The sequence below is a fragment of the Eucyclogobius newberryi genome, unplaced genomic scaffold, assembly GCF_026437365.1.
Source record: "Eucyclogobius newberryi isolate DKJ021-1_F unplaced genomic scaffold, fEucNew1.0.hap1 SCAF_12, whole genome shotgun sequence".
Classification (NCBI taxonomy): Eukaryota; Metazoa; Chordata; class Actinopteri; order Gobiiformes; family Gobiidae; genus Eucyclogobius; species Eucyclogobius newberryi.
This window is the reverse complement of record NW_027315746.1, coordinates 30,837,135-31,125,492: the sequence shown is the minus strand read 5'-3', so window position 1 is coordinate 31,125,492 and position 288,358 is coordinate 30,837,135. Positions and strand designations below refer to the sequence as shown.

The 288,358-nt window shown below is 42.6% G+C and overlaps 2 protein-coding genes and 1 long non-coding RNA gene across 3 annotated transcripts in view; 1 reads left to right on the top strand and 2 right to left on the bottom strand.

Annotated features, from left to right (window-relative positions):
• Nucleotides 1-5,918, top strand: part of LOC140356743 (uncharacterized) — a 522,351-nt gene extending 516,433 nt beyond the window's left edge. The window contains exon 3 of the long non-coding RNA XR_011926087.1: nt 5,868-5,918. This is a non-coding gene — a long non-coding RNA (uncharacterized lncRNA). The remainder of the gene's footprint in view (nt 1-5,867) is intronic.
• LOC140356738 (HERV-H LTR-associating protein 1) overlaps nt 1-9,746 on the bottom strand; it is a 64,373-nt gene extending 54,627 nt beyond the window's left edge. The window contains exon 1 of the mRNA XM_072441927.1: nt 9,668-9,746. The gene's annotated coding sequence lies outside the window, so the exon portion shown is untranslated. The remainder of the gene's footprint in view (nt 1-9,667) is intronic.
• A 45,870-nt stretch (nt 9,747-55,616) lies between these two features.
• On the bottom strand, nt 55,617-269,320 carry kcnq3 (potassium voltage-gated channel, KQT-like subfamily, member 3). The gene is made up of 16 exons (XM_072441893.1): nt 269,126-269,320; nt 249,778-250,152; nt 172,022-172,112; nt 152,741-152,867; nt 140,747-140,919; nt 120,425-120,598; nt 116,858-116,968; nt 113,330-113,425; nt 113,135-113,229; nt 105,476-105,502; nt 76,088-76,272; nt 75,394-75,499; nt 74,743-74,874; nt 72,042-72,137; nt 69,878-69,965; nt 55,617-56,560 (listed from the first exon to the last, which is right to left on the bottom strand). Exons 2-16 carry the CDS (start codon nt 250,068-250,070, stop codon nt 55,934-55,936), a joined length of 2,421 nt encoding a protein of 806 aa, XP_072297994.1. The 5' UTR covers nt 250,071-250,152; nt 269,126-269,320; the 3' UTR covers nt 55,617-55,933.
• Between the last annotated feature and the right edge of the window lie 19,038 nt (nt 269,321-288,358).

The window sequence follows — 288,358 nt, the reverse complement described above, 5'->3', positions numbered from 1 at the left end:
CGACAACATAGCTCCCGGGATCATTCGGGCACTCAAACCCCTCCACCACGTTAAGGTGTCGGTTCGAGGAGAGGCACGATGTTACCATATTGTTAAATAGCAATATATACCAATACACATTGTCATTATGTAAACTTTTTTTTTTAAATACACAAAAAATACACAGGAGGGAGGTCTTGAATACAATATAATGACCATAAGATTGCAAGCAACTCTGCTGAGATAACTAAGCACGGACAAAATGTATGATTCATGCCAGCAAAATTGTTGAATTGGATTAATAGTAAGGAAAGTTTTGTGATTTCTGTCATGTCTTAGTGATTTCAATGCATTTTTCCTGTTGTGTGAAGCACTTTTAATTCAATTCTCAAAAAAACACAGAAAGGTTATTTGACACACATACACTTTGCCTGACACTGACAGCTCAGTGACATACATGCCAAAGCATGCCTTTTCACCCTCCTTAGACCAATGGACATCATGGACGGCTTCACTCTGACCATTTAAGTAAGCCTTAAAATGCACACAAACTTTTTCATTTAAACCAAGCAACTCCCTATTAATCTCTGTCTCAGGTAGACCCAATAGCTTCTGCTACTTTTGCAATGTTGAAAGCAAGCTTTTAGAAAACTCCCAACATTCCCCCAATAGATATTTAAATGTAAAGTGGGTATGAGATCCTGCCACCCTAGCCCAACAGTGGACACCTAATTTGTCCCATCTTTCAAGTTTCAAAAGAGACTCACCAAATTCAACCAATTATGCAGGGATGAAGGTTGTTCTAAAAGTGCCACAGCTGACGCTTGGGGCTTAGGGCTTCTAGTTTTTTAAGGACAGATTAAGGTGCAGACCCAAATGCCACACTTTTGTAGGGGAATGAAGATTGACATTCCTCAGATTGCAAGATAACAGAAAAACCTCGCTGAACAATGGGGTGTTTTCTCACCACAGGAGGACCTTTGGTCCTTTGAAATAACAGACACTTTCCCCTACACGAACATTTATTACAGGAAGACTGCCATCGGTGAAAGTTATGGAAAATGTGATAATGCCACGAATGTTTGTCTGTATTTGCACCATGCACTGCCGTTTAAACTTATGTTGTGCATTTTCCCCTGTTTAAGGTTTTATGTTTTTCGGCGGTAAGTCGAGTATGCCCATCAAAGGTGAAAGAAGATGTAAAATGTATCTACCTCAAGAAATAACGTGCACAAACTACTACTTTTGCAGTTTATTAACATGTAAATGTTAAAACAGGGTTTTATTTTTGCCAAAAGCTATGTTAAACAGGAAGTAGTCGCAGTAGCGCCCGCCCCTTCCGCTTTTAGCCGCTCCGACGCACGCTGAACAAAAGGAGATGCCCCGGGCGCACACGTTCTCTTTTATCTTTCCCTTTTCTTGAATCACGTCCCGGAGGACGTGAGCTTTCGACCTCTCCTTTCATCTCGACAAAGGTCCAACACGCGGGTCAACCAAGGCTCTCTGGCCAGGCCTTGTTTACCCATGACTCTAAATACAACCTTTCCTGGGACTAACCCAGGCGCGAACCGGACGAGATTCTTTTTCTTCTTTTTCCACCTCGTTTATTTTACTAGCAAGCTACGTCGTTTTGTAGATCAGTGCATACGTCCTCATCTGAGTAAAGTGCAGCGTGAGGAGCTAAAACGCTGCTAACGCTGAGGAAACGTTTCATCGTTTGAAAGACTCTAAGCCAGTTCAAGCCACGCACCACAGAAGCCGCCGCCTTCGCCGATGACACGGACTCCGCTTCCGGTACACGCCTGAGACTGCTCCGCCCGGTCCCGCCGCCCCTTTTCCACGGATCCAGTCCGGAGAACAAGGACCAGGCCGCGGACCGTATTCTACGCAAACCGTAAGCCGAATCTCAGTGTGTGGCCTTAATTTGCAGTTATGGCGTGGTTTTGGATAAACCCTGGCTGGTCTCAATATTCCCTTCTCACTAGCGTAAGCCCATTTTCCCCCCTTTTGATGTAACTTAGCATAGACACGTTTGATTATTCAAGGCAAAAACCCTGGTTTAACTGACTACCTGCAAGAATCTGCTGTAGCGGTGCCATTTTAATTGTTTTGATAAATAAACCACACAAAAGATTTATTGACTATTGATTGATTTGATTAGACTATGTCGTAAGTCCCTGAACCGTGAAGTCACCCTTCAGACCATCAACGAGCTCGATTAAGGACCTTATTTTAGCTTTGGAGCTCGCTCCTGGTGCCCCGTTGTTAAACATTGTCGCTAAATCCTCCTTAATCACTAAACTGAATATCTGTAGCTTGAGATCCTACACTTCCATAATCCAATATGGGTCTAACCATAGCTGGAGAGCTGCAGAGAGTACTTCTCTGCTCCCCAATCACCACCTAAATACTCCAAAACTATTATCAACACAGTGCATCACAGTTTCCATATTTCCTTATGTTACAGCCTTATTTCTAAATTGATTAAATTCATTATTTGCCTCAAAATTCTACAAACTATACCCCATTATGACAATGTGAAAGAAGGTTGTTTGAAGTCTTTGCAAATTTGTTAAAAAAAAAAATCACAGCCTTTGCTTGATTTCAAACTTCCTATAATAAGTGATCTGTTCTTTTCTTCTGTATCTACCTCTGTATCTACCTGCGTTGCACAAATGAAATTTCCCCATGTGGGACAATAAAGGAATATCTTATCTTGTCTTATACTTTTTGAAGCACCTTTGGCACTAATTACAGCCTAAGTCTTTTTGTGCTACAAGTTTGCTACACCTATTTATGGGAAGTTTCTTTTTTGCAGAACCTCCCAACCTCAACAAGTTTTGTTGGTGATAGTGATGCCGCAATTTCTCTGAACCCCAGCCCATACTGGGAGCCTAATTTGGACTCAAATCCGCTCTCAATCTCTCTCTTACTCACTTTCGCTCTTTCTCTCTCTCTCTCCCACTTGTTCACTCTCGCATGTTAAGCTTCAAAATGCTGCGTATTTTATAACAATCCGACTCAGATTCATAGAGAAACGAGTCTAACATGGAACGTGTAACCTGAATAAAATGATCATTTCTCAGGTCGGGATGGACTGGCTGGAGTTAAATTAAATTCACACAAAATCACAACAGCAGTTGCCTCAAAGGGCAACAGTGAAAAACAGTTTAAACAATGTTCATAGGAAATTAGCAAATGTCCCAACATCCCATGTCTTTAGACCCTCCTTTTCAACAAAACCCTTTGAAAGAAAGTAAAAACTTCAGGGAGAACTATAGAACCTTTCATGGATGGCCAGGCTGATACACTTACATTTTTAGATAGACTGTGGAGCCAGGACAACTCAGGAGAGAGTGTGGCTCATCTAGCTAGACAGTTCATCCAGGCAGATAAAGTGCCGTTCATCTAGAGTAGGGAGCATTCCTCCAGGCAGTTGAGGCACATCTTGGAACAGCACAATCCTCCAAGGGGAGTAGAAGAAGGGAAATAACAGCAATAAACACACTCCAAATGAACTAAAATATTAAATGTTGATAAGAAAAGTAGGAGGAAGCCGAATATAGCGCTCAAGCTGCCATACTCCAGCGTAGTTGCTCCTAGAGCAGCGAAGCTGGGAAACTGTAGTTGTTTTTCTGTTCCTAACTGTCCTGGCCATAAGCTACATCAAAGAGGAATGTTTTAAGCCTGGTCTTAAATTATTAAACTGTGTCGGCCTTTTTAACATGGACAGGAGGCTGATTCCATAACACATGAGCTTCGTATGTTCTACCTCCTACTGTGCTTTTAGAGACTCTTGGGACCACCAACAGTACAGCAAGTCCAGAGTACCGTAGTCGGACATCTACAGACAATTCGTTGGACTTCATGATTTGGTTTGTCCTCTGACATGCACTTTGAACCATTGTGTACTGTCGGGCGTGCTTGTTTATGAAAGAAGGGGCAAGAATCAGAAAGTTAAAATCAATCAGATGTTTAATCCCTACCATGTACAAGAATAATACAGATAAACGGAGCGCTTACCTAAACTGTCCCTATCAATGTGAGGCAACTTACTCGGGCGTAGTCCGGACGCGCCGAAATCCCTGCTCCGCGTTATATTTATAACATTCAGATATTAGGCGGAATATGAGGGTTGACGCCTCCTTCCAGTATTCTTCCATGAGCTCTTTCGCACGGAGATGTCCTTGGGCTTGGGTCTGCAGCTTTCTCCTTATCTAGGAATGTGGTGAGTGGTGTGTGTGAGGCCAGTTTCAGCACAACTTAGAGTGACTAAAATTAATACAATCTAAAGTTAATGTAGTTGGAATTCCCTTATTATATCAAAGTACAGTTTTAATACAATTAAAGGTCCCATAACATGCAAAATCGACTTTTCAGAGCTTTTAACCTTCTTACATTGCTATTTGTGCTTCATATATGTACCCAGAGTGTTTTTTTGATTGATTCCCGCAGTTTTTAGCTATCTTACAGACTATCTCCTTTCCTCGAATCTCCAAACTGACGGGCGGTGGGGCAAGACCGCGTCATAAGGGCAAGCACGCGTCACCCCCCCCCCTCCCCCTCCCGCCTGCCCGCCCCCTTCCCCCCGACTCCGCGCTGCTCCAGATTCTGCTTCGATTTACGACGAAACACGGTTCAAAGAGGCCCAAAACTTCATTCATGATATCGCACTCTTTACTATTATCACAATGGTGAAGGTTTATGTGGCAGTTGATGCAGCAACCGGGAAAATAAACGGAGAGAAGTTCTATCCGATACCGAAAAACCAGGAAATAAGAGCGCGAAGGACATAAGACTTTATATATATATATATATATATATATATATATATATATAAAGTCTTTATATATATATATATATATATATATATATATATATATATATATATATATATAGATATATCTGTTCTGCGCACGCTGTAGAATTAATACCAGTTTTATTTAGTCTCAAAGTAGTGTTGATCTGAAGTTCTATCGTTTCTCACTCACTCGCGCGGAGCGGCGCAGGGCGGAGCTGACAGCTGTGGGGGACACACGCTGAGACTACGTCACGGGTGGGCGGGGCACACACGCTCTGACTGAGACTACGTCACGGGTTGGGCGGGGGAGCTAGATCGCTCTTCGCAAGGGTGGGGGCGAATATCAAAACAAGCCGTTTGCATTTCCGGGTAATATTTCTTAACTATTATGTTAAGGGTGTTGCACAACCCTTATTATTATCAATTATACACTTAGGATAGACTACGAAACGTGAAAAAAAGCATGTTATGGCACCTTTAAGTGAAGTTAATATTTGGTATTTCCTTCAGTACTTTTACAAATCATGTCCAATCAATGGAATTTTCCAATGGTGGAATCTTAATGATGATCAGTGGAAAAACGATGTAACTGAGCTCTCAATTTTGAGTGTCATGGCAAAAGCCATTGCAAAAGATTCTATCAAACGCTCTTTCAAGTTGTCATTGTGGGATATCATTTTTAGCATTTTAAGATCCTTTTTTAATAGGGCTGTAACATAAAACAAAATGTGGAAAAAGTGATAAAAACAGGACTGATAACTGCTCCTTGTGGCAAGCCCTTTTCTATTACTGGTATTTCTGATTTCTGATTAGAACTTTTTGGTGTAAACTCCACTCGCTGTGTTTGGAGTAAGAAGAACCAGCCCTACTGTGAAGCATGGGGGTGGAAATGCCATAGTTTGGGGGTGCTTTTCTGCACAGGAAAGAGGGTGACTGTTCTGTATCAAAGCCTATTTGAACGCGCTTCGAATGCCTTCTGTGTTTTCCGCGGCATGATTTCTGCGTTCAGTCAGAGCATTTGAGATGGGTCAATGAGAATGACCCAAAGCACACAGCCAAAATAACCAAGGAGTGGCTCCCTAAGAAGCATATCAAGGTTCTGGAGTGGCCTAGCCAGTCTCCAGACATAATTCCAATATATTTTTTTTTGGAGGGAGCTGAAACTCTGTGTTGCTCAAAACCTGATAGATCTAGAGAAGATCTGTGTGGGGGAGTAGGCCAAAATCCCTAAAGGAAATGTTTGACCTCTGTAATTGTAAACAAAGGCTTCTGTACCAAATATTAACATTTGTTTTCTCAGAAGTTCAAATACTTATTTGCAACAATAACATGCACATAAATTATTTAAAAATCATACAATGTGATTCACAGATTCTTTAGATTCTGTCTCTCATAGTGGAAATGCACCTACAATGAACATTTCCTCCACCTCCATAATTTCTAAGTGGAAGAACAGTTTTTATTTCCCTCAGCCACAAACTGAATCATCTCTGCTCTGGAATTATTTTCACAGAACCTCTAGATTACATTAACAATAAATAACCAATAACAACTCCCTCTGAATCACAAGAGTATTTTGACCTTCAGTTGCAGTACTGCAACGTGGTCGATGTTGCTTTGTGTTTCTTTTTACCTATTTGTTATTCCCAAACCGCAGGGTGCCCTTTTTATGGGAATGATAAACTTTGGCAATGTCTCATGTTCTAATAATAATGATTTATTGAACTCTATTACATCTAGTGTTTTGAATGTTCTGGGCACAGAAAAGGGAGTGCCGCCAGTCAATGTTCAACCTCATTTCATACAGAAGTAGGGAAAGATATTTTCGGAAATATTTGGAAACTGCAGTAACAACTCACACACATGTCCTGTTTGCCACAGTAAACAGATTTACACATCAGTGTAATGGCTTAGCATTATTCTTTGATGACAAAGTTCAGGGCATTAAACATGCTTTAAATTCCATCACTTGCACCTGTAACTGAGAAAACTGTCCAAGAAATCATTACCAGTCTGAGTTCATCTAGCTCAGTGGGTTCTAAAATTTGACCGAGGGGCCGGGCCAGGAAAATATGGTGTGTTTGTGTGAACTAATGAATTACTATAAATTACACGCAAGATTTGACCTGTAACTTGTAACAAAGCAACAAATGCAAGGCTCAATGTACAAATGTTTTTTTTTTCAAATGCATTAAATAATGATTATTTTAATTACATTTCAGTTGAATAAACACAGCAGGAAAATTGACCTTCAATTTCAGTGTTCAGTGTTGTTGATCTCCCTGTTTTGCATCAAAGTCTGGTGTAAGTTTTGTTGTGGCAATTCTCAGAATCGATCCTTTGGTGTTGGTCAGTGAAGCTGGATCTGTGATGGGCTTTGTTAATGTTCATGACACTGAATGTCTCACATATGTAGGTTGAGCCAAACAAGACCAGCATCTTCTGTACGTGCTCCGGAGGTTTTGTTTCGTTCAGTGAAGCATAAAAGTTGTTAAGTTTAAGAGTGTTGGACAGTTTTTTTATTAGCATTTCTTCTACCCATAAATGATCTAGTAGTAACAGCATGGAATGATTAATATCCATAAATAAAAAATCTTAATAAATGTCACCAGAATATGCAAACATTTTGACTTTAATGTTACATTTTTGCTCTTCTGTCCTTCTCACGTCTCCAGTGGTTGGACACTTTGTCCAGGTTGATGCTGCGTTTGCTTCTTGCTGTGACTTTATGCTTATCAACTGCTCCAAAATGTGCCACTTCAAGACCATTTCTGGATGATATTATTCTTAAACTAACAGGGCCACACCTGTCATAAACCGCAGGTGCCCAGGTTGTAACATGTAACACTTCCGAGGCAGATGATGAACCATCTATATGGATCCACAATACTAGTGTCCTACACAAATCCATCTGTAACAATAGAAAGGTTCACTACTTCAACCATTATATCCTCTAAAATGTCAACTTGTTTCCAGACTCCTCAAAGACATTCTCTCCCTAATTATAGATTATATTCTTAATATACTAAATACCTAATTAGAAAGCTGTTATGCTCCACAGTCCTTCAAACCAGCAGTCATTAACTCACTGTTAAAAAAGCCTAATCTTGATCCTGACCTGGTAAACTATAGAACTATTTCAAATCTTCCCTTTTTCTCCCAAATCCTTGAAATAGTTGTACTTAACAATTCTTGCCGTATGTAGGTGTTTGAGGGACAGCCATCATCTGGTTTAAATCCTATTTATCGGATAGGTACCAGTTTTTTAATGTAAACCAAAGCTCCTCACCTTGTTCTAAAGTAACCTACAGTGTGCCATAGGGATCAGTACTCTGTCCAATTCTTTTTAACTTTCATGTGCTGCCGTTAGGTAACATTATCGAAAAAGATTACATTAACTTCCACTGCTATGCAGCTGACACACATCTGTATTTATCAATTAAATCCAATCAAACCGATCAGACTTAGTGATTGGGTGAAGAACTTAATTATCTGTTTAACCAAAGTAGGAGGTAGATCGTTTAACTACCAAGCTCCTGTGTTATTGAATCAGCTCTGTGCCCAAGACCGGGCTTAAAAAGTTCCTCTTTGAAATAGCTTATGGTCTTATAGGAGCAACTATGCTGCAGGAGGTTTGGCAGCTTGAGCACTATCCTCTGCTCCCTCCTACCTTTTCAACAATATTTACCATTTCATTTCACCTGTGTCTGTTCATTGCTGTTCATATGATTTTCTCCAACTTCCATTATCCTCGGGGAATGGTACTGTTTCAGGCAGTGCTGATGCTGACCTCTGAATACGGATGCTTCTAAAGCGCCAGGAGAAACGGTCTACTCTATCTGTAGACCGATTCTTCATCTGCCTCGATGAACACCCCCTAACTGGTTCGGGCCCCAGTGTCTGTCTGCAAATTGAAGCACATCCACCTGCTCGTCTGTGGGAATTGGATCTCTCATTCACTGTGGGTCTCCCCGAGCTTTCTACTATTTCCCAAAGGCAAAGAAATATCCAATGTTGATGTGCGCCAACAAAAATGGTAAAGATTTTCACATTTTTATAGTGATTTTCTACCTTCCGAGGTCACCCATTCACACACCAGATGTCCGCAGTGTCGGGTTAAGTGTTGTAAGCTGCGATCGCACCACCAACCTGTCTGTCAGTCTGACTGACCGCTGTACCAGGAGGAAGCTGGATTTGAACCGCTGACCTTCGGATCAGAAGACAAGCACTCCACCACTGAGCCAGCAATGCAAAACAACTGATTCTCTGGGCCGCCTGAAAACAGCTTTTTAGTCCGTTTTGAACTTATTTTTTCTCGAGGTCGGTAGCCCTATGTTAACTAATGCAACCGGAAGAAGGACTGCGTTGTATGGCGGCACCCGGACGGGCCTCTGGAACAAGGTGAATACAGGCCGTCAGCCGGTGCCCCTGCAGATGCCCCCCAACCTCACAAATTACCTAACAAAATGCAATAGCTACAGTCACTTATGCCCCTACTTTAAGTTGTCAGACACCTAAACAGTAAGAGTTAAATGGCTTCTCCCACCATACCTATGTCTGTGGAATTTGGTAGTGTATGCAGGCAAGAGTAACAGTAACAGCAGGAACTCAATAATTGTTCGCCTTTAAACATGCTATTGTACCTTTACTTTGAGAGTCATGTTTTAGAACTTAAACAATGTATGTGTCATATGGTAGTGAGACTGTGGTTTTAATCATTTTCAAACACACCCAGAGCATTGACACTGAGAGAAGATACAGAAGTATAGTAATGCATTATATTGAAATCTGGGACAGATTTGTGTTTAAATTAGTCTAAATGAGCAGCAAGAGACAACAAAACAGACAGATACAGCAAAAATCTGAGGTGAGCGTGGAAGCACGTACCTGATTGGCTAGAGTTTATGAGCGTATTGACAAGAGGAGTCAGGTCAATGGCTGCAGGGTCAAAGTGCTCCGAAGGGAATTCTGGGAAATGGAGGGCCACAGTTAGTTTTTAATCATCTTCTAAACATTGTTTAAACCTGTTCTAAGCCCAGTCCAAACGGTCTATACGCCATCTAAATGCATTCTTAACATGATCTGAAACGTGTCTTGCGATTTAAACATGGTCAAAACACAGTCTAAACAACACGGTTAAAACGCAATTAATGCAGGCAAAATGTGGTCTAAACTCAGTCAAAACCGGGTCTGAACTTGGACTCTTTGGTGATGAAACATCAGCGTCAGGGCGAGCGATGGGTCCCAGCAGCAGAAGCTTGGGCTGCAGACGCTCATATCAGGTCTGCAGCCTTTGCCATAGTATGCTTTAACCCCTCTTTCCTTTTGATACCACTGCCCAGCTCTTTTTTCTTTATTTGCATAGGTTTGTTTGTTGCATGACACCGACTAAAGCAGGACTCAAGCAAGACTAAACCAGGACTAAAGTGAAACTGAACCAGGACTAAAGCGAGACTGAACCAGGACTAAAGTGGAACTGAACCAGAACTAAAGCGAGAAATGAACCAGGACTAAAAACGGACTGAAACAGAACTAAAGGCAGGACTGAATTGAAACTAAAGAAGGACTAAAGCGGGACTAAAGTGTAACTGAACCAGGACTAAAGCACGACTGAAGTAGGACTGAACCATTACTAATCCTTGTGCTACCCTCAAAGATAGTTAAAAACACATGCTCTTATTTACTATATATTTATTTTTACATAGAACAACAGAGACAAACATAAAACAATCAAACACACACACAAAAAAAACACATTTTCATGTTGTGGAGGGAGGAGGTGTGTCATCCAGATGGCACAAGGGTGTCCCCGCAGGACTGAACCAGGAATGAACCCGGACTAAAGTAGAACTAACACAAAATTTTACCAGGACAACGATGGGACTAACGGCGGTACTAACAACGGTAATTTAGGACTAAAGTAGGGAACTAACCCAGTATTAAAGGTGCCATAACATGTTTTTTTTTTCACGTTTCGTAGTCTATCCTAAGGGTATAATTGATTATAATAAGGGTTGTGCAACACCCTTAACATAATAGTTAAGAAATATCACCCAGACCTTGGACCCCCTCACCAACCCGGGAATGCAAACGGCTTTGATATTCTCCCCCACCCTTGCGAAGAGCGATCTGGCTCCCCCGCCCAGCCCGTGACGTCACGGGCTGGGCGTGTGTGCCCCGCCCACCCGTGAGCGCGTGTGTGCCCCGCCCACCCGTGACGTAGTGTGTCCCCCACAGCTGTGTGCTGTAAGCTCCGCTCCGCGCGACTGAGTGAGAAAGAGTCTACTTTGAGACTGAATAAAAACTGGTGTTGATTCTACAGCGTGCGCAGAACAGATATATGCGCAGAACAGATATATATATAAAAGTCTTATGTCCATCGCGCTCTTATTTCCTGTTTTTTCGGTATCGGATAGAACTTCTCTCCGTTTATTTTCCCGGTTGCTGCATCAATTGCCTCATAAACCTTCACCATTGTGATAATAGTAAAGAGTGCAATATCATTAATGAAGTTTTGGGCCTCTTTGAGCCGTGTTTCGTCGTAAATTGAAGCAGAAAAACTCCGGAATGGACTTGTAGGGAGACAGCAGCGCGGAGCCGGGGGGAAGGGGGCGGGAGGCGGCAGGCGAGGGGGGTGGAGGGGGGGGGGTGACGCGTGCTTGCCCTTATGACGCGGTCTTGCCCCACCGCCCATCAGTTTGGAGATTTGAGGAAAGGAGATAGTCTGTAATATAGCTAAACACTGCGGGAATCAATCAAAAAAAAAACTCTGGGTACATATATGAAGAAAACAGGTTTAAACTAATGCAGGACTAAATGAAGAGTAAACCAAGACTAAACTAGGGCTAAGCCTACATTAAGAGGTCAGAACTAATGAAAGACTAAAACAGTTCTTAACCAGGACAAAATAGGGGTAAAACTTGGAGTATAATTCAGCAATAAACAAGAGTAATGCAAAACTAGAGCAGGACTAAACCAGGACTAAACCAGAACAAAGACAAAAGAGTTTCTGTCTGCAATTTTATGTCTGCAGTGACACATGCAGTGAGTAAACCTGTGGAGTCCTGGTCCTCATTTGGTCTCTGCTCCTCACTCCTGGCCCCTGCGCACCACAAAACAGCACAACAGCATTACAAGTATGTCCTGAATCCTGATGGCAACCAGGCCAAGATCTTAGCCAGGCTAGATATTACCTTCTCCAAATGAACTCTGGTTGAGGTGCAACTAGCTGCACTATGGAACATCATTTGTATCATTTGATTTAAATGCTGGTGATTCTATTCTATTACTAACTTTGAAAAAAACTAGTTTGAGCTATTTTTTATTCTGTATTTCAGCCACAGAATTTAGCAGTATACATTTCCTATGCATTCTTCTTAAAATGAAAATGTCAAGCCCTCAAATTTCCAGTGTGTAAAATTCACTGAAAATTGCTGCTTTAGCAATCAATTGTGTGTGACTGAAGACAGAGGCTTAGGTTTCCCGTTTGCAGTTCTCTTCTGTGGAAAAAAATATTCTACAAATGTCTCATCATTGATGCATTGATTTTAGACCCAAGTAATAGTTATTTCGTTTTTTGTATATTGAGTTTCAAGCTCGTGGGTCAGTTCTGTGCCTGCCCTCACACACACACACACACACACACACACACAGAGAGAGAACCATTTTATCTATTATAGAGCAAAGATTGCAAAGATTGTCTAAAAGAGAGTGACCCCCTGTGCAACTTCGGTGGGCCACCCGGTGTGGATTTCACTGGCCATTATAGTGGCCTCCTTTTTGTGAAGTACTTCACTTTTCTTTTCTTTTTTGCCCATCAATACAGGTTCCTTGGTAGGAGCATCCTGTGTGCATGCACTTTGTAGGTGCCTTTGGGCACTCTAGACCTTGACGTTCGAATCATGCTACGCCAGGCCCCATGGGAGTACAGTGTTCCCTATGGCTATCCCTTCGCATAGATTTTAGCCAATATCAAAACCTGTAGAGGGCGTAGAACATAGGACATAGACTTCTACCTTCAGGCCCATTGGGCATAGCCTCTTTTTTCTGAGTAGAAATAGGGTGTTTGTATCAAATACACAGGAGTACCCCTCACATGACTGGATTGATTTTCTCTCCTGGTATTGAGGCAGAGCCTAGGAGTGGATCAGCCAATAGTGAAGCCCTTGGGCTATGCACATATTAATAGAACTACAGTTACATTAGGTAACTTAGATATTCAGAGCCTGCCTCGTATTAAAATGAACTGTATTAAACTACACTGCACAAAGAATTCCTTTAACACGTTCAAACTTTTGAGCAGTGTGTGGCGTGTAGCATCTTAGAGAGCACGACTCAAAAAAAAGTGCATGTAAAAAATTAACAGGCGAGGAAAGATAGAGCCATGAAAAGGTGAATGAGCCTTGGACAACTCGCTCTATCAGCTCCTCTTCCTCCCAGTGCCGCAGCTTAGCACTGACCCACAAGCCACTAGTCCAGAGCTGGACAGTGGTGGAAGTGACCTCAGTCTGTTCAGGGCTGTTCGGGGATGAGCACGCTGTGGAGCTGTTGCGTGCGTAATGCCATCTCCATACGAGATAAACATGAGTTCCTTTGCGCTCTTTGTTACTCAGTGACTATTTCAATCACTTAAGCCCAAAAGCGACCTAAATATTTTTTTCCATTGTGTATTGTATAAGAAGAGAGGCGGGGATTAATGGGGCACAGAGCACATCAGCAATTGGTAACGTCATACAGGTAGGCTGACATCAAAATATGCAAAATACAGATCAGAATGTATAACTTTTTTATTTAGTTGTAGTGTAATTTTGTATAAAATGTAAAAAGAAAAAAAAAACTTTTTCACGGATTTGAGTTCAAAACGAAATAACATAAGAACACAACACAAGAATGAACCATACACTGATTCATTCCAAAACATTTGTATTGATAATACAGTCCCACCTGTCCCATAGTCTGTCAAATTTGTCCAGTTCCAAATTAAGTTACATGTCAGTCCAGTCGTTGATTGTTGGTGGTCTGTCATCCATTTCTTTGTGATGGTCAGGTATCCATTCACTCAGTGCATTTACATGCAAACGAAAAAAATGTTTTTTATAACATTTGGTTTTGTGGTCTTGGACAAGCTCTGTCCTTGTCCAAGTATACATGTAGACGAGAAAGTCGAATTTCTGACAAGAACGTGCCGTCCTCCTAACACTAGGCGGCAATATGCGTTGTTTCAGCGGACTACTACAACCCCCTATTCCGGTTGACATTTTGCGTCACATACAAACAACAATCATGCGCATTTCCGAACAACAGCAAGATGGATAGTTTTGTTCATCTCTTATTTAATGTCTGCGTTAGTTATTGTGCAGATAAAGTGCACGCTAACCCTTGTGAGTGAATGCGGTTGTATTCCTCCTTGTAAGCGACCGGCTTCCTTGTATGGTTTTGTTTCCGGGGTCATACATCACCGTGGGTCGTGGAGCATGAGCACAAGCCTTGTCTAGTTTCAGTGCGATTACGCAACCGCATAATCTGGGTGTCTCAATCGGAGATTTCGAACGCCGATTTCAATTGGAGTAAGGCGTTTAGATGCACACGAAGATGTCTGGTTGTATTGGATTAAAGCAACTATTCATTTTTTTCGTTTGCATACAAACCCAGTGACTGTGTCCATGGCAGGAGTTTTGAGGGCCAAATACAATACAACTGGTGGGATGGCAAGATCATAAACATGGAGTCATGGAGTTGATCTCTGTCCAATATTTCGGAGCAACAGAACAGTCCCAATACAGAGGGCCGGCCCCAGCACATTTGGTGCTGCAGGGGGGCGCCCCCACCTGCAGTGTCGCCCCAGGCAGGTTATGTAATTACCTTTCTTTTTTTTTATCTTCAAAAGTCACTAAATGAACAGCTGGGAATGACAAACCATGCCTTAGTTGTCTCCTCTTTGCTTTGCTCATTGCTGAAGAATATTGTATGATAAATTTTGAATGACACTTTTTTGCCTTTATACTGAATGACTTTTGCAGACTTTAGGATCCACTCCTTCTCACAGTAGTTAAGAAACCGCATTATCATGCCTTGTGATTTATCTGCTTCTCGTCTTTTCTGGCCTAGATGATGTGCTTTCTCTATAGAGATATTTGGGGTCACACATCCGGTCCCGGATACAAGCTCAGGGGTCAACTTCTCCAGAAAGCCCCCAGTGTTGTCCCCCTCATCACCTTCCAGAACTGCTATGTGGCTGATATTGTTTCTGTGGGACCTGGACTCCAAATCCAGGATCTTGTTCTTCATAGCCTCGTTCTCCCTTTCAGTTTCACCACCTCGGCTTTCAGCTTAGGCTGTTTCTTCAAGCCTGCCATATCGGTTTCTATTTTGGGATACCGTTCTCAGCCTGCTTCTCAGCTTTCAAGACACCATGACATGCGTCATTTCACATAACAATGCGGCAATTCACATAACATGAGGGCCAGTCGTTTTATTTGTCTAAATTATCTTCCCTTTCCACCCAGCAGGGGCCCGGCGAGTTTGGATCACGGCCGGGGTATTGTCTGTGGGGGTATGCCTTCAGAAGCCGCGTTAGCCACGTTAGCTTAATTAGCTTGTGACAGAGTCTGCTTTCTGCTGAGGTTAGTCTATCAGCTTTGATTGTTTAGCTCCCAAAGCTTTACAAACCTTTTTTTTACTAATCTTTCACAGTGTCTTGCTCCTATTTTTTGGCGGTTTTGTGGGTGCAACAGATTTTAAAGGCAAATGTCAACAGTGCAACCGGTCAAACCTGCGACTAGTCAAACTCTACAATAACATTTTTCAGGGTGAGGAATTCACCAGCATTTAAAATTAAATTGCACCTGTCTCAAGATTTGAGCAGGATTCTTATCACGTTGTACCTGTATACTCAGGGTCGTCCCTCCGCTGTCTCCAAACCTCCACAGACCTCTGTCCTGTAGAACATTAGAAGAACATCTGAGCCAGAATCTCCTGGTGAGGTAGTCTTCCTGAGGACTGAGACCATGTGGGTGCTCACTGAAAAATCCGTTTGGACTATTGGTCATCTAACTGCGTCTGAAGATGCCCAGTGGGAGGTCTTAAATTTTGGTATTTAATTAAATATATCTTTGGAGTCAAGTATTTACTTTGCTGCAAGTGCAATTTCATTTAACTTTCACTAATTATTCAACAAATTTTGTGCACAAAGCCTAATTTGATTGAAAATAAAAATACAGAAAAGTTACCATATAGCCTTTTTTTCAACAAACATGAACGATTGCTTACATTTTGAGAAAGCTACTTGAACACCAACACTGATAGCTAAAAATCTGAATGTTTGCATAGCATTCAACTGTCCAAAGGCTATTGGCCGTGAATATGTAGCCAAAATGAAATTCAACCATGTCTGTCTAGTGTAATCCCTGTTTAGATGTTTATTCTTAGAGCATATGGACTGTGAAAACTCTAAGCTAACAGGAGGACTGACGTGAGTGAATTAATGGTAATGTAATAGTGCAGTTGTAGTAGAAAAGAATGGTAATGTAACAGTACCTGGACAGTAACAGAGCAGCAGTAACACGGCTGACACAGACAGCAGCAGACACAGAGGAGCTGACACCTGTGATGAGGCCATTCTGACCAGGAACCTACAACATACAGAGAGTCAGGACACTTCCTCTTTTCTCTCTGTCCCTCCTGTCCTCTCTGTCACTCCTATCCATTCTGTACTACTTGTCCACTTAGCCTCTCCGTCCCTCCTGTCCACTCTATTTCCTCATTCCTCTCTGTCCCTCCTGCCCACTCTGTTCCTCCGTGTGAGGAGACCATTCTGACCAGGAACCAGAGTCAGGACTCCTTCTGTCCCCACTGTTCCCTATGTTTTACTCAAAAATCACACTGTCCCTCATCACCCCTCAGACCACACTATCCTTTCACTGTACAACCAGACCCATCTGACTGACCACTCCCTCGTTTTCTGTCACCCGAGTCTAAATCTCAGTTTATGTTTGACGTATCCGCATTATCCATGAGGGTCCGCACGGACCCAAGTTTCCCCATCTGCGTCAGGAAATGCACTAACTGCTTGGTCAGATTTCTACATGAACCACGCAGACTATAAATACTGCCAACATCTTCTCCACTGCCCTCTCATTTCTACGCAGAATTTCATGCAAGAAAAAATTGTAGTGTTTCGGGCAAATTGAGCAGCACAAACAAAGGCTGGTTAATAGTCCTCCGTCAAATCTACTCAGAAGTGCTGCAAGCCTCCTCAACGCACATAACAGTCAACCAGAAAGCTCCTTGCCGTGCCATGGACGTGTCATATCTGTGCTTCCAGATACCAAAGTCACCTTTCATTGAGGTGCCTGTGATTGGTTGATCCATGTCCGTGTACCTACTGGCAATTTGATTTTTTGATTTGAAATGGGAAATACAGAATCAGAAAACGGCCGTTTTTGGGTTTTAAAGGTAAAATTGGAGAATGACTGATTTCCCATTTTCTGATCTCCAAACGAAATAGAATAAAGGGTAAAGCGGTTTTCGTTTTTGAAGAAAAAATTTTAAATTTGTAATTTATTTATTTTACACTGTAAATCAAGCTCTGTGGCAAGTACCATGGAGCAAATCTTTTCGTTCCCCGGGGTCAGAGGCTGTGCCTCCGGGGGCAGGGCAGAGGCAAAGTTGGGGGGGGGGGGGGGGGGGGTCTCTCTGGCTCAGCGCCTCTCTGGCTCAGCGAGGCTGATGACCGCCCTGGCTCACTGTGAAAACTGGTGCTTCCCTCTCAGCTTGGATTGAATTGGCTGGTGGTTGAGTTAATTTAGTAAAGTAGAAAAAGCTTCAGTTGTAGTCATCTGGACTCAGTTAGAAAAAAATATACGTTTCGACTCTCATCCAAGAGTCATTGTCAATAAAAGAATGACTCTTGGATGAGAGTCGAAACGTATATTTTTTCTAACTGAGTCCAGATGACTACAACTGAAGCTTTTTCTACTTTGGAACACGCCTGGACGAATGAGGGATTACACCGACTTAATTTAGTAAAATATATGTACAACAACAGGTTCAGAACAATATTGCAAAACTGCCAGTGGAAAACGTATAGAAGGCATTTAAATGAATATTAAGGTGCTATGAAGTATTTATGAGTTCTTGTGGTGGGAGGTTCTGGTCCGGATGGACTGTAGCCTCCTGCTTGAGGGGAGTGGCTCAAATAGTCCGTGTCCTGGTCAACCGAGTCCTGAAGACGTACAGGTCCTGCGGAGATAGAAGTCTGCAGCCTATCACCTTCTCAGCAGAGCGCACACTGCACTGTAGTCTCCGTTTGTCCCTGGCTGTGGCTCCAGCAAGGGGATGGAGCAGATTAGGATGGACTCAATACTGGCTGTGTAAAACTGCACCATCATCAGCGCTGGCAGCTTGGCTTTCATTAGCTGCCACAGGAAGTACATTCTCTGCTGAGCCTTCTTGATGAGGGAGCTGATGGTGAGCTCCCACCAAGGAGGGGTCTGCTCCGCTAGGTGGCCCTCATTATTACTGCTGCTCGAGATGAAGACGTGAGGGTGGCAAGTGCTTGACAACGAAGGGGAATGGCGGGTTGCTTGGCCGCCGTTGATGGATTGGTAGCCCGAGAGGGCCGGATACTGAAATGCATAGTGACGTTGAGTGACTGAGTTGAGGGAGACTCCCTATGAATGCGAAGCGTCTGGAATGATAGCCTCTATTCGCGGGGAGGTGGTGAAGGAGCAGGCATGAGAATATGGAGCATATGGGAGTAGATAATAATTACGTAGTGGCAAGGGGAGTTAGAGCTGGCCGGCGAGTATGGCGAAGTGCTGAGCAGAGACAGGCAGAGATTACCCGTGAGGCGTGGGTCACCAAAGTAGCAGAGACAGGCAGAGGTTGACTGTAAGACATGGGTCACAGAAGCAGCAGGTACAGCAGAGGACGACTGTGAGACATGGGTCACAGGCGGAAGCAGGGAAGTGCGAGACAGCGAGAATGTGGATGGGAGCAGGGAAGCGCTGGCTGGGAAATGCCGGGGCAGAATTGTTAACACAAGGTTTTGCACGATTATAGTAGGAAGAGCAGTGCCTCAGCAGCGCCCCTTTCTCTTTTTAGCCCCTTTCTCTTTTTAGCCACGCCCCCAGCGCGAGGTACAAAAACTTGCCGCAGGCAGACATCGGTCTCTTACTCTTACCTCTCACAACTTACCTTTACGTTTTCCACCGCTGCACGCAGAACTTTTATCTTTTTCGTCTCTAAAAGGCCTACCGCGCGGTTGGAAGACAAAGCCTTGGCCAGGCCTTTGTCTGCCTCTCAACCTAGAACTGACCTTACCTGAAGGTACCTTACCTGTCTTTCGCCCAACTAAGACACTTTCTTTTGTTAACCACTTTATTTTATTGGTTTTTGAAGCAACCTACGTCATTTTTGTAGATCAGCGCATACGTTTTGATCTGAGGAAGTTATCATCTTAAAGCTAGCTAGATATGTCGCTTGCGTAAGCTAACAGTGACACCTTTTGGGAAAAGACTCTGGCCTACCGTGCGCCCCGCAAACGCGTAACCCCGAAGCCCGGACGGCGCGTACGGGCTTTCCTGCTGGCACACGACTGAGATGGCCAAGGCCCGGTTCAGTCGTTCTTTTCCACGGACCCACCCCGGAGAATAAGACAACGCCGGACCGAACCACGCCAAATCGAGTAAGCCAGTTGTGGCCTTAATTTGCAGAGTGGCACATTTTGGGTAGAAATTCTGGCTTAGCTTTTCCCCCTCCATTCACGTCCCAGCGAGTCATCATTATTGCGCACTTTTGATATAGTTAAGCGTTCCTCTTTCGGCTCTGAGCTCCGGAAAAAAACAAAACTGAACAAATGATGTCCTTATATGCAAGAGCTACCCAGAAATTCCCCGACCGGAAGATCTTTAGAGAAGTGGGAATCCGCAGATTTTAACGCCGCCATGAAGTCTGCTTTGGACCACACGTGCCTGGCAGTCTCAGGGGAGGAGAGGAAGAGGGATGAGAGTCTTACATGCAGGAACTTAGCATGGAGACGCAGAGAAAGGTTAGCGTGCATTGCGTGAATAGCCTACCTAGAGGTTGCATGGAGTGGCTGTTTCGAGAAAGAGGGACAATGCCGGGGAAAGCAGCAGTCGGTGGGGCTGTGGGACAGACTGGACCAGTACTGCCGCTCCCATTACGCGCACACATAAGTGCGTAGGGAATTGAGCACGCTGAGGGGTGCCACCAGCTTGACCAGGCAGTTTGAATTGATTGACATGGACTATTTGTGCAGCAGCTTACACTGATCCTTTTGCAAAGAATTTGTACCTAGCGAGCCGCTAGGTACAAATTCTTCTACAGTGTATCAAACGCTTGCGCTTTCTGCTTGATTGACCCCCGGTGCCCGTTTGCCAGTATAATCTATAAATCATACGCACAGTTGTATGAGCTGCAGGGTTTGGAACGTGGGAAAATTTGCAGCTTAAAGTCTGACAATACCTTTTGAAAAAAAAAATATATATATAACCCGCCGAGTATTCTAGGAATACCAAGGCGTCTTCAGATGATTAAGATTGGCCCGATCTTGAATTAGAAACCATGCAAGAGAGTGAATGGCATAAGATGGCCTCGATCTGCAGAGGAGCAGGCGTTGGGTGACTCTGGTGCTGGGGCGGAGCAAGGATATTTAGGGACTGAGAGGGGCCCTCATAATGAATGCAAAATGAAATGAGTTTGTCCTTGGTCTATGTAACCCTCTTGTTACTATAGAGATGTTAATTCAAAACAAATGTACTTCAAAATGTTTTGGACCAAAAGGTTTGGCTACTTACAGGAGCAGTGATGTGAATGAGACTCAGACAAAAGCTGAAGTTTTTTACATGACGGCTTGTATTGAAGATAAAAAATACTAAATGTTAGAGAAAAATATATGCTTGAAAAGTATTTTCAATAATACTGTTTCAACAATCACAGTAGTTTCAAGGCTGCTGGCCCCGATGGCATCCCTGGACGTGTGCTCAGGACTTGTGCTGGGCAGCTAGCTGGGGTCTTGACTGACATTTTCAACCTGTCACTGGCCCAAGCAGCTGTCCCCACATGCTTCAAAACCACCTCCATCGTGCCAGTGCCAAAACATTCCAAAGCTGAGAGCCTCAACAACTTCCGCCCTGTTGCACTCACCCCCACCATCATGAAGTGCTTCGAGAGGCTGGTCCTGGCTCACCTCAAAACCTGCCTACCACCCACACTGGACCCCTTCCAATTTGCCTACCGCCAGAATAGGAGCACGGAGGATGCCATCTCTACGGCATTACACTCCGCCCTTGCTCACCTGGACAATAACAACACCTATGTGAGAATGCTGTTCATTGACTTTAGCTCAGCATTCAACACCATCATCCCCTCCAAACTGATGACCAAACTCAGTGACCTGGGTATCGATGCTTCCCTCTGCAACTGGGTTCTGGACTTCCTAACCAACAGACCCCAGTTTGTTAAGCTGGAAAACCACACCTCCTCTACACTCATCCTGAACACCGGTGTCCCACAGGGCTGTGTGCTGAGTCCTCTCCTCTACTCCCTCTTCACCCACGACTGCACACCTGTACATGGTTCTAACACCATTGTCAAGTTTGCAGACGACACAACGGTGGTTGGCCTCATCAGCAACAACGATGAGATGGCGTATAGAGAAGAGGTTCAGCATCTGGCAGTGTGGTGCGCCGCCAACAACCTGGCTCTCAATACCAAGAAGACCAAAGAGCTCATCGTGGACTTCAGGAAGAAGAGTGGCACACACACCCCCATCCTTATCGACGGGACGGAGGTCGAGCGTGTCACCAGCTTCAAGTTCCTGGGTGTCCACATCTCCGAGGATCTCTCTTGGTCTCTCAACACCTCAACCCTGGTCAAGAAGGCACACCAGCGTCTCTTCTTCCTGAGGAGGTTGAAGAAGGCCCACCTGTCTCCTCTGATCTTGGTGAACGTTTACCGCTGCACCATCGAGAGCATCCTTACCAACTGTGTCTCAGTATGGTATGGCAGCTGCTCTGCTGCGGACCGGAAGTCACTCCAGAGGGTGGTGAAAACCGCCCAACGCATCACAGGTTCCTCACTCCCCTCCATTGAGACTGTCCAGAGCAAGAGGTGTCTGCGGAGGGCGCGCAGCATCGTCAGAGACAGCTCTCACCCCAGCCACCAACTGTTTGCCCTCCTCCCCTCCGGGAGGCGCTACAGGGTGCTCTGTTCCCGGACCAGTAGGTTCAGGAAAAGCTTCCTCCCTGCAGCGGTCATCCTGCTGAACTCTCTACCTCAATGTCCCCCCCCCCCCACACACACACACACACAGACATGCACATACAGAGACTGTAGACTGCCACACACACACACACAGTGATTGTGGACAACTGCTCATACTCCATACTGCCCCCTACTGTACATTCTGTATTTATTCACTGATTCACTTTACATACTCTGCACTTTTAACTGCTGTTTTGCACTTCTGGTTGATGCTAACTGCATTTCGTTGTCTTAGTACCTGTACTCTGTGCAATGACAATAAAGTTGAATCCAATCCAATGAATCCAATCCAAGTTCCCACTTGGGTGCACCCATTTAGATAATCACATTACAATGTAACTTCAAAAGGAAATGGATCGAAAGACATTACAAAAAAAAACTTGGAGGATTTACTCTCCCCAGCCCAAATTCACTTCCTGTTTGTGAAGATGTGTATAGTCCGCAAAGTCCTTAAGAGTTCATGGCAATGTCCAAATGTTCCAGGGAAGCAAGTGAAAATGCGTGGAAGGAGTCCTTGTTGCAGTGGGCCCAATACACTGCACCGTGCAGCAGTTCATCCAGTATGGTGGCTCGCCATCATCGACAGGTCCGCCCAACAAAAAAACCTGACCGATCTTACGTTAGGAATAAAAAGAAAAGAAAGGCCGGAGCTCAAAATGACGCCGCTTCAGTCTTGATCGTCTTATTTTAATTTTTCATATTCGCCTTCACCAGTGCTCGAGTCAGAGGAACAGAGAGAGAGACTGGGGCGTGTGTAACGCAAGTGCCATGAGGGGACAATGCACCATTTAACAGAAGCTCATTGGCCAAGAGCTAAATGTCAATCAAATGTAGGTTAACTCTTGAATTGCTGGCAATTATTTTATTGACCATAGAAACAAATAATTTTGGGGATTATTTGCACATTTTAATGAAGGTTATTGTTAAATATGGGTTACACCTAGATCTCACTAAAGATTGAGATTTATGCAATATTCACAAGATAAAAAACATTTAAGGTAGGGCCCCCAAATGGCTAGCAGCGGGTAGAGGGCCTGAGTGGAGAGGAGCGTGTTCTGGAGCTGCTGAGCGTTGGTAGCTGGAGGAGCCATGGCAGCCATCTGGTGAAGAGAACTGCTGCAGCAGCAGGAGGAGCCGCGGTGAAGAAGGAGACGTCCCACTCAGATACGGAGGGGAGGTGGCGGCAGTCTGTAGCCCGGGCGCAGGCGAAGCGTCGGCCTTTGCGGCGGACGTGTGCTCTTCCGAGCCGGAGGATCAAAGAAGGACCCAGAGCCACTGTCGAAAGGAGCAGTGTGCTTGGAAGGTCATCTGATTCAAAATCTCTCATGATATGAGTCGCGGTGTATTTACGATCGCAGAACGGTCTGAAGAAGCCGAGCCCCAGCTGCATGAGGGTTTAAATGGGGCCAGCTGTGTGCAGGAGTTGCGCCATGCTGCAGGGAGGAGTAACTCGGGTGCTTTGATTGAGGCTGGGGACCAGGTGGCCCTGGTGTAAAAGTGGACGTAGATTAGATTCTTAATAACAGCATTTCTTTAAACTAAGTTGAGTCAAGGCATAGCCTGTGTAACCAAATGTGTAATTCATTGCTTTTATATCTTTATTTATTAAACCACACAAAATCATTCTGGGTTATAGACCCTTTTTTCTGATCTTTTTGGAATTGCCAGTCAATGAATCATGTACTCCCTTTCAGAAAATGAGACGGCATTAATGCTTCAGATGGTGCACTTTTTAAAATTAAAAATGAACATTAACTACCTAAAATCCTACAAATGCTGTCCACAATGTAATGGATAATCCCAGATAATATACATTACATCTTGGTGTAAATGTGTGAGGAGGAAACAAGAATACCCTACACTGTGTTTTTAGTGGCCACTACAGTCTGCTGTGCAATACTGCGCAATCTGTGACCGTGTTCACAGGCCTGGTCATGGTCCGCCCTCTAACATGAGCTTTTAGAACCAGAGCGGACAGCAGCAGTTTTTGAGGTCTGCACATGCACACTGAGGACAACACGGCCTCACCCATGTTTAATAAACCTGTGTGGGAATCTTGGATGTTTGCAAGTTCTTCCCAAACTGCACATGCGAGGAGGAGAAGTGAAGCAACATCACTGCCAAGTTTAATAATTTAGAGAAAAGTCTTGCTAAGGATCTGTTCACGTTTCTAATGATTAGACATTGGTTAGAAATACAATCAGTCATTTAACAATTTAGACCGCTAAAAATTACATGGAATGTGTATAAGGTGAAGAGACCCTATTTAGTCCATTCAGTATAATTTACTGGTTTGGGAGTTAAGCTTAGTAGGATAGGTGTCCACCTTTCACACAGGAGACCAGGGTTAGAAACTCACTTTGCATATTGGTTTTGTTCCCTTTTGTGTGCAAATGTTATACACTAAATATTGATGACCACCCCAAGTCTGCTTGCCCATCCATAAATGTTACCGCACACTACTGCTGTAAAATACCACTAATGGGCAATGGCAGAAAATATCTCCAAGTTTAATAAGCTGTCTGTTTGGCCTTTTTGCTCTTATCGCAACAATAATTTTATTTGCCCAAATTTATTGTTCAATTAGCTGTTTTAAGAAAGTCCAGGTCTACAATTTATCTATGCCTTGATAGATATTCTAAATAGAGCATTTACATTTAACACATGGCATCACAGTTGAGAATAATAAAAGAATATGAATATGTGTGACTTCCATTTGAAGGCACTTACACAAAGATGTCAGAAGACATCTTTGTGTAAGTGCCTGCAGTGTGTTGAGAATTCCCACAACTTCATTAGATTCAGCTCCAGGATATAATCCTATTTTATCCATAAAAAGCAGAGATTGTGTGCTTTTGTGGCAGAGAGGCTGTCAGTGCCTCTCTGGATGAGTGCTATGTGTCGCGGCAATAAAATAAACACAAAAAATAAGGACCTATTGTTTATCAGCTATGCGCTTACCAACTGCAGTGTCAAAATTTTGACACTATAGTGGAAGACTTGCCTCAAAACGTGATAATCAGGATAAAAAAGTGTGATAATAATTTTCAGCTGAGAAAATGTCTCTGTTCCATAAAGAAAACCATTATCAATTTCAGGAACGTTAATATTGCAGCGACAAGAGTGTGTGCTGCAGATTTGTGTGCAGTCATATGTGTAAAAGAAGCTCTTTGTGTGAATTGGCGCACATTTTCCGGCATCCAAGCTTTGTATCTGTATGTACCTAAAGACCAGATTCTGACGAACAGCTTATTACTAACACCACTTAAATATGTATATTATTTCTAAACCAGGGGTACAATCTTTATTGGCCCCTGCTGAATTGGGCCAAATGATGAAAAGTAAAAAAAAATCCTGCAAATTTGAAACATTCAGCATAAATAATAAACATGTTGTGAGATAGACCATTAAGGTTTGAACCCATACTAAGTCATAATAGGTATAGTGGCTCATTCACTTAGTTGTCTTAATCCAAGTCAGTGGCTCTCCACTTCAAATGAATAAATATTCGGCCCCCGGTTCAAACTGCACTAAACAGTAGCCAGCCATAATCCTATACTTTAAACTTTGTCCCATCTGTCCCAACTCTCCTTTCTTACCACACATCCAACTTGGTCCCTCTGTCCACTCTGTCCACCTCTTTCCCCTTCTCTGTCCCATACATCTCCTGTGTCCACTATTGTCCCTGTCTTCTCTGTCCCCAAGGACTCTGTGTTTCCCTGTCACAAAAATATTTTCTACTGAAATAAACATTAAAGGTGCACAATGACGTTTCTGGTGATGGTGATGATGGTGGGGGAGTTGCCACCTGCTTGTTTCCATGGAGATTTAGTTGTTTTGCCTGAAACATTGTGGCATTTACCTTATCTAACTTGCATTGGTCAAGAATCCCCCTGCAGCCACCTCTGCCATATCTGACCTGTGACTTGGCGGTGCGTGCTTGTCTTAATGGAGATAAGTACTTTTGATGCGATGCTGATGTTCCAGGTAAAACATCCCAAGAAGACAAGCAGGTGGCGCACCCTTTACTAGAAACAAGTGATGTAAATGTAACAGCATGAAAAGAAGCACTCACCTGCCTGTGCTGGTTTTGTAATAAAAAAAAAAAAATGGAAGTTTGTATGATTCATAACTCCAGCTCAAACACTCACCAGGTGTAGTCCAGTGCAGGTGTCCCTCAAACGCACAGTGGTTTAATCCTGTCGATCTTGTTGTAAGGGGAAGATTTTTCGGTACCAGCCCAGTGTTGCTGTGTGCCAAGTGGGTCCTCAGGCTCAGAGCTGTGCTGGAGATCAGGTTGCAGCTCCTCCTCCTCTGGACGCTGACCTCACCTATGCTTTCACTCTGTTCACCTCACCCAACTGTTATAGCATAGTTTCAGAGCTTTTAATTTAAAATCTAGGAAAAAAAGAAGTTGAATATCCCAAATTATGTTTTTTTCCAGTAGGTATATTGTAAAAGCAGCTCTAGGGGTGAAAATGAGACTGCTCTGTGCTGTCTGCATCCAATTATATAGCGTTTTATTATCTGTGAAGGAGAAAGTGCGGTGTTAGCATATTTGTTAGTGTGGCATCACAAGGGTTAAATTATTGAGTGTCTGCAAAGCAGACACCATGTTCTTGTATTCCCATTTATTTTTCCATATCAGGATTTTTGACGCGTTTCAACTCCTTAACACTTTCACCGATTTCAACAAGTTATACCTTTCACCGTCTTAGGGGTGCTGTTGCTTTTGACATTTGTACATCTTGTACTTTTTCAGCTTATATTTTCCAGATTTGTTTTCAACTCCTTAACACTTTCACTATTTCAACAAGTTATACCTCTTTACGATCGCTTTCACTGCTATTGCTTTTGATATTTGTACACGCTAATGCTAATTAGCTGCTAACGCGAATGCTAATTAGCGTTAGCATTAACGTCTCTGTTGCCATGTGACGGATGTATTGGGAGGAGGGGGTACAACCGGGTCACCGAGGCTCTCTCTCCCTTTCTCCCTGCTCAGGTCTGCGGTCAGCACGATCTTGCAATTTGTCAGGACAAACAACTATTTGAGTCCCAAACTACGCAATCATCAACTGTGAATTGCTGCGCGTCGTTGGTATGCCGCAAAACGCAGCAGAAAACATGGACGGGCGGGAAGGGGGTCGCACGGGAAGGCGAGAGCATCATCGCCACTAACGCGGTTTTAATGTAATTCAGACTTTTTATCTTAAGTAGTACTACCAGTACTACTTACACACATGTAGTACTCTTACACAAATGTTGTACTTTTACACAAGAATGCAGACACTTGCAAGCCATTGCACCTGATCTAGTTAAATTTGCAATTGTTTGTTGCTACAATGTTTTACAGTTTAAATGAAGTGTTGTTTGTTTATGTTTTAGAGTTTGTTTTTGATGTTCAAAAGTAAAAAAAAAAAAGGAATGTAATATTTGTTTGTAATACAAGTGCAGCCCAACCTGCATATCACTGTGGAACCTCAGATCAAAATGCAAACAAACAGATGACACTTTGGAAGACATCGCTGAGGCATCTGTTTATAAGAGTTCTTCTATTAAAGGTCCCATAACAGGCAAAATCGACTTTTCAGAGCTTTTAACCTTCTTACATTGCTATTTGTGCTTCATATATGTACCCAGAGTGTTGTTTTGATTGATTCCCGCAGTGTTTAGCTATATTACATATATCTCCTTTCCTCGAAGCTCCAAACTGATGGGCGGTGGGGCAAGACCGCGTCATAAGGGCAAGCACGCGTCATCATCCTTCGATTTACGACGAAACACGGTTCAAAGAGGCCCAAAACTTCATTAATGATATCGCACTCTTTACTATTATCACAATGGTGAAAGTTTATGTGGCAGTTGATGCAGCAACCGGGAAAATAAACGGAGAGAAGTTCTATCCAATACCGAAAAACCAGGAAATAAGAGCGCGATGGACATAAGACTTTTATATATATATATATATATATATATAGATCTATAGATATATCTGTTCTGCGCACGCTGTAGAATCAACACGTTTTTATTCAGTCTCAAAGTAGACTCTTTCTCACTCACTCCGCGCTGCTCCGCGGAGCTTACAGCACACAGCTGTGGGGCTACGTCACGGGTGGGCGGGGCACACACGCGCTCTGAGACTACGTCACGGGTTGGGCGGGGGAGCCAGATCGCTCTTTGCAAGGGTGGGGGCGAATATCAAACCAAGCCGTTTGCATTTCCGGGTTGGTGAGGGGGTCCAAGGTCTGGGTGATATTTCTTAACTATTATGTTAAGGGTGTTGCACAACCCTTATTATTATCAATTATACACTTAGGATAGACTACGAAACGTGAAAAAAAGCATGTTATGGCACCTTTAAGTTCAGCAGCTTACTATATATCAAAGTACGTTTCTCCAAGTTGAAGAATGAAATGATAAAATGCCACTTACGACGAGAATTTCCATTCTCAACTTGAACAAGCAAAAATGAATTATACTTTGTAGACCAGGGGTGTCAAATTCAAATACACCCTCGGCCAAATTTTAAAAAAAAAAGTCTACAAGTCAAGGGTTCAACGTTCAACGGGTTCAACGTTTATTGAAAACTTGTTAACACAAGTGCTTATATTGAATCTGGAGCATATAGACTCCCTGTATAAACATGATATATGAAAAAAATACAATTTAAACAATAAATAAATCACAAATTCAATTAAGTCTCTCAGCATTTGCTTGAGTAATTTCAAGTGAAAACATTTTCTTCAGGCAAGCAACAGCCTGAAAAAAAAAGTCCTGTAGCAGCAAGAGTGTGTGTGTGTGTGTGGGGGGGGGGGGGGGGGTTGGTGCTTTAATTCTCCCACAGTGAAAACCAAGTGCAAAAAAGGTGCTCTGACAAATATTTACAGTGAAAAACAAACAACCACGTGTATAGGTTTTGCCTAGACTTCTCCTTTAAGTCTCTTTCAAACCACCACACAGACGTTGCCTCCACTGTAACCCACATCAGACTGAAGCAGAGCTGAAGTGCTCGCCTTTAAAGATCCCATATCATGCTATTTTTCCCGTTTCATAGTCTACTATGGGTAGGGTATATTTGATAATAAGTGTTGTGCAACACCCAAAACATAATAGTTATGAAATATTACTCATACCTTGAACCCCGCTCACAAACCCGGACATGCAGACGGCTTGGTTTGAGATTCGCCCCCACCCTTGCGAAGAGCAATATGCCTCCCCCGCCCAACCCGTGACGTAGTGTCAGTGAGAGCGTGTAAACACAGGCTGACGTTCGCTACACAGCAGCAATCGGGAATGCCAAGTTATCAAAGAATGAAAGCTACTAGATAATGTGCAATGGCTGAAGCCATTGCTAGAGTGTCTGCGTCTCTCCCTCCCTTTCCCCCTCTCTCTCTCTCCCTCTCTCCCCTCTCTCTCTCCCTCTCTCCTCATATCACATTCAGTATACAATTATATCATTAGAGTATATATATTGCATCGATGTATATAAAAATAATCTTACCTGCTCGGTGAAACTGCTGGGCTATTTTTCTGCGTCTCTCCCTCTCTCTCTAGCTCCCTCTCTCTATCTCTCTCTCTCTCTCTCTCTCCCTCTCTCCCCCTCTCTCTCCCTCTCCCTCGATCGTAATGAGGTATAACTTGTTGAAATCGGTTGAAGCGTTAAGGAGTTGAAACTGGCTGAATGGAAAATATAATAATAAATCGTAAAGAACATATAAATGTCTGCGTCATCACGCAGACACTCAATAATCACATTTCAAGCACTTGCACAGTCATCATAATTATCATTAGATTATGACGCATCCTTATGAGTAGGCCCCTTCCGTCTGCAGATCAGAGGAAAAGAATATAGACTGTACTCTCACTAAAACCTGCAGGAATCAATCAAAAAAACACTTTGGGCACATCTATGAGGCACCAATAGCGCTGTAAGATGGTTAAAAGCTCTGAAAAGACGATTTTGCATGATACGGGTCCTTTAAACCCCCGTTGGCCACTCCCACATCACAAAACAGACATATGAAAATAATATTTACACAATTTCTACAACTAGATGGCTATCTTTTCACAGTCTAAGAGAAACAAAAATGTAATAATTATAGAAAAATATCAAACTAAATAAACAACCTTGGAATATGGCCAAAACAAAACTAATTGTATATGGAAATGATTTGTGGCTCACATGACCACTGAAGCCCGCCAGACTGAGGCATTTAAACCCCAGCGTGGGTGTGTCCGGGTTTGCCAAAAACGCACCACGGGAGGAGAGTGAGGAGACGCTCGTAGGAAAGTGTAACCGTAGATTTAGGGTGTTTTAGATGGGTAGAACTGATGCTTCTAAGTGTGCACCCTTAGTCACGGCAAAACGCGTTGGAGGAAATGTGGTAAACTGTTTTAAATGTATATTTGCGACAAAAGATTTGGCGCGGCGCGCAGCAGACAGGAAAACGGGCGTGCTGGACAGCACACTTAGGGACGGACCCGCTCCGTCACAAAGAGTAAATATATAAATAAAATTAAACTGCATTACAAACTAAAAAGGTGTCAAAGCACTGTTTTCTGTTCTATGATGTTCACTTGTCAGAGCCAGATACTCATCTTGGATACAAGTTAATCAATGTATGGGGTCAAGCTCTTAGCTGAGGAAATACTCAGGATTGAGTGAAGATGGTCATCATTAAGACGACTCCTGTGTGAATTTGTGAAATTGTGAATCAAAGAGAACAGTTGTTCACTCAAGTCGCTGTGTGAACGGCACTTCACACAGAAACTTTTTACTTCGGAGCTCTGTTGTGTCTTTCCCTTTGCTTTCCATGAACTCACAGATTTCCTCATGCAACTCGAAAAATTGTTCAAGTACCTTTCCCTAGCTTAGCCATCGCACCTCTGTGTGATACGGCAAGTCACCATTGTGAACTGAACTCCGCCAGAAAAGATTTGAACTGGCAGTGGTTTAAACCTTTGGCTCTGATAAAGTTAACCGCTCGTGTAATGGTGCTCATCACATGTTCCATTTGCAACGCTTTACCACACAAGGATTCTTGGTATATGATACAATGATAAGCTGTCAGCTCACCTGTGATGTTTTCATCCTGCATCTTTTCTCTGATCCTCCCCACCAATCCACTTTTTTCCTGCACATCGCAGGCGCTCCATCTGTTGTCAGTCCCACAAGTTTATTCCACGTCAGCTCCATTTTATCAACACAATCTAAATCCCCAAATCTCTTCTGTTATGCACATGCTTGAGTCCACTCCACGCATGAAAACTGAGAGCTGGGCAATATCAGAAGTGTCAGTGCTCTCATCCTCGGCAAGGGAATATGCGATGAAACCTTTTCCCTTTTTCACAAGCTGTTGTTGGATATTGTCCGCAAGCTGACGCACACGGTCTGCAACAGTGTTTCGGCTCAGGCTCACATTTAAAAACAATTGCCTTTTTTCTGGGCAAACGGCATTGCAAACTTTAAGCATGCAGTTTTTGATAAATTCCCCCTAGGTGAAAGGTCGGGCTGATTTGGCAACCTCTACTGCCACAAAGAAACTGGCTTTAACAGAAGCCTCGCTTTGTGATTTGGCTTTAGTGAACACAGCCTGCTGTGAAACCAGATTTATTTTTAGCCCTTCTATCTTCTGAAGCCTTTGTCATGTCCAGGTGTTTGTATTTGTCGTGGTGCTTTGTTTCATGGTGTCTTCTTATGTTGTGCTCCGCACAGAAGACACACACTTTGACCTTCACATCCGCGAACATGTACTCTGCTTCCCACCTGTCTTGAAAACCCCTGTTTTCAAAGTCCACTTTTCGTTTAGTCATTTTTGGGCAGGATAGTTGAAAGTTGTCACAAGCGATGCCGATGAACAAGTGGGACACGTTCACGGGCCGTACCGAAGGACGTGTGGCACTATGTTATTTTCAGACTGCAAAAGATTTGCCCCAAATAATTTTTTTGTTTAACTAGGACTAAAAAGAACTAAAACTACTGTTTAGATGTAGTGTTTTTAAGTGTAATGCTCAATGTCACCAGCAGAGGGCGCTTGATGCTTTTGCTACTAGGTGCTTATGCAGGGCAGAAGAAGTATAGCCAGTACGCACAAGCCCATAGGGTCGGCACTAGATCATACTAACTTACGGAAGTCCGAATTTGGAAGTTACAGAATCCAATATGGCGGCCCTCGTGGCGGCCCAGATCACATGCGAGGTATATTTTCTGTCTTGCAGCAGACATTTTCAGATCTATTAGCCCAGCGGTTAGTACCATGACGTGCGGACCTTTAATTTTTTTCGTGTTTAACTGTTTTAACTTAAAGATTGCACAGTCTAGTTTGTTAATTTCCCCCCCCTCGTCTCCTAACTACTACAAAAACTTAGGGTTAGGGGTTAACGGTTAGGGTCAGGGGTTAGGGGTTAGGGGGGTTAATGGTTATGGGTTAGAGTTAGGGGTTAATCCTATACTACTTGTGAAGTGGAACAGACTGTGTTGCAATGAAAAAAAGAGTGTATGATTTAGTATGACCCAGCGCATAGCACCAAGCTGCCAGAAGGAAAGATGGCAACCCATTGAAGCCAATGGAGCATGCTCTCCAAAAAAGTATCTTACTTCCGCATTACTTCCTGAATAAGGGCTAGCACCTCCCACCGTTGTGACAACATCGCCATGAGGCTTTGTCGTCGGGAGCGAGCACGTCGACAGCAGACTGCGTGAAAGACTGCACAGACTTTTGGAATATTTCCACTTGAAATGGTCTATTTACGTAATGTATAATGATGAATTGTTATATCGATCTATATATATACATGTATCATGTTGTAAATGTCTGGTATTGAAGGTATGAAGTGTTAAGATAAAAAGTCTGATTTAATCGACAAAAAATTATATTTACTCATTTAGAGGTGTAATATCGTCGACCTTATCATTTTCTGTAATGTTTTTGGTTTGAATATATTTGAGCGTCTGCGTGATGTCACGCAGGCACTATATGTTCTTGTATTGTGAGTGATTTCGCAATTGTTTTATTATTATTATTATTATTATATTTTCCATGATTTTCCATTTAGCCAGTTTCAACTCCTTAACGCTTCAACCGATTTCAACATATTATACCTCATTGTGATCGCTGAGAGAGGGAGGGAGGGAGAGAGGGAGGGAGAGAGAGGGAGAGAGAAGGAGGAAGAGAGAGAGGGGGAGAGGGAGGGAGGGAGGGAGAGACGCAGACACTCCAGCAATGGCTTCAGCCATTGCAGATTTTCTAGTTTACATAATATAATTTGGCCAATATGCAGTTTTTCAATAAAATGAGAGGAAATATAAAACATAATCATCAATTCTGTTACATAATGGAGTAAAGCAGTATTTCATTGTATTCAGTTGTGTGTCCTTTTTGTATCATGTCAATCTTTAATAAATGCAAAACACATATGTTCATGAATGTATTTAATAAGAATAATGAACATGAATTAACTTGTTGAATAAATGTAAATCCGATTATAGCTACAACTGTAATTTGATCTGCAGTCCTAAAGCAGGTATAAAACAATACAACAAACAAATAGAAGAATTATACAACACAAGGAAATGATCACACTTCTGGTTTGATTTTAACCATAGTTTGAGTTGAGTCTTAAAGCTACAAGGACTCCCTTATTAAGAGGAGTTTTCGAGTCTGTGTACTTTTTATTATTAGGCCCGAGCGCCACAAGCTGGCGAGAGGCCTATTAATCTCGTAAGGCCGTGCGAAGCACGGCTGCGAAAGTGCGCACGTAGTGCGCACGAAATCGAGCGCGAAGCGCTCGCCCACTTCCAAACACTCACTAACGCACTCCTTCACTCATGCACGCCCCGTGCATACTAATTAGTAGTAGGAAAATGGAACATTACCGTTGTAAACGGGCGAAGCCCGTGCAAAAGTGCGCACTAAACGAGCACTTTACATTGAGATGACGACCGCGAAGCGGTCGTCATCCCCATATAAAGCACTCATTTGCACTAAGTAGCTCACGAATACGTTCCCCATCTCTTGCATGTTCCGTGCATATAAGCATGTAATGCAAAAATTGAACATTATTACTGTATAGAGGGCCAAAAACACAAAGTGGGCGGAGCCCACTCAAAATTAACGAAAGTACCCGTCAGTGACCAGGGACCCACACAATGAGGTAGGAAAGCGCGAGCGCTTTCCGAAAATGTATAGTTTATGATATTTGAAAAATGGGAAACATTGTTTTCGCATCGGAATATTATTCTTTCTTCTTTCTTCTTTCTTCTTTCTTCTTCTCGGGACCAACCCCCCTATTTTTCACCCAGTAAACATTGACGAAAAGTCACAAAAATGTTCACACCTCTAAAAATCGTGCCTCTCTACATTCTGGCTATTTCCCTTTTCTAAAATAAAAAAAATTGGCGCGTCAGCGCCCCCAAATGTACCAAAAATGCATTGAGAGATGGGAAATGACCCAAAAAAAATCTGATCGTAGAATCATGAAATTTGGCGCAGAGGTAGATGGTGACAAGAGAAGTAAAAAATATTATTACGGCAACGCCGTCCGCCCAACCAAATGTCGGCCATATTGCTTCAAAAATGGCTAAACATGACTTCGGAGTTTTCCCAAACGTCGTACTTTTACGAACTCCTCCCAGGGCGTTGGCCCTAAAAAGCTGAAATTTGGTGAAAATGCAACTGAGGAGTGGGACATCAAAAGTTATCCAAATTACATTGATACCTCTCACGGTCTCTGTGCGGCGAAGCCGCAAACTGTAGCTAGAATTTCCGAAATCTCCCATATTTAAAATTTCTGCCGTTTGCGCAGATAAAGTCCGAATTGCGTCAAATTAGAATCAGTTGTTAAACTCTTTGCCCTAAACCTACTTGAAGTGAAATAAATTCATTTGGCGCCACAGCGCCCCCTACAGATTTTATATGGAGGTTAAATGTTTAGTTTTGCGAAATTATATGAAATTTGACACACAACTCAATTTTAGCATCCCCATCAAAAAAGTCAATGAGACCCATGTCATAATTGTTATGGCGTTGCCGTAACGATGACCGAAACCTTTCATGTTATTCCAATGGGGAAATCGCCAGAACATGTTTACACTTTAGACTTTCACAAACTCCTCCCAGGGCGTCAGCCCTATTAACCTGAAATTTGGTGAGACTCATCTTCAGGACCATCAAAAGTTATCCACATTTTCATTCAAAGAGTCACGGTGTCTGTCACAGATTCAGCAGTAGGCGTAATAAAAGGACAATTGGGGCGCGTTAGCGCCCCCTCCTCTTGCGGCGTGGCGGCGGTGTGGCGGCGGCGTGGCGAGGGCCGATCATTGCCGCTTGCGGCTATATTTATTATTGTTATTATCAGAATCAGAAAAGGTTTATTGCCATTGTCAATGAACAAAATTCACAAACATAGGAACTTGCTTTGGTGGTTCAGTACAACATAAAACAATGAACAATGATAAAACAACATAGAACATACTGAATACTGAATATCTCAGTATTTAACAAGACTTTGTTTCCATGGCTGCACAGTCTTCTGGTGAAAAGGACTTCAATAAACTGCACCGTTCATCTCCATCATTTGACTGAGAGACAAACAGAACATGTCACAGTATTCGATTATACAAGTCATAGAACATACACTTCAAATGTTTGTCCTGAATCTGATTGAAACCTGCTTTACAGACACATGTGACCGCGTACACCGTTCACGTGATGTCAAAAATGTTATTTTTAAGTATTTTAGAAACATTCACTGAGTAAAATTCCTCCTTTAGCCTTTTCTGTAATTTTAGAGGCCAAACTCTTGAAATGGTCTGACCAAAAGGCTGCATTCTGCGTAGTGGCCACTATTCAATTTGGATCACCGGCAGAGAGTGCGTACCCAATCCAGATAATATAATAGATCCATGCATAACAAGCATGAAGCATGACCTGTGATAAATGTTTGTGATATCTGTTGCAGGTAAGCTGATTTGAAAAACACAGACATTCAACAGTAGTAAAGTTTGGGCAGTGCCTTTGAGGGTAAATTTTGTTAAGTTAAAGGTGTGATTTGTCAAGGTTAGTTTGTCATTCAGCCACCACGTTTGTAGCTAAAATGGTGGATGCAGGTCCGTGAACAAGTCTGCGTTCAGAGCAGCTAAAACATATTTTAGTTTGTTATGCAATACACAAGAGTAAAACATGAACATGTGTGTATGAGAAAGACATGTAGTGTTTGTGTCATGTGATGAAGGGGTCGGGTCCCGTGTTTAAGTTTACATGTGTGCACATGTGCTAAAGCTAACCTGGTACAGCTAAGACAGGAGAGTATGTGGTTGTCACACAAGGTTGATCAACGGATAAGTAACATTGTTAAAGGGTGAATATATGTTAATTTGTTACAAAGTCAACGTAAAAAAAGGTTCATAAGTGTAATTAGTGTTAAAAGCAGTCTAAAATGCAATAGTGGTTAAAAGCAAGCTAAAATGTTTTCCATGTGTAAACGGTAAGGCGATTCAGTTCAACACAAATGTAAGGAAATTGTGCTTGTGAAATAAGGTTTCATTTATTTTTGCACAGTGCATTGTGGGATTTGTAGTATTATGGTGTTGCCAGCTCTAACAGCAAATAGATTTTGTCGTGCGGGCCAAAGATGATCCCCTCGGGGGCCGGACGTGGCCCGCAAGTCTTGAATCTGACACGTGTGTTGTAAGACAGACCATGCTTCCCGCTGCTTGTCATGCCACATTAGCTTAAACGAGATGGTAAACTCTCTTCTGGTTGTGTAAAATGCTTATAAACTCATCAAGGCTAATAATTTGGATAATAGAAATGCCTTATAATAGAGGATTTTTGGCGAGCAATCTGAGTCTCATTTCCTCGTGGCGTGGACAGCCGAGTAGTTCTCCCACATGTCAATTATTCTCTGCGTGCTCCTGCACACCTGCAGCCTTGTTCTGGCTCGTTCCCAGGATAGTAGCACGTTTCCCTGGCTGCGCATGCGTGGTTGATATGTCAGTGTGTGTTTAGCAAGTTCCTTCAGTGTATAGTACAAAAATGACGACAGAGAAAGACTGTGTTCGAGCTGGCTCAGAAGAGATGGAAATCTGTGGGGACAAAAATGCAATGCGATCCGTCACACTAATAAACAAACGCACTTGTAGCAGCGGGGCTGTTGTGTGCTTCCGCACAAGGCTTGATGGTAGGCGGCCTCTTGGAAATAACAGGAGGGGGGGTTAGTGTGCGCATGTGCATATAAAAAACAGTAGCTTGAGTTTTCAAATCGGCAAAAAAATCCCCTATTATTTCTTTAACTACTTCTTCCAACAATGTTCATAACAAGACAAGTCTTTAAAAAAGAACCTTAGACTGTGGATATTAACTAGTTCTGTTTTCCACATTCTTAAGAATCGGGTACGACACATTTAAGCCTTTTTTTAATGTCTTTCATAACCATAAGATAAGATAAGATAAGATATTCCTTTATTGTCCCACATGGGGAAATTTCATTGGTGCAACGCAGGTAGATACAAAGGTAGATACAGAAGAACAGATCACTTATAGGAAGTATGAAAAACACTTTCAGTAGAAGATCTCCTATAAATAAATAAAAACTCCCATAGACAAATAAATAAATAAATACCATTGCATGTGATCCCGACAGTAATTGCACATGAATATGTGTCACGACAGCACATAGATTGCACATGAATTTCACAGTAATTGCACATGAATTCCAACAGCAATTGCACATATGACAGAATTGCACATCAGTATTAGGTTAGGTCAGTATTGCGAGTGTTCAGTACTAACAGTTTTTGTTATAAAGTCTGACAGCAGCAGGAAGGAAAGACCTACGGAACCTTTCCTTCACACATCGAGGGTGGATCAGTCTCTCACTGAAGCTGCTCTCCAGAGCGGAGAGAGTGTCCTGCAGGGGGTGACACTCATGGTCCAGCATAGATGTGAATCTAGCCAGGACCCTTCTGTCCCCCACCTCCTGCACCGAGTCCAGAGCACAGCCCAGGACGGAGCTGGACTTCTTGATGACTCTGTCCAGCCTCTTCCTCTCCCTCTCTGTGATGCTGCTGCTCCAGCAGGCCACACCGTACAGGAGGGCTGATGCCACCACAGAGTCGTAGAAGGTCTTCAGGAGTGGCCCTGTCACTCCAAAAGACCTGAGTCTCCTCAGGAGGTAGAGCCGACTCTGGCTCTTCCTGTACAGTGCGTCTGTGTTATGAGTCCAGTCCAGTTTGTGGTTCAGATGAACACCCAGGTACTTGTATGAGTCCACTCTCTCAATGTCCCGTCCCTGGATGTTCACTGGTGAGGGGGCAGTGGGGTGGCGTCTACGGAAATCCACCACCATCTCCTTGGTCTTCCCCGCGTTGATGAGGAGGTGGTTCCGCTGACACCAGTCCACAAAGTCCTGCGCCAGTCCTCTGTACTCCGCGTCATCGTCGTCCGTGATGAGTCCGATGATGGCAGAGTCGTCAGAGAACTTCTGCAGGACACAGCTGTCCGTGTCATGTCTGAAGTCTGCAGTGTAAAGGGTGAAGAGAAAGGGCGCGAGGACAGTGCCCTGGGGCGCCCCCACACTGCAGGTCCGAGTGTCAGACACACAGTTCCGGGCTCTCACAAACTGGGGTCGGTCTGTGAGGTAGTCCAGGATCCACTCTGCCAGGTCATACTCCACACCAGCCGTCTCCAGCTTGTCCCTCAGGAGCAGCGGCTGGATGGTGTTGAAGGCGCTGGAAAGATCGAAGAACAGAATCCTCACAGAGCTGCCAGGCTTTTCCAGGTGAGAGAGAGAGCGGTGCAGCAGGGAGATGACGGCGTCCTCCACTCCGATGCCAGACCGATATGCAAACTGCAACGGGTCCATGGCTGAGCTCACGGTGGAGCGGAGGTGGTCCAGGACTAGCCGCTCCAGTGTCTTCATCAGGTGGGACGTGAGAGCCACTGGCCTGAAGCTGTTGAGGTCTTTGGGGCGCGGTGTCTTAGGCACAGGTACCAGACAGGAGGTCTTCCAGACCTGTGGTACCACCCTCAGCTTCAGGCTCATGTTGAAGACATGCTCCATAACTCCACACAGTTTGCTGCAGCTGCTCCTCCATCCTCCTCTTGTAGCCGGCCTCAGCCTGCCTGATCTTCCTCCTCAGCTCCTTCTGCACAGTCCTCAGCTCCTCCTTGTTCCCTGACCTGAAGGCTCTCTTCTTCTCCTTAAGCAGAGCCTTCAGTTCACGGTTTGTCCATGGCTTGTTGTTTGGAAAACACCGCACCGTCCGTGAGGGAACAATGTTCTCAAAACAGAAGTTGATGTAGTCCGTGATGCACTCTGTGATGGTGTTGATGTCCTCCCCATGTGGGTCATAAAGCTCAGTCCAGACAGTGGTGCTGAAGCAGTCCCTCAGAGCCTCCTCGCTCTCAGCAGACCACATCCTCACCTCACGGGACACCACAGGCTGCCTGCGCACGATGGGTTCATACACAGGCCTCAGATGTACAAGTTTGTGGTCCGAGCTGCCCAGGGGAGGGAGGGGGGAAGAAGAATAAGCCTTCTTGGTGTTGGCAAAAAACAAGTCCAATGTTCTATTCTCTCTGGTGGGGCAGGTAACATACTGGGTGTATGTTGGTAGAACAGAAGAGGGAGAAGCGTGGTTAAAGTCACCAGAGATGAGGAAGAGAGCCTGTGGATGCTGTGTTTGCAGCCTACAAGTGCAGGAGAGCAGTGCTTCACAAGCATCTTCAGCATTGGCAGACGGGGCCACATAGACTGCTATCAAAATCACATGTGAGAACTCCTGGGGCAGATAATATGCCCTCATGCCAATAGCCAATAGTTCAATATCCCCGTTACATAGCTGCTCCTTCACTGTGCAGTGTTCGGGTTTGGACCAGCTCGTGTTCAAATACACCGCCAGACCTCCACCTCTTTTCTTCCCGGATTCTCTAGTTCTGTCCGCCCGCAGCAGATGAAAATTGTCCAAACCTACAATAGAGTCTGGCATTTCTGCTGTTAACCAGGTCTCTGTGAAAATCAAGACGCTGCTGTCCCTATAAATCCTCTGGGACCGCATGAGGCTCGCTATTTCCGTCATTTTATTTTGAAGGGACCTCACGTTACCCATGACTACGGCGGGAACCGACTTCCTGTTTGTCCCTCTCTTCTCTCGGAGTTTACGTCCAGCCCGTCTGCTTCGTTGAGTTTTCCTTAGGATGTCCGCCGGGATAACGTGACGATCTCCGGATAAGACAACTGTTCTCCGCAGTTTCATTAGTTCCTCCTTTGTGTAAACGCGGTACGGCGCCGGGCGGGGGGCGGGGCCGGAGCCGGGGGACTCAGAGCCAAGACACATCGCATTGACACGACGAAAACACTCAATCCAGCCGAATAAAGTCAAAACAAGTTAATTTAAAGCGATTCCAGTGCGTGTCCCGATCGTTCGTGAAATTCCTCTTTCATATAAACGTGTATATAAACGTGTACCGACGACACGCCGTACTTTAGCGCGGCCGGAGGGCGCGGGGAGGGGCTGGTGGGCTCGCTCGGAGCTAGCTCACGTCACAACAACCCAACGAACGCAACAAACGCTCAAATCCAGCCGAAAAAAGTCAAAAACAGTTGAATTAAAAAACTATTCCAGCGCGTGTCCCTATCGTACAGTAAAATAGAAAAAATATACTAACTATATTTACAAAATATAGGAGATAAAGCACAATAAGTCTGAGAAAGAAGAGAGAGCGTTTACACCGGGCTGCCAGCTGTACCAGCGCCTTATGACGTAGCTAAAAGTTAGATTAAAAAGTTAGATTAAAAAGTTAGATTGCAAAAGTTAGATTGAAAACCGGACAAAATTCATCCCTGAACTTTGTCCTCAGGCACTCTTTAAATTGATTGTTTGATCATTGATCATCAGGACTCTTGATTCACTGGTGATGCAGTGGTTAAGGCAAGAGTTTTTTAATAAGTTGTTTCGCGTGCCCGCTGACGTCAAAAATGGAGATTCTAAAAAAAAAAAAAAACATTTATTTTTCCTGTTTTCTCGGATTTCCTGACGTTTTTTTTGGCCAAAACCTCATCAAAATAAAAATTTACTCTACACCAGCATCTCCGACCTCCGACCATTTCTGCACTACCCAGAGTTCGTCAGAACGTCAGAGCTTTAAAACTCTCGCAACTCACGGCTTCCTAGATCCATGAGATCAACTGGTACAGTAACATGAAGAATGCGGGGTGGGCGTGGCTTTGGCTCGAGCTCCCCATTCATTGAACTCGTGTTCAAACGAGGAAATGAAGCATATATTTTTGACCGATTATATCAGAATCATTTTGTCGTTGCCATTTAAGTAGCTCAAGTCCTACTCATGTGGACATGTCCAGCTCGTCTGTGGAGTCACATGTTCTCTTCTGAGCGCATTGTAAGGACGCTATTTGTCCCGATGAGATGAGCTGCTTGTCACGACTCTAGCGTGGGAAAAATTACTGCACCGTTGGATCAAATCACTGTGGCCAAATCTAAGATAGCTCAATAAGACATTTTCATTCATTGCACACTTTGTGTTCCTGTCCAGACTCAATTAAGTTTATCACCCAGCTGTCAGTCTGGGTTAGTTTATGACATTGAAGGTATTTTTGTATACTGCAGTATAATAAGAGTTATTTTCAATGTCTTGCATTGATAACTATCATTATGTAGATAATGTAGAGAGGTGGGAGTAGGGCCTATATTCTAAGAATCCAAGAAAATTATTTAGAATAAAATTAAATTTTTGAATTCAACTCCGACTTTTGGATGGTAGAAATGTGATTTGATAATGGGAAAATAAAATTGTATTTTTATTTCTATTCCGTCCTCCCCTTTTAAAAATGCCAAGGAAAATACGTGAAACAACAAATTAAAAAACTCTCGCCTAAGCTTAATTATTTGTAGATCTAATAATTATTATAGTGACAAACAATAGAACTTTAGATCAACAAACACGATAGACCAGGCCTGGCCAACCCGCGGCTCTTGCCTGGTTTCATTCGGCTCTTTTACGTTCATATCAACATTTGTGTTTGTGTGCCAGACGGCGCTCTGCGTGTGCGGAGGCGCCCGCACGGTGATCCTCCGCACGGGGTGGCGCCGCTCGACCGCACGCATCTCATATCATGTTGACTTTCCTGCGCCTCTCACGAAGTGGAGCTTCGGCATTCTCCGGACCACGGCTCGGCAGCCAATCAGAGCCAAGCACACAAACTTTGTCGACCAATCAGCGCGCAGCATGCAAATTTTCACTTGTGAACAGTAAACTGTCATGGCGCGGGCCGAGGTGGACTTTAATCAAACGCTTCCCGGCCCGATTTAATGATGATATTCCCTTTTTTCTAAAATTTATTAATAAAAATGACCCCGTCCTTGCACTCGAAAATGCCCGTCGACATTTCAAAATACCCCGTCCAAAATACGGAAAGACGGCCCTCATCTAAAAGAAAACCACCAATATTGAACTTCAATATGGTATGATGGTATGGTACATAATGATTATGTTTTTGTTTGTGGACTTCGTTGAACTGAGAGTTTGTGTGTGTGAGACAGTGTTCATTGTTGAAAATGACTGGCTTGTGGTCTTAGTACTATAGGAGTCAATTTCTGTCATTATCATGTTGGTGTGTGACATGATATTGTTAATAATAATAATAATTTGGCTGAGCAGAGGTGTGTGTGTGTAAGAGGAAGGGATGATGTTCATGTGTGCCCATGTGTATGATGTGGCTCTTTGCGGTAACACAGTAAAAGATGTGGCTCTTGTGTGCCACATTTTTTAGTGCCACAATGTGGCACTAACTTCATTCCAACCAAGATTTAAATTACCGGCAGGTCAGTCACATGCTCATTTTTCTCATTAAAGGTAGGGTCCAGGACCCTATAAGAAAAGTAAAAGAAAAATAATTAAAAGAGAAAAGTTCAGAGAAGAGACTCTTTGCATTTCTCCCCCTAAAAAGCCACTTGTTTTCTGAAGATGTGGACTTTTTTTCTGGAAAAGTAGGCCTTCATTTTTTTTGGGCTGGACCTCCTTATTTTAAGAACAAAGATGAGAGAATGTTAAGTCAGTGCTCTGTTTGCACATTTTAGTTTTTAAGATAACAATTAGTTATTCCACTTTCTTTAATCTGAAATAAAGGCCTTGAATTTATTTGCCTGGGACTACTTTTATTTATGGTAAAAGAGATAGTTATGCACCCAGTTCATTTCCTGCATTGGAAATTAACAATAAGTATTGTTGAAACCAGATTAAAATGTCGACACAAGCTGGACTTCGGTTCGGACCTTCTACTTGAACAAAATTTAATAACTGGACCTCAGTGACTTTTAATTGAATACCCCTGCTCTAGTGCAATGGCAAGTCACGCCCGTGATTTGCAGCCTGCAAGAACACTACGCTACCCTGGTGTAATGACAAGAGGGGGCTTTATAGGGCGTACGGTCGTGTTGGCATTGAAAGTTTGATGACAGCAAGCTCACGGATCTATTAACATAAGATTTTTTTTAAGAGCAAGAAATTAAGACGGATTAATTTAAAGATTTCATTTGGACTAATAATGGGATTTATTTTCACAGAAGAGTAATTTGTTTTTGCTGTGTAAATTGTCCTGACACTCGGAGCTGACGAATATACTCTGCATTATACACAATACTTGCATGTACAAAAACAAGCAAATAATCCTTTGATTGCAACAGCGATGAGTGTGACCAAAGTATAATAACTTATTATATAATATATAAATTATATAATAATAAGTGTGATGTGCGTTACAATACAGGGTTTGTGAAGTGGTGAACTAAGAGCTTTGTGTGGTTGTATCAAACAGCTAATGTTGTGATAAAGAGATGGAGACGTTTGACTTCTGAATGCAGTGCACTGTGTTTGCAGTTCATCAACTTCAAACCATTCTACTCTCCACGTGAGTTTGCGTCATTCATCCTGGCTGCTGAAAGAGAGTGCAAAGTACGGATTTAGCAGGGAAAATACACGCCTGAAGCAGCAGTTCTCCAACAACAACCCTGTCTCTGTGTGGAGTGGGCTCCGGGATCTCACCAATTACAAGCCCAGAGCCCCCCTTCTGCGGACAACAGAAAACTGGCCCAGCAACTCAACTCCTTCTACTATAGATTTGACACGCCCTCCCCAACTGTGGCCACCTCTGCCAACCCCGGTCCCCCCCACCTCCCTCACAGTTCAGGAACAGGATGCAAGCAGACTATTTCGGAAATCCAACCCTCGAAAAGCTGCTGGACCAGACAGTGTCACTCCGGCCACCTTAAAGATGGGCTACAAAGTTTTTTGTATTTGTGTTTTCAAATTGTCGGCGGCCGTTAGTATCCAAGTCTTAATATATCCAGATACTATTGATAAAAAACATTTTGAAACTATTTTTGAAAAGAAATACGCTCTTTTGCTGCTGCCTTCTTTTTGCATTCACCTAACCTGGAAATGTGACGTCATTCCGGGAGATTGTCCAGCCTAACCCTAATCAATTGAATTGAAACCAGTTGAAGAACAGGTCCAGCAACTGCTGCCTCATATGTTTGAGCCTGACGCCTCGTCGGACGATGAAAATAGAGCGGATGAGAATGATGAGGAGACGAGAATGAGATGGCGACTGGACATCGACAGACTTTCTGAATGGTGCGTGTTAAACTGGAATTTTTTCCCATGAAATTAGTGTATGTGTGTGTGAAATACAATGATGACTAGGGTCTTTACTGTATTAGTTTGAAACTGCAAATTACTAGTCAAACGGTTCCACCTCACAAGTCCGAAGATTCACAAGTCCGATTGTCGCATTCTCTAAAGTGCCCGTGCATGCTGCTGCTCACCAATGTGGATGATGGAGTTCGCCGTGGTGTTGCACCGGAACATCCACAGCGTGGCGAAAACCGGAATCAGCGTTTCCATCTCGGATTGGAGCCAGAATGCGCAACCAGACCAGCGCCGTCACCTTTCACCGCCGCTAGAATCCACAGACGCCGTGGGAGTGTCGGCGAGGCCCGATGTAAATCCCAAAGTCGCGAACGAAAAGCGAAGTATTCCAGGTGGCATGGGGAACGCGGGAGGTGGGGAGAGGAGGCAAGAGCCCGGTGTGAGTCCGCTGCGCTGGAGGAGAGATCCAGAGCCTTGGGAATTGTGAACTTTCGGACTTGTTGACAGCCACTAGTCAAACTGACCTGTAAACGGGAGTTGAGAACGTGCCGGTGGCTCTATTCAATTTCATTTCAAATCCATTCAACTTCCTGGTATAATTATTACAACCAGTAATATGCATAGAGTGAGCACTCTTGCCGTCAACAACAACAACATGCCATCATGCACACGGCGTCAGTCAGCCAGCCGCATACGGCGACTACGAAAGCACAGACAACTGCCTTAATGTGAAAATATCTTGCAACTTACTTTTTCGAACATCCAAGCCAATATTTCACGAGGCTTAGGAAACTGTCTTCCGTGTCATTGCAGATAACAGCAAGATTCATCGGATAAAATGTAAAATTCCGCTCGGTTTAGCACATGTCCGACGAGAACAATGAACCAAGCTCAGGGTCTGACGTCAATGATTTTGTGACTGCGGTTGAAGCATTCGGTTTCCAAGGCGGGTTCTATGGCGCGTTCTCGGGTTTGGTTGAATCAATTCATTACATTTTTTTGTCGTCCCTGTACCCAAGAAGCCCCGGATCACTGGACTTAATGACTACAAACCTGTGGCCCTGAAGTCGCTAGTCATGAAGTTATTTGAGCGCCTGGTCCTTTCCCACCTCAAGTCCTTCACCTCCCCCCTGCAGTTCGCCTACAGAGCCAACAGGTCTGATGGTGCAATTCTACACGGCCATCACTGAGTCTATCCTCACCTCCTCCATCACCGCTGGAGCCATAGTCAGGAACAAACAGAGACTACAACGCACTGTGCGCTCTGCTGAGAAGATTGGCTGCAGACTTCCATCTCTGCAAGACCTGTACGTCTCCAGGGCTCTGGGACGTGCAGGTTGGATCACAGCCGACTCTTCTCACCCTGGACATGGACTATTTGAGCCATTCCCCTCAGGCAGGAGGCTACAGTCCATCCGGAAGAGAACCTCCCACCACAAAAACAGTTTCTTTCCCTCTGCCGTTGGATTTATGAACACTTCTTAATCACTGTCACTGTAACCATAATTTACTGCACTGTTCACTTTCTGCACTACACATGTATCTGTACAACTGTAAATTTGTGTACATATTAAGCCTATTTTTAATTTTTATTCTTATTTTTTATCTGATAGCATTGTTATTCTTATTCCATAGTAGATTTAAATTGTTCCTCGTTTGACTTATTCATTGTTCATTGTTTTATGTTGCACCGAATCATCAGGACAAGTTCCTATGTTTGTGAATTTTGTTCATTGACAATGGCAATAAATCCTTTCTGATTCTGAGCATGTAAAACACACATGCACATATTTGTCTCATGTGGGGATAGAGCTCCTGCCCCAATGTGACTATATTTACCGCAGATGTCATATTTGCTGGTGAGATGGAAGTAGTGAATGGAAATTAATTTATCTCAGTCATTTAATGAAGTTGTAAATAATACATCTTAAAACAAATCAGATTCAACATTAGCAACACTCACCTGGCTATTGTGTAGATTCCGTCCAACTTCCAGACGTCTGATTCACTTTCCCCAAAAGGTTTCCTTGGAGATGTTTCTTAAAAATATTCTTTATTATAAATGCATGTAAATATCATTTATAAATCCCTGTACATATCATTTATAAATCCCTGTACATATAATTTTACTGACAGTTAAAATCATTAGTATTAATTATTATTAGTGATCTAGATAAAATAGTGAATATATATATATATATATATATATATATATATATATATATATAAAATATCAATATTACAAAGCATTGAAATACATTGGGGATTGTTTCTCTTTCCATTTCTCCCTCTCACCACATTAATAGATCAATTGGCAATAACTTTAATAAGGATTTCAAATCGTTATGAGACAATGGTTAAATTATACCCCCCCAAAAAATAACAACGCAGAAATACATTTGTAGCTTAATTCATGTAAGGCTTCATTCACTACAGTTTCAGGAATCCACTTCTCCAGTTGATCTGGAGCTTTGTAAATCAGGTAAAAGTTCTCTAGTTTTCTTCTTTTGCCCTCAATAATTTGTACATCCCTGTGTGCTGAGTATCATCTGTAAACGTTGTTAATTACAGCTGACACTGTTGGATTATATGTGAATTATATGCCACTTTACCTGTCATTGTGGAGTTTGGGGGTGCATGCTGGTAATGCAAGATCCCTATTGTTCAATATTTAAGTTTTTCTGAAATTTTTGCTCTAAACTAATAAATCTTAATGGGTTAAGTTAATAACAATTCCCCCTTCTAAATACAACAATAAAACACCACAAACACACTCAACTGTTAAATTCTTTATTATCAACAGGTGCAAAGGTTTCAAATAAAAAACAAATCAAGTAAGAATAATACATTTGCATATTGAATCATCATCAACACAAACGCAACCCAGCATTAGGAGTAGAATGGTAAGTGATGGGTGACATGTTCACAGCTCTGAAGGCCACTGGTTTAAGGTTACCCACTATTTCCCCAAATCTACTGTGTGTGGATGAGCTGCCATCTTCTGTGGTCTGTGTCAATTTTATGTTAAAGTTTACAAATGATGTCTAAAGATTCGATATTGTGCCTTATTCATGGATGTAAGTAGAAAAAGTACCATTGTGGCCAGAAAGGCAGTTAGGTAGCCCTGTGGGATGGCAATTGCAGTGAATAAACTTTAAACTTCTGGTAGTACCACTTGATGACATGCGGGATTAGCAATTTGAGCTCTAGAGAGCCTATTTTGGACTAAAAAAAGATTTCAGTACTTTCAGGATGACTAGCCAGGTCTCACCTCTTCCCTCAATCCCTGCAAAACGCATTAAAAGATGCCTAATCAGAGAAAGACTGCCAAAGAAAAGAATATTTGACATTCAAACAATCTAAGCTGACAAAGATCGTAACACTCCGCAGTTATCCATGGAGCAGGCTGACAGACGGCGGAGAAGATAGGCTTGAGCGGGTGGTGGAGATGATGATTGCATTGCAGCGTAAAATGGCATGAATGAGAGCTGAGATAAAAGCTAAGAACTCTGCATGTTTCAGTAATAAAAATAGACACGACAAAGACCAGAAAGCAGACCTAGGTGGAGTGGACAGACGTGGAGCAGAGGCGGATGACCTGAGAGAGCTGAGGGAGAACAGGCTATGAAGCGCAAGCTTATGGATGTGCAGTCCAGAACTCACAGAAACAAGATTACTGGTACAAACGCTAAAAAGCAAAACTCCAGGTACATCTTTTTATGATACACTCCAAAGCCAAATGTTGAATAGGCACAATATCGGACCTTTAATCCTCACTATTCTCAGTAAATGGACATTGGTCCGTATAATTTTCTGAGCTGGAAGACAGTTCACTTCTCACATGCATCAACAGTGACACCCTCAAACCATCTTCTGTGTACATTTCCGTCACAATACAATGGAAAAAATATTATCCATCACAAGCGATGAATGGATGAACGTAAAGGCTGGTTCAGTTTGATTTTTTTAAACACAAATCCTGTCTTTAAGAATACACAACAGGCAGGTTTTGCAAGACATCTTCGTGACTGGACTATAGCTGCAGGGACCCGACCAAATAGGCCTGCAGTGCTGTAATGTCAGGTTATAAATAGAATAGAACTATTGAGTAAAGATAAGGGAGAATATAGTGTTAAATAGCGCAGAGGATTATTTGAGTTGGCAGTTTCTTCTGCACAGGCCTCACGACAAGTTGCTGAAATCAGAGCCGAGATCAATTGTAAATGGCAAATAACAATTGTTATTGAGGAGCACTGGCAACAAGTGAGATAAGAGTGATCAAGAGTGATATACAGTGAGGAAAATAAATATTTGAACACATTTCGAAATACATGGCCTCATTCATTCTTTCCTTTAAACAGTGCAATCGTCCTGTCCCCGTGCAGAAATGCCAATTGCCCCATAGCCCTTTCCAGCCTTATGGAGGTCTACAATTTTATCTCTGATGTCTTTTGACAGCTCTTTGGTCTTGTCCATGATAGTAGTTAGAGCCACTGACTAATTTGGGGGGTGTATAGGTGTCTTTATGCAGCTAACAAGTCCAAACAGGAGCTACTAATTTAGATTATTAAGTGGAGTAGAGGTGGAATTTTTAAAGACAGACTAACAGGTCTTTGAGGGACTGAATTCTTGCTGATTGGCTGGTGTTCAAATATTTATTTGTAGCAATAAAATACAAATAAATTATTTAAAAATCATACAATTTTATTTCTGGAGCTTTTGTTTTAGATTATGTCTCGCACAGTGGAACTGCCCCTACAATGACATTCAGACCCTAAGCAAGAGAACTTGTAAAATCACAAGATGTTCAAATACTTATTTTCCTCACTGTAAAGGTTTTAACTTTCCATATTCTGCTTGATTTGTATTGGTCTTGTCCTTTGAACATGTTCTTTTACCTTTGCTTCGTTAGCTCATGTTTTAGAATAATGTATGTATTGAAAACCACACATGACTTTCTATCAGCCAGGTGTTCCCTCATCTACTGGCAGCAGAGGGAAATACTACAGGGGGAAAAAACATGGTCATGTAACACAGTCTTTGCTGAACACAACTCGCAAGAAATTAATCTGCGTGAAGTCATGACAAAAATATATCACATAAGATATATAGGCCCATATCCATTCAAATGAAAAAGTAGTAGAGTGCCATGATGACAATTTGTGGTTGAATCTCTCACTTGATGCTCTACTCTTTAGGGAGACCTGATCGGCATGTTGTCTCAGCAGCTTGTTCTTTGGCGTGTGAGGCTCTGAAGTTGGTCATGCTTAAATGTCATAAATTCAGTATAAGATTAAGACTAAACTAAAGCTGCGGCAGAGAAGCGCTGTTGTGCTCGGCCTCCTTCCTGATCAGAGATGTGCGTGAGTTCTCGGGTCTACATACAAACCTACCCTCTACAGTACATAAATAGTGATTATTATAGCAATTTTCATCTAAAAAATATTTAAAGCCAGCTGTGTGAAATTCAAATGTTTGTCCCTGAGTCTTTGTGACTTAGAAGAAGATTTAAGAAGACTCAAGGCTCGGAAATGATGTAGTGCAAGATGCAGGTCAAGCTGAGACACATTCACACTTGGATCAGAGACAACAATCGTATAATGTACGTACCTGTGGGGATTGCTGAATTTAAGTTTTATCATTACAACAAGGTGTACTGAAGGCATTAAAAGGTGCACTAGATAACCTTTCTCACAGCCTGTGCACGGTCCAGCTCCGGTGCAGCAGTGGCTGAAGGTATTCCAATAATTAAAAGTGACATCAGGCGCTCATACCACATGCTGAACACTGTGGTGGTGCTGGCCGGATATGCTCAAAATAGAATAAGGAAATTTAGCTCTGTCATTGGATAATTTGTTGTTGTTTTTCCCTCTGTTTGCTCTTTGTGTCTGAAGTATTTTTAATTGTAATTCTATTTTTCAATACTTTTCCAGGAGTGTTCCATTGTAGAAAAAGATTCAGCTATAGTCATCTGGACTCGTTTTGAGTCCAGATGACTACAACTGAATTTTCTTCTATTTTTAAATATATTATTTTATTTTTTAATACATTTCATTTAGTAAATTTTGCATAAATCACAGTCCTAAGTAGGATCTAGTGGCTCTCAGTCTGTCTGTATTCTGCTGCATTTGATATATAATATGATTAGCAACTCATTACTCATATACTTTTATTATGAGGGGCCCCCAAAGTCCTTACATTTCCTTACATTTCCTACATTTCCTCCTGCTCTTCTGCAGAACAGATCAAACTATTGACACTTTCTGTTGCATTTATAAAAACATGATTTAGACATTTGTGAGAATTTGAAACACTTTGGCTCTGCGCACGATGCAGTGTCAGCTCTGCAGTTCGTCACACCAGTTGACGCATCACACACCTGGTCAGTTTGGTGCCCTCCGGATGCACTGCGCCTTATGTGCATAATGGGAGTGGAGGCACTGTCCCAAAGTCTGTGTCAGTGATAAATGTGAGCGCAGCTGCAGTGTTCCTGGGGTCAATCTGATTTTTATAACATTTTGTGCTTGCTTTTCTTTTCTTTTTCTTATATATGTATTATATTATACATGTTAACAGTCCAATAAATTGTTAGTTAAATTGTTAGTAGAGTTTTATATATGCTCTTTCATTAAGCTCTCACATTTTGGGCTCTTACCGTCAATTGCATTACTCAGCCTTGACACTCAAACAAGTTTGCCACTCACTGCTAAAATTCTAAATGTTGTAATGTCATCTGCATAACTTCTATGCATCTATCATTCATTTATTACTCTACAAGTCTATTTGTTGATGAATTATGGACAAATACTTGTTCCCATGGACGTTATACCATTTTGTGGAACATTCCAGCCCAAATCTCAGCGGAGAGGGTTTTGAAGGGTTTTGAACTTTCCATCTAAAAATGTACAAAGCGTTTTTTTTTCTTTCTTTTTTTTTTTTTTCTCCACAAAACCTGTCTAATTACAAATATTGTATTTGTAAATTAAGAGTTCATAAAAAAAATAAAAATAGAATTATTCCTAAAATTTAGTCGATTTGATCATTTGTATTGCATTAAAATAGATTTAGCTGATAAACAAGACACTGGTAAGCCTCTCATGATTTCTACATTTCTTTTTTTCTTTTCATTTTTGGAAATAAACACTTCAAATGCGAATAGTAACACCTTAATTCCATTTTACATAATGTATTTCCAGAGAGTTTTTTGATAAACAACTTAAAATACCTTTGAACTTTTGTGTGGGAGTGTTCCCACACAAAACATAGATGCACACAAAAGACAAGAGCCACATGGACAAGAATACACATGGACAGGCTGGGACATGAAGACACAGGGCCGAACAAGGGACTTTTGGTTCCCCTTCTGCTCTCCTCTGTATCCTCCTCAAATGCCGCATACTCTGTCATGCAGACCATGCAAAGAACATGTGATGTCTGAGTCATATAAAAATAAGTGTTAGAAAATAGCATAGTGGGTTTAATGAGTCTCTCTTAGGGTCCTGAATCCTGAACTCTGCAGTGTCTTCACTAAAATGGCATGCGTCACATGCAGTGCGTAGGCTTTGGAGCAGTAAAGCTGTGGGTGGATATAGGTATGTAAATAAGCACTTTTCTCCCACATGGTAAGGGTCAAACTCAACCAACGGCGGGGTCAGGGTTCCATTTGGCAGTGTTTTAGATTCAAGCCACATTTTGACTGGTTTACTTTGGAGCAGATTGGTACAGTCCAAAAGTGTTTCCAAAATCCTAAATTAACTTTAACTGCCTGTTTAAGCAACCCAAAGTGGGCCAAGAGAAGTACTAGCTTCCAAAATTGTCTGGCTTTCTTTTTGCTCCCCTTTTGAGCAAGATGATGCTTGGACAAGAGAGAACGCAGACTCAAGTGAAAACAAGGTGCCAAAAAGCAGATATAAACTGAAAATAATTATCACCATTCGATTGATCTCGTGATTTCCACATAATGCTTGGCAAAACAAAGCTAACTAACACACATAAGCATCAGCTGGTTCTTGTATATTGGTGCTTGCCACTATTACATATTATATTTCCAGTGCATTATGCCTCTAACATTATCCAAAACCAATATATTACATAAACAAAGGTAAAAATGCAATGTAGATGTGCAGACAGGTGAAATAAATGCAGAAAAAGCTTATAAGCTTTATAAGGATACACCGGAAATAGTTTCTTGTTCACTCTATCTTTAGCTACACAGCTTTCATAGCGCAACAAACTTGGAATTACTAAATGTTTTTTTGTGAATTGTTGAGATCGGCCTCATGATTAAAAAGTATAATTCAGTTTAGATTTGATTTCTTTAGCAAATATTAGTTATGTTTGGGTGGCGTCAATTGTTCACATAGCAGAGCGTTGTATCTGGACCCAGTGCCAGGACCTAAGCATGGAGACACTAAGCATTAAAAGACTGGTGCCAAAGACTCTAAAGTAAACTGCTCTGGGGGCTTAAGGTCAGTTGATCTGGCCTCAGCCTGAGCCAGATCATCAGTTTTAAATGGGAAAGGGCTTTAGCTTATTAGACACTACTCAATTTACAAAAGCCTGCTACTGTTAACCGATATTAGATTCACTGGTGTTTAGCCACCAATTCAAACCTTAAAAGGTGTATATATATATATGCCTCATTATGAAGTGCAACTAAAATGTCTATCTACAAAGCATTTATAAATGTCTATTAATCATTAAAAGGGGTGTCATTTTTACCCATGTAGTAGAGCAAAATCTGCATAGATACATTTTAAAAGCAGAATTTAGGATGAAAATGTGTTCGGTCTGCATCTAATTATAGACGATTTAAACATAACATCAGAAGAAAATCTGTACCAGAGCTCATGAAGTCATCGGCCTGGTTTGTGTCCACATTTAACTTTTTTCAATTAAACTGAACTGATTTGAGTAAGACCTGTCGGTGCATTCAGTCAGGACAATCGAGGCAAGCAGTGATTGACAAAACACTTTCAAATTACTGTGTGACAACGGTATTTCAATTGTTCCGAAATAAATCCAAATGAGCCAGTTTTCTCTTCACTTCTACTGCTGAAGCATGGCTGGAAGTCATTTAGTCTTTTAGTGGCCTCTACAGGATGACGAACAATACTACAGGCCGGGAATCTTGTTCACCTTCCACGTTGTGCACTCTTACTTTGAACAGAGGCCTGTTGATGTTCCGCTCTCTAACAGCAGCATGTTTTAGAGGTCTGCGTATGTGCACTGAAGACAACACAGCCTCAAACCACGCTGAATAAACCTGTGTAGGAATCTTGGTTGTTTGCAGATTGGGCCTTATTGCGTGTGTGCAAAGGGGACATAAATTGACTGCGCATTCCGCGTAGGAGCACCACATTCAAGACCAATTCCTGATTTTTTTTTCACTTTTGCATTTTGCATATTGATGAACACCCCAAGTCTGCTTGCCTTTCTATAAATGCCCCTAAAGGCAACTGCCAACTGTCACCAGTAGGAGGTAGTAGGGAGCACTGTGCAGGTGGCACTGCGCAGGATAGAAATAGGAAGATTTCAAGAAATTTGTATTCATATTCAATGAAATCTGAAGTTTGGAGCAGTGACTTTGAATAGAAAGAACAGTGGAAATTGATTATATTCAATTTAGCAGGTAACTTTGATATGTTTAGCACCAAATGTAAATGCATTTTTCTAACCTGTTTATCTCGAGTCTAATTTCCCCCACAAGCTCTTGTTAGGTGCATGCATATTTTAGTGTATTCATGATATTTCCCACAAAAGTGTTTTGTTTGGTCTCTTGTGAGCTCAGGTGCGCTGCAGGAGCGCAGTGGGGCAGTGTAGGCCTCTGATGTCATATGGATCTGATGTGCATTTGTTTGATGCAAATCTAGTTTTAATATATATACTAGTTTTGTTTTTCACATTATGTTTTTACACACCAAAAAGGAGGTAAAGTGGCTTTAACTAATCATTGACATGTTTAAGAATGATTTAATAGAGATAAGGTGAGTTAATGTTAATTATTATTAATGATTAGTTTATTTTGTCAATGTTTTCTTAATTATTGTTAAACATTTAAAAATAAGGCACCCTTTCCCCTCAATGCCGCTGGGGCATCTCCTCAGGAGCAGTGGTCGCTGCAGAGCAGTGCCTGGGGACCCATTGTACATGTTTTGTGTTGATGGGGAAAACCGGAGCACCCAGAGGAAACCCACACACACAGGGAGAAATATGCAAACTCAACATAGAAAGGCCCAGTCAGGACCAGGAGTTGAAACCGCGACCTCCGTGGTGTGAGGCAAAAGTGCTAGCCACTAAGGAATGTTATATTAGTACATTTTTGATTATGATTATCATATATTTTGGCAATGATTAATAAAATGTATATGCTTTGTAGATATGACTTTCAAATTTGTAACCAACGTTTCTGTATTGTCAGCTCTTGCTAGGGCTGGGAATCCCACGGTCCCTCACAATTCGATGGGATACATGATACACGCCTCATAATGCATTAATATATAATATATTGCTCAAGATATCATAGATTTTAGTGGTATGATGATATCAATATTACATTATATACATTTAAAAAAAAATCTTTGTAAAACCACGACCTACACAAACTTTAAATAAAATAAACCCATATTTAATCATCATAACCGTGCATGTGTCAAATGTTTAGTTCACAAGTTGTCTTTCTCTAATCAAGCAATAAAATTGTATTGTTGTAACAAAATAATTCTGAAAATTTTATCAAATATTACTCATGGCAATATATCGATACAGCAGCCGACGATATCAATACTGTATCCCCAAATTTAGTATCACAATAAATAGCTATTTCAGCATACCCCTAGATATGGCCTGTGAATTGGCTTGGTAATGTCACCTTACCGACCTTTCACCCAAGAAGTTATGCCGTTAAACTTCAACAATATTAAGTATCTCTCAAAAGACTGTACGATTGAGTCTGACTCATACCAAGTGGGTAAAGTGCTTGTCATGTCCTGGCAAAAATGAGCTATACAAAGTACTTAGACTTTACAAAACAGAATTCCTGTTCAGGCTGGACTCCACAGATCATGTCTGGGGCAGGAAGGCTCCTCTGCGCCAGCCGGCTCCCACCAGCGGTGCTCAGATGTGGCTTTGAGACCTACACACACATGCACGCGTGGGTTTAGAGGCAGGGTGTTCCACAGCGTGGCTTTATGGTGTTTCAGGGCGGCGTGTTCCAAATAGCATCACCAAAGCCCTCTCCAGTGGACGACATCGGTAAAGGCCCTCCACTCGGCGTGAATGGATCTGTGTCTGTGTCTGTTTCGCCCTCTGCCAGATAACTGGGTCTGGTCCAGTTTAGGCCCGGCTCGGTGGACATCTCCCCAGCCCGCTCCTCCTCACGCTCCCGCTCAGCCGAGATACTAAACCCACTTGGCGATCGCTCCAACTCGTCATGGTTCACTGAAAGCAAAGATAGAGGAGACTCGTTCCTCCTTGCTTCCCCTGAGGTCCTCCCCACTGACACGTCTTGAAGTGAACTGATGGGCAGCACGGTGGGGCGCTCTGTGTAGGTGGGGATGGGGGTTAGCAGCGGCATTGGAGGACGAGGGTTCATGTGATGGCGGCTGCTTTCATGCTCTTTACTGTGGGTCTGGCTGACCTTGCCCAGGGGTTCCTGATAGGTCAAGTGTGGATAAGACTCGGAATAGTTCAAAAAGAGGCGTTGGATGTCCCCACCCACCTCCAGAGTCATGTGGGCAGTCCCAGCAGAGTCCACCTGAAGCTGCTCCGAGTGCTGGATATGCATGTCCACCAGGAAGTCCAGCTTTTTTTCCATGTCCTCCACCTGAAACACCAGACAATACAAAACTTGCATTGTGCAAATTAGTGATGCATGCGTTTGGTTATTTTCCAACCTGTGTGTCCCGCAATTTTGGGTTCTCTGGCCTACCCCAGCCCGCCCTGTCTTGCCCCACGACACGGAATCTATTTTGCATCCCACCTCGCACCGTCTAGGCCTATTCAAAACATTCATATTGAAATGCATTGGAGTTTAATTTGAACAAAGGTTTTGAGTCAGTCTGAAGAAGCACCTGAAAGCTTTTAATTGGTGACAACATGTAGGATCTGCACCTGAGCAATGAGACAACTTAATCAGCCTACTACGACTAATAATAATTTCCAAATTAAAGCCCTTGCTTTATTGTCCACACATGGGGAAATTTCATTGTTGCAACGCAGGTAGATACAGAGGAAAGGGACAGATAACTTATAGGAAGAACTCTTATAAACAAAACTCTTGTAAAAACACTCTTAATAGAAGAACTCTTATAAACAAAAACTCCTAAAGACGAAACCTCTCATTTCCTAATAAGGAATGGAGGGGGAAAATAAATGAAGATAAAAAAAATTAAAAACAGCTAGCGTAAGACAAGATAATACTAATAATAATAATGATGGTAAAATAAACACTCTATTTACATTAGTAATTGCACATGAATATGACGGTATTGCACATGGTTAAGTCAATATTGCAAGTGTTCAGGGCTAGCAATGTTTGTTATAAGTCTGACATTAGCAGGAAGGAAATATAATTTTGTGCCAAATTACATTTGTACTTTGGTAAAATCATATTGTTTATAGGCCACTCTAAAGACAAAAATTTCCAAATGGGGACATCTGGGAAATGTTTGCGGATTTGTCGCGCACACACCGTAAAACTCATCATAAACATTTTGATAACTTTTGATGCCCAATTCCTGAAGATGATTCTCACCAAATTCTAGGTTGGTCAGTGTGAAGCATTAAAATGTGAAAACGTGACAAATTTTGCGATTTTCCCATTAGGATTCCATTGGATGTTTCTGCCAAATTTGGAACATTTTGGTTAAACCAATTTATTTCTGTCAATGAAAATTTACATATCACTCTGTAGGGGTGATATGGCACGATAGCGTACATATTGATTTTTTTCCCCCAATCTAATTTAACAACTGATTCAAATTTGGTCCAAATCGTACTTGTTTTGCTCAAATGGGAGCAAATTTTAGATCTGTAAAATTTCTAAATGCGTTGTCCAAATTTGTGGCTGCGCCGCACGTAGACCGTAAAAGTTATCAAAAAATGTGGATGACTTTATATGCCCCGAGTGTCTAGAGGACGTACAACGATTTTGAGGCCAGTGGCCAGCTAGGAGGAGTTTGTTAAAGTTCAACCTGAGCAAATTTGTTGACTTATTTCCTGCTTCCGAAGAGTGCAGACGCTTTTCTTGTGCGCTCCGCTTGCTATCGCTGCTTTCCTTATTTATTTTGCTTTTCAATCAGTTTTTGTCTTCCAAACATTTTTGCTTATGACTTTTTCAAGTAAACCAAGGATTTTAAGAAAATGTTTACAGTTTTAACGACATATCTGACGCCAGCGACATGTCCGGGAGAAGATGGGAGAAAGACTGTGAACGCTGTCGGAATTATCAACAAGAAATTAATGAGCTGAAAACACGGATATTTGTTTTGGAATCTGAAAAAGGTCTTCACGATACAATTCCTGTGTCCCGTGGCAAGAAGTCCACATTTTTTACAAGAAAAACTGCTACTTTCAACCTAAACTGTAGTGACTCTGTGTCGTTTACAAAACTGTCTAAAAACCAGAAAGACCAGGCTGTTTCTTGGAACAAAGCCTAAACGATACAAAGCTAACGTAAAGTCACCTAAAATACTGCTTAGAAACAGATTTTTACCACTTTCAGAGACTGACTTCAATGAACGAAGGAAAAATTTAAAAGATGACGTGGCCAAAATCCAGCAGACAGAAGGAGGTCAAGGTCACAGAGTCTTGCTTGCTGATTGGAGACGGTGCGATAAGTCACGTGACGCATGAAAAGATCAACACACACTGTTTTCTAAGCGCCAATGTTTCCGAGATAACGTCACTCCTTCCAAATATTTTGGCTAAGCATGGAGGAGCTAAACAGCTGATTGTGCACGTGGGTGCAGTGGATATACGACGGGAGCAGACTGAAGTTTTGAAAAAAGACTTCTTGAAGTTATTCGACGTGCTTGATAAAGTGGAAATCAAAACATTCATAAGTGGACCTCTTCCAAACATCGACAGGAAGATAAACAAGTTTAGCCAGCTGCTTCAGCTGAACACATGGCTGTCCAAAGAGTGTGCAGCTAGAGGACTATACTACATTGAGAACTTCTATCTATTCTGGAAACGAGAGGACCTGTTTAAGAGAAATGGCCCCCACCTATGCAGAGGTGGAGTGAGGGTGCTGACAGAGAACCTGCTCCACGCTGTGAGGCATTGGACTGGGCCTGGACAGGGTCCTGAGCAGATAGTTAGAGAAGAGAGGAATGAGAGAAGAATTCCTGCTCCATCAGCCAGAGACCGAGCCAATGTTTCAACATCAACAGCACCACAACCACAGCCTCCACCAAAGGATTCATCAGCAGCCGCTCCACCATCACCACCACCAAAAAAGGATTCAGCTCCAGCTGCTCCACACTCACCTCCACCGCCTCCAGCGAAGGATTCATCAGTAACAGCACCACAACAATCTTCAAAGGCCTCGGACCCATCTGTGACAGGCCTAACAACATCCCTGTCATCGCCCCTGCCTTCAGGCCAGCCCTGGATTCTCCCTGCAACATCTACTCCCACTGCAGATTCCTCATTCTCCTTCTCATCTCCACCCTCACCCATGGGCCTTCCCAGCCATTTTGAATGTCTGATCAAATCAGGCATTAAGATGGCTCCACTCACGCCCATAATAGCAAGATCAAGAGTTATGTCAATACTTAACAACTCTTCCCCGCACAAGCCGACTACACCAACAAAGGCCCCACCACCTATCCCCCCTCGCCTTTCACCTTATCCCAAACTCTCCCCGGCTACAAAAGCCCCACCCTCCATCCCACCTCGCCTTTCCCATAGACAGGATGCACTGGGTCTCAGCGTTGCCAGGACTTATTGTCATATTAAAAATCAAACCAACCCGGGGCCCTATGTAAAAATAGCCCCCCCTAGTGCTATTCTGCATCATACAGATGGGAAAACAAAATGCGAGTCAGGCTGCCCAATCTGAGAAATTTGATTCATATTCCCTGTGAAAAGATAAGGCCCAGTCCCACTGAAACTAGTCTGAAACTTGCTGTGCTAAATGTCAGATCCTTATGTAACAAATCACTCTTAATTAATCATTTTATTTCTTCTTATAATCTTGATTTTATGTTTTTAACTGAAACATGGCTTGACAAAAACACAGGAAATGTAGTTAGGATAGAATCTGCCCCAGCTAACTTTAAGTTTGAATCTGAAACACGAGAAAACAAAAAAGGGGCTGGAGTCTGTGCTATCTTTAGGGATTAAATAATTACCCGCAGGTTGTCCCCAGATAGCAAAATGACATTGAATCAACGTTATATGTTCCATCAGGCTTTTCGTTGAATCAACGTTGATATCTGACATTGAATCAACAACATGTTGCTCGTGTTGATCAGCATTGAAATAGCGTTGATATTAACGCCTATCTGTACATTGAAACAACATCAGATCAACAATAATTTTCAACATTGTTTCAACGTTGAAAATTCAATTCTGTATCAACCTCACATCAACGTGATTCAACGTTGAAACAACGTTGCATCAACGTTGTTTCACGTTGATGTGAGGTTGATACAGAATTGAGTTTTCAACGTTGAAACAATGTTGAAAATTATTGTTGATCTGATGTTGTTTCAATGTACAGATAGGCGTTAATATCAACGCTATTTCAATGCTGATCAACACGAGCAACATGTTGATTCAATGTCAGATATCAACGTTGATTCAGAATTGAATTTTCAACGTTAAAACAACGTTGAAAATTCTATTCTACGTTGTTTCTATATTCTATAATGAAGCAATATTTAATTTAACAATGCCTATATAGACAATTTAATTAACAAAATATAAACAAAGATCTTAAATGATTTTTGGTTTTCCATTAAAAAAATTACTGACCATTATTTACCATTTGACGAATTTTATTGCATTGAACAAATTTTATGCAACGAACATTGTCAGTGTAACAATCCAAAACTGTAAGAGAAAAAAATACATAAGTGTTAGCATTGAAACATAAACACATTCCTTTATAAACTCACAATTATTTTTTTTGGTTAAAGGTGGAATGGACGATTTTTTTCAGCAATTTTTTTTTATCATATTTCCTCGTGGCGTGGATAAATCATTAGTCCTGCCACGTATCAATCATAAAATGCACCTACCGCCCACCTGCAGCCGCGTCAGGCTCGTCCCCAAGTTTCCGCGTGCCTAAGCGCATGGATCTATCATAATATAGTTCCCTCAGTGTACAGGGCAAAATGAAGACGGAGAAAGACAGTTCGAGCTGACGCAGAAGTAGACAGAAATCTACGGGAGACGAGCGATGCGATGCGCTCCGTCTCGCTAATAAACAAACGCACGTGTGTGTTGTATCAGTCCACACGGGGGAGTGCGCATGCGCACTTCCGCCTGCGTTCTCAAATCGCCGAAAAATCGTCCATACCGCCTTTAAGTACCTTTTTTCCAGCTCTAGTCCACGTTTTTCCTTTTCAACCCATCTTTGCGGTCTGGTGCATAACGCAGCCACTTCTTCACCACATCATTGAACACAAGTTCCGACAACCTGCGCTCAAACTGACGAGCAGCCGCTGAGAAAGGGGGAAAAAACACAATCAAAATTCTGGTTCAAAATACATATTATGAAGCACAGATGAACGTTTAAAGCATTGATTTTTAGCCTGTTGCATGATGATTTCATTATCTGAGTTCATGTTGCATTTACTAAGATCTTGTGTAAGTTGTAAATCACATTTAACCAGCCTTTAGAATTTAGTTATTTCACTTTGACAATGATTGAAAATATATTGAGGATATCAAAGGCATTTTAAGTTACCTAAAAACATTATTTGTATTGCTTAATGCAAATAAAACTGCAAAGCAAAAAAAAATGATCGGATCTGCACCTCTGTGAATCTGTGCCTGTCCAGCCCTCTCCTGAAATAGATAAAACCAAAACCACTAAACTGGCTAAAGCAGACCAAAACTAGGGCTAAAGCAGACCAAAACCAGGGCTAAAGCAGACCAAAACCAGGGCTAAAGCAGACCAAAACCAGGGCTAAAGCAGACCAAAACCAGGACTAACGCAGACCTAAAGCAGATCTAAACCAGGGCTAAAGCAGATCCAAACCAGGGCTAAAGCAGACCTAAAGCAGGACTAAACCAGGACTGAAGCAGATCTAAAGCAGGACTAAAGCAGGACTAATGCAGACCTAAAGCAGATCTACACCAGGACTAAAGCAGATCTACACCAGGACTAAAGCAGATCTGAACCAGGACTAAAGCAGGACTAAAGCAGATCTAAAGCAGGACTAAAGCAGACCTAAACCAGGACTAACGCAGACATAAAGCAGATCTGAACCAGGACTAAAGCAGGACGAAAGCAGGACTAAAGCAGGACTAAAGCAGACGTAAAGCAGGACTAAAGCAGATCTAAACCACGATTACAGAAAGCTCCTATAGATCTGTAGGTGTAGTCTCACCAAACATACAATCCTGCACCATCGTGTCTCGGAAGGCCCTCTTCTGTCCTTTTCCCATCCAATTAAAAATGCAGGCAAGACTGTTGGACATTGTTCCCGAAAGCATTCGCCGGATCATGTTTTCCGGGTTTGTTCCTCCCACCAATGCCAGACGAAAAATCTTTAAAACCATAAAAGGGTTAGTCTCATATTGAAATGTAGTATTCATTGCATATTTCAAAGGTGTCAAGAAACATTTCTGAAGATTAAACTAAATAATTTGTGTTTAACACAAAAGTGTACCATTTTCCGGCGAACTGAGTCCTCCCGCAATGCAGCTTCGGCTTCATCCAACTGGGCCTCATTGAGCAGAGGCAGGACAAACGGAAGGTCCCCGTGTGAGCTCGGTCCAAGTTTATCAAGGCCAGCTGCTCTCAGGTTAGCAACTTCAGTTTTTATGACCTCGATGTCACGTGCCATTTGCCTGACCTCCACAATTAGCTGTGCAAGCATTGTGGTAATTTTGTTGTTTGTAATGTCCTTTTAAACAAGTTGGTGTAATTTCACATTTGTCCAAGAGTCGTATCATCTGGACTCTTTTTTTTTGTTTTAACACAAGACGTTTCGACACTCATCCGAGAGCCATTCTCAATCTGTGAATTAGGTCTGGTAACTCTGATATTTAAACTGACGTCTTGTTTTTATAAAAATACTACAACTGAATTGTTTCTACAAGTTTACCTTTTAACACTTGTTTGGCTTCCGCAGGCCTTTCTGGGGTGGAACCTTGAAGTTAGAACAGAAGTAACTTCAGCTTTGCGTTCACGTTATCCTTGTTTTGATTGTGTGGTATATGGTTTGGGACTGATATAGTAATACAACTGTAAGCTATTTCTTTTAAGCATAATTTCTGTCACTATTATTAAGAGAGCAGTGAAGAGTGGAAATATGGTATTACTTTTATCAAAGGTGGCGTAATCAAAAGCAGGTGTGCTGCCGGCAGGTGTGTAGTCTGAAACAAAACACACATTTTATTTGATATACATACAAAATATACTCGATTAGTTGAAAAATGTTTTCGATAGATTACTCGATTACTGAAATAATCGATAGCTGCGGCTATTTTTTTACAGACTTGAGACAATTAAGTGTCTGTCAATTTATTTCCGTCTACATGGAGCACACACATTTAATAATTGTCTACCTACCAACACTACCAGATGGGCCTGGTAACTGAAGCTCTGTCAGGTAGGTGCAGTCTAAAATGAAAGTTGGAAGAAAAAATAAAAATACATGTAATTGGTATTACTTAACTCAATAAGCTAACAGATGTGCAATTAACAATAAAATGTTATTTTAAAAAAATGTGTATAATGTTTTACGAAGTGTAAGCAAAATCATCCAATTACTCAATTACTTGTTTGAAGTATAATCAATAGATTATTCAATTACCAAAATGTATTAATGGCCGCAGCCCAAAAAAACACAATGTACCCTATATAATTAGACTTTGAAATAATGTTAATTACTAAAAATATGGGGAGAAAAAAGTATTTTTTTTTTTTTTTAAAGTAAGAAAACAAAACAAAAAGAAAAGGATTTCCTTCTCCAAAAAAAAGAAGCAGGGACTTACCATCATTTCTGTAGTGACAGACCTGTTTGTATATGCTAAGCTCTCCAGTTACTATGGGGAAAAAAATGTTAATAGAGAAATGTGTTTATTTCTAGACTAATGTCTATCTTGGGAAAACTTACCAATGTTGGAATGTGGGGGGGTCCTGGTATATTGATTAAATCCCTGCATCACTGAAATAACAAATAATACATTTATACAAACATGAAGGAACACTGTATTACAGCAGTAACACTGACATACCTGGAAAGGTCATGTCCAGTGGCTTTGCAAATTTTCTCTTTATTGAAGGTGCTGATTCGTCTTCTGATTCGAGGTAAAGGGGATGTTGCCTTGAAATACAAAAAACAATAATTTATCAACTGAGCAGTATAGAACATTTAAATCAGTGCAGGTATAGGAAAAATTAAATATTACTTTTTGTGCTAATGAAACAGCATTTTACCTTGCTCTCCTTTTCATCGGTCGCTCGTCTACTTCGTCGTCTGTTTCCATGTCTGTGGTTGCACACCCAGTTTTTATGTATTTGTCCTCAAAATGTTTGGCTTTGGTGAATGAGTCTGTAATACCAAAAATGTAACATACAGAATGAATTATTGTGACTTGTACATAAAATGGAGATTTAGATCATTCCAATAAAAAGTATGAATTCCAGCGCTATAAATGCTTACCACAAGTGATTAAAAGCCGGACGTCCTCATATGAGGTCCACAATTTGTTAGGCTGCATTTTTTCTTTGAGGGCTTTAGAGTGATTTATATTTTTAGGTGGCCACATCACAGTTTTCTCGTTTTCATTTAACCAGCTGGAAAGAACTGTTGCAGTTCCACCATTTGGAAATAACACAACCGCCCACTGCACCACCTCACTCTCCATCCTGTCTGCAATTGATTCAAATGTAATGAATTCAACAGATACAAATAATAGTAGGGTTGCAACTAATAATTACTGCGGTGGATCCCAATCTACTGTACACTGCAAGTGCTGATGTGCTTTATTGATGAAAATCTGAAAAAGTTTGTTCTTTGACATTTAATAATAATGCTACCTTAGTTATGAAGTCGCTAGTAAGATTCTGCACATTGTGATGTTTAAAATTGTAATTTTGACTGGATTGCGATTAATCTATAATGATAGGATCTATACTGTATTTGATTTGCTGATTGGTGATGTTGCCATTTGAATGTCCCTTTCCTTCACTGTATTTGCGGAGAATCCTTCGTGTCATCCTGGAATTCCAAATGACACTTTTTGTTTGACAACTTCTCATGACAGAGCAAATATGCATGTAAACCTTCTGCATTAGCAATGAAAGCAAATTATTCCGTCCATTCTTCCTCTGTTCTCATCAGCTATCTGTCGGTACGGTTTGTTTACAACTGGCCCTTGCGCGCGCAGTGCACGTGTCTCGCAGGCTATGACGCAAATCTCCAGGGAGCCACTAGGAGCGCATGCGGCTCCGGAGCCGAGGGTTGCCGACCCCAGGTCGTTAAATACAAAGTCACCGAAAGAAAAGTGCTAAAACCCTGTATTTTCAGCCGCGCTGCATCCGCATGTGGCACCGAAGTGCCACACAGCCGCTCCGAGTCGCAGGGGAAGCCGGAGCACGCCAAAATAAAGCTTTTTTTTTTCATCTTAAGGCTCGCGCAGTAAAGCGGTTTTCAGTCAAAATACATAGAAAATGTGCATTTACAGGTGCATTTGGACGAATAGAGTAACACTACAGCTTATCACGCATTATTAAACATCAGGCGGAAGACCAGCTGAGCTCGAACTTACAGTGAATAAATACATTTCACTGTTTCAAAGTCAAAGCGTGTCTCGAGGCTGCCTGTCCCCACACCGTGAGCCAGGTCCCGTGGTGGTCGGCGGCCGGCCCCGGCCCCATGGTGGTCGGCGGCCGGCCCGGCCCCATGGTGGTCGGCCCCTGAGGACGGGCGCACAATCCCGAGTTTATTCCACGAGTCCACATATCACAAATAGATTGGTCCACTCTATGGATATTCAACCCAATTCAAGCTTTAAGCTAAATGCTTGTAAATGTTAGCTGCTGCAGCTAACAGACGCTAGCTAACAAGGTTACAAGGTTAACAATAAAAGCTTACTTTACAAATTTATTGTAGCCGAATGATTGTGTGGGATTTCTATTAATTACTCAATAATACAAAAATCATTATGACTCACCGTAAGTTGTCTCACTGGGAATAAGTGCTGTAAAGCGCAGACGTGTCTCCTCCGTGTCCGAGTTAGACTGAGTGAACAGGCAAAATTACACTGGAAAGAGGGAAAGAGCGGGAAACATTTCCCGCTCTTTTTGCACCTGCAGAATGATCAGGTCTATGTACATTGAAACAACGTTGAATCAATGTTGGCATTTTAACCCTAAAATACAAGGTTAAAACAATGTTGAATTAATAACCTTTTTTCAACCATTGGTATTTCAACTGTGATTCAACGTTGAATCATTGTTGACTTTTCAACGTCAACCAAAAATAACCAATCTGACCATAAATCAACGTTGAATCAACGTCTTTTGCTATCTGGGTCTTTTGGGGTGTTTTCATCATTTGAGTATGTATCCTTTTAAAATGGAGCTAAAACAGTCTCCATCCATTCTCTTCATTGTTTTATACAAGCCCCCCCAGCACTGCCCAAGTTTTGTTGATGATTTTACTGAGATTCAGTTGTATGCACAGACTTTGATGGTTTGGTCATTATAGGTGATTTCAATGTGCATGTTGATAATATTTGTGACAGAAACGCTAAAGAGTTTGATGCTGTCCTTGAAACCTTCAGTCTTACTCAGCATGTGAGTGGCCCCACCCACAGCAAAGGACACACTCTAGATCTCATAATCACAAAGGGGGTAAATATTTCAAATGTCAATGTGGTCGATGCTGCTCTGTCTGATCATTTCTCTGTTTTCTTTGACCTGTCTGTTTTTCCCAAACCACCAGCTGCAAAAAAATTACCCTAAAACCACCTAGACACTTAGAGCTAACTCACTTTGTACCTGTAACTGACAAACTGTCCAGGAGATCATCACCAGTCTGAGTTCATCTACATGCTGCCTCGATGTGTTACCCACCAGATTTCTAAAGTCTGTGCTGAACAGTTTACTTGCACCACTCACTCACATAGTTAACATGTCGCTTTCAATCTGGAACATTCCCAATCTCTTTGAAAACTGCGGTCATAAAGCCTCTCCTTAAGAAGAGCAGTCTTGATGCCGCAGTACTGAGTAATTACCGGCCTATCTCTAATCTGCCATTTTGGGGCAAAGTCCTTGAAAAGATTGTTTACCAACAGCTCACAGATTTCCTCTTAATAAACAACTCATTTGATGTTTTTCAGTCAGGTTTTAGACCTCATCACAGCACTGAGACTGCTCTTGTCAAGGTGACAAATGACATCCGCCTGAACACTGACACGGGCAAAGCCTCAGTCTTAATTCTGTTTGATCTGAGTGCTGCTTTTGACACTGTCAATCATGGGATCCTCTTACAGAGAATTGAGGACTGGGTGGGTATCACTGGCACTGCCCTAAACTGGTTAAGGTCCTATCTGGAAGACAGGAGTACTTTGTTGAAATTGGTAGCTGTGTCTCAGACCACATGACCCTGACCTGTGGAGTGCCCCAAGGGTCAGTCCCGGGTCCCCTTCTGTTCAACCTCTACATGTTAGGTCAGTTGATACGCAGTGAAAATGTGTCCTATCACAATTATGCAGACGACACTCAGATCTATGTTTCACTGTCGGCAGGTGACTATGGACCAGTAGATTCACACTGTCACTGCATCCAACAGATCAGTCTGTGGATGCAAAACAACTTTCTCCAGCTGAACTCTGACAAGACTAAAATAATCGTTTTTGGCCCACAGAAACAAAGAGAAAGTGTTAGCTGTCACCTCCAGAGTCTCGCTCTAAAACCTACAAATCAAGTTAGAAATCTGGGGGTAATAATGGACTCAGACTTGAATTTTAACAGCCACATCAAATCAATAACATCAGCAGCTTTTTACCATCTAAAAAACATTGCCAAAATCAAAAATATAGTGTCCAAACCAGATTTGGAGAGACTTATCCATTCGTTTGTCTCCAGTAGATTAGACTACTGTATCAGCCTGCTCACTGGCCTTTCCAAACGAGCTGTAAAACAGCTGCAGTACATCCAGAACGCTGCTGCTCGGGTCCTGACTAGAAACAGGAAGTACAATCACATTGGTTCTGTTCTCAGGTCTCTGCACTGGCTCCCTGTGGCTCAGAGAATAGACTTTAAAGCAGCTCTGCTTGTGTACAAGTCTCTCCATGGCCTAGCACCAAAGTACATCTTGGGCATGTTAGTGCCATATGAACCATCTCGGACTCTGAGGACCTCAAGGACCGGCCTCCTGCTGGTGCCCAGAGTCAGGACTAAGCATGGGGAATCTGCGTTTCAGTTTTATGCAGCTAAAATCTGGAACAGTCTTCCTGAAGATGTGAGACAGGCTTCTACTTTGACAATGTTCAAGTCTAAGCTAAAAACAATTTTGTTTAGCTGTGCATATGACTGAAAGGATTTTTCTTTGCACTCTTCTCTTTTATGACTTAAATTGTTTTTAGTTAGTTAATTTTATTGTATTTCTGTTTTTGTAATTTCTTTGTGATTTTAATGCATTTTTCCTGCTGTGTGAAGCACTTTGAATTGCCTTGTGTATGAAATGTGCTCTACCAATAAACTTGCCTTGCCTTGACTAAGCGTGTTTTCATTTTTGAATCAAGAATCATGTGATTACTCAGGGGGCGTGGCCACGTTTAAAAAAAAAAATCCCTAAGTTCTTGCTCTACAACAATGTTGACGTCTCCATTGGCGCAATGTATTTTGACTTTGGTCAGTGGTGCCATTTTTAAACGCACAAAAAAGGCCCGTACATTTTTTTCCCCGCCAGTTCTGAATTTTTTCTGAACAGAGTATGTTGAGGGGGTCAAATTAGACCTTAAAGAGCAGAGTATAAAATAATAATTAAATAAATAAACTATAATAATATTTTGAGCAAAACCAATCCAGCCAATGACACTACAACCACATAATATACATCGTTTGAAAGCTCTGAGCCTTCCCCATGCCACCATGGGGTGGAATTGTCATTACAAGTGCTACCGCGCTCGTCAGTCACCCTCCCGTATGAGGGTGTATGGCCTCTCGAGTACAGCACACATTCACATTCCCTCTCTTTCCCTCCCGCTCGCTTGCTATCAGTGCAGTGTGCAGGGGCAGAGCCAGATGTAGAAGAAGGCAGACACAGGTATATTGGCTTACACAGAGAGATCATGGACAGGGGGGACAGTTACGCAACAAAATAATTTGTGTTTTATTACCATCCAACTCAAATTATCAGAGAAATTAGCTTCCAAACTTGATTGACATATTTGTACTGCACAGGGAAGAATAAGAAACAAGGCAGCATCCAGAGAGGACCCAGATGTCACCCATAAGTGCTGTTTGTAGAAGGCTTTTGTCACTGGTTGTGTTCATTATCTAGGTGCATCCATTGGCTGGAGGTATTTAGTTTGGGGATCATAGAATCTCATCTCTACTTTTCACAGACATTTCACAATTATCCTGCTGGCAACAAAGTGCCAGACATTCAGCAAGCACTCAGACCAATGCGTTAAATCAGTACTTTCTATTTCTACGAGAAAGGTGAAACAGGGGGGTTTCCTTCTCCAGGTTTCCTTACAACATTGTACTAAAGGAAGGAACTGCCAATAGGCAAAGATCTGAACATACTGGTCATAATACGTTCTCTCACTGAGCTGTGGGTCATTCCTGAAAGGACAAGATCCAACTGGTACAAGTGGTAAAAGTTAGTTTTCTCCACTGGTTGGCTGTGCACTCCCTGAGCTCTGTCGCATGGAGTAGCTCAGAGTCACATAGCTGCTCTTCCATATTGTTCACGTTTTCTCTATCAACCACAAGACCTACCTGTCTTTCTACTCGGACAAATCTGCCCATCATGCTTTGGTCTTCAGAATCTGGCAAAGAGGTCACCTTGGGAATGTACGTCTCATGCCTGAAACACACAGACAATCAATAAGACAAAGATGCATTGCATCTTATTTGGTGTGTTTGCACTTAAGTTAACAGAGCACAAGTGCTAAACTGGTTCGACACATCAGATGTACAATTGGCTTGGACTGATAATAAATCAGTCGCTTTCACTGAATACGGTAGTTTTTATTCACCGCCAGCATACAGTCAAGGAGCTCATTCTTAATTGTTTTGGACATACTTTTGAACACTTTCGTCACTTTCCCTGACGACGCCATGATCACTTATGAGATGCGCTAACCTGCTATGCTGTGTCTTCAGCATAAACAGGGTAGCTCCATGGCGTAAACACTACACTTAAATGGGCGATGAAGCAAATCACCCATTTGAGAACGTTTTACTACAGCTTTTCTCATATTGACGTAATCATTTTTCTTGGGATTTGATTGGCTAAAGATTCCCATTGATTTTCCACTGGGCTCATGGGGGATTTTCAAACAGCCCCACGTCATCATTGAAAAGATGCGTCATGCAGCAGACTGCAAAGTATCCTATTTCTTTATTTTACATATTTAAACTAATAACGATATATAACATAATCCTGAACAAATTATATTGTTTTTAGACAAATTGATATAATTGGTTGATTGACAGGAGGGGTGTCGCCCCATCAGCCTTAATGGATCAGCCGCCACTGACTAAATGGCTCATGGTCTCCAGTGCCTGTTCTTTTATTCATTGCTATTGCTATTGCACTAACAATACCTGGGGACTGACACTATTTATCTGGGTGCTAGGACATTAACTAGGGTTCTGGATGGCATGGCTCAAATAGTCCGCCTAGAAGTGCTTTGGAAAAATATTGGAGTTTGTCTCCATGTTCAGGTCCTGACTCTGGTTCCAGAGCAGAGTTGGGAGTAACATGTAACCTGGTAATGCATTAGAGTACTCAAATTACTTTTTTAGAGTAACAAGGGACATTACGCTTTAGTTTTGTGCACCCATGTAATCTAGTACTATTTACTTTTTCAAATCAGTAAAGCGTTAATTTTGGTTGGATCACATCTCCACACCGCAATCCCAGAGCCAGGTTTGTTTCCCAGCCGCAGAGTAGTGAGTGAGAGCCACGGCAGCAAACACTTGTTTCGGCTTTTTCTGAGCATGCGCATTATGGAACTAGTGACTCTTGTCCTCACGCCAAAGAGAAATAAAGACACGCGTAATGCGTTTGGGCATGAAGCCTTCCTCAGAGCGCTTTGACATGGTGTTATGAAAAAAAACTGATAAGATAAGATATTCCTTTATTGTCCACACTTTTGCTTTGTTTAATTTCTTGGTTATAATAACTCCTTATTTGTAAATAAAGGTTCAGTTTTTCCAAGCCAGGATTCCTTCAACATATCAACGTATTCAATTTTCATTCAATTTTCCTTTACAATCTGGTAGAAAACATTTATATTTTGTTATCCAGACCTTACATCTCTAAACCATTTAAGATATTTGTTTAGTCTATAAGTTGTGATTAGCTCTCTGCAGGTAGGAAGCACAGATTTTATCCAGGGATTCTCCAATTCTTCCACTCGACCCAGCCATTCATTGTCTGCCAATAAGTCCTGAACAGTAACCTCTGGTATTGACTCTTTGCACCTACGTCAGATGATCACGTGGGTACGCCATGATTGCAGCAGAAGCATTTGCATGGAGCGTAACTGACCAACACTTTCAGCGATCGCAAGCACTCAGATCAAGATCGGAAGTAAGTCATCTTAGCTGCTGCATTGCTGTGTGTTGATAAACAGGAAACAGCTGTTTCTCACACGTGCCAGGTTTGTTTTGCTATGCATTTAGGCCAGCAGTCTCTTAACTAAAACTAATCTGTTACTAATTTGAAATCGTAACCAAACACACAAGTAGCTAAATTACCTTAACTTAATTATATTAACCTAAATTACCTGGGAAACCAAAACTAGTCATTTTAAGTTACTTATTACTCACAAAAAATAGTTTGAGAATTCGAGTACACTAATGCATTGCCAAGTAATATGTTACCCACTAACACATTACCCACAACACTGTTGGCTGGGTATAATGACGTTACCTGGGAGACTGGTTGGCTGGGTATGTGAAAGGGGGCTTCTGTGTTTTCTTGCTCTTGGGAGTGGAAGGGGGTCCAGGAGTCAGAATCATGTCAATCCTTTAAAAAAGAAATACATAGTAGCATTCAAATCTATACATTTTTCTAACAGTCACAATAACAGTGGGCAAAAATATTTACATTATATCCCTTGTGTTCATGTATTTAAAAAATAAGATCGATCTATAAATCCATCTGTCATGTAATATTAATGTGAATTAAAGCCACACACAGCAATAAAGAGCAGTACCAACTTTATACTACTTAATTTATCATTTTCACGATTGCACGGTTAGAGATAGAGTTATGTCCCCATTGGTTTTTATGTTCAGTGTGACGTGGAGAATAAGTATGCCGTGGAGAATAAGTGTGCCAAATTCTGTTAATGACAAAATAAAGGTTTTCATCCCATTCAAAATGACTGTAAACCAAAACACGTGTGGCAGTGTTTGTCAGGTTGCCACGGTAACACGCTTGCAGCTAGATGTATGCCCTCATTGTTTTTTTTGTTTAGAATGGCAAATAATTCAGATAAGCTTGTTATCTTAAGTTCGGGAGCAGGACCACACCCCTTTCACGCCCCTTCCTGCAGCTACACTATTTAGGCATCCAGGTCACACACATCAGCGTTCATGACTTTGTACCCCTCCCTCTCACCCTCTTCTAACTATTATTCTCTTTTATGTCCTGGATGGGCCTACAGCCCTCGCAGAAGCATCGCCAGAAGCCCCAAAACTGCATCCATTTCTGTACACTCATGATGTTCATGTTTCTCTTATGCCAGGCATGTCCAAACTAAGGCCCGGGGGCCAAATGCGGCCCTCAGACCAATATTTGTCGGCCCTCCGGCTTCCTGCTAAGTTGGTCCAAACAACAAAAAGTAGTAGTTTTTACTGTCAAATTGGAGAGACTGAAGCATTTCGATGTTATACCAACATAATATTAATGTTTCAAGTCTTATTAAAGGTGTGGAGCTATAAAAACTATGTCAAATGCAAAAAATCTGCATTTTTGGGTTGTTTGTGGCCCTCTGCTCCATATAAGTTTCAAAATGCGACCCTCTGTGAAAAAAGTTTGGACACCCCTGTCTTATGCCAATAAACGCTTTGCATCTTTGCTGGGGTTGTTGTCCTTGCTAGTGAAGGATGTCTGTACCAAATTTAATTTGTCTACATCAAAGTAAGTGTTTTCATCCCATTCAAAATGTTTCCAAACCAAAACGAATCAAAGGCAATATTTGTCAGGTTTTGTCAGGCAATATTTATCAGGTTTCCATGGGAAACATGCTTGCAGATAGAGTTATGCCATCATTGGCGTTTTTTATCTGAATGGTAAGAAGAAAGTCTGTGCCAATTTTAATTGTCTACGTCAGGGGTGTCCAAACTTCTTCCACCGAGGGCAGCATTTAGAAACTTATACGGAGCAGAGGGCCACAAACAATGTGGCAATGTTGAATTTGTCGAATGACAAAGTGAATCATTCAAAATGTTGCATTTGACATTGTTTCCTTGAGCCTCCACAACTTTAATAAGTCACAATGCTTGAATCTTTCCAATTTTATACTAAAAAGTACTGCTTTTTGTTGTTTGGACCATCATCATCGACCATTTGGCCCCCGGACCATAGTTTGGACATGCCTGGTCTACGTCAAAGTAAAAAACGGGGCGGTGTAGAGCCTTTGTAATATATAGCTATATATTTTATACATCATTGCGTTGAGCTCATCATTTTGCACAAAATGTATATATTAATGCCAGGGAATAGGACATCTCATGTCAGAGAAACGCAAGTTTAACACTAAAAAAATTGCAAATTGTATCAAAGTAATTACTGTACTTTCCGCACTATAAAGCGCACTTGAAAGCATTTAATTTCCTCAAAAACCGTCAGTGCGCTTTATATTCCGGTGCGCTTGATATATGGATTAATTATGGTTGTGCTTACTGACCTCGAAGCAATTTGGTACACAGTGTATAAAGAAGACTCAGGACATGACAGACTCACGTCTAGAAGCACGTTTACGGTACTCATTAACCCGGAAGTCCAAACAACATGTATGCAAAGCATCTGGGAACAGTAGTCAACCGCTATACACGGCGCTCGCGGCGCTCTGTCAAAATGTAAACTACAACAACATTACGTCAGGAACAACGCGGACACCTAAATAAAGGACCCCGAATTAAGGACCCTAAGATGGCTCCTGCTAAGATACCATGGATCTATTATATTATCGCAAGAGACACGTTTACGACGCATACTTTAAACTCTAGGCTTAAGTATCAGTTCCAACTGTGGTCTGAGCTTTCACGAAGGCCGGAATCATCACTGAACTGCCGCTACAGTGACTCAGATAATGACGAGATGGATCCTGGTATGCGGGAAGTATGGCATCCGGCCCAACTGTTAAACTCAGACACTGAAGATGAAGAATTGGAGGGATTTGTGGACGAGAAATGAACTGAAAAAGTGAGTGTATTGTGTAGTATTTTACGTGTTATAACTGTACAAGGCTGGGAGTTGTGAATACGTTCATTAACGTTTGAACAATGTTGATCTGAATGAGTTGAAATGCCATTTTTGCATTTTTGCATCCCTCGCCGGGATGAATCTCATCCTTAGGCTCGGGCCTACTAATAAATTCACACATTTCAGGAGTAGGTCTGACCTTGTCTGGAGGTACTTGATCCTACACAGCATGTCCAGGTGCCCGGCTGAGTACTGCTCAATCACATCTTTGACATCGTAAGGTCTCAGAGTTTCCTTAAAACGCTTTTTATTCAGAAGAAACTGCATGATCCTGAAACAAACAAAAAAATCTGAGATCTTTTGCTCACACCAAGGTGTAGGTCTCATGCATTTAAACTTACACTGGCTCAGTTTGTGCTTATGCTTATGATTTACCCATTAGACATTTAGCCCAAATAGAACAACTGCAATGCATGTGAGGTTGTAGCTCTACGTTCTGGAGCTTGGGTTATTGCCCCATTTGACCCCTCTGGCCCTTGCTGATGAGACATAAATTGTGCAGGTCTTGACCCACTAGTTGAAAAGCATTGTGCCAGGTCCAAGGTCAAAGTGAGCACACTGGGCAATGTGTGTGTGTGTGTGTGTGTATGTATGTGTGTGTGTGTGTGTGTGTGTGTGGGTGTGTGTGTGAGCACTGAGCTGACGTGAACTTTAGGCTTGGACATTAAATGTCTGTGCTTCTGTACTGATATACCTATGTCTCCTATAAGGTAAAGCTTGCCTAGCTTACATAGAAGTAGCTTTCATGGTGAGAGGATCATTTGGAACAGGCTATACAGAGTGGACAGACCTGACTGCTCTGATGACCAGCTTCAGCGCAGGGATGGTCTCCTCCATCAGGATGTCAGGAGGGAAACCCCTCTCCTCCAGGGCAGGGTCTGCTAGGGCCCCTGCATCTGCAATAGTAAAAAGTATAAATCAGAGCAGTGAGGATTTATGAAAATGAGGAGTGAAGGGGAAACCAAATATATGAACAAATATATACTATATTATAATACCAACTATTCACTTTACAATATTGTATTCCCAACTATAAACCTTACTATATTGTATTACCAACTATATTCATTTTACAAGACTGTATTAAACTATATTTTGATATATTATGAAGAACTCCTTACATGCGAACACATACTCCATTGTTCCTCTATAAACACTCTATGATAAGGGAGACACCTGTGCCGGACAGACTGCAGACCTCAAGGACATCTACGTGTGAAAACGGCTAGTGGAGAAATGCTGAGGAGCATCGAGACGTGACCTCATTTTTGCATGCTATATCAAAATGCTATAAATGTATGAGCAGAGCAGGGAAAGCGGTGCAATCACATTCAATAGGGACAGATGGTAAGCGCTCTGTTATCTCTGTATTAGAATTGTACTGGCAGGGATTAAACATTTGACTGAGCTTAACTATTGAGCTTAACTGATTCTTGCCCTTTCTTTGATAAACGAGCACGCCAACAGGAGTGTCCTGCTTTTACCCTCAGAGCTCTGGCGAAGAGTGTAGGCCTTCATACGAAAGGCTGTGCGGAAGCGCTCCCTGTTACTAAAGCCTCTGGGCTCCTTGGATGGACTGTCCACTGTGTCCTCTGTTCCCGTCCTCCTGCCTGTACCCACGGGCCGAGTGTTGGGCAGACGCACTCGTTCCAGCAGACTCATCTTCTGACTGCAAGACAAGCACATCACTTCAGATTTAGGAAGCTCTGTATTTCCGTAAGAGGCCTGGTGTTATGTCACACCAGTACAGACAAGGTGTCTTGACCAAAGACCCAATGGCATGCAAATCTCCTGGTTAGCTGTTGAATAACTCTGCCTCTTGCCCACTTAGCTGTACAATTACATATCAGATGTGTGCGGAGACTCCCTGTTCAAATCTGGCTCCACCTTAAACCTGCCCCCACGTCCAAGGTACAACACATTTCCAAAATAGCTGGGGATAAAAGTTATTTTATTAATTCATTAATTGGATTAACTAATGTATTTTTAGGCTAGAGTCCTTGGTGTTTGAAAGCAAAGCCAGAGCAGCTAGACATGCTCCAGCCAAGGCTCCTGCTGCTTTCGCCACACACAGAGTAAAATAAGAGTCTGTTGGTCTTGGAGGGAGAAACCGGAGCCGCTGAGACAGGCTGCGTTCTCAGCCACTTTTCTCCCACACGGACACAATATGAGCCTGTCTGCTGAAAGGGCCTGAGACTGCACCTGTACAATGGACACACATCCATTCCATGTGAAGGAGACAATAAAAGGCTAAATATGAAGCACTTATCATCATAGGATCTGCAGTGTGGAGGGCTGCTTATGTAACACACTTTCATTCATTCATTTTCTACCGCTTATTCCCTTTCGGGGTCACTTTCAAATACACAAAAAGGTTTCAGGGGTCAAATTCTCCAACAAATGATGCAATTCACAGTCAAGACCACATTATGTAAGAAACAAGAATTTGTCAAATGTAAATTATAAATAAACAATGTCTTTGATTTCCTTGTAAATTGCTGTATGCAATTTAAATATGAGGTAAACTGTGGTGTGGTGCATTCTGTGAATGGCCAGAATTGTAACTAATAAACTTTAAATGTGTTCACTGGAGGGGTGTTACTACCCCTATCTGGACGAGATAATCATAATGAAACAATCTTCATGGACATGAATAACACAAATTATACAGTAAGTTGTAGAATAATGAATACTATCTTACACGCAGGGCTCCCTCTCAGGTGATCAGCCCAGCCAATTCAGAAATTTAAAAGGGACATGGATGCCTCCAAACGCTTTTGCTCCTCCCCTGCGGTTTACTGTGTATACTGTAACTATGTAAAATGGCAAATGAATTGAAAATGTTCTCTTTTAAAAGGGGTAAATTATTACGCTGTGTTTCATCTGCTAATGGTTAAATAGTTTTATTGCATAAATGACACATTTGGATGTTTTACATTTTATAAAACAAACAACCATAGCTAAACAGAAGGTATAAAAAAACTAAACTTGCAATCATTTTAACACCTACATGTAGAAAAAAGCCTACATAATTGCTACGCAACAACTCAACAAGGATCACAACCCTGTTGCCAGGCCGAGTTGCAGTGTTAGTTGTCCGTGCTTCTCGTTTGTTTCTGCCGGTCCATGGGCTGTAGTAGATGGATTGTAATCCTTGTCAGAATCGTCAAGGCTCCTCTCTTCAAAGCTCTATTGCAGGGGTTTCAAACTCATTTGGGCCGCGGGCCGAATTTCGACACTAAGGCTGGGTCGAACATAACGTAAAACATAAAATAATTAAAAACATAAGAAATAAAGAGATTTATATAGCCTATATTTTTGAAGCAATTACTGGATCGATTAAAAAAACATTACAAAACGTTTGTCCTCATAAACTAAAATGTATTAAGAAAAACAAGTGTAATTTCACCAACACTGTGCTTCAGTTTATGTGCATTACAACTTCAGAGTTGATCTACAGAGATAAACATTTAGTCATAGGTATTTGGAACTGAAAAATATTGTATTTGACATTATAACAAAATAAACTTCTCAAGATCTAAAAAAACTTTTAAATGTACGTACTAACATTTCCACGTCTGTGTAGTTATCTGTACTCCTGAACTGACACACCACTAAATACAATCAGACGTGGGAGCGTTTAAGTAAGGAGGTTAAGTTACCCTTCTTGCCTTGAAAATATAGAATTAAAAAAATGTTGAGGCAGTGCATGAGCCACAGTGTTCCATCAAACCAAACTCTTTTGTCAAATCTCGACGCTCAAGCTGAGTCGTGGGCCAAATAACGTGTACAAAATAAAACAATAAAAAATATAAGAAAAATATTTTTTTTATAGCCTAGTAATAGTTGTGGAGACTGGTGCACAAATGTGCAGCAGGTGAAAGACTGAGTCCATATTCATGCAGCAGCAGGAACTGGAACATGGACTAATGGACCAGTCACATTAGTGTGGACACAGTCATGTTCATACTTAATTACACTCTGACCTGTGTTTTTACCTGCGGCTGCTGATCTGTCCAGGTTTGTAGAGGATGTTTTCCTCACAGAGCATCATCACAGAAGTTAGTTTTCTTGTTGTTAGCTCCACATTAGCTCCACTTTTAGCACAGCTCTAACGTCCACAAAACCGTCTCCTTTCTTTCTTCCACGTGTTTCCTAAAGCCACAAGTCACACAGCAGTACAGAGCCACGCGGGGAGGGGCAGCCACTCGATTGAATTATTATATATTTTTTTAAATGTATAAATTTGAAATGTTTTGCCGGAATAAAACGTCTGGCGGGCCGGATGTGGCCCGCGGGCCCTGTGTTTGACACATGTGCTCTATTGCATATGAAAAGCAAAATGCAAAATTACCGTACAAACTAAATGGCATAATAGACGCCAGCATGTGTGCATCCATACAGATGCACTCAAGATTTTTTATTTTTTTTTTCACACTCTTTGGTAAATGAGGCCCCTGGACTTTACAGGAGACGTGTAAGTATATGTCGAATGTGGGCCAGTTTGTTCCGACTTTGGTTTGTGAATAGAGACCAAAAAAAAAAAAATATCCAGAAATAACATTGTGTGATTTTTAAATAAGTTATTTGTATGTTATTGCTGCAAATAAGTATTTGAACACCTCAGAAAATCAATAATATTAATATTTGGTACTGTAGCCTATATGTACAATTAGAGGTGTATGTACAAACTTTTCCTGTAGTTCTTGACCAGGTTTGTACACACTGCAGCAGGGATTTTGGCCCACTCATCCAGACACATTTTCTTGAGATCTGTGAGGTTTCGTGGCTGTCGTTGAGCAACATGGAGTTTCAGCTCCCTTCCTTTTCTATTGGATTTAGATCTGGAAACTGGTTAGGTCACTCCAGAACCTTGATATGCTTCTTATGGAGACACTTGTTTGTTATCCTGGCCGTGTGCTTCGGGTCACTGTCATTTTGGAAGACCGAGCCACAAACCATTTCAATTCTCTGACTGAGGGAAGGAAGTTATTGCCCAAAATCTCGCAATACATGGCCCTATTAATTGCCTCCTCAATACAGTGCAGTCATCTTGTCCCCTGTGCAGAAAAGCCCCCCCCCCAAAGCATTATGTTTCCATCCCCATGCTTCATAGTAGGGATGGTGTTTATGGGATGGTACTAACTAATCCTTCTTCTTTCTTCAAACACGGAGAGTGGAGTTTATACCAAAAAGTTAGATTTCGGTCTCATCCACATAGCCCATGAATCGTCTTAATCATCCTGGTCATAGTTGGAGTCTGACTGATTGTGTGGTGAACATGTGTCTTTGTGCAGTTATCGAGCTCAAATATGTGCATCTAATTTAGATTATTGCCGATTGGCTGGTGTTCAAATACTTGTTTGCAGCAATAACATACAAATAAATTATTTAAAAATCTTACAATGTGATTTCTGGATTTCTTTTCACAGTGAAAATGAACCTACGATGACAATTTCAGACCCCTCCATAATTTGTAATTGTGAGAATTTGCAAAATCGCAGGTGTTCAAATGCTTATTTTCCTCACTGTATTTACAAACGACAAACACAAGATAACGTAAGAAAATACATATACACAACGTTCCAAATGATTATGAAAATTGTGTTGACGTGTCAAATTTAAGCGTGATCATGAGATTTGCTGCTGATTCAGAGCACGGATGTGTGCATTTAAAGGCACAATGAGGAAGACAATCACATCGGATTAAGAGCGCAGCTGTTAAAATGTCATTACAAAGCAGCAAACAGGTATTTGAAGCTGTTGGTGCCTCTGGAGTCCTGCGAACATCAAGGTGTAGGTTCACTAGCTAGGACCACGCCACAACAATGGAATATGAAAGAATGTTTATTGATAATTGTGATGATGGATTGATGATGGATCAGTGATGGATTGATGATTGATTGATGATGGATTGTTGATGGATCAATGTTGGATCGATGAGAGTTGGCTGAGTAGAGACTCAGGATGGGGGCTCCGTCTCGGGTAATCAGCCCAGCCGATTCAGAACCCCCCCGCCTTAGATGGCAATGTGTTAAGGTGAAGATGATACAGACATGGGTGGGAGGGTGGGGTCGTGAGAGCAGAGACAACAAGTGACGCTGGGATAGGCCTGTATAAATAGGGCTTCTGGGTGATTGGAGGTGTGGTTAAAGAGTGGAGGCGTGGTTGCTGGAGGAGTAGGAGATTGAGGCATGGTCCAGCTCCATCTCCAACTACATATCCTCCAGATGGTTGCAGTTATACATAAACCTATTCGGCCACCCTTAACCAATGCTCACTAGCAGAAACGGATAGGCCAAGAAGTACTTGAAGACTAATTTTCAAACAATTTTGTTCACTGATGAGTGCCGTGCATCCCTGGATGGTCCAGATGTTGATGATGGTACAGACTGCGACGTCAGTAAGGACGTGGCAGAGTCGTGTTTTGGGCTGGAATCATGGAGAGAGAGCTGGTCGGTCCCTTTAGGGTCCCTGAAGGTGTAAAAAATACCTCTGTAAAGTATGTGGAGTATCTGACTGACCACTTTTTTCCATGGCAAAAAAAGAAGAACTGTGCTTTCTGTAACAAAATCATCTTCATGCATGACAATGCACCATCTCATGCTGCAAGGAATACCTCTGATCATTGCCTGCTACGGCCATTAAAGAAGGGAAACTCCTTTTGTGGCCCCCATCCTCCCCTAACCTCAACCCTATTGAAAATCTGGAGCATCCTCAAGCGAAAGATCTATGAGGGCGGGAGGCAATTCACATCCAAACAGCAGCGGTGGGAGGTTTTTTCAATAACATTCAACTTTTACTCTGAAGGTCAATAACTTGAACATTATGATGGCTGTTATTTATATTGACTATTTGGCAAAATCAGAGAAAATAATCATTTGCATAATACTTTGGAATGCAGTGTAATGAAACATACAAAAACAAACTAAATAAAGCTGTAATAATAAGTCTGGATGCTGAGAACGCTTTTGATTCTGTTAGCTGGCCCTATATATTTAAAGGGGCTTTTTTAGACAACATGAAGTCCCTGTTTATTTTAAACCAGGAAACACTTTAAGACAAAAACTGGTTCATCCTAAGGACAAGATGCCGACCCATAAACAGAGCAATGTAGTTTATTCTATCCAATGCAGTGAAGAAAGCTGTAAAGAACGTTACATAGGTGAGACTAAACAGCCTCTACACAAGAGGCTCTATCAGCACAGAAGAAATACAAGTTCAAGACCACAGAGCGCCGTGCATCTCCATCTTGAAGCCTCTAATCACTCGTTTGAAGACGGTGAGGTGAAGATTTTAAGCAGGGAGAAAAGATGGTTTGAAAGAGGAGTTAAGGAAGCTATTTTTGTTAAAAAAGAAAGACCTTCTTTAAACAGAAATGGAGGGCTAAGATTCAATCTTCCTGTAGTCTACAATGGAATCTTGAACCCCTGGAGAGGTAGAGGACCAGGACATTTAGATGCTAATCGGGTACTCAGGGTGGGTGAGCCAGGGTCTCACAAAGACAAAGGGGATACTAATAGCCCATTAAAGGACTGAATAGGCTAGCTCGGTAGATACAAAGAGGGTAAGTTTCTGTTGAAACAAACAACTCTTTCCACTTCAGGAAGGCCCGCGCAATGGGCTGGACTTAGCACAGAATAGTACAAATATCGGAGTTCTCGACCTAAAGTTGTTTATTGACAATGACTCTTGAATGAGAGTCGAAACGTCTATTTTTTCAAACCGAGTCCAGATGACTACAACTGAAGCTTTTTCTACAATGGAACACTCCTGGACAAATGAGGGATTACACCGACATAATTATACCAACCTAATAATTAAACAAGGGCAAAGGAAATAAATAAAACTGATTATGCCTATGTCTAGTCATCACTAAAGAGAGGGAGAGAAGGGATAGGTTTGCACTCACCACACAAGCTATATTATTCTAAAATCTATAATTGCCAGAACAAAAACCACAATGTGTTCCTCTGATTTAAAGAAAAAGAAAAAAACATATTCTTAACACCACCAAAGGAAAGAATAACTGAAAAATTCTGAACTTGTATTTTCAGTAAAACCTATATATTCACGACCAAACACTGCGTTTGGAAGACAACGTCTCAAGGCGCTGGTACAGCTGGCAGCCCGGTGTAAACGCTCTCTCTTCTTTCTCACACTTATTGTGCTTTATCTCCTATATTTTGTAAATATAGTTAGTATATTTTTTCTATTTTACTGTACGATAGGGACACGCGCTGGAATAGTTTTTTAATTCAACTGTTTTTGACTTTTTTCGGCTGGATTTGAGCGTTTTTCGTTGCGTTCGTTGTGTTGTTGTGACGTGAGCTAGCTCCGAGTGAGCCCACCAGCCCCTCCCCCCGCGCCCTCCGGCCGCGCTAAAGTACGGCGTGTCGTCGGTACACGTTTATATACACGTTTATATACACGTTTATATGAAAGAGGAACTTCACGAACGATCGGGACACGCACTGGAATCGCTTTAAATTAATTTGTTTTGACTTTATTCGGCTGGATTGAGTGTTTTCGTCGTGTCGTTGCGATGTGTTTTGGCTCTGAGTCCCCCGGCTCCGGCCCCGCCCCCCGGCTCCGGCCCCGCCCCCCGGCCGGTGCCGTACCGCGTTTCCACAAAGGAGGAACTCATGAAACTGCGGAGAACAGTCGTCTTACCCGGAGAGCGTCACGTTATCCCGTCGCAATACTGACCTAACCTAATACTGATGTGCAATTCTGTCATATGTGCAATTGCTGTTGGAATTCATGTGCAATCCATGTGCTGTCGTGACACATATTCATGTGCAATTACTGTCGTGATCACATGCAATGGTATTTATTTATTTATTTGTCTATGGGAGTTTTTGTTTATAGGAGATCTTCTACTCAAAGTGTTTTTCAGACTTCCTATAAGTGATCTGTTCTTCTGGATCTACCTCTGTATCTACCTGCGTTGCACCAATGAAATTTCCCCATGTGGGACAATAAAGGAATATCTTATCTTATATTAAATTCTTAAGCAATTTGGACAATATATAGCCTTTTCTAATAATAATATGTAGCCGAATGTTTGTGAAGAGGACTGGTGAGTTACAATAACAATGGATATTTGCAAGATCTTGGTTGTTTTGTATTACTTGTTAAATATTTCAAATTGTATTTACTGTGATGTCATCAAGTCTACCTGTCCCAACGTTAAAGGAGCCAAGTGCAAGCATGTGAACTTCTCAAGTCCATTAACCAAGTCTACACCCACACACCCCAGAGTGCTCGAGTATGTAATTAATCATCTTACTGAGGATTGAGAAACGGCCCTTCTTCGATTTGCGCTAGTGGAGCTTATCCAGCATTAATCATGAGTCATGAAGTAGCCACTCCATGTATCAGATAACTATTGGCAGCATTAAAAGCATACATTAAGTCGTGAAGGATGGCTAGTTTCCAGCCTTCTCTGTTGGACTTTTGGGGGTGTTACGTGGTTCTGCAGCAGCAGGCTGTGTTATTGTAGTCAACCAATGGGCTGCGAGCAGATGGCTACTTATGCAGTAGCAGGCACGCAAACAGATGTACTTCAGAGATGACAACTTCTACAAAAAAGCCCCAAACAAAGCGAAAGTCTGCCAGGACCTATATCATCGGAGGGAATGAAGTGTGCAGAAATACTTTCCAGTTCCTCATGGCATAAGTAGTTTATGTTTTCTATTCATGTTTGGAGCTGTTAGCGAGCTAGCTAGCCTGTTGTTGTTACCGGCCTCTGCGGCGTATTTTGCGGCGTTGTTCTGTATGTCTTGACCTGTGGGCTGTGTGGATTGTGCGTTTTATGGTGTTAGTTTTCGTGATTTTCGTCACTTTTTGGAGGCTACACCGGAGCCGGACGGAGCTAAGCTAAGCTAAAACGCTGCTTCAGGCTGTTGTTGTTTCTTCCTGTTAGCAACTAGGCTAGACTAGCCAGTGGATTGTGTGGGTTGTGCGGGGGGGTGTTTGTTTTATAATTTTATTCTGACTTATTGCCGGCTTTTGTGTCCGGCTAGCCGGGGGCTAAGCTATAGCTCCAGGCTTTTGTTAGCTCCGGGCCCCAAATTGCTAAATCAAAAGTTTGCTAATCCCCCGGTGCTGAATCAAAAGTAAATATTTAAATTCAACTCCGACTTCTGGATGGTAGAGATGTGATTTGTTAACGTGAAAATAACTTTCACATTGTGTTCAAAAAAATAATAATTGGTTAATGATGATGGTGTTTTCTGAGAAATAGTTAGCCATTTTTAAAATGTCCTGGTATTTACCAGGTGTGGTGGTGAAGCAGAACCTGTGGAATTTCAGCTAGTACACATGTCCTGGTCCCACCCGGACTGAACATTGACAGGCAGACCTATCTGCATGAAAAAATCAGGCCTTTCTATGCTGACAAGGCAAAAGACATCACATGCCCAGCGCCAAGGGTCAGAGCACAGAAGAATGCACAGACGCATATACAGAAGAGGATGCGGATGTGATCTCTGATGTAATTGGACTCTTCGATTAATACATTTTTATTATGTACATATCACCACTTCCTATTGCACTACATAACTTTATACCTTATATTTCATTATGTACATATCATGCAATTTAGTGCTCAGTGTTCAATATTTTGTTGTTTGTGTTGCACTGAATCCCCTGTGAATTTTGTCTATCGACAAATGGCAATAAACCCTATTCTGATTCTGATTCTTTGATGCTATTCAGGGCCATTTGTAATCCAAGTATTTCCATTTTAATATAGTACCTTCTAATTCTGATTCAAGTCCAGTTTAAGTCCTAATGAAAATAACACTACATCAATAATAACACAATTCTTGAGTCTTCAGTGACACCTGTAGGGGGAAGGGCGGTCAGTGCTCTCTCAATGTCAGTGTGACAGGAGGAGGGCTTATCTCAACCCCTGTGACTCTGGGCTCACTCAGGTGAGGATCTTTAGAGGCCGTTTTATCTGTAAACACCTCTGAGGCTTCTTTACTTTCAAATGACGACAACTTATTCAAATATTATCAGATCTACATGAGTGAGACATCATTGGATAGCTTTGAAAGTACAATTTCAGAATCTGTGAATGACTAAAAATGTCTCTGGGGAGACTTGTGCCTGGTTTATCCATGGATGGTCACATATGATGCATGATAATCAGAATCAGAAAAGGTGTATTGCCATTGTCAATGAACAAAATTCACATATATAGGATCTTGCTTTGGTAATATGGTGCAACATAAAACAAGGAACAATGATTAAACAGCCAGTAAAAAGTCAAAAAGAAAAACTATTTAAATCCGCTATAAAATAAAAATAGGGTTACTGTACACAAAATTTACAGTTTTTAATTTGTGTGTATTTGTGGTGAAATTAAGCCAATGGTTCAGCTGCACTTTCTCTCTCAAATGAGAGTGGAAAAGCAAAAATCTTGCAGAGGCTGTGTGTGATTCTTTCTTTTCCCTTCTCTGTAAGATGCCAAAACGAATAACACATTAAATCTATACTTAACAAGACAACTTCTGTTCTGTGATGAGTCTATATTGTCATTATTCTGTATTTGTAGAGGCTAGGATAATAGCGTTCTATAGCCAGCTTGGATTTTTTTGAACAAAAAGTAGCCCAAGGAAAAATGCTGCCAAATCCACTCCGCATGCACTCAGCTGATTTTCTTTCCCATTTGTCAGAAGAACTACAGACCGGATTGGACTGTGCATTATGAGTGTCTAAACCCAGCACCAAAATTGTGTGCACAACAGATTCCTCCTCTCCATCAGTCAAAAGGCTTCTAGGACCGAGGGGTGTTCACAAGTGGAGTGAATTGGACTATTGGACCAAATTTAGTTATGGAAAAGCCAAGCCTCAAGAGCACTGAATGCACCGTGTAAAATAGCACATGTTGTTCTAGTGCTGTTTGTCCTAGAATTCAGTGAGAGATTGGATCCATCGGGTTCATGACATGCTGGTTTGGAAGACTACTTGAAAGTTACCTGAATTATAAATACAATGTTTTGTTTTATAAAACTATTTTGCAATAATTATGATTGTCAATTAACTGAATTGTGAATGTGAAACAAATGGCTTAAATAGGCTGGATTAGAAATGTTATAAATGTAGGCTAAATACACATTGTTAGCGTTGGAGAGATAACTCTCGACTGGGTGGACTGTAAGGTGCTAGTTCTGGGTTTGTAGAAGTCACTGCTCGGAAGTGCCTGCAAGAGCACTGCTTAAGGCCAGGATGGATAATCGGAAAAGATGAGAAGATACGATGTGCTTTCGGTAGCTTTATTTTATTCTCACAATTACTCACTTTCAATAGACATTTACAGGCGACAGGGCAGGTCCCCAGGCTCTGTCACACAGGGCAGAATGTCGCCGCTATATAGTGCCACCAAGCGGACAATGAGGACTACGAAACGTCTGAGGAATGAGGTCTGGCGGTGATGCAACACTCGGATGCCAACCGCCATAAAACAACAACAACAACAACAACAACAACAACAACAACAACAATAAAACACTTGCAACACATCAACGACGGGTGGGCCTCTGCCAATAACAACATCGCTGACGGTGGATTATTGAGCGTTGTTTGGATATTACGGCAACATAGAGGAACGCCTCGGTCCGTATGACGGGGAAGAGGAAGAGGAAGCGTGACCTGGTCGGTGACGATATGAACAGAGGGGAGGACTCCCCTGGAGCCACTGATCCTGTGCAGCGTAGGGCGTCTTCTTGCTCGTCTATGGAGGGCTCTCTCAGTGAGGAGCAGGGCGGGGGGGTTGCAGATATCGGGGATGTGAGTTCAGAGTGTAAGGTGTTCATAAAGCTCGCGCAGGATAATGCGTCCTTTAAGGGGTGGGATCCGATGGCGTTGACAAGGAGCCTGACTGTAGCTGTGGGAGTGGTCAAGCATGCGAGTGTCCTTAGGGATGGCTCGCTGCTGGTCGTGTGCAAGGACGTGGCTCAGCAAAGGAAGGCGATTGAAGCTAAGTGTCTGGGGGGGAAGGACATTCTTGTGTCTGATGCTGTAAGAGGCACGGTCAGGGGAGTTATCGTAGGCGTCCCTACGACGACATCTGTGGATGAGATAAAGGAGAATTTGACTGGAGCTAAGGTGGTGGATGCTAGGCGGTTGAAGATGACCCGGGATGGGGTAAGGTGTGACAGCCTGTCGATAATGATTAGATTTGAAGGTGGGATCCTGCCTCGTGTGGTGTGCGTTGGGTACATGCGCTATGGCGTACGCCCATATGTTCTGCCGCCCCTGCGTTGCTTCAAGTGCCAGCGCTTTGGGCATATTGCAGCGGTCTGTAGAGGGAAGCAGAAGTGTGGTAAATGTGCAGGAGACCACGAGTATGGGAAGTGTGACGACGGAGCAAAACTCAAGTGCTGTAACTGTGGGGGAGAGCATAGCTCTGCCTACGGGGGATGCGTGTTCAGCAAGAGGGCTGCTGAGGTGCAAAAAGTTAGAGCCTCTCAAGGCATATCCTACGCGGATGCGGTCAAGAAGGTGTCTGGTAGTCAGGTGAAGGTGGATGCAGTGGGGGCTGCCAGTGCTGCTGGTGTCCTAGGCGACAGGGGAGGGGGCAGCGTTGCCCGCGGCCAGGGGGAGGTCCCCACTGGGATGCCTGTGAGTATGGCTTCCACGGGCAGAGGCCCTGTGGGTGCGGAGGATGTACTGGTTGTGAAGAGGAAAGATTTCTTCCTCTTTATGGTGGAAGTGAACTGTACTGGTCAAACCAAGAAGAGATCCGAAAAGACTAAGATCATCGCTAAGGCTGCAGGGAAGTACTTTGGAGCTGGGGGTCCCGAGTGGACGGAGATAGAGGATGCGCTGCGGGAAGGCACCCTGCCCCATTCTGGCAGTGGGAGTGGGGGGGCTCCCGATGCGCCGTCAGGTTCCGGGGGCTCATAATGGCGGTGGTTGTCTTGCAATGGAATGCGCGTAGTCTTCGTGCTAATGGCCAGGAATTTAAGCATTTTGTCTCTACCTTGTTGAACAAGCCTCACGTTATGTGCGTGCAGGAGACTTGGTTACGACCTAGGTGGGGTTTTGGGATACAAGGGTATGTGTGTGTTAGGAATGATAGGGAGCAGGGTAGAGGCGGAGGTGTGGCTGTGTTTGTCCGAGATGACCTAAATTACGTTGTTGTCAGTGTGAGTAAAGCGCCGGAGGCTCTGGCGGTGAGGGTCTGGCTGGGTGGTGAAGCTGTTACTGTGGTTAACCTTTATAATCCGTGTGGTGAGTTAACGTTAGAGTCCTTACATAGTATCGGTAAGGATATTCGGGGAAAGGCCGTGTGGTGTGGGGATTTTAATGCGCATAGCGCTTTGTGGGGCGGTAGTGGTACCGATAGGTATGGGCAGGTGGTAGAGGGTTTTATCAATCAAAGGGAGTTGGTTTGTCTGAATGATGGGAGTGGGACCCGCTATGATATGGGGACCGGTACGGAAAGTGCAATAGATCTTACGCTTGTGTCCAAGGAGTTAGCTGGTGTTTGTAGTTGGGAGGTTCTTGGTAATCTTTCTTTTGGTAGCGATCACTATCTAGTCCGCACCGAGATTGGCTTTGGGAGCTGTGTGGTCAGGGGGACGAGGATCCAGAGGTGGCAGTTGGCAAGGGCGAACTGGGGGGCTTTCCTGAGGAAAGCTGATGATGGTTCTAGGGTTCTGCAGGAAGGAGGATTGACTCAGGTGGATGATCTCAATATTGCAATTGTCTCGCTCATCACGCAGTCAGCGGTAGGCACGATTCCTAAGAGTGGTGGTAGTGGACATAGGAAGCGGGTGCCGTGGTGGAATGAAGCATGTGGTCATGCTGTTAGGGCGAGAAATGCGGCGTTTCGCCGGCTAAGGGTTACCCACACTGAGGGTGCCCTCATTGACTACAAGAGGGCCCGCGCTGTTGTGCGGAAAACTGTAAGAACGGCCAAGAGTGCCTATTGGAGGCGGTATTGTTCCAAAATTGGGAGAGAAACGCGTCTCGGGGATGTTTGGGGGATGATTAAGCGGATGCATGGGGTTGAGCGCCGTCATGGGACCCCGGTCCTAATACTGAATGGTGTTGAAGCAGTCAGCGACGTTGACAAAGCTGAACTGTTGGCCAGCACCTTTGTGTCGGTGCACAGCTCTGACAATCTCTCACCTGCGGAAAGGCACTACAGGGAGAGTACTCTGGCCCAGAATTCTGAGCTGATTGGGCACCAGCCTTCGACTCAAGATGACCTTGACCTTCCGTTTAGTTTGTTTGAGCTAAGGAGAGCACTTTCTAAGGCGAAACAGACAGCCCCGGGTAAAGATGAGGTGTGCTATGACATGCTCTCTCATTTGACTGATGACACGCTTGGGCTAGTCCTGGGTCTTTTCAACCGTGTTTGGGATTCAGGTTGTGTTCCATCTGCGTGGAAACAGTCTACGGTGGTGCCGGTTCTGAAGCCGGGTAGGCCAGCGTCTGACCCTTCAAGTTATAGGCCGATTGCCTTGACGTCGCAGCTCGGGAAAACGATGGAGCGCATGGTTACCGAGCGGTTGGATTACTTCTTGGAGAGTCAGGGTTTGCTTCCCGCGCACCAGAGTGGTTTCCGTAGGGGCAGGAACACCATGGATTCCGTGTTGTGTTTGGAATCTGATATCCAGCTGGCCAGGGCTCAGAAAGAAAAGGTTATTGCGGTGCTCTTCGATGTGGAGAAGGCGTACGATATGGTTTGGAAGGATGGGCTCCTCATTAAGCTGCGGAAGTGTGGTGTGAAGGGTAAACTGTTTAACTGGGTCCGGAGCTTTCTGTCTGGCCGGCGTATCCAAACCAGAGTGGGCGCTGCTTACTCTGGGGTCTATGGGGTGGAGAATGGGATCCCGCAGGGGAGTGTGTGTAGCCCTATCTTGTTCAATGTTATGATTAAGGACATCTTTGACGACGTGGATGGGTCTGTTGAGAGGAGCCTTTATGCTGACGATGGCGCTCTATGGGTGAGAGGGAGGAATCTCCGGTTTTACGAGGCGAAACTGCAAAGGGCAATACAGCAGGTGGAGCAGTGGACCCTGAAGTGGGGGTTTAAACTGTCCGTACGGAAGTCTCAAGTGATCTGTTTCTTCAATGGACATAGGGACGTCTCCCTTCGACTGCATGGGCAGGTGCTCGAACAGGTCAGGGAGGTGAGGTTCTTGGGGGTCACCTTTGACGAGAGGCTTAGTTGGCGTCGGCACATTGATGAGGTCAGTGGTAAATGCAAAAGGGTGAATAACTTGCTTCGTTGTCTATCCGGCCAGGACTGGGGGGCCAGCAGAAGGTCGCTCCTGGGTATTTATCGGGCCGTCATGAGGGCGTCTATTGATTATGGCTGTATAGCCTACATGTCTGCGGCTGAGACTAACTTAAAGAAGCTTGATGTGGAGCAAGCCCAGGCCTTGCGCATCTGCTGTAGGGCTTTTAGGACCTCCCCTGTCTCGGCGCTGCAGGTTGAGTTGGGGGAATTGCCGTTACGGCTCCGGAGGCTAGAACTTCTGTTGGCTTACTGGGTGAATGTGCAAGGTCATACGAGCTCTCACCCGGTGAGGGACTTTCTCAGGGTTGATGGGGGGCAGAGTGAGGCTGGCGGTATGATTTTCAGCCAGGTAGGAAATGCGAAGGCGCGGCTTGCGGGGGTTGGTGATCTGCGTGTGAGCCCGTCGGTGGCTTTGTCTGCTATAGCTCCGTGGAAGTTTGTCCCGGCTCCTGTTGATGTTAGCTTGCATGGCAAGCTTAGAGGAGTCGCTGGGAGGGCACCGCAGTTTGCCGTTCAAGCGCTCATCGATAAGCACTCAGGTGATGTGTTTATTTATACCGACGGGTCTAGGGATCCTGAGAGTGGGCGTACTGGCGCCGCTTATTTTGTGCCTGACCTGGGGCTAGCGGTCAAGAAGAGGTTGACAGATCGCCTTTCTGTTTTCACGTCGGAACTTATAGCGATACGGTTGGCGTTGGAATGGGCGGAATCTGCTTTGCAGTGTTGCGGCATTGTGGTGGCCTCTGACAGCCTTTCTGCATTGCAAAGCATTAAATCTGGGAAATCGGATTGCAGACAGGATGTGTTGAATGGCATCTTCTGTCTGATGCTCTCCCTGTCCAGGAAGGATGTGAGGGTTTCCTTCATTTGGGTCCCTGCGCATGTGGGGGTGGATGGTAACGAAATGGCTGATGCACTGGCTAAACGTTCCCTTCGGCGGCCATCAATTGATGTGGCGGTTGAGTTAAGCAAATCTGAAATCAAGCCCGTTATCAAGAGTCATGTGGTCGGCCTTTGGCAGGAATTTTGGAGCCACTGTGTTACTGGACGGCATCTCTATCACATACAGGGTAGTGTGGGTCCTTGCGGGTCTATGGGCAGGAACGCGTGGGAGGAAAGGGCCTTCGCCCGCATGAGGATTGGCCATACTGGACTCAATTGGTCACTGAGTAGGATAGGCAAACATCCGACCGGTCTGTGTGGTCACTGTCGGGTGCCAGAGACTGTCGAGCATGTGCTGATTTGCTGTGAGGCTTATGATAGGGAAAGGGCCGGGTTGGCCTTGTGGTTTCGGAATAATGGGCGGGAGTTCAATCTGCGGAACGTTCTGGCGATCCAGTCACAGGGTTTGTGTCAGGCTGTGGTTGCTTACTTATGTAGCACAGGGCTGGGTAAACGTTTATAGAGGTGGGGGGTGTTGGAGACTGAGCCGAGGATGAGGAGCAAGAGGATGTTCTAACGCGCTTGGACTTCATGGGCCTAGAAACGCCAAAGTGATGGAAGAAGGACTTCTAAAGGATAAAACGACAAAGACGTCCCATGACCTCATGGGCTTTGTAAAACAACAAAGACGTCCCATGATCTCATGGGCTTTGTACTTCCAAAGCACCGAACGTCGGAGAGGGCGAGGAGGGTGAAGAGGAGTCTCCCTGGAGTGGGGCCGGTTGGTCTCTGACACAACGGCTATTCTGGTCACGGGGACACATCGTGACCTCATGGGCTTTGTGGCGCCAGGGCAGTGGGAGGAGTGCTTTTGCGGACTACGACAGAGTCTGAGGACTACGAAACGTCTGAGGAATAAAGTCTGGCGGTAATGCAACACTCGGATGCCAACCGCCATAAAACAACAACAACAACAACAACAACAACAACAACAACAACAACAACAACAACTATTCTAGTCACAAAGACATATCATGACCTCATGGGCTTTGTAACACCAAAGCAATGGAAGGAGTACTTTTACGGACTACGACAAAGTCTGAGGAATAAAGTCTGGCGGTAATGCAACACTCGGATGTCAACCGCCATAAAACAACAACAACAACAACAACAACAACAACAACAACAACAACACAACAACTATTCTAGTCACAAAGCCAACCGCCATAAAACAACAACAACAACAAATCAAAGGGAATAACGCCTGTAACATCATAAGACACTCGGTGATGCAGGAGCGAAGAACAAAAAATGGAATGCAGTGATGTCAGAAGCGCCTCTAGTGGTCACCCCATGAACTACAAGAGCAAAGAAACCCAGGGGCCGAGGGGCCTTTTGTACAGTTATATAGACTATATTCTTCTCATACTAGTAGTAGTATTTGTTTGTTTTGTAATTTGTGTAGATTTAATGTATTAATCATTTTGAAATCTTACAGGGAGTGGAAAAGAAAGAATCACACATAACCTTTGTTATAAACCAACGAAGATTCTCGCCGTTTCACTGTCCCGTGAGCAACTAAAAGCGGCTAAACCGTTATTATTATTAATATTTGCAGAGACTACAATGACAACTTCAGAATTTTATTTTAAGTAGCTCTGCCAATGCTGTTGTTGTTGTTGTTGTTTTATGGCGGTTGGCATCCGAGTGTTGCACTACCGCCAGACTTTATTCCTCAGACGTTTCGTAAATGATCGGAAAGACGAGACGATACGAGGTCCTTAGCCAATGCATGTGCAAAGTGGACACAAAGTGAAGACGGGGTTCAATTCCAAAATGACTCCAAGCGGCGGATGTTACATGACAAGGGCTTGGCTTACATCTATATCATTTTATTAAAATTAGCTTGTGCACTCACCTTTGTATCATGCTGTATTCAAATTACAAATTGAACACATTTTTTTTTATTCCACATTGAGTGTGCTTTTATACATTTGTTTTATTTTGTATTTAACAGAGAACTCGTGGAAAAGAGTTTCTCTCATTAAGTTCTACCCTATATAAATACAATGAATTAAATAAGTTTTAAAAAGGCTATTCACCAATATACTATCAAAACAAAAAAGCTTTAGACATCTGCCACTATGCTATGTCGTTTTTTCATGAACACAGACTGCATTGTCAATTACGCTGTTGACCTCAGAACCCTTATGCGTAAGTTTTTATTCAGATAGCCAATGGCTTCCAGCCCCAACCCTTCTTTCTGACACAGGAGAATGTTAATCTGTCATTTTGTGTTTCCTTGGGCCACTCTGAGGACAGACCATTAAAGATGTGCAGGCAAGGAGCATCCAAGAGACGCTCAGCTCTTCTCCATCACAGCCTCTCTTGTTGTTGCCCACTGAACTTTAGCAGAGGAAACAGTATCCGCAGAACCTGGTCAAAGACACTGCTGGAAATAGAACTGTGCGACTTTGAAGGCTAAGTCGATTAATCAGTTACAGTTGGACTAAGGTTGGACTACTCATTTCACTAAAACGTTATAATTATATTTCAGAACATTTTTTATAAACATGCAGTTTCCCATAGTTTCTGAAAACTTATAATTCTACTTCCTGGTTGGACACGGGCAGCAGATGTGACCTACTAGATCCCAGGTCACTAATAAGTGGACTCCAGTCCAGATCCAGACCCAAGCACCGTCCAGACACAAACCTTGGTCATTGGCACAATTGCATGCACCCCACATTCACGCAGAGAACGAGCGGTGCAGCCTTCCAGTGTTAGAGATGAGCAGGTTTTAGGACATTTTTAAAAATTCTCTCTCTCTCTCTCTCTCTCTCTCTCTCTCTCTCTCTCTCTCTCTCTCTCTCTCTCTCTCTCTCTCTCTCTCTCTCTCTCTCTCTCTCTCTCTCTCTCTCTCTCTCTCTCTCTCTCTCTCTCTCTCTCTCTCTCTCTCTCTCTCTCTCTGTCGTGTCTGAGGTCTGCAGTGTAGAGGGTGAAAAGAAAGATCGCGAGGACAGTGCCCTGGGGCGCCCCCACAGTGCAGGTCCGGGTGTCAGACACACAGTCTGGGGTCGGTCTGTGAAGTAGTCCAGGAACCGACCAGGTCATACTCCACACCAGCCGCCTCCAGCTTGTCCCTCAGGAGCAGCGGCTGGATGGTGTTGAAGGCACTGGACAGATCAAAGAACAGAATCCTCACAGCACTGCCAGGCTTCTCCAGCGGTGCAGCAGGGAGATGACGGCATCCTCCACTCCGATGTCAGGCCGGTATGCAAACTGCAGCGGGTCCATGGCTGAGCTCACGGTGGAGCGGAGGTGGACCAGCCGCTCCAGTGTCTTCATCAGATGGGAAGTGAGAGCTACTGGCCTGAAGTTGTTGAGGTCTTTGGCGCGCAGTGTCTTGGGCACTGGTACCACACAGGAGGTCTTCCAGACCTGTGGTACCACCCTCAGCTTCAGGCTCATGTTGATGGGCCGGCGCAGAGGTGTGAAGAGGAACAGGTGTGGGCCATTGTCCAGCTGTGGAATCCAGAGGTTTAGGTTCAGGGCCGGACCTAATGAGTCCGGCTGAACCCATGCCATATTTGCATAATGTTATAACAGCATAACACAAGCTACTTGGCGAAATTATGTTGAAGACACTTGAACAAGGACGACTATCAAACACAAGGCTTAACTATAGAGAGAAATAAACTCAACCTGTGGGGAATTCCCCACTGGTGGGGAATGGCGGAGTTGCCAAGTGGGGAATGACCGATCGTACAGAAGAACCACTGCTTCAAATCAATTTCAACCAATTTTTAAAAATTTTCAATCAAACTTCAAAACACAATCACAACTGTTTTAATAACAAAAACAACCAATATATGAGGTATTGTGAGTCATGTTTGGGTAAAAGTGACAACACTGTTGGGTTAGAAATGTCAACAGCGGCTCCCCGCAAACTCACTCACAAAACTTGAGTTGTGGCGAGGCAAGTTCGAGACTGGCTGCAGCACAACGGCTTTTCCAACTTTGGTGCAAATCAGCGAGACTGAGGCTGAAGTGCACATGCCACTCCCCCGTGTGGACTGATACAACACACACATGCGTTTGTTTATTAGCGCGACGGATCGCGTCATCTCTCGTCTCCCGTAGAGTTCCGTCTCTTATGAGACAGCTCGAACAGTCTTTCTCCGTCCTAATTTTGTCCCGTACACTGTCCCGGGAACTATATTATGATAGATCCATGCGCTTGGACACGCGGAACCGTGCTGCTCTCGGGGGACGAGCTGAACGCGGCTGCAGGTGAGCAGTAGGTGAGTTCTATGATTGATACGTGGCAGGACTAATCGGCGAGGAAATAAGACTCATATTTGGCGCCAAAAAAATTGTCCATTATGCCTTTAAGGGCTGTAAAATAGCCCAAAAAAGCAAAGCATATATTTACGTACTAAACACTGCATGGGTTCAAATCGAGTTTGTCAAAGACCGATGCTGTGGTGGGAAATGGAGAGTTGGCTCACTGAAAAGTGGGGAATTGGAGAAAAAAGGTTAAGAACCCCTGGTCTAGATTCTAGAACGAAAAGGATACAGTATGTGAGTGCTAGATTTTGTATGAGTCCAGAACCGAATCACCGGGGTTTCGGTTTTTTTTGGACCTGAACCGAAACGATTTTACAAGTCCGGTTTGTTGTACCGGTACGCATCCCTAGGAGGGGTGGGTGATTGATCAAATGTCAAGAAGTGAGAATTTAGTTCGTTCACCCACTGTAGGTCCCCCTACGTCTGGACTGGGGGGACTTTGAAGCCAGAGATGGTTTTCAGGCTCCTCCATACTCCCTGAATGTTCTGCTGCTGCAGCTGATCCCCCATCTTCCTCTTGTAGCTGGCTTCCGCCTGCCTGGTCTTCCTCCTCAGCTTCTTCTGCACAGTCCTCAGCTCCTCCTGTTTCCCTAACCTGAAAGCTCTCTTCTTCTCCTTCAGCAGAGCCTTCAGTTCACGGTTAATCCACGGCTTGTTGTTCGGAAAACACAGCACTGTCCGTGAGGGAACAGTGTTCTCAAAACAGAAGTTTATGTAGTCCGTGATGCACTCTGTGATGGTGTTGATGTCCTCCCCATGTGTGTCATAAAGCTCAGTCCAGACAGTGGTGCTGAAGCAGTCCCTCAGAGCCTCCTCGCTCTCAACAGACCACCTCCTCACCACGCGGGGCACCACAGGCTGCCTGTGCACACTGGGTTCATACACAGGCTGCAGATGAAGAATAAGCCTCCTTGGTGTTGGCAAAGAACACCAGTCCAGTGTTTTATTGTCTCTGGTGGGGCAGATAACATACTGGGTGTATGTTGGCAGAACAGATGAGGGAGAAGCGTGGTTGAAGTCACCAGAGACAATGAAGAGGGCCTGTGGGTGCTGTGTCTGTAACCTGCTGGTGCAAGAAAGCAGTGCTTCACAAGCATTTTCAGCATTAGCAGAGGGGGCCACATACACAGCAATCACAATCACATGTGTGAACTCCCGGGGCAGATCATATGGCCTCATGCAAACAGCCAACAGTTCAATGTCTTTGTTATACAGCTGCTCCTTCACTGTACAGTGACAAGGTTTGCACCACTTCTCGTTCACAAACACAGCCAGTCAGCCTCCTCTCTTCAGCTCTCCCTTGTTCTATCAGCGCGCAGTAGATGAAACTGGTCCAAATGGATAAAAGAATTCGGCATTTCAGGGGTTTACAACGTCTCTGTGAAAAGCATGACGCTGCTGTCCCTGTACTCCTGCTGGGATCGCATAAGTAAGTAAGTAATTTTTATTTGTATAGCACATTTAAAATACAAAGTTCTTCAAAATGAAACAGACATAGATTAAAAGATGATTCAAACAGCAGACAACAACAGACAGTAACAAAAACAACAGAAGAAACATATAGGGATAGAGACAAGATACAAGTGGCATAACAATTCCATTCCTTTCACAGGCTCAGTAGCTGTTAAAAGCAAGTCTCAAAAAATAGTTTTTTAAAAAGTCACTGATGATGCTAATTTAAAGTCTTGAGGTAAACTGTTCCAGAGGCGCGGTGCATAATTGCTGAAAGCCTGGTCACCTTTCTGTATGCGGGTAGGGGGTGTGTCCAGGGGTGCGTGGGATGCAGATCTTAGTGGTGTCATGATCTGTTTTGGTGTTAGAAGTTTTTCAGTCTTTTTCCTCTGCTCCTCTTTGTTTCTCCCTCCCTTCTTGTTCTTCCTCTGGTTACCACCCCATTTTGTCTCTCTGCTCACTCACAGCTGTACCTCATTGCTAATCACCAGGTGTATTATATTAGGTGTTGGTTTTCCTTTGTTCTTTGCGAGATTGTCTGTGATTGCCCTGTTAGCCCCAGCATTCGAGTGATTTTTCTGATCCTCTGTTTTGACTTTTTGACTCTGATTCCTGCCTGTCCGTCGTTATTCCTGTTTGCCGTCATCGACCCTGGACCGCCTTGTCTTTCTCCTTCTGCCTGATCCCTGATAGTGCCGTTAGCCCGTGTACTGAACCTGAAAAGGATTTTCGATTATGACTCTCGCCTGCTCTCCGACACAGCTGGATACTGGACCTGACCTTTGCCTGAAGATTTTGTATTTTCCTGTCTTATTTTGGATTAAAGACTGTTTAATTCTTCGCCTGTCTCCCGCTCCGTAATTGGCTCCGTTCTGCCGTTCGTGACAAGTGGGCGTGATGGAGTGTAAAAATGTAGCATGTTTGAGACATAATCTAGAGCCTGTCCATGTAGTGATTTAAAAATAGTCAATGCCACTTTATACTGGATTCTAAATTTAAACAGGAAGCCAATGCAAGGCCGCCAGTAGTAGAGTGATGTGTTCGTGTTTCTTTGTCCTGGTAAGCAGTCTAGCGGCTGCATTTTGTACTAACTAACTTGTACTAACTAAACTTGAAAGAGATGATTCATTTATTCGAGTATAAAGGGCAATCTTGAAGTAATATAAGCATGTATGACTTTCTCAAGGTCTACTGCAGTGAAATGTTTTAATTTAGCTACAGTTTTTAGCTGATAGAAGCTGCCCTTGACAACAGCATTGACCTGTTTTTCAAATTTTAATTCTGGATCAAAAAGCACTCCAATATTTCGGAACTGTGGTTTCAGAGATGGGGTGAGGGAGCCCAGGACTCCTCTCAGGCTTTCGGTTTGTTTAGTCGGACCAAACAGAATAACTTTTGCTGTCATTTAACTGTAGGAAACTGTGAGCCATTCAAGTTTTTATGTCCATGATAGTCACAGAGCCTTTCAATAGAGCACTGGTTTCCAAGGGACAGAGGTAGATATAATTGCAAATCACCAGCATAGTAGTGAAAAGAAATATTATGTTTGTGAATAATTTCACCTAGTGGAAGCATGTACAAGGAGAAAAGAAGAGTGCCCAAAATAGATCCCTCCAGAGGTCATGGCGGCAGATGCAGAGGAGCATGACCCAATGTTGACTGTGTAGGTTCTGTGCTTTTATATATGAAATAAACCAGTGAAGAGCCAAACTCCTCTTTCCCATACAGTCCTTCAGACGCTCAATGAGTATATCATGGTCCACTATATCAAAAGCCGCACTCAAATCCAGTAAAACCAAAACAGAACAATATCCAGAGTCGGCACTCAGATACAAGTCATTGGTCACCTTCAGTAGAGCCGACTCTAAAGCGAAATGCCCTGAAACCTGATTGAAAAACCTCAGATACTGTTCTCTTTTTAAAAGGCCGATAGTTGAGAGGACACAACTTTTTCTAAAACTTTGCTCAAAACAGGCAGTTTTGACATTGGTTGATAGTTACTTAAAACACTAACTTCTAGGTTGTGTTTCTTTAAGAGAGGTTGAACTGTAGCCTGTTTAAAACAATGAGGAGGCTGGAGTTTATTATAGCCAGGATATCATAGCCAATGATATCCCAGATCTCCTTAAAGAACCACAAAGGAATTGCATAATTTGCAGAGGTAGAGCTTTTCATGTGTGAAACAATATCAGATAGATCAGCAAATGATATCAGTTAAAAAAATTCAAAGGCCACAGTGGCTGACTCGTACATACAAGTTCTTGGTCCAGAGATAGAAATGTTGGACCTGATGTTCTCAACCTTACTAGTAAAGAATTTTAAAAAGTCTTCACAGTTTTTATATGACGCCTCAGGACCAGTGCATGGCATGGGATTTAAGACTGCCTTTATGATCTTGAAAAGAAAAGCAGGTTTGTGCTGGTTTATTGCTTTCAGCCCAGAGAAATACTGTGCTGCTTGGCAACTGTAGCCAGTTCTTGAAATTTAAGTAAGCATGACTTAAAAATATCAAATGATACCTGAAGCCTATAATTTTTCCATTTGCGTTCTGCCCTTCAACACTCCTGTCTTACAGTTCTAATATCATCATCTAACAACCAAGGTTGAGACTTAAGTCTAGGGTTTTTTTTCCTAAGAGGGGCAGCCGCATCTAATGCAGAAACACAGTTCATTTTAAACACAGCCAAAAGTTCATCAGTGATGAGAAACAGGGGAAGAGGAAAGCTTTGAGTAGATCTGTGTGAATTGAGAGGCTGTAGAGGGAGAGAACCTCCTTGAGTGGTACTGTGCCGTTTTATTAGCAATGTGTTTCATGGGAAATAATGTATTAAACATTACTGATTTGTGATCGGAGAAAGTGGTATAGTGGTAGAGTGTCCATTTTCATGATTTAGTTCAGTTACCATGGGCTTCTTTGGACAGCATACGTGTATATTAAAGTCTCCCAGAATCAAAATCCGATCGTACCGTACCGTTACTGAGGACAGCAGGTCGGAGAAATCCTTAAAGAAGTCTTTATTTACTTTTGGCGGCCTATATATAAGGATACAGAGCAACGGATCTGTGGAGTCTATGAAGAAGCAAGGGATTCAAAACTGCTGTAAGGATCGGTTGAGAGGGTAGTACATTTAAATAGTTTTTTGAAAACCACAGCAACCCCTCCACCTCGTCCGGAACGCCGCGGTGAATTTAGGAAGCTGCAGTTTGCAGGGCACAGGTCTGAGAAAGGGCTTAAGTCATCAACAAGCAGCCATGTCTATACTAGAAATTAAAAAATCCAGTTTGTTTGCAGTGAATAAATCGTTCAAGATAAAAGTCTTGTTAGAGACTGACCTCACTTTTGCCAGTGCCATTTTCCTAGTCAAGACAGAGTATCCTGTATTTCAGGTAGAAGTTGCAGATTCCTCAGGTTGTGATGGGCAAGACCCCTTCTTCTGGAAGTAATCACATTCCGTCTTACGGAATTGGAGAGAGTTACCTGATTCTTCTATGCTCGGATTTGTCTGTGTGTGGTTTTGATCCCGGCAGAGGCGACGCAATTTCACCCGCAAGCCAGCACGCCTTCCCCGTTTTCTTTGACACTTCCTCCTTAGTATGGAACAGCAGGGCATAGGCCTAACACAGTCCAGGGTTCTGGGGAAACCCTCATGATAAAACTGCTCCCCGCCGGTCTTATGAGCATATGTGTCCATGGCAGCTCGTATAAAGAGAAGTGCAATACGATCATAAACCAATTTCGATGCTGATATTGTAAGGAACTCCTGGATGAAAAGCCACATCACGACGTACACACAGAGGAAAGGTAGCGGTAGAAACCGATTGCACGCCGACAGACATACTGGCGCCATCTTAGTCACAGTGATCACAGGTTTTCTGACCTCAAGGATAGAACAGGTCTGACGCATCTCTTCCTTTCCCGGAGTTTATGTACCGCGCGCCGGCCTCTGCACATTTTGCGAAGAACTTCAGCTGGGATCTCGTGTCAGTCCCGGAGGAAAACCACCGCGCTCCTGAGCTCTAACAGCTGTTCCCTTGTGTAAACAAGCGCAGGCCGAGGGGGCCGGGGGCCAACGCGCATTGTAACGACAAAAACATACAATAACCCAACAACTCAAGTTGGAAGTCTAGGGGTAATAATGGACTCAGACTTGAATTTCAATATGTCAAATCAATAACATCAGCTTTTTACCATCCATCCCAGAACACTGCAGCTCGGGTCCTGACTAGAACCAGGAAGTACAGCGACATTAGTTCTGTTCTCAGGTCTCTGCACTTGCTCCCTGTGGCTCAGAGAATAGACTTTAAAGCAGCTCTGATTGTATACAAGTCTCTCAATGGTGTAGGGGACCCATATGTCCCAAAAAGACCTTTGAAAGACCGTACCTTTTCACAGCTCAGGCTTCATTGTCTTCCAAGCTCAGCTTCAGCAAAGGCTGAAGCGAACATTTTCATCAAAGAATCCACAAGTCAAGGGACCTTGGACTCATCAGCTCTTCGAACACTAAACCTGCACAAGATCAGCGCCCCGGACAGCTCCAAGGATTCAAAGAACTCTGAGGACGCAAAGACGTGAGAAGGCCTTGATCCAACCTTCCTTGAACACATGAGACCTGAGTGGCTGATATTTGCAGAGTGGCATTAAAGTCAGGTTCCCTTGAATTAGTCTACTAGAAATAACCAAAACTTAATTCTTAATACCAGCATTTCTACATCTTGGTACAAATGTGTGAGGAGGAAACGAGTATGCATACCCTACAATGGCCTAGCACCAAAGTACATCTCGGACATGTTAGTGAATATGAACTATCTCCGACTCTGAGGACCTCAGGGACCAACCTCATGCTGGTTCCCAGAGGGAGGACAAAACATGGAGAATCTGCATTTCAGTTTTATGCAGCTAAAATCTGGGACAGTCTTCCGGAAGATGTGAGACAGGCCTCCACTCTAGCAATGTTCAAGGAAGCTAAAATAGTTTTGTTGAGCTGTGCATATGACTGAAATTATTTTCTTTGCACTCTTCTTCACTTTTAAGTCTTTACCCAAGTCTATTTCTGTCATGTCTTTGTGATTTTAATGATTTTTTTTCCTGTTGCGTGAAGCACTTTGACTTGCCCTGTGTACGAATTGTGATCTACAAATAAACTTGTCTTGCCACAGGGACCCCCGGCACGCAAGGGGGTTTAGGGTTATTTTTTGCATTGTGGGATTTATAGATTTTTTTTATGCCCTGGACTGTTCTAACGGCAGCTGAGCTGGAGGGTCTGATAATCAGTTTACTGTGGCAAACAGGACAAACAAGTTGTTACTGCAGCTTCCAATTATTTCAGAAACATATCTTTCCCTAGTTCTACATAAAATGAGGTTGTACATGTACAACTTATCTCTATAAATCTTTTTTTTTTACCTGGAGCTTTGACTTGCACCACTGGGATATAAAGTTCCTCCAAAATTAATGTAAAGTTTTTTTTTATGGAGAACCAAGCCTAAATATTTGAGGGATTCCGTTTGCCATTTAAATGGGTAGGTCTTTCTAAATGTGCCTCGCTGCGGTAAAACCAGCAACAAGTCAGCGCAGACGGAACAGAGAAAAATGTTTTAGCTTGTTTCCCCCCCAAGTTAGTGATTTTCGTTTTATTGCAGAATGTGCAAGTTGGAGTCATGAAGTAGCCACTCCATGTATCAGATAACAGTATTGGCAGCATTGAAAGCATACATTAAGCCTTGAAAGATCGCTAGTTTTCAGCCTTCTCTGTCGGGACTTTTGGGGGTGTTACCTGAACTGCAGCAGCAGGCTGTGTTATTGTAGTCAGCCAATGGGCTGCAAGCAGATGGCTACTTATGCTGCGGCAGGCACACCCTGGTTGTTTGCAGCGTGAAGCATTGAAGACGGACACATCGAGGCAAACAGATGTACTTCAGAGATGACAACTTCTACAGCCCCAAACAAAGCGAACGTCTGCCAGGACCAGCTATATCATCGGAGGGAATGAAGTCTGCAGAAATACTTTCCAGTTCCTTATGGCGTAAGTAGTTCGTGTTTTCTATTCCTGTTCGGAGCTACTAGGCTAGCTGTTGTTGCTGCCGGCCTCTGCGGCGTATTTTTCGGCGTTAAATTGAATGTGACTGCTAGTTGCTAAATTACCATCACAAACTCTCATGTAACTAGCTGTTTTGGGTGGTGTAATTTCTGTTTCTTCGTGTTTTTTATTCCTGTTAGCGAGCTAAGTTCGGAGCTAGCTAGCCTAGGCTAGCTGTTGTTGTTACCGGCCTCTGCAACGTATTTTTCGGCATTGAGGCATCTTCCAACAACGCAAAACATCAATAATAATAATTACATATACATGTTCAAAATAATGCAATAGAAATACATAAAATACCCGGTGTCACATGGTCAGCACCATGGCGCGAACAGCGCCCGTTTAAGCTTCCAGGAAGTCCTGGCTCGGTTTCGGCCCAACGCGATGCATCAGCAGAGCTAGGCATCACGACAAAACAGGTAAAAACTGGCGTGTATGATTAGAATTAACCTAACGTGCGCAAGTGTGCAACCTTGGCGGATTAGTGACGGAGGACAAATAAAAACTGAAAAACAAAAACCCCAACAAGCCAAAAACTTAATTTTTATCAAATCTAACGCATAAATGACCTGCTGTCCCTGTCTTCCCCAGAGGCATACGGCCCCTCCACACGCTCAACACTGTGGTGCGCCAGCCACTCACACAACTTAATCATGACTACCCCCGTGTCTTGTGGCCTGATAGTCAGAGTCTTGAGGTCAGAGTGAGCGCTGAGAGCGTGCCGCTGAGAGAGAGGGGAGAGCGAGAGAGAGTTGCGCCTTGTCCCTTTTGCACTGTCCAGATAATCACAGTTATTTAGCCTTATACGGTCAGACCATGGGATATGTTAACTGTACTTAAACAGAATTTATTCTAAAAAGTGAGATGTACCAGCTTGGTAAGGCCAAAAAAGCCCTAAAAAAAAAAAACACACCCGTTTTTTCCTGCCAAGGGGGAACAAAAGTAGGCCAACTGGGTAGAAAAGCACCCAATCTGACAACACTGAAAATAAGAAATGCACATGTTAAAGGTGGAATGGACGATTTTTTTCAGCAATTTTTTTTATCATATTTCCTCGTGGCGTGGATAAATCTTTTGTCCTGCCACGTATCAATCATAAAACGCACCTACCGCTCACCTGCAGCCGCATGCGGTTCGTCCCCACGTTTCAGCGTGCCTAAGCGCATGGATCTATCATAATATAGTTCCCTCAGTGTACGGGGCAAAATGAAGACGGAGAAAGACAGTTCGAGCTGACGCAGAAGTGGACAGAAATCTACGGGAGACGAGAGAAGCGATGCGGTCCGTTGCGCTAATAAACAAACGCACGTGTGTGTTGTATCAGTCCACACGGGGGAGTGCGCATGCGCACTTCCGCCTGCGTTCTCAAATCGCCGAAAAATCGTCCATTGCGCCTTTTAAGTGACTGGAACTTGCATCAGTTTAGGAACTTGCATAAGTTGAGGACCATGCATAAGTTTAGGAACTTGCATACGTTTAGGAATTTGCATAAGTTTAGGAACTTCCATAAATTTAGGAACTTGCATAAGTTTAGGAACTTGCATAAGTTTAGGTCAGGTCCAAATTTCAGACAGAGACACTCTCGTTCTCTCTGTGTCCTCACTTTCTAGCCCCAGGACTGACTAGCACTAATGCTGCTGCTACGTAAGAGCCTCTATAAATATACCACCATATCTCCTGAGGAAATTACTGCAATTAAAAGTGGCTTCATCATCAGACTTTACTAAGAGAATTATGTGCACTCATGACGAGGGGCAGTCAGAAGCCAAGCCCAAGGGGACCAGGGACAGAACAGATAGACAGACCGAACAAAGAAGGAAAGAGTGAGTGGGGCATGGACGTACCTGGCCATGACCTCCAGATGGTCCTTCCTTGGGACACATAGAACAGAAGACAGAGTGAGACAGACAGATCTAACATGTGACAGCTCTCACACAGGGCGCACAAGACTGGAACCAGGGGACAAAGTCGCTCTGGTGTTCCCTTTGCGGCCTTAAACTCTCTATTGTAGAAAAAAATTAAGTTGTAGTCATCTGGACTCTGTTTTTAGAAAAACAAAACGTTTCGACCCCCATGCAAGAGTCATTCTCAATCTGCAAAAAGAGTCTTGGAACTCCGGGAAGATGGCTTGAAAGAGGAGTTAACGAGGCAACTTTTGTTAAAAATGAGAATCCGTCCTTAAACAGACATGGAGGTTTAAGATTCAACCATCCGGTCGTATATTATAGTGTCTTGGAACTCTGGAGCGGTAGATGCCCAGGTAATTCTGATGCTAATCAGGTACTCAGTGAGGAGTGCGCGAAAGTCAGTTTACAAAGGATGTAGATAGCCCATTACAGGGCTGTTAGTAAACAAAGAGGGCAGTTTCAAGTGAAACCAAATACTCCCCGGCTCCCGATACACCAACAAAAGCCCCACCACCCATCCCCTCTCGCCTTTCACCTGGTATCTCCCATAGATAGGATGCACTGGGTCTCAGCGTTGCCGGGACTTATAGTCATGTTAAAAATCAAACCAACCCAGCCCTGTGTAAAAACAGCCCCCCCTAGTGCTATTTCATTAGTCACGCCATACAGATCAGAGCAATTTGATTCATATTCCCTGGGAAAAGATAAGACCCAGTCCCACTGAAACTAATCTGAAACTTACTGTGCTAAATGTCAGATCTGTATCTAACAAATCAATCTTAATTAGTAATTAGGCCCGAGCGCCACAAGCTGGCGAGAGGCCTACTAATCTCGTAAGGCCGTGCGAAGCACGGCTGCGAAAGTGCGCACATAGTGCGCACGAAATCGAGCGCGAAGCGCTCGCCCACTTCCAAACACTCACTAACGCACTCCTTCACTCACGCACGCCCCGTGCATACTAATTAGTAGTAGGAAAATGGAACATTACCGTTGTAAACGGGCGAAGCCCGTGCAAAAGTGCGCACTAAACGAGCACTTTACAGTCCTCATCCCCATATAAAGCACTCATTTGTCCTAAGTATTTCACGAATACGTTCCCCATCTCTTGCATGTTCCGTGCATATAAGCATGTAATGCAAAAATGTAACATTATTACTGTATAGAGGGCCAAAAACACAAAGTGGGCGGAGCCCACTCAAAATTAACGAAAGTACCCGTCAGTGACAAGGGACCCACACCATGAGGTAGGAAAGCGCTCGCGCTTTCCGAAAATGTATAGTTTATGATATTTGAAAAATGGGAAACATTGTTTTCGCATCGGAATATTATTAGGCCCGAGCCCCAGCAGGGCGGAGGGCCTATTGCTCCCGCAACGCTGCCGAAGGCAGCGTTGCAACTGTCTGACCAAACATGCGGGCTGCGCCCGCATGTTTGGTACCCCGTCGCCCCTGGCAAGTACAGTGAACTAGCCCATGCCGAAGGCATGGATCATGCATACTTACTCCTATGACAGAAATAGTCAACAATGAGTGAATTCTGCTTTTTGAGCTCTAATTTGCCCCCCTGAACATGCTCAAAAACTCACCAAACTTTGCCCAAAATTCAGAATCGGCGAAAAATTTAATTTTTTCTGGGCCTTTTTTTTTTTTCGTTAAAAAATGGCGCGACAGCGCCACCGCCAAAAGTCAAAATACATTGCGCCTATGGGAGACGCCCCGGGGTCAACTTTGCCATAGAGCTACGAAATTCGGGACACGCATTCCTCTCGTGAGGACAAAAAAAAATGTTATTGTGGCCACGCCCCCAAACTTACCCTATGGCCGCCATCTTCCTTTGAAAATGAAAACACGCTGTGTTAGCCATTTTGTTCACGTCAAACTTTGACGAACTCCTCCTAGGGCGTTTTGCCCACCGACTTCAAAATCGGCGTACGTCCTCTGGACAAGTGGGGCATCTAAAGTTATCCAATTTTTTGAGATACCTTTTACGGTCTGTGTGCGGCACAGCCGCAAAGTTGGACAACTTATTTTGGAATATTGCAGATCTAAAAATTGCTCCCATTTGATCAAAACCAGTCCGATTAGGACCAAATTTGAATCAGTTGTTAAACTTTCTAGTTTGGACCAGTTTATGATGACAAAATTGAAATGGGCGCGATAGCGCCCCCTACAGAGTGACCTTTAAATTAACATTGAAGGTCAAAAATTTGTTTGACCAAAATGTTCTAAACTTTACCCAAAATTCTATTTTGCCGTCCCGATCAAAAAAGCTTATCAGACAAATGCCTTAATTTTTACGGCGTAGTCGTAGCGATGACAGAAACCTCCCATGTTATCCCTATGGGAAAACCGCAAAATCTCTCAAATATCCACATTTTTATGTTTTACACTTTAACGAACTCCTCCTAGTGCGTTTTGCCCACCAACCTCAAAATCGGTGTACGTCCTCTAGACAAATGGGGCATCTAAAGTTATCCAAATTTTAAGGATAGCTTTTACGGTCTCTGTGCGACGGAGCCGCAAACGTTTCCCAGAATTCTGACTATTTGGCCTTCAGAGTGGCCTATAAACAATAGAGTTTTTCCAAATGACATGATATTTTGAACAAAATTCTAATTTGCCATCCCGATCATAAAAGTATGAGAGCCAAAGTCATATTTTGTACGCCGTAACCGTAGCGATGACAGAAACATCCCATGTTATCCTTATGGGAAAATTGTAGAATCGCTCAAATCACCACATTTTTACGCTTCACACTTTAACGAACTCCTCCCAGGGCGATTGCCCGATCAAGTTCATATTTGGGGGAAATTATCTACACAAGTGGGGCATCAAAAGTTATCCATATTTTGATTTTAAATGGTACGGTCTCTGTGCCGTGGAGCTGCAAATAGAAATGGGGAAACGCCAAATCTTTGAAATGTTCACATTTATGCTTCACACTTTAACAAATTCCTCCGTGGGCAATAGCTCGATCAAGCTTTACTTTGGGAAATATCATCTACACAAGCGGAGCATCAAAAGTTATCCATATTTATATTCTGAGTGCTACGGTCTCTGTGCGGCGGAGCAGCACATTTGACTGACATTTGTGTTCATTTGCACTGGATTGGCCATGTCCAATGTGTCGCCGTCTGTCAAGTTCTTTTTTCATTCAAAACACAATAAGGGCGCCATCTTTATCAAGTCGAAAGTGCAGAGTCGGAAGGCCGGCGGCCCGCGAAGGCCGTTGGCTGCCGCTTGCGGCTTTAATTTCTTCTTCTTCTTCTTCTTCTTCTTCTTCTTCTTCTTCTTCTTCTTCTTCTTCTTCTTCTTCTTCTTCTTCTTCTTCTTCTTCTTCTTCTTCTTCTTCTTCTTCTTCTTCTTCTTCTTCTTCTTCTTCTTCTTCTTCTTCTTCTTCTTCTTCTTCTTCTTCTTCTTCTTCTCGGGACCAACCCCCCTATTTTTCACCCAGTGAACATTGACGAAAAGTCACAAAAATTTGCACACCTCTAAAAATCGTGCCTCTCTACATTCTGGCTACTTCCCTTTTCTAAAATTAAAAAAATTGGCGCGTTAGCGCCCCCAAATGTACCAAAAATGCATTGAGAGATGGGAAATGACCCAAAAAAAATCTGATCGTAGAATCATGAAATTTGGCGCAGAGGTAGATGGTGACAAGAGAAGTAAAAAATATTATTACGGCAATGCCGTCCGCCCAACCAAATGTCGGCCATATTGCTTCAAAAATGGCTAAGCATGACTCGGGAGTCTTTCCAAACGTCGTACTTTTACGAACTCCTCCCAGGGCGTTGGCTCTAAAAAGCTGAAATTTGGTGAAAATGCTACTGAGGAGTGGGACATCAAAAGTTATTCAAATTACATTGATACCTGTCACGGTCTCTGTGCGGCGAAGCCACAAACTGTAGCTAGAATTTCAGAAATCTCCCAAATTTAACATTTCTGCCGTTTGCGCAGATAAAGTCCGAATTGCGTCAAATTAGAATCAGTTGTTAAACTCTTTGCCCTAAACCTACTTGAAGTGAAATAAATTAATTTGGCGCCACAGCGCCCCCTACAGATTTTATATGGAGGTTAAATGTTTAGTTTAGGTTAAACTCAATTTTGGCATCCCCATCAAAAAAGTCAATGAGACCCATGTCATAATTGTTATGGCTTTGCCGTAGCGATGACCAAAACCTCCCATGTTATTCCAATGGGGAAATCGCCAGAACATGTTTACACTTTAGACTTTCACAAACTCCTCCCAGGGCGTTAGCCCTATTAGCCTGAAATTTGGTGAGACTCATCTTCAGGGGTGGACCATCAAAATTTATCCACATTTTTATTCAAAAAGTCACGGTGTCTGTGCGGCAAAGCCGCACATCTTGCCAAGAATTCAAAATAAAATTGCTTTTTGATGGTAAAACAAAGGGGAGAAGATGTGACAGCGTCACAGATTCAGCAGTAGGCGTAATAAAAGGACCATTGGGGCGCGTTAGCGCCGCCTCCTGTGGCGGCGTGGCGAGGGCCGATCATTGCCGCTTGCGGCTTTATTTAATTTCTTCTCATAACCTTGATAATCTTGTTTTTAACTGAAACATGGACTGAAACAACTTGACGAAAACACAGGAAATGTAGTTCTAATATAATCTGTTCCACTCAACTTAAAGTTTGAATCTGAAACACGAGAAAACAAAAAGGGTCTGTGCAATCTTTAGAGATTAAATAATTTCCCATAGGTTGTCCTTTGGGGCGTTTTCATCATTCGAGTATGTATCCTTTAAAATGGAGCTAAAATCTCCATCCATTCTCTTCATTGTTTAAGGCGTAATGGACGGTTTTTCGCCGATATGAGAACTCAAGCGGAAGTGCGCATGCGCACTCGCCCTGTGCGGAAGCAGAGAAAAGTCTCGCGGCTATACATGCGTTTGTTTATTAGCACGACGGATCGCATCACATCTCTCGTTTCTGTAGATTTCCGTCTCTTCTGAGCCAGCTCGAACTGTCTTTCTCCGTCTTAATTTTGTCCCGTACACTGAGGGAACTATATTATGATAGATCCATACGTTTAGACACAGGGAAACATGCTGCAGGTGAGCAGTAGGTGCGTTCTATGATTGATACGTGGCAGGACTAATTGGCAGTCCATGCCACTAGGAAATGAGATTCAGATTTGGCGCCAAAAAATCGTCCATTACGCCTTTAATACAAGCCTCTCCAGCGCTCCCAAAGATTTATTGATGATTTTAATGAGATGCAGAGGGCACACTCTAGAGCTCCTAATTACAAAGGGGGGTAATATTTCAAATGTCAATGTGGTCAGTGCTGCTCTGTCTGATCATTTCTGTGTCTTCTTTGACCTGTCTATTTTTCCAAAACCACTGGCTGGTCCTGCAGTTGTGAACTTGTTACATCTAGTGTTTTGAATGTTCTCGACGCAATTGTCCCTATGAAGGAGAAATTATGATTCGGTCAGGGCACAGAAAAGGGAGTGCCACCGGGCCGAGTGGAAATGGCGCAAGTAGAAGCTCCAGGTTCAAAAAGAGATTTAACTCGCTGTTGTGTAATGAGTTTGCATTATTCTTTAATGACGAAGTTCAGGGTATTAAAAATTGTATAAATCCCACAATGCAAAAAATACCCTAAAACCACATAGACACTGAGAGGATACTCACTTTGCACCAGTAACTGACAAAACTGTCCAGGAGATCATCACCAGTCTGAATGTGTTACCCACCAGATTTCTAAAGTCTGTGTTGAGCAATTTGTTAGCACCACAGAGTTAGCATATCGCTTCAATCTCAAACATTCCCAATGTCTTTGAAAACTGCGGTTATAAAGCCTCTCCTAATTACCGGCCCATCTCTAATCTGCCATTTTGGGGCAAAGTCCTTGAAAAGGTTGTTTACCAACAGCTCACGGATTTCCTCTTAATAAACAACTCATTTGATGTTTTTCAGTCAGGTTTTAGACCTCATCACAGCACTGCTCTTGTCAAGGTGACAAATGACATTCACCTCAACACTGACCTCAGAGCACATGCGCAGTGGAGGAGTTGTGCTGCGTTGCTTTTCTCGTGGTGTTATGGAGTTTTAATGGCGAACCATGGCTTTGGTTTATTAACTTTACAGAGTCCAAAAACGGAGGCGATGGGCTGGGACGCGCATATACTTTAGATGTGAGCAGAGTTCAGTCAATATCATTATTTGCTCCAAGAACTGCGTCTTAAGGACTTTTTTTTTTATTGCTGTGAGGTTTGTTTTGGGTCTTCTTCCGGGTTGCGCATAGCACGTCACTGGATCGTCATCTCTGATTGGCCACTGCTCATGCCCCTGACCTGTGGGATGCCCCAAGGGTCCCCACAGCTCAACCTCTACATGCTGTCGTTAGGTCAGCTGATATGCAGTGAAAATGTGTCGACGACACTCAGATCTATGTTTCACTATTGGCAGGTGAATATGGACCAGTGGATTCACTGTGTAACTGCATCACACAGATCAGTGTATGGATGCAAAACAACTTTCTCCAGCTGAATTCAGACAAGACTGAAATCATCGTCTTTGGGCCACAGAAACAAAGAGAAAATGTTAGTGGTCACCTCCAGTGTCTCCTCCTTTGAAATCCTTCAAATGAAGTTAGAAATCTGGGGTTAATAATGGACTCAGACTTAAATTTTAACAGGCCACGTCAAATCAATAACATCAGCAGCTTTTGATCATAAGCAGATTTGGAGAGACTTATCCATGCGCTTGTCTCCAGTAGATTAGACTACTGTAACGGCTGCTCACTGGCCTCTCCAAACGAGCTGTAAAACAGCTGCAGTACATCCAGAACGCTTCTGCTCGGGTCCTGACTAGAACCAGGAAGTACGATCACAGTAGTCCCATTCTCAGGTCTCTGCACTGGCTCCCTGTGGCTCAGAGAATAGATTTTAAAAGCAGCTTTGGTTGTATACAAGTCTCTCCATGGCCTAGCACCAAAGTACATCTCGGGCATGTTAGTGCCATATGAACAATCTCGGACTCTGAGGACCTCAGGGACCGGCCTCCTGCTGGTGCCAGAGTCAGGACTAAACATGTGAAATCTGTGTTTCAGTTTTATACAGCTAAAATCTTGAACAGAAGATTGGAGACAGGCCTCTACTCTGGTAATGTCCAAATCTAGGGTAAAGCAGTTATGTTTAGCTGTGCATATGACTGAAATGATTTTCTTCGCACTCTTCTCTTTCATTTCTTAAACTGTTTTGTGATTTCTGTCATTTCTTTGTGATTTGAATGCATTTTTTTCCTGTTGTGTGAAGCCCTTTGAATTGCCTTGTGTATGAATTGTGCTCTAAAAATTGCCTTGCCAGATGACTACAACTGAATATTTTTCTACTATGAAATACTCCTGGACGAATGAGGGTTTACACTGACTTAAGCTCTCTACATTTCTATTTACCAGCAGTGTCTTGACTCAAGCAAAGCCCATATCTTCGCTTGACAAACATGTCAGGACACATTTCATAAAAATAATACTTCTCAAAGTTTTACAATACATTCACTGAGCTCCAAATTGTTTGTTAAAAAAAACAAGGGAAGGAAGTAAAATTAAATGTGTTGAGTGAGGGACTTACCTGAAACACGGCAAAGAAATTATGGTTTCATAGAATCTCCACGTGGCGATAAGGTCCTCCCTGATCGGGTTGGTGGAGTAGTATCTCCAGGCTGCCTGGAGAGGTCAAAGGAGAGGTCAAAGGAAAGGTCAAAGGACAGATCAAAGGACAGGTAATAGGCCTTGTGGAGTTAAAGTCACTTTTTCTCTGTCTTACCTGGATGAGTCCAGCAGCTGGGTGTCTGCGCTTCTCAAAGTGCTTCTGTCTGTGCTGCTCCTGCACCTTCAGAGCCAGTCCCGAGCCTAGGATGCCCTGTGTATGCAAGAGAAAGTGTGAAAACTGCACCAAAATATAATTTATGAAAATTGATATTAGCAGGACCTGCCCTACCCTACATACAAATTAACATGTAACTGCATAGAAAAATAGAGCACCTTTTTTATTTTATTTTTTCAAAATACAAATTCTGAAAAATGTTGCACAGACTTCTGTTTACTGCGCTGAGTAGTTGCACTGCTATGCCCTGCTAAAGTTATTTGCCTTTTAAATATGTTTTTTGCCTACAACCAAGGAGCAAGACGCTGTAAGAGATGACATATTGAAAAGGCAAGAAAACTAAAAGAGAACAAAAAACTGAAGAACTATAAACTTGTGGGAAAACCGACATCCCCACAAGCTTATGTAAAAGCCCTGTAAAGGGGGACATTTATGAGAAATAAAGCAAGGACACGTCTTTCTTCATGCCGTGCTGGTTTATAACTGAGTTCAATACCATCAACAACTCAAACAGTAGTCATCCAGAATATATATTGTATTCACCTTTAAAACAATATTTTACAGTGTTTCAAAATACCACTGCTATATACAGTCTTTGGTAAATAACACAGATCATAATATTGGACATAAGATTTAGCTGCAATTGTTACTTCCCCTGCTAGCGCAGCAACAAGGAGTTAATGCTAATATTGTTATCTCACTAGTGCTGCTCATGACTTTGTATCAACAGTGTAAATACAACTTCAGTCAATACATTTAATATGAACCATCTTCCACTTGCATACATTTGGTACAAAACATTAGAGGTTGGTTGTACCATCGTACAGTGCTACCATACCTGAAAGGGGGATATTTATGAGAAACAAAGGAAGAACACGTCTCTCTTCATGCTGTGCTGGTTTATAACTGAAGAAGAGATGTGCATGATGCTCAAGAGCACTGAACTCCCCCTACTGGTCTTGCAATGTTATTGCACTTTCAACATAAAATAAATCAAATCAGCTGGTTACACTAACAGCGCTAAAGCTAGCACAGCAACAGCCACGCAGCAGAGTCCAGCCGCCGGTAGGGATCACCAGGGCCCGCGGAGGACAAAAGGGAAAGAAGACATGATAACTCTACAACAGGTGGTGAAGTGAAGTGTAGCGTGATATGGCATTGTTGAGAAGTGAAGAGATACTGAAGCTGAGGGCGGCAGGAGGAGGAGGGGGGTGGCGCGCCCTTTGCCAAAGCAGAGCAAGTGAAAACCGAGGTGGTTAAACTCCGGGTGGAGACAAAAAATACAAAAGCGAGATTCTGGATTTGAAGTCCAGGTCTCGCAGGAACAATATCAGACTTGTGAGTCCGGTCGGACTACAAAATCCTGGAAAATAAAATTGGAGAAACCTGACCAGAACATCAATGTTAAAGTCCTAAACTGGTAGGCTTAAAATCAACCACACAGATTTGAGATTTAGTTTGGATAACAAAAGGGATACAATTTATTTCTACAAGAATTTTAGAGAAAATCACATGTAAAGCTTTGATAGGTTGAAAAAATCCTTTGGCCTCGAGAAACAGGACTTATATATTTACAAATAAGGAGTTATTATAACCAAGAAATTAAACAAAGCAATGTCCACTTAAATCCTTTGATTTAAAGTTTCCAGGGAATCAGGGTGGGGGCTCTGTCTCAGGTGATCAGCCCAGCTGATTAAGAACCCCTCCTTTTAGATGGTGAAGATGATAGAGACATGGGGTGGGAGGATGGGGTCCAAGAGAGCAGAGACAACCAGAGATGATGGGATAGGCCTGTATAAATAGGGCTTCTGGGTATTTAGATGTGTGGTTGAAGAATGGAGGAGTGGTTGCAGAAGAAGGAGTAGGAGGTTGAGGCGTGGTCCACCTCCTGAACCTCAGTCAATGATTAACAATCATTAACTATATTTCACTTGCAAGGAACACGCCACAACAATGGAATACGAGTGAATATTTATTGATAATAGTGATGATGATTATGATGACGATAACATTGATGATAGATCGATGATAGATCTATGGTAGATCGATGGTAGGTTGATAGTAGGTTGACTCAGGATGGGGGTTCCCTTGTTCAGGACAGTAAGATAGTAGATAGTAGCAGATAGTAATAACATTGCTATGAGCGATGAATGAGCTTAATTAATGAATGAACTTAATGGTAAAAGAGCTGAATGAGATTGAGAATGAGTGGGATGAAAGATAAGAGGGTAGTCTGATTTAGGATGGTTGTTGAAGATCGAAGAAAAGGAATGGGATGGTCAGCGTCAGATTTCGGGAGAGTGAGGAGGAGTTGGCCGATTATGGTGACTTGAGTATTTCGGGTGACCGATTGATAGAGGAGTAGAGTAAGAGTCTAGAGAACAATGAAATACGGCATAATGGAATATCTCTTACTCATCTACTAGAGAGGCGTTGTCAAATGAGTGCCTTCTGACTCATAAAACCCCCAAAGCATCCCTGGAACGATAGTAGGGTATAATTCAAATGGCTTTTTTAGTTTTATACATCTAAAGCAGGCTGAACAGATTAGGCCAATTAGGTTTCTCTCAGAGTGGTTTGCAATCAGGTCTAGAACATTATGATCTGTTGGTGGAGTGTTAATATTTAGTGCCCCATCAATAAGTCCTTTAAGCAGTAATATTTTTCCCTTTTTTCTGTTCAAAGGATATTCAGCTTGAGACCAAAATTACTACAACTTCCCTTTCATGTTAACCATTGTATGAGGATTCGTATTATTTCTTATAACCATATTTAGTTGATGTTCTCGTCATCTAGATGGGTTTCTTGTAAATAAGTAAATAAATACCCTATTTTTTATATCTTATCTTCGACCGTTTCCGTTTCCAGATTCACTTTCCAGAGGCCATTGGTTTAATTGTGTTGAATTCACCCTCAGTATTTTGGCAATATCATGAAACTCTCTAGTCGAACACAGAGTATACACACAAGAACTACATAAGCACGAAGACCAAAAAAGGGAAACTGAAAAACAAAAGGATCCATGCTAAAAACATGCAATGACCCCAAAAGCAAATCAAATAAAGATCAACAATGTCCAGAAGCGAGATATATGCTGTGTGCTACTAGCCCACAGTCCCCTACTGCCCTGAGCTGACAAAGGGACTCCCTTGAAACTAACCTGCCTTTTTATCTGTAATGATGAATGTCCAGTGTCCAAAGTGAAAGGACACTGGACATGACTTGTTTTTGTCACTTGACCAAAGTGAAAGGACACTGGACAATCAAATGCTTATCGTGGTGCAATCGTGCTGAATGAGAATTAATTGGATAACAAGGACTGTTATTGCCCAATACAGATTTAACAGGTAAACAAAGGCAGGGTTAGTTTCAGGGGAAACTATTCCCTCATTCTACATTGGCTCATTCCTGCATGAATGAGGGATTACACAGATTTGTTCAAATTTTCTAATAATTTCTTAAACTCACAGCAGGCAGTGCAAAGAAGGAGACTCCAATGAGAGCAAAGGTGCCGGCCAACAGCCTCCCTGCCCATGTCTTTGGTGTCTTGTCTCCGTACCCAATGGTGGTCAGTGTGATCTGTCAGGCAGAAATAATCAATTTACTTAAAATTTAGTTATTCACATACCGTATTTTCCGGATAATAAATTGCACCTTTTTACATAGTTTTGGCCGGGGTGCAACTTATACTCCGGATCAACTAATATAATTTATTATTTTCACAATGGCAACGGCATCTGGCATTTCACATAAGGGCGCTCTAGGCTCTAAGCGAAGCAGAAGAAGAATTGGCACTTCCTCTACCTCCGGACTTTGGGAAGTTGTTTAGAAGTGAAACCGAGGAAGAATAATTCAATGGATTTAGTGATTTGGGGTAATACTGATGCTTTGGTAAATTTGTCAGTATGTTCTTTATGCTATAGTTATCTGAATAAATAGTAATATGTTCCATCCATCCATCCATTTTCTACCGCTTGTTCCCTTTCGGGGTCGCGGGTGACTGGAGCCTATCCCAGTGACTTCGGGCCTTAGGCGGGGTACACCCTGGACAGTGGCCAACTTGTCGCAGGGCCAACACAGAGACATAGACATTACAGACAGTTCACGCTCACATTCATTCACTAGGGCCAATTTACAGTCACCAATTTTGCCTAACACATGCATGTCTTTGGACGGTGGGAGGAAGCCGGAGAACCCGGAGAGAACCCACGGTAACACGGGGAGAACATGCAGACTCCACCCAGAGAGATCATGTGATGTTGGTCTGGGAATCGAACCCACGATCTCCTTCTTGGGAGGCAAGAGCGCTAACCGCCTTTGCCACCGTGCACCCTGCTAATATGTTACGTTAACATATCAGACACTTGCGACAGTTTGTTAGTTTGTTGTCTATGCGTCACGTAGCTGAAGGTGTTACGTTTGCATACGTACACCTATTCATTATTTTAAGTTGCATTTCAAGATGGAATGTCTGTTCTTGGTCTTGGATATGATCAAATAAATTTCCCCCAAAAATGCGATTTATATGTGTTTTTTTTCTTCTCTATTATGCACTTTTTGGCGGGTGTGATTTATAATCCGGACAATACGAGAGTCTCTTCTGTACACTATATCCAAATTGCATAGTTTGGGTGCAATCTTGGGAATATTAAGAGCAAAAAAGTTTCAATTTGACTATATAGGTTTCCATTTGCCTGAGATTATCAGAACATAGACAATTTTAAATTGACTAATTACATTTAATTGCTTTGGACTGTGGACATTCCATATTTGTTCTGTTACAGAAGAGCATGTGTAAATAACCAACTCTGCGTGTGGCAGTAGAGCCTGGATACATCTAACTGCCACACCGTAAATGCTGTTCATGTTATGTCATTTGCCCTTTTGACCTTATACACTACCTGCTTACTGTGTTGTTGCTCCACATTGGTCTCCATGTCCAGGTAGTATTTTAGCACTACTACACTACTACTGTCTGGAAGATACCATTTTGTATGAACCTATTTGCTTAGTTAGGGATCATCTCAAAATGGGTTTGAAGCTGAAAAGACTTAATATTTTTCATCTTGAAAAATATTAAGGGGGGGGGGGCTTTGAAGCTTCAATACATCGTTGTGGGAGTAATTGTTTTTAAATGCTAAAAAACTCTATCAGCAACGAGCATTAGGCCAACATTAGACGGTGGGTGCGTGCGCGGAGTACGGCGTGCTGTGGCCCGCGCGAGGGGCGGGGCGTCGTCGTCGCCAACGCGGCTGGTGCAGAAAAGTTGTCCAATCACAGAAGACTTGAGATTCTCACTGAGACAAAAGCGCGTGTTCTGCTTCTGTCATTCTGACAGCACGTCTAAGGTCTAAACTCAGGCAATTGACAATTACAGGTTTTGACAAGAAACATTAGTTTCTCACTCTCTCATCCTCTTGAGACTATCTCAATGTGGTCATCTCACAATTTTGGTTGAATGGGATGTGTCGTAGGGCTCCTAGGGCCCGTGGACCATGTGGATTGAGTAAACAAACGACAGGTGACATTATTTGGAGAGTTCATAACTTCTAAATATAAACTTACCAAAGGATCTTCAGGGATGTTCACTAGAGGTGAGCAGGGTCTTTCAAGCTACTATCGTTTTATCAACGAGTAAAATTTTATGTGAAGCCAGACAAAGTCTTTTTGGGGTGGGGGGGAAGGGGTCCAGAGAGAGAAGGTCCAGAAGTCTTTTCAGCTTCAACCCATTTTGAGAAGATCTCTTAGTGTGCCATGGTGCAACCGTGGACCCATGTTCAAGTGTAACCTCCGGGATTTTCACCGCGCTGATTGCCGGTCGTTACTTGCAATGTCTAAGCCTATGTTATGTATTACGCCCGATTTCAGGTTTGTGGCCAGATGTATCTACCTCTGTATCTACCTGCGTTGCAACAATGAAATTTCCCCATGTGTGGACAATAAAGGATTATCTTATCTTATCTTATACATTTTTGTTCTGTAGAATCCCCCACATTAGACCCTATCTTGCCTTCCGAGGATACATGCTATATGTCAAGCACCTCACATTGCAGGCCAAGGCTGTGATTTGAATTACTTGGTGTTCTGTGTTCACGTAAAGCGGGACTGAGATGAAACAAATCATTTTAACTCACTAAACTATTAAAACAATGAACTATCAAAGGGTTTATAATTAATGTATGTATAAATAATTGTTTTATACAACTCTAAACTTGAAATTGGTTCTGAGCTAATATCTCAGGTGGCGTTGTTGATTTTCTATTTGTTTACAGCTAAAGTTAAAATTAAATTACAACACACTACTCTGCTACACATGGATAATATCAAATGCACTTCTGAGGACTGTCATATTTCAGGCAAATTAGCAGACAGCTCATTGAATAGGAAAACAAATCTGAAATTTATCTGAGATATCAATTTGAAACTTCTGCAGTTTATTTACTAATGTATTACAAGTTTTACATATACAAGTATGGTATTTTTTTATATGTAAAAACTGCCAAAGCTACACACATTTGAGACATATAAATCTGAAAGGCGTCAGCATTACATTTCTTGCCTATTTTTTTAATTTGATACAAAAAAATACATAAATGACTTTGGCTATCTTATTTTGTCTTTAAGTAAAGTAAACAAGAGATTGCTGAAAATGTGTTTAAAAATTCAACTTTCACCTCGTTTTCAATTTAAATGAATCAGGCTTGGAATTAGATAAACAAATCTTGTTCAGTCCAAGATTGTAATTTTTGGTGTGTCTAGATGCTACTTAAAGAACTGGCATTTATATCTCTATGGGAGAGAAACGTATTTTAAGTTACTATATGCCCCAAATAAATCCATGGAATCAAGAGGATTAAACATAAATATTTTTTTGTTTATATTAATTCAAATCTAACAAGTTTTTGCATGCTGTCATAATTTCCTTGCCAGCCGCAGCAAGGGGCTGGCGATTAAATGGGGATGGCTCTCCTGCAGCCAGTAAATACTAAAAAAATGTTTTTGAGTTTTCACTGAAAGCAGTGAGTGTTTTCTTACCAGTCCCCACCAGAGGGCGTCAGCATATGTGTCAAAGTCCTGCGTCCGTGGCTGCACCGTGCCTGTGTCATCGTTTGCCATCTCCATGGAAACATCATCCTTTTCCACCAGATAGACCAGGAAGGAGGCCAGGATCAGGGACAAGAAGCCAATGTACCAGGCTGTGATCAGCTCCTGAGGACAACAACAATGTGCTCTACAACTCGGTGGGAAGTTGAAACTGACTTGTGCTTTTGTACAGGTTATGTACTTCTAATCATGCCAATTCAAAATTGCTTCAAAATGTCTTCTTTCATTTTTGCCTCATTTTTGTCCGTGGAGCTTTTTTGCCTTGCTCAAATTTACATTAAGTTTTCATTTTCCATATAAAGTTGTTTCTCTGTTGCAGCCTTAAAGGCGTAATGGACGATTTTTTTTGGCGGCAAATCTGAGTCTCATTTCCTCGTGGCGTGGACTGCCGATTAGTCCTGCCACGTATCAATCATAGGATGCACCTACTGCTCACCTGCAGCCTCGTCGGCTCGTCCCCAGGAGAGCAGCATGTTTCCCTGTGTCTAAACGCATGGATCTATCATAATATAGTTCCCTCAGCGTACAGGACAAAATTAAGCCAGAGAAAGACAGTTTGAGCTGGTTCAGAATAGACCCTGTCTTGTAAAATATATGGATGTCACACTACGAGATGTCAGGAATATGAAGTCGTAAGACAGCTCACAGTCACACAAATAGTCGTGGCAATGACGGAAGTTTGTCTGAGCAAATATCAGGCTGTAGGCTCCGAGTGGTGAAGTCACCAGAGTTGTATCCGTTAGCTGAGACTATTGTTCTACATGCTAGCGGTGCTTCTGTGCTTGTAAAAGTTAGTAAATGAAAGAGAAATGTACAGTTGGTCCTGTTCACGACAGATCTCTTCTGTTACTTTGAGGAGCGCTGATCTTTACTAGTATCCACATGTTTGTTGTTCACACTGTGACCAAGATTCCAAAATATCAGACATGTTGTGGTAGTTTAAGCTTTGTCTCTGTCTCACTGTGAGACCTATGACTCGCAATTTTGAGCCATCACTCAAGAATTTCCTTATGATCAGAATTTTTTCAGCCAAAATCTTGCAGTGGACACCCGGCTTAAATTACGCGGTAACAAACCCTGTATTAGTACCAAATGTGGGTGTCTGCAGTCTAAGTCGCATATAGTTTCAGTTTTATTGCTCGTTTTAAAGGTGCACTACACAGCTTTTCTGGTGGTGATGTTTTTTCTTTACCATGTATGTTCCATTGTCATTAAACATCTATATTCCCATGGAGACAAGCAGGTGATGCCACCAGGCCAGTTACAGGTCAGATCTGAGGAGAAATTACCCTGCTCACAGTAATGATTAAATTAAAGTATCACTGGGTGCGATGCACTGTGGCTGCCCAGCTGCACTTCTTGACAGGCATAGTAAGCTTTATTTATATAATTTTCCGTCTCTGTCCTTTTATCTGTATCTACTGCGTTGTAACAACGAAATTTCCCCATGTGTGGACAATAAAGGAATATCTTATCTTATCTCAACTGCAAATGGATTGTATGACATGGTGTCTGATTGGGCTGCTTGTTTTAACTCTAAACTCTTGTTTTATACTCGAATGTGTCCATGATAAGGCTGCTAGTGCGGTTGTAGCTAATGCTGTCTGCGACAGCAGAGGCACTTCACTCCTTCAACGCTCTCATTTGCATTTGGACTGTAAGAACCTTGTGGAGTCAATACCAACTTGTCTTAGAGCTAGGACAAACAAATTACTCCAGGAAACAGGAAAGAAGCGACAATGCGGCTACAGAGGAGGAATGCAGTGTTGTTTAAGGAAGCTAAAAAAATATATTTTCTTGCCGACAAAGCTGCTGATTAATGGACAATCCGAGACAGACGAGCGATATGTCAACACCTGCTTTCTCCACGTGTATTGAAGCGCATGTATTTTGCGCTCACCCATCGATAAACCTGTCTGGACAACAACATTGAGTTCAGGGAGATGTATGGAGGATTTTATGTGCCAAAAATAAATGATTAAATGCACGATTTGATTGATGATTAAATATGTCATTAATTTATTAAATTGTACAATGAATTAATTTACTGTCATAATTAATTAATTTAAAGAAACACTGTAAGCATTGATAAGATCTATTTAATTAATTCATTATCTCATGGTGTTGGTGCAATCATTTTATACTGCACTGGGATGTCGCTCAAATTAGTGGGAAAACTGTGGGTTAGGGTTTTATCAATGCTTCAATAAGAATGTGAACGTTAGTGAACAACCTTTAAGCTGCATGGCACAGGGCCAGTGAAGCCCGTTGATTCATGGTGTCAGAGCAGCACAAACATTAGTGAGTATAGCAGAGGCAGAGCTGCAAAGCGGTGCAGGCTTCTCAGGCATTATAATATCTCAGTGATACAAGTGAAGTGTGGCTTTATTATGATATAGGCTGTCTCTGCACAAGCCTTCATAAGGTGCTGCTCTGTTATTGGATGTCTAACGCGTAAATATCTCAGACATTCGGACTATCAGCACAGGATCTCCTGTGTACTTTCTCCTCTGCTCTTCTCCCTGCACACAACCTGCTGCATCTTGCAGATGACACCACCTTCATCGGGCTCATATCAGCCAGGGATTAGTCTGTCTACAGGAGGGAGGAGGACCGGCTGGTGTTCTGGTGCATTGGTAACAACCTGGAGCTCAACACCCAGAAGACAGTAGAGATGATCGTTGACTTCAGGCAAGTAATAACCCCCCTCACCTTGACAGACACCCTCATCACAACCGTGGACCTCCGCTTCCTCTGCACCACCATCACCCAGGACCTCAATTTGGAGCCCACCATCAGCTCTCTCATCAAGAAGGCCCAGCAGAGGATGTACTTCCCGCAGCAACTGAGGAAAGCCAAGCTGCCAGCGCAGACAATGGTGCAATTCTACACGGCCATCATTGAGTCCATCCTCACCTCCTTCACCGTGTGATACGCTGGGTTGGATCACAGCTGACCCTTCTCACCCTGAACATGGACTATTAGAGCCACTCCTCTCAGTAGGACGCTACGGTCCATCCGGACCAGGGGCCTCATTTATGAAGCCCGGTACGCACAAAAACGAAGCCCAAAATGTGCATAAGCATTTTTTCAGGCAAGTAGAGTGAGTGATTTATAAAAAAAATACTTAACGTGAAAATGTGCAGACTTTCACGCAAACTCTGGAACTTGTGTGAAGCTGTGTGAAAACTGAAAGTTTGGAAAAAGGTGGAAAGGGGTGAAATAGCGACAGCTCGGTCAAATGGACAATTAACAAAAAGGTTAATTCAGTGAAACCTAAAGTAAAATGTGTTTTGCGATCTTTGTGAAGGTACACACAATCAAATGAGTGACAGACCCTTCACATGCAGACGCATGCACGTGCAACATCACACACTCGCTTCATTATTGGTGGCCCTCAATGAGTAAGGATATTCGGGACTTTGTGGCTGCATGCACAAGCTGTGCTAGATCCACCTGCCGGTCTTCTGCAGCTGCTCCCAATGCCTAGCCGCCCATGGTCCCATATTGCTCTAGACTTCATAACTTTACTTCCTTGTTCTGAAGGTAATACCACGATTCTTAATGTGGTGGATTTTTTTTCCTAAACTTGCCTAAACTCCCAAGTGCACAAAAGACAGCTGATCTCCTTAAATATGTTTTTGATCTGCACGGAATACCTTGTGAATTTTTTTCCGTCTTAAACTTGTTATTTTAGCCCCTAATTGTTGTATTTTGCTCTTCTGACAAAACAGGAAAATTGAGGGAGTCCAGAAAGGAATTTAAATAATCTTTATCCCCTGGAATTTTGGAGAACTTTGATACGATTCAAATGCTGATTTGAATTTGATCCTGTTTGGTTAAGATTGCATTATTTTTCCTGTCCTGTATTTTAAGAATGTTTCTTTCAGCTTTTTGTTTTCTAAGTTTCCAAGATAGTAATTTAGACAATTTTGATCCGCTCTATCTTTTTTTTTTTGGGTAAAGAACATTTTCTTAATTATTTCCTGTGTGGTCAGATTATTTCTCCTCTAATCTTCTTGATTTCTCGTAGCATTTGAGGACTCCCCATCTTGGCATGATTTACCTTCAGCAATTTTGTTTTTTTCTTGCAGATAATTTAGGGTTTTCTACCTTGTTTATTTTTTGCCGAGCCTATGGCAATAATTTTTCCTTTTAAAGATGGGCTGCAATGTGATTTGAAATTGTGCTCGTTGGCCGTTTGTATCCAAGTCTTAATATATTCAGATACTCTGCTTAAAAAAAGTGTACTTTTATTTCAAAGAATTACACTCTTTTGTTGCGTCCGTGTTTTTGCCAACTGACTTTTTCGCATATCCAAGTCTATACTTCGTGAGGTTTTGGAAACTGTCTTCTGTGAAATGTCGGTAGCTACACATCACCGCTGGGATTCCAAAAACATTCTCTACTCCGGGACAAATCGTGTCCAAAAACTGTTTCCCTCTTGAGAACAGTGCAGTGCTTCACATCTCCATGTCATTGCAAGATCCGTTGTGTAAAAAGTAAAATACCGCTCTGTTTAGCATATGGCCGAGTGGAACAATGTGGCTCTGGCTACAGCATATCACCGGTGTGACGTCACTGATTTTGCGACCGCTCTTAAAGCATTCGGTTACCAAGGCGGTTACCAAGGCGGTTGCTATGGCGCGTTCTCGGGTTTGGCGGATTGAACTCGAGACATTTTTTGGTTATTTGTTAAAACTAACCGTCCAGACTTCATTGTGAAAAAAATTATAGCTGTATTCCACTTATTAAAAAATCTTGCTGCTCATCTTTTAGACTGCTTTAGAAGCATCTCAGAGGATGGATGGGGAAGTTTCCCCATTATAATTTTTCTCCAGATAGGTCTGAGGGCCATATTTTGCTAACTGAGGTAGCATTAACGGGAGATTTTTCCAGGGGGCGGGGCCAGGGGGCTTTTTTGCTACCTTGCCAAACTTAACACTGGCGTCACGTGGCGTATACTTCGCCGCTGGAGGCTGGAGTGGGATGGTACATATATGAAGTGTTTGAACCAATGAGTGATAACTGTGGCATTCAAAAGCACCACCTGTGTGTCTGATGATTGCAGTTATGCCTCATATCAAGCAATTAAAGAAGTTAGAATAAATAAATACAATTAAATATTGAAATGCAGCCTCAGACCGTTGTTTCTTTATTTAAGTCTCTTTTATTTGTTATCGCACAACGCAGAGAGATCGCCGTTATTCCCGGGGTGCCCGGACTAAACCCAGACTAAGAACACACACACATCTCTCGCTTATAAACTCGACTGTGATCCATAAATGAGGGAAGACAGCAGCGGGGTTTCGCGAGATGTTTTTTTGTGCACCTTGGGCTGTAAGAACAAAATTACGTCATGATGTTACATCATGTTACATCATGTTACGGAGGCAACATACACCCCTTAATGTTGTTTGACATTTTTTCCTCAAACAAATGGTCATTAAAGGTCCTATGTCATGCTATTTTTCCCGTTTCATAATCTACCCCAAGGGTATATTTGATAATAATAAGTGTTGTACAACACACATAACATAATAGTTATATCATCCATATCTTGGACCCCGCTCACAAACACGGAAATGCAGACTGCAAGGCAAGGCAAGTTTATTTGTAGAGCACATTTCATACACAAGGCAATTCAAAGTGCTTCACACAGTAGGAAAAATGCATTCAAATCACAAAGAAATTACAGAAATACAATAAAATTACTAACTAAATAAAAAATTAAAAAATACTTTTACACGTCTGTCGTGTTTTGGAGTCCAACTCCCTTTTACATCAATCCAACTGATTGTCTAAACTAATGAAATCACAAACAAAAGAGAAGAGTGCAAAGACAAATCCTTTCAGTCATATGCGCAGCTCAACAAAACTGCTTTTAGCTTAGATTTGAACATTGTCAGAGTAGAAGCCTGTCTCATATCTTCAGGAAGACTGTTCCAGATTTTAGCTGCATAAAACTGAAATGCAGATTCCCCATGTTTAGTCCTGACTCTGGGCACCAGCAGGAGGCCGGTCCCTGAGGTCCTCAGAGTCCGAGATGGTTCATATGGCACTAATATATCCAAGATGTACTTTGGTGCTAGGCCATCGAGAGACTTGTACACAAGCAGAGCTGCTTTAAAGTCTATTCTCTGAGCCACAGGGAGCCAGTGCAGAGACCTGAGAACAGGACTAATGTGATCATACTTCCTGGTTCTAGTCAGCAGCGTTCTGGATGTACTGCAGCTGTTTTACAGCTCGTCTGGAGAGGCCAGTGAGCAGGCCGTTAAAGTAGTCTAATTTACTGGAGACAAACGCATGGATAAGTCTCTCCAAATCTAGTTTAGACACTATATTTTTGATTTTGGCAATGTTTTTAGATGGTAAAAAGCTGCTGATGTTATTGATTTGATGTGGCTGTTAAAGTTCAAGTCTGAGTCCATTATTACCCCCAGATTTCTAACTTGGTTTGTAGGCTTTAGAGCGAGACTATGGAGGTGACCGCTAACATGTTCTCTTTGTTTCTGTGGGCCAAAAACGATTATTTTAGTCTTGTCTGAGTTCAGCATCTGTTGGATGCAGTGACTCCACTGGTCCATAGTCACCTGCCGACAGTGAAACATAGATCTGAGTGTCGTCTGCATAATTGTGATAGGACACATTTTCACTGCGCATCAACTGACCTAACGGCAGCATGTAGAGGTTGAACAGAAGGGGACCCAGGACTGACCCTTGGGCACTCCACAGGTCAGGATCATGTGGTATGAGACACAGCTACCAATTTCAAAAAAGTACTTCCTGTCTTCCAGATAGGACCTTAACCAGTTTAGGGCAGTGCCAGTGATACCCACCCAGTCCTCTAGTCTCTGTACGTTTTTGCATTGTGGGACTTATAGCATTTTTAATGCCCTGAACTTTGTCATTAAAGAATAATGCAAACTCATTACACTTGGATGTGGAAATGAGTTCTAATGGCAGCTGAGCTGGAGGGTTTGTTAATCTGTTTAGTGTGGCAAACAGGACACGCGAGTTGTTACTGCAGCTTCCAATCATTTCAGAGAAATATCTTTCCCTAGTTCTACATAAAATTAGGTTGTACATGTTCAGCTTCTCTTTGTAAATTATTTTTTTAACCTGGAGCTTTGACTTGCGCCATTTCCGTTCGTCCCTACGGCACTCCCTTTTTTGTGCCCTGACCAAATCATCATTTCTCCATGGCGCCTTCTGCTTATTTTTAACCATTTTAGCCTTCATAGGGGCAATGGTGTCCAGAAAATTCAAAACACTAGATGTATCAGAGTTCAATAAATCATTTACATTAGAACATGAGACATTTTCAAAGTTTATCATTTCCATAAACAGTCCACCTGTGCCATCATTTATGTGTCTCCTCTGAACAACTGCAGGACCAGCCGGTGGTTTGGGAAAAACAGACAGGTCAAAGATGACACAGAAATGATCAGACAGAGCAGCATCAAACTCTTTAGCGTTTCTGTCACAAATATTATCAACATTGAAATCACCTGTAATGACCAAACCATCAAAGTCTGTGCATACGACTGAAAGCATCTCAGTAAAATCATCAATACAACTTGGGCAGTGCTGGGGGGGCTTGTATAAAACAATGAAGATAATGGATGGAGACTGTTTAAGCTCCATTTTAAAGGATACATACTCAAATGATGAAAACACCCCAAAAGACAACCTGCGGGTAATTATTTCATCTCTAAAGACAGCACAGACTCCACCCCCTTTTTTGTTTTCTCGTGTTTCAGATTCAAACTTAAAGTTGGGTGGAGCAGATTCTATCAGAACTGCATTTCCTGTGTTTTTGTCAAGCTATGTTTCAGTTAAAAACATAAAATCAAGATTATAAGAAGAAATCAAATTATTGATTAAGAGTGATTTGTTACATAAGGATCTGACATTTAGCACAGCAAGTTTCAGACTAGTTTCAGTGGGACTGGGCCTTATCTTTTCACAGGGAATATGAATTACATTTCTCAGGTCGGGCCGCCTGACTCGAATTTTGTTTTTCCATCTGTATGATGTGACAACAGAAATAGCACTAGGGGGGGCTCTTTTTACATAGGGCCCCGGGTTGGTTTGATTTTTAATATGACAATAAGTCCCAGCAACGCTGAGACCCAGTGCATCCTATTTATAGGAGAAACCAGGTGAGAGGCGGGGGGGATGGGTGGTGGACTCTCAAAATGGCTGGGAAGGCCCATGGGTGAGGGTGGAGATGAGAAGGAGATTGAGGAATCTGCTTAGTTTGAGATTTGCTCCTCACCCTCGCAAAGAGCGATCTACCTCCCCCGCCCAACGCCGCCGTGACGTAGTCTCAGCGTGAGCGTGCATCCCCCTTATAAATCCATAGTGTAAACAGAGCCCGAGGCGTGCGCCAGTACACAGCGGCACATGTCAGAGGCAGCAACGTTGGAACAAAAGAAGCTAACAGTGCCTAAATAGCCACGCTTCCTCTCAGGCAGGGGGGAGGGGGGCGTATTACAGGTACAGAGTGCTCCCTGGAGGATGGGTTGAAACTGCGTGCTGCGTAACTCACCCGGAGTGAGCCCCCATTGATCTACTCATCCAAGGAGAAGGATAGAGACTGTTCTCTAGCTAAAATCTGCAGGAATTAATTTAAAAAAAAAAACACAATTTGGGCTATATGAGGTACCAATAGCACTGTAAGAAGGTTAAAAGCTCTGTAAAGTCGATTTAGCATGATATGGGATCTTTAAGCAGGCTCTCAATGATCCTCCATATTTGTTTTTTTTCGTCTTTCCTCCAGGTCTACAGTAATGTACCATAATTTTCAGGCTATAGAGCGCTCCTGAATAAAAACTGCACTAAAGAAATTTACAAAGAAAAAACAAATTGTACATATGTGTGTTATAAAGTAAATAGTTTGTATATGTGAATTATAATTTCAGTGTGGGGGCAGTTTATAAAATGCAGACTCCTGTATCATATGTCCGCGCGTCCAAATTTAGATCCTCATTAGACTAATTTCTCAGTGAATACGAGTTAAATATATTATTCTGTGTGAGCTGATTTACTTGTGTCTGTCTTCATATTTGGTTTGATCTGCTCCTGAGCTTGTACTTTTTCGCGTCTATATTCAGTTCTTAATTTATCTGTGAATATGAGTCTGAGTGTAATAAAACATACAGCGTTTTGAAGCTTAAAATACAGACAACACGACATGTACCCTGGAAAGTGACCACTCTCCACTGAAGTCTTTTCCAACAGTGTGTCAAACACTTGCGCTTAGTGCCAGTACAAATCTAACAGATTAAAGTCCAAAAAATATGGTAGATAGGAGCATGCTCACTTAAATCTATTGTGCCTATATCTGCCACAGTAATTTTAGATCTGTATTTATTGAAGATAAAGAAATAGTCTATTCTGGAATAGATTGTATGTGAATTAAAACAATGGGTATACTGGTGGGCACTAGGGTTCATTTCCTTACAGATGTCAATAAATATTTTCGGAACTTCTTATATTCCTCCAGTGCCTCTTGATTTCGATGTTGTGTTCTTGTGTTGAACAGAAATAAAACGTGGGACCATTGCGTGATTCTGGCGACATCTTCTTTTTCCCCAACATGCCCCGGGCTTATGTCATTATGCAAACAATCATTCGTCAGTACAATCCAATATGATAATTTATTATGGATAACAAACATAATACTCTTGTTTATTTAACATAGCTGTGGTCCAATTACACTTTGAAATCAAATATGCAGTTTATTTTTATTTTTTTAACCCAACACTTACAACAAAGTGCTTGCCTTAAACAATACCTTACCTCTTTATAACCATTATAGAACATAAGATTCCTTTCCCTCAGGGATGCCGTGACGAACAAAGAATGATTTCAGGTGGCTAATAACATCATTGGATTTGGTTTTGTTTAAGAGCGCAATTTCCACAAATCTGGATGGATAGTGAAGTATCTGACCTAGGACATTTGGTTCTTGGTTTTCCCCTTGGTTTGTTTAACTAACTTTTCGCATTCCTAAAGTCTAAGAAGATGATAGCGGCGCCTGTTAATTTACAATAATTTAATTTCCGAGCAGGCCGAGGCCCTATAGCAGGGGTGGGCAATTATTTTCCTCCAAGGGCCATATTCGAATCCAGGCAAGTAGCGGAGGGCCGGCCCACGATCATTGGTGTGAAAAAAAAAATCCCAAAAATTAAATATCAAATAAAATATCACTTTTCTGTCAAATATAGGCTATTGAATCTATTATTTAATTTATTTCATGTCATAGGTATTAAGGATACATGTGTAGACAGATGCCTGAGGGCAAAAAAGGAAAAAAATAAATAAATGAAAATAAACTTTAAAAAAAAAAAAAAAATGAACAAGCTTGGCGGGCCGGATTGAAAGGCCCTGCGGGCCGGATCCGACCCGCGGGCCGTAGTTTGCCCACCCCTGCCCTATAGGGATATGGGTCTGTGCATCTGTGGACGATAAACCCATCGTCCCATAGGCTAACCATGTTTCCATGTATGATATCATTACCTGTCAAACTAAATGGTTTATGTTTCTTTGTCTGAGATGGTATAAATAGGCTGCTCTAGTCTGAAACGGGGTCTTCCTTCGATCCAAGGAGCACCCAGGCGATCTTGTTGTCCTGTAATCTGATACGGCGATTTCTGTAATAAACTAACTTTGAAGGTACAGAGTCAGTCTCCGCGACTTCTTCTTGCCACACACCACCCCATGGGAACGTCACTCAAGTCACCACAATAGTTTACAGCAAGAAGGTAAGTTTTAGCTCCCAGTTCAAAAATAACTGTACCCACTCTTTGCTACGGACGGTCAGGACATTTAGTTGGCAAAAACGGCTCACAAAGTATCTGCTGTCCAGAGCAATTTACCTGGGGCGTACTGTACATTATACGTGTAGTGGAGTAGCCGCATTCTGAATAACGTTGTTCTGTAGGGAACAGTGACTTCGAAGCATAAGCCACTAGCTGCCATACTTCCTTCCACAGTTGTAACAGAACACCCCCCCAGAGCGTAAGACGATGCATCTGCTGATACTTTGGTCTCTCTGTTGGGGCCGTACATCGCAAGCACCGGGGGGTGAGATTGGAGCATCTTTTAGGGTTTGAAAGCTTTGTCTTGGCCTGGGCCCCAGTACAAAGCGTTCTTCTTAGACAAAAGATCTCGCAAAGCTTTGTCTTTTTCTGCAAAATGGGGGATGAACATGCCCACTTGGTTTACCATGCCAAGAAAACTGCGTAACTCTGACACATTAGTTGGCACTGTAATCACTGTTGTCAGCGATGATGAGACCTAAAAAGGTAGCTTTACTCTATAAAAGATTACATTTCTCAAAATTCAAAGTAAGCCTGCTTTTACAAGGCGACGTGCTCCTCTTGATTACATCCCCACACCAACACATCGTCAATGTGTCACACCACCCCTTCGAGTCCTTCAATGACCTCGGCCATTGTGCGCTGAAAGTGCTCGAGCGCCGAGTTGAAGGGTAGGCGATTAAAGTAGAATTGCCCGAAGGGTGTGATGAACGTGGTCAGTTTGGCTAATTCATTTGATAAGAGAATCTGCCAGAAGCCCATGATAGCGTCCAGTTTGCTAAAGACTTTGGCTCCTGCAAGCATTCCGACAGTTTGTTCAACTGAAGGCAGCACATATTTGTCCCTGCACATACTCTTTTAGTCCTGTCCACACATAGTCGCAATCTGGCAAGATTTTTCTTTGGAACGACGACCATGCCGGCGCACCAGTCCATTGGTTCCTCTATTGGAGAAATTGCACCAAGTTTTCCATTCTCAGGAGTTCCTCCTTACTTTTCCCATAAAAGGCAGCAGCATTCTTCATGGAGTTTTTAGAAAGTACAGTACAGCATTAGGTTTGAGCTTAATTTGATATGCTTGCAGTACTTCCCCTAGTTCGTTGCAAAGTAGGCAAAGAGCTGTGATGGCAGGAAGACCTACAAGTGGAGTACTAAGATTCTTAACATCTCTGTAGTCCGTTTGCTCCATAGTTGAGTTGTAGCTCTGTAAATCTTGCAACGTCAAGTGGTGTCCTACCAGGAACCGACAAAGGTTTTTCTGGCTGCTGGAGAATTGATCTTTTTTCATTTGCATAGTCAGACATTGAAGTGACATCTGCTCTAGTATCGATTTTAAAAGCACGTTGGGTGTCTCTCACCTGTATATTGGCTGTCCATGCCTGGCTGTTGGTGGACACTGAGCCAAGGAAGAAGCCCTGCTCCTCTTAATAAATAAAATAAATCTTGTTTATGACATGTGTAGCAGGGGCGGAGTTGAAGGCAGAGGGGCCCTATATGACACCATAACATTACAGTAATATTTACTTCTGGGAGTGCTATTCATTGCATATCTATTTATTTTATAGACTCAGTTGGCCATAGTCTTATCATATCCTACTATATAATGTCCGCTTGTTTCAATTGGTTTGTTATGTAACCAGCTGATAATTGGTTTGTATAGATTTTTTTATTACTTTCATTATCGGCACCCATTTTTTTAGTACAGTGTGTAACCAAGTACTTTTGAGGAAATTAAAACTCCTTTAATGGAATAGAGGATTTTTGGCGCGGAATTTTTGGCGAGTCTCATTTCCTCGAGTAGTTCTTCCACATGTCAATCATTCCCTATGTCCGTTCTGGCTCGTTCCCAGGATAGCAGCACGTTTGGCTGCACTTATGTGGTTGATATGCCAGTGTGTGTTCAGCGAGTTCCTTCAATGTACAAAAGATGAGACAAAAGATCAATGCGATCCTTTGTGCTAATAAACAAACGCACGTGTAGCAGTGGTGCTGTTGCATGCTTCCACACAAGGTTTGATGGGAGGCGGCGTCTTGGAAAGAACAGGAGGGGGGGAGTGAGTGCGCATTTTAAAAAAAAGAGACTGTCAGTATTTGACCCGTGGGAAATCCAGTCTGCCACAGGTTTCTAGCCACAGCTAAGACAGGGGCCGATGGGGGCCGGCGGCGGTGCTTACCTCCTCTACAGCTACAGCTCTACTGGGAAAATCCCAGTATGCTAGTTCACCATATAGTCACTCACAGAATTTTTATGTGTTTAGTTTATTTTCAATTGATGTTGGATTTTTTTTTTGTGTGCAGTGAAGATTTTCTGTGCGATAGACCTTTGGAGCATTGCGCAATTGTGCGTGCATGCAGCTTAGAGGGAACAGTGTTGGTAGTGACCTTTTTTTCCACATGAATAACATTTTGGCTGGGCACTCGTGTTTTGGATGTGGAGCCTCCGCACTTGTAGCACTTAATTATTTGGCTGTACTGTTGTTGGTTTGTTTTAGACATTTTTTTCTTAAACTTACTAAACTTCTTTGACCACTTTGTCAACTGGGCTAGCAATTATTTGCATCATGTTTGTTTCACTTCTCAGAGCAGACTGTTGTTTTTTGATCTCCTCAGACTGCCTTTCCATATTAATGGCTTTTTCCAAGTCCTAGTCCTTTTCCATCTGCATGCGTTCCCCCTTTGCGGGGGAAGAACAGCAGTCCGCCGCGTCAGATCTGCTAGTCATGTTAGCCTCGTTAGCTTGTGAGACGGGCTGTTTTCCAATGGAGCCATGGGTGTCAGCAGCTTTGTTTGTCTTGGTCCCTAAGCGTGACCAGACTTCATTTTTGGGATTTTGTGGGTCAAACGATGATTTTACAATAGGAAGTTTTATAAAATACAGGAGGTGATCAGTTTTACGATAATTATATAATAAATAAAACAATGTTACTTACAATATTATGAAGAAAATCGGGAACTATAAATTTGTCCAACGACATAAGTAACTCAAAAGTTACACGAGTAGTGTAACTTAGTTATAATAATATTCTATTACAAATATATAAAATGTTTAGCTCTGTAACTTGTAATATATAATGTATTACAATTTAAGAACAACTTACCCAACATTTCTCTTTAATTAGGATACATATGGTATATTGCTTTTAACTTATAATACATATGAAATATTGAGAGAAAAGTGTTGTGCATATCCTCGGGCTATTGGAATTACGTAGGTATTCACAGCTCAAAAACTATCTATCATCGATCCATCATCGATCCATCATCAATATTGTCAATAAACTTTCTTCATATTCCATTATTGTGGCGTGGTCCTAGCTAGTGAAACGTTTTTAAGGCACAGGCGCATTCTGCATCTGAGTCCCTCAGAAACAACTCTCTTGTCTCATCAGTGCTGGCCTGTCCCAGCGAGAGAGTCGGCAGCTAAAGCAGCCTGGATCATGCATGAGCCTGACACAACATGAATGTGCTCTAGACATCTCCATGACCTGACGAGGAACATTTGCGGACAAAGCGCACACATTCTAAGATCAGTGACTGGATTTGTTCACGCTGGTGCATAATTTATGTAGTTATGATGTGTGGATGTAGGCTGTGAATCAAAGTGAACTCTGACCCGCTCTCACCCGCTTTAGACTGGACTATGTTCTGCCCTGCCCACTGGTTACAAGTTGACCCGCACATTATTATGACATAGTTTATAACCTCTACAACACTACATCGTAATAGTCAATAGTCTGCATGTGTAGTAGGCTAATCTGTTGCACACAGGGTAAGGGCGCTCCTCATGTTGCTGTGCTGCCTTGGCACTCACGCAGAGCACAGTGCCTTTATATTTTGCTCAATGTCCTGCTGCCCAGGACAAAGCATCAGCTGCCAGCATGTTCAGCTTGGAATATTAGCCCGGTGAGAGCACTCTCTCTCTACGGACCCACTTCTGCTGTACCTGCTGCTCTGGTCATGTTTGTGCGGCTCTGACACCGGAAAGAAATGGGCTTCACTAGGCACGTGCAATGGTGCTTTAGGCTTGTCAACCAACACTCAATTATTGAAACAACAGTGATACATTTCTAGTACTGCTGGTCCCATTACGCACATAACACCACAGTGCGTAGGCCATCAAGTACTCCGAGGGGCACAAGGCGGTTCATGCATTCCTCACGAATTCCTCATTCGTCCAGGAGTTTTCCAATGTAGAAAAAAGATTCAGTTGTAGTCACTGTTTTAGAAAAACAAGACGTTTTGACTCTCATCCAAGAGTCATTCTCAATCTAAAGTATTTATCCTACTCTGAGTAAGCCATACCCGTGGGCGGAACCTCCTCATAATAACCTGTCCAGTTAACAGTTTCCCCAGAAACAAATCCTCTAACTCTATGACTCAAGTGATGTTGGCGCTCTCTCGATCCTCTCTAAAGCAAGTTGAAGATGTGCAGAGGCACTGTAAAAGCCACAGTCACGTCAGGGGCTCAATTGGGAGCAGTTTAGATCACATACGTATTCCCCTGTTTAAACCGGCACCTTAACGTGGTGGAGGGGTTTGAGCACCCTAATAATCCCAGGAGCTATGTTGTCGGGGGCTATAAGATCCTGGTAGCGTCTATCAAGGCAAACAGGTCCTGGGTGATGGGTACGACCAAGAGCGTTTCAGAAGCCCCTTATGAATAGAGAGACACCAAGTCCTGTTACGTCAGTTGGATTGGCGTTACCGGGGCCCCATCCTGGAGCAAGGCCTGGGGTGGGTGCTCAACGACGAGCGCCTGGTGGCCGGGCCTTTCCCCACAGGGGAACACTGGACCAGCTCTATACTCTCCATCGGGTGCTCGAGGGTTCATAGGAGTTTGCCTAACTTGCTTTGTGAATCTGGAGAAGGCTTTTGACAGTGTCCCTCTGGGTGTCCTTTGGGGGGTGCTCCGGGAGTATGGGGTCCGGGCCCTTTACTCAGGGCTGTACGGTCCCTGTATGACCGAGCAAGAGCTGTGTTCACATTGCCGGGAGTAAGTCAGACCAAGAAAGCTCTTTTTCCATAGAGCGCAATCTAACAAAAAAATACTTGTGTTGCTGACAGGGCACCTACAGCTTTCACAAATGTCGGCTATGGCGTCATTTTTCCCTTTTATAGGGTCATTGACTTTTTCTCCGTTTAAAATTCTTCAGTTGTCTTTAAAACACATTTTAAGCTGTTAGCTTTGGCTATGCTCTAGCACGCCGCTCTAGCCCAGCTCATGCAGGTGCCGTGAACGAGCCGAAGTGCCGTGAACGAGCTGCAGGTGTAAAATTATAGATCCATTGGTTTAACAGAACAGATCATCAAACTAATGATCCCAATGGATCTGAGGGCCGTGGATCTACTACTCAGAACTGTTGTTTTGAAATGTTTATGCCTGAAAAACTAAAGAATGTAAGATATGCTATGGAAGGAAAGCAAGGAAATGAAGGTTCAGGTTGCCAGGTATAAAATAATCAATGTTTACGTTTTGTGTCCATCAGTGCTGTTACCTGTGTTATCCATCCAAGTAGCCTAAATACTGACTTAACAATGACTTTCAGCATGTTTTGCATGTAGATGGATAAACATTTGACATGTTGTAGAATGATGGGCATTTGGCAGAAAAAAAAAAATAAATTAATTAATTTAAGATAATACATTCCATGTACTTATTAAGAATAAGAATTATTTCCATTGTCAGTGAAAAAGTTTGCAAACATAAATTTGTTTATGGTTTATATTGTATTTGCGATACACCACAAAATACTGAATAATAACAGTAAAATACTGAGTAAACCGGCTTGATTTTATGATCATGCAGTGACAGCTGGCTCACTCCTCATGAGCACCATGGAGCTACCAAAAATTCCGCCTTTTTCAGGGTCATTTACTTTTTTACTGGCGACATGCGCCACTGAGCAGCTACCATTGACTTGAATGGACCACCATCTTTGGCCCTGGTGGCTTGGGATAACTGCAAAAATGTCTCCAGGGGAAACGCGGCGTGCGCACGCATAGACATGTCTTTGTGTCAGAGCCCAGCGTGTCAACAAGACAGGATAAACATGCTGAAGGACCGGTCCGTCACACACAGAGGTCCACACGAGTTTACACGGGGCCAAGCGAGGGGACCCACCGCTTTCTCAAAGTTTCTAGCCCCTCCCCTCCTCCTACCATGGAGCTCATCTCACTAATAAATTATATAATGCTTAAAAGAGCTTCAATGAGAGGCCAATAAGCATACATTTATATTATTTAATCCATTTGTGGCCGGCCGTTTTATATATATATATATATATATATTTAAATTAATGTTCTGTATTAAAGAGTAGGGTAGTTAATTGTTATAAAACCAATATTTGCAAGTTTAAATTGAAAAAAATACAATATAAATGTTTCCTTTCTTTCTGCTGATAATTGTAAATAATCGTAAAATCGTGATATTTCTCCTCATGATAATCGTGGCTCTAAAATGATTATCATGACATCTCTAATAATGAGACAAACAAAAGTCACACGAAAGTTAATAAGACGAGGAAATATGACGAAGCATGCTTGCCTTCACTGTGAGGAAAGACCGGTGTGTCTACTGTGTCTTAAAATGTAGGCAGCGGACTGCATGAAGCCAAATAAGTTAACCATCAATAAAACACACACTTTGCTTTGCTAACATATTGGAGGTGAGGGGTTTATATACGCTCACAAGTGTTTTCTTCTTCCTAGGGGGGGTTTAACAGAAAAAAATTGAGCACTGCCTTAATGTTAGGCTTTAAATGTGTCTTAAATTATTTGACACATTGAATTAATTAATTGACCATTAAATTGATTGACTGTACATATAATTCGGTAGTTGTACATTTAATGAATTTATTGTAACATTTTACAAAACATACATTAAATTTGGCAAACAAAATCCTTCATAGAGGTGAAGCCTTCCGACTTACAGAACGGATTGCAACCCCAATGTCTCTGGAAAGGCTTGGGAGGTGGTGTCTGTCTTCTCATTCATGATGAGTGGTGTCAATCAGTTGTGGTGAGACAACACCTTGTGAGGGGACTTCCTGGAGAGTTTACCCATATTTTTATCTCCATGGTCTACATAGTTCCTAAAGCAAACTTTCATAAGGCAATCAAAATCATTTACACTTTTTAAACTTGAGGCTCTCTCTCCAGATGCCTCAAAGGGTGATTTTAACAACTGCCCAGTCAAAAGACTCTTCGCACCTACTAAACCAACTGTCCCACACAGAAAAGAAAGACACTTGATATGTGCTTCAGAAATGTTACAAACACCAACTCTGTCATTTTGCTTCCACCATCAGTGGCACCCAACCACAATGTAGGGTACCTGTGCCCCAAATTTAAGAGGCTGTTAAAATGGGAGAAGCCACAGATTAAAACTCTCAAGGTGTGGAATAATGACAGCATTACGGCCTTGCATTTATCATTTGAATGTACTATACAGCATGGGAGGTCTTCGACTTCCCTGACATTGTTGAAGCCACTGTGGTGTTAGACTACATTCATTTCTGCATGGATTCTGTATTATCACACAGCTTTGAAGGAGCAGTACTGCCCAATCAGCTCATATTTCTTTCTGCAGGTTTGAGCTAAGCAGTGAAGCTGATACCTAGGCTACTCTACCGCAATAATTCAATTATTGAGATTTTGACCTCACCATCACAATCTCAGAGATTCAACTCAACTTCAACCAGTAACCCTAGTAAATCACTGGTAAAGTCTTGTAAAATGTGGGAACAGCCATTGGCAAGACCAAACAGTCCCCTCCTTATGGAAGTCACCAGTGCTTGTTCCAGTGCTAAAAAAAAATCCAAAACCATCAGAGCCAAAAGATCACCCCAATGCAGTGACATCTTTGGTGATGAAGTGTTTTGTGCACATTGTGAAAAAGCTATTATAGCTCAAACTCAGAACCTTATTGCCCCAATGCAATTTGTACATAAAGCTTTTTGAGGAGTGGAAAATGGCATTTTGACACTGCTGCCCCTTCTTAATTCGCTCCTGGAAAAGCAAAACGCTCATGCTAAGATTTTATTTGTAGGTTTTATCATCAGCTTTTAATACAATTTAACCTAGTATTTTAGCAGACATTTTAACAAATCACTCGAAATCACAGAATTTGGTTTTAGGGATTGTTGACTTTTTCAAAAAGTCAGAGTGGTTCATCTCTTTTTGCCCTGCACCACCCGGGAATCGATCCCTGGATATTTTTGCTGCTGCTACCGTGTTTTATTTATTTTTTAAACGAATCCAAGCACTTTTTAAAATAGGCAACGTATCAAATACTCTGATTACACAGCATTGGTAAGCTTTCTTCCAGAAGGGAGAAAAGGAACATGGACCAGTGTTGGACCACAGAAAAAAACTATCTCTGGAACCATCTCTACCCTCATTTACAGAAAGGAGATTGAAACAATCCCTTAATTTAAGTACTTGCCAACAGTAGCTTAATGTTCCAAGGAAGTGGTGTATTTGAATGCAAATCCAATTTTTGTTTTATGTTATAGGGCTAGGGTTAGGCTTTTCCCTTGATTGACCCACTGAAGTGCTCATCTTTCTTATCCACTTTTAATGTTTTATTCAGTCTTTATTGAAAGTGTCCTAATCTTCTATAGCATTTGTTGGTATGGAAATGCCACAGAGGCACAGAAAAACCTCCTTAGGAGAACATTGACCACCGCTGGTAAGCTGTTAGACATTAGTGTTAGAGCCTGGAGCAGATCTATGTCCACAGAGTGGTGAAGAAGGTACAGGGATTTATTTTTCGACCCAAGAGATAAACTTAATTATTCCCTTACCCCCTGCCGCCTGGATATATCTGGTCACAGGAAACAGGACAAAGTCCTCTTTTATCCCTCAGGAGTCAACAAGTCTGACAACAATCAGAGCACCAGCATCAAGTCCCCTGTTCAATCCATCTAATTGTGTCTGTTTTATATTGTGTCTTTTATGAGTGTTTTGTTTTTACCTGTCAAGGTAGACTTGCAAATCAGTTTCCCTATGGGGACGAATGAAGCTATCATTGTCGCCACCACAGACATTGTCTGACTCCATCGCCATCACAGACATTGTCTGACTTCATCGCCACCACAGACATTGTTGATTCATTTCTCCCTGTGGCCCTCAGAGGCGACTGTTGTTGTGATTTTGGGCCTTACAAAAATAAGTTGATTTGATTTGATTGTGAATGCATGTTTTTCAAGCTAATTTTGAGCAGTAAAATCTTAGTCCCAGTTTAGCTCTTATGTAGTCCTGATTTACTCTTGATTAACCCTGTGTCTGAATGTAGATGTAATTTAGTAGTATTTTAGCCCTGCTTAGTTAAGGTTTCTCTTTTGATAACCTTTATAGTCCATGTTTAGTCCTCGTTATTCCATACATTTTATTCCTGGTTATCCTGGTTTAGTTCCCTGTCGTACCTTGCTGTGTGCGTAGATGGCCGAGCCCAGCAGTTTCCATGTGCCTCCCCGCCGGTCCATTCTGAGCATGCGCAGGATCTGAAGAAAGCGCAGACTCCGGAGAGATGTGGCCAGAACGTTGCCCTGGTTTCGGACTGCCACCACGGGCACTGACGCGATCAGCACAAAGATATCTGAACACATACAAACACACAAGAAAACGCAAGAACACAGGCCTTAGGGTCAGGCTGGGTGTACGATTAGTCCTGGGTTTATTCCACTTCATACCTGTTTTAAACCTTGATAGTCCTAGATTTTGTTTTCCATAGTTCAGGTTGTGTGCAAAACTAAGGAGCGAGTGCTGGCCAACCACAAAACATCCTTAATAGCCGCTCTCCACGGTGCAACACAATTTGCTTGCAAAAGAGACACAGATGATGCACTTTTGACTCTTGGTCTACTTGCTATTTTAAATAGACTTGCTGACCTTAAAGGTCCCATAACAGGCAAAATCGACTTTTCAGAGCTTTTAACCTTCTTACATTGCTATTTGTGCTTCATATATGTACCCAGAGTGTTTTTTTGATTGATTCCCGCAGTTTTTAGCTATATTACAGACTATTTCCTTTTCGCAAATCTCCAAACTGACTGACCGCGTCATAACCCCAGGCACCATCCCCCCTCCCCCTCCCGCCTCCCGCCCCCTTCCCCCCGGCTCCGCGCTGCTCCAGGCTCCCGTGTCTCACCATACAAGCCCCGGAGTTTTTCTGCTTCGATTTACGACGAAGCATGGTTCAAAGAGGCCCAAAACTTCATTAATGATATCGCACTCTTTACTATTATCACAATGGTGAAGGTTTATGTGGCAGTTGATGCAGCAACCGGGAAAATAAACAGAGAGAAGTTCTATCCGATACCGAAAAACCAGGAAATAAGAGCGCGATGGACATAAGACTTTTATTTATATATATATATATATATATATATCTGTTCTGCGCACGCTGTAGAATGAACACCAGTTTTATTTAGTCTCAAAGTAGACTTTTTCTCACTCGCGCGGAGCGGCGCACCGCGGAGCTACAGCACACAGCTGTGGGGCACAGCTACGTCACGGGTTGGGCGGGGGAGCCAGATCGCTCTTGGCAAGGGTGGGGGCGAATATCAAACCAAGCTGTTTGCATTTCCGGGTTGGTGAGCGGGTCCAAGGTATGGGTGATATTTCTTAACTATTATGTTAAGGGTGTTGCACAACCCTTATTATTATCAATTATACACTTAGGATAGACTACGAAATGTGAAAAAAGCATGTTATGGCACCTTTAACAACTCAGGGCAGATTGTATGGATAAGTAAGACTGTGCGTGTACCCAGCAAAACCTGTCACTTCCCCGTGTCAGAGCAGCAGAGCATGACCAGTGCACAAACATGACCAGAGCAGCAGAAACATGACCACAGCCAACTGTGAAGCGGGGCCGGGGAGAGAATGCTCTTATCAGGCTAATATTTCAAGCAGAACTTGCTGCGGGTGACGTCTCATCAACAGCGGGACGTTGAGCAACATACAAAGACGTGGCATGTTGTTGTCATGGGATTTGTGTGGATTTTACTACATTTATGTGTTTATGAGAACATTTACTTGTGTATCTCGGATGCTTCTGTCTTCAGCTGGGGTGAGGAGGAGATGGACAAGCATCTGGGTTTGGTCCTAGTTTAGAGACAAGTCCATTGTGGGAGTCATTGCTTTTTTACAGTTTTTAACACTGACTGGTGTAGCTCTGTCCTCATACCATCCATTCATCCATCCATTTTCTACCGCTTTATCCGGGGCCGGGTCGCGGGGGCAGCAGTCTAACCAGGGACTCCCAGACTTCCTGCTCCCCAGACACTTCCTCCAACTCCTCCAGGGGGATCCTGAGGTGTTCCCAGGCCAGCCGAGAGACGTAGTCTCTCCAGCGTGTCCTGGGTCTTCCCCGGGGCCTCTTCCTGAAACACCTCCCCAGGGAGGCGCCCAGGAGGCATCCGGAACAGATGCCCGAGCCACCTCAGCTGGCTCCTCTCGACGTCCTCATACCACGGTTACCCCCCACGAGTCCGAAGGTTCGCTAGTCCGAAGGTTCACTGGGCCGAAGGTTCACTAGCCCGAAGGTTCGCTAGTCCGAAAGTTCCTCATAGGCTAAAGTGAAGGTACATAGACGGCATCGGGATGTAGTCAGTCTGTAAAATGCGCACGAAGCACGAAGACACGCACTGGGGCTCGTCACAACGTTTAGTGTACCAGCTGCTCACAACTATACACAGCAAATTGTACTGTGTTTATAAAAATAACAAGAGAACATCTCGGATCCTCCGCTTTATGCCCTCATTTGATCATAAGAAATATGCGTGATCTGAATCCTCCGTTCTATCATTTGATCATAAGTATAGAAATACGCGTGATCCGATCACCGTAGGATTGGTAGTCAAAAAGGAAATTCAGCGGGCCAAGACGTGAGTGTCTACAGAGCCGCGGCGCGTGGCCAAAACTGCTATGTTATTTCGTGCCGTGGCTCCTGAAACTGCGGGGCTATTTGACCACGCCGCGGCTACTGGAAAACGGTTTAATCCCGGAGTTAATTAATTCATTAATAATACGATAAGGAGCTTAGGCTATGCACAGAAACAAGTCAGTTATGGAAAAAACGTGAGTTTAATCATAAAAAGTGCATCAACACTAGAAAAGTCTTAAAAGTAGGGCAAAGGGAGGAGAGGAGAGCCTGCTGCGCGGCGAGGAGAGCCGCGAGTAGAGCCTGCTGCGCGGACTCACACCTTCGGACCAGGACTTGTGAACCTTAAAATTTCTGGAAAATTTCAGACCCGTGAACCTTCGGACTTGTGGGCAGCCACCCATACCACATGGCTAAATGTTAGGAAGTGATGCTTGATCAGTACCTCACTGTTATGTTTACTGTGTTTGGTAATCTCATGTTTATTTCTTGGTAAAAATGCGCCATCTAGTGGCCAAACTAACTCGCTCTGGTAAGAGTGATTTTTAGTAATGACCCAACTATAACACATCGTTATAAAAGGTAAATGTAGGCTGCAATATGTATATGTGTGTGTGTGCGCGTGGCACTCACTGCTGTGAAGAACAGGTAAGAGGAGACACGAGGAGGAGGAGGAGAGTTCTTAGAGTGGATTTATTGTCACAAAACAACACTTTGAACCATGTGAGAAGAACAGTGCAACGCTGGTGACTGGATTGTTTATCTAACTTCATGAATCAGTGCTGTGAGTGGTGGGCGTAACCGCAGTGTGGTCCATGTGTGTGCCATTTGGTGTCCGTCTGAACAGTTCCATGTTACCTGCAGTATAATATCTCACTGATACATGTAAAGTGAGGCTTTATTATGATATAAGCTGTCTCTGCAATAACATACAGAGCCTTCATAAGGCACTGCTCTGTTACTGGATGCTGGGCGCGCAACGCAGCAGTCTGTATCAATGTGTTTATAAAGGTATAAAACGGGACAGCAGGGATGCAGAGGGGCACTCGGAATGGGGCAGGAGCGGTCAGACAATCTTTGTTATCAAGCTAGAGCAAGATTCAAAAAACGGTCCCATGCAAGTCTCTAATGTAGTTTAAAGTTTGACCGGAGGAGGTGTTGTGAAAAAACTTTAGTCTACACCATATGCCACAGGAAGATCCGTTTGATCAGAGATTTCTTGGTTGGCATGGAGATACCCATGCGAGGTCAGCTCTTCCGCTGTGCTCCCAGGATTTCCCCTCCCGCCGAGTGTCCAGCTCTCTCGCTGTGCTCTCAGGATGTCCCCTCCCGCCAAGTATTGATCTTTCACACTAGGACATTGTTTTGGAAGAACAGTAGTGGGTTTGAACTGACTTGATCCATATTTGGTCATCTGTCGTCCTGTCTGTAAGCATATTCCATTGATGTACCTCTCCTGTACCCATATATAAGATGCTTTGTGAAGGGAGTTAGACCAGAGTAGGTCAGTAATTTTGCTATGCACAAGCAGAATACAAGATCCACTTTCTAGCAGGACAACTAGATCTATATTGCTTTATTTATTGATTATTGTTTGCAGATAAATTCCACAATCTAGGAGAGACTGACAGGAAAAGCCACACATTACCTGCATTAGGGGCCAAGTGCTTTGCTATTTTACATATTACTAGCCTATAACTATTTACGCAATAAACACTTGGGCTTTTCTATCCTCTTCTATTGTAGATCTGCTTTTGATGTATGCAAAACTGACATGACAAACTGACAAAGACATGGTTTTAACATTTGGCCATGTGGTACGAGGACAGTTCCACACCACACAATTGTATATAAGCAATGACTCCGAATGGACTTGTCTCTAAACCAGGACAAAACCCGGATGCTTGTCCACCTCCTCCTTGCCCCCGCTGAACTGGATTCCCGGGAACCTATGCCAGGATCCTGTTTGTGGACTTCAGCTTTGCATTCAACACCATCCTCCCTCCAGGGAAAGCTCTCCCAGATTCCACCTGCAGGTGGATCACTGACTTCCTGATGGACCAGAGGCAGGCTGGTGAAGAATGTCTCAGAAACTCGTACTACCAGCACAGTTTTTCCACAAGGCTGTGTACTTTCTCCCCTGCTCTTCTCCTTGGACACCAACTGCTGCACCTCCAGCCACGACTCTGTAAAACTAATCAAGTTTGCGGATGACACCACCCTCATCGGGCTCATCTCTGGGAATGAGTCTGTCTACAGGAGGGAGGTGGACTGGCTGGTGTCCTGGTGCAGTGGTAACAACCTGGTGTCCAGTGGCCAGAAGACAGTGAAGATAATCATGGACTTCAGGAAAGCACCCCAGCCCCTCCTCACTATGACAGACTCCCCCATCACCAACGTGGACTCCTTCCACTTCCTCTGCACCACCATCATCCAGGACCTCAAACCCTACCATCAGCTCCCTCATCAAGAAGGCCCGGCAGAAGATGTACGTCCTGCGGCAGCTGAGGAAAGCCAAGCTGCCAGCGCAGATGATGGTGCAGATGATGCAGCCATCATCGAGTCCAGCCTCACCTCCTCATCACCGTGTGGTACACTGGATCCACAGACAGGGACAAAGACACAGATTACAGCGCATGTGCACTCTGCTGAGAAGGTGATCGGCTGCAGACTTCCATCTCTGCAGGACTTGTACGTCTCCAGGACTCTGGGACGTGCAGGTCGGATCACAGCCGACCCTTCTCACCCTGGACACTATTTGAGCCACTCCCCTCAGGCAGGAGGCTACGGTCCATCTGGACCAGAACCTCCCGCAACAAGAACAGTTTGTTTCCCTCTGCCGTTGGACTCAGGAACACTTCTTAACACCTGCCAATTTACCTACAATTTAATCAATCTCTCACTGTACTGTTCCCTTTCTGCACTACATCTATAAATCTAACTGTAAATTGTGTGTACAGAGTAAGTACTTCCTGTACTGTACTTTTTTTTTAATCTTATAGTAAATTTTAATAGTTTTTCTTTAATGCCTGTCCTATCTGATTTTATATATCTTATTTTTTTATTGTTCATCGGTGTATGTTGCACCGAATCACCAAAGCAAGTTTCAAGCCTCTGAATTCCGTTCATTGACAATGGCAATAAAACTTTTCTGATTCTGATTCTGAAGACAGGAGCAGCCAGAAGCACCATTCCATTTCCTTATGTGAATGTAGTAAACTATCCACACAAACCCAAAATGATGATGTGCAAAGTGTCTTTATAAGATAAGATAAGATAAGATAAACCTTTAATATCCACACAAGGGGAAATTTCGTTGTTACAACGCAGTAGAACAGGAGGAAAGGACGGATTATAAGAAGTAAATTCAAAACACACTCTTAATAGAACTCTTATGAACAAAACAAAAATCAAATCAAATCAAATCAATTTATTTTTGTAAGGCCCAAAATCACAACAACAGTTGCCTCTGAGGGCCACAGGGAGAAATGAATCAACAATGTCTGTTGTGGCGATGGAGTCAGACAATGTCTGTGGTGGCAAGGGACGATGTCCCAGGGTCCTCTGTCCTTAGACTCTCCTTCTCGGCCAGGAAAAACTACAAAAAAAACCTCTTTGGGAAAAAAGCGTAGAAACCTGGAGGAGTTCCAGTGAAGGAGAGATCCGACACTCACAGACGGACAGACGGACACGAGGAGACTGGAGCTGGACCCACTCTTCAGGCAGATGAGGGACCGACTGAGGCGAGCTGGACCCACTCTTCAGGCAGAAGAGGGACCGTCTGAGTTGAGCTGGACCCACTCTTCAGGCAGATGAGGGACCGTCTGAGTCGAGCTGGACCCACTCAAGGACCCACGGGAAAACTCTTATTAACAAAACTCCTCTCCTATCTTAATAGGGAATGGAAGGGGGGGGGGGGAAATAAAATAGATCATAAAAAATACAAAATAAAGATAAAAATCAGATAATAATAATAAAATAATGATAATAGAATAAAATAAAAAATAAAATAAAGTAAAAATAACTAGCACACGACTAGGTAATACTATTAGTAGGTAAGTAAACCGTATAAAAAACAAAATAAAACACTTATTATTTACAGGTATTGCACATGGTTGATTCAGTATTGCACATGAATATGATGGTATTGCACATGGTTACATCAGTATTGCACATGTTCAGGGCTAGCAGTGTTTGTTGTAGAGTCTGACAGCAGCAGGAAGGAAAGATCTGCGAAACCTTTCCTTCACACACCGAGGGTGGATCAGTCTCTCACTGAAGCTGCTCTCCAGAGCGGACAGAGTGTCCTGCAGCGGGTGAGACTCATGGTCCATGTATATGTTGCTCATTGTCTCACTGTTGGGGATGAGGCATCAGGTGCCAGCAGGTTCAGTTTGGAATATTAGCCCGATGAGAGAACTCTCTCCCTGTCTCCGCGTCACTGCTCTGGTCATGTATGTACTTTTTGACACCAGGAATCATGTGCCACAGAGCTTTAGGGTCGTCCACCAACACTCATCAAAAATGCATTTTTATTGAAACAACAGTGATACATTTCCAGTTTTCCTGCTAATTTGAGCAACATCACAGCAGTGGCCCCTCTGTAGAGAAATGGACTCGACCAGAGCAGCCTAACTAAGTCCGGCCGATTATTTCAATGTTTGAACCAACACCATGAAATCATGACTTAATTATATATATATATATCTTTTTAATACTAAGGTTTAAATGTTAAATTATTTATTGACACATATAATTATTTCATTGATGATTAACTTAATTAATTGTACATCAAATTAATTAATTGTTAATTAAATTAATTTAATTGTAATTTAAATTAAATAATTTCACGTTTAATTTATTTAATTTTGCACATTTAAAAGGCGTGATGGACGATTTTTTACCAATTTGAGAAGTCAAGCGGAAGTGCGCATCCGCACTCAACCCGTGCGCCTCGCGGTTAGACGTGCATTTGTTTATTAGTGCGACAGATCGCATCGCATCTCTCGTCTCCATAGATCTCTTCTGAGCCGAACTGTCTTTCTCTGTCTTGATTTTGTCCTGTACACTGAGGAAACTATATTATGATAGATCCATGCGCTTAGACACAGGGAAACGTGTGGGGACGAACCGACGAGTCTGCAGGTGAGCGGTAGGTGCGTTCTATGATTGATACGTGGCAGGACTAATCAGCAGTCCACACCACGAGGAAATGCGACTCAGATTTGGCACCAAAAAATCGTCCATTACGCCTTTAACTAGGGTCCAGCCAAACTCAGTGGATATAGCTCCTTATCCTTGGAGCAGTTTGGACAAAATCGGAGGTAGGGAAACAAATGTTACGGATGATCGGGTCGGTCATAAGTGCTTATGCAGTGCCTTAAGCACTGAATGATCATCTTTTGCGCATGCGCAGGTCGAGAAACTAATGACAACGAAGTCACCTGTGACCTCTCTGTGACCCACATGAAGCTATATAGTCACGTGACACCGAGAGCCCAGTCCCTTTTCTTCTCGCGAGCAACACGGATTACGAAGGACTGATCGCTCTGGCGGGCATCTGGGACTCATAGAATCGTGGTTACATCCATAACTTTCATTCTATTTCATCCCTTCTGACCGCCAGAGGCGCACCTTAAGCACTGGATGACAAATATCAACAATGTCCCGAAGGATCCCATAGGACAATACAAAATGTGAGATAAAACACGCCTACCTTACGACGAGGAAGGGTGCAGTCTCAGGATCCCCTCTAGTGGATTGGGGACTGCCACATTGATTCTATATAATCGGGCAAATGTAGAGGGTGAAGTCCAAATGGCCTGTCCACCCAAGAGGTCACACCATCTGGAGGCTGGTGCTTCTGAGAAACATAAGCCTGCTCAATGGCCTCGACTACCCATCGGGCAAGGCGCTGTTTAGAAAGCGCTTGACCTTTTCTTGGACCATCATAGCACACAAAGAGGCAATCTGACTTCCGAATAGGTGTCGTGGCTCGTATGTATACCTCCAGGGCCCGGACCGGGCAGAGTGTGTTACCAGGGGCCCCAGTGTCAAACCGTGCAAGTTGGAGGGGCTAATTGCTATTTGAAGAAAACACCTTAAGAAGGAAAGAGGTATCTGGCCAAAGAGTGACCCCAGAGTGCTCAGCATTCCACCTACAGCAGGACTCACAAACAGACAAGGCCTGTAGTTCACCGACCCGCTTACCTGAAGCCATAGCCTCATGGCTATGGCTTCAGGTAAGCAGGTCTTACTTAATGGATTTCATTAAGACCGCCTTTCATGAGAAAGGCGGTCTTAATGAAATCCATTTAAGATCTACCTGATCCAACGGTTCAAATGGAGGGGTTTGTAGTGCGTCCAACACCAGGGACAAACCCCAAAACGGGGCCACACGGCGTCTAGGAGGGTGAAGCCACCGCATCTTGCATGGACGCCAAGGCCCTCCCATCTGAGGTCAAGCGCGATAACGCTTTTGTATCATTCCAGCAAGCGTGTAGCTCCCTGACGTACTCCTGTGTTGGGCGGTACAACGACGGAGGGGACCTGCCGTTGGCGCTTGAAAAAGGCACTAGTGTCATGGAATTAGACATACACCGATGCTATTCCTTAACACATTGAGAACACAATTCAACTTAGAATATTAAACGACACAGAAACATCAGACATTTGTGTGGCATGCATGGGAGAAAACGCGGGGACTGTGTCAGCCAGGCCGTTGTAAGGAGCCTGGCTGACCCTCCTGCGTCTCACCCCCGCGTCTCACACCGTTTTTTCCCATGCTGGTTGGTTTTATTAGATATTCTGGAATAGGCGGGTCACATTTCTCATTGGTCAGCCTCACATCAAGGCACTTGGTATTTTTCCGTAGAGATAAAGCCTGCAAGGGGGGTGCAACTCCCCCCCGGGGCAACATTCTTTGGCCCATCTTTATGATACCTTCACAAACAAATGCAGTTTGTCACACACCCGTTCTTCTCTTAGACTAATGATGCAGATAAAATATCACTATTATGCAGATAAAATACATCACAGAAATATACTCATATATTCACATTTTATCACAACTAGTAGTAGCCTCCGTCTTCTGCGGTACGTCCAAGTGCGGCTAAGTGCGGAACAAACAACAGAGAAGGGAACGTCGTCATCCCTGTCCAGACAGCCCGTGGATGTCTGAGGCCCGGGACTCCAAATTGAGGGAATCATACTGGAAATGCGTATCGGATGCAGCCACCGATATGGCATCCTCTTCATGCATGGGCCCCACATCCCATGCAGGAAAACCCAGATCACCGCAACGTTCGGCCAGAGACGGGCGAGCCTGTTGCAGGAGCGCCTTCATCTGGGCCAACTCAGCCGTGAGGTGGTCCATACGGGCAGACAGCTTCCTGTTGTTCCGCTTCTTCCGCTCTGGGGAGGGCGGAACAGAGGATACAGGCGCTTGAAGCCAGAGGTTTGAGTGGCGGGTAACCGATCTGACCTCGACTCAGTAACCCAGTCAACGGGCTCAAACGCCTCCAGACGGGCTATCCGGGCCGAATGAGGCGTAACGATACAATTGGGGCAAGCATCTGCAGTGAGGCCTTGCCTCAAATGCTCCACGCCCAAGCATGAGGGACATAAGTTGTGCCCATCGTCCTGTTGCATCGGCGCCATACAGGCCCTGCAGGCCAGTGTCTCGAGCATCTCGAATACGAATGCCCACTGTAGCACTGGGAGCTGCCAACCAGGTGTGTGCCCGTTACAAAATTAAGTCAGGCCGTGAATGCCTCCCTCTTTTGTTTCGTGTTTTTTTCTTTTTTTTTAAACAATTTTCTTTTTTAATATTTTATTATTATTATTAATAATATGTTTTAATTTATATATATATATATATATATATATATATATATGTATATGTATATGTATGTATGTATATGTATAGAATATTAAATATATTGGGTACACAAATGAACAGGGTCAATGGAGGCTAAGCCTAGCCAAACCAGGTCGAGCCGGAGACGCCACTAGTGGTTCGAAACTGTGTGTTAGCTGTACTAAAACGCAACAAGTCGTTCGGGCAGAGGACGCCACTAACAGACTATCAACAAAAAAGGGCTAACGCAACTGCTCAGGATAGTGGGGATAAACGAACACAAAATAATCAGCTGTCAAACAGTACTACAAAAGCGGGATGAAAGCGGCCGCTCGAGCCAATACGGCAGTAGCACAAAATAAACGGAGCAGGAACGAAACCGGCTGCTCAACAACGACTGTTCAAAACAAGTCAAAAGACAGCTAGTTCTGAAACAATCAGTAATCAGCAGTACTTACCCGGTGGTGTAGTCAGCTACATCCACCTAGCTGCAGAACGCCGGTGCTATCACAGCCTCTGAGGGGCGAGAGTACTCGCTGCCTCGACGCAAGTGGCGGGGCTAAGCAAACCGGCAGGTAGCCAACAATTAAATGTTTTTTCGCTTACCACTCGACAAACCTGCGGGCGAGAAAGAGAAAGGGACTGGGCTCTCGGTGTTACATGACTATATAGCTTCACGTGGGTCACAGAGAGGTCACAGGTGACTTTGTTGTCATTAGTTTCTCAACCTGTCTTTGCTACTACCTTTTTTGCTGCAGTCAAAAGTATCACAGGTATCCATTAATAATCTCCATTGCTGGAGTATTATATCTGAGGGACATTATTTTAATGTCAAATGGAATTTCAACCATGCATGCGCAGCAAGGGAAACGTGCTGCTATCCTGGGAATGAGCATGCAGGTGTGCAGCAGCACGCAGGGTATGATTGACATGTGGGAGAACTACTCGGCTGGCTGTCCACACCACGAGTAAATGAGACTCAGATTGGTCGCCAAAAATCCTCTATTATTTCTTCAATCCCTCTCTCGGCCAACACCTTCGCAATCTCCCCAAATACCACCCGATTACGGTACAAATCCTGTATTTTTGCCTGGTCACCCCATATATTGATTGGTTCACAAACTTCTTCCTTCTTCCACTGACAGTTTTTGGCTCCTTCGTCTTCCATTTTTCTCCACTTGTTCTGTTGTTTTCTGGCGAGCTTTCGGTTTTGACTCAGAATTGTGACTTTAGTTGAGTCCTGCTTTAAAGTCCTGATTTAGTCTCACTTTAGTCCTGTTTAGTCTTGCTTTAATCCTGCTATGGTTGAGTCCTGCTTTGGTCAAGTCCAGGTTTAATCTTGGTTGAGTCCTTGTTCAGTCTCGCTATTGTCCATTTTTTTCATCCTGATACATTGCGGGTGTTTCTCAGGAATTATTTTAAAAATTGTAGGAAATATACATGAACATGTATGGTAGCTATTTGTTTTACTTATATTTAAAGTAAGATGGTTTTACCTCAATCCTAAAGTAAATGAACAGTGCATGAACTATTGGACCATGTTACATAAGTTTATTAGATTTCTTCTTGTGTTTTTCCCACATCTGGTTCATACCTTTTTAGTCATGCTCATCATCTTTATTAAGTCCTGGTTAAATACTGGATCATTTCTGATCCAGCCTCTGGTTCACATACCCAGTATACATAGGGGTTTCCGTGCAAACTTGAGTCTTCCTCTCCATCCTTTGTAACGACAGCAGCAGCCTGCGGCCCAGATCCTCAGTGCAAACTCTGCCCCAAAAATGAAGATGGCCCCCGTTTCCTGGGAAAAACAGGCAGACAATCAGACTACTGTTAATGACATGTGTTTTGTTGAATGAAAACTATAAGGAAGCAACAACCCCTGACAACATTTTTTCTTCTATCTCAGACAGAAGTGGGTGGGGAAAAAATTATTAAATGCTGTGTTCCTATAGAATGGTTCTGAATTAGGTACAGGTGCTTAAAAACATCTAATTTTGTGTCTTTTTTATGCCATATTTACTTTCATAAAACATCAAAATATGTTATAATTGATCATTTCAAAATGGTCCGCCAGAAGGACACAAATCCAAAAACTTACAGCAAAAACAGTGTCTCACAGCAGACATGACATGTTGTCCTTGGCGTTCTTTACAGCAAGGAGCCGAGTTCCCTTTAAACCCCCTAGCCCCTCCACTGGGCAAACCAATTAACAAATTATAGGGGTGAAACACAAAAATGGCATGAATCAACAAAAAAAAAAAAAAAAAAAAAATTGACCCTTTAACTTAAAATTAAATCCCCATAGCCCTCCATTTGGCTTAGACATTAATAACAAAGGAAACAATCATAAATAACAAAAAATACACATTTCATTGAATTGGTCGAGTCCTCTTGTCACGTGACCAGACCAATCGAAGCAACTTTGTGCTTTAAACCGTGCCTCGGGTTGGCCGACCGGACAGGAGGCAGTGACAGCAGCAGGTGAGTGTGGCACATAGGCGCCGAGTGTCCAACCTCGAACGCTCTGCAGCAGGGAAAAGTGTTCGGGCAGTGAGGAAATAGTTTGGTGGCACGCCGGGTGGGGAAATGACGGGGCAGTTAGGACGTAAGTCTAGAGGGCTTTATTGATCTCAGGCCCAAAAAAACATGGTAATGGTGAGCCTCCTGGCAACCACTGGGACTTTCAGGTATGACGTGGACTGACTAGTTGCTCTACTACGTCCTGCTGCTGACATTAAGCGGTTAAGTCACAAGGCCTGATAATCAGGTTTCTTTACCCCCATGAGAAGGAGCACATCATGAAGGCAGCAAAAGTTAGAGGTCTCCAGTACAAAGGCATACGAGTGGTAGCATATTCCATACCAAATTTGTTAACAAGGAAAGTTTTGCAACGTCTGTGAGAAATTCAAGAGGAGACAGCTAAAGCATGGCTTCTCAAATCTGACAACTCCTCTGGTAAATTTTGAAGGTAAAAACACCAGCAGAGCCAGAAGTGTTCCTCAGAAAAATACAGAACACTTAGAACTGAACTGCAGCAAGAATTGGATCCATCCACCATTATGGGGTATGTGAATTCAAGTAATGAGCCTAAAAACATACCTCTTCACCCAAGCCTATGACCTCCCCTACCCCTAGCCTCCTCTACCCCATTGCCTACTCTTCTACCCCCTGTTACATCCCCATCTTTTTCTCTCTACTTCGTCTGTCTTCATTTTATCTGTATATTAATGTGTATTGTACGTGTTGTCCCCCCCTGTCTGTAAATACCCTCCCCTTTTTTTTTTATTATGTTCAGCGTCTTTGGGTCACTGAAAAGCGCTATATAAATAAAAGTTATTATTATTATTATTATTATTATTATTAATGGTCACATAATAAGATTTATGTTGTCTTGAAGAGAGTAATGATTGTTATGTAATCTATTTGTTTTAAACATCTGACTTTATGTTTGATGTTGGTTATCTGCCTATCTGATGATATGCGCTAATCTGAGCGTTAAATGTGGGATTTGGGTTTGTGTAAACATTTATGAATATATACGGAAGGCAACGGCGGAGCATAATGGTCTATAACCAGTTCTTTGAGAGGATTGGTATCAGGAGTAGACTGGGAGACGTTCGGGGAGGCCTTTTGATGATCCTTTATACGATGAGGTTTAGGGTTTGGTGCATGTTTTAATATTTTCTTCTGTTTCATTTTTCTGTTGTTCTTGTGTTTGTGTTGTGCTCAATCAGCATAAGTAAATTAATAGGAGTAAGGAGATAAGGAGAAATCAATACAAGCAATCAATGGCATCAGAAAAGTTACAAGTCAGAATCAGAGTCGGAAATGGTTTATTGCCATTGTCAGTGAACAAAATTCGTTGCCTGACCCGCCAGCCACATTCTGTTGGAATGCGTAAGGGTCTGAAATCTGAGTCAGAGCCAATGAAAACGTCGGTAATCCAGTTACCGACCGAAGGCTCTGCTGAAGGAGAGGAAGAGAGCCTTCAGGTCAGGGAACAAGGAGGAGCTGAGGACTGTGCAGAAGGAGCTGAGGAGGAAGAACAGGCAGGCAGAAGCCTGCTACAAGAGGAGGATGGAGGAGCAGCTGCAGCAGAAGAACATTCAGGGAGTGTGGAGGAGCCTGAAAACCATCTCGGGCTTCAAAATCCCCCCTGCCCAGACAGAGGGAGACCTACAGTGGGTGAATGATTTAAATGCTCACTTCCTGAGATTTGATCAGTCACCCACCCCTCCCCCTGCACAGCTGCATGCTCCCTCTTCCACAGCTGGACAATGGCCTGCATCTGTTCCTCTTCATCTCTCTGCCCCGGACCATCAGCTCCCCACTTCACCTGGACTCACCCACACCCCCAGCACACAGTCACCTTGCCATCCCCTGACTGTCACAGCAGCACAGGTGAGGAGAGAGCTGAAGAGGATTAAAGTGAGGAAGGCACAGGTCTGGAAGACCTCCTGCCTGGTACCTGTGCCCAAGACACCGCGTGCCAAAGACCTCACCTCAACAGCTTCAGGCCGGTGGCTCTCCCGTCCCATCTGATGAAGACACTGGAGCGGCTGGTCCTGGACCACGTCCGTTCCACCGTGAGCTCAGCCATGGACCCGCTGCAGTTTGCATATCGGCCTTGCATCGGAGTGGAGGACGCCGTCATCTCCCTGCTGCACCGCTCTCTCACCTGGAAAAGCCGGGCAGCTCTGTGAGTCCTGTTCTTTGAACTCTCCAGCGCCTTCAACACCATCCAGCCGCTGCTCCTGAGGGACAAGCCGGAGACGGCTGGTGTGGAGTACAACCTGGCAGAGTGGATGCTGGACTACCTCACAGACCGACCCCAGTTTGTGAGTGTCCGGAACAGTGTGTCTGACACTCGGACCTGCAGTGTGGGGGCGCCCCAGGGCACCGTCCTCGCGCCCTTTCTCTTCACCCTCTACACTGCAGACTTCAGACATGACACGGACAGCTGTGTTCTGCAGAAGTTCTCTGACGACTCTGCCATCATCGGACTCATCACGGACGACGATGATGCGGAGTACAGGGGACTGGCGCAGGACTTTGTGGACTGCTGTCAGCGGAACCACAAACTGGACTGGACTCACAACACAGACGCACTGTACAGGAAGAGCCAGAGTCAGCTCTACCTCCTGAGGAGACTCAGGTCTTTTGGAGTGACAGGTCCACTCCTGAAGACCTTCTACGACTCTGTGGTGGCATCAGCCCTCCTGTGCGGTGTGGCCTGCTGGAGCAGCAGCATCACAGAGAGGGAGAAGAAGCTGGACAAAGTCATCAAGAAGTCCAGCTCCGTCCTGGGCTGCACTCTGGACTCGGTGCAGGAGGTGGGGGACAGGAGGGCCCTGGCTAAATTCACATCTATGCTGAACCATGAGTCTCACCCCCTGCAGGACACTCTGTCCGCTCTGGAGAGCAGCTTCAGTGAGAGACTGATCCACCCTCGCTGTGTGAAGGAGAGGTTTTGCAGGTCTTTCCTTCCAGCTGCTGTCAGACTTTATAACAAACACTGCTAGCCCTGAACACGTGTAATACTGACTTAACCATGTGCAATAATGTCATATTCATGTGCAATTACTGTCGTACTCACATGCAATAGTGTCACATTCATGTGCATATAACTGATGAAAATATAGTGTGTATTTTACCATTATTATTATTATTAGTATTATCTTGTCTTACGCTAGCTGTTTTTTTATTTTATTTTATTTAGATTTTATTTATTTTCCCCTTCCATTCCTTATTAGGAAATGAGAGGTTTTGTCTATAGGAGTTTTTGTTTATAAGAGTTCTTCTATTAAGTTATCTATAAGTTATCTGTCCTTTTCCTCTGTATCTACCTGCGTTGCAACAATGAAATTTCCCCATGTGTGGACAATAAAGGATTATCTTATCTTATGTCTGTGCCAAATGTAATTTGTCTACGTGAAAGTACATTTTTTCATCACATTTCAAATGCTTGCAAACCAATACGCATGTAATTCTATGGCAATATTTGTCAGGTTGCCACAGTAACATGGTGGCAGATTGGCTTTTTTCCATTGGCTGTGCCAAATTTGATTGGTCTACGTCAGGGGTGGGCAATTATTTTCCTCCAAGGGCCATATTCAAATCCAGGCAAGTAGCGGAGGGCCGGCCCGCGATCATTGGTGTGAAAAAAAAAAATCAAAAAAATTAAATATCAAATAAAATATAACTTTTCTGTCAAATATAGGCTATTGAATCTATTATTTAATTCATGTCATTAAGGATACAAGTGCAGACAGATGCCTGTGGGCAAAAAAGGAAAAAAAAAAACTGTAGTTTTACGGTAGTAACCGTAGTTTGCCCACCCCTGGTCTACGTAAAAATAATTCACTAGCAAGGACCACAACCCCATGTTTGATGCAACAGATTTATTGAAGAACGAAAATGAATAATAAGTATGTATAAGCAATGGATGCCGTTTTGGGGCTTCGGTAGATGAGGGCTGTAGGCTCCCGGGCCTTTGAACCCCCTGTCTGAAAGATAAGCAGAAGATTTAGAAGGGGTGGGAGGGAGGGGCATGAAGTAACGAACGCAGGTGTAATTGATTGGCCTGTTTAAATACTGTGGCCGCCGGAAGGGACGTGGAAGGGGGTGTGGTCCTGCTCCCGAACTTAAGATAACAGACTTATCTTCATTTCACTAGCAAGGACCACAACCCCATGTTTGATGCAACAGATTTATTGAAGAACGAAAATGAATAATAAGTATGTATAAGCAATGGATGCCGTTTTGGGGCTTCGGTAGATGAGGGCTGTAGGCTCCCGGGCCTTTGAACCCCAAAAGAAGCCTATGGAAGAAGCGCTGATTGAGCGGACTGAAGGTCGCTGAGGTTATGTCTGGTGTAGATTTCGAACGCCGTGGAAGACCAACGTCCCATGGTTTTGATGAAGCGGTCGGGAACTCCGCGACTGGAGGCAGAAGTAGCAGCACCGATGCTGAATGAATGTCCGGAAAAGAAGTTGGGGCAGATGTTGGACCTAGTAAGAATAAGTTTGAAGAATGGAATGAACCAAGACCTGGTCGCGATTTGGCCAAGTTCGGTTGTGAAGAGCGGGTCGTGAGGAGAGGCGCCGTGCGTAGACCGGTACGAGATGAAGTCTAGAAGGACTTCGAAGGGGCTCAAGACGGAGTTGAGTTTAAATAGGAAAATTGGGGTTGAGTTACCGCTGTGGTTGGTCTTGCTCTGTTTGAGGTGGAAAACTAAGCAGTCGCTGGATGCTAGTTGGAGATCCTTGATGCAAGGGTGACGAGAAGGGTCGTGGATTGAGGTAGAGGGTGCGAACTCTGAGCAACGGAAAAAACCAAAGAAAGCGAGAAGGAACATCGCTTCTAGGGTGCGGGTGATGTGAGGGTGCAGGAGGTTGGATCTGATGGTGACGAGACATCGAAGAAGGAGATCTGACGTGAGGGGGAGCATCCTGCGGATCATTGGGCGACTCTGCCTTTGCAAGCCTTTGATGACCATTGTGGCTTGTGTGAAAACCGGAACGGGAAGAGAGCAGCCTGAGAGCAACCTGGAGAAGAAGTTGATGCCGCTCAGGTAAGCTTTGATGGTACCAGGGGTTAGAGTAAGATAGGTGAAAGCAAACGAGATGTAATTGGTTAATGAGAGAATGTCAAGAGAGGGGAAAGGCAGGTTAAAGTGGCTGTGAAAGGAACGGAAGCTGTTCCAGGCGGTCCAGTAGGAAGACAACGTTCTGGGAGTGAAGCTGTGCAGGATAGCAGATCGGGAGATGAAGAGGAGGTCGGCCAGAGCGGGGTTCATGTGTGGAATGTGGTGGCTGAAAATGGAGGGACAGGAATCGGTAGGGGGTCTGCCTCGGGAGCCAATGTCCTGAATTTCTGAAAAGCAAAACGGGAGAGAGAATCGGCAACAGAATTAAGGTAACCGGGAATGTATTTCGCTCTGAGGATGAATTGGTGCTTGATGGACAACCAGGTGAGGCGGCGGACGAAAGGCATGATGGGAAGTGCATTGCTTCTGCCTTTGTTGATGATGTCAACGACTGCGAGATTGTCGGATTGAATAGCCACGCACGTAGAAGTCCGCTCGTGGCCCCAGAGAAGAGTGGCAATGACAACGGGATAGATCTCGAATAAGGCGGAAGAGGATGGACCGGACTTATGAATGAAATCGAGAAACTCATTGGGCCAGGGGGCTGAGAACCACCTGCCCAGGTAATAACCCCCAAAGCCTGCTGATGGTGCAGCATCTGTAAAGAGAGAGATGTCTAATGTGGCTGAAATGATGTCCCGATAGAAAAGCGTGATACCATTCCAGTTGGAAAGTAGCAAGTGCCAGAATCGAAGCTCTGACTTGACCGACTTGCTTAGGATGATTACGCTGTGGAGGGATTTAACGGAAGATGCTAGTGTCAAAAGGTGGGAAATGAATGCTCGTCCTTGAGGAATGATGCGCATGGCGAAGTTGAGATGACCAAGGAGTGAGAGGAGCTGCCGTTTCGAGCATGAAATGGCGACGAGGAAGTTACTGAGGAGGAGGGAGATCCGGTTCAGCTTCTCTGTTGGGAGGGAAGCTTGGTATTTGACTGTGTCGAGGGTAATGCCGAGGAACTCTAGGGAGGTGGAAGGACCCAGGGTCTTCTCTTCCGACAGGGGAACCCCGAGGGACGAGAGGACGTTTTTTAGAGTCAACAGGTCGCGTGCCGGAGGGGACGAGATTGGCGAGACGAGCAGAAAGTCGTCAAGAAGGTGAACCAGGAATGGTACATCATGTTTGTTAAGGAGGATCCAGCAGAGGGCTTCGGATAGGCAGTCGAACAGTTTGGGGCTGCTTTTACATCCGAAGGTGAGACGGACAGCAAAGTAAAAGGCACCTTTCCAGCAGACGCCGAAGAAACGCCAGAAATCTGGGTGGATGGGGAGCACTTTGAAAGCGTTTGTGATGTCGGCCTTGGATAGCCAGGCAGCGTGGCCGGCCAGTTTTATTAGAGATATGGCGTGGTCGATAGTGGCGTACTTGAGTGCAAACTCATCGCTTGGAATGAGGCTATTGATGCTGGGGATGTGACAGCCGTGGGGAGCTGAGAGATCAATTATTAAGCGTTTTTTGCCAGAGTATTTTCTAGTTGCTATGCCGATGGGACTGATCCTGAAGGGTGAGAATGGAGGATTTGTAAAGGGGCCAATCATGTGGCCATCTTTTACCTCTTTAGCGAGGAGAGAATCCACGACTCCTGGTTCCTTCAGGGCTGACTGCAGGTTTTTGCAGGTGAAGGAAGTGGATGGAAGAGAAATAAGGCCGGGCCGGAAACCCTCGGAGAATCCGGTGATGAGGAATCTGACGAATTCTGGGTCTGGATGATCCTGTAGTGCCTTGGACAAGGCGGGAATCTGAATGGGTGTGGAAACTTTGCATAGTCATGATGTTGGGTTGTGGGGGCACGCCGAACGAGAGTGCCCTCCGCCACAGAAGGAGCAGGTATGCAGGAATCTGCATTGGGATAGGGTGCAACGAGAGGTGTTGAAATTGTTGCATATCGCTTTGCCGCCCTGAAGCATGATGGGACGGCCTCTCTTGTCGACGCCTTGGGGAATTGGAATTTTTGCAGACATTGGTGGGATCGGAACTGGTTGAGTGGCTGGACGGACCGGAGCCGGGGCCTGAGCCTGGGTTGGAGGCCTTCTGGCTGGGAAGACGCAGGCAGTGGCCGGGTGGGATGGGGCGCCGCAGAAGCTGCAGAAAACTGAAGCTCGAGATGCAAAAATCCTGCAGTAAAGTTCCTGATCAAGACTCCCCCAGAATGTGTTTTGATTGAATTGCTGAAGTCGGGCAGCGGCTTGGGAGGAGAAAAGGATGTGATACTGATAGAACCCTGGGCCACTGAATCTGATGGCCAGATCTAGGATCAGGGTCATGTAAGAGTCGAATTCTTCACGGCGATTGGGATACATGGAGCAGATTATGTCTCTAAACAGGCTGAAGGCAAATGCGAATTCGAGGGGGTGAGTTCTTTAGAACGCGAGGGGATAGGGTCGCGCATGACGTAGAGCCCGTCGTGGCTTTCGACGACGCGGGGCATGCCAGCCCTGAGGGAGGGAGGACGAAGGAGTTCAGCCAGGTCCACGTATTTACCTGCAATGATCTGCTGTCTGATGTTGCTGGGGATGGATGAAGGTTTCGGTGCTGGAACGGAGGTCGGAGGAATGGCTGATGCCAGAGTGAATTGGGCTGGACCGGGAACCGTGCCGATCAGTCCCTGAAAGGGATAGCTGGGGTTTGGAAATGTAGAGGAGAGCGTTGCTTGCTGGTGGCTGACCTGGGGCATGAATGAGTTTGCTAGCTGCGAAGGTGGGATCGACACTGTAGCTGAGACCTGGGCTGTGCTGTGGGGCCGGGCTGACGACGTCGAAGGTGGGGCCCAGGACACGGAGGGCAAAGCCCAAGCCGGAAATGACGTGGTTTGTGGCGCGGCCACGGAGGGTAGGGCACCCGGCGTGGGGGGTTGGGAAGTTGGGACCACTGAGGAATCTATGGTACCGGAAGTGGAATGCTGATGAATGAGAGGCTCTTGGGAACTTTTAGCGTGAGCCGGGGAAGGTTGGAATGGAACCACTCCTGGCTGGCTACTCGAACCATGGGGATGGGAAGGTGGCCTCCTGGAAGTAGATGTCCCAGCGGGAAAGCGATTTCGCGTAGGTGAGTCTGGAGCGACAGACTTCCCTGAGGAACGGGCGTGGGGCGTCTGCGAATGAGACGTGGTGGTGTTTAGGAAGGATGAAAGGAATTGGACGTCCCGGTGCCCGGAGGGAAGTGTGGGAGCTGGCATCTCGGTGCCCGGGGATGGGGTGGGGGGAAGGAAGGAGGAGACATGGCATCCCGTTGCCGAGGGGGGAAGAAAGTAGAACTGGCATCCCGGTGCCGAGGGGGGAAAGAAAGTAGAACTGGCATCCCGGTGCCGAAGGGGGAAAGAAGTAGAACTGGCATCCCGGTGCCGAAGGGGGAAATGAAGTAGACCTGGCATCCCGGTGGCGAAGGGGGAAAGAAAGTAGACCTGGCATCCCGGTGCCGCGGGGGGAAAGAAAGTAGACCTGGCATCCCGGTGCCGAGGGGGGAAAGAAAGTAGACCTGGCATCCCGGTGCCGAGGGGGGAAAGAAAGTAGACCTGGCATCCCGGTGCCGAGGGGGGAAAGAAAGTAGACCTGGCATCCCGGTGCCGAGGGGGGAAAGAAGGTAGACCTGGCATCCCGGTGCCGAGGGGGGAAAGAAAGTAGACCTGGCATCCCGGTGCCGAGGGGGGAAAGAAGTTAGGCCTGGCATCCCGGTGCCGAGAGGGGGAAAGAAAGTAGACCTGGCATCCCGGTGCCGAGGGGGGAAAGAAAGTAGACCTGGCATCCCGGTGCCGAGGGGGGAAAGAAAGTAGACCTGGCATCCCGGTGCCGAGGGGGGAAAGAAGGTAGACCTGGCATCCCGGTGCCGAGGGGGGGATTAGAGATGGGGGAAATAGGAGAACTGGCATGAGGTAGAGAGATGTTTAGTAAAAGGTAGTGTTCATTGTTAGGGGGAAGGGCGAAAAGGAGATCTGGCATCCTGGTGCCTGAGGGAGAGGTATTTAGTAAATGTAGAGTTCACGGTTAGGGGGGGGACGAGGAGGAGATCTGGCATCCCGGTGCCTGGGGGAGAGAGCATGAGGGGGTAGAGAGCGAGCAAGAAAGAGGGGGCATGAAGAAGAGACATACTTACTTGTTTAGGAATAAATGAGAGAAAAAGTGAGGCCTAGTGATCCAGGAAGAGAAAATTGCAACCTTTCGCTGGATAAGAGTGGGGCCTCGCATGAACCCAGCGAGAGGGAGGGAGAAGGAGGGAGGGGGAGAAAGAGAGCGCGGGTGAGCGAGAGCCAGGGTAAAGGACGGGGTTGAAAAGGAATGAGGGGGAAAGGGGAGGAGTTTAATATTTATTTATATATTAGAATTATTATTATTATTATTATTTTTTTTTTTTAATTTAATTATTTATTTATTTTTTTATTTGTTGAGGAATCTCGTCAATTATGCGTATGTGGTATATTAATATGATCGATTGACGAGTACCCATTATTAAACGTGTCCTTAGAGGAGTGCCCGGGGCAGAAAAATAAGAAATTGGTGATCGGGCAACTAGTGCTTTTAGAAGTGAGCACGGTGAAAAGTAAATTGTTGAACTATTAAACTATGAAGGAAAGTATAGAACTTTGAAGCGCAGCCCGGTGCAGGACAAGCAAACGTGAAAGAAAGACTCACTCTTCTGGAAGAACCTGCGGCACCTTTGCCGTGAGTTGGAGGAGCGGAGCGCGCACCGCTTCCTGACCTCGGAACGGCGCGGTTAGAGCGGGCGTGCGCTGGAGTGTTGTGCTGGTCAAAGAGCAGGTTAAATAGCGTGCTCTTGTTGTCGGTGCGGTGGAATATGGTGCCCTTATTTTTGAGCGCTCGCTGGAGACCTGCCACTGTCCATTCGGATGGTCTAGGCGGAGAGGAGCGCCGAGTCCGTATTGGACGTGTTTGGGGCGAGGATCGGGGCCGGATAAGGGCCTCCGGAGAGCGGCGAGGCCGCGTGGAGGACCCGGGAGAGCGGAGGGATCTGGAGTAGGTGCTGGTAGGTGGGGATCCGTGTCGGGACGCCCGTCTACTGGCTGGTGCTTTGCCTTTTGAACGAGGATGGAGTCTGGTAATGAATCTACTGGGTGTACTAGGTTGGGACAAAGGAGAGGAAGGCGAAACGGGAAAAGAAATAACGGAACGTAAACGAGAACTGCGCCTGGGTGAACGGCTCCGGGACCGAGGGCGGCGAGGTGGTAGCCCGAAATGCGCCCCGGTGGAGGTCTCCTGGGATGGTGGAGGCGAAGCCTGGGATGGGCTGATCAGGTCCTCGTCGGAAGGAAGAAGGCTCAGTAGATCCATGGTGAGTCGAAAGTTCGTTTTGGCGCTTCAGAGGGTAAATCTTGCAATGCATGTAGTAACGAACGCAGGTGTAATTGATTGGCCTGTTTAAATACTGTGGCCGCCGGAAGGGACGTGGAAGGGGGTGTGGTCCTGCTCCCGAACTTAAGATAACAGACTTATCTTCATATGTTTTGACTTAATTCAAATGTTCAAGGGGATGCTGTAAGGCAGGGGTATTCAATTAAAAGTCACTGAGGTCCAGTTATTAAATTTTGTTCAAGTAGAAGGTCCGAACTGAAGTCCCGCTTGTGTCGACATTTTCATATGGTTTCAACAATACTTATTGTTAATTTCCAAAGCAGGAAATGAACTGGGTGCATAACTATATATTTTACCATAAATAAAAGTAGTCCCAGGCAAATAAATTCATGGCCGTTATTTCAGATTAAAGAAAACTGAACAGTGCAAAGTGGAATAACTAATTGTTCTCTTAAATAACTTAAACTAAAATTTGCAAACAGAGCATTGACTTAACATTCTCTCATCTTTGTTCTTAAAATAAGAAGGTCCCAGTCCCAAAAAAATTAAGGCATACTTTTCCAGAAAAAAAGTCCACATCTTTAGAAAACAAGTGGCTTTTTAGGGGGAGAAATGCAAACAAAACTGAGTCTTTTCTCTGAACTTTTCTCTTTTAATTATTTTTCTTTTACTTTTCTTATAGGGTCCTGGACCCTACCTTTAATGAGAAAAAATAGCATGTGGCTGACCTACCAGTCATTTAAATCTTGGTTGGAATGAAGTTAGTGCCATTCTCAGAAACATGTTTTTGACCTCAGTAAGTCAATCCAAACATAGTCAAAGTGTACAGTGCTACTTTGATTAGACCAGGGAACACACTCTCAGAAACAGTCTGTAACCAGAAAGTAGCAGGGTCAGTTGTCTCAAAATGCTCTCTTAATGCAGCATTTCCCTGCAGATCAATGAGCTCAAGCTGTAGAGATCCTGCTGAAAATCCTCTTACTTCTATGATGAGGAAAGGATTCTGAATTAACAGAAGGAGCTGCTGCCCAATAACTTCATATATATATATCGCAGGGGTGGCCAACCAGTCAGAGACTAAGAGCCACATTTTTTACTGTGTTACCGCAAAGAGCCACATCACACACATGAACCCCATCCCTTCCTCTTACACACACACACACCTCTGCTCAGCCACATTATTATTATTATTATTAACAATATCATGTCACACACCAACATGATAATGACAGAAATTGACTCCTACAGTACTAAGACCACAAGCCAGTCATTTTCAACAATGAACATTGTCTCACACACACTTTTGAACTGAGAGTTTGTGTGTGTGAGACAAAGTCCACAAACAAAAACATAAACATACCATATTGAAGTTCAATATTGGTGGTTTCTTTTAGATGAGGGCCGTCTTTCCGTATTTTGGACGGGGTATTTTGAAATGTGGATGGGCATTTTCGTGTGCAAGGACGGGGTCATTTTTATTAACCCTTCGGGGTCGACGCCGGCGCGTGTGCTGCCGTTGACGTCATATGGAAGAGGAAACCCGAAGCTACGTCTGAGTGATTGTTTCATGTAACCACCAAATAAAACCGAAGTTATGATCATTTCAATTCCATTAAAAATGTGCGGAAAAATATGCGCTCTTTTATGCGAGCGTTGCATTTATTATAATAACTTTATAACTTTGTGATAAAAAGGAACTGAAAAAAACGTGTGCTTGTGCTATCCCGGATGTTCAGGATGCACACGAGTAATGTAAACATTAGTCACATGACAAATAGTCAAAGAGAAAGAACGAACGAGAGGAATCAGTGCTGTTTTTGAGTAGTTTTGGAGAGTTTTAGTATTTCAAGTATTTCATTGTCAGTAGTATAGTTGTTGTGAAGCAAAATGAGGCGCACACTTCATGTTGATCAAGTTTAGACCTGGTTTAGTCCTGGTTTAGTCCTGGTTTAGTCCTGGTTTAGTCCTGGTTTAGTCCTGGTTTAGACCTGGTTTAGACCTGGCTTAAACCTGGTTTAAACCTGGTTTAGTGCTGGTTTAGACCTGGGTTGGACCTGGTTTAGAGTTCCTTCTGAAGATCACTCCATGGAAGGGCAAGGCCTGTGATGTGGCTCTCTGTTTCATTTTGGACAGAAACTGTTTTGAGAAGTAGCACAAATAGAAAAACGCCTGTGGATATACCTACTTTTTGTTGTAAATAGTTGTTGATTGCTTGTATATATCACAAGAATACTTGTATATGTTCATATTCGCACCTTGTGCTTCAGTTTGAACCTTTTTAAATGCTTGGTTGAGCATGTTTGAGGGTTTTACAATGAAAAAAACATAATTTCTCTAGACAGACTTTGTGTTTTCTGTGTGTGTTCAGGTCCAGTATGTTGAAATAGTATGTCAAAGTGAAAAACTAACTAACTGATCATATAGGTGAGGTTGTGCTGAAAAAAAGATACCCAACATTGGTCTGGTAAACATTTCTTAAAGGTGGTATGGCCGATTTTTTTCAGCAAATTTTTTATCATATTTCCTCGTGGCGTGGATAAATAATTTGTCCTGCCACGTATCAATCATAAAACGCACCTACCGCTCACCTGCAGCCGCGTCAGGCTCGTCCCCACGTTTCCGCGTGCCTAAGCGCATGGATCTATCGTAGTATAGTTCCCTCAGTGTACGGGGGAAAATGAAGACGGCGAAAGACAGTTCGAGCTGACGCAGAAGTGGACAGAAATCTACGGGAGACGAGAGATGCGATGCGCTCCGTTGCGCTAATAAACAAACGCACGTGTGTGTTGTATCAGTCCACACGGGGGTGTGCGCATGCGCACTTCCGCCTTCGTTCTCAAATCGCCGAAAAATCGTCCATACCGCCTTTAATGTAGTATATCAGGGCAAAATTGAAGGTACCCAAAAACGGCCAAAAAAGCTCCGGACCCCGAAGGGTTAATAAATCTTAGAAAAAAGGGAATATTATCATTACATCGGGCCGGGAAGCGTTTGATTAAAGTCTGCCTCGGCCCGCGCCATGACAGTTTATTGTTTACAAGTGAAAATTTGCATGCTGCGCGCTGATTGGTCGACAAAGTTTGTGGGCTTGGCTCTGATTGGCTGCCGAGCCGTGGTCTGGAGAATGCCGAATCTCCACTTTGCACGGGATCTAGATCTAGATCTAGAGAGCACCGTCTGGCACAACACAAACACAAATGTTGGTATGAAACCAGGCAAAGAGCCGTATGCGGCTCGGGAGCCGCGGGTTGGCCAGGCCTAGTCTATCGTGTTAGTTGATCTGAAGTTCTATCGTTTGTCACTCATTCGCACGGCAGAGGGAGCGGCGCGCGGCGGGGCTGAACATGTAGCAGCGCCGTGTCAATATAGCCACGGCCGTACACAAAAAAAATGCTCCATGAAAATGACTCTATCTCGTGAATTTACCACCGGTCACGGGTCCGGACGGAACCATCACTCGGTCCGGATCCGGACAGAGGTCCGCCATTTGGTGATGGCTGCTGTAAGGCCTTTGTAAAACTTAAGACAACAAACTTATATTAGTTTCTTGCCATTCTAAACAAAAGAAAAGCCAATGAGGCCATACCTCAAGCTCGTTTACAAAAATTGCAATTTTTTAAGTGGCAAAACTTGCACATCTCTGGCATGAGATGTCCTATATGTGATCGACCACGGGAAAAACGCCACAAGTCGGCGTCAGTGAAACTGAGATAGCACCCAAAAAAGTTTTTTTTTTTTCAAATATGTGATTTTCGTTTTTTTGCAGAGTGTGCTAGTTGAAGTTATGGACCTTGATTTGGAGGGTTGACTAATTCGATGTATCAGATAACAGTATTTGCAGCATTAAAAGCATAAATAAAGCCATTTAAAACTGGTAGTTTCTGCTCTTCTCTGGACGTGCGGAGGGGTGTGGCCTCATTTCCCTATGAACAGCTGCGCTATTGTAGTCAGCCAATGAGCTGGGCGGCCAGCCGCATGGCTACTTAACAAGCAGCAACATGCGCTGTGTAGCATTAGTTGAATCATGGATCAATCTGCAATTGTTTCCGAGCTTAACCGCGGTTGTTACAGCTCCACGCTTTTGGATTATTTCTGCGAAAAGTCCGCTTTTCCAGACGACTATACAGACGAATTTCTGAATCAGAAGATGAGCTCACAGATGACGAACGCGATTTCATCCAGCTGGAAAACATCCCTAGTCTACAGCTGACCTTAGACGAGGACGAAGATGAGGAAGAAGCGCCCGGTCACGCCGAAGCGCTGGAGCGTGAAATAACGGACGCTATTGCCACGGTTACATTTGCAGGGGAAAAAGAAGATATGGAAAAAATCCGTAACTTTGACTACAAATGTTACTCAAGAAGAAAAGAAAATTCTCTGCTCTCAAGAGAATCGTGTAGCAGCAAACTAACTCCAGAAGTGATGTACAAGCTACGGAGCGAAAGTCTAGCAGCAGAAAGAGAGTGGCAAGATATGAGGATAATTGGACATATGGAAGCAAACATACGTTCTGTCGTCACTTCTGAGCTCACGACTTCAACCAAAAAGCCCCAGACAAAGCGAAAGTTTGCCCGGACAAGCTATTTCATAGGAGGCACGGAAGTCTGCAGAAATACTTTCCTGTTCCTCATGGCGTAAGTAATGATTAATATTAAATACAACGTAAATGTCACAATGTGAATAATGCAGAATAATTGGCATTAGTGCCTGTTTCGGTGTGCTGTTCTACTCGTGTTTGTGTTGTGAGCCATGTTATCACATGCTAGCTAGCTACGTAGCGCCGCTAGCCCAGGGCCGTGTCCCGTCGTTCCTCCGCCTTTTTAATCTTAAATATGACGTAAACGTCACAATGTGAATAATGCAGAATAATTGATCAAAACCAGGTCTAAACCAGGTCTAAACCAGGTCTAAACCAGGTCCAAACCAGGTCTAAACCAGGTCTAAACCAGGACTAAACCAGGTCTAAACCAGGTCTAAACCAGGTCTAAACCAGGACTAAACCAGGTCTAAACCAGGTCTAAACCAGGTCTAAACCAGAACTAAACCAGGACTAAACCAGGTCTAAACCAGGTCTAAACCAGAACTAAACCAGGTCTAAACCAGGTCTAAACCAGGTCTAAACCAGGTCTAAACCAGGACTAAACCAGGTCTAAACCAGGACTAAACCAGGTCCAAACCAGGTCTAAACCAGGTCCAAACCAGAACTAAACCAGGACTAAACCAGGTCTAAACCAGAACTAAACCAGGACTAAACCAGGTCTTGTGTGTTTGTTTGTGCGCCGCCAATATGAACTGTTATCTGTGAGCGTGTTATTCCCATTTTACTGTTAACCATAATCTTTATATTTTTTCCCCTTTTCAGAATTGGCAAAGACACCCTGAATGACATAATCAAACACTATGAGGAAAATGGAGCGAGACCACGGTTGAGGAAGAAGCGCGCACAGCCACATACAGCCAGGTTCATCAGCCATGAAGTGATTCACACCGTTGTGGAGTTTATCAAAAACTATGCAGAAGTTCATTCCATAATGCTGCCGGGCCGACATCCTGGCCATAAGGACTGGCATGTGAAGTTGCTCCCAACCCATGTGACTAAGGCCTCAGTTTGGCTTCTCTACGTGAAGTCTGCTAAGGAGCTTGGTAAGTGTAAAACATTATTTTGGTGATTTTCATGTTTTAATTATTAGAGTATAATTAACCATAAGTAACATCTGTTTTTCAGGTGAGCCTGCAGTTTGTAAATCAAGCTTCAGATCACTGTGGAAACAGCTTCTCCCACACATCAGAAGCTGCAGGCCACGCACAGATCTCTGTTGGCAGTGTCAAAGCAACAACGAGCTGCTGATACGAACTGCTAACTTCCCAGATGAAAGAAAATCTGAAGTTGTCCAGAAGCAATTGCATCATCTTGCCCTTGTGCAAAATGAGAGGACTTTTTACAACACTTTGATTGCTGCCTGCAGACAGACAACTGAATCTAATGTGCTGTCTTTCGAACCCTCACCGTCAGCAAGCAAAGACATCAGGATGCATTACAGCTTCGACTTTGCACAGCAGGTACTAATAAGAGTGCAATTATAGACAGTTAATAATGTCTTAATCAAATGTCATATGTATTAATCTAATCTCCTTTCCCCCTCTCTCTGTCTACTACAGATACACTTTCCCTCAAACCCTCTGCAGCCGGGGCCAATGTATTTCCTTACTCCACGAAAATGTGGCCTTTTTGGTGTCTCCTGTGAAGGGATGCAGAAGCAGGTCAATTTCCTGATTGACGAAGGTATGTCGTCAAGTAAGGGAAGCAATGAAGTCATAAGCCACATGCATCATTTCTTCAACAACTTCGGTGTTGGAGAAAAATATGTAGATCTTCATTGTGACAACTGCAGTGGCCAAAACAAAAACAATTTCATGTTGTGGTATGCTGCCTGGCGTGTTGGACACAAGCTTCACCACACAATGGACATCCACTTCCTCATTGCTGGTCACACCAAATTCTCCCCTGATTGCGGCTTTGGACTTATCAAGCAAGCATACATGAAGACCAGGGTTGACACTTTAGAAGACATCGCTGAGGTTAGTTTATATTATTTGACTACTATAATGTGTAAACATTAGCCTGGCAAAACTTCAGTGCTGCTCTCCGTTCTGCTTAAGATATGTAGACAGGTAGTGGAAAACAGCTCTCCTGAGAGTCGCTTCAATATCCCACAGCTTGTTGGAACGGCAGATGGCAAAGTGTTTGTCAAGAACTTCGACTGGCAGAAGCATCTGAGTCCCTTCTTCAGACGGCTTCCAAAGATCAAGAGTTATCAGCACTTCAGGTATTTATATTGAAACTCTCACATTGTGTTAAAAAAAATAGTCAATGAGTGTTATGTGAAATAGTTAGCCATTTCTTAAACGTCCTGTTATTTGTTTACAGCTTTGATGCCAAGAGACCAGGTGTGGTGCTTGCAAAAAGTCACTGTGAAGCAGAACCTGTGGAATTTCAGCTACTACGCAATTCAGCTGTTCTGCCTCCGGTTGACAATCTCCATGTCCTGGTCCAACCTGGACTGAACTTTGACAGGCAGACTTATCTGCATGAAAAAATCAGGCATTTCTGTGCTGACGAGGCAAAAGACATCACATGCCCAGCGCCGAGAGTCACAGCACAGAAGAGTGCACAGACGAAGAAGAGGATGAGGATGTGATCTCTGATGTAATTGGACATATCATATCTATTATCTCAGATCTCATATATTCAAAGCCATGGACCCGTTGCAGTTCGTATATCTGGCCCTGGCATCTGTTTATAAGAGTTCTTCTATCAAGAGTGTTTTTTAAACTTCCTATAAGTTATCTGTCCTTTCCCCCTGTATCTACTGCGTTGTAACATTAAAGGCTATCTTATCTTATCTTATCTTTTGTTGTTTGTGTTGAATCATTCAGTGCACCATTGTTGTTGCACTGAATCACCTGTGAATTATGTTTATCGACAAATGCAATGAACCCTATTCTGATTCTGATTCTTTGATTCTATTCAGGGCATTTTGTAATCCAAGTATTTCCATTTTAATATAGTAACTTTTAATTCTGATTCAAGTCCAGTTCACATCAGTAACACTCCTCTTGAGTCTTCAGTGACAGCTGTAGGGGGAAGGTGGTGTCAGTGTGACAGGGGGGAGGGCTTATCTCAATGAGATGCAAATGAGCCCCCCTGTGACTCTGGGCTCACTCCGGTGAGAAACTTTGAGCCCCGTTTTCTCAGTGAATGGGTTTGAGAGTTGTATATATTCAAATGACCACAACTTACTCAAATATTATCAGATCTACATGAGTGAGACATCATTGGAAAGCTTTGAATTCACACTTTCATAATCTGTGAATAACTCAAAATGTCTGCGGGTAGACATGTAACTGGTTTAGCCACGGTCAGACACATATGTGCTGAGACTTAAGCACTCAACCACCGGGCAGCACAGTAAAAGCTGTATTATTAGTAATATGTCTCACCAAGACCACCAGCCAGTGTGCAGACACCTTCTCGTGCTCCTTAAACGTGGTGAGTACAGCCAGGATGAGACAGCCCAGAACAATCAGGAACCTGCAGAACACAACAGAAAACCTGATGAGTCTAAAACATTGCAAATATGATTACATTACAGTTGCATTTACTTTTCAGTTCACAAACATTTACTGACAAGTCCAAGAGAAGACTGTAATCTATACTTTAATATAATCCAAGAGTGCAATGTATTGCAATGTACAGAAGATGTTTGTAGAGGTCTAAACAATGGGTGAGCAGCTTTTACACGGAACAAAACCCCATACAAACTCAATGCAGTGCCTGTATGTGATCACAAAAGGGAGCACCACATCCACTGAAAGCATTTCTCTTCAAGTGTAAACTTTACCCAAAACACAAAAACAAAGGCTACATTTTAACTTGTAAAAACTGATTTTGCTGAAAGACCTTGAGCCTGGAGCAATTACAGTCAACTCATTTTATCACAGTTGATTTTAAGTCAAGACACTGTAAGTATCAAACGTTTTAAATGGCTGATTGGGGTTGAAAATATATAAAGGAATCTGGGCAAAACAAAACATTTAATAGTTTCAAACAAACTTAGAATTAGGGATTTCAAGATTTCAAGACAGTTTTTTTCAATTTCTGCGATTATTTATGGCAACCATAGGTTATTTGCGGTATACCGCAGAATGTCTCGACAGAAAACGAGTCACGGCAGTATGCACACATGTATGTGTGTCGGACAGAGAGGAGTCCAGCACATCAACAAGATTCTTCTAGATATAATGATTGTCTGTCGTAAACATGAAAGTGCTGAATGGCCAGTCCATTATACAGGGAGGTTAGGCAGTAGCGCAAAGTGTCTTGCCTAAGGAGGCTGGCGGCTCTTGCCCCAAGAGGTTTACTGTGCGAATGTCAGCTGACCTACCCACTGAGCAAGCCAGCCACTATATCGGTGTTGCAGTGATCGGAGCAGTTGGGGCAGTGACCCCCAAACTGAAAGAATGGCTTGAGCAGATCCAAGGAAAAACATCAGACATCTCGGTCCAGAATAGTGTAGTGCTAGGAAAAGCAAAGATACTGCGCAGAACCCTCAAGCTCCCAAGCCTCTGGAAGAGGACCCGAGCTTGAAGGGGGATAAATAGAAACCACCCGCGGTGGGTGAGAAAGAGTTTTTTTTTTTTAAATATCAAAGTATATAATTTACTTTGTCTACATCAAAGTTAATTGTTTCATCCAATTCAAAACGCTTGTAAACCAAAACATATGCGAAACACATGCAAGTCAGTGACAATATTTGTCAGGTTGCCAAGATAACATGCTTTTAGAAAAAGGCATCATTATCATTGCATTCAGCTCATCATTTTGCACAAAACCTATCTTTGTGCCGGGAAAAGGATATCTCATGCCAAAGAGTTGCAAGTTTTAACACTTAATGTATTTTGAAATTTAAGCGAGTCATTTTGCGTCATAATTTTTTTTAGACAGCAAAAAAAAAATGTTTTCACCTATCCTGAATTTTGGGTAAAAAAAAAAAGATATTTCGTTAAAGTTCGGGAGGTCAAAATTGGGGTGGTTTGTAGGAGGAAAATAATTAAATAAATTTATTGCCGTAATGTATTTTGAAATTTAAGGTGGTGCTAGCGAGTCATTTTGCATCAATATTTTTTTAGACAGCAAAAAAACAATGTTTTCACCAATCCTGAATTTTGGGTAAAAAAAAATATATATATATTTCATTAACGTTCGGGAGGTCAAAATTGGGGTGGTTTGTGGGAAGAAAATAATAAAATTTGACTATTTAACAGAAACTATTTTTCTGCCATTTTTTCCCACTTCATTTTGACACATTTTCAAGCCTTTGCACTGAAAATCCAAGGATGAAAAAAAAAATAAAGAATGACCTTTATAAAAAATAAAATTAAATTTGGTTCCGCCCAAAATGGCATACTCCAGATTGGGTTTAGGGTGGGGTCTTAAACTTATGTCGTACTCACATGAGGTACATTTGTACCAATTTTCATAACTCTAATGTATTTTGACATTTTAGGTGGCGCTAGTGAGTCATTTTGCGTCATGACGTTTTTTAGACACTAAAAAAACAATTTTTTTACCGATCCTGAATTTTGGGTCAAATTTTTTTTAGTTTTTGTTATCTTTCAGGGGGTCACAATTGGAGTGGTTTGTGGGAGACAAATTGAAATAAAATAATATTAATAGAAACTCTTTTTACGGCCATTTTTGTCTATGACAAAAAGATTGTCTTTTATGCATTTTTAAAAAACACATTTTGAGAGGGCGCTAGAGAGCCATTTTATTAGATACTCACAACATTTGCATATCATTGTGTTCAGCTTGTAAATTTTCACAAATGATCTGGTAAAAAAAAAACTTCCAAATTTTCCAAAAATTGAGATTTTGTTTAAAATTCCCTATGACCACACCATAAGGCGTATCAGCTTCAAACTGATAATATTTTATTGCTCATGGGTTTTGTGTCTTGTGGCCAAATTGTTTTCAATGAAAACTGTAGGAGGACATGCCTAAAGTACGACGAGGTGCACTTTTGTTAGAGCCGTCTTTTATCCAATATGGCCAACCTCCTGTATGATTTTTTTTTTTTAATTGTGGGTGATGCTACAAACACAAACGCTCCAGTAATATTTTCAACAACATTTTTTTTTTTTTTTGAGGAACGTAGATTTTTTTTTAAAATTCAAAATTTTTTGATTTTGTTTAAATTTCACGATGACCACACCTGAAGGCGTATCAGCTTCAAACTGATAACATTACCAGGCTCATGGGTTTTGTGTCTTGTGAACAAGTTTGAAGTGTTTTCGATGGAAATTGTATGGGGAGATGCCAAAAGTACGACGAGGTGCACTTTTTGTCAGCACCGTGTTTGATCCAACTTGGCCGACTTCCTGTATGACAGGGCGAGGGGTCATTATATAATTCCCATGATTTTTTTTTTTTAAGTGAGCGTCAAGCTCCCATTGGCCCCATTAATCGTTTTTTGAGGTGGCGCTTCTGACCCGTTCAATATTTTTTCACAGGGTCTTCACTCAAAATTAGAACTCACAGAGTTCTAACAGAGTAAATTAGAACTCACACTTTCAATAACACTCTCACTAGCATGTCCATCCTTGTTTACTACTAAATTTTTGCATTTTTCCGAATCATCCCTTTTTGTTCCTAATTTTTACTCTTAAATGATAAAAAAAACTAGAACTATGTGACTATATTTTCACAAGTCCAAATCAGATTCATTTTCATTTAATCAATGACATTTTAAGGGGGCGCCAGAGAGCCATATTTAAAGACAGAACATAGCATAGCATTGCGGCTTGCTGCGAACTCTACGTGTGCGCTCAATTAGGTCCGTTCCAATTCGACGATGTTTGTAAAAGATAGATGTCCCTACATTACTTATTTTTCATACCTAGTATAATTTCTCTGTTTATATTTTTCCAGTCAAAGCAGCCATGTAAATTCAGATTTTAGGTGGCGCTACAGAGCTGTTTATTTTTTTTTTCTTCTTTTCTTTACTCTTCAGCTCAATATTTTCAATACCATGTACTTGCATATTTGTTTTTCTTTACTAATTACTAATACAATACGGCTCACACACCCTAATAAAAGTCAAAATAAACCACGACTGTACTAGGAGTAAATTGGATTAAACAATGTGATACCAGGGCTAAACCAGTATCACATTTAGTCAAATCCTGGGGCAAATCATGCACCCACTCACCCCTGTTGCCATGGAGACACATGTAGCCAGGCGGTGTTGAGGCAGGCGGCCGTCGCCATGGTGATGGCTAGACAGCAGAGTGAACAGCAGTTTTCATAACAATGCACAAAGCATTACAGATGGGCTCATGGCAAATAAACGTCACAAAAAATGCGACGGCCAATCAGCTGCCTCCTCACAGAGGCCACTTCACTGAGGGCCCTACAGCTAAAATGGTCCCTGCTACAATAAACTTACTGCAGTAGCTGCTTCTACTGTAAAAGTTAAATTAAATATATTTTTGGAAAGCCAAAAATCACAACAGCAATTGCTTTTTAGGGCTGAACAGCTTAAAATTAGAAAATATAAACATGAAAATCAGTAACAGTAAACACAGTAGAGACACAGAATAACTAACATCAGTGTGGTGTTCTCTGCAGAACTGCTGAGCCTTTAACCAGGTTCTTCCTTTGGTGATCAAGACCAGCGGCACGCACCACCACGAGCCGCACGCACCACGAGCGAGCGGCACCGCTTCTCCTCCGCTGCACCGGCGTTTCCGTGTCCGATCACCGGCTCCACCACGAGCGGCACGCACCGCCACGAGCCGCACGCGGCTCCGCTTCTCCTCCACTCCCGAACACCGGTTCCGCGCTCCCGCACCCGCCGCCCCGGAGGTCTGTACCTGGGCGAAGGTGTGGCCCCAGCCCGCCACAGGAGCAGACACGGAGAGCGGGGCACCGGCTCCACCCGGAGAAAAGCAGCCCCATACAACCAAGGTACAGCCCCGTTTCTCTGCTTTCCCCCGCTCCACAGACGGGGGCAATCTGGTCACAAAACTTGACTCAAATGCGTCTTGATCGGGCTAGAGCAACGCCGGCGTCTGGTATGTGGACTGCCGCTTCTGTCCCAACGTATTTGTTTTGTTAGTCGTTTCCATTGTTTTGTTTTGTTCCCGCGTCTCTGTGTTGTCTTCTGTCTACATCCCTGTTCCTTAACTTCATCGGACATTACTGCACCGTCCATCGCTCATCTCCTCCCTCACTCCTGGACTATCTACTGCCCTAGCCGCCAGCTAACAGCTGGCTTAACACCTGCTAAGGTCCGTCATGGTATCGCGGGGCCTCCCTGCCGTGCAGACAAGGTCTGGGGCAACCAACGCCACTCACTCCACCAGCTTCAACACCCGGTTCACTGCTGCTTTTTCACAACTCTCTGCCCACCAGCTTCTAGTTAACCAGCCTCTAGCCACCGCCAACATACTAACTGGATTACTCTCATCTGCTGCTACGTTCCATCTCCTCCTCGGACTATCACTCCCGCGCCTCCAGGCCACCGCTCCACCAACTTCTCGCCTACTCACCTACACCGCTGCTGACCTTCACCTCCTCAACCATAACCACCGTCTCCCAGCTGCTGCTGCCTCTGCAGCTAGCTCAGCTGGGATCCTTCGCCGGCCCCGCTACATCCACAGGGGCTCTGGTCTCTCCCATAACCAACACTCCAACGACGGCTCACCTATCCCCTCACTCTGGACTAGTTTTCGCCCCCCCGTCACCCCCACCTGCCGCACTGCCAACCTCAGCAACCTCCGCCCCCCCACCCCTGCGCCCCCATCCATCTCCGCGCCCCCATCCATCTCCCTTGCACTGCTGAACTGAACCGCTCCCTCTCCAACAAATCACCTGTTAAATCTGAACTGCTACTGGACAATAACATTGATCTGCTTCTCCTCTGTGAAACATGGCAACAGCCCCTGGACTTCTATGCTCTCAACCAAGCCACTCCCTCCAACTACACTTACACTGCCAAACCCCGCCTCTCCGGGCGTGGGGGAGGTCTTGCTGTTATTCATAAAAAATCTACATCCATCACTGAACTGAACCTCAACCTTCCATCCATCTCATCATTTGAATACCTCGCCTTCTCCCTCCCCAACTCTATCACCGCTATCCTGATCTATCGTCCCCCAAAGCCCCACCCCTCTTTCCTCACTGAATTGTCTGAACTCTTCACCATCGCATCCTCTCTCTCTGCCCGCCTCCTACTCACTGGTGACTTCAACATCCACATTGACTGCCCCAACGCCCCACTGACATCCGACTTCCTCTCTCTCCTGGACTGCTTCCATCTCACCCAACATATTGACTTCCCCACCCATACCAAAGGCCACACTCTGGACTTAGTCTGTTCCTCTCTCCTACCCATATCTAAGCCCCACCCCCTCCCCTTCCCACTCTCTGATCATCTCTGCATCCTTTTCTCCGCCCCCCTACCCTCGCCCCACAACCCCAAAAAACGCACCATCACCTACCGCAATATCAAGTCAGTCAACCCCCTCACGCTCTCCCAGCTCATATCCTCTGCTTTCCCCCTGACTCCCCCCCCCTCTTCCCCCGACGACTATGCTGTCATGCTCAACACCACCCTCTCCGACTCCCTTGACTCCCTAGCCCCCTGGAAAACCTCCTCCGTCTCATACATCAACCCCGCCCCCTGGTACACCCCTGAACTCCGCACCATGAAGCAGACTGGCCGCCAACTCGAACGACTCCTCAAAAGAACCCGCCTCACCGTCCACGCCGAAGCTTTCAAATTACACATCTCCTCCTACCGTGACGCTCTCCAAGCCGCCAAATCTGCCCACCTCTCCACCCTCATCAACAGCTCCCACCGGAGCCCTCGCACCCTGTTCTCCACCGTCAACAAGCTGCTCCAGCCACCGGACATCACTCCACCCTCCTCCCCTGACCTCTGCAACTCTTTCCTCCTTGCCTTCAATGACAAAATTTCCAAAATCAACAGCTCCATGACTGCCGTCTCCATTAACTCCATCACCACCCCCACCCCTGCCCCCCCCCCCCCCCTCTCCCTGACCACCCACCCTTCCCTCCCCTCACCACCTTCTCCTCTGTTTACTCCTCTCATATCATAGACCTCATCACCGCTTCCAAAACCACCACCTGCTCTCTCGACCCTCTCCCAACGACTCTAACCAAGGCCTGCCTCCCTGCTCTCATCCCCCATCTCACCACCCTCTTCAACCAGTCTTTATCCCTCGGCCATGTTCCTTCCATCTACAAACTGGCCTCCATCACCCCCATCCTCAAAAAACCCACCCTAGACTCCGCCAACCTCTCCAACTACCGCCCCATCTCCAACCTGCCGTTCCTCTCAAAAACGCTGGAACGCATCGTCGCCGCCCAACTTCACACCCACCTCCAGTCAAACAACCTCTATGAACCCCTCCAATCTGGCTTCCGCCCACTTCACAGCACTGAAACAGCCCTGGTCAAAGTACTCAACGATCTCCTCACCTCTGCAGACTCCGGGGCCCTCAACATCCTGTTACTACTAGACCTCAGCGCAGCCTTTGACACTATAAACCATTCCATCCTCCTACAAAGGCTGCGCCAACTGGGTGTTAGGGCTCTGCACTTGACTGGCTCACATCCTACCTCACCAACAGGCAAGAGTTCATTTCCCTCTCCGATTACTCATCCACCCTCTCCCCAGTAACGCAGGGGGTCCCCCAGGGCTCAGTCCTCGGCCCCCTCCTCTCCATCTGCTACATCTTCCCCCTTGGTCACATCCTCCGCCAACTCAACCTGGACTTTCACTGCTACGCTGACGACACCCAGATATACCTCACCACCAAATCCACCCAAAACCCTCCCCTCAGCCACATCGAAACCTGCATCTCTACAATAAAATCATGGCTCACTCTCAACTTCCTCAAACTGAACAGTGACTAAACAGAGCTCCTCCTCATTGGCACCAAATCCACTCTCAATAAAACTGGTCCCTTTTCACTCAGCATCGACACCTCGACCATCACCCCCTCTACCCTGGTACGCAATCTCGGTGTCATCATGGACCCCACCCTCTCCTTCACTCCCCATGTCAGCCACATCGTCAAGACCTCATACTTCCACCTCCCACCCTCCCCGCTGCTGAATCCCTCATCCATGCCTTCATCTCCTCCCGCCTCGACTACTGCAACTCCCTCCTCACTGGCATCTCCTCCCATTCCCTCCATAGACTCCAAATGGTCCAAAACTCCGCTGCCCGCCTCCTCACCCACACCCGGTCCCGTGATCACATCACTCCCGTTCTCCGCTCTCTCCACTGGCTCCCCATCAAGCAGCGCATAAACTTTAAAATACTCCTCCTCACCTTCAAAGCTCTTCACCACCTTGCCCCCCCCTACCTGTCTGACCTCCTCATCCCCCACCGCCCCACCCGAGCTCTCCGATCCTCCTCTCTCACCCTGACTGCACCAACATCCCGACTCAAAACTTTTGGCGACAAAGCATTCTCCCGAACAGCACCCCGACTCTGGAACTCCCTCCCCCAACCTGTCCGCCACTCTCCCTCACTCACAACATTCAAATCCCGCCTAAAAACATACCTCTTCACCCAAGCCTATGACCTCCCCTACCCCTAGCCTCCTCTACCCCATTGCCTACACTTCTACCCCCTGTTACATCCCCATCTTTTTCTCTCTACTTCTTCTGTCTTGTTCATTTTATCTGTATATTAATGTGTTCTGTACGTGTTGTCCCCCCTGTCTGTAAATACCCCCCCCTTTTTTATTATGTTCAGCGTCTTTGGGTCACTGACAAGCGCTATATAAATAAAAATTATTATTATTATTATTATTATTAACATTAAATTAATGGAAAAACTAAGAAAAATAAAACTATTGGGATAAAGAAGTATCCTTGAGGAGAAAGCCTACTCCTATAGACAAGCAGGCAAAAACACAATGACCTCAGTGTCCAAGAAGAGGCACTGCCTCCCTCACTGACTGCACATCTTTAGTCTCCTGTTATTTGATGGTGTAGTGTTTTTGTATTACACAAAACTGTATATTACCTCTTAAATAAAGTTTACATAAAATGACACACAGCATCCTTTATAAATTAGCTAAACCAAGGAGTTGAGCTCCGGAGGACGTTAGAGATTTGGGTGAATTATAACACCTCTTGTAAGCGCTTATATGGCGTAGATTCCTCCAAAGTGTTTCAGAAGCCAAGGGTCCTGGGAATTGGGGAAAAACCCACTGTCATCACACCCTGCAAGAGTTTTTCAGCAACAGGTAGAGACAGATAATTTTTCATTATGAGTGTTTATTTTTTTAATGGTCAAAAGTCCTCAAAATATCACATACAAATTGGAAGCTGAAACCCATGAAGAGGAGAATGACACAGGCGACCAGGGAGGGATCAATGCTGATGGATGCTCCTAGAATCAAGGCCCTGCGGTGGTGGGTGATAAACCTCATTCTGAACGCCATTATTGAAGAGAATGGATGCTCATCTCCAGCCTGATGATGACCACATTCCTATCCATAAAGCCACGCCCACCTGCTATCTATTAGCCAGTATATACATTATTTGTACAGATTCTTATTTTGACCTAGATAACAGAGCAGGGGAGATATTGACAAGTTTAGCAATGCTGATCAAAACAAACATACAGGAACAACCCACAACTGTGAGGAAGTGAAAATCATTTAAAGACGTTTAGCTGGGTTAAGCTGAGGAAAGCCAAGCTGCCAGCGCAGATGATGGTGCAGTTTAACAGGGGATAAACAGAGAATACAGCGCATGTGCGCGCTGCTGAGAAGGTGATCCGCTGCAGCCTTTCATCTCTGCAAGACCCTTACATCTCCAGGGCTCAGGGGCGAGCAGGTCAGATCAGAGTCGACCCTTCTTACCCTGGACACAAACTATTTGAGCCACTCCCATCAGGCAGGAGGCTTACGGTCCATTCGGACCAGAACCTCCCTCCAGCCACAAGAACAGTTTCTTTCCCTCTGCCGTTGGACTCATGAACACTCAAACACTTCAACTACATGTTTTATAATTTGCATTGTTCACTTTCTGCTCTACATCTGCAAATGTAACTGTACATGTTGTGTACATACCATAGTCAATTTTAATTGTTTTTCTTTAATGTGTATCCTTTTTTATTTTAAATATGTTGTTTTATCATTGTTCATTGTTTTTATGTTGCACCGAATCACCAAAGCAAGTTCTTATGTTTATGAATTGTATTAATTGGCAATGCCAATAAACCTTTTGTGATGATAGACTGCAGAAGATGAAGATCATCCTCAGGCTCTTTATTTGATGCATACAGTGAAAACAGGCAAAACAGTACAGCTTGTTGTATTGTCTTGATTAAGAGTTCTCTCCCACCGTTTAACTGTTGTTTTGGGTCTGACGTATATGGCATGATGTCAACTTTTCAAGATTATTTGTACAAGTTTACAGATAATGGGGAAGTACACAGGGACGGATTATTGTGTCCCATATGATAAATATGATATATGACATGATATAAACAAGATCAATGTATGAACATATCTTGGCCAGCGTTTACAAATAGAACAAATGGTAAGTATTTATTATACTTTTACCAGTGGCTTAGCGATCAGGGCAGTCAAGGCAATCCGTGATTGGAGGCTAAAATTACTGTGTCTCAACTATGAATTGTTATTGTTGTTAAAATACATCCAAATAAGCCCGTCTCCCCTCACTTCTGCTGCGGAAGCTTGGCTGAAGTCACAGTGTATATTATTGGCTGCAACAGGCCATTGGGCATTACTGCACGGGAAGCATGGTTCTGCTTTTACCATAGCGGCGCAATCTATGGCTGTGTTCAGAGGCCTGTTCCTGCTACGCTCTATAACATACGCTTTTAGAACCGGAGAAGAAAGCAGCTTTTTTATAGGCCTGTGCATGCGCTCTGAGGACCACACAGCCTCAAACCCATGGATCTATGCTCAAACCACGCTCAAATTTCAACAAACTGACTTAAAAACTATCCTTTAGAGCCAAGAGTTTGTTTGTAACTAAGGCTCTGTTCATGCTTCCATTAATGTATTTAATCCATTTAGTACTATGATAAGGGATGAGGCTTTATCTCAGTAGGATAGGCGTTCACCCAGATTTAAAATCCACTTTCCCACTCTTTTTTTTTCTCACTATTATCCAATAAATACTTCTTGCCCACCATAAAGGTCACGGCACGCTTACTTTACTTTTCCCCTTGTCAAGGGGAAATTTTAGAAAAAAAGAAAAGAAGAAAAATACAGGGAGTAGAGCAGAGGTTCAAAAACATATTGGTGACTCTCTAAGGAGAGTCGGAATAGTGATTCTGCAATTTGAGTTAGTGCAGAATTTCAAAAGTCAAAAGTCAATCTGCATATGCTCCCATGCTTCTGGGTGATGTGCGCTAATGCCTTGTCTGGTCTGTGGTTCCATCCCTCAAAATAATCTGTTCTTATTAGGAGGTCACCAGGGGAGAGCCGATATTTGCACGTGGGAGCAGACCAGGGAGTCACGATTATCCTGAGGAGAAATATCACAATTCTACGATTATTCACTGTTATCAGCAACAAGAGCCTCAAGCCGCTCACTTTTCAGTATTTCGTGGATTAAAAAGCCCTCCTCACTTTCTAGCTCCAGCCTGAACTAGCCTAGCGTAGCCTAGCCGCTAGCGTCATGGCTGGATCTACCTTTACCTGTTTGAGCTGTCATATGTCGAGTCAGAACCCTGGCTCCTTCTCTGATGATAGGTGCGTGAAGTGCAGTGTAGTGGTAGTTTTGGAGGCCAGGGTTACGGAGTTAGAAGCGCGGATCCGCTGTTTAGAGGAGCTTAAGTCCAGTTATAGTTCGGTTTTAGCGCGAGGGCTACCGGACCGCGCTGCAGGGCGTAGCATTAGCATTAGCAGTAGCAGTAAGGCCGAGCTCAGCCCCTCAGCGTCTCCCGTGCAGCCGGGACTAGACCAGGAACAGAATAGGGACCATTTTGTGACAGTTCGGAGGGGACAAGGCGCTAAACGCCGAACCTCAGAGCGCCGTGAGCTTCACGTCTATAATAGGTTTTCTCCCCTCAGCGATCACACGCCCGCTGAACACACGAGAGAAACTCTTGTAATCGGGAGTTCTATTGTTAGAGACGTGAAGCTGCCAGCTGCTAGCGTTAGGTGTTACCCGGGGGCCAGAATGGGTGACATCGAAGGAAACCTTAGGATCTTAAAGCGGAGTAGGACCCGTTTCCGGCGAGTCGTGATTCACGCAGGCGGTAACGACGCCCGGCGGAGACAATCAGAGGTGCTCAAAGTTCAAGTAGCCGCGGTGTGTGACCTAGCGAAGTCGATGTCGGACACTGTAATATTTTCTGGTCCCCTGCCCAATCGGATCAATGCTGAATTGTACAGCCGTCTCTCAGCATTCAACAACTGGTTATCCAGATGGTGCCCTCAAAACAACGTTGTCTTTATTGATAACTGGAGTGTGTTTTGGGGAAAGCCCGGGCTCATACGCAGGGATGGCATCCATCCGACTTCGGAGGGTACATCCCTATTAGTTCGGAATTTGACCGATAGTCTTAGTCGTGTTAAGTGACCATCTAGGGATGAGCCCCAGGTGCAGAGCAGCAGTTCAAGACGCTCCTCTGTCGCCGAATCTCGCCCGTTCTGTTACCTGTGAAGTGTTCAGATTCAAGACAGATAGAGACTGTGTGTGTCCCTCGTGTCCCTCGTACAAATAATGCCAAAAAGTCACATCTCAGAAAAAATATTTCAGGCGTCAGACCAAATAACTTAAGGAAAATAACAATCACAAATGACACAAATACACAAATGAATAAACACGTAAAATGTGGACTGCTAAACATTAGAGCAATTTCCTCCAAATCGCTCTTAGTTAATGAATTAATTAGTGACTATAACATAGATCTTCTAGCTCTAACTGAAACGTGGCTTCAACAAGACGACTACGTCAGACTAAATGAGTCCACCCCACCCAGCCATGTTAACTTTCAGACTGCCAGGAGCACAGGCCGAGGTGGTGGTGTGGCAGTGATCTCCCACTCAAGCCTACTCATGAGCCCTAAAACTAACAATGCATTTCACTCATTTGAAAGCCTTATGCTGTCGATCACATGTCCAAATATGAAAAACCAAAAAGGAGTTTTGTTCATAGTTATCTACCGACCTCCTGGTCCCTATTCAGAGTTTTTAACAGAGTTTTCTGACTTTATATCAAACTTAGTGTTAGCCTGGGATAAAATAGTTATAGTTGGAGACTTTAATATCCACGTGAACATGAGTGATGACGCTCTCAGTAATGCCTTCAGCGCCTTGTTAGACAGCATTGGTTTCACTCAGAATGTAAATAAACCGACTCACGCTCACAAGAACACTCTGGATCTTGTCCTAACGTATGGAACAGAGATTAGTGACCTCATTGTCCTCCCTCAAAACCCTATATTGTCAGATCATTTCCTAATTACCTTTCAGTTTATTCTTAAAGATCATCCAGTCCCACAAAATAAAGTTATAATGAAAAGGACAATATCTGAAAAATCTATCTCAAAATTCAAAGAAATAATAGAGCCAATATTCAGTGACATGTCATGTGATCCTGCTGAGAACAGTTTTAGTCCCAGTTTAAGTGATCAATGTGTCGACTTGACCATGAATTCTCTGAAGTCTGCTCTTGACGTTGTCGCGCCGTTAAAACAGAAGGTCATTAGGCCAAAGCGCGCCTCCCCATGGTACAACCAAGAACTGCGTTCACATAAACAAAGAGTTAGAAAGTTAGAGGGATTATTTCGTCGCTCTCACACCGAAGAATCCCTAAAAGCATGGAAAAGTTGCCTGCTGTCCTATAAGCAGGCTCTGCGTAAGGCCCAAACCAGATATTATTCAAATCTAATAGAAGTCAACAAAAGTAACACTAAATTCCTTTTCAGCACTGTAGCTAGGCTAACAAACTGTCACAGTGCAGTAGAGCCCTCAATCCCAGCTACACTTAGCTCTGATGATTTCCTCCTATTTTTTAATAATAAAATAAAAACAATCAGAGATAAATTAGATGAAATTACCCCCGCTATTAGCCCTGAACTAGCCCAAGCTGTAAATCTAACGTCCCATATAAATCCACCTGTAAACCTAGAAAGGTTCACAGCTGTTGATCAAGCAGAGATAACTTCAGCCATTATGTCCTCTAAAAGCTCAACTTGTGTCCTAGACCCCATTCCAAGCAGACTCCTCAAAGACATTCTTCCCCTAATTATAGACCCTATTCTTAATATAATAAATACTTCACTTGAAAGTGGCTATGTTCCACAGTCCTTCAAACATGCAGTCATTAAACCTCTTCTGAAAAAGCCTAATCTAGATCCCGACCTATTGGTAAACTACAGACCTATTTCAAATCTTCCCTTCGTCTCTAAAATCCTTGAAAAAGTTGTAGTAAAACAGCTTTGTCGCCACCTGCAGGACAATAACTTATTTGAAGTTTTCCAGTCAGGGTTCAGAGCCCACCACAGCACTGAAACTGCACTAGTTAAAGTCACAAATGATTTGTTATTAGCCGCTGACGATGGACTGGTCTCAATCCTGGTTCTGTTGGACCTCAGCGCAGCGTTTGACACCATTGACCACAACATTCTACTGCAGAGGTTAGAATTTGATGTAGGTGTTGGAGGAACAGCCCTCAGCTGGTTTAAATCCTATCTATCTGATAGGTTCCAATTTGTTAATGTAAACCAGAGCTCCTCACCAAGCTCTAAAGTAATTTACGGTGTGCCACAGGGTTCGGTACTCGGTCCAATTCTGTTTACTCTTTATATGCTACCATTAGGCAACATTATCAGAAAGCATGGCAACTTAACTTCCACTGCTAAAGAAGAGAGCACATTACGCCAGTGCTGAAGTCTCTTCACTGGCTCCCCGTCGAGTCTAGAATCAAATTCAAAATTCTACTCTTGACCTACAAAGCCATAAATGACATGGCCCCATCCTACCTCAAAGATGCTATAGAACCATATCATCCAAACAGAGCTCTTCGCTCTCAGAATGCTGGCCTTCTGGTGGTGCCAAGAGTCTCTAAAAGTACTGTAGGAGGTAGAGCGTTTAGCTACCAAGCTCCTGTGTTATGGAATCAGCTCCCGACCCATGTTAAATATGCTGACACAGTCTCTTCATTTAAGTCCAGGCTTAAAACGTTCCTCTTCGAAATCGCTTATGGTCAGAGTAGTTAGGAACATAAAGATAAACCCACAGCTTCAGCTACGCTGCCCTAGGAGTAACTATGCTGGGGGAAGTATGACAGCTTGAGCACTATCCTCTTCTTCTTCTGACTACTTATGCTATCAAACAATATTTATTTTTTGATTCCACTTGCAAACTGTTCACCGCCTTCTTTTCTTTCTCTCACTTCTGAGGACCTGTGGACCCAGATGCCCCTCCCCTGGTGAAGTGGTCCCTGCCCTGTGTGGACGGTCCCTCATCTGCCTGAAGAGTGGCTCCAGTTCGCCTCAGTCGGTCCCTCATCTGCCTGAAGAGTGGGTCCAGCTCGCCTCCGACGGTCCCTCGTCTGCCTGAAGAGTGGGTCCAGCTCGCCTCCGACGGTCCCTCTTCTGCCTGAAGAGTGGGTCCAGCTCGACTCAGACGGTCCCTCTTCTGCCTGAAGAGTGGGTCCAGCTCGACTCAGACGGTCCCTCTTCTGCCTGAAGAGTGGGTCCAGCTCGACTCCGACGGTCCCTCATCTGCCTGAAGAGTGGGTCCAGCTCCAGTCTCCTCGTGTCCGTCTGTCCGTCTGTGAGAGTCGGATCTCTCCTTCACTGGAATTCCTCCAGGTTTCTACGCTTTTTTCCCAAAGAGGTTTTTTTTGTAGTTTTTCCTGGCCGAGAAGGAGAGTCTAAGGACAGAGGACCCTGGGACATCGTCCCTCGCCACCACAGACATTGTCTGACTTCATCGCCACCACAGACATTGTTGATTCATTTCTCCCTGTGGCCCTCAGAGGCAACTGTTGTTGTGATTTTGGGCCTTACAAAAATAAATTGATTTGATTTGATTTGAAGAAAGGATACATTTATGTTGTATTTTTTTATGTTTAAACTTGCAAATATTCCTGCTCACGCCAACAACAAATTTGTGAAGAATAAAAATATGTTTAAAGGTAAGATTATGCTTTGGAACTACCTCTATCCACCTCTCTCTCTATCTATCTCTCCATCTTCGAGCTCATACATTCCGTGGCTCCAGTTTCGGGTCGCGCTGAGTGACCGATTTGCGCTCCAGCGCCGTCAGCGGTGCGGTGTCTCGCTCTGCCCCGTGTAAATTCATGAAGTAGCAGCATGAAAAAAAAAAAACTACTCATGCCGACTGTAGCTCGTGCTGTTCACTCGTACTAGTGTGGACCTCCGTCTGTGTGTAACGTACCGGTCCTTCAGCCTGCCACAGTCACGTGTACGTCAGACAATCATTATACACAGATCAGGCACAGACACACACAGACACACACAGACACACACACCCGTGTGTGTAGCCGCCCTGACTTGCACACCGTATCTAACGGACTGGTCTTTCAGTGCGTTTATCCGTGCGCCTTGTTGACACGCTGGGCACGCATGCCGCCGTGACTCGCGTAGCAGCTGGAGACATTTCTGCGGTTAACCACAGATTTAAAAAAAAACTTGAATAACCGTGGCCATAAATAATCGCAAATATTTTTTTTAATGGTTAATCGTGACTAGAGCAGACATATGAAGGGACTGGACACTTATTTTGTGAACTTCTTTTGTAAAGACAAAAAGAAAAACGCCACCGAGAATCAGGCTAGCAGTGCTGCACCTAAGCTAGCTCTGCCCCGGTGCCCTGCTGTTGCTCTGGCTCTCTCAAGCGATCGCTCCGGCTCCAGATCAGATTCTTCTACAGAGGAGACTCAGAGCAGGATAGACCCGGTGATTATGGTAGCTTTACAGGAGATTACTGACAAGATTATAAAGACAGTGGATGCAAAAAATAGATGTGGCGGGGATGTGTGATTTGAAATCCAAGAACGGCAAGTTGGGCCCCCAGGCTGCGATGCTGGAGGTCACTTTACAAACCAAAGTGGCTGAATTGATTTACTGGACACATGTGAGTATTTGCCCAAAAGGGCAGATTAACAAGAATGATTTAAACGTGTTTAATACAATGGCACCTCAAAAGTTACAAAGCATTTTTTAATGTTAATAGCATATTGGGTCCTAATAAACTGTCAAATATAGTGACAAAGAAGAGAAAAGATCAAATGTATATTTATATACCAACAAGAAACCCATTTAAATGACAAAATGTGTTTGTAAATGTGTTTGTAATAGACTTTTTTTAGTGATATAATTTACTATTCTTCCTACAGGTGCATACGTACAGGGGTGTGGCCATATTGATCCCAAGCAGAATAGCCTTTGATCAAAGTTTTGAATTTAAAAATAAAGATGGCAGATTTGTATTAGTTAAAGTAATGAAAGTGCCGCAGTGTTCAGTACTCTGTCCAATTCTGTTTACTCTTAATATGCTGCCGTTAGGTAACATTATCAGAAAGCATGGCATTAACTTCCACTGCTATGCAGATGACACTCAGCTGTATTTATCAATGAAACCCGCTCAGACCAATCAAGTAGACAGACTTAGTACTCGTGTGAAGGATATAAAAACCTGGATGACACTTAATTAACTGTTTCTTAACCCTGAAAAACCGAGGTCATTGTACTAGGCCATAAATGTCTACGAGACGCTTTATCTGAGCAGATAGTCACACTGGACTATGTCAGTGTAGCCTCCAGTTCTACTGTAGGAAACCTTGGAGTTCCATTTATCCATTGTTCATTGTTTTATGTTGCACCGAATCACCAAGACAAGTTCCTATGTTTGTGAATTTTGTAAATTGACAATGGCAATAAACCCTTTCTGATTCCAAGTCTTGTTTGAACAGGAGCTCTAATTCAAAGTACATATAATCAAGCTGGTAAAACCATTTCCATAGCTAAAATCAGAAAAAATATTGCCTAAAAGCGATACATTTGTAATGTCTAGATTAGAATACTGTAACTCCCTGCTCGCAGTGTCCTAAAAGCTCCATAAAAAGCTTTCAACTGGTTCAAAATGCAACAGCAAGATAACTAACAGGAACTAAAAGAAGAGAGCACATTATACCGGTGCTTGAGTCTCTTTACTGGCTCCCTGTTGAGTTTAGAATCAAATTTAAAATCTTCCTCCTGACTTACAAAATGCTGTCCTTCTGGTGGTCCCAAGAGTCTCTAAAAGCTCTTGGCACTGCCCAGGTTCTCCTCCAGAGAGGGTCCAGCTCCACTGCCTATCTCGTGTCCGCCTGTCCATCCGAGGGAGTCGGATCTCTCCTTCACTGTGGAACTCCTTCAGGTTCCTACTTTTTCCCAAAAGAGGTTTGGTATTTTTTCCTGTGTGATCATGATCAAGTGATCATGCTCCTATTTACATCACTGTATATCTGGAACAGAAATAAAAAAAAAACACACTTTCGAGATTTATTCATTCATTCTCTACCGCTTGTTCCCTTTTGGGGTCGTGAGTGACTGGAGCCTATCCCAGTGACTTTGGGCCTTATGCAGGGTACACCCTGGACAGGGGCCAGCTCGTCGCAGAGTTAACACTTTGAATTTTTAATTCTAGTCAATTCAATGACCCACAATTTTTACAAATGTTGACAAAGGACATTGGGGCGTATGTAGAGGAATACGACAATGGTGAAGTTTCTCTATATCCGCTGGGATATAGCAAGGCATTTTAGTGGGGGCACGGTAATTGCTGTTGCCTCGGCCAAAAAAATAAAAGGCCGTACATTTTTTACGACTTGCAGAACAAACTGAAACTGCTGGAGGCTAAAAATGCCAAAAACAAGGATGTTTAAATGCTACAGGAAATTAAAAAGACAAGAGGTGAGATTAATGACCTAGCTCAAAAACAAAATGCTCCTCACCAAACAAAGATACTATGAAAGCGGTTCAAAATTCACAAAAGTATTAGCTTGGAAGCTTAGAAACAAGGCCAAATACAATCAGCTTTTGAATCCTTTTACGAAAAACCTCGTCAAAATATCAGGAAACAAAGAAGAAGAAATACAATTGTTTTTGGACACTCTCAATTTACCAGTCATGACTGAAGAACAAAACAAATAGGTGCTAAAATAACTACTACTGAAATTCAATAAAACTCCAGAGAGTGACGCATCCTGGAGGGAGGGAAATTGCCTGCTATGCAGATGATGTCTTATTATATTTAACTAAATTTCCATACCCAATGTGATGCATTTCCTTCATGATATTGGTCAAGTGTCTGGATACAAATGGAAGTTATCTTACCTATGTCCTTTAGAAAGACCCATTTAAATAGCAGAATAACAGAATATCTTAAATATTTAGGTGTAGTCATCCATAAAGAACTACCAACAATTTTAGAGAAAAACTATACTCCTCTTTTCTTCACCATAAAGATAGATTTCCTAAAAAATAAAAATAAAATGTGTACAACAAATGTTTTTCTCCAATGGAACACTCCTGGACGAATGAGGGATTACACAAATTTATAAAGAACGATCTTTAAAAATTTAATCTCATCCCGTACTTAAGTCTAGTCAAAAGATTGAAACTCTAAAAATGAATGTTTGCCCCTGATTTCTCTATCTCAGCCATCACCAAATGGCGGATCCCGGTCCGGTTCTGTCCGGACCCGTGACTGGTGGAAAATTCACGAGATAAAGTAATTTTCATGGAGCATTTTTTTGGTGTACAGCCGTGGCTATATTGACACGGCGCTGCTTCTCCAATAAATACGACAATACTGCATGTCCGGGGTTCAGAGCACCTGTTCAGCCCCGCCGCGCGACGCTCCCTCTGCCGCGTGAGTGAGTGACAAACAATAGAACTTCAGATCAACAAACACGATAGACCAGGCCTGGCCAACCCGCGGCTCCCGAGCCGCATGTGGCTCTTTGCCTGCTTTCATGCAGTTCTTTTACGTTCATATCAACATTTGTGTTTGTGTTGTGCCAGACGGCGCTCTGCGTGTGCGGAGGCGCCCGCACGGTGATCCTCCGCACGGGGTGGCGCCGCTCGACCTCTCATATCATATTGACTTTCCTGCGCCTCTCACGAAGTGGAGCTTCGGCATTCTCCGGACCACGGCTCGGCAGCCAATCAGAGCCAAGCACACAGACTTTGTCGACCAATCAGCACGCAGCATGCAAATTTTCACTTGTAAACAGTAAACTGTCATGGCGCGGGCCGAGGTGGAATTTAATCAAACGCTTCCCGGCCCGATTTAATGATAATATTCCCTTTTTTCTAAAATTTATTAATAAAAATGACCCCGTCCTTGCACTCGGAAATGCCCGTCCACATTTCAAAATACCCCGTCCAAAATACGGAAAGACGGCCCTCATCTAAAAGAAAACCACCAATATTGAACTTCAATATGGTATGATGGTATGGTACATAATGATTATGTTTTTGTTTGTGGACTTCGTTGAACTGAGAGTTTGTGTGTGTGAGACAGTGTTCATTGTTGAAAATGACTGGCTTGTGGTCTTAGTACTATAGGAGTCAATTTCTGTCATTATCATGTTGGTGTGTGACATGATATTGTTAATAATAATAATAATTTGGCTGAGCAGAGGTGTGTGTGTAAGAGGAAGGGATGATGTTCATGTGTGCCCATGTGTATGATGTGACTCTTTGCGGTAACACAGTAAAAAATGTGGCTCTTAGTCTCTGACTGGTTGGCCACCCCTGCGATAGACATATATATATATATATATATATATATATATAACCAAAGTAGCACTGAACACCTTGACTATGTTCTGACCGACTTACAGCTGTGAGTCAGCTTTTTCCACTATGAACATTGTCAAAAACAAGTTTAAATGACAGGTCAGCCACATGCTCATTTTTCTCAATAAAGGTAGGGTCCAGGACCCTATAAGAAAAGTGAAAGAAAAATAATGAAAAGAGCCCTCCTTATTTTAAGAACAAAGATGAGAGAATGTTAAGTCAATGCTCTGTTTGCACATTTTAGTTTTTATAAGTTATTTAAGAGAACAATTAGTTATTGAGTGTCTGCGTGATGTCACGCAGGCACTATATGTTCTTGTATTTTGAGTGATGTCATAGATTTTTTATTATTGGGTGACTGCAGATGTATCTGCAGGCAACATATGTTCTTGTGTTTTTTATTATTATATTTTCCATTCGGCGCGTTTCAACTCCTTAACGCTTTAACCGATTTTAACCGGTATAACCGAAGTTGTACCTTATTACGATCGCTTTCACAGTATTACGTGTGCTATTACTTTTGACATTGGTACTACTTGTACTTTTTGCAGTATTTGCAAAAGTATCAGTATTTTGACACTTTTCGACCTTCGGCGCGTTTCAACGCCTTAACACTTTCACCGATTTCAACAAGTTATACCTCATTACGATCGTTTTCACTGTCTCATTACTGCTATTACTTTTGACATTTGTACTACTTGTACTTTTTGCAGTATTTACCAAAGTACTTTTTCCCCATTGAAATGAATGGGGCATTGAACTCAGTTCAGTTTTTCAACAAATTTTAACCCTTTCACACTTCCAAACACTTTCAACACATTAAGAATTCAACAAATTGGTACTTACACACGTAGTACTTTTACAAATATGTAGTACTTTTACACACATGCAGTACTTTTACACACAAAAGTACTTTTACACAAAAAAAACTTAAAACACAAAAAATACTTTTACACAAAAAGTACTTTTACACAAAAAGTACTTTTACACAAAAAGTACTTTTACACAAAAAAAATACTTTGACACAAAAAAGTGCTCTTACACAAAAAAGTACTTTCACACAAAAAATACTTTTACACAAAAAAGTACTTTTACACAAATTCGGCAATTTTACACAATTAAACTACTTCAAACAACTTCACACTTCAACAAATTAGTACTTACACACATGTTGTACAATTAAACACTTTTAGCAAAAGTAAGAGGTTTTGTACTTTTTGAAGTATTTACAAAAGTACAAGTATTTTTTCATATACTTACAATGGGGACATTTTTAAAGTTAATTTTTTTCAAATATTTTTAAAGTTTTTAAACTTATAAACACTTTCAACAGTTGCTAGTTAAACTAGTACTTACAAAAGTTTCGTACTCTTACACTCTTGCAGTACTTGTATACACATGCAGTACTTTTACACATATAAAGTACCTTCAGTTGTACAGTTTTCAAAGGTCACAACTTTTCAAATATTTCAAATATTTTCCAACGTTTCAAAGCTTCTCAGTTGTCTGCCATCTGTTACTTTTGACATGTGTACTTCTTGTACTTTTTGAAGTATTTCGAATAAGTATTTGTACTTTTTCCCTATTCTTTACAATGGGATTTTCAAATTTTCCTCAGAGTGCTACAATGGGCTATTATAGTGTTACAGTAAAAGTACATGGAGTACTTCCTTCAAAATAAAAGCCCGGCAGAACCACACATTTGGGTTTTAACAGTAAAAACACTTTCAAATGAAGGTTTTGGCGGTTCAAGTCTCTCAGAGTGCTACTATGGGCAATTGCAGTGTCGCAGTAAAAGTACATGGAGTACTTCATTCAAAATAAAAGCACAGAAAAATAACTAATTTGGGTTTTAACTAAAAAAACACTGTCAAATGTCGGTTTTGGGGGTTCCAGTCTCTCAGAGTGCTACTATGGGCTATTCCAGTAATGCAGTAAGGATACATGGAGTACTTCCTTCAAAATAAAAGTCCGGCAAAACTACGCATTTGGGTTTTAACTAAAAAAACACTGTCAAATGAAGCTTCTGGGGGGTCCAGTCTCTCAGAGTGCTACTATGGGCTATTCCAGTAATGCAGTAAGGATACATGGAGTACTTCATTCAAAATAAAAGCACAGAAAAATAACTAATTTGGGTTTTAACTAAAAAAACACTGTCAAATGTCGGTTTTGGGGGTTCCAGTCTCTCAGAGTGCTACTATGGGCTATTCCAGTAATGCAGTAAGGATACATGGAGTACTTCCTTCAAAATAAAAGTCCGGCAAAACTACGCATTTGGGTTTTAACTAAAAAAACACTGTCAAATGAAGCTTCTGGGGGGTCCAGTCCCTCAGAGTGCTACTTAGGGCTATTGCAGTGACGCAGTTTAAGTGCATGGAGTACTTCCTTCAAATTAAAAGCCCGGAAAAACTACGCATTTGGGTTTTAACAGTAAAAATGCTGTCAAATGAGTTTTTGGGGGTTCCAATCTATTATAGGCTCTTGCAGTAATACAGTAGAGGTACATAGAGTACTACCTTCAAAATAAAAGCACAGAAAAATAACTTATTTGGGTTTTAAAGATTAAAACCACTGTCAAACTCTATGGTAGGGTTTGTAACCATTTACAAAGAACTTTTTAGGGATTTCAAATACAAACTACTTTTAAATGATGTTTGAGGTTTTCAAAATAAAACAAATTTCAAACAGTTTTGAGCTTTTTCAAGTATTTTCACAATGTTGTCAGTAATTTACAAGCAGTTTTCAAATTTTTGCACAATCATTTTCTATTTTATTTCAAATGTAAATTTTGTTTTTCCAAATGTGATTCCCCCCCCCCCAAAAATGTTCACTTTGTTTTTCAAAATGTTTAAAATGTTTCCACAATGTTCAAAAACTTTTCAAACTTTTCATTTTTCTTCAAAATAACTTTCACATTTTTTTCTAAATAATTTTCCTTTTTTTAAAAAAAAAAGTCCAAAATTTACATACTTTGAATAGTTTTCAGTAAATTTTTTCCAAACTTTCTGCAGTCACCGCAATGGCTTCAGCCATTGCAAAAGATTCTAGTTATATTTTCATTCTTAATCCCTGTTTAAAGTATTTTTTTTCCATTGACTTACAATGGGGACATTTTTAAAGTTAATTTTTTTCAAATATTTTTAACGTTTTTAAACTTATAAACACTTTCAACTGTTGCATTATTTACAAAACTAGTACTTACAAAAGTTTTGTACTCTTACACACTTGCAGTACTTGTATACACATGCAGTACTTTTACACATAGAAAGTACCTTCAGTAGTAAAGTTTTCAGAGGTCACAACTTTTCAAATATTTCAAATATTTTCCAACGTTTCAAAACTTCTCAGTTGTCTAATGCCATCTATTACTTTTGACATGTGTACTTCTTGTACTTCTTGAAATATTTCAAATAAGTATTTGTACTTTTTCCCTATTCTTTACAATGGGATGTTAAAATTTCTGTATTTTTTCCAAGAATTTGATAGTTTCCACACCTCAAAACACTTTCAACACTTTCACAACTACTACGGACTATTGCAGTGATGAAGTACAAGTACATGGAGTACTACCTTCAAAATAAAAGCCCGGCAAAACTACACATTTGGGTTTTAACTAAAAAAACATTGTCAAATGACGGTTTTGGCGGTTCAAATCCCTCAGACTGCTACTTAGGGCTATTGTAGTGACGCAGTGAAAGTACATGGAGTACTTCCTTCAAAATAAAAGCCCGGCAAAACTACACATTTGGGTTTTAACAGTAAAAACACTGTCAAATGAAGGTATTGGCGGTTCAAGTCCCATAGAGTGTTACTATAGGCTATTGCAGTCACGCAGTGAAAGTACATGGAGTACTTCCTTCAAAATAAAAGCCCGGCAGAACCACAAATTTGGGTTTTAACAGTAAAAGCACTTTCAAATGAAGGTTTTGGGGCTTTCTAGTCCATCAGAGTTCTACTTAGAGCTATTACAGTGACGCAGTTAAAGGTCCCATAACATCCTAAATCGACTTGTCAGAGCTTTTAACCTTCTTACATTGCTATTTGTGCTTCATATATGTACCCAGAGTGTGTTTTTGATTGATTCCCGCAGTGTTTAGCTATATTACAGACTATTTCCTTTCCTCGAATCTCCAAACTGACGGGCGGTGGGGCAAGACCGCGTCATAAGGGCAAGCACGCGTCACCATCCCCCCTCTCCACACTCCTCCCCCCCTCCCCTCTCGCCTCCCGCCTGCCGCCTCCCGCCTGCCGCCTCCCGCCTGCCGCCTCCCGCCCCCTTCCCCCCGGCTCCGCACTGCTGTCTCCCTTCAAGCCCATTCCGGAGTTATTCTGCTTCGATTTACGACGAAACACGGCTCAAAGAGGCCCAAAACTTCATTAATGATATCGCACTCTTTACTATTATCACAATGGTGAAGGTTTATGTGGCAGTTGATGCAGCAACCGGGAAAATAAACGGGGAGAAGTTCTATCCGATACCGAAAAACCAGGAAATAAGAGCGTGATGGACATAGATATATCTGTTCTGCGCACGCTGTAGAATCAACACGTTTTTATTCAGTCTCAAAGTAGACTCTCACTCACTCCGCGCTGCTCCGCGGAGCTTACAGCACACAGCTGTGGGGCTACGTCACGGGTGGGCGGAGCACACACGCGCTCTGAGACTACGTCACGGGTTGGGCGGGGGAGCCAGATCGCTCTTCGCAAGGGTGGATATCAAACCAAGCCGTTTGCATTTCCGGTTTGGTGAGGGGGTCCAAGGTCTAATAATAATAATAATAACTTTTATTTATATAGCGCTTTTCAGTGACCCAAAGACGCTGAACATAATAAAAAAGGGGGGGGTATTTACAGACAGGGGGGACAACACGTACAGAACACATTAATATACAGATAAAATGAACAAGACAGAAGAAGTAGAGAGAAAAAGATGGGGATGTAACAGGGGGTAGAAGTGTAGGCAATGGGGTAGAGGAGGCTAGGGGTAGGGGAGGTCATAGGCTTGGGTGAAGAGGTATGTTTTTAGGCGGGATTTGAATGTTGTGAGTGAGGGAGAGTGGCGGACAGGTTGGGGGAGGGAGTTCCAGAGTCGGGGTGCTGTTCGGGAGAATGCTTTGTCGCCAAAAGTTTTGAGTCGGGATGTTGGTGCAGTCAGGGTGAGAGAGGAGGATCGGAGAGCTCGGGTGGGGCGGTGGGGGATGAGGAGGTCAGACAGGTAGGGGGGGGCAAGGTGGTGAAGAGCTTTGAAGGTGAGGAGGAGTATTTTAAAGTTTATGCGCTGCTTGATGGGGAGCCAGTGGAGAGAGCGGAGAACGGGAGTGATGTGATCACGGGACCGGGTGTGGGTGAGGAGGCGGGCAGCGGAGTTTTGGACCATTTGGAGTCTATGGAGGGAATGGGAGGAGATGCCAGTGAGGAGGGAGTTGCAGTAGTCAAGGCGGGAGGAGATGAAGGCATGGATGAGGGATTCAGCAGCGGGGAGGGTGAGGCAGTGTCGGATTTTGGCGATGCGGCGGAGGTGGAAGTATGAGGTCTTGACAATGTGGCTGACATGGGGAGTGAAGGAGAGGGTGGGGTCCATGATGACACCGAGATTGCGTACCAGGGTAGAGGGGGTGATGGTCGAGGTGTCGATGCTGAGTGAAAAGGGACCAGTTTTATTGAGAGTGGATTTGGTGCCAATGAGGAGGAGCTCTGTTTTGTCACTGTTCAGTTTGAGGAAGTTGAGAGTGAGCCATGATTTTATTGTAGAGATGCAGGTTTCAATGTGGCTGAGGGGAGGGTTTTGGGTGGATTTGGTGGTGAGGTATATCTGGGTGTCGTCAGCGTAGCAGTGAAAGTCCAGGTTGAGTTGGCGGAGGATGTGACCAAGGGGGAAGATGTAGCAGATGGAGAGGAGGGGGCCGAGGACTGAGCCCTGGGGGACCCCTGCATTACTGGGGAGAGGGTGGATGAGTGACCGGAGAGGGAAATGAACTCTTGCCTGTTGGTGAGGTAGGATGTGAGCCAGTCAAGTGCAGAGCCCTCAACACCCAGTTGGCGCAGCCTTTGTAGGAGGATGGAATGGTTTATAGTGTCAAAGGCTGCGCTGAGGTCTAGTAGTAACAGGATGTTGAGGGCCCCGGAGTCTGCAGAGGTGAGGAGATCGTTGAGTACTTTGACCAGGGCTGTTTCAGTGCTGTAAAGTGGGCGGAAGCCAGATTGGAGGGGTTCATAGAGGTTGTTTGACTGGAGGTGGGTGTGGAGTTGGGCGGCGACGATGCGTTCCAGCGTTTTTGAGAGGAACGGCAGGTTGGAGATGGGGCGGTAGTTGGAGAGGTTGGCGGAGTCTAGGGTGGGTTTTTTGAGGATGGGGGTGATGGAGGCCAGTTTGTAGATGGAAGGAACATGGCCGAGGGATAAAGACTGGTTGAAGAGGGTGGTGAGATGGGGGATGAGAGCAGGGAGGCAGGCCTTGGTTAGAGTCGTTGGGAGGGGGTCGAGAGAGCAGGTGGTGGTTTTGGAAGCGGTGATGAGGTCTATGATATGAGAGGAGTTAACAGAGGAGAAGGTGGTGAGGGGAGGGAAGGGTGGGTGGTCAGGGAGAGGAGGGGGGGCAGGAGACGGCAGTCATGGAGCTGTTGATTTTGGAAATTTTGTCATTGAAGGCAAGGAGGAAAGAGTTGCAGAGGTCAGGGGAGGAGGGTGGAGTGATGTCCGGTGGCTGGAGCAGCTTGTTGACGGTGGAGAACAGGGTGCGAGGGCTCCGGTGGGAGCTGTTGATGAGGGTGGAGAGGTGGGCAGATTTGGCGGCTTGGAGAGCGTCACGGTAGGAGGAGATGTGTAATTTGAAAGCTTCGGCGTGGACGGTGAGGCGGGTTCTTTTGAGGAGTCGTTCGAGTTGGCGGCCAGTCTGCTTCATGGTGCGGAGTTCAGGGGTGTACCAGGGGGCGGGGTTGATGTATGAGACGGAGGAGGTTTTCCAGGGGGCTAGGGAGTCAAGGGAGTCGGAGAGGGTGGTGTTGAGCATGACAGCATAGTCGTCGGGGGAAGAGGGGGGGGAGTCAGGGGGGAAAGCAGAGGATATGAGCTGGGAGAGCGTGAGGGGGTTGACTGACTTGATATTGCGGTAGGTGATGGTGCGTTTTTTGGGGTTGTGGGGCGAGGGTAGGGGGGCGGAGAAAAGGATGCAGAGATGATCAGAGAGTGGGAAGGGGAGGGGGTGGGGCTTAGATATGGGTAGGAGAGAGGAACAGACTAAGTCCAGAGTGTGGCCTTTGGTATGGGTGGGGAAGTCAATATGTTGGGTGAGATGGAAGCAGTCCAGGAGAGAGAGGAAGTCGGATGTCAGTGGGGCGTTGGGGCAGTCAATGTGGATGTTGAAGTCACCAGTGAGTAGGAGGCGGGCAGAGAGAGAGGATGCGATGGTGAGGAGTTCAGACAATTCAGTGAGGAAAGAGGGGTGGGGCTTTGGGGGACGATAGATCAGGATAGCGGTGATAGAGTTGGGGAGGGAGAAGGCGAGGTATTCAAATGATGAGATGGATGGAAGGTTGAGGTTCAGTTCAGTGATGGATGTAGATTTTTTATGAATAACAGCAAGACCTCCCCCACGCCCGGAGAGGCGGGGTTTGGCAGTGTAAGTGTAGTTGGAGGGAGTGGCTTGGTTGAGAGCATAGAAGTCCAGGGGCTGTTGCCATGTTTCACAGAGGAGAAGCAGATCAATGTTATTGTCCAGTAGCAGTTCAGATATAACAGGTGATTTGTTGGCGAGGGAGCGGCAGTTCAGCAGTGCAAGGGAGATGGATGGGGGCGCGGAGATGGATGGGGGCGCAGGGGTGGGGGGGCGGAGGTTGCTGAGGTTGGCAGTGCGGCAGGTGGGGGTGACAGGGGGGCGAAAACTAGTCCAGAGTGAGGGGATAGGTGAGCCGTCGTTGGAGTGTTGGTTATGGGAGAGACCAGAGCCCCTGTGGATGTAGCGGGGCCGGCGAAGGATCCCAGCTGAGCTAGCTGCAGAGGCAGCAGCAGCTGGGAGACGGTGGTTATGGTTGAGGAGGTGAAGGTCAGCAGCGGTGTAGGTGAGTAGGCGAGAAGTTGGTGGAGCGGTGGCCTGGAGGCGTGGGAGTGATAGTCCGAGGAGGAGATGGAACGTAGCAGCAGATGAGAGTAATCCAGTTAGAATGTTGGCGGTGGCTAGAGGCTGGTTAACTAGAAGCTGGTGGGCAGAGAGTTGTGAAAAAGCAGCAGTGGACCGGGTGTTGAAGCTGGTGGAGTGAGTGGCGTTGGTTTCCCCAGACCTTGTCTGCACGGCAGGGAGGCCCCGCGATACCATGACGGACCTCCGCAGGTGTTAAGCCAGCTGTTAGCTGGCGGCTAGGGCAGTAGATAGTCCAGGAGTGAGGGAGGAGATGAGCGATGGACGGTGCAGTAATGTCCGATGAAGTTAAGGAACAGGGATGTAGACAGAAGACAACACAGAGACGCGGGAACAAAACAAAACAATGGAAACGACTAACAAAACAAAGACGTTGGGACAGAAGCGGCAGTCCACATACCAGACGCCGGCGTTGCTCTAGCCCAATCAAGACGCATTTGAGTCCAGTTTTGTGACCAGATCGCCCCCGTCTGTGGAGCGGGGAAAGCAGAGAAACGGGGCTGTACCTTGGTTGTATGGGGCTGCTTTTCTCCGGGTGGAGCCGGTGCCCCGCTCTCCGTGTCTGCTCCTGTGGCGGGCTGGGGCCACACCTTCGCCCAGGTACAGACCTCCGGGGCGGCGGGTGCGGGAGCGCGGAGCCGGTGTTCGGGCGTGGAAACGCCGGTGCAGCGGAGGAGAAGCGGCGCCGCTCGCTCGTGGTGTGTGCGGCTCGTGGCGGTGCGTGCCGCTCGTGGTGGAGCCGGTGATCGGACACGGAAACACCGGTGCAGCGGAGGAGAAGCGGCGCCGCTCGCTCGTGGTGCGTGCGGCTCGTGGTGGTGCGTGCCGCTCGTGGTGGAGCCGGTGATCGGACACGGAAACGCCGGTGCAGCGGAGGAGAAGCGGCGCCGCTCGCTCGTGGTGCGTGCGGCTCGTGGTGGTGCGTGCCGCTCGTGGTGGAGCCGGTGATCGGACACGGAAACGCCGGTGCAGCGGAGGAGAAGCGGCGCCGCTCGCTCGTGGTGCGTGCGGCTCGTGGTGGTGCGTGCCGCTCGTGGTGGAGCCGGTGATCGGACACGGAAACGCCGGTGCAGCGGAGGAGAAGCGGCGCCGCTCGCTCGTGGTGCGTGCGGCTCGTGGTGGTGCGTGCCGCTCGTGGCTTGTTTGTCCACTCTTAATATCTGGGTGATATTTCTTAACTATTATGTTAAGGGTGTTGCACAACCCTTATTATTATCAATTATACACTTAGGATAGACTACAAAACGTGAAAAAAAGCATGTTATGGCACCTTTAAAGTACGTTGAGTACTTCCTTCAAAATAAAAGCCTGGCAAAACTACGCATTTGGGTTTTAACTCTTAATCACTGTCAAATGAAGGTTATAGGGGTTTCAGTCCCTCAGAGTGCTACTTAGGGCTATTGCAGTGACGCAGTTAAAGTACATTGAGTACTTCCTTCAAAATAAAAGCCCGCGAAAACTACGCATTTGGGTTTTAACAGTAAAAACACTGTCAAATGAAGGTATTGGGGGTTCAAGTCCCATAGAGTGTTACTATAGGCTATTAAAGTCACGCAGTGAAAGTACATGGAGTACTTCCTTCAAAATAAAAGCCCGGCAGAACCACAAATTTGGGTTTTAACAGTAAAAACACTGTCAAATGAAGGTTTTGGGGGTTTCAGTCCCTCAGAGTGCTACTATGGGCTATTGTAGTGTTACAGTAAAAGTACATGGAGTACTTCCTTCAAAATAAAAGCCCGGAAAAACTACTTATTTGGGTTTTAACAGTAAAAACGCTGTCAAATGAGTTTTTGGGGGTTCCAGTCTACTATAGGCTCTTGCAGTAATACAGTAGCGGTACATGTAGTACTACCTTCAAAATAAAAGCACAGAAAAACTACTAATTTGGGTTTTACAGATTAAAACCACTGTCAAACTCTGTCATTAGGGTTTTATAAATAAAACCACTTACTAAGAACTTTTTAGGGATTTCAAATATTCAAAACTACTTTCAAATGATGTTAGGTTTTCAAAATAAATCAAAAGTCTTGAGTCATTTACAAAGCAGCTTTCAAATTTTTGCATAATATTTTCAATTTTATTTCAAAATTAAATTTTCTTTTCAAAATTTAAATTTTGTTTTTCCAATTTTTTTTTTTTTTTTTCAAAATGTAAATTTTTTTTTCAAAACATTCAAAAATGTTCCACAATGTTCAAAAACTTTTCAAACTTTTTTCTCAATAATTTTCCAATTTAAAAAAAAATCAAAAATTTACATATTTTGACTAGTTTTCAGTATTTTTTTTCCAAACTGTCTGCAGTCACCGCATGGCTTCAGCCATTGCAAACGATTCTAGTTGAGTGTCTGTGTGATGTCACGCAGACACTATATGTTCCAATGTTTTTTATTCTTATTGAGTGTCTGCGAGATGTCTCGCAGACACTATGTTCTAGTTCCATTTTCCAGTTTTTTCCTGTTTATCGGTAAGTTTCAACTCCTTAACGCTTTCACCGATTTCAACAAGCTATACCTCTTCACGATTGTTTTCACTGTCTTACGTGTGCAATTACTTTTGACATTTGAACAACTTATACTTTTTATAGTATTTGCAAAAATATCGGTATATTGACACTTTTCGACCTTCGGCGCGTTTCAACTCCTTAACACTTTCACCGATTTGAACAAGTTATACCTCATTACGATCGTTTTCACTGTCTCATTATTGCTATTACTTTTGACTACTACTAGTACTACTTGTACTTTTTGCAGTATTTTCAAAAGTACTTTTTCCCATTGAAATGAATGGGGCATTGAACACAATTCAGTTTTTCAACCCTTCCACACTTCTAAACACTTTCAACACATTCAGAATTCAACAAATTAGTACTTACACACATGTAGTACTTTTAAAAATATGTAGTACTTTTACACACATGCAGTACTTTTACACAAAAAAGTACTTTTACACAAATTCATCAATTTTACACAATTAAACTACTTTACACGACTTCACACTTCAACAAATTAATATTTACACACATGTAGTACTCTTACACACATGCAGTACTCTTACACACAAAAAGTACTTTTACACAAAAAGTACTTTTACACAAAAAAGTACTTTTACACAAATTCGGCAATTTTACACAATTAAACTACTTCAAACAACTTCACACTTCAACAAATTAGTACTTAAACACATGTTTTACTATTACACACTTTTAGCAAGAATGCAGACACTCCAGCAATGGCTTCAGCCATTGCAAATTCTAGTTATTATTATTATATTTTCCATTTGGTGCGTCCTAACTCCTTAACGCTTTAACCGATTTCAACAAGTTATACCTCATTACGATCACTTTCACAGTAGTACATGTGCTATTACTTTTGACATTTGAACAACTTTTACTTTTTGCAGAATTGTCAAAAGTATTAGTACTTTTTCCCCAGTGAACTAAATGGGGCATTATGAGTGTCTGCATAATTCTTTAGGCTTTATTCTTTATTCTTTAAGACTGTTGTGACGGAGCCAGTCGAGAGAGAGAGAAAGAGAGAGGGGAGGGAGAGAGAGGGGGAGGAGAGAGAGAGGGAGAGGGGGAGAGGGAGGGGGAATGGGGCATTATGAGTGTCTGCGTAATTCTTTAAGCTTTATTCTTTAGGCTTTATTCTTTAGACTTTTGTGATGGAGCCAGTCGAGAGAGAGAGAGAGAGAGAGGGGAGGGGGAGGGGGAGAGGGAAAGGGAGAGACGCAGACACTCTAGCAATGGCTTCAGCCGTTGCAAACATGGATCTATTATAATATCTGGATAGGGTATGGCTAGCCGCAGCATGTCGTTACAACCCCCAGTGGCCACTCCATTGGTACTGCAGCCAAAGAAATCCCGCGGCCCAGAAAGGTTTTTTTTCCCTATATAACGAAAAACTGCTCGTGTTCAGCTGTAAAAGCACCTAGAGCTTTCAAAAATGTCGGATATAGCGACAATTCTTACCTATTTTTGGGTCATTGACTTTTTTAATTTTAAGATTGTTCAATTGTCTTTAAAACGCATTTTTAAGCTGTTAGCTTCGGCTACGCTCTAGCGCGCCGCTCTAGCCCGGCTCGTGACCGTTTAGACCAATCAGAGCGCGAGTAGGAGAAGTGAACGGGACGAGATGCGGTGGAAGAGCCCAAATGCCACGACTGAGCTACAGGCGTAAAAATATGGATCTATGAGTTTAATAACTGATCAAATCATGGAACTAATGACCACCACGGATCTGAGGGCCGTGGACCTACTACTCAGACGCGATGTCTTTAAATAGTATTGCCTGAAAAACTGAAAGAACGTGAGAAATGCTGCGGAAAGAAAGGGAGGAAATGGAACGTTTTGCCGGGTATAAACTTATGATGTTACGTTTCGTGTCCATCAGTGTGTTATTTGTATTACACAAGCAGCACGTTTCATGTACTTAAGAATCAGAATTATTTCCATTGTCAGAGAAAAAGTTTACAAACTAGACATTTTTTATGGCTTTATATTTTATTTGCGATAAACCACAAAACACTGAATAACAACACTAAAATATTGAGTCATGACAATAAATAGATTTTGGTCAATACATATACAAAATGTACAGTTTTGCACTATGTATATAATATAATCAAACTGGCGTGTAAAAAACAAATTGCATTAATGAGCAAATGTTCTGATGTAAAAGTGAAGAAGCAGCAGCAGCTTTAGACCATGAGCTGGACTTAAGGTGAAGCTCATATTTTAATAGATCCATGAGTGAAAACGGCTTGATTTTATAACGAAGCAGTGACAGCTGCTCTCTGCTCTCTCCTCACCTCGTGTTCTGGTCAACTTTTTCAGGTTCAAAATCCTTCAGTTTTCTTAAAACCAGTAGTTTAATATTTCGCTTTATCTCACACTGGGCTCTGCGCTGCTCTTGTAACTCTCTCTGATTGGTCAGCGCAATCACGTGGTACGGAAACTTGGGTCGCACGTCGCTAGAGAGCTAATGGCTAACTGGCGACATGCGACACTGAGCAACTCGTATTGCCCTTGAATGGGCGGCCATCTTGGCTGCTGGGGGCTTGGTTGCAAATTATCTAGTTCCACTTTGCATTTTTTTTATTTTTTTATTCTTAGGTTTCTGTTTTCTTTAATCTGAAATAAAGGCCTTGAATTCATTTACCTGGGACTACCTTTATTTATGGTAAAAGAGATAGTTATGCACCCAGTTCATTTCCTGCATTGGAAATTAACAATAAGTATTGTTGAAACCAGATTAAAATGTCGACACAAGCTGGACTTCGGTTCATAACGACCTCAGTGACTTTTAATTGAATACCCCTGCTCTATCTAGCCCAAAAGTGCAAATCTTTGATATGTTGAAAGAATCCTTTGGTTTGGAGAAACAGGACTTTTATTGATATTGACAAAGAAAGATTTATTATACTCAAGACATTATTACCATTATAATCATCAGACTGATTTTTTTTTAATCAAGGCTTACAAATCAGAACTTTCTTTTTTAAATCAATTATAGTATTTGAGTTGTTATTTTATTTATTGTATTTATTTTTAAATTAAAGAAGATTTATTAACAAACACAGAGAAAAAGAAACGCGTCCAGAGAGAGGGAGCAGAAACAAAATAAATGCAGCAGATATCCAACAAATAAATACAAAATACAATAAAATCATGGCATAAAAATCCCATTTTGAACACACTCTGTCTGTCAATTTTGCCTGACGAAGGCCCAGTTGCCAAAACGTTGCCTCTTCACCTGTAAATAAATTTCACTTGCAAGTAAGACAGTGTGCGGGAATTTTTCCCCTAGTACCTTTACGATCTGGTAAAAGATTTTTCTACCTTTTGTTGTCCAGACCTTAAATCTTGAGTCTGTGCTGTTAGATGTGAAATTTTAATCGTAAGCCAACCAAGATTTATTTAGTTTGTATATTTTGATCACCTCCCTCCATGTTGTAAGGACAGACTTCACTCAAGAGTTCTCCATCGCCCCCAAATGACTCATCTGCCAGTAAGGCCTGTACAGGAACCCCCGGCAGAACATCAATTTCAATATTTTTCCATTGAACTTCATATTCTGGGTCACACTAGTGTAGGATATGCAGATGACCTCTTCACGTTGCCATGGTGACAGGAATGTGGGCTGCGGTGTTATCAGCTAACAGTCCTTGTATGGCATCTCTGCAAGAGTAGAGACACTTTGAACATTGGAAATAACTTTTCCATCGAATTACTTTGTTTGGATTAAAATTAATTCAGAGTAATTTTCTCTCCAAGACAAAACCTAAAACGCTAAAAAGACTGCGGTTTTAGTAAACAATCATCAGATTGCAGAATTTGTCCATCAGATGGCTTTACTGTAAATAATGTTATTGTGTTCGACCTGTTCATTTAACTATTTTATAACTTGTCTTGTGGAAAATTTTACCTTTGTAACTATTTTGGCCCAATGTTAATGCTAAACAAAGGGGCTACATTACTCCAGATCTCTTCCCTTATCAAGCTCTGACTCTGAGCGTGCATGCTGAATGGCTGAACTAGAACCATGGCGCGCTCACTAAACCCCCGCAGGGGTAAGTGAGAGAGAGAGACAAGTGATGGAGGTCTACTTTTGGGGATTCAGAGTGATCAGAGTGAAGAAATGGAGGTGGGGGTGGTCTCCTGTCCTCGCCCAGTCTAATAGATGCACGGCTTGCCAAGCACCGACATCAGTGGAGCTACCAAAGCCTAAAGAATGAAGCCTGAAGAGTAAAACTGTGCGGTGGAAGCACCGAACATCAAAGAAGCGGAGGAAGTCAGTCCTGGAATAAAGCCGGTCGGACTCTGAAAGATGCTAGTCTCCGGTCTGGAGAGACGGGAGATGGCGGAGGAGAGTGGATCGGTGGTCGAAGACGTTCTGGACGGCGTGGAGGAGCAGCCTTTTCTGGCTGCACGTGCCCGGAAACGTAAAAAGTCCCTTAGCTCGTCCGAGGGTTCTGGGAATGAGCAGCAGGATGAGGCTGAAGCTATTGATATCCGGAGTGAGAGCAGAGACTGTAAGGTGATCATAAGGCTTGCACAGGATAGTGCATCCTTTAAGGAGTGGAATTCAGTGGCATTGTCAAAGAGCCTAACTGTAGCTGTGGGAGTGATCAAGAGTGCGAGTGTCCTTAGAGATGGCTCGCTGCTGCTGGTCGTGTGCAAGGACGCGGCTCAGCAACGGAAGGCGATTGGAACTAAACGTCTGGGTGGAAGGGACATTCTTGTGTCTGATGCTGAAAGAAACACGGTCAGAGTTATCGTAGGTGTCCCTACGGCGACGTCTGTGGATGAAGTTAAGGAGAATTTGACTGGAGCTACGGTGGTGGACGCTAGGCGGTTGAAGGTGACCCGGTCTGGGGTGAGATGTGACAGCTTGTCGGTAATGGTAACACTTGAAGGGAGGTGCCTGCCTAGTAAGGTGTTCATTGGGTTCATGTACCATGACGTTAGGCCATATGTTCCACCGCCCCTGCGTTGCTTTAAGTGCCAGCGCTTTGGGCATATAGCAGCGGTCTGTAGAGGGAGGCAAAGATGTGGTAAATGTGCAGGAGATCACGAGTATGGGAAGTGTGACGTGGGAGCAAAACTGAAGTGCTGTAACTGTGGGGAAGAACATAGCTCTGCCTATGGGGGATGCAGGTTTAGCAAAAGAGCTGCTGAGGTGCAGAAAATAAAGGTCTCTCGAGGTATATCCTATGCAGATGCAGTCAAGAAAGTTTCAAGTAACGAGTTTAGAGTAAATACAGAGAGAGGAGCCAGCGCTGCTCCCAGCCAGGGCTCCCAAGAAGTGTGAAGGTTTCAAGAGTGGAGGTCCCAAGTGTGCAGGTTCCAGAATTAATGAGAATACCCTGGTTGTGGATAGAGAGGATTTTGTACTCTTTATGGTGGATGTTGTAAACTGTGCTGCTCAGGCTCAAAGCAGAACTGAAAGGATCAGGATCATTGCTAAAGCTGCAGGGAGATTCCTTGGAACAAAGGAGCTTGATTGGGCATTATAGAAAACAGGCTAAAGGCGCTAAATGGGAGTCGGAGTGATGGGGGTCTGCTTTTGGGGAGTCAGAGTGATCAGAGTGACGAGATGGGGGTGGGGGTGGTCTCCTGTCCTCGTCCAGTCTCGTAGACGCACGGCTACCAAGCAGCGACATCAGTGGAAATATTAAAGCCTATAGAATGAAGCCTAAAGAATAAAGCTGTACGGTGGAAGCGCCGAACGTCAAAAAAGGAGAGGAAGATGAAGAAGAGTCTCCCTGGAATAAAGCCGGTCGGTCTCTGAAACAACAACAACTATTCTAGTCACAAAGACATATCATGACCTCATGGGCTTTGTAACACCAAAGCAATGGAAGGAGTTCTTTTACGGACTACGACAGTCTGAGGACTACGAAAAGTCTGAGGAATAAAATCTGGCGGTAATGCAACAATTGGATGCCAACCGCCATAAAACAACAACAACAACAACAACAACAACAAGATGCCAAGCAACGGCATCAGTGGAAGTATCAAAGCCTAAAGAATGAAGCCTGAAGAATAAAGCTGTGCGGCGGAAGCGCCGAACATCAAAGAAGGACACTCTGATAGATGAAGTCGAAAGAATAATGTCTGGCGGTACTGCAACAACTTGGATGCAAGTCTGGCGGTAATGCAACACTCGGATGCCAACCGCCATAAAACAACAACAACAAACTGCCATAAAACAACAACAACAACAACAACAACAACAACAAAGTGAACAGACGAGTTTCCATCGGAGCTCCATCGGGGTTCCATCTGAGGAGATCCATGAGATCAGATCTCGGGAGATGAGGGCTCATCTCTGGCCTAAACTAAGCTAAGCTACGGGACAAAGACGTTCCAGAGCCAGAAGCTAACTTTCTCTCCCAGAACTAAGAATTCTGTGCCCGTTTTTAAATTGATACTGCATTTGATTGATACTGCATCATGCAAAATCAAGCAAAGGACGTGAGGAACGTCTCAGAGCCAAGGAGATCTCCGGAGCAGGCCTGCTCTGGCCATCACGTGGACGTGGAGGCGACACACAGGCCCTCGGACACCACACAGGCATCACAGCTTCTGGTTTCGTTCGTATAAATGCACTTCACAGCTGGCTGATAATATCATCTTAGAATTAACTGTGACACACAACTAGATAGATCTAGAACAATGTCTAGCGTTTCCTGTTATCGACTAATTTGCATATTCCTAATTTATATACCCGTTTAATTATTTGGTCAATAAATCTTCATATACTACCTTTGGTTAAGTGTTCATTCATTTCCAGAAAAGGGGTCAATGTCACGGTTACATTCTCACAAACCTTCAGATCAATGAGCAAATTTTTTTTTTTTAAATTAATTCAGGACATTCATAACCTTACAGTACTTGTACTAGTAAGAATACCCTACATATATTGGTGCAGCCGGTGCAAGGATGCATACGCAAAGTATATTACACTACACTAGTATAGCAAGGCTCTCATCTGAGCTGAAAGAAAGCAATTTTTCAAAAAAGACAAACCACTTTCGATAATTGCAAAGTCTTGAATCGGACACAAGTTTTTTCCCCTTGCCATATAAATCTTGAGACTGCTTTATTCAACTCATCAAACAGCCGATTGGGGATGGAAACCGGAAGAGTCTGGAACAGATAGAAATAGTTCCGATCCTTTGACTTAGACTTAAGTCAGGGATAAGGTTCAAAGATCTTTTTTAATAGTAGTAAAAAGTATATTTTTTCTCCAGAATTGTTGATAGGTCTCTATGGAGCACCACACCTAAGTATCTAAGCGAGTCCATTTGCCATTTAATTGGGTAGATCTTTTAAAAGGTCAAAGGGGGTTGCCAGAATGAGATAGTATCAGTTTTTTGCACATTCATTTTCTTTCCCGACATTGGACCAATTTCTTGAAGAAAATGCATCACATTGGGTATGGACATTTTTGGCTTGGTCAAATATAATAGAACATCATCTGCATAGCAGGTAATTTTATGTAGGCCAATGGTTACAAATACAAAGCAAACAGGAGGGGAGACAAGGCACAGCTCTGCTATGCCCCTTTTCCAGGGTCAGCAGATCTGTCAGATTACTATTGATTTTAATTCTTGATTTTAGACCATCAGAAAGAGCCCCAACATTTGTTTTATTATTAAATCAGCAACTTGAAATTTGTTTAGAACTTTGAATAGCCAGCTAACAGAATCAAAAGCTTTCTCAGCATCCAAACTAATTATTTCGGCTTTGGTTTGTTATTTTTTAATTGTCTCATTATGTGTAAGGGTTGTCTTATGTTGTCTTGTGTTTGCCGTTTGTTAATGAATCCTAATCATTGTGGTTTCCGTTTGGGAGTATTTGTTCCATTCTTTTGTACAAAATATAGGTGTAGATACGATCGTCCACATTCAGAATATAAATGGGTCTGTATGAGGCACAATCCCAATCGGTCCTTCCCTTTTTTGGTATCAAGGATATGATGGCTTCTTTATAACTAGGAGGGGAGTTTTCTTAAAGGGTGAATGGACGATTTTATTGCCACAAATTCCTCGTGGCGTGGACTGCCGATTAGTCCTGCCACGTATCAATCATAAAACGCACCTATCGCTCACCTGCAGCCGCGGCGGCTCGTCCCCACGTTTCCGTGTGCCTAAGCGCATGGATCTATCATAATATAGTTCAGTGTACGGGACAAAATGAAGACGGAGAAAGACAATTCGAGCTGACGTAGAAGTGGATGGAAATCTACGGGAGACGAGAGATGCGATGCGATCTGTCACGCTAATAAACAGTCCGCACGGGAGAGTGCGCATGCGCACTTCCGCCTGCGTTCTAAAATCGACAAAAAATCGTCCATTGCGCCTTTAAGTTCCCGGTTAAAAGTTGCCAAAAGGAAAAGAGAAAGTGTGTCTTCTGGAGCTTTATAGAATTTTTTTAAAAAATGTTTTTATAGAGGGATTCAAATGCTGATTGAATTTGGTCTTTTTTTGTTAAGATTGCATAATTTTTCCTCTCTCGTAATTCACTTCAAGTATATAAAAAATGTAGACTTTCAGCCTCTAACACTCACTGCTAAGAGGCAGAATGGCATTAAATGTAGCCTTAATAAAGCTAATTTAGAAAGAACAGAGCCTGACACACTTTTTATAATCAGCTGCCTATAAATTATTTATTTTACATTAGGCGAGAGTTTTTTATAAGTTGTTTCACTGACTTTCCTTGGCATTTTTTAAGAGGGAAGGACAGAATAAAAATAAAAAAATAATTAAAATTTTCACATCTCTACAATTCAGTCTGAGTTGAATTTTAAAATATTTTTTCATTTATGTGCATCATTATTGTTGCCATCGAGTAGGCCTATAAGTTTCTCTTTTTCCGCTTGTCGGCACCAGACATCAATGAACAAGATGTCAAATGTCCTCACAACATGAAGCGGTGTGTCAGTTGACAGTTCTTTTTTCAGCAAATTTGACGTTTCCTGTGCTGTTCCTTCAATCCGCACAATCATTTTTGTCTTCCAGTCTAAGGTGAGGTTCTTTGTAACTAAATCACCAACTGTTCCACAGTCATCCGATGAAACAAGACGCTTGTTTTGTGTGATGACATACGGAAAACCAACTTGTGGCCACTGCCATGTTTTGACAGTGTAATGTCTGAACATCGCCATAGAGGGCCAACTCTCGGCAAAATGGAGGCCTCTTGATCTCGGAAGCTGTGAGTTGCGAGAGTTTCAAAGCTCTCTGACGTTCTGACGCTAGTTATCTAATTATAGTTCCTGGTGCAGAATAAAGGTTTTGGCCAAAATAACAGCGGAAAATCCGCGAATACAGAAAAAAAATATATATTTTTTTTTTGAATCTCCGTTTTTTTATCGCCTTACTACATATATCAGCAGATTTTTCGGCTATTGGCACCTCCAACCTCCTTTTATATAGGTATCATATAGCGGAACCCGAAAATCATATTGGTTGGGCCCTATTACACACAAAGTTTTTTGCTGTTTGCATGAAATTTTAATATAAATAAGTGAAAGAAGAAACAAATGTCCCGGGCGGTTGTCGCTTAATTAAAGGTGGAATGGACAATTTTTTTCAGCTAATTTTTTTATCATATTTCCTTGTCGCGTGGATAAATCATTAGTCCTGCCACGTATCAATCATAAAACGCACCTATCGCTCACCTGCAGCCGCGTCGGCTCGTCCCCATGTTTCCGCGTGCCTAAGCACATGGATCTATCATAATATAGTTCGGTGTACGGGACAAAATGAAGACGGAGAAAGACAGTTCGAGCTGACGCAGAAGTGGAGACGAGAGATGCGATGCGATCTGTCGCGCTAATAAACAAACGCACGTGTGTTGTATCAGTCCGCACGGGAGAGTGCGCATGCGCACTTCCGCCTGCGTTCTCAAATCATAATCAAAAATCATCCATTGCGCCTTTAATGAAAAGGGAGAAACTGGCACTAAATCAGGGGTCAAAAAATTTACAATACAAATAATTATAAATGTATTTTAGGTTTTATAACTTTAAAACAAACCAGGACTGAACCAGGACTATACCAAAACTAGTGAAGGGCCTAGACTAAACCAAAACTGAACTATATTTGAATTAGGTTTGTCCCAAGAATAAACCTGGATTAAACCATTACTGAGCTGAGAAACTGGACAAAATTAAGACTAAATTGAACAAGGACTACCAAGCACTGAACTTGGAATAAACCAGGGCTAAACCAGAATTAAACTAAACATAGATCAAACAAAGAGTAATCCCTGACAAAACCCAAAACTAAACCTGGAATAGATCAGGACTAGAAAGGCCCAAACCAAGTCCACATCGAGACTAAAATTAGCTAGATTTGTGTGAACACACCATAAATCATGTTAAAACCATGAGGACAAAATCAGCACAAAATTGGGAGTATTATCAAGGACGATAAGATTGAACCAGGATGGACCATCCAAGAAAGCCTTATCTACACCAGGTCAGGACCTGGACTAAACTAAGGCTAACCATGTCTAAACTAGGATTAAACCAGGGCTAAACTCATACTAAATTGTCTACTGAACCAGGACAATGACTAAACCAAACAAGGTTTGAAACAGGCTGCGTGTGGAATGTGTGGTTGTGTGCACTGAAAAATGACACTTTGAGCTCTGGAGCATCTATATGTGCCTGGATCGATGAGCCGAGTGTTTATTGATTAATTTCACTCTCAGGCATTTACTGCTGGTCTCACATAGACCAGTGCCCCAAGGAGGTCCCTAACGGGTCCAGGACAGGAGTAGGTGTCCCTGTCCCAAATATAAGCAGTCACAACCACCCCAAACATTCTAACAGGACAGAATTCTCAGGTAAAATTCACTCTCAGACTGCAGATTTGTTGACCTGGTTTATGATTCATATCTCTGTAATTACTGGGCCACATAAAATCAGCACAAATTAACTAAAGTGAATAAACGGGGCATATTTGAATGATGATCAATTGAACGATTTCATGGCCATATGATGAATATTGTAGAGCCAATCCTGTTTAATAATACTTTCAAAAATATTGCTCACATAGTTATACAGAGCTCAGAATTTCAGTATAATGATAAACCAATGGTGGTATTAAGATGCTAACTTAGTATTCTGACTCTACATTGTGATAAATTACTAGTTGTGACACTGCATCTTACTGTGTTGTGGACATTAGGACATCTACCTCAGTTTTCTAAATTGTCCACATACGCACGTACACATGAGTGCAGTGTTTGCCTGTCTGAATGTTCACCTTAAAGTGAGGAGTAGTACATACAACATACCCAGGTTTACATATTGGACTAAACCAAGACATGAAGAAAAAATATCCAAAACCAAGTAATAATTTCATGGAATCATACATTGTGTATGAAATTTCCCCATGTGTGGACAATAAAGGATTATCTTAAGTGTCTCTTGCCCAGGGACAAAACAGCATGCAGGGGGTCGAGCAGAAATTGCCACCTTTCGAATTATAAGGTCATCACTCTCACTTGGGTACTTTCAGCTTTGGGATAGGTCGTCACAGGTAATAAAGCTGATGTGGGCACTTGCCATTATAAAAGTCAAATTTGCATCTAAAACTATCATTAATTTATATATAAAAACTGTATAAATAAATCCCTAAACTATAGTAGGGATGAAGGGCCCTCGCAATTCTTACGACCACAGTGGGCGGGCTGACTACCAACCCTGGCTTTTACATGTTGTTAAAGCTTACAGGTGTCATGTTGGAGATAACTATTTTGGTCCTGTTTTAACTTTGAAGGGGGCGCTGGTGAGTCAGTTTTAAATATTGAAAATAGTAAGGGGTGTTTATGATAACAAATTGCAGCTTTGTTAAGAGCTCGTTATGACCACACCCTGAGACCAATTCAAATTCCTTTAAAAAATTTGATCCCACATTTGTCCTGATGATGATCATGTTTGATCATGGCTATGTATAGGGCAAGAGTTCTGCCGAAACATTGTAAATCTGTTTTGAAAATATGAAAAATTATTTGAATATATGCTTTTTAATATGGCCATTTTAACCTGTACTAATGAGATTTTTGATGTAAAAACAACAATAAAACATTTGTTCGGGTTAAGATGTATACATTTAAAAATCAAGTCATAGTTGTACTAAACTATTTCTATATTTGTATAAAACTGCTTGTATATTTGTACAAAACTGCTTGTATATTTCAGGATTGTCAGCCTAAATTTGATCTCAATATACTGTAATTTCTGTTGTTGTTTACAATTTATGATTTTTTGCGTATTACCTCTACTTACTATAGGGTCCCTCTTGTACTGTCATGCTCAGGCCCTAAAAATTATCTCGCTAGGCACGAAGATTGTGGGGGGACCTCAGAAACCTCTGAGCAAGCTATACAGAGAGAGGACACTGAATGAAGCTAAGATAATCGTGTTAGCCCACTGAAGGCTGCCTTGGCGTTTCGGTGCGCTTTGTTTTGTCTTTTTTTGTTCGTACGGAGACGTGGCTCAGCGAATCCATCCTGGACTGCGCCGTAGATGTGACAGTGATTTCCAAACACTGCTCTCCTGATCTGGAATATCTTTTTCATCAACTGCAAACCATTCGCCATTCATCATGGCCGCTGTTTACATCCTGCCGAGTGCGAACGTAGAGGAGGCACAGCACGCGCTCGCGGACCAGGTTCTGAGTGTGGAGCGGACCTTCCCAGACTCCTTGTGTATCATCCTGGGTGATTTTAACAAGGGGAACCTCAGCCACAAACTACCAAAGTACAGACAGTCTATTAAAGTCCCTACCAGAGAGCAGAACACGCTGGATCACTGTTACACAACAGCCAGCAACGCTTTCCAAGCCGTGGCCTGAGCCGCGCAGGGCTCATCAGACCACGTCATGGTTCACCTGATCCTCACGTACAGACAGAGGCTGAAGCTCACCAAACCTGTAGTGAGTACTACTCACTACAGGTGAGTTACTACTAGGAGTTACATGCATGTTTGGCGCTGCCACAGATAGTTTGGATGAGTACACGGACACTGTGACGTCATACATTCAATTCACACCAAAAATGAGGCAGTTGAGGCAGCAGAGGGCCGGTGATAGAGAGTGCTACAAAGATACAAAGTACGGACTTAGCATGGAGGTGTCGAGAGCTAGATCTCAGCACAAAATGCCTCTGAAGCAGCAATTCTCCAACAACAACCCCGCCTCTGTGTGGAGTAGCTTCTCACCAATTACAAGCCCAGAGCCCCCCCTTCCGCATACGACAGAAAACTGGCCCAGCAACTCAACTCCTACTGTAGATTTGACACCCCCTCTCCCACTGTGGCCACCTCTGCCAACCCAACCCCAGTCCCCCCCACCTCCCCCACCACTCTCACAGTTACGGAACAAGATGTTAGCAGACTATTTCGAAAATCCAACCCTCGAAAAGCTGCTGGACTAGACAGTGTCACTCCGGCCACCTTAAGACACTGCAGGCAAGCTGGCCCCTGTCTTCACTGGCATTTTTAACACCTCCCTGGCATGCCATGTCCCAGCCTGCTTCAAGTCGTCCATCATTGTCCTTGTCCCCAAGGTGCCCCGGATCACTGGACTTAATGACTACAGACCTGTGGTGCTGACGTCAGTAGTCTTGAAGTAATTTGAGCGCCTCGTCCTTCACCACCTCAAGTCCCTCACCTCCCTCCTGCTGGACCCCCTAAATTCGCCAACAGAGTCAACAGGTCTGTGGACAACGCCATCAATCTGGCACTCCACTTCATCCTGCAGCATCTGGCCTCCCCGGGAACCTATGCCAGGATCCTGTTTGTGCTGTTTGTGGACCATTCCCCCTGCTCTGCTAAATAAATAAATAAATATCAACATACACATATGCCACGTTTCGACTGGCCCTGGTCCCCCAAAGCGGTTCACTTTAGAGCGTGTTAAGTGTGTCTCCATGGTCATGTCCTGGCTCCAGAGGCAAAGCTCTGCTACGTGAGCAACATACATAATTATGTTTTTATTGCTTAATATGATAAAAACTAAAGCATACCTAAGAGTTTTTTATTTTTACCCGAAGTAATCTGTTTTTTATTATTATACTTCTGTGCCTAATCAATTTCTGTACCTAATATCTTAGTATAGTTAAAACATAAGGCTATAGGAGGACCCCCCAAAAAACTCTTTGAAAGACAGTACCTTTTCATAATAAAAGACACTGTTGCAGAAAGTAAAGCAAAATGTTGGATGGATCGAGGAACCCATCCCCCATGGACCAGCAACACTGTCTTCACCAGAACCCCTTTCCCCCTTTAGGTAAACACCTCTGATAAAGAACATAGAACAAAAATCGGTTCAAGGACCTGACCCTTGTGGAGAAGTGGAAATGGACAACTTTAACAAAATCCCCTTGTTCTGCTGGATTGAAAGTTTCTACGGATTAAGTCCTTAATGACTATATTTCACATTTAAACTGACTTAATGCTTACTGTTTGATCTAAACTTGTAAATACATATTTTTTTTAGTTTAGTTTGCCATAAGAACTGTGTTTGAAATGTGTTCATGTCATATTTAATGTACATCCTCATTACCTGCTAATGATGTGTGTTCATTGACAATGTTGCAGTATTTTGTTATGGTTACATGTAATTTTGCTGGTTTAAGTTAGATTTGTCTAAACTAGGAATAAGTTTTACTGAGACTTAAATTCACTCCCACTCTAGGTCACACTTCAGAGGTCAGATAAAACAACCAAACAAACCTCTGTCTCTTCTCTTGGGCTCTTGATCTGAACCTATGCCAGGACACACTGGGTCGTGGACTCCAGGGACCCCTCCCCCACCAGGGAGAGGGCCCATTGTCTCCAAAACTCTGCTTTCCAGCAATGGCTGAAGTGGAGTAAATGTGTGAGGAGGAAACAAGTAAGAATACCCTACAGATAGAAAGGGGAGAACAGACAGTCTTCTTATGTCCGAAAGGACTATAAACTCTTGTATCAAGCTCTTCTTGAAGAGTACTCTGACACAGGCACCTTGATAGGCTCAACAGCTGCCTTGAAATAAAACAAGGTAGACAGGAAGCACCCCAAGCCTATTAAGACTGATTAAGGAAAGCTCATTTCCTCACAAAATGAGGCAGGGATGGAAGAAGGCAAGAACTTCAAAGCTCTCTTCTTGCAGAACCTCCACCCAGTGACAAGCTACCACCTTGGTGTGTCAGCCTGCCCACATTGCCAACCAGCCGCCAGCGGTGATAGTTAGCAGTAAGGGGCTACACCAAATAACAAGGGACAACAACTAGGTCCCAAGACCTCTGTTCCGTCTTGACCTTCAGAACTAGAGGGTGCCTAGTTCAGGAGGATCACGGGGTCTGCCAAAACTGAATAAGGGAAACGAAGAGAACACTGTCAAGTAAGTATAACAACCAAAAAGAGGTAATTCAAAACGATACAAGAAGGGCTCCCGGTCTAACAACCAAATGAAGGAAGAACCACAAAGAGACTAAACTGGTAAGTCTTCCTCGAAACCAAGTCTCGACACCTTGAGCCTCAGTAAGGAGCAGCTAAGCGCTGTGCTGAAAATTATCGAAGAGATGAAATGAAACCCTAAAGATAAGGCAAACGTCCTTGCGGTTACATCCCTTGGACCCGAGACATACAACAACCCTGTACTCAGCCAGTCTGAGGACGACCGGAACCCAGTGGACTTGGAGCCAATACCGGAAAAAACAATCACTGGAAACCCGACCCTTGACGACCAAGGACGGGACACCACAGTCAAACACCATCAAAGCCCAATTATGTTTTAGTGGTCCAGATATGTTCTGTCTCCAGCCCACGGGAAAACAAGCCGTCGATCATCCGATATGAGCCCTTATTCACCCAATTTCTTGGTAAACTGCAATCTGCAAAAGGAGCTGCATGCAAGCTCTTATCTTTCAGTCTTCTTAGACGACAACTTTGTGCTCAATGCACTCATCAGCTTGATCTCATGCGATCATTTCAGAACCTTACAAAATGTGCCCAAGATGCAAGCTGAACACACAAATTCCTTAATTACGGTGGCCCAAAGCCGTAACTCGGGCAGGACCTGCCAAAGGTGAGAAACGCTAAGTTCTACTCCACTCTAAACATTTCCAAACTGTTGCGCCTACTGATGGCATGCGTTGCTAACCTCGTTAGGCCAGAGACCGTGGAGCCGGGACCAGACGCCGGCACCATGTTAAAAGACCAGCTCGGACTCCTCATAATAAACGTTCATCTTCACACTCAAAAATCTTCGTTAGGCTCAACCCCCGCGAAGTGTGTAGACGTGGCAATAACAGTCCCTCTCTCTCGTCACACACATGTAAAAACAGTGGAAATACAGCAATTTATCACAAGGTTAAGTCAGTGTTTGGTTAGAAATGTATATATTTGAACAATTCTGCCTTCTCTCTTGTCCAATCATGTTGCGCTAAAATGTTCCTACAGCCAATCGGGAGCCAGCAGGATCTGGGAAATAGTACCACTCACGGCTCCCTTCAGACTCTTAAATGGACCGGTAAGGTTCACTTATGGAAATGGGCACACTTTCAAAGTGTCTCAATATGTTCAAAGCGATGCAGTTTCACGAAGATATGAAGTGATGCTACATGCTATGCCTCAATATAAGATGGATTTGAAATAAAAAAAAGGCTACAAAACTGCTCTTTCTCCTGGATTTCCCTGTGATGTGCTGAAAGCTGATTCTGCATCACCTTTGACGGTCTTCCTCCCAACTTTCCCCTCTATTTTCCCTCATACCTTCTTTACTCGTCCACTATTTCTCCTCTTTCTCCTCTCATTTCTCCCTCCCTCCCTTCCATACTATTTATTTTCCTTCCTTTAGTTTCCCTCATCCCTCCACTCTATTTCCTACCACACCTCTTTCTTCCATTTTTCTTCCTCACTCCCTGCTTTTTTCCCTCCCTCACCTCCTACCACCTTCCCTCACTACTATTTAATCTTCATTTCATCCTCCCTCCCTTGCCTCCGTATGCCCTCTCACCTTTCACTCTTTCTTCCATCTGCTCTTTCAGACCTTCCTCCTCCTCTTTCCCTTGTCTCTCTCTTCTTGCTCCACTTCGAACACGACTTGTCCATTACGCGTCCCCATCCCAGCCCACTTCAGCCCTCTTTCAGAGCTGCAGAGTGGATCAGAGATGAACCAGGCGTGGCAGCGTTACTTCATTTAAACAGAACAAAGCCCATGTGAGTGATAGACAGACTCCAAACTAGTGACGGGCGATACCATATTTTTTAGATTTGATACGATACCAATACTTTTTAGCCCAATTAAATCAATATCGATACTTATATTTCCAAATTTGCACAGCATTTCAGATGAACTTTTAAACAATTCAGACCAGCTTACATTTCAGATAAGCTTAAAACATCTCAGATGAGCTTTGAAACATGAAATAATATCAACTGAAAAATTACTTTTGAACTAAATCAGTAAGAGAAAACATTGGAAAGTAAGAACGAGATTGCTTGTGTTACTGCTGTGAGGCACTGTCTTGTCACAAATGCTGCAGCATGCTATTCCCTTGTCAACGGGTGAAAACTATGCCCATACCATGCTCCTTTTCTTTCAGACATTTTAAGATGCCGCACATGTGCTCCTCTGTCTTGCGTTTATGATAGGTAGGTAAAGTCCCGCTGGCCACTGGAGGGAGACACGCACCATGCCGACAATCCATGTATTGGATGGAAGAGTCCATTCTGTTGTGTAAAAGGGGGTGTTTAGTGGCATAAATGTGGGCAGTGTTAGTTTAATAATTTTGATTGTTGAGATGTGGTTTTAAGTTTTAAAGCTATTAAATAATATCAATATTTTTGTCATGAGATTGATACCCAAAAAGTGACGACTGAGTATCAATATATTGATACCATAGTATCGATCCGCCCATCACTACTCTAACCACATCAAAATAACGCCAACTGAAATACAAGTGCCATTTATGTCTTCAGAAGCTGCTTCTTCTGGTGGTTTGCCCTTCAGTGTGACTGGTTAAATCAGATCACCATGTGTGATGTAATGACAGTGTAGTAAAGTAGTACTACTTAATAGCCATATTTGAAATGCAATGATTCGATTCCATTCCATAACTTATTCATAGGAAATGTACTATTTCACAGTTACTCATAATTCTAGAACACAACAAAGCACTATAGACTGATGCAAGGGCTATATTTCTTCTTTCAGTAGAAGTTAAACTGCGTTCCAATTTATTATGCTAATAATAATATTCTCTGATAACAAATATACAAATGACAGACATCATAATTTTAAAGTCATCAACCTTTAGAGTACAATTCCAATGTTATTGAACAAACCTCCCAATAAGAACAGAATTGTTTTCAAAAATAAAAACTTAAAATGACCTTTTCAAAATTATTATGCACAATTTCAAACCATGTTATTGTTGAAAAAACTAAACATAGTAATTCTTAAAATTAGAAGCATTAGCAGGTCATATTTACTGAAATCAAAAGCTATTTCAATCAAGACATCTTAACAGGTCAATTTGCATTTTAACATAGGACCCCTTATTTGATAGGAGCTTCACAATTCTTGCATCCATTGAACTTGTGCTTTGATGGAGAGTTTCTTAAATCTTTCACTTGAGGATGCTCCAAAGCTGGCCTGGCCAACCCGCGGCTCCCGAGCCACATGCGGCTCTTTGCCTGGTTTCATGCGGCTCTTTAACGTTCATATCAACATTTGTGTTGTGCCAGACGGCGCTCTGCATGCGCGGAGGCGCCCGCACGATGATCCTCTGCAAGGCGGGCGCCGCTAGACCGCACGGAAGTGGAGCTTCGGCATTCTCCGGCCCACGGCTCGGCAGCCAATCAGAGCCAAGCACACAAACTTTGTCGACCAATCAGCGCGCAGCATGCAAATTTTCACTTGTAAACAGTAAACTATCATGGCGCGGGCCGAGGCGGACTTCAATCAAACGCTATTCCCTTTTTTCTAAGATTTAATAATCAAAATGACCCCGTCCTTGCACTCGAAAATGCCCGTCCACATTTCAAAATACCCCGTCCAAAATACGGGAAGACTATCTAAAAGAAAACCACCAATATTGAACTTCAGTATGGTATGTAAATGATTATGTTTTTGTTTGTGGACTTTGTTGAACTGAGAATTTGCGTGTGTGAGACAGTGCTGTAGGAGTCAATTTCTGTCATTATCATGTTGGTGTGTGACATGATTTGTTAATAATAATAATAATAATAATAATAATAATAATAATTTGGCTGAGCAGAGGTGTGTGTGTAAGAGTAAGGGATGGGGTGATGTTCATGTGTGCCCATGTGTATGATGTGGCTCTTTGCGGTAACACAGTAAAAAATGTGGCTCTTAGCCTCTGACTGGTTGGCCACCCCTGCTCCAAAGGTTCTCAATAGGGTTGAGGTCAAGGGAGGATGGGGGCCACATCATGAGTTTATCTTCTTTTATGCCCATAGCAGTCAATGATACAGAGGTATTTCTTGCACCATGAGATGTTGCACCAAACCACCAAAGCAAGTTCCTATGTTTGTGAATTCTGTTCATTGACATAATAATATAACAGAATCACAATAAACCTTTTCTGATTCTGAGATAGTACATTGTCATGCATGAAGATGATTTTTTTTTTTGCAGAAAGAAAGGTTCTTCTTTTTAGAAAGTGGTTAGAAACGCCACATTTACAGAGGTCATCTGATGTATTTGTCCAGCAGAAACCTTCCTCATTGTGCACAGCACAAATCTGTGTCCCCTGGACTTACGGCACTGAGATTGATTTTTTGCCCAGAATTGTCTGTTTATTCCAGACCAATTTCCATCCCCAACTGGCTGTTTGATGAAAAACAATCTCAAGATTTGTATGGCAGGGTAAAAAACCCTGTATCCGATTTAGGACCCTACAATTACCAAAGGAGAAGGGGATTGGGTCTTACCCTATCTGGGGAACTACTTTATTTCAGCTCAAATCAGTGCACTGCGATACTGGTGTGGCCTGGAGTATGAGGCACAATGGAAAACAATTGAGTGTTATGACATTGAAATTCTAAACAAAACATATTAACTACAGAAAGATGTTTAAGTCTTGGGCTGGTTGGCTTATTGGCCAAATAGCACTATCCATCCATCCATCCATTTTCTACCGCTTGTTCCCTTTCGGGGTCGCGGGTGACTGGAGCCTATCCCAGTGACTTCGGGCCTTAGGCGAAATAGCACTAACCTGAGATTTAAAACTTGGATAGCAAACGGCATGAGTTAGAGTGGACAGCCCATAGAGTTTTTTTTTTACCAGATCGTAAAAGCGAATTTGATTAAAAGCTTTGACAAATTCCTTTTTTATAGAATGTTATGGAAAAAATATCATTTGGCCCTTATTTTATGTGACATTATAGTCTTCTCGTCTCCAGTTCAAACCTGAGGGCTCCTGTTATATAACCTGCATATAACTGATAATTAAATGTCTGTGGTGTGATTCTTTTGATCAAAGACCAATCTTCTATCCAAGATGGCACAGTAGATGGCTGCCTCTGTGTTTCGGTGCACATTGTTTTGAACCACAACTCCTACGGATCTAGTTCCAGGTTTTATTAGTAGCTCCTCAGAATTAGTCCTACTTTTGACTAAAAGCGTGAGACGCCGCAGAAGGGAAAAATGAGCGGGGACATCTGAGGAAACGCGGTACACATACGCCCTCACCTATCCAACAAACTCGATGAACTGGCGCTGCAGCTGAGAAAAAATAGAGATTTTGTTTCATCTCCTGTTTTGTGCTTCACGGAGACGTGGCTCAGCGAGTCGGTCCTGGACAGCGCCGTACAGCTGGAGGGCTTCCAGTTGCTCTGGGCTGACCGACTGAGAGCTCCCTTTGGAGGGAAATCATGCGGCAGAGGAGTCTGTTTCTACATCAACAACGCCTGGTCTTCAGATGTGACTGTGACACTGCTCCCCTGCTCTGGAATATATTTTCTAAAACTGCAAACCATTCTACTCTCCACGTGAGTTCGCCTCATTCATCCTGGCCTCTGTTTACATTCCACCGAGCGTGAAGGCGGACCAGGTTCTTAGTGTGGAGCGGACCTTCCCGGACTCCACGGTATTAACCTGGGCGATTCTAACAAGGGGAATCTCACCAACGAACTACCAAAGTACAGACAGTTTATTAAAGTCCCGACTAGAGAGCAGAACATGCTGGATCACTGTTACACAACAGTCAGCATGTAGAAAAAAATATTCAGTAGTAGTCATCTGGACTCGTTTTGACTCTCATCCAAGAGTCATTCTCAATCTGCGAATCAAGTCTGGGAACTCAGATATTTGTCCTACTAAAAGTAGGACCTGGCCACAGGGGGGGACCTCCTGACAAAGGGAGTATTTGGTTTCACTTGAAACTACCGTTTTTGTTTACCATCAGTCCTGTAATGGGCTATCAACGTCCTATTTTAAACAGACTTTTGCTCCCTCCTCACTGAGTACCTGCAACCATGCAACAGAGATGCGAAGCCAGGAAGCGGGAAGACGAAGCACTCCAGCTATTTCTTCCGCGCTAGATGGCCGCTGCTAAAACGTGCCCGAGGTCTAACACACCTCGAGCGGGTCCCAGGCCTGATTTTAACATTCCCTTCTACTTCCCATGACGGCCAGCGCCACAGGCCCCTGCCACAGCACCGACTAGCCCCCAGGTGGTCAGAAGTGCATAGCTGAAGAAAACTACGAGGCCCCCAAACACTCAGGCAGCACCACCAATTCCGAGTTGGTCGCAGCAGCCGAGGAGGAGGAAGAAGGTGCCCTAGCAGTCCACTTTTATTTATTTTGGACAAGGACGGCACAGTTCTGAGTTCGCCAGTACCTGTCATTACCAGTGTGCCACAGGTGGTTTCGTGCCCCCCCTTGGCCCAGCCTGGACCTGGTGCACGTTCTGCGGCCCCCAGCCAAGAGGGAGAGAGATGAAAAGTGTTGAAATGTTCCTTGCCTCACCCGAGTTTCATAAGCACACACACACATTTGTCAAAAATGAAAATAAAATGTTCACTGATGCATCCAGGCACAAAGCCGAGGGTGCTGTGCATTTCAATAAAACATATATCAAAAGCCTCCGTTTTGTGAGGCACACTGCAGGCCCACCTCTGGCCACCAGGGGTAGCCGCCATTTTCTATTTTTTTTTTTTTATTTAACTGTACATTTTTTATACATACCTATTTTTATTTGTATCCTATAACAGAATAAATTGTTTTTCTTTAACGGATGCCCTTTTTGATTTTATATAGGTTGTTTTATCATTGGTCATCGTTTTATTTTGCACCGAATCACCTAAGCAAGTTCCTATGTTTGTGAATTCTGTTCATTGACAATGGAAATAAACATGATTCTGATTCTCATTCTCATTCAGTTTGACATGAGGGCTGGTAGGCTAACTGCATTGCGATTCAAGTCAACAGCCAGAACATATCCAACAAATCATCCAAGTCTCTAATCAGGGACATTTTTTAACCCGACCAATGCCGATTTTGTCCCCAGTCAGTTTCTGGTGGACCTGATCAGGTCGTTGAGGCCCCTGCTGTCGACTACCACTCAGATCTCTCTGCAACGGCCCCTTACGGATCCTCCTGCATGTAGTGAATCTATGGGAGGACGGCCCCACGTTCGTACTGTGCCTGACCTGTGGGGAAAGATGGTGTCTGATGATGTCTGGCTCCATCAAATCTGGACCTGCAACATGCATTGGGACAGTTTGCAGCAGAGTGTGAAGCAGCTGGGAAGAGGGTTACCTCCAAATCCGAGGCCATGGTTCTCAAAAAAGATGGTTTGCCTCCTCCTGGTGGGTGGGGAGTCTTATCCCCAAGTGGAGGAGTTGACAAGTGGATTGATGCACTGTCAGCAGTGATGATACTTAGTAGTACTTGCATCAGTAGTAGGCCTACTCTCCTAAATTCATGTACCCTGTGAGGCAGGTGTGGGCTACAAGCACTAATATACAATTGTATTCAATTGTTTTTATTTTTTTTACTTGAGTTTGATTTATGAATGAATAACATTATGTGCAAGTAGCTTGTGAATTTATGCACAATCCATTTTGCAACTGTCATGCAAGTTCATTTTCAGTCACTTGGCACCCTTTAACTGGATAGACGTGCCATAAAAACACCATGAAACAATCTGCGTTATGTAAAATATGCATTGGTAACATTTGACATATAAAAGTGCTCACTGCAAATCTGTGAGTACTTGGAAGGTTTCCAGTTCTTTCGATGTTGATGACAGAATATGGCGATGGGTAGCGGCAATACAAGTATATGATAAAAAGCTAGTTTAGGTTTATAGCCTTGCCTGTGAGTGCAGCCAACCGCACAACATGATACCACCATTTTACAAATAAAATCAATCAAATTTAGCTTAATAATAGACATGTATTCAGCAGACTTTCTATACTTTTTCAGCGCACATGAAGTAAAATTTGGTTTTGTATCTAAAATAGAAGGGCAAAAACATTTGTTGAACACATTGGCATCTCAAAGTTTTGCTTGACTATAATCAGGAAAAAGTTGATAATAGGTGCGCTAGCTTTGTTAGTATGCAACTTTTAGCGTGTATTGTGCGCTCTCTTCTCTGCAGTATTTGCAGTCGAAAGATCAAAAGATTTAAAATCGTATACAATTATCCTCATGTCTGTGGTCTACAATTTTTGTCTCAAACTGTATTGTGTTCTGGCAAAAGGTGAAATAAGCCAAATAGCCAATAGGGTCTGGTAATGATACCTTAAAGGGTTGTGGTACGCCATAATGGGAGGCCCGAAGACACTACCATACAACGGAAAATAAATCCTACTGAAGTAATCAAATCTATACTCAAAACATCACTTTAACCATCTATATAATTTTTATGTACTGTTGCTATGTACTTTTTGATATTTAATCTGCCCAACCCAGAACTGTTAGCACTCACGTTGACAGAGCTCAATTATTGAGGATCTGACTCACTAGTTAGTGCTCTCGTCTCCCAAGAAGGAGATCATGGGTTTGATGATATCTCTGGGTGGAGTCTGCATGTCTTCCCCATGTTACCGTGGGTTCCACCATCCAAAGACATGTGTTAGGCAAAAGTGGCAACTCTAAATTGGCCCTGCGACGAGCTGGCCCCTGTCCAGTGTCCGGAATAGACAGATATCTGGGCAAAACAATTTCCACATCCTCAATCCCCTGACCCAGACCTAAGTATGGAGTCAGAGGCCAGCTTTCAAGATATATGTATTTGTTTTATAGTAGTAAAGCGAGGGGAATATTTTTTCTCCATAATTGTTCATAGATCTTTATGGAGAACCACACCTAAATACCTAAGAGACTCCGCCCGCCACTCAAATTGACAGATCCCTCCAAAGGTCAAAAGAGGTTGCCTGAATGATACAACCTCCGTTTCCTGCACATTTAATCTGCATCCAGATTCTGGACCAATCCCTCAAAGAAAATGCATAACTCTGGGCCCAAAAATCTCTGGCATGGCCAAACACAATAGAACATCATCTGAGCAGCAGGCAACACCATGTTCCATCTCATTGACTGTAACACCGCAAATTGTCCCCGATTGCCCAATACACTGGGCCAACATTTCCAGGCACAGCACCGTCCTACCCCTCCTCCAGAGCCAGCGGATCTGCCAGGCAACCACTAATTCTAACCCCCGATGCTGGACCATCATAAAGAGCCCCAATATTTTCCATAATTAAATTGTCTATTTGAAATTTTCTCAACGTCCAAACTAATAATTACAGCCTTGTTCTGTTGTTTGTATGCGATTCATTATGTGTAAGGATAGTCTCTTAATAAATCCTGTATGATAATTGTGGATTAAATATGGAAGCATTTGCTCCATTCCTTTGGACACAGTTGAGGTGTATATACAACAGTCCATATTCAGAACAGAAATGTGAGGCAATTGTTCTTTCTCCTCTTTAGGTATTAGAGATATGATGGCTTTTTAGTTGTTTAAAGTGATCAGTTAAGAGCAGAGAAGTAAGTTTATTAATTATTTTTTCAGGGAGAGTGCATATTAATAAACATCTCTGTAAATATGCCCGAATTAGCCAAAAGGCTATTTTTCATCTGTAGTTCCATGACAGCTGTTACAATCAGCCTAAAACAGGGAAAGGAAACAAGGAATCATTTTAAAAATATCTAGTCTATTTACATTATAATAACATAATATAAGACATCAATCATCCAGGTACAGACCAACAAACACTTAAACGAGCAGATACACACCCTATGGAAAACAAACACACACACAAACAAACAAACAAACACATATAAGTAGATGGCATGTAGCCTGCAGGAGGCAGCAGAAAGGGCAGGTGTAGTTATTTGTGTTGACAGATCTGGTTTGCAATGAGCCATTGTTTTAACTGAAATTTGAAGGTGTGATACGAGTTTGCATTTCTGATAGTTGTGGGTGTGAGGTTCCAGTCAGAGGCAGCGCGGACAAAAACATTTTAGCGCCTTGTGTGGACATTTAGTGGCAGATGTGTTTGAAATGGCAGAGATTATATTTTTTTTGTTACAGTTTTGATTGACGTGTGATTTGAATGACAATCTTGAATCTACTTTAATGCCAAAATATTTATATTCTTGAACAATCTGCAGTCATGCTCCTGAAACAAATATGTCTGGGTCAGTATGGGGAGTGTTGGATTTGGTGAAAACCATGGCAACTGTTTATGCAGTATTTCATTTTAGACAGGAGTGTTCTAACCAGGAGTTTGTGAGCAGTTCTGAGACCTTGGAGATGTTATTGCTGTGTGTGTAGATTACAAGAGGAGGATTAAAAGAGATTATGACAGTGTAAAAACAAATATGATCACATGGATATCATTCTGATCGCATTAAAAGGGTAAAGAACAACGTCTAAAGCTGCAGTACATGTGTGTACTTCAGTGCAAAAAACATGATTATATATATATATATATATATATATATATATATATATATATATATATATATATATATATATATATATATATATATATATATATTAAAGCTTCTTGTCATACTTCTGTTTGTTTATAATCAGTCCACCATCAGGGCCATAAAAACAAACGAATTACTGTTCTTGATTGTCCCGTGTGAAAGCTCACAAAAACAAAAACGTTGTGGGATAATTTATTTTTTACAGACTAAGTCAATTTAATCCTGTCTGGGCTCTATAATGTTGTACTGTCACATGATCACAGCCTATTCAGTAACTATCACACAATTATCATTGTTTTATTTCAATGCATCACTCAGACCTCAGTCACCACTGTGCTTAGTCCTGTGTCACATGTGCATCCCGTAAACCCACACACTGCATTATTACTCTGCCCTGCCAGCCCTAGAGTAAGTTATGGCGCTTTCAGTCCTGAATATTTTGTGTTTGAATGATGGTGCTGCAGATTGGTTTGTGGCTGTTACTGCTCAGCTCATCCCTGAGGTGAGGGGCAGGGGCATCAATCCTCTGCCTATCAGCAAAGTCAGGGCTGAGCCAAGGCCGACAGCCTCATCTACACAACATGTCTTCACAACATGTGGGAGAGTGGTTAGCCAGGTCTATCACCAACAGCAGGAACGTGCTTTGTCTGGTTGGGTTTTCTTCTAGTATAAATTTAACTACAAATATAGCCGCAAGCGGCAATGATCGGCCCTCGCCGCGCCGCCGCCACGCCGCAAGAGGAGGGGGCGCTAACGCGCCCCAATTGTCCTTTTAGTACGCCTACTGCTGAATCTGTGACGCTGTCACATCTTCTCCCCTTTGTTTTACCATCAAAAAGCAATTTAATTTTGAATTCTTGGCAAAATGTGCGGCTTTGCCGCACAGAGACCATAACTCTTTGAATAAAAATGTGAATACATTTTGATGGTCCTGAAGATGAGTCTCACCAAATTTCATGTTGATAGGGCTAACGCCCTGGGAGGAGTTGGTGAAAGTATAAAGTGTAAACATGTTCTGGCGATTTCCCCATTGGAATAACATGGGAGGTTTCGGTCATCACTACGGCAACACCGTAACAATTGACATGGGTCAATGACATGGCTCTCATTTACATTTTTGATGGGAATGCCAAAATTGAGTTTTGTGTCAAATTTCGGAAGACTAAACATTTGACCTCCATATAAAATCTGTAGGGGGCGCTGTGGCTCCAAATACATTTTTTCACTTCAAATAGGTTTAGGGCAAAGAGTTTAACAACTGATTCTAATTTGACGCAATTCGGACTTTATCTGCGCAAACGGCAGAAATGTTAAATTTGGGAGATTTCTGAAATTCTTGCTACAGTTTGCGGCTTTGCCGCACAGAGACCGTGAGAGGTATCAATGTAATTTGGATAACTTTTGATGTCCTACTCCTCAGTAGCATTTTCACCAAATTTCAGCTTTTTAGGGCCAACGCCCTGGGAGGAGTTCGTAAAAGTACGACGTTTGGAAAAACTCCGAAGTCATGTTTAGCCATTTTTGAAGCAATATGGCCGACATTTGGTTGGGCGGACGGCGTTGCTGTAATAATATTTTTTACTTCTCTTGTCACCATCTACCTCTGCGCCAAATGTCATGATTCTACGATCAGATTTTTTTTGGGTCATTTCCCATCTCTCAATGCATTTTTGGTACATTTGGGGGCGCTGACGCGCCAATTTTTTTTATTTTAGAAAAGGGAAATAGCCAGAATGTAGAGAGGCACGATTATTAGAGGTGTGCAAATTTTTGTGACTTTTCGTCAATGTTCACTGGGTGAAAAATAGGGGGGTTGGTCCCGAGAAGAAAGAAGAAAGAATTAAAGCCGCAAGCGGCATCCAACGGCCCTCGCGGGCCGCCGGCCTTCCGACTCTGCGCTTTCGACTTGATAAAGATGGCGCCCTTATTGTGTGTTGAATTAAAAAAGAACTTGACAGACGGCGACACATTGGACATGGCCAATCCAGTGCAAATGAATACAAGTGTCAGTCAAATGTGCTGCTCCGCCGCACAGAGACCGTAGCACTCAGAATATAAATATGGATAACTTTTGATGCCCCGCTTGTGTAGATGATATTCCCAAAAGTTAAGCTTGATCGAGCTATTGCCCACGGAGGAGTTTGTTAAAGTGTGAAGCGTAAAAATGTGGTGATTTGAGCGATTCTGCGATTTTCCCATAAGGATAACATGGGATGTTTCTGTCATCGCTACAGTTACACCGTACAAAATATGACTTTGGCTCTCATACTTTTATGATCAGGATGGCAAATTAGAATTTTGTTCAAAATATCATGTAATTTGGAAAAACTCTTTTGTTTATAGGCCACTCTGAAGGCCAAATAGTCAGAATTCTGGGAAAGGTTTGCGGCTCCGTCGCACAGAGACCGTAAAAGCTATCCTTAAAATTTGGATAACTTTAGATGCCCCACTTGTCTAGAGGATGTACACCAATTTTGAGGTTGGTGGGCAAAACGCACTAGGAGGAGTTCGTTAAAGTGTGAAACATAAAAATGTGGATATTTGAGAGATTTTGCGGTTTTCCCATAGGGATAACATGGGAGGTTTCTGTCATCGCTACGACTACGCCGTAAAAATTAAGGCATTTGTCTGTCAGCACTAAAAGCTGACTAAAAGCGATGCTGAAAAACGTATCCATGCATTTGTAACATCTAGATTGGACTACTGTAACTCCCTGCTCACAGTGTGTCCTAAAAGCTCCATAAAAAGCTTTCAACTGGTTCAAAATGCAGCAGCAAGATTACTAACAGGAACTAAAAGAAGAGAGCACATTACGCCGGGGCTGGAGTCCCTTCACTGGCTCCCCATCGAGTTTAGAATCAAATTTAAAATTCTACTCATGACCTACAAAGCCATAAACGACATGGCCCCATCCTACCTCAAAGATGCTATAGTACCATATCATCCAAACAGAGCTCTTCACTCTCAAAATGCTGGCCTTTTGGTGGTCTCTAAAAGTACAGTAGGCTCCTGTGTTATTGAATCAGCTCCCGGTCCATGTTAAAGATGCCGACACAGTCTCTTAATTTAAGATCAGGCTTAAAACGTTCCTCTTTGAAATCGCTTATGGTCAGGCCAGTTAGGACCTACAGTTTCAGCTACGCTGTCCTAGGAGCAACTATGCTGGGGGAAGTATGGCAGCTTGAGCACTATCCTCTTCTTCTGTCTACTTATTCTATCAAATATGTCGGTGTAATCCCTCATTCGTCCAGGCGTGTTCCATAGTAGAAAAAGCTTCAGTTGTAGTCATCTGGACTCAGTTTGAAAAAATAGACGTTTCGACTCTCATCCAAGAGTCATTGTCAATAACAGAATTTAGGTCGAGAACTCCGATATTAATACTGTTCTGTGGTAAGACCCGCCCATTGGGAGGAGCCTTCCTGAAGTAGAGAGAGTTGTTTGTTTCAACAGAAACTCCCCCCTTGTATCTACCGAGCTAGCCTATTCAGAATCTTAATGGGCTATTAGAAACCTCTTTGTCTTTGTGAGACCCTGGCTCAACCACCCTGAGTACCTGATTAGCATCTGAATGTCCTCTACCTTTCCAGGGGTTCAGTAACCCATTATAAATAACAGGAAGATTAAACCTTAGCCCTCCATTTCTGTTTGAAGAAGGCCTTTCTTTTTTAACAAAAATAGCTTCCTTGACTCCTCTTTCAAACCATCTTTTCTCCCTGCTTAAAACCTTCACCTCACCGTCTTCAAACGAGTGATTAGAGGCTTCAAGGTGGAGATGCACGGCGCTCTGTGGTCCTGAACTAGTATTTCTTCTGTGCTGATAAAGCCTCTTGTGTAGAGGCTGTTTCGTCTCACCTATGTAACGTTCTTTACGTAAAGAACTGTCTCTTCAGAGTAAAAAAGGTCCCTTCAGTTCAAAAAGAGCTCTTTCCGCGAAGAGCACACCTCTAATTCCCCCGCTTACATCACCCATCCCTCACAAACAGTACCAACTTTATACTACTCCATTCAACATTTTCACAACAGTACGGTTTGAGATAGACTTATGTCCCCTTTGGCTTTTATGTTCAGTGTGATGTGGAGAATAAGTGTGCCAAATCTTAACTGTTAATGATAAAGTGTTTTTATCCCATTCAAAATGCCTGTAAACCAAAAGACGTGTAAGCCTATGGCAGTGTTTGTCAGGTTGCCACGGTAACACGCTTGCACCAAAACGCATGTACCGTATTTTTCGGACTATAAGTCGCACTTGAGTATAAGTCACACCAGCCACAAAATCCATAATAGAGAAGAAACACATATATAAGTTGCACTGAAGTATGAAATGCGGTTGCAAGTGTGAAAATAAGAAATAATATCACATATAAGTCGCTCCGGAGTATATAAGTATAAATGTAAGTATAAGTCGCACCCAAAACTATGACTTATAGTCCGGAAAATACAGTAAGTATATGGCAGTGTTTGTCAGGTTACCATGGTAACATGCTTACAGCTATCTTGCATACTTCAAAACGTATCAATCATCCCAGGGGGGAGATAACGCATAAAAAAGGGGGAGATTGCCCCCCCCCCAAAAGGGAGATTTAAAACGTCATCAAAATTGAGAGATAAAAACAAACAAAAACGAACAAAGACACACATTTAACTTTATCTTATACAGTCATACAACCTACACCTGTATTTCTTTTTTTCGAAAGAAATACATATTTTTTGTCGGTTTGTCATTGTCGGCACCACTGCGCACTTTAACTTCGCAATTTGCATTCTGGGACGGAAACACGCCCAGCATTCTTAGCGTAATCACAACCAACATGGCGGCGCCCATGTCAGCTGTTCCCCCCCGCTCGCCTTTGCTACCAAAATTAAGGATAACGGCGTAGAAAAGGTCGATTTTTTATTTTTCGATTGAAATATCTTCAAATCGGGAGATTTAGACTCTCGATTGGGTTGATCGGGAGACAGGACCCAAAACGGGAGACTCCCCACTAAATTGGGAGGGTTGGGAAGTATGATCCTGTCATTGGCTTTTTTGTTTAAAATGACAAGAAATTAATATAAGTTTGTTACCGAAGTTTGGGAGCAGGACCACACCCCTTTCACTCCCCTTCCTGCGGCTACACTATTTAGGCATTCAGGTCACACAAACCAGCATTCGTAACTTTGTGCCCGTCCCTCCCACCCTTTTTAAATTATTATTCTAATTTATTTCCTAGATGAGAGTATCGAGACCAAAATAAAGATATTGATGCTGCCAACAGGATTCAAACCCAACTAAGAGAGAGTGAAATAGCACCACAGTCATTGCATGAAATGTAAATACAAACCTTTTTTAACTTTATCAAAAACGAAAAGTAAAAAAAAAAGGGGGGGTGCAATTTCTTTCTTTTTTTTTGGGGGGGGGGAGAGAGAAGGATGCAAAATGTTCTCAATCCACAGGGCAAAAAAAATAATGATGTGCTTTTTTTCTTTGCCAATTAGGCCTTCTGTACTCTTAGGGCTTCTGTAGATGAGAAAAGGATGGACATCGCTGCAAATTGTCTAGAGCTGGAATCGAACTGACAAACTCATGGACCGTCGATGTGCTATCCACTTGACCACGGAGCAGCACACCATCGCTTTATTGTAAGACCCTCTGTCATAGTGCCAGTCTGATTACAGGCCACTAATTGTGGCGCAATGGTGGCAAAGTGGCAAGCATGCTCTCCTCACAGCAAGAGGGTTTGATGCCAGGCCGCCCGAGCTCTTGTGTTCCCAGTTTAAATGTTTTGCTCCTGATAACCCAGCACCATTGAAGGATGGATCAAATGCAGAGGACAAATTTCCCTATGAGGACAATAACGTGTCATGGCATTTTTTCAATTTCATTTTATCAAACTGTTCGTGTTCGGCTGACCGAGACCTATAGCTTTCACAAAGGTCGGATTTTGAAGGGATTCTTCTCTAATTTTACAACATGAACTTTATTTTTTAAAAAGCAGCTAAGACAGTTTTGTAAGATTTAACCTCGCTCCGCTCTAAAGGCTGCGGCGGCTGAATTGCGCCCGACGCAGAATTTGAGCGCGTGTACATTTGAAAGACAAACGCACCGGACGCGCGTTCTCAACGCCCCGGACTCATGTCCGAAAAATACAATCAGCAGCAGACGTGCGTCCGAGTCGTCCTGTGCACATGCGCAGTGGAGGAGTTGTGCTGTGTTGCTTTTCTCGTGGTGTAAATGGAGTTTAATGGCGGACCATGGCTTCGGTTTATTAACTTTACAAAGTCCAAAAGCGGAGGCAATGGGCTCCGGAGCCCGTCTGGGACCCGCATATACTTCAAAGCTGAGCAGAATTTAGTCAATATCATTATTTGCTCCAAGAGCTGCGTTTTAAGGATTTTTTTTTTATCTTGCGGGGTTTGTTTTGGGTCTTTTTCTGGGTCGTGCATAGCACGTCATCTCTTATTGGCTGCTGCGGCACATCTGCTGCAGAAAGTTGAACATGTTGCGCCAGCCGCTTTGGGTGCTTTGGGCGCCTCATAAGTGCGCCCAAAGCGCCGAGAGCGTACAAAAACGCACCAAACGCACGACGTGCTCGACGCGCGTTTACATAGACTTTGAATGTAAACTGGACGCTTCGGCCGCCGCGGTGTGAAGGCCCCTTAACTGCCATTGCACTGATAAAACATTTTGTCTAATTTTTTTTAACATTTTGTAGAGATATTGGTCTTTTGTGTTTATAGCTCGTATGAATGGGAGCAACAATAAAAGTGTTGTGTTTATATTTTTTTTCCAGTGTAAATTATAGCTTGTATTTGAACTTTGTGGTTTGCGTGTGTAGATGTTGCACTGGTCAGGAAACAGGAAGTGTTTTTGGTGCTGGTTGTGATCAGAGATCTTTCAGAGCAGAGTAAATCATGAATAAATGATGAGTAGGAGCCGAGGGAAGCAGGCTAATGCACCGTCCGCTGCAACCTAACGCTACCGTCTCCACTCCAATGGCAAAACCCCACCTCCACCTCCTGAGAAATACGTCTGCAGGTCACAACACTCAGCTATTTAACACTGCTTTTCATTTAACTTCCTAATATGTGACATGTTCCAGGGTTTTTATGCAGGGATTATTTGGTTAATCAATAATCTTCCCCCGAACTGAGCCAAACTGCCATTATCAAGGTAAATAAAACTAGCTCTATGTGATAAATCGTCTTTCAGCATTCAACAGCTGGTTATCTAGATGGTGCCCTCAAATCAACGTAGTCTTTGTTGATAACTGGAGTGCGTTTTGGGGAAAGCCCGGGCTCATACGCAGGGATGGCATCCGTCCGACTTTGGAGGGTACATCCCTATTAGTTTGGAATTTGACCGATAGTCTTAGTCGTGTTAAGTGACCACCAAGGGATGAGCCCCGGGCACAGAGCAGCAGCGTAAGACGCTTCTCTGTCGCTGAACTCTCGCCCGCTCTGTCACATGTGAAGTGTTCAGATTCAAGACAGATGTCCCTCGTACAAATAATGCCAAAAAGTCGCATCTCAGAAAAACTATTTCAGGCGTCAGACCAAATAACTTAAGGAAAATAACACTCACAAATGACACAAATACACAAATGAATAAGCACATAAAATGTGGACTGCTCAACATTAGAGCAATTTCCTCCAAATCACTTTTAGTTAATGAATTAATTGGTGACTATAACATAGATCTTCTAGATCTAACTGAAACGTGACAAGACGATTGTGTCAGACTAAATGAGTCCACCCCACCCACCCATGTTAACTTTCAGATCGCCAGGAGCACAGGCCGAGGTGGTGGTGTGGCAGTGATCTCACACTCAAGCCTACTCATGAGCCCTAAAATTAACAATGCATTTCACTCATTTGATGTCCAAATATAAGAAACCAAAAAGGAGTTTTGTTCATACCTCCTATCTACCGACCTCCTGGTCCCTATTCAGAGTTTTCTGACTTTATATCAAACTTAGTGCTAGCCTGGGATAAAATAGTTATAGCTGGAGACTTTAATATCCACGTGAACGTGAGTGACTCTCTCAGTAATGCCTTCAGCGCCTTGTTAGACAGCATTGGTTTCACTCAAAATGTAAATAAACCGACTCACAGTCATAAGCACACTCTGGATCTTGTCCTAACGTATGGAATAGAGATTAGTGACCTCATTGTCTTCCCTCAAAACCCTATATCGTCAGATAATTTCCTAATTACCTTTCAGTTTATTCTTAAAGAGCATCCAGCCCCACAGAGTAAAGTTGTTATGAAAAGGACAATATCTGAAAAATCTATCTCAAAATTCAAAGAAATAATAGAGCCAATATTCAGTGACATGTCATGTGATCCTGCTGAGAACAGTTTTAGTCCCAGTATAAGTGATCAATTTGTCGACTTGACCATGAATTCTCTGAAGTCTGCTCTTGATGTTGCAGCACCGTTAAAACAGAAGGTCATTAGGCCAAAGCGCGCCTCCCCATGGTACAACGAAGAACTGCGTTCACATAAACAAAGAGTTAGAGAACTAGAAGGATCATTTCGTCGCACCCACACAGAAGAATCCCTAAAAGCATGGAAAAGTTGCCTGCTGTCCTATAAGCAGGCTCTGCGTAAGGCCCAAACCAGATACTATTCAAATCTAATAGAAGTCAACAAGAGTAACACTAAATTTATTTTCAGCACTGTGGCCAGGCTAACAAACTGTCACAGCGCAGTAGAGCCCTCAATCCCAGCTTCTCTCAGCTCTGATTTTTTAACAATAAAATAGAAACTATCAGAGATAACTTAGATGAAATTACCCCCGCTATTAGCCCTGAACAAGCCCAAGCTGTAAAACTAACGTCCCATATAAATCCACAAGTAAATTTAGAAAGCTTCAGCCATTATGTCCTCTAAAAGCTCAACTTGTGTCCTAGACCCCATTCCAAGCAGACTCCTCAAAGACATTCTCCCCCTAATTATAGACCCTATTCTTAATATAATAAATACTTCACTCGAAAGCGTCCTTCAAACATGCAGTCATTAAACCTCTTCTGAAAAAGCCTAACCTAGATCCCGACCGATTGGTGAACTACAGACCTATTTCAAATCTTCTCTTTGTCTCTAAAATCCTTGAAAAAGTTGTAGTAAAAGGACAAAATCGTATTTGAAGTCTTCCAGTCAGGATTCAGAGCCCACCACAGCACTGAAACTGCTTCAATTAAAGTCACAAACGATTTGTTATTAGCCGCTGATGATGGACTGGTCCCAATTCTGGTCCTGTTGGACCTCAGCGCAGCGTTTGACACCATCGACCACAACATTCTACTGCAAAGGTTAGAATGTGATGTAGGTGTTGGAGGAACAGCCCTTAGCTGGTTTAAATCCTATTTATCTGATAGGTAACAATTTGTTAATGTAAACCAGAGCTCCTCACCCTGCTCTAAAGTAATTTACGGTGTGCCACAGGGTTCAGTACTCGGTCCAATTTTGTTTACTCTTTATATGCTGCCGTTAGGCAACATTATCAGAAAGCATGGCATTAACTTCCACTGCTATGCAGCTGTATTTATCAATGAAACCTGATCAGAGCGATCAAGTAGACAGACTAAGTGCTTGTGTGAAGGATATAAAAATCTAGATGACACTTAACTACCTGCTTCTTAACCCTGAAAAAACCGAGGTCATTGTGCTGTAAGAAACCTTGGAGTCTTATTTGACCAGGAGCTCTCATTTAAAGCACATATAAATCAAGCCTGTAAAACAGCCTATTTCCATTTGCTCAACATAGCCAAAATCAGAAGTATCCTGCCCAAAAGCGATGCTGAAAAACTTATCCATGCATTTGTAACGACTAGATTAGACAATAAAGGATTATCTTATTTTATCTTGTGCATCGTTGACTTGTTGGTGCATATGAACATGGTACATTTTACACAAATCATTCTACTTAATAGCATATTTAGCGGAGACTTTTCCCTTGTTCTCCACTGAAACAAACCTGTGTTCCTGTTCAACCAGAAGTGCAATTACAATGGAAGTGCAATTACTGTGGCAAAAACAGACAAAAGTGGGTGGGGCGAAATAAGGTGAATAATTCCTTACATTAGTTTGTATACAGCATGTTTACATTCTGCATATCAGCGCTTTACAAATAGGACTAAATTTCAAGCTGATTAATGCTCAAATGTAATATTTGGTGTTTCTTGTGATGTTGGCAACAACTTATTGAATTTTTCATCTTGAATGGGAGATTTTTGTGATGTTACAGGCAAAAGGGGAAAAAATAAAATATGGCTTTCACTGACACAAAGGATGTTTCTGTGGAGCCATCACCATGGTGGGTGCAAAGACAAAGTGGTTAAACTTCTTAAAAATGTCTAATTTATGTTTTTTGTAAATGCAACACAAAGTGTCAAAAGTTACCTGTAGTATTTTCTATCTATTTGGGGTGATACAGAATAGGCAAATTTAGGGACTGTGGGGGGCCTCAGAATACATAACTGCTGATAATATTACATCTACAATGCACCAGAATACAGACAATTATAATATAATATATAAATATATAAGTATTTTATTTGTCGCTAATGTATGTTTTTTGCATTTGTCTATAGAGGTTTTTAAAACTAAGGGTGCTCTTGAAATAAGCTTTTACATTGACATTATGTCCTCTCCTGCATCCTACCCGGGCAGACCTGGGGAGTTCTTACTGGGGATGGGACCTGTCTGTGTGGTGCATTGGTCATGTTAGCCATGTTAGCTTTAGTAGTTTGTTAGAAGGTGGGTTACGGTCAATCAGAATTGCTTTCCTGGTTTCTTCTGTGCTTACTCATCGTTCATAGCATCTTACTCCTCGTTTTGTAGGTGTGTTGTGGAAATGTCTGTAAACAATGACAGAGAAATAATGCAACATAGAACAGAGTTGACTTGTTCAAAAAATTGTGTGTTTCCGGTAACCCGACCAACCTGAATTTCAAAATAAAACAAAAACAGACCTTAAACATTTGATCGCATAATTACTGGCCGTACGTTTCGAGAATGTCAAATTGTGAATGTGAATCCAAAAGCTGAGGGAAAAAATCACCCGTGGGGATCGCAAGATATGAAAATCGCTGCACTTTTGATAGGTTTCATTTACTTACGGGCGTGTTTGTGCGAAAAACCTGCGCAGATGCTCATATTTGGTCAGCGTGCAGACTGGCAATAATGGCGGTGGCGATATGCACACCCGGTGTTTCAGCTGTGAAGTTATTTGGCGTGACTGTTAAAAAGTGCTCACATCACCAAGTGACAATAAGAAAAATAGTGAACGTAGAAATCTGTAAGACATTTTTCAAAGTTTTCAACGAACATCATGGTGAGGTATCAGATGATGTTGTTGTGACTGCACAGTGCGCCCCGGACTACAACAACAACTCTCACGCTGTCACAGCGGATGGTTCAATGTGGAATTGTCATCCACCATTTTCAGCATCATCGATGTATTTCCAATGAAGTCTATCAAGTACAACTGTTGAGCAATAGAGAAAGAGGCCACTTGTTCTGATCAGACCCAAATCAAGGAAACACAACTGATTTGATGTCTTGATGACAAGAGAAAGCAACTTATATTAACTTCATCTTCATTCAACAAACTTTTAATTTATGCAGCCAGACTTGAGGCCTGATAGCATTTTATTTTGAGATAAAATATTGACCTTAAAAGTTGGATTGGATATAAATTAGGCAATTAAAAAATTACGATAGGCCTAAATATAAAATTATTTAGTAGCTAGGGTAATATATGGATTATTTTGATATATATGCCCTAGGGCAATAATAGGCCAGGGCCTACCCCCAAAAAATTAGTGCCAGTAACAGTGAAGTTTGATTATGATAAAGGGATCATTTTCAAATTAATAGGCCTGTTATGGTAGGAAATTGAAAGGAATAATTCTGCTTTTTCTAAGGCTTCGGAGAGGGTTATTAAAAAAAAAAAAAAAAAAGCAATGACATGGAATCATCCATTTCTGTCATTTTTGTTTTTCAGTGGAAGGGTAAAGGATGGATTTACAAAAAAAGATGAACTATACAATGACTTAGTTGCTGACTTCAACCAGCGAGGACTGAAGTTACCAAAGGGAGCTGAATGCAAAGAAAAATCTTGAAAAACTTTATTGGTTTAATACATGGCAGTCAATGGGTACAATTTAAACATTTAATTTTAAAAAATGGAAAGGCAAAATATTCAAAATTTGTATTGAATTATTTATTTTCTTTCCAGGTCATCTGCAACTCCCTCTGGTACATCACCAATCATCACATGACAATTTATGAAGCATCAAAGAAAAAGCCCAATGTCCTGTCAGTCCCATCAGTGTTTGAGTAGTATACTGGGTTCATTGATTATAAGAGAAAAAAGCAGAAATGTGGCCAGCTTCTATCAACTTCTCTTGTGTTTGGAAAGTGTAAACTGACTGAACAACAACAAACTCAGTTTGTCCTATTGGTGAGTGAGTTCGACTACACATGTGGCTCTCCTATAACACTACCTCGTCACAAGCTCGAAGGAGTAGTCTATATTCGTCACAACATTGACTGTGGAACCAGTTGAAATCCCCTACTATAGTGCTGCTGATGGACATCTGTTGTCATTGTGCATGTGGGGAAACAGAAAGTGACCCAAACCTGAAAAATGAATATAAAACAGTCTCACCCATGTGCAAATCATGCCGGGACAAACGTCTAGAACCTGTCTGCCAACATCAATACGGTGCCAAAAAGAACCGTTAACTAAAAATAGCTGCTGGACTTAAACCATGTGAAGTCTCTGTGAAGTTTAATTTAAATATTTTATTTTGAGAATTCTATGTTCATTGCTTGTTGGTAAAATTACCATTAAATACCAAATAATTCACATTGAGATCTTTGTTTATCTTTGATGTACTGTTGTCTCACCATAGGGTATCTTGTCTTTTGGTACTTTAGAAACAGAACAGAAGTCAGTCAAGGGAGTGTGGTCAAATGGCATACATCTGCTGTTACCAATGTAGTAGGCCTATTCACTCTTAACAGATACCAGTATAATATAATAGTAGAATATAAACTAGGCAGTTGTAAAAAGCCAAGAGACAATATGTTTAGTATTAGACGTTGTTGCATAATCAATCAATCAATCAATCAATCAATCAATCAACCTTTATTTATAGAGCCCTTTACAACACTTAAAGGGACCAAAGTGCTTCACAATAACATCAAGGCAACACACAACATAAAACTAAATAAAAACAAACTGTAAAAAAATAAAGTGCCATTACATTACATAGTGTTAAAAGCCAGTCTGAATAAATACGTTTTTAGCCAAGATTTAAAAAGGTTAAAAACTGTGATGGTGCGCATGTCGGGGAGCAGTTTGTTCCAGAGTCTGGGACCAGCGACAGAGAAAGCTCGATCCCCCCAGTGCTTGAGTCTGGGTCTGGGGACGTTCAGTAAAAGCTAACCTGTTGACCTTAGAGTCCTGCCTGGGTTACGAGCAGACAGGAGCTCAGCCAAATAAGATGGTGCCAGGTCATTTAACGCTTTAAAACAAAAAGTTAAATTTTAAAACCAATTCTAAAAGAAACAGGAAGCCATTGAAGAGTAAAAAGAACCGGGGTGATGTGCTGGGTTTGTTGGTTAAAAAACATGCCACAGCATTTTGCACAAGTTGAAGGCGGCTGAGGGCGACTGGGAGACACCAACATAAAGTGCATTGCAATAATCTATTCTTGAGCTGATAAAAGCATGAATAGTGCTCTAACCACACTGTCAATTTGTTTTTCCATTTTAAAATTATTGTCAAAAACAACCCCGAGATTCTTTACGGTCGGTTTTATCATTGAAGTCAAGTTATTTGAATTAGACAGCACAGAATCACCAAATAAAATGTATTCTGTCTTCTTTTCATTCAAGTAAATTCTGCCCTAACCACATCTTTATGTCTGCAATACAATCAGTCAAAGATTGAAGAGCATCACTTTTGTCAGGAAACACTGGTAAGTAAATCTGCAGATTGTCTGCATAGCAGTGAAAAGCTAAACGGTGCCTGGCTATAATTGACCCCAGTGGCAACATATACAGAGAAAACAACATGGGGCCCAAAATAGAGCCATGGGCACTCCACAGACCAGCGAGGCAGCAGAGGAGGACAGGTCCCCAATCATAACAGAAAAACTCCTGTTGGTCAAATAAGACTTAAACCATGATAGTGCAGTGCCACAGATACCAACATGGTCTCCAAGGCGAGAAAACAAAATTGAATGGTCGACTGTATCAAAAGCGGCCATTAAATCTAACAGTACTAGGACAACGGGGCGCTTCGCATCCACAGACCGGGCAATATCATTGTGCACTTTGAATAATGCAGGTTCTGTGCTGTGTCGTGATCTGAACCCGGACTGAATTTTTTCTAAAATAAAGTTGTTTTCTAAAAACTGGTTAGAAACAGGTCTAAAATTTGACATTACATTAGTATCAAGTTGTGGTTTCTTAAGGGGTCTCACTACAGCATGTTTAAGAGAATCAGGGACACATCCTGAGCTGAGACAAGTGTTAATAAAAACCATGAGGGGGAGACCCACAGTGGAGAACACTTCCTTAAGCAACTTTGTGGGGAAAGTGTCCAAAGGACAGTTTGTAGCTCTCATTTGTGTAACTATTTGTGTGAGGGAAGAGAGTGAGACTGGTTCAAATTAGTTGAACATTGCAGTATTTACAGCAGTAGCGGGTAAGACTGGACATATGATGGAACTGCTCAATTGTCCTACAGACAGCACTTTGTCAAGAAAAAAGTGCAAAAAGTCCTCACAGGTGGAAACAGAAGCATCAATCATTGATGTGTGTGGATTCACAACGGAACTTATGGTATTGAACGAGTGAAGGAGGCAGTGACCATTACTACAAATAATATCAGACAGATATTTGCATTTGGCCTCCTTCATAGCCTTTTGGTAGAGAGCATGGCTGTCCCTCAGTATGCCCAGAGACACGTGTAACTTGTCCCTTTTCCACCGCCGCTCCGACTGCCTACAGCGCTGTCTGAGGGCCCGGGTAGAGTCATTTGTCCAGGGATCGGGCCTAGGCTTGGAGAACCTGGGCCTAAAAGGAGGAATAGTGTCAAGGATCCCAGAGCAGGTGGAATAAAAGGCAGACAGAAAAGTATCCGGGCACTCGGGAAGAACATTCTCATCAAGGACAGAAAACTCTGTGTCCATAAAAGCAACAGCAAAGTCCGTAGCTGTTGATGAAGTTATTATACGGCAATAAGAGGCTGGGGCAGGTGGCTTGCTGACTGGTGATGGGGACATTACTTCAAAAATAATGGGCAAATGATCGGAGATGGGTGTAGAAGATATTTCAACATGTGACACAGTGTGTCCATGTGAAATTGTGGCGGCGCAGCCTAAATGCCGGTACATGTCGGCCTCGGTGAAACTGAGATAAACCCCAAAAAAGATTTTTTTTTCAAATGTGTGATTTTCGTTTTTTTGCAGTTATGAAGTTATGAATAAGCCCCTGTGTGCTTCAGATAACACTATTGGTTGTCTTAAACGTATACATTAAGCTGTTAAAAATGTGGAGTTTTCGGGTCTTTTTCCTGCTCTCCTGGGGGGCGTCACCTTTTTCTAGCCAACGTATTGTTTACATTTTCCACCAATCAACTGTGAATCACATGGCAGCTGCGTGCTCTCTGTGTTTTCCTCTCATTACTCCAACCGTCTTCAGAGCACAGTCTTCAGAGCTTACATTCCCTGGACTACATTGCAACGGAACTGAGGTACTTTTACTCTAAAGTATTGCTTTAACTCTGTGTTTTAAGGCGGTCTCGTGATCACTTTAGAATCTTACTTTTGCCTCGGGCACCGGAGCAGACACGGAGAAATGCTAAGCTAACATGCTGCTTTAGTGCACTCTACGTCAAAAATACGGGCTTGAATTTAATGTGACCACTTTCTGAATAATTAACATCACGTAGTCTCTTGAAACTAGCTGTTTTGGGATCTTGAAACTAGCTGTTTTGGGACGGTATAATGTCTGTATCTTTGTGTTTTTTTACTGTTTTTTACTGTAGCCTGCGTTAGCCGCTTTAGCTCGTTCCAAACTTCTTTGTTTCACTTTTCAGAAGAGGCGCTCACAGCTGGAGTTTATCAAAAACTATGCAGAAGTCCATTGCATTACAGCTTCAACTTTGCACAGCAGGTACTATTTATTACACATCATTTACTTAACTTCACTTTATTAAATGTACAATAAAGTGCAAATGCAGAATAGCAATTATACAGTATGAATAGACATAAATGTCTTTATCACACGCAATAATGTCACATTCAGGTGCATATAACTGATATAAATAGTGTTTATTTTACCATTATTATTAGTATTATTTTGTCTTACGCTAGCTGTTTTTATTTTATCTTTATTTTTCCCCTCCATTCCTTATTGAGAAATGAGAGGTTCTGTCTATAGGAGATTTTGTTGATAAGAGTTCTTCTATTAAGAGTGTTTTTTTAAACTCTCCCCGTCTTCCACAGATACACTGTACGCGCGCGCTCTGAGCGAGGAGGCGAAGCGCGCGCTCTGAGCGAGGAGGCGAAGCGCGCGCTCTGAGCGAGGAGGCAAAGCGCGCGCTTTGAGCGAGGAGGCGACGCGCTTTCTCCCCTGATTGCGGCTTTGGACTTATCAAGCAAGCATACATGAAGACCAGGGTTGACACAGGGAAGACATTACTATCCTATTGCACTAAATAACTTTATACCTTTATATTTTATTATGTATATTACATGCCGTTTAGTGCTCAGTGTTCAACGTTTTGTTGTTTGTGTTGCACTAAATCACCTGTGAATTCTGTTTATCGACAAATGGCAATAAACCCTATTCTGATTCTGATTCTTTGACGCTATTCAGGGCCTTTTGTAATCCAAGTATTTCCATTTTAATATAGTAACTTCTAATTCTGATTAGAGTCCAGTTCACATCAATAACAACACTCCTCTTGAGTCTTGAGTGACAGCTGTAGGGGCAGGTGCTGTCAGTTTGACAGGGGGGAGGGTTTATCCCAATGAGATGCAATTGAGCCCCCCTGTGACTCTGGGCTCACTCAGGTGAGACTCTTTAGAGGCAGTTTTCTCAGTAAGAGGAATTCAGAGTTGTATACATTCAAATGACCACAACTTACTCAAATATGATCATATGTGCATGAGTGAGACATCATTGGAAAGCTTTGAATTCACACTTTCAGAATCTGTGAATAACTCAAAATGTCTCCGGGGTGACTTGTAGCTGGTTTATCCACGGTCAGTCACAATATTATCAAGTCTAAAGTGTCCCTGCATTGTGTGTTGGTGATTCAACTGACTGAATTAGATCAAAAGAAGCCAGGCAACAGACATGCACATTTAGGTCCCCACAAATCAGTAGTTTTTCAAACCTGGGGGCCATCTCAGCTAAAAACTCCTTGTTGTATTTAGGTGGACGGTAGATGACAGCACAAAGAATAGGACTTGCAAGCTCTATTGTAAATAACTGTACTTCAAAGCTTGAATAATTATTTACATGTAAAGGCTTTCATTTGAAATTGTCCTTAAAAACTGCAGCGACTCCACCTCCTCGACCAGATGCTCGCGGTGAGCTGAGAAAAGAGCATCGAGGGGGGAGGAGCTCAGTGAATGCGCCATTTTCACCTGGTTTTATCCACGTTTCCGTCAACAACATAAAATCCAGCACGTGTGACGAGAAGAAATCCTTCAAGATGAAAGTTTTGTTCATTAGAGACCTCGTATTTATCAGGGCCATATGGATTGCAGCGCGGTCAGGTTGCTCGGCACTTCGAGGCAGCGGCCGAAGATTCTCCCGCACGGAGCCCCGTCTGCAGACGCTGATCCGCTGCAGGCGGCCGGGATGGTTGCAGCCGGGATCCAGGGCAGTTGATTGGAGCCAGGTAACCTCCGAGCAGTGCCGCACGAGGAATCTGTTCGTACTCCCATACTCCCTTGGAAGCCGCTTAAGCTGACGATCGTCCGCCAAAGACTGATCCAGGCTCTCAGTCCCACCAGTACCCCACTTCACTTTTCCCGCTTTAGGTGTCGAGATTTGCGGGGCAGTGGGACAGGAAGACACCACAGGTAATGCGGCACAGACACCAAGAATGGTGGGAGCGGCTTTGATTGTCCATTACAGCCAGTGATCGCAGGTTTTGTCACAGAGTCGCGGAAGCAGTGAAACAAGCAGGAGCAGACGATGAACCATACAAATCATAGATAAAGTTTTACCAGTGGTGGGCCATCAGGGCCAACAAGGCCTTCTCTATGATTAATTGGTATATTGAAAAAAAGCTCATGCACTATCTTAATAGACCAGTAGCATGTGGTGACTTTTATGTATGGGCAAGCAGACTTGGAGTGATCAATATTTAGTGGATAAGACAAAAGTGAAAAAATATATATATAATTTAACATGCAAAGTCAGGCTTTGAACATCAGCCTCCCACGGGAAGGGCAAAGACCTTTTCTACTGAGCTAAACTTCCATACATTAAATGGATCCTGATTGGATTAAATAACCTGACTTCATCAACCAATTAATTACACAAATTAGCGCTCTGTGTTGTTAAAAGACTTCCTGTATTTCTAACTAACGTTTAATCCTTAGAAACGTGAACAGAGCCTTAGCTGCAACAAAGGCGTATCTCTAAAAGTCAGTTTGTTGAAACTTGGCGCAGCTGTTTCTTCACTTCTCCACTGAACATTTGCAGTTAGGGCAAAATCTGCAAACATCTAAGATTCCTACACAGCTTTATACTGTGTGGTTTGAGCATAGACCCATGGGTTTGAGGCTGTGTGGTCCTCAGAGCGCGTGCAGAGGCCTATAAAAGAAGCTGCTTGGTTCTAAAAGCTCATGTTAGAGAGCCTCGGAATGGGCGTCTGAACACGGTCACAGACTGAGCCGCTGTGGCAAAATAAGAATCAAGCTTCCCGTGCAGTAATGCCCAGAAGCCTGTAGCGGCCATTAAAAGACACCATGAGTTCAGCCAAGCTTCAGCAGCAGATGTAAGAAAACTGGCTCATTTGGATATATTTGAGAACAATTCATATACAGTTGTGACACAGGATTATTTTGAATTTCATTGGTCAATCACTGATTTCCCTGACCGCACGCCACTTTTTAGTTTTCGAGCCTAGCTTTATTGGCCCCCACACAATCTGAAATCATGACGTCATCAAATTCACAAACATAAAGGCAGCCTAATGTCCTGAAGAGGGTATTTCCTGGTCCTCTCTTCTCCTTTCCTCTACACTCCTCTGAGTCACAGCTCGTCCTCGTGCCATGTAAACGCACTATCCTGATCTGGACCTGTCAGAGACCTATGTCAGAGCAGAAACACAGGCACATGTATAATTGTGCATTGTTATCTAAGACCAATTATTGACAGTTGGTTCAATTTGTTTAAGGCCCCTTGGCAGTTTTTAGAGGTGGGTGTAGCAGTCAAAAATTGTAATTGAGGGACAACACGTTACCTAAAATAGGTCAGTTAGCAGAATATGAAATGTTTAAAAGAGCTTGTAGGGGAGGATTGGAGCAAGGCTTAACCAATCTTGAGTTACACCTCTGCTTCATGATGAGGTCATAGGGTCAGACAGGGGCCTCGCTATGGTCACAGAGGTGGTGAAGGTCACACATATCATCTGTTAGCACACAGCTCCAGCGGTTCACTCAAACAATCAAGGGTCCTCCTGCTCCCGCCCTGGACTGCCCCTGAGCTGGTCCCTTTGCCAGCCTGTGGCAGGTTCCTGAGATGGAACTCCACCCAAAAAGATTGCGGTGAGCCTGCCCCAGATGTTCTTGCTCTCTCCAAGAAGGTAAGGCATGTTTATTTGTAGAGCACAATTTGCACACAAAGTTATACAATGTGTTTTACCCTACCACATTCACCCTGATCACAAAGGACACACAGCACACAAGGACTTCATACATCCAACCAACTGATCCAAAAATAAATATTTGGAACACATCTTGTAAAGTATTGCATGTTTCTTGCCAAACAATTGGCATGGTCTGAACATACTGCAGCAGCATCTTCTGCACAGGCGAGATGAGCTTCTGATAAGGTCCACAGCCAGCTCCTTCTCACCTCGCCCGGAAGGAGCGCGGCACAAACAGCATATCAAAAGAAACTATTCCTATAATACTATTACTATATAAAAGGAACTATTCCACCTCGTTTGCACGTCAGGCATTTTAGGGTGCTGCTGCTGCGCGTTCGGGTGCCATGGGCGGCGCGGGCGAGGAGCGCCGCTCCGCGTACCGTGGTGTTGTTCGCTCACGCCGCCTGCTGCGGCACGGCCCTTGGCCTCTTGGTGCCCGCTCAGCCGAGGGGGCGCCGAGCCTAAGTGGCGGAGTGTGATCGTAAATGTGATCGTAAAAATGTGTTTGTGTCCCACTGCCATCCTCAAACCTCAGCCCAGCGAGAACACTGATGATAAACATACTGTAAACACGCCGGATCATAGCCAAGGGCTAATTTCCATCTGTTGTTCCACAAGCACTCTCACAACACTCATTCACACACCAGATCATAGATACTTGGAGCAAGGTGGGAGAAGAGTTTTGACCAAGGACATAATGAAAATATGCACTACCATCCCACTGTGGCACTTGGCATTCCAGCGGTCACCCATCCAAGTGCTAACCAGGCCCACTATAGCGTAGCATCAGAGATCTGACGAGATTGGGCATTAACAAGTGGCCACATTAAATTACTCACACAAAAGCGTGGTAGAGCAGGGCCCATCCCCGTGGCCGCTCCAGCGCATCATAGATCAGGTTTTGGACCTTCCTCTTCCTGATATTGTTCCTTTTGTGGGGCCGCTCGTAGTTGAGGGGGGTCTTAGCCAGGAGCCCGAAGCCTACGTGTTGGGGTCGCTTGGGGTCGTCCCGCCCAGAGGCCAGCAGCATGGCCCCATCGCGGTCTCCCGGCTCTGATGCCATGCCACCAACAGGGGGCATTTGCTGAAGCCCCTTGTCCCCTCCAGCACTAGTCCTGGAGCGCAGCCCCATTGTGAAAGATGCAGCTTCCTTCAGAGCTCCAGCCCATGTCCCCTGTCAGCCGAGTGCTCTTTGGAGGTCAGCACCAGCACGCCTGCACAGAGGAGAGAGGGGGACACTTTAGAGAGGAGCCCCAACACACCTGCACAGAAAAGAGGGAGATGATTTAGACAGGAGCACCAGCACACAGTAGGGATGAAATGCTTAAAAGAGTTAATTTGATTACAAAAAAGTGTTTGTTTTTTTTAATTATTTATCAGGTTTATTATATTACCATATTTTCTGGACTATAAATTGCACCGGAGTATAAGTCTCACCAGCCAAAAAATGCATAATAGAGAAGAAAAAAACATACATAAGTCGCATTTTTTGGGGAAATTTATTTGATAAGATCCAAGACCAAGAACAGACATTTAATCTTAAAATGCAATTTAAAATAATAAGGCAATATAGACAACGAAACTGTCGTAAGTGTCTGGTATGTTAACGTAACATATTAACAGTTATTCAGATAACTAGTAATACCTTAACAAGTTACCAAAGCAACAGTATTACCCCAAATCACTAAATCCACTGAATTCTTCTTCCTCTTTGTCACTTCAAACAACTCCACAAACTCTGGAGGTAGAGGAAGTGCCTATTCTTCTTCTGTGTCGCTTAGAGCCTAGACCCTCTTGGAGTTGTCAGTGTGTAAATAATCAGTAACCCTAACCCTAACCTTAAACTTAATCCTGACCCTAACCCTAACCCGGCGCGGTCTAACTCATTCTATTGAATGCGGTCAAATAGCCCAGCAGTTTCAGGAGCCGCGGCACGAAATAGCCTAGCAGTTTCGGCCGCGCGCCGCGGCTCTGTAGACACTCCCTTCTTTTAATGCTAGGAAAGCTTGAAAGTTATTTGAGTTGAGTTTCTTAATTTCACATCACTTTATTTAGTTAATGTTCATACATGTACTTACACAATAAAAACACACATACGGGCTATCAGCAAGTACCTTTAACAAACGTTACCTTCACTAGTCACTTGCTGCATTTAAATACAGTGTGTCAAAAGCCTATTGACTCACTAACACAGTACACATTTTTTCTTCAGAGCTCTTTGATCAAAAGGTCTGCTTGGATCAAGATAACTTGGGTTAACTAGCACGTCAAATAGCCCAGCAGTTTCAGCTCTGTAGACACTCCCAGCACGAAAACATCCTTGTTAAAAACAGGTCCCTCCTGGAAAAGAACGCAGCCTATATTAACAAACCTTGCTTTTATTGTCTTTCCTGGGTGTTGATGTACTTCAGGGAAGATGAAAAATTTAATTAGTCCAACGCAGGCATGTCCTGAATTTTGGGTGGATCGACATGCCACTCTTGTCTAAATCCCCGCAGGGCTACATAAATCTTGGAAATGGAGCCTCCATGTCCACAGCACGTTAAAAAAGATATGAGCTTGATAGAAAACACAGTTAAAGAGACTGAAATGTGGCAGCTACACTCATCATGGATATTTGGACTGGTGTGTCAGTCTATAGAAGTGAAATAGACACATTGACGGCCCTCAGAGGCGACTGTTGTTGTGATTTTGGGCCTTACAAAAATAAATTGAATTGAATTGAATTGACGATTGAGTGAAAGGGCAGCTATAACTAAGCCAAGCTTCAGCAGCAGAAATGAGGGGAAAACAGGCTTATCTGGATATATTTTGGACCATTTTAAATATAGTTGTGATACTCTTGCCTTGATTTACACTGCTTTTAATACTTTTTTTAATTTGGAATGATCCTTAAAGAAGATAACATTGCAATCCATATTGGTATGGTGTTTTGGGCCCAATATTCAGTTAAGAGATAAGACATTTCAGTGCTTTCAATTTAGATTTTTATAATGATTCTGATTCTAATAAAGTTTTCCCTGTTAACATTGCATTTTGCAAATACCAATTTATTTTGCAATACATTATCAAATATTATATTTGTATAGGAATTGACATTTTGAAGAAACCCATTAGAACATTGGTATTGTGAAACAACCTGAGGACTGCAATTTCAACATGGTTCTTTGGACTAGTGATAGGCGATACTCGAATTTTGTATATCAATACGCTGCCAAAGACGTTGAGGGTAATTGTTTAATACCGATACTTATCTATCCTTATTTTTTAAGGCGTTTCAATATTAAAGAACAGTTTCAAATAGGCTCTAAAAGACAAATTGTACACCTGGCGGATGGATCAGCCCAATCTGGCGCTGCAAGAGTGCATTTGACAACAAACAATGAAAAAATGCCCCTTAAATGTACCGTATGCCTTTAGTTTACTTTAGAGCAGCATCAATAATTCTGATTCTGATATATTGATACTTCGATATCCCTATCCCTACAAAATGCAAACTGAGATTTATCAACTGTTAGTTACCATCCACCAGCGCGCATTTTCCATATCTCAAATATTCTCTTACGTCATCACTTTTATATCCGCGGTCAATACCAGCAAGCCATACATCATTTTAAAGCTTATTTTCTCAACAAAACAAATATGAGATTGATTTACATTGAATAATATGCCCCAAGAAGCAATTGCCAATAGTTTGTGAGAAAGTCTCAACTTTTACAAACTTTTAACTTTTACAAACTTTTACAAATGTCCTACCTGTTTGCTGTTTATGATGGACAAAACAGCTTTAATTCTGTACATCCTTGTACTCAGTCTGCTTGGAATGAACGATTGAAAAACAATATCCACTTGTATTTTTCCTGAAGTTATCCGATTTCGAGATATTGTCAAAGTAAAAAAAGTTTTCTTCTCTGACGATATTCAGGATTAAGGCTCATCCGGCACATTTCTCCGTCCATAACAAATGACCTGTTTGACTTATAAGATGGTGTTTGGCATCGATCTTTTCTTCAGACTGTTACCTACAGAATGAGACCATCCAAAAAAATGCGCCACTTCCGATGCCAGAAGCTAACGTGTTTTAAGCCACATAGCTAACGTTAGCAGTGATTTAGCGGGCTTTGATTGACATATTATTCTAGCCAATAAGAATAGCTTTAGAATGCGGGGCGGGACTTAGGGGTCCCACACACAGAATCCTCTGTATTTACGTGCGTAAGGCTGTAAAGATCCTAGATTTTTGGGCAGGAGGCGACTAGATTTTACGCATAACGTTTTCTGATTTTATTAGCCTTTTGGACGTGCATTTTGTTAGATATATGTATTATTATACCAAGACAAAAATAAAATAAAAATATTACTATTATTTTTTCTTTTTTTTCACCTCTATATGGGAAATTCATGGGTAAACTCATATTTACACATTTTCACATACATTGTTTTTAGCAGTTATGATGGTATTAGTGGCCTACAAAACATCAAAATGTATGTTTTATGATCATAGAGGAGCTAAAATTGTAATAAAACAGTTTGGCACAGTTGGCACATATTTGGATCACTTTGGAGCACACTCCAAATATACTTTTTGATACAAAAATGTCAACAGCACCAAAATGCCTGTTCCCAGAGATCTGAAACTTTACACAGTTGTTGTCAACAAGATAAACATCAGGTACAGTGAACGGCATAAGCACACAATGAAGTATGTCATGCTCAGGACCATTACAAATTGACAATATTCAGGCAAGACTAAAAAAGGATGTTTTGTTTATATTTGGGCTTCTGTAGTGTAAGTTCTGAAGCCCTGACAGTGTTCATGTGCACATCTGCAGAAACTAGAAGGCCTAAGATTTCTAATGATGCATCACACTTGCATGTGGGCTGTAAGATCCTCTTTTAATAAGCAATGCCATTTGGGTATGTCCAACCATTGTGCACATGGCGAAATAGGTGGATGGTAACAGGTTAATCATCAAGGCTAAATTCTCTATGTACAGCAGTGTTTCCCAAACTTTTTTCTGGGGACCCATATTTTAAAAGTCACAAGCCTTTGCGACCCAAGCCAATAGACATTATGCATAAATCACAAAGTAGATTTGACCATTATTGAACATCCATGAGGATATTTTATTGTTATTTTATTTTATAAATTATATTGTATTGTTATGCCATTGTCAATTGGTAAGCTATCTCAGAGTGATAATTTGTCTCCGAACAATCAGTACATTTTTAAAACAATGCAATTGAACCAGCAATTCTAAAATAAAGACTATTTGGCCTTAAGTACCTATAAAAAACATATAGCCCATTTATTCTTCTTTTCAACATTCTATTGAACCAGCAATAGTGGAGCAAAATATGAAATAATTACAAAAGATTACAAATAATTCAAAACATTTCAACGTTGCTAATGGGATAGGTGGAACTGTCTGCGTTTCTGTAGCGTGTGCACGGGGTGCAGAAGGAGAGTGCAACACGCATATCAGGTGCAGCATTCAGTCTGTTTATAGGATAAGATAATCCTTTATTGTCCACACATGGGGAAATTTCATTGTTGCAACGCAGGTAGATACAGAGGAAAAGGACAGATAACATATGTGACTGAGCGCCGCAAATGCCATGTCCATGTCGGCCTCGGTGAAACTGAGATAAACCCAAAAAAAGATTTTTTTTCTTCAAATGTGTGATTATCATTTTTTGCAGAATGTGCTAGTTGAAGTTATGAATAAGCCCCTGTGTGCTTCAGATAACACTATTGGTTGTCTTAAACGTATACATTAAGCTGTTAAAAATGTGGAGTTTTCGGGTCTTTTTCCTGCTCTCCTGGGGGGCATAACCTTTTTCTAGCCAACGTATTGTACATTTTCCACCAATCAGCTGTGATCCGCATGGCAAGCTGCGTGCTCCGTGTTTTCCTCTCATTACTCCAGACCGTCTTCAGAGCACAGTCTTCAGAGCTTACATTTCCTGGACTACATTGCAACGGAACTGTTTACTCAGGTACACTTTTACTTTACTACTAAATTATTGCTTTAACGCTGTGTTTAAGGCGGTCTCGTGATCACTTTAGAATCTTACTTGTCTGCTCCGGTGGAGCTAATGCTAAGCTAACATGTTGCTTCAGTGCACTCTGCAATACGGGCTTAATGTGACTACTTGCTGTTATCACCATGTTATCGGGTTATTTTTCGGCGTGGGTTGGCCCGTGGGTTGTGTGGGTCGTGCTTTGTGTGTGTTTTATGGTGCTAAACCGGCTGTTAGCCCCACAGCCCGGAGCTAAACGCAGCTATTCGGAGCTAAGTTGTAAGCTAAACTTTGCTATGTTATCGGATTATTTTTCGGCATTTTGTCTGCACAGATTATATACTTATGTAGTATTTCTTGACCCGTGGGTCGTGCTTTGTGTGTGTTTTATGGTGGACTAAACTGGCTGTTAGCCCCACAGCCCGGAGCTAAACGCAGCTATTCGGAGCTAAGTTGTAAGCTAAACTTTGCTATGTTATCGGGTTATTTTTTGGCGTGGGTTGGCCTGTGGGTTGTGTGGGTCGTGCTTTGTGTGTGTTTTATGGTGGACTAAACCGGCTGTTAGCCCCACAGCCTGGAGCTAAACACAGCTATTCGGAGCTAAGTTGTAAGCTAAACTTTGCTATGTTATCAGGTTATTTTTCGGCGTGGGAAGAGAAAAAAACTGCAACTCCTGATACCACTTCTGGTCACGTGGCTTACGTGCGTTGAACGTCACGCACGCACTGCGTCACTCGAACCAATCACGCGCTTGCCTGGCCATTATCAGCTTCCTGTGTGTCTCTCTGTGCACGGTGTTGGGAGAGACAACAGGACGGCTGAACTAGGTAAGCTTTGCGACTAAAACACCCGCTTTTAATCACTTTAATGTGCGCCGGTTTTAAACTCGAGTGTATGTTTATGTTTTGGTGTGCTGTTCTGCAAGTGTTTTGCTTTTACGAGCCGTGTTATCTCAAGTGAGCTAGCTAGCCCTGCTAGCCGAGGGCAGATGTCCCAATATCTCCGCGTTTTGCATCTTAAATACACCGTTAACGTCACAATGTGATCTGTGAAGCGTGTTATTCCCATATTACTGTTAACCCTAATCCTTTTTTTCCCCTTTTCAGAATTGGCAAAGACACCCTGACTGACATGACCTGTCTCTACGTGAAGTCTGCTAAGGAGCGTGATAAGTGTAAAACATTATTTTGGTGATTTTCATGTTTTAATGACTAGAGTATAATTAACCATAAGCAACATCTGTTTTTCAGGTGAGCCTGCAGTTTGTACATCAAGCTTCAGATCACTGTGGAAACAGCTTCTCCAACACATCAGAAGCTGCAGGCCACGCACAGGTCTCTACAACAGAATCTAATGTGCTGTCTTTCGGACCCTCACCGCCAGCAAGCAAAGACATCAGGATGCATTACAGCTTTGACTTTGCACAGCAGGTACTAATAATAGTGCAAATGCAGAATAGCAATTATAGAGACATATACGTCTTAATCAAATGTCATATGTGTTAATCTAATCTCCTTTCTCTCTCTCTCTCTCTGTCTACTACAGATACACTTTCCGTCCAACCCTCCGCAGCCAGGGCCAAGCTTCACTACACAATGGACATCCACTTCCTCATTGCTGGCCACACCAAATTCTCCCCTGATTGCGGCTTTGGACTTCAAGCGAGCATACATGAAGACCAGGGTTGACATTTTGGAAGACATCGCTGAGGTTAGTTTATATTATTTGACTACTGTAATGTGTAAACATTAGCCTGGCAAAACTTCAGTGCTGCTCTCTGCTTAAGATATTTTTTTTCTGTTCTCATTTTTTTACATTGTCGCCCTTGTCATCAGGTAGTGGAAAACAGCTCTCCTGAGTCTCACCTCAATATCCCACAGTTTGTTGGAACGGCGGATAGCAAAGTGTTTGTCAAGAACTTCGACTGGCAGAAGCATCTGAGTCCCTTCTTCAGACGGCTTCCAAAGATCAAGAGTTATCAGCACTTCAGGTATATATATTGAAACTCTCACATTGTGTTAATTAAAAAAAAAATAGTTAATGAGTGTTTTATGTGAAATAGTTAGCCATTTCTTAAATGTCCTGTTATTTGTTTACAGCTTTGATGCCAAGAGCCGAGAGTCACAGCACAGAAGAGTGCACAGACGAAGAAGAGAATGAGGATGTGATCTCTGATGTAATTGGACTCTGGTGGTGTACATATCATATCTATTATCTCATATCTCATATATTCAAAGCCATGGACCCGTTGCAGTTCGTATACCTGGCCCTGGCATCTGTTTATAAGAGTTCTTCTATTAAGAGTGTTTTTTAAACTTCCTATAAGTTATCTGTCCTTTCCCCCTGTATCTACTGCGTTGTAACATTAAAGGCTATCTTATCTTATCTTTTGTTGTTTGTGTTGAATCATTCAGTGCGCCATTGTTGGTGCACTGAATCACCTGTGAATTATGTTTATCGACAAATGCAATGAACCCTATTCTGATTCTGATTCTTTGATTCTATTCAGGGCCTTTTGTAATCCAAGTATTTCCATTTTAATATAGTAACTTCTAATTCTGATTCAAGTCCAGTTACCATCAATAACAACACTCCTCTTGAGTCTTCAGTGACAGCTGTAGGGGGAAGGTGGTGTCAGTGTGACAGGGGGGAGGGCTTATCTCAATGAGATGCAAATGAGCCCCCCTGTGACTCTGGGCTCACTCCGGTGAGAAACTCTGAGCCCCGTTTTCTCAGTGAATGGGTTTGAGAGTTGTATACATTCAAATGACCACAACTTACTCAAATATTATCAGATCTACATGAGTGATACATCATTGGAAAGCTTTGAATTCACACTTTCAGAATCTGTACTGTATCTGTAATAACTCAAAATGTCTTCGGGTAGACATGTAACTGGTTTAGCCACGGTCAGTCACATATAGGAAGTTTAAAAAAACACTCTTAATAGAAGAACTCTTATAAACAAAAACTCTTATAAACAAAACCTCCTATAGACAAAACCTCTCATTTCCTAATAAGGAATGGAGGGGAAAAATAAATAAAGATAAAAATAAAATAAAAAACAACTAGTGTAAGACAAGATAATACTAATAATAATGGTAAAATAAACACTCTATTTTCATCAGTTATATGTACATGTTATATGCACATGCACATGTTATATACACATGCATGTGTTATATGTTATGCACATGAATGGGACACTATTGCATGCTAGTACGACAGTAATTGCACATGAATATGACAGTATTGCACATGGTTAAGTCAGTATTGCACGTGTTCAGGGCTAGCAGTGTTTGTTGTTATACAGACTGACAGCAGCAGGAAGGAAAGACATGCGAAACCTCTCCTTCACACAGCGAGGGTGGATCAGTCTCTCATTGAAGCTGCTCTCCAGAGCGGACAGAGTGTCCTGCAGGGGGTGACACTCATGGTCCAGCATAGATGTGAATTTAGTCAGGACCCTTCTGTCCCCCACCTCCTGCACCGAGTCCAGAGCGCAGCCCAGGACCGAGCTGGACTTCTTGATGACTTCCAGAAGCTTCCAGCTGTCCAGCTGTCCAGCTTCTTCCTCTCCCTCTCTGTGATGCTGATGCTCCAGCAGGCCACACCGCACAGGAGGGCTGATGCCACCACAGAGTCGTAGAAGGTCTTCAGGAGTGGCCCTGTCACCCCAAAAGACCTGAGTCTCCTCAGGAGGTAGAGCCGACTCTGGCTCTTCCTGTATAGTGCGTCTGTGTTGTGAGTCCAGTCCAGTTTGTGGTTCAGATGAACACCCAGGTACTTATATGAGTCCACTCTCTCAATGTCCCTTCCCTGGATGTTCACTGGTGAGGGGGCAGTGGGGTGGCGTCTGCGGAAGTCCACCACCATCTCCTTTGTCTTTCCCACGTTGATGAGGAGGTAGTTCCGCTGACACCAGTCCACAAAGTCCTTCGCCAGTCCCCTGTACTCCGCATCATCGTCGTCCGTGATGAGTCCGATGATGGCGGAGTCGTCAGAGAACTTCTGCAGGACACAGCTGTCCGTCTCATGTCTGAAGTCTGCAGTGTAGAGGGTGAAGAGAAAGGGTGCGAGGACAGTGCCCTGGGGCACCCCACACTGCAGGTCCGAGTGTCAGACACACAGTTCCGGGCTCTCACAAACTGGGGTCGGTCTGTGAGGTAGTCCAGGATCCACTCTGCCAGGTCGTACCCCACACCAGCCGTCTCCAGCTTGTCCCTCAGGAGCAGCGGCTGGATGGTGTTGAAGGCGCTGGAGAGATCAAAGAACAGGATCCTCACAGAGCTGCCAGGTTTCTCCAGGTGAGAGAGAGAGGTGGGGGACAGAAGGGTCCTGGCTAAATTCACCTCTATACTGGACCATGAGTCTCACCCCCTGCAGGACACTATGTCCGCTCTGGAGAGCAGCTTCAGTGAGAGACTGATCCACCCTTGCTGTGTGAAGGAAAGGTTTCGCAGGTCTTTCCTCCCTGTCAGACTGTATAACAAACACTGCTAGCCCTGAACACGGGCAATACTGATTTAACCATGTGCAATACTGTCATATTCATGTGCAATACTGAATAAACCATGTGCAATACCGTCATATTCATGTGCAATTATTCTCAGACTCGCAAGCAATTAAGGCCATATTCATGTGCATACAACTGATGTAAATAAGAGTGTTCTATTGTTTTAGTTTGTTTACTTACTTACTATTAGCATTACCTGGTCTTGTGCTAGCTATTTTTACTTTATTTTGTTTTATTTTTTTCTATTATTATTATTTTGTTATTATCTTATTTTTATTTTTATCTTTTTATTTTATTTATCTTTTTATTTTTTTAATATTATAAGATAGTAGAGGAGTTTTGTTAATAAGAGTTTTTTGTTTTGTTCATAAGAGTTTTCTTCTATTAAGAGTGTTCTTCTATTAAGAGTGTGTTTTTGAAACTTCCTGTTATCTGTCCTTTCCTCCTGTATCTACTGCGTTGTAACAACGAAATTTTCCCTCGTGTGGACATTAAAGGATTATCTTATCTTATCCAAACAAAAACTCCTACAGACAGATGCAATGCATTCTGGGAACAGTAGTCTACCGCTATAAGGAATGCATGGATTTCATGTCTAAGTTCATAGAACCTGGTCAAAACTCTGCCTTTGGACAACCAGCGCACTTCAGTGTGGAACAGTAAGTGCGTGTGTTCTGCTCCCATTTCAGTGCACAGTTGATCAAACAGTCGGTTGTTAAGTGCGCTGGCCTTGATGAAGTTTCCAACGCGAATAACTTTGCTCAGTGTTTTGTCGAGGGCGGGGGGCCTTGCATGCCAATGCCTGGCAGTGTATGAAACAATGATTCCATGTAATATTCTTACCTGCTCCCTCGTTAATTTCCTGCCTGTCATATTTGCAGCCCCATCGCTCGTTACGCCTTCACAATTGCCCCAGTCAAGTCTACACTTAACTACAAAGTCATTCAAGACACAAAATATCTGTTCACCTGTGGTTCCAGTAGGAATATTAAAGCAACACAAGTCCTCCACAAATTAATTTCCCCACACATATCTGACATAAACCAGCAAGGTGGCGCAATCTGTCAGTCAGTGCTCTCATCAAGCATCAAACGTCCTGCTGTCTTTAGTCGGGTTACAAGCTGCTCTTCCAAGGTTGGCTGCAATGTTGTGTATGCTTTGGGAGACAGTGTTGTTGCTCATGGGGATTGCATTTTAATTTGTCAGCAGACTTCTCATCAATGACAGCGCTAACCATGTCAATTGCGGCAGGCAAATTTAATTTTTCAGCAATAGTGCAGGGTGCGAAATAGACGGTGGCCCGGGGCCCGTAAGCCCTCAAATCGCCGGCGGGCCCGGGGTTTGAATTAGGAGGGGGCCCGCCGTGCCCCTGTATCGAAATTCCTCGAAAAAAATCAAGATTTAACAAGTAATTTGGCAATATTTGGGGCATTTTCTTCGCTTAAGTTTCGTTTTGACAGACATGCTATTTCGCAGTATTCTCGCTTCTCATTGGCCGAGCGGTGTCCGTGATCTGATTTTGATGAAAGCGGGCATCTGATTGGCCGCTGCGTTAGGTGTCAATCTACTCAGTCCGCAATTCAGTCTTTTTAAAGTTGTTTGCAACAAAAGCTGTATGTCAATGTGGAGGTATCCAAGGGCCCCCCTTTGGAGTTGTTGGCATCGGGGCAATGTATGTTAGTAGTTTATTTTGTAGGCTGTGATTTTATATATTCCACAAGATCTCCTTGAGTCAAATGCTGTATACAGTATTTATTTTGTATCTAAGAAACATAATTATATTTAATTAAACAGTATTGATCATGATTTCTTGTTTATAGGAATTCAGTATTTGTGCTCTTCCTTCATATCAAATAAAAGATAAAAGTACTTTAAATGGTTTTACATGCTAATAACAAGGTTTTATTACCATGTAAAACAATTTGTAAGTTGTTGACATTGTAAAACAACACATTTATCTTGTTCTTATGACGCTGTGATGCCGCGCGCCCTTGTGGTACCCTGAAATTTTTTTAGGGGGCTCCCCTGGCCCCTAACTTTGAAAATCTATTTCTCAGCCTGTAGTGTATGGCTGTTTCTCAATGGCCACACGGTAAGCAACCATGTAAGAGGCAAGTTGGGCTTTGTCATTTAATGTGACATTTCCGAAGAACGTTTGTAAATGTTTTAATCTCCTGTGCCTTTCTTTGAAATAAAACAGTTTGTCCACAAAATCGGGATGTCGTGTTTCTAAATGTCTCTAGAGTTTAGTTAGCTTCAGACTCTTGTTTGCCAGTTTTTGGCTGCAGATGACACACATTGGCCTTGCATCATGGCTAGGACCAGCACAATTGACATAGCCACCATTCAAAAAGTAGCCATTTGTACAGCATTGCCATTACCGCTATTTTTATTTTATTTGCAGGAGGCTCCGATCCCTGCGCAACATCAGCGTTAATGCTAGCCTCATTTTCACATACAGCTGTATTTTCAATGCTAACACTCATGGCAGCTTTGTCGCCACCTGCAGGACAATAACTTGTTTGAAGTTTTCCAGTCAGGGTTCAGAGCCCACCACAGCACGGAAACTGCACTAGTTAAAGTCACAAATGATTTGTTATTAGCCGCTGACGATGGACGGGTCTCAATCCTGGTTCTGTTGGACCTCAGCGCAGCGTTTGACACCATTGACCACAACATTCTACTGCAGAGGTTAGAATGTGATGTAGGTGTCAGAGGAACAGCCCTCAGCTGGTTTAAATCCTATTCATCTGATAGGTACCAATTTGTTAATGCAAACTAGAGCTCCTCACCTTGCTCTAAAGTAATTTACGGTGTGCCACAGTACTCGGTCCAATTCTGTTTACTCTTTATATGCTGCCATTAGGCAACATTATCAGAAAGCATGGCATTAACTTCCACTGCTATGCAGATGACACTCAGCTGTATTTATCAATGAAACCTGATCAGAGCGATCAAGTAGACAGACTTAGTGCTTGTGTGAAGGATATAAAAACCAGGATGACACTTAACTACCTGCTTCTTAACCCTGAAAAAACCGAGGTCATTGTACTTGGCCCTAAGCGTCTACGAGACGCTCTATCTGAGCAGATAGTCACACTGGACAATGTTAGTGTAGCCTCTAGTTCTACTGTAAGAAATCTTGGAGTCTTATTTGACCAGGAGCTCTCATTCAAAGTTCACATAAATCAAGCTTGTAAAACAGGCTATTTCCATTTGCGCAACATTGCCAAAATCAGAAGAATCCTGCCTAAAAGTGATGCCGAAAAACTTATCCATGCATTTGTAACGACTAGATTAGACTACTGTAACTCCCGTGTCCTAAAAGCTCCATAAAAAGCTTTCAACTGGTTCAAAATGCAGCAGCAAGATTACTAACAGAAACAAAAAGAAGAGAGCACATTACGCCAGTGCTGAAGTCTCTTCACTGGCTCCCCGTCGAGTTTAGAATCAAATTTAAAATTCTACTCCTGACCTACAAAGCCATAAATGACATGGCCCCATCCTACCTCAAAGATGCTATAGAACCATATCATCCAAACAGAGCTCTTGCCGGCCTTCTGGTGGTCCCAAGAGTCTCTAAAAGTACTGTAGGAGGTAGAGCGTTTAGCTACCAAGCGCCTGTGTTATGGAATCAGCTCCCAAAGAGTTTTTTTTTGTAGTTTTTCCTGGCCGAGAAGGAGAGTCTAAGGACAGAGGACCCTGGGACATCGTCCCTCGCCACCACAGACATTGTCTGACTCCATCGCCACCACAGACATTGTTGATTCGGCCCTCAGAGGCGACTGTTGTTGTGATTTTGGGCCTTACAAAAATAAATTGATTTCATTTGAGCTTCATAGCTGATTGGCTCCTGACTTCCCTCGATTTCCTGAAGTGCACTAACCTTTGATGATTTATCATAACTTCCCTTCTTTTTGGACAACCAGACAAGCATTTCTGAACTTATTTAAACCTGGCTACAGGTACACTCGGGCAGGCAGATATGATTCGCTGATTCACTTGTACCCTCATGTGTCAGAATCTATATTGCAGACCCACAGACACAGATCGTGACAATACGACCCCAAAAAAGTCTCATGCGACCCAGCTGAGGTTTCTGACCCAGTCTTTGGGAAAGACTGATGTGCAGAACCAAGAGGTTTAGCTCCACATGCACGTTCATGCACAAGACAATCTGATCTGAATTTTTTCTTATGGAAAAAAATAAAATGAAAGGCTTGCATTGGATTTTTACACTGTTTCTATTATCCTTGTAAGTACACCTTCTTCATTTTACAACTTATAAAAACAGTTTTTAAAAAATGCTTAAAGATGAGCTGGCCTCGTCGGCCTTTAGTATCCAAGTCTTAATATATTCAGATACTCTGCTTAAAAAAATAAACTATTATTTTAAAGAATTACGCTCTTTTGTTGCGTCCGTGTTTTTGCCTTCCCATAACCCGAAAATGTGTCGTCACACCGTGACACTGTCTAGCCAACACTGAAGATATTTACACTAAAGTGGACAAAATACAACTAAATCCTGGTCAAGTGAGCAGATTTCAGCAGATAATGAACAGCATATGTTGAAGAACAAGTCCTTCAGCTGCTGCCTCATATATTTGAGCCTGAGCCTCGTCAGACCATGAAAATGGAGCGGATGAGAATGACTATGAGGAGACGAGAATGTGCTGCTGCTCACCGATGCCACGGCCATGGATCCAGGGCTCTGGATCCACGGGGAGAGCCCTGGATCCACTGCCGTGCTCCTCCCCCGGAGGACCGCTCTCTCCGGGGGAGGAGCGCGGCGGCCGTGTATCCAGGGCTCTCTCCGGAGTAGGACGCGCGGCGGCCGTGGATCCAGAGAGAGCCCTGGATGCACGGCCGCTGCCCTCGTGGGGGAAGACGCACGGGGATCTACGGCCGCCGCGCGTCCGTCCGAGCCCCGGAGGATTGCGGGGGGCGTGGATCCAAGGCTCTCTACGGGAGAGGAGCGCGGCGGCCGCGGATCCAGGGCTCTCCCCATGGATCCAGAGCCCTGGAGGAGAACGGCCGCCGCGGCTATACCACACACCGGTCCATTCAACTTCCTGGTATATTTATTACAACCAGTGATATGCATGAAGTTAGCACTCTCCCCATGAACAACATCACGCACATGGCGTCAGTCAGACAGCGCATACGGCGACTACGAAAAGCACAGACAACTGAAAATATCTTGCAACTTACTATTGTTGCATATCCAAGTCGATACTTCGCAAGGTTTTGTAAACTCTCTGTGAAATGTCGGTAACACAGCACTGGACCAGACTTGCCACATATCACTGCAGGGATTCGTGCTCTACTCTTCCGTTTGGGCTCCTCAAAGAGCCTGTTTCCCTCTTCAGAGCAGCGCAGTGCTACACATCTCCGTGTTATTGCAAGATCCGTCGTGTAAAATGTAAAAAATTCCGCTCTGTTTAGCACATTTCAAACGAGAACAATGAGGGTGCGCTACGGCGTGTTCACGGTGTGACGAGACTGATTTTGCAACCGCTCTTACAGCATTCGGTTTCCAAGGCGGTTGCTATGGCGTTTTCTCGGGTTTGGCCGTATGAACTAGTCAAATGTTTTTGTCATTGGTCAAAACTAACCATCCAGACTTTGTTGTGAACAAATGAAAGCTATATTCCACTTATCAAAAAACGTTGCTGCCCAGCCCATCTTTAATAGCAGAGAAAAATGTGTGCTAACGAGGCTAATGTTTTTAGCATAATGTACTTTCTGCTGCTCAGCTGTACAGATTCGGTGGTACATTACAGGTGTATTAGTCTCTTTAATCCTCTAAATAATGAGTCTATTTTGGACAGCCTCTGTTCTGATGATTGGAGTCCATTCATATAGCAATAAGTAGAGATGGGTGTGCTTGTTTTGCCCTACTGTAGGGTGGTCACTGGTCAAGACTTGTTTACTTAGACTAATATAGCTGTTTTTGTACCAAGCCTAGTTGCGCTTACTAGTTTAGTATATTTAATCAATCTTTTGATTTTGTATTTTGTTCATATTAATCCATTCATCCGTAAAGGGCGTGGCAAGCTTGTTAACAAAACTTGCATATCTCTGGCATGCAATATCCTATTTTCAGGCATGAAAATACGTTTTGTGCAAATGCTGAGCAGAAAAGCACTGATCTACAATATATATAGCTATATTTTAGGGGCGCTCCAGCACCTCCTTGAAAATTTAAATTAAGTCCATGGACATAGACAAATCAAATTTGGCACAAACATCCTTCATGCCATTCCGAACAAAAAAAGTCAATGGTGCACCTCTATCTGCAACCTGACTCCCTCAGATGGACAGGCCGACACGAGAAAGACAGTGAAGCTGGTTCAACTCAGGAGGAGAACCAGTTCTTCCAAGCAGATGAAGAACCGTATATGGAGTAGAGTTTGAATGGGATGAAAAAATTGACTTTGTCATAAACAATTGAAATTTGGCACACTTATTCTCCACATCATACGAAACATAAAAGCCAAAGGTGACTTAACTCTACCTTGACCCGTGCGGTCGTGAAAATGTTGAATGAAATAGCATAAAGTTGGTACTGTTTGTGGGGGATGGGTGATGTAGGCGCCAGGATTAGATGTGTTTTTCACGGTGGATGGCGAGGGCCTTTATCGCCATATGCGGCTTTAATTCGTTTTAATTTATATTTGGTAACGCCCAAAATCACAGCTACATAAGCAGGCTTCCAAGCTGCAGCATCTTCTCAAACCCTCTTCCGTGCTAAACTTTTTTGAATTATGTATGCATGGCACCATTTTGTATGCCAACTTGTGCCACTCCAATCGTTTGAGCCACACTGGTCTGACCATGCTACTCTGAAACGAGTTTGGACTAGCCATGCTAGTCCAAATCTACAATAGCATGTTAATCCCACCACACTAACAATGCTACTTCGACCACGCTAACCATGCTACTTCGACCACGCTAACCATGCTACTTCGACCCACACAAACCATGCCATTCCGACCCACACAAGCCATGCTCATCCGATCCATGCTAAGCCACTCCAGCATTGCTGCTCCAATCCATGCAGCCACGTTGCTCCGATCCACGCCAGCCCCGCTTGCTCCAATCCCCATCAGCAACGCTTGCTCCAATTCACGCCAGTGATGCTTGCTCTGATCCACACAAGCCACGCTTGCTCTGATTCATGCTTGCTACGCTCCCTTCGATCCACGCTTGCTAAGGGATCATCTCAAAATAGGTTGAAGCTTTTTTAGTCCCCCTCAAAAGACTACAAAACAAAAATGTCCAGCATCACATAAAATATTACGCATTGATAAAACGATAGTAGCTTGATAGACCTTGCTCACCTCTAGTCCCTGAACATCCTTTTGTATGTTTATCACTAGAAGTTATGAACTCTCCAAATAATGTCACCTGTCGCAGCATGTTTGTTTACTCAATCCACATGGTACACGGGCCCTACGACCATCCCATTCAATTGAGATGACCATATTGAGATAGTCTCAAGAGGATGCTCTAGTGAGAAACTAATGTTTCTTGTCAAAACTTGTAATTGTCAATAACCTGAGTGACAGAAGCAGTACAACGTGCTTTCGTCTCGGTGAGAATCTCACGTCTTCTGTGATTGGCCGAAACCTCATGCGGGGTTTGTGTTGGTCCTTCTTCTGGGTAGTGCGTAGGCACGTTACTAGAGCGAAATCTCTTGATTGTTTTCCGCACCAACCCTGTTGGCGATGGAGACGCCCGCCGCGCGCCCGCCCCGCTTCCTGCGCTGGCCACGGCGGTGCTCCCCGCACCTGCCGTGCTCCCTGCACCCGCCCGCACCTGCCTTGCTCCCCGCACGCACCCGCCAAGTCATGAGTGCAATACTGTCATATCCATGCGATATGCTGTCATATTCATGTGCAATACTCTGACATAATGTCAATCATATTGGTGCAATATTCCCTGTCTATAAAACTGTTGTAAATAAGAGTGTTACTTATTATTTTCTTATTTTATTATTATTATTTTTTTTAACGAGAGTTCTCTTTTCTCTTTTGTAAGAGCTCCTCTATTAAAGGTTGAATGGACGATTTTTTTGGCCCAAATCTGAGTCTTATTTCCTCGTGGCGTGGACTGCCACGTATCAATCATAAAAACGCACCTACCGCTCACCTGCAGCCGCGTGCGGCTCGTCCCCACGTTTCCGCGCGTCTAAGCGCATTGATCGATCATAATATAGTTCCCTCAGTGTACGGGACAAAATGAAGACGGAGAAAGACTGTTCGAGCTGAGTCAGAAGAAGACGGAAATCTACGGGAGACGAGAGATGCGATGCGATCCGTCGCGCTAATAAATCAGTCCGCACGGGAGAGTGCGCATGCAAACTTCTGCCTGCATTCTCAAATCGCCGAGTGTTTTTGAAAAAAATCTGCTATAAGTTATCTGCTCTCTTTATTTCTGTACCTACTTGTGTGTTGTAACACTGCAAATTCCCCACTGTGTGGACTAATAAAGGCTTATCTTATCTTATATCTTATCTTAACTTTAAGATCAAGTGACTTACTTACATTATAGTGTTATTATTTGGTTGTTTTATATGCTAGATAGTAAAGTGAGGGGTAAATCTTCACCTTAACCATACCCACGATTTTCATAGAAAAAAACTTTCAAGATACCTAATTCTAAAATATGGTTAACATTTTTGTTCCACTTTGAATGCATAAAAATATCATTCTAGTGTAAAATGTATTTACTTGCCAGTTTGATGACAATATGGTGAATTGTTGTGTAGTGTAGTAGTCTACTGCAGGTTAAGTAACCAGGCCAGCCAGATGAATTCTTGCAATATTTATTTCAATAACTGTTGAGAATGTATGTAGACGGGCTTGTGCTGTTAGGTTTGAGCCCGGCTGCAAAGTGGCAGACCATACATTAAACATGGGTACACCGTGGCAGAGCAGTTAGAGCTCATGCCAGGAGATCAAGGCTCCGGTCTGTACCCTGCCTAAGCCCCAAAGTCACTGGGATCCCGTCACCCCGACCCCTAACGAGAACAAAGTATAGAAATGAACAAAAAATAAATAAAGAAGAAGAAGAATAACTAAACATATTTTGTGTCTGAGGTCTGATTTTGTTTTTTTGTGCTCAAATTAAACATTCTCATCTCTCTCTGAAAGGTGGGTAGATCTACGAAAAGATCAACCCGCCTCATTGGACATCGGTTTTAGGCCCTGGACAGAACCAGACCAACCTCGTTTCAATAAAGGACCAACCCACCAAAACCAACACACAAAACCCTGCAATCTCAAAATGTGGTTAGTCATTTTCAACGAGCACCAGAAAATCAGTCTTACATCAGCATTTTATACCCAGGTGACTAACGTTAGTACTATCTACACCTGCACTTAACTCGAGAGTGAGTGAAATCTAAACCCGGACTTTTAAGGTAAACAGGAGAAAAACGTACGCAAATGCAGACTGTTATTGCGCAGTGCCATAGCTCCGATTCTTTGGCATTTTCACGAAACAAAAAATGATAATCTACACAATCAAATCATGATCTTGTAACATCTACTGATGACTCCACCGTGTGCTTCCCCAGACGCGCAAACAAGAGTAGACAAAGGAGGACGCGAGCGAACCGGAGCTAGTCGTACGCCACCTACCAGCAACAGCAGCAGCAGCGGCAGTCTCGTCTCCCGAGCATCGTGCGCAGCTCCGGTGCTCACAACTGCCACCATCTACGCCCTGAGATCCGTGGAGGGGAAGCGAGGACAGTGTCAGGGGCGGTGGCGGTGAGGAGAGGAGAGGAGGACGAACGAACTGAGAAGCGTGGATGCGAGGAGAAGGCTAACTGAAGCGATAGTGAGTGGGGAGATGCGTAAAGGCGACGTACATTGACAGGTTGGAGCGTGCGTGCGTAGTGGGTCTTAAGCCCAGCCCTCGATATGCACTGTCATGCATTGGCGTGGACTGGACGAGCGGCACAGAAGCGGCACAGAAGCGGGCAACTATCGGTCAGGGACAAGGACACATCCCTCTATTCATAATCAGTTGGCCAATTACTTTTATTCATCCCCTATGAGAAATTCTTTAATTATATGTACACTGTATATACACGCACGAGCAGGGCTTTCTAAATCCAAGCCGCGAGCCAGCATTAGCACTGACTAATGACAGCGGTGAAGTTAGTTTCACGTTGGACGTTGGATATTCGCCTCCGCAACTAGAGCTGGAGCTTCCTCTGAGTGTGCCCCGCCTGCAGTAGCTCGACGCGGGAAGCTGCGCGCTGAAATGCCGCTTGGTGCGCCAGTTAGGGACCGTCTCTAAAGTACCGTTTGTTATCTTAAAAAATATCAAACATTTATTAAAAAAAAAAAAAAAAAAAAAAAAACAACATTGAGCATGAATCCAAGTTGCTAATCCTAGATGCCATAGTCCTTTTGGGCTAAAAAATTTACCCTTTGTAGATTTTTAAAGAATATTTTTTGTCAAAAAACAAGGATTATTTTCAATAGCTCCTAAATCAGCAAACCTAGATAGTAAATGCTAAGTGATTATAGTAGTTTGAGTCTCAAGGTATCACGCACACCTTTTACTTTTTCAAATTAACCCTTCGTAGATTTTTAAGGAATATTTTTCGTCAAAAATCAAGGATTATTTTCAATAGCTCCTAAATTGGGTAACCTAGAAAGTCAACCCCAAGTTATTATAGTACATTGAGTCTCCAGGTATCATGCACACCTTTTACTTTTTCAATTTAACCCTTTGTAGATTTTTAAGGAATATTTTTCGTCAGAAAATCAAGGATTCTTTTCAATAGCTCCTAAGTTAGCAAACCTAGATAGTAAATGCTAAGTGATTATAGTAGTTTGAGTCTCCAGATATCACGCACACCTTTTACTTTTTCAAATTAACCCTTTGTAGATTTTTAAGGAATATTTTTCGTCAAAAATCAAGGATCATTTTCAATAGCTCCTAAATCGAGTAACCTAGGAAGTCACCCCCAAGTTATTATAGTAGATTGAGTCTCCAGGTATCATGCAAACCTTTTACTTTTTCAACCCTTTGTAGATTTTTGAGGATTTTTTTTCGTCAAAAAACTATATATTGTATACAGGTCCTACTTGCCCAGCAAATAGGGTTTGAATAGCTCTTGTAATTTTTTCAGAACTCACAAACAACTATTCATGGGCTGAAAAGGCTTTTGGAGCAATAAAACAGTAAAAACTGCTATAACTCAAAAATGCAATAAGATAGGTTCAAACTTTAAAAGACATGTTGTGCAGATGTACAAGCCCCTCTTGCACAGAAAGTATGGCTTAGATATCTCTTGTAGTTTCTTCAGAACACACAAATTATCTGAAAATGCTTTTGAAGCAATAGACACAAAAACAGCTATAAATCCAAAACCTAATATGATAGACTCAAACTTTAAACTATATATTGTGTAGATTTACAGGTCCTACTTGCCCAGCAAAAAGGGTTCGAATAGCTCTTGCACTTTTTTCGAAACTCACAAACAACTGTTAATGTGCTGAAAAGGCTTTTGGAGCAATAAAAACTTAAAAACTGCTATAACTCAAAAATGCAATAAGATAGGTTCAAACTTTAAAAGACATGTTGTGCAGATATACAAGCCCCTCTTGCACAGAAAGTATGGCTTAGATATCTCTTGTAGTTTCTTCAGAACACACAAATTATCTGAAAATGCTTTTGAAGCAATAGACACAAAAACAGCTATAAATCCAAAACCTAATATGATAGACTCAAACCTTAAACTATATATTGTGTAGATTTACAGGTCCTACTTGCCCAGCAAAAAGGGTTCGAATAGCTCTTGCACTTTTTTCGAAACTCACAAACAACTGTTCATGTGCTGAAAAGGCTTTTGGAGCAATAAAAACGTAAAAACTGCTATAACTCAAAAATGAAATAAGATAGGTTCAAACTTTAAAAGACATGTTGTGCAGATGTACAAGCCCCTTTTGCACAGAAAGTATGGGTTAGATATCTCTTGCAGTTTCTTCAGAAAACACAAATTATGTGAAAATGCTTTTGAAGCAATAGACACAAAAACAGCTATAAATCCAAAACCTAATATGATAGACTCAAACTTTAAACTATATATTGTGTAGATTTACAGGTCCTACTTGCCCAGCAAAAAGGGTTCGAATAGCTCTTGCACTTTTTTCGAAACTCACAAACAACTGTTCATGGGCTGAAAAGGCTTTTGGAGCAATAAAAAAGTAAAAAATGCTATAACTCAAAAATGCAATAAGATAGGTTCAAACTTTAAAAGACATGTTGTGCAGATGTACAAGCCCCTCTTGCACAGAAAGTATGGCTTAGATATCTCTTGCAGTTTCTTCAGAACACACAAATTATCTGAAAATGCTTTTGAAGCAATAGACACAAAAACAGCTATAAATCCAAAACCTAATTTGATAGACTCAAACTTTAAACTATATATTGTGTAGATTTAAAGGTCCTACTTGCCCAGCAAAATGGGTTTAATAGCTCTTGCACTTTTTTCGAAACTCACAAACAACTGTTCATGGGCTGAAAAGGCTTTTGGAGCAATAAAAACGTAAAAACTGCTATAACTCAAAAATGCAATAAGATATGTTCAAACTTTAAAAGACATGTTGTGCAGATGTACAAGCCCCTCTTGCACAGAAAGTATGGCTTAGATATCTCTTGCAGTTTCTTCAGAACACACAAATTATCTGAAAATGCTTTTGAAGCAATAGACACAAAAACAGCTATAAATCCAAAACCTAATTTGATAGACTCAAACTTTAAACTATATATTGTGTAGATTTACAGGTCCTACTTGCCCAGCAAAATGGGTTTGAATAGCTCTTGCACTTTTTTCGAAACTCACAAACAACTGTTCATGGGCTGAAAAGGCTTTTGGAGCAATAAAAAAGTAATAACTGCTATAACTCAAAAATGCAATAAGATAGGTTCAAACTTTAAAAGACATGTTGTGCAGATGTACAAGCCCCTCTTGCACAGAAAGTATGGCTTAGATATCTCTTGCAGTTTCTTCAGAACACACAAATTATCTGAAAAGGCTTTTGGAGCAATAAAAACGTAAAAACTGCTATAACTCAAAAATGCAATAAGATAGGTTCAAACTTTAAAAGACATGTTGTGCAGATGTACAAGCCCCTCTTGCACAGAAAGTATGGCTTAGATATCTCTTGCAGTTTCTTCAGAACACACAAATTATCTGAAAATGCTTTTGAAGCAATAGACACAAAAACAGCTATAAATCCAAAACCTAATTTGATAGACTCAAACTTTAAACTATATATTGTGTAGATTTACAGGTCCTACTTACCCAGCAAAATGGGTTTGAATAGCTCTTGCACTTTTTTCGAAACTCACAAACAACTGTTCATGGGCTGAAAAGGCTTTTGGAGCAATAAAACGTAAAAACTGCTATAACTCAAAAATGCAATAAGATAGGTTCAAACTTTAAAAGACATGTTGTGCAGATGTACAAGCCCCTTTTGCACAGAAAGTATGGGTTAGATATCTCTTGCAGTTTCTTCAGAAAACACAAATTATGTGAAAATGCTTTTGAAGCAATAGACACAAAAACAGCTATAAATCCAAAACCTAATATGATAGACTCAAACTTTAAACTATATATTGTGTAGATTTACAGGTCCTACTTGCCCAGCAAAAAGGGTTCGAATAGCTCTTGCACTTTTTTCGAAACTCACAAACAACTGTTCATGGGCTGAAAAGGCTTTTGGAGCAATAAAAAAGTAAAAAATGCTATAACTCAAAAATGCAATAAGATAGGTTCAAACTTTAAAAGACATGTTGTGCAGATGTACAAGCCCCTCTTGCACAGAAAGTATGGCTTAGATATCTCTTGCAGTTTCTTCAGAACACACAAATTATCTGAAAATGCTTTTGAAGCAATAGACACAAAAACAGCTATAAATCCAAAACCTAATTTGATAGACTCAAACTTTAAACTATATATTGTGTAGATTTAAAGGTCCTACTTGCCCAGCAAAATGGGTTTAATAGCTCTTGCACTTTTTTCGAAACTCACAAACAACTGTTCATGGGCTGAAAAGGCTTTTGGAGCAATAAAAAATGTAAAAACTGCTATAACTCAAAAATGCAATAAGATAGGTTCAAACTTTAAAAGACATGTTGTGCAGATGTACAAGCCCCTCTTGCACAGAAAGTATGGCTTAGATATCTCTTGCAGTTTCTTCAGAACACACAAATTATCTGAAAATGCTTTTGAAGCAATAGACACAAAAACAGCTATAAATCCAAAACCTAATTTGATAGACTCAAACTTTAAACTATATATTGTGTAGATTTACAGGTCCTACTTGCCCAGCAAAATGGGTTTGAATAGCTCTTGCACTTTTTTCGAAACTCACAAACAACTGTTCATGGGCTGAAAAGGCTTTTGGAGCAATAAAAACGTAAAAACTGCTAGAACTCAAAAATGCAATAAGATAGGTTCAAACTTTAAAAGACATGTTGTGCAGATGTACAAGCCCCTCTTGCACAGAAAGTATGGCTTAGATATCTCTTGCAGTTTCTTCAGAACACAAATTATCTGAAAATGCTTTTGAAGCAATAGACACAAAAACAGCTATAAATCCAAAACCTAATTTGATAGACTCAAACTTTAAACTATATATTGTGTAGATTTAAAGGTCCTACTTGCCCAGCAAAAAGGGTTCGAATCGCTCTTGCACTTTTTTCGAAACTCACAAACAACTGTTCATGGGCTGAAAAGGGTTTTGGAGCAATAAAAACGTAAAAACTGCTATAACTCAAAAATGCAATAAGATATGTTCAAACTTTAAAAGACATGTTGTGCAGATGTACAAGCCCCTCTTGCACAGAAAGTATGGCTTAGATATCTCTTGCAGTTTCTTCAGAACACACAAATTATCTGAAAATGCTTTTGAAGCAATAGACACAAAAACAGCTATAAATCCAAAACCTAATTTGATAGACTCAAACTTTAAACTATATATTGTTTAGATTTACAGGTCCTACTTGCCCAGCAAAAAGGGTTTGAATAGCTCTTGCACTTTTTTCGAAACTCACAAACAACTGTTCATGGGCTGAAAAGGCTTTTGGAGCAATAAAAACGTAAAAACTGCTATAACTCAAAAATGCAATAAGATAGGTTCAAACTTTAAAAGACATGTTGTGCAGATGTACAAGCCCCTCTTGCACAGAAAGTATGGCTTAGATATCTCTTGCAGTTTCTTCAGAACACACAAATTATCTGAAAATGCTTTTGAAGCAATAGACACAAAAACAGCTATAAATCCAAAACCTAATTTGATAGACTCAAACTTTAAACTATATATTGTGTAGATTTAAAGGTCCTACTTGCCCAGCAAAAAGGGTTCGAATCGCTCTTGCACTTTTTTCGAAACTCACAAACAACTGTTCATGGGCTGAAAAGGCTTTTGGAGCAATAAAAACGTAAAAACTGCTATAACTCAAAAATGCAATAAGATATGTTCAAACTTTAAAAGACATGTTGTGCAGATGTACAAGCCCCTCTTGCACAGAAAGTATGGCTTAGATATCTCTTGCAGTTTCTTCAGAACACACAAATTATCTGAAAATGCTTTTGAAGCAATAGACACAAAAACAGCTATAAATCCAAAACCTAATTTGATAGACTCAAACTTTAAACTATATATTGTTTAGATTTACAGGTCCTACTTGCCCAGCAAAAAGGGTTTGAATAGCTCTTGCACTTTTTTCGAAACTCACAAACAACTGTTCATGGGCTGAAAAGGCTTTTGGAGCAATAAAAACGTAAAAACTGCTATAACTCAAAAATGCAATAAGATAGGTTCAAACTTTAAAAGACATGTTGTGCAGATGTACAAGCCCCTCTTGCACAGAAAGTATGGCTTAGATATCTCTTGCAGTTTCTTCAGAACACACAAATTATCTGAAAATGCTTTTGAAGCAATAGACACAAAAACAGCTATAAATCCAAAACCTAATTTGATAGACTCAAACTTTAAACTATATATTGTGTAGATTTAAAGGTCCTACTTGCCCAGCAAAATGGGTTTAATAGCTCTTGCACTTTTTTCGAAACTCACAAACAACTGTTCATGGGCTGAAAAGGCTTTTGGAGCAATAAAAACGTAAAAACTGCTATAACTCAAAAATGCAATAAGATATGTTCAAACTTTAAAAGACATGTTGTGCAGATGTACAAGCCCCTCTTGCACAGAAAGTATGGCTTAGATATCTCTTGCAGTTTCTTCAGAACACACAAATTATCTGAAAATGCTTTTGAAGCAATAGACACAAAAACAGCTATAAATCCAAAACCTAATTTGATAGACTCAAACTTTAAACTATATATTGTGTAGATTTACAGGTCCTACTTGCCCAGCAAAATGGGTTTGAATAGCTCTTGCACTTTTTTCGAAACTCACAAACAACTGTTCATGGGCTGAAAAGGCTTTTGGAGCAATAAAAACGTAAAAACTGCTATAACTCAAAAATGCAATAAGATATGTTCAAACTTTAAAAGACATGTTGTGCAGATGTATAAGCCCCTCTTGCACAGAAAATATGGCTTAGATATTTCTTGTAGTTTCTTCAGAACACACAAATTATCTGAAAATGCTTTTGAAGCAATAGACACAAAAACAGCTATAAATCCAAAACCTAATTTGATAGACTCAAACTTTAAACTATATATTGTGTAGATTTACAGGTCCTACTTGCCCAGCAAAAGGGGTTTGAATAGCTCTTGCACTTTTTTCGAAACTCACAAACAACTGTTCATGGGCTGAAAAGGCTTTTGGAGCAATAAAAACTTAAAAACTGCTAGAACTCAAAAATGCAATAAGATAGGTTCAAACTTTAAAAGACATGTTGTGCAGATGTACAAGCCCCTCTTGCACAGAAAGTATGGCTTAGATATCTCTTGCAGTTTCTTCAGAACACACAAATTATCTGAAAATGCTTTTGAAGCAATAGACACAAAAACAGCTATAAATCCAAAACCTAATATGATAGACTCAAACTTTAAACTGTATATTGTGTAGATTTACAGGTCCTACTTGCCCAGCAAAAAGGGTTTGAATAGCTCTTGCACTTTTTTCGAAACTCACAAACAACTGTTCATGGGCTGAAAAGGCTTTTGGAGCAATAAAACGTAAAAACTGCTATAACTCAAAATTGCAATAAGATAGGTTCAAACTTTAAAAGACATGTTGTGCAGATGTACAAGCCCCTTTTGCACAGAAAGTATGGGTTAGATATCTCTTGCAGTTTCTTCAGAAAACACAAATTATGTGAAAATGCTTTTGAAGCAATAGACACAAAAACAGCTATAAATCCAAAACCTAATATGATAGACTCAAACTTTAAACTATATATTGTGTAGATTTACAGGTCCTACTTGCCCAGCAAAAAGGGTTCGAATAGCTCTTGCACTTTTTTCGAAACTCACAAACAACTGTTCATGGGCTGAAAAGGCTTTTGGAGCAATAAAAAAGTAAAAAATGCTATAACTCAAAAATGCAATAAGATAGGTTCAAACTTTAAAAGACATGTTGTGCAGATGTACAAGCCCCTCTTGCACAGAAAGTATGGCTTAGATATCTCTTGCAGTTTCTTCAGAACACACAAATTATCTGAAAATGCTTTTGAAGCAATAGACACAAAAACAGCTATAAATCCAAAACCTAATTTGATAGACTCAAACTTTAAACTATATATTGTGTAGATTTAAAGGTCCTACTTGCCCAGCAAAATGGGTTTAATAGCTCTTGCACTTTTTTCGAAACTCACAAACAACTGTTCATGGGCTGAAAAGGCTTTTGGAGCAATAAAAAATGTAAAAACTGCTATAACTCAAAAATGCAATAAGATAGGTTCAAACTTTAAAAGACATGTTGTGCAGATGTACAAGCCCCTCTTGCACAGAAAGTATGGCTTAGATATCTCTTGCAGTTTCTTCAGAACACACAAATTATCTGAAAATGCTTTTGAAGCAATAGACACAAAAACAGCTATAAATCCAAAACCTAATTTGATAGACTCAAACTTTAAACTATATATTGTGTAGATTTACAGGTCCTACTTGCCCAGCAAAATGGGTTTGAATAGCTCTTGCACTTTTTTCGAAACTCACAAACAACTGTTCATGGGCTGAAAAGGCTTTTGGAGCAATAAAAAAGTAAAAACTGCTATAACTCAAAAATGCAATAAGATAGGTTCAAACTTTAGAAGACATGTTGTGCAGATGTACAAGCCCCTCTTGCACAGAAAGTATGGCTTAGATATCTCTTGCAGTTTCTTCAGAACACACAAATTATCTGAAAATGCTTTTGAAGCAATAGACACAAAAACAGCTATAAATCCAAAACCTAATTTGATAGACTCAAACTTTAAACTATATATTGTGTAGATTTAAAGGTCCTACTTGCCCAGCAAAAAGGGTTCGAATCGCTCTTGCACTTTTTTCGAAACTCACAAACAACTGTTCATGGGCTGAAAAGGCTTTTGGAGCAATAAAAACGTAAAAACTGCTATAACTCAAAAATGCAATAAGATATGTTCAAACTTTAAAAGACATGTTGTGCAGATGTACAAGCCCCTCTTGCACAGAAAGTATGGCTTAGATATCTCTTGCAGTTTCTTCAGAACACACAAATTATCTGAAAATGCTTTTGAAGCAATAGACACAAAAACAGCTATAAATCCAAAACCTAATTTGATAGACTCAAACTTTAAACTATATATTGTTTAGATTTACAGGTCCTACTTGCCCAGCAAAAAGGGTTTGAATAGCTCTTGCACTTTTTTCGAAACTCACAAACAACTGTTCATGGGCTGAAAAGGCTTTTGGAGCAATAAAAACGTAAAAACTGCTATAACTCAAAAATGCAATAAGATAGGTTCAAACTTTAAAAGACATGTTGTGCAGATGTACAAGCCCCTCTTGCACAGAAAGTATGGCTTAGATATCTCTTGCAGTTTCTTCAGAACACACAAATTATCTGAAAATGCTTTTGAAGCAATAGACACAAAAACAGCTATAAATCCAAAACCTAATTTGATAGACTCAAACTTTAAACTATATATTGTGTAGATTTACAGGTCCTACTTGCCCAGCAAAATGGGTTTGAATAGCTCTTGCACTTTTTTCGAAACTCACAAACAACTGTTCATGGGCTGAAAAGGCTTTTGGAGCAATAAAAACGTAAAAACTGCTATAACTCAAAAATGCAATAAGATAGGTTCAAACTTTAAAAGACATGTTGTGCAGATGTACAAGCCCCTCTTGCACAGAAAGTATGGCTTAGATATCTCTTGCAGTTTCTTCAGAACACACAAATTATCTGAAAATGCTTTTGAAGCAATAGACACAAAAACAGCTATAAATCCAAAACCTAATTTGATAGACTCAAACTTTAAACTATATATTGTGTAGATTTACAGGTCCTACTTGCCCAGCAAAATGGGTTTGAATAGCTCTTGCACTTTTTTCGAAACTCACAAACAACTGTTCATGGGCTGAAAAGGCTTTTGGAGCAATAAAAACTTAAAAACTGCTATAACTCAAAAATGCAATAAGATAGGTTCAAACTTTAAAAGACATGTTGTGCAGATGTACATGCTCCTCTTGCACAGAAAGTATGGCTTAGATATCTCTTGCAGTTTCTTCAGAACACACAAATTATCTGAAAATGCTTTTGAAGCAATAGACACAAAAACAGCTATAAATCCAAAACCTAATTTGATAGACTCAAACTTTAAACTATATATTGTGTAGATTTACAGGTCCTACTTGCCCAGCAAAAGGGGTTCGAATCGCTCTTGCACTTTTTTCGAAACTCACAAACAACTGTTCATGGGCTGAAAAGGCTTTTGGAGCAATACAAACGTAAAAAACTGCTATAACTCAAAAATGCAATAAGATAGGTTCAAACTTTAAAAGACATGTTGTGCAGATGTACAAGCCCCTCTTGCACAGAAAGTATGGCTTAGATATCTCTTGGTGTTTCTTCAGAACACACAAATTATCTGAAAATGCTTTTGAAGCAATAGACACAAAAACAGCTATAAATCCAAAACCTAATATGATAGACTCAAACTTTAAACTATATATTGTGTAGATTTACAGGTCCTACTTGCCCAGCAAAAAGGGTTCGAATAGCTCTTGCACTTTTTTCGAAACTCACAAACAACTGTTCATGGGCTGAAAAGGCTTTTGGAGCAATAAAAACGTAAAAACTGCTATAACTCAAAAATGCAATAAGATAGGTTCAAACTTTAAAAGACATGTTGTGCAGATGTATAAGCCCCTCTTGCACAGAAAATATGGCTTAGATATTTCTTGTAGTTTCTTCAGAACACACAAATTATCTGAAAATGCTTTTGAAGCAATAGACACAAAAACAGCTATAAATCCAAAACCTAATTTGATAGACTCAAACTTTAAACTATATATTGTGTAGATTTACAGGTCCTACTTGCCCAGCAAAAGGGGTTTGAATAGCTCTTGCACTTTTTTCGAAACTCACAAACAACTGTTCATGGGCTGAAAAGGCTTTTGGAGCAATAAAAACTTAAAAACTGCTAGAACTCAAAAATGCAATAAGATAGGTTCAAACTTTAAAAGACATGTTGTGCAGATGTACAAGCCCCTCTTGCACAGAAAGTATGGCTTAGATATCTCTTGCAGTTTCTTCAGAACACACAAATTATCTGAAAATGCTTTTGAAGCAATAGACACAAAAACAGCTATAAATCCAAAACCTAATATGATAGACTCAAACTTTAAACTATATATTGTGTAGATTTACAGGTCCTACTTGCCCAGCAAAATGGGTTTGAATAGCTCTTGCACTTTTTTCGAAACTCACAAACAACTGTTCATGCGCTGAAAAGGCTTTTGGAGCAATAAAAACTTAAAAACTGCTAGAACTCAAAAATGCAATAAGATAGGTTCAAACTTTAAAAGACATGTTGTGCAGATGTACAAGCCCCTCTTGCACAGAAAGTATGGCTTAGATATCTCTTGTAGTTTCTTCAGAACACACAAATTATCTGAAAAATGCTTTTGAAGCAATATACACAAAAACAGCTATAAATCCAAAACCTAATTTGATAGACTCAAACTTTAAACTGTATATTGTGTAGATTTACAGGTCCTACTTGCCCAGCAAAAAGGGTTTGAATAGCTCTTGCACTTTTTTCGAAACTCACAAACAACTGTTCATGGGCTGAAAAGGCTTTTGGAGCAATAAAAAAGTAAAAACTGCTATAACTCAAAAATGCAATAAGATAGGTTCAAACTTTAAAAGACATGTTGTGCAGATGTACAAGCCCCTCTTGCACAGAAAGTATGGCTTAGATATCTCTTGCAGTTTCTTCAGAACACACAAATTATCTGAAAATGCTTTTGAAGCAATAGACACAAAAACAGCTATAAATCCAAAACCTAATTTGATAGACTCAAACTTTAAACTATATATTGTGTAGATTTAAAGGTCCTACTTGCCCAGCAAAATGGGTTTAATAGCTCTTGCACTTTTTTCGAAACTCACAAACAACTGTTCATGGGCTGAAAAGGCTTTTGGAGCAATAAAAACGTAAAAACTGCTATAACTCAAAAATGCAATAAGATATGTTCAAACTTTAAAAGACATGTTGTGCAGATGTACATGCTCCTCTTGCACAGAAAGTATGGCTTAGATATCTCTTGCAGTTTCTTCAGAACACACAAATTATCTGAAAATGCTTTTGAAGCAATAGACACAAAAACAGCTATAAATCCAAAACCTAATATGATAGACTCAAACTTTAAACTATATATTGTGTAGATTTACAGGTCCTACTTGCCCAGCAAAAAGGGTTCGAATAGCTCTTGCACTTTTTTCGAAACTCACAAACAACTGTTCATGGGCTGAAAAGGCTTTTGGAGCAATAAAAACGTAAAAACTGCTAGAACTCAAAAATGCAATAAGATAGGTTCAAACTTTAAAAGACATGTTGTGCATATGTACAAGCACCTCTTGCACAGAAAGTATGGCTTAGATATCTCTTGCAGTTTCTTCAGAACACACAAATTATCTGAAAATGCTTTTGAAGCAATAGACACAAAAACAGCTATAAATCCAAAACCTAATTTGATAGACTCAAACTTTAAACTATATATTGTGTAGATTTACAGGTCCTACTTGCCCAGCAAAATGGGTTTGAATAGCTCTTGCACTTTTTTCGAAACTCACAAACAACTGTTCATGGGCTGAAAAGGCTTTTGGAGCAATAAAAACTTAAAAACTGCTAGAACTCAAAAATGCAATAAGATAGGTTCAAACTTTAAAAGACATGTTGTGCAGATGTACAAGCCCCTCTTGCACAGAAAGTATGGCTTAGATATCTCTTGCAGTTTCTTCAGAACACACAAATTATCTGAAAATGCTTTTGAAGCAATAGACACAAAAACAGCTATAAATCCAAAACCTAATTTGATAGACTCAAACTTTAAACTATATATTGTGTAGATTTACAGGTCCTACTTGCCCAGCAAAATGGGTTTGAATAGCTCTTGCACTTTTTTCGAAACTCACAAACAACTGTTCATGGGCTGAAAAGGCTTTTGGAGCAATAAAAACGTAAAAAACTGCTATAACTCAAAAATGCAATAAGATAGGTTCAAACTTTAAAAGACATGTTGTGCAGATGTACAAGCCCCTCTTGCACAGAAAGTATGGCTTAGATATCTCTTGGTGTTTCTTCAGAACACACAAATTATCTGAAAATGCTTTTGAAGCAATAGACACAAAAACAGCTATAAATCCAAAACCTAATATGATAGACTCAAACTTTAAACTATATATTGTGTAGATTTACAGGTCCTACTTGCCCAGCAAAAAGGGTTCGAATAGCTCTTGCACTTTTTTCGAAACTCACAAACAACTGTTCATGGGCTGAAAAGGCTTTTGGAGCAATAAAAACTTAAAAACTGCTAGAACTCAAAAATGCAATAAGATAGGTTCAAACTTTAAAAGACATGTTGTGCAGATGTACAAGCCCCTCTTGCACAGAAAGTATGGCTTAGATATCTCTTGTAGTTTCTTCAGAACACACAAATTATCTGAAAATGCTTTTGAAGCAATAGACACAAAAACAGCTATAAATCCAAAACCTAATTTGATAGACTCAAACTTTAAACTATATATTGTGTAGATTTAAAGGTCCTACTTGCCCAGCAAAATGGGTTTAATAGCTCTTGCACTTTTTTCGAAACTCACAAACAACTGTTCATGGGCTGAAAAGGCTTTTGGAGCAATAAAAACGTAAAAACTGCTATAACTCAAAAATGCAATAAGATATGTTCAAACTTTAAAAGACATGTTGTGCAGATGTACAAGCCCCTCTTGCACAGAAAGTATGGCTTAGATATCTCTTGCAGTTTCTTCAGAACACACAAATTATCTGAAAATGCTTTTGAAGCAATAGACACAAAAACAGCTATAAATCCAAAACCTAATTTGATAGACTCAAACTTTAAACTATATATTGTGTAGATTTACAGGTCCTACTTGCCCAGCAAAATGGGTTTGAATAGCTCTTGCACTTTTTTCGAAACTCACAAACAACTGTTCATGGGCTGAAAAGGCTTTTGGAGCAATAAAAACGTAAAAAACTGCTATAACTCAAAAATGCAATAAGATAGGTTCAAACTTTAAAAGACATGTTGTGCAGATGTACAAGCCCCTCTTGCACAGAAAGTATGGCTTAGATATCTCTTGCAGTTTCTTCAGAACACACAAATTATCTGAAAATGCTTTTGAAGCAATAGACACAAAAACAGCTATAAATCCAAAACCTAATATGATAGACTCAAACTTTAAACTATATATTGTGTAGATTTACAGGTCCTACTTGCCCAGCAAAAAGGGTTCGAATAGCTCTTGCACTTTTTTCGAAACTCACAAACAACTGTTCATGGGCTGAAAAGGCTTTTGGAGCAATAAAAACGTAAAAACTGCTAGAACTCAAAAATGCAATAAGATAGGTTCAAACTTTAAAAGACATGTTGTGCATATGTACAAGCCCCTCTTGCACAGAAAATATGGCTTAGATATCTCTTGCAGTTTCTTCAGAACACACAAATTATCTGAAAATGCTTTTGAAGCAATAGACACAAAAACAGCTATAAATCCAAAACCTAATTTGATAGACTCAAACTTTAAACTATATATTGTGTAGATTTACAGGTCCTACTTGCCCAGCAAAATGGGTTTGAATAGCTCTTGCACTTTTTTCGAAACTCACAAACAACTGTTCATGGGCTGAAAAGGCTTTTGGAGCAATAAAAACTTAAAAACTGCTAGAACTCAAAAATGCAATAAGATAGGTTCAAACTTTAAAAGACATGTTGTGCAGATGTACAAGCCCCTCTTGCACAGAAAGTATGGCTTAGATATCTCTTGTAGTTTCTTCAGAACACACAAATTATCTGAAAAATGCTTTTGAAGCAATAGACACAAAAACAGCTATAAATCCAAAACCTAATTTGATAGACTCAGACTTTAAACTGTATATTGTGTAGATTTACAGGTCCTACTTGCCCAGCAAAAAGGGTTTGAATAGCTCTTGCACTTTTTTCGAAACTCACAAACAACTGTTCATGGGCTGAAAAGGCTTTTGGAGCAATAAAAAAGTAAAAACTGCTATAACTCAAAAATGCAATAAGATAGGTTCAAACTTTAAAAGACATGTTGTGCAGATGTACAAGCCCCTCTTGCACAGAAAGTATGGCTTAGATATCTCTTGCAGTTTCTTCAGAACACACAAATTATCTGAAAATGCTTTTGAAGCAATAGACACAAAAACAGCTATAAATCCAAAACCTAATTTGATAGATTCAAACTTTAAACTATATATTGTGTAGATTTAAAGGTCCTACTTGCCCAGCAAAATGGGTTTAATAGCTCTTGCACTTTTTTCGAAACTCACAAACAACTGTTCATGGGCTGAAAAGGCTTTTGGAGCAATAAAAACGTAAAAACTGCTATAACTCAAAAATGCAATAAGATATGTTCAAACTTTAAAAGACATGTTGTGCAGATGTACATGCTCCTCTTGCACAGAAAGTATGGCTTAGATATCTCTTGCAGTTTCTTCAGAACACACAAATTATCTGAAAATGCTTTTGAAGCAATAGACACAAAAACAGCTATAAATCCAAAACCTAATATGATAGACTCAAACTTTAAACTATATATTGTGTAGATTTACAGGTCCTACTTGCCCAGCAAAAAGGGTTCGAATAGCTCTTGCACTTTTTTCGAAACTCACAAACAACTGTTCATGGGCTGAAAAGGCTTTTGGAGCAATAAAAACGTAAAAACTGCTAGAACTCAAAAATGCAATAAGATAGGTTCAAACTTTAAAAGACATGTTGTGCATATGTACAAGCCCCTCTTGCACAGAAAGTATGGCTTAGATATCTCTTGCAGTTTCTTCAGAACACACAAATTATCTGAAAATGCTTTTGAAGCAATAGACACAAAAACAGCTATAAATCCAAAACCTAATTTGATAGACTCAAACTTTAAACTATATATTGTGTAGATTTACAGGTCCTACTTGCCCAGCAAAATGGGTTTGAATAGCTCTTGCACTTTTTTCGAAACTCACAAACAACTGTTCATGGGCTGAAAAGGCTTTTGGAGCAATAAAAACGTAAAAAACTGCTATAACTCAAAAATGCAATAAGATAGGTTCAAACTTTAAAAGACATGTTGTGCAGATGTACAAGCCCCTCTTGCACAGAAAGTATGGCTTAGATATCTCTTGGTGTTTCTTCAGAACACACAAATTATCTGAAAATGCTTTTGAAGCAATAGACACAAAAACAGCTATAAATCCAAAACCTAATATGATAGACTCAAACTTTAAACTATATATTGTGTAGATTTACAGGTCCTACTTGCCCAGCAAAATGGGTTTGAATAGCTCTTGCACTTTTTTCGAAACTATCAAACAACTGTTCATGGGCTGAAAAGGCTTTTGGAGCAATAAAAACTTAAAAACTGCTAGAACTCAAAAATGCAATAAGATAGGTTCAAACTTTAAAAGACATGTTGTGCAGATGTACAAGCCCCTCTTGCACAGAAAGTATGGCTTAGATATCTCTTGCAGTTTCTTCAGAACACACAAATTATCTGAAAATGCTTTTGAAGCAATAGACACAAAAACAGCTATAAATCCAAAACCTAATTTGATAGACTCAAACTTTAAACTATATATTGTGTAGATTTACAGGTCCTACTTGCCCAGCAAAATGGGTTTGAATAGCTCTTGCACTTTTTTCGAAACTCACAAACAACTGTTCATGGGCTGAAAAGGCTTTTGGAGCAATAAAAACGTAAAAAACTGCTATAACTCAAAAATGCAATAAGATAGGTTCAAACTTTAAAAGACATGTTGTGCAGATGTACAAGCCCCTCTTGCACAGAAAGTATGGCTTAGATATCTCTTGCAGTTTCTTCAGAACACACAAATTATCTGAAAATGCTTTTGAAGCAATAGACACAAAAACAGCTATAAATCCAAAACCTAATTTGATAGACTCAAACTTTAAACTATATATTGTGTAGATTTAAAGGTCCTACTTGCCCAGCAAAATGGGTTTAATAGCTCTTGCACTTTTTTCGAAACTCACAAACAACTGTTCATGGGCTGAAAAGGCTTTTGGAGCAAAAAAAACGTAAAAACTGCTATAACTCAAAAATGCAATAAGATATGTTCAAACTTTAAAAGACATGTTGTGCAGATGTACAAGCCCCTCTTGCACAGAAAGTATGGCTTAGATATCTCTTGCAGTTTCTTCAGAACACACAAATTATCTGAAAATGCTTTTGAAGCAATAGACACAAAAACAGCTATAAATCCAAAACCTAATTTGATAGACTCAAACTTTAAACTATATATTGTGTAGATTTACAGGTCCTACTTGCCCAGCAAAATGGGTTTGAATAGCTCTTGCACTTTTTTCGAAACTCACAAACAACTGTTCATGGGCTGAAAAGGCTTTTGGAGCAATAAAAACGTAAAAAACTGCTATAACTCAAAAATGCAATAAGATAGGTTCAAACTTTAAAAGACATGTTGTGCAGATGTACAAGCCCCTCTTGCACAGAAAGTATGGCTTAGATATCTCTTGCAGTTTCTTCAGAACACACAAATTATCTGAAAATGCTTTTGAAGCAATAGACACAAAAACAGCTATAAATCCAAAACCTAATTTGATAGACTCAAACTTTAAACTATATATTGTGTAGATTTACAGGTCCTACTTGCCCAGCAAAATGGGTTTGAATAGCTCTTGCACTTTTTTCGAAACTCACAAACAACTGTTCATGGGCTGAAAAGGCTTTTGGAGCAATAAAAACGTAAAAACTGCTATAACTCAAAAATGCAATAAGATATGTTCAAACTTTAAAAGACATGTTGTGCAGATGTACAAGCCCCTCTTGCACAGAAAGTATGGCTTAGATATCTCTTGCAGTTTCTTCAGAACACACAAATTATCTGAAAATGCTTTTGAAGCAATAGACACAAAAACAGCTATAAATCCAAAACCTAATTTGATAGACTCAAACTTTAAACTATATATTGTGTAGATTTACAGGTCCTACTTGCCCAGCAAAATGGGTTTGAATAGCTCTTGCACTTTTTTCGAAACTCACAAACAACTGTTCATAGGCTGAAAAGGCTTTTGGAGCAATAAAAACGTAAAAACTGCTATAACTCAAAAATGCAATAAGATAGGTTCAAACTTTAAAAGACATGTTGTGCAGATGTACAAGCCCCTCTTGCACAGAAAGTATGGCTTAGATATCTCTTGTAGTTTCTTCAGAACACACAAATTATCTGAAAAATGCTTTTGAAGCAATAGACACAAAAACAGCTATAAATCCAAAACCTAATTTGATAGACTCAAACTTTAAACTATATATTGTGTAGATTTAAAGGTCCTACTTGCCCAGCAAAATGGGTTTAATAGCTCTTGCACTTTTTTCGAAACTCACAAACAACTGTTCATGGGCTGAAAAGGCTTTTGGAGCAATAAAAACGTAAAAACTGCTATAACTCAAAAATGCAATAAGATATGTTCAAACTTTAAAAGACATGTTGTGCAGATGTACAAGCCCCTCTTGCACAGAAAGTATGGCTTAGATATCTCTTGCAGTTTCTTCAGAACACACAAATTATCTGAAAATGCTTTTGAAGCAATAGACACAAAAACAGCTATAAATCCAAAACCTAATATGATAGACTCAAACTTTAAACTATATATTGTGTAGATTTACAGGTCCTACTTGCCCAGCAAAAAGGGTTCGAATAGCTCTTGCACTTTTTTCGAAACTCACAAACAACTGTTCATGGGCTGAAAAGGCTTTTGGAGCAATAAAAACGTAAAAACTGCTAGAACTCAAAAATGCAATAAGATAGGTTATAACTTTAAAAGACATGTTGTGCATATGTACAAGCCCCTCTTGCACAGAAAGTATGGCTTAGATATCTCTTGCAGTTTCTTCAGAACACACAAATTATCTGAAAATGCTTTTGAAGCAATAGACACAAAAACAGCTATAAATCCAAAACCTAATTTGATAGACTCAAACTTTAAACTATATATTGTGTAGATTTACAGGTCCTACTTGCCCAGCAAAATGGGTTTGAATAGCTCTTGCACTTTTTTCGAAACTCACAAACAACTGTTCATGGGCTGAAAAGGCTTTTGGAGCAATAAAAACTTAAAAACTGCTAGAACTCAAAAATGCAATAAGATAGGTTCAAACTTTAAAAGACATGTTGTGCAGATG

Excerpts from the sequence above, each read along its gene's own strand:
- kcnq3 (XM_072441893.1), bottom strand. The coding sequence starts at position 250,070 with ATGGGGCTGCGCTCCAGGACTAGTGCTGGAGGGGACAAGGGGCTTCAG. Across the intron at positions 152,868-172,021 it reads CACACTGGCTGGTGGTCTTG|GAAACGGGGGCCATCTTCAT; the intron begins GTGAGACATATT and ends TGTTTTTCCCAG. Across the intron at positions 76,273-105,475 it reads CATCTGGAGGTCATGGCCAG|TCAGAAGATGAGTCTGCTGG; the intron begins GTACGTCCATGC and ends CTTGTCTTGCAG.